The sequence below is a fragment of the Nycticebus coucang genome, chromosome 5 (genome assembly GCF_027406575.1).
Source record: "Nycticebus coucang isolate mNycCou1 chromosome 5, mNycCou1.pri, whole genome shotgun sequence".
Taxonomy (NCBI): Eukaryota; Metazoa; Chordata; class Mammalia; order Primates; family Lorisidae; genus Nycticebus; species Nycticebus coucang.
Genome location: NC_069784.1, coordinates 1,771,339 through 2,001,003, shown reverse-complemented (window position 1 = coordinate 2,001,003; position 229,665 = coordinate 1,771,339). Strand labels below are relative to the sequence as shown.

The 229,665-nt window shown below is 44.5% G+C and overlaps 3 protein-coding genes across 17 annotated transcripts; 1 reads left to right on the top strand and 2 right to left on the bottom strand.

Moving 5' to 3' along the window:
• Positions 1 to 2,276: 2,276 nt before the first annotated feature.
• Positions 2,277 to 3,499, top strand: INSL5 (insulin like 5). The gene is made up of 2 exons (XM_053590479.1): positions 2,277 to 2,451; positions 3,267 to 3,499. Exons 1-2 carry the CDS (start codon positions 2,277 to 2,279, stop codon positions 3,497 to 3,499), a joined length of 408 nt encoding a protein of 135 aa, XP_053446454.1.
• A 7,020-nt stretch (positions 3,500 to 10,519) lies between these two features.
• On the bottom strand, positions 10,520 to 34,030 carry DYNLT5 (dynein light chain Tctex-type family member 5). 2 transcript variants are annotated; one of them, XM_053590476.1, is made up of 6 exons: positions 33,837 to 34,030; positions 31,948 to 32,069; positions 19,481 to 19,572; positions 17,034 to 17,291; positions 13,148 to 13,272; positions 10,520 to 12,336 (listed from the first exon to the last, which is right to left on the bottom strand). In XM_053590476.1, exons 2-6 carry the CDS (start codon positions 32,061 to 32,063, stop codon positions 12,133 to 12,135), a joined length of 795 nt encoding a protein of 264 aa, XP_053446451.1. In that variant the 5' UTR covers positions 32,064 to 32,069; positions 33,837 to 34,030; the 3' UTR covers positions 10,520 to 12,132. The 2 variants fall into 2 exon arrangements, with proteins under 2 accessions (XP_053446451.1, XP_053446453.1); XM_053590478.1 differs by lacking the exon at positions 17,034 to 17,291.
• An 813-nt stretch (positions 34,031 to 34,843) lies between these two features.
• SGIP1 (SH3GL interacting endocytic adaptor 1) lies at positions 34,844 to 228,837 on the bottom strand. Of its 14 annotated transcripts, XM_053590445.1 has the most exons (24): positions 228,753 to 228,837; positions 148,194 to 148,257; positions 142,832 to 142,856; positions 141,783 to 141,866; positions 136,419 to 136,475; positions 132,303 to 132,357; positions 131,367 to 131,542; positions 105,326 to 105,350; positions 104,383 to 104,434; positions 103,101 to 103,186; positions 99,814 to 99,906; positions 97,328 to 97,402; positions 94,654 to 95,154; positions 88,181 to 88,308; positions 87,175 to 87,301; positions 82,864 to 82,929; positions 81,889 to 81,948; positions 60,503 to 60,614; positions 51,113 to 51,268; positions 47,293 to 47,425; positions 45,549 to 45,751; positions 44,365 to 44,429; positions 43,630 to 43,794; positions 34,846 to 42,679 (listed from the first exon to the last, which is right to left on the bottom strand). In XM_053590445.1, exons 1-24 carry the CDS (start codon positions 228,760 to 228,762, stop codon positions 42,657 to 42,659), a joined length of 2,541 nt encoding a protein of 846 aa, XP_053446420.1. In that variant the 5' UTR covers positions 228,763 to 228,837; the 3' UTR covers positions 34,846 to 42,656. The 14 variants fall into 14 exon arrangements, with proteins under 14 accessions (XP_053446426.1, XP_053446427.1, XP_053446428.1 ...); XM_053590451.1 differs by lacking the exon at positions 94,654 to 95,154 and having other exon boundaries at positions 34,844 to 42,679; XM_053590447.1 differs by lacking the exon at positions 81,889 to 81,948.
• Between the last annotated feature and the right edge of the window lie 828 nt (positions 228,838 to 229,665).

Genomic DNA, 229,665 nt, shown 5'->3' with positions numbered 1-229,665 from the left:
GGGAAAGATGTGTCTCCATTTTGATGGTCCTCTCCGGCTGGACCTGAGGTGTGCAGACAGAGTGATGCTTGGGGACCCCTGTCCAGCCGGACCTCGAGGTGTGCAGAGAGAGTGATGCCTGGGGATCCCTCTCTGGCTAGACCTGAGGTGTGCAGAGAGAGTGATGTCTGGGGACCTGGAGCGAGAGCCTTAGTGTCAGCCTGTTTGGAGTGTCTCCTGTAGGAAATGGCACCCCACCTGTGGGGGTAACACAATCAGAAAATTAAAGCAAGACTTAGAATCTCGAGTTAAGTTTTGAAGAATTCTTAAGCCATTGGATCTAACCCTCTCAATTTACAAATGGGGGAAATAAAGCCCCAAATTTGAGCCTCTGCCCCAAGGCTTTCGTGGCTGTCAGCAGTGTTTTCATCCAGGTGAGTGGCAGGGCTGCTGGCTCGCCTCCCTTTGGTTACAGGCTGGGCCCGAGGCTCCCTGGGCTGTGATCTTCATCCCCAGTGAAGCTGAGCTCTGTTGAGGTCCAAGGAACTGACAGACGAGGGGACTGTTCTGAGCCTACAGGGATCAAGTTATGGTGACAGCAGGATTCACACAGGAGTCCATCTGACATCAAGGATAGGATTGTTCCCTGGCTTGTCCCTTGTTCCTCTTGAGTTGTGCAGAAGCCCGGTCCACGGCCACCAACCATAGCTTCTCTGCAGCATTGTGTTAAAACTGTCATTTGTCAAGATAAGCTGTGTGACTGTCCAAAGATGAGAAGTTTGACAATGTGTGGCTGACTATTTGCTGACGCTGTGCTAGGCCTGGTGAAGCAGATGTTCCTCTGGAGGTGACAAAAGGCATGATTTTGACCCATCAAAAGACAGAGTGTTTTTTTCTGGTGACAAAACCATCCCTGCTTCTTTGGTTCCTTTGTCAGCAAATGCCTCCCTTACCTCCTTGTTGTGCAAGCCAGAAATCATGGCACCATTCTCCATGGCTCTCTGTCCGAAGCCTCTGGTACACAGACAGTACCAAACCATCCTGTCTCTCGACTTGCCCTATCCTGTCCAGCATGGGCTAAAGTCTGGGCCACCATCAGGTCTCATCTAAATCACTTTCCCCGTTTCTCCTGCCTCAAATCTTGTCTCCCTTAATTCATTCTTCATCTACAGCCGAAGAGATGGAAAAAACAAGATTCCTTCAACAATTTGTCGCTTTTCAGAGCCAGAGAATATACACATTTTATCTTCCAGCTTCTCTACAAAGGAATGGTCCTTTCACAAGAAGTACGGGTGATATAATCTTTGCCACTGACCATAGTGATTTCTTTTTTCCAACCAGGGATCACAGACAAATTCCAGAGAATCAGCTAAACAATTATTTGTTCAACTTGCTAAAAAGTGAGTCAGCGGTTCCTGATGATCTCAAACGCCCCATTCTCAGTTTAGAAAAGAGCTTTGCAAGAGCTAGTCATTTCAGAGGTTTTATCAAAAGAGAAATTTCACTATTTAATTATTTGGGATCACGGACTCAGCTTCCTAGCATCATAGAAATGTGTGCTGAGAAAGGTAGACCTGAGCTATGGTGAAGGAGGACTCCAGTCAGAGACGGTCTGAACTCTGGGAGAAGTCGAGTCTCCGGTCCACACTTATCGGACAGAGTGGCCACCAGTACTGACTGTTCATCATGTCAGGCTGGACACACATGACCTCACTGGTCCATGACATAGTTAGGATGATCAGCTTGATTCTACAAAGGATGCTTAAATAACTTTCTGAAGATTCCAGATCTGGTACGTGGGAAGCCAGGATTCAAACCCAGGACACAAGGACCTAAATGCACAGGGGTGATTTCTCATTGTTTTGACATAGATGTTGCTTTTAATACTCACAAAACTCTTTTGAGATAGATTTTCCCATTCTAGAGATTTGGTTATTCAGGTTCAAAGAGTTTAAAACTTGCCCCATGTAACTGAGTGGCAAGGCTGAGGTTGAAACTCATACGTGGCTCCTCCCAAAGTTGGTGAGTGTCCCGTGTGCCTTCCCAGACAGCATCTCACAGATGTGCCACGGCTGAGTGACAGCGCTCGGCAGTGACGGAATAACTGGCAATAATCATAAAACCATATTCCAAAACTCTACCACGTGACCTGTGCGCTTAGCAAATACTGTTAACATGAGCTTCTGACCTATAAAATGTCAGGAAAGTTGGTATAAATTGGACAAGAGGGCGAAGCTAACTCTAAAACCTGGTGTGGCGATATTCACACAGCAGACCCTCCTTCAGTCCTCAGCACTATGAGGGGCCCTGTCATCACTCTGTTTCTGTTCTCTGTCCTATTTGCCATCTCAGAAGTGAAGAGCAAGGACTTGGTGAGGCTGTGCGGGCCGGAATACAGAAGGCTGTTCATCTACATCTGTGCCAGCTCCAGGTGGAGAAGGCACGTGGAGGGGAGCCCTCGAGTTCAGCCAGGTAACGCCAACACCTTCATTTCCTTCCACGTGTCTCTCTTATTTTTTTCAACCTGTTTCTCGCAACGATTATTTTAGTAACTTTTTCTTTAAGAGCCATGTCGATTTATGGGGTTAACTAACAAAATATACTGAGGATGGCTTGAAAAGAGATGACCGTACTACCCACCCTCCAGAAATAGGGACCTCTGTCCTGAGTCTCCTGTGGGAAATCTGTGACTGTGAACAGGCCTCCGTGAGCTCAGGCCAGAGCAGGTGCCAAGGGGGACGTATTTCCATGGGCCTGCTGGAGGCTTTCACACACAGATAAGGACGGAGTATGGCAAGGTGGAAAGCAGCCAGCTGTCAGTTCAGAATGAGGGGAAGAGTCTGCCTTTACTGAGCACTTACTAAGTGCCAGATGTGTCCCAGGCCACACTTTGGTCAGCTCTCCGATAAGGCTGCTATCAATGCACACAATTACGCTTCAGGGCTCACACAGGCTGTTTTCCTTTATAGCACATAACTGTTAACTCTGGAGGGTGCTGGCCCTTGGGCATAGGAAGGGACCTCAGGTCCTGACGTGGCTGTCACCGGGCTGGCGGAGCGACACTGGGCTCACTCAGTTTCTGCACCCGTTTCCTCCTGTGCACCATGAGGGGGGTGGAGATAACTGAGTTCTCCCCCAAATGTCTAATTTCCCCAAACCAGACCAACATTAAAGAGAAAACCATGCGCAGATTCCTTTTCATTGCTGAAACTCAGTTCGTCCCCAGGGGAGGACACCACCCTCTCCGCAGGCCTCTCACGGGCTCTGTTCTTTTCTCTCCTGTGCAGCCGAGAGAGGAAACTCCTTCCAGCTCCCAGATACACAGGAGGTTTCCGAGGAGAAAACAGCACGAAACCTTCCAAGGGTGCCTGCCTCAGGGGAGGACCAGCCGCACGGTGGACAAACGGCCATGGCAGGGCTCTGGGAGGCGAGGAAGCGGTCAGCGATGTCCAGGCAGGACCTGCAGGCCCTGTGCTGCACCCGCGGCTGCTCCCTGGCAGAGCTGAGTGCTCTGTGTTAGGTGACAGGCGTCCCTGAGGACCGGGCCTCTGCAGCGCCTTATCCCAGCTCTCCACCAGCCTGACTCTTGACAGTGTGTTATTTGAGTGACGCTTGGGGTGGGTAACCCTTCTTTAGATGGTGTGATGAATGGTTAAAACCTCAGTGAAGTCTGTTTCCTCCCTTTGCCAAAGTGAATGCTCCTGATGTTGTTGTTTTTTCAAATTCTGACTAATGCTTTGAAATTTCAAATGCTGTGCAAAATTATAATAAAAATGCTATAAACCAAGCTCACTGATTTTTTTCCTTTTAAAAAAATTGTAAATAACTTTTAAACAGTAAATAGAAAATGCTCCTGGAGGAAAACCTAAAAAAATACACACAAAAAAGAAAATAAAACTCAGCTGTTATCTCATCATCCAGAAACGACCATTCCTAACTTTTGGAGTTCTATGCATTATTACTAAAAATTTGAACATCACAGTAATGGAAAATCTTCCTCTGAAAAGCAGGAAATTCAGAAACAATTCAAGAGGTTTTCTGTCTGTCCAAAAACATCCTGAATTAAATCGAGACACAAAACACGGGGGAAATATTTTATTTAGATGACAGCTTAAAAAGCTAACGTTGTTAATGTAAAAAGGCTTTGAAAATTGAGAAGAAGACTAAATAAAAACTGTGCAAAGGGTATGGACAGACTAATTAATGGCAAGAGACACACTAGTAAGTAGCCCATAAACATAAAAGCTGATGACTCTGCAGTTGAGCTAATGCAGATAAACCAAGTGACAGTGAATATTTCCCCTGTAAGAATTACAAATTTTTGCAAGAGTAATGACATCATGGACAGCTGAAGATATAGAGAAATAGGGACTACCAGATATGTCTGGTAGGAATCTGAATTAATGCAGCCTTTTAAGATAGAATCTTTTGATATGTATTTAAATTTAAAATACCCAGGCTGGGTGTGGTGACTCATGCTTGCAATCGCAGCACTTTGGGAGGCTAAGGAGGGAGGACATCTGCTTGAGGCCAGGAGTTCAAGACCAGCCTAGGCAACATAATGAGACCTTGTTTCTACCAAAAAAAGGGCCAGGCATGGTGGCTGACATCTGTAGTCCCAGCTACTCAAGAGGCTGAGGAAAGAGGATCACTGGAGCCCAGGAGTTCAAGGTTACAGTGAAGTATGATGGCACCTCTATGCTCCAGCCTGGGCCACAGAGCAAACCTGTCTCGAAAAAAATAAAAAGAAAACTAAGTAAAATACCCATACTAAATGTAACTGGAATATTAAGATGTCTTAAACAAATCACTCAGACTGTATTCGGTATTTGCCATTGTAAACAAAAGTGCAATCAACAACCTTCTTCATATATCTTTAAGGACTGGCATTTTACTTGTATGGGATAACTTACCAAGTTGCTGAGGGAACGCGCATATGCATTTTTTCAGTATTTTTATATTTTATAAGAGATGGGGCCTCAGTCACCCATACTAGAGTGTAATGGCATGGTCATCGCTCAGTGACCACAGCCTTGACCTCTGGGCTCAAGTGATTTTTCCACTTCAGCTTCCAAGTAGCTGGTACTACAGGTGCACACCACTACGCCCACCCAATTTTAAAAATTTTTATATTTTTCAGGAGAGACTGGGTCATGCTGTATTTCCCAGGCTAGTCTCAAACTTCTGGGATCCAGTGATGGGATCCCAGGTGTAAGCCACCATGCCTAGCAGATATTTATTAGTTATTATAAATGTATTATAACATTTATAATATAATTATATATAATTATAATTATAATTATATATAATTATAATTATAATTATAAATGTATAATTGTAAATTATATGATGTAAGGACATAGAAAAAAGAAGAAAAGTGGGGCTTAATCTCTTTATTTAAATAAATCCTGCAGCTCTGTTGTTGGAGAAAAAGCAGATGATTTGTATATGAGGTTAAGAAATGCAAACAGCCCATAGAAGTGTATTATTTTCAATGGAACTATATATCAATTAACAAAATGAACTAAAAATTCAGACGCTGTTCTGAACTTAGGAAATTGAGTTCTCATTTATTTAAGCTTTTTATTTAAATATGATGTAATAACATAACCTTTATTAGGAGTTTCTTATAATTTCTGCCTGAAATAAAAATCATGTTTATACTGAATTTATGTAGTCTAGCTCAAACAGCTAAATTAGCCATCTATCTATCGTATCTGTGCATTATCTAGCTCTCAATAGCACTGACTTTTAACTGTCCACTAAAACCTCTTTTCCTCCTCTTGGGCACATGGCTAAGCTACACATCTCAGCCTCCTCTAAGTTCAGGGCAGGGTTTTGAGACTGGTCCATCAGTCTGCCACCCTGCCCTGAACTTAGCTAGCATCACTTTGAGTTGTTATATGTTTGAGTCTATTTTTAAAGCAGTTGACTTGCTGAATATTTCCTATTTTACACAAAAAGAGATTATATATTACGAGATTAGAGAAAATGCAGATAACAAAGTACCTAATGTTAAAGGGTAACTAACTGCAGACACATGGCAACTTAACAAAAGATATAATGAATAATTACATGGCAATAAACGCTAAGGTTTTACTGTTGACTATATTAGGCGGTGGCCCTGGAGAGACCCTGAATTCTAGGCCTACTCCTGTCTGTCCCCACTGTGTGTGAGCACCCTTATTTACCTCCCAAAGTACTGGGATTATAGGTTAGTACATGATTTTTAAGCGAATTTTTACTTATTTGTACACAGATGAATTGCTGGAATATTCCCAGTTATTAATAATGTACTCTCTTTTTTTATATATCACTGTGCTTTATTTGCTAGCATTTTTGCACAAAATTTTCATAAACAACATTTGTCTGTCCTGTCATACGTTTAAGTGATTTTGATATTGAAGTTAAGGTAGCCCCATAAAATGCGTTGGAAAGTGTCCCTTCTTTCCCTAATCTCTGAATGTTTAAGATTGGTATTATTTCTTCTCTAAATGATTATGCCCTTAGGTGGCTTTTACTTGTGCTTGTAAACTGGGATACAAGAAATTTAACTACACGTTAAAAAGAAATTCTTATAGCTATCCTCTCAAATAAGGTTTCTTCCTTAAAGGAAAATATAAAGATATTAATAGCATATTTTTATAATTAATAACATTTATTTTTCTTTAGTTTCAAAATGAATGATTAATCTCTAAGCTTAATATCTCTTACATGAATTTTAAAAAATATTTCTCAGGAACCTCCTAAACAATTCAGGCCAAACATTGCATCTTTTTAGACGGTCCATCTTCTCATAACCCTAACCCTAACATCTTTCCTTTCCAGATCACAAAGGTAAAATGAATCTCCGTGCTTTCCATACTGGTTATACTACCCTGTGCTCCCAAAGATACTACCCTGTTTCCAAAGATGCGCTAGGTTTATATCTGCGCTAGGTCTTATTTTCAGGGGACGTCTTATCTTTCCTGTAAGTAGGTCTTATTTTCGGAGGATGTCTTATTTTCGGGGAAACAGGGTAGTTCCTGGCCTTGTGAGGTAGGGAAATAGCCTGGTGGGCAGCTGGAAACACCACACATTTCAAGTTATATCCTGCATTAAAGTAAAATAAATTGTGTACCCTAGTTGAAGTGTCAAGGAAAGAAATAGAGAGTACCAGAGATTTACATCAGCTACTTCACATACACGCCTCCGTGAGCCCTCTAGCAGTGTGTGCTCGTACACACAAAGGAAAGAGAACGCACGAGTTCTCCTGAGACGGGACAGCAGAAGTGGTAGGGAGCGAAAGCACCGAGAGGGACCCTGAAAGCTCTGCAGAGCCGCCACTCCGGATGGACGAAGCCACTGTAAAAACTGGTCGAGATTAGCAAAAGAGAGGCTCAACTTAGGGATCACTAGGACGGTACGATAAATGTGGACTTGATGAGAAATCATTTGTTATTCACAAATGCAGAAGGAGATGATTAAAGGTTTAAGAACAATCCTGGTAATCTGGGGAAGGACATCATGGCGGTGAGCAGAAACTGCAAAAACATCTGCTCAATTTTTTTAGGATATAAGTTCTGCAGAAAAAATGAGAAGCTGAGAATAAGTATCTACTGTAGGTCAGATATTTCACACACAATTTTCCTTTCTGTCTTCATGATAAGATATGAGTCGTAATCATAACTCTAATCACTTTTACCTTTGGGGAAATTGTGGCTGAAAACGCAGCCACCTTGCCAAGTCTCACGGCTGGTGAAGGTTAGGAGCTAAAGGAGGCGCCTGTGGCTCAAAGGAGTAGGGTGCCGGCCCCATATGCTGGAGGTTGAGGGTTCAAACCCAGCCCTGGCCAAAAACTGCAAGAAAAAAAAAAAAAAAAAAAAAGGAGGCGTTTGTCAAAACTCTGCACAAACAAAGCCCAGCCACCTTTACTGTGTTGTCATTCAAAAGAAATTAGTTTGGAAGAGAGCTGAGGTGGAACACAGCTGGAGAAAGAAATGTTGAGCAGCTCTGGCCTGGGGAACCAACCACTTTTGCTGTTTTTAAAGTGACACATAGGTGGGGATGAGAACCAGATTGCAGCGGTGAAAGCAGAACACGGGAGTAGCAGAGAGAGTCAGAGATGCAGGCTGTGGACCACAGCCGTAGGAGAATTTGAGAAGCAAAAAGCCATATTTAATGTTGAGTTTTCTTAATGCATTTTTGGGTGGTATCTCAAAACACAGGTCAAATGAAGGACCCAGCAAAAAAAGTGCTCGTTATCTAACAAGGCTAGGCATAAAAACTCTAATTTCTCAGGTGGTGCCTGTAGCTCAAAGGGGTAGAGCCCCAGCCCCATATGCCGGAGTGATGGGTTCAAACCCAGCCCCGGTCAAAAACTGCAAAAAATAAATAAATAAGTAAATAAACTCTAATTTCTCAATTGTCATTTTTTAAACCACTCCCATATACTGGATAATTCCCAAGAGTTTTAAAAAGTAAAGGGGCTTTTTTCCCCAGCATACAGTGTGTTGGACTCTGTTGTGAGGACTACTGTTTTGTGTTTTCTGTAAGGTGATTCTGTTAGGAGTGAAGGCAGACTGCAGCTTCAACACCTCCACTCAGGATGCTGATGGAATTTTGAGAGAACCTTTACCTTTCTCAGGATGTCTAACAATAGAAAGTCATAACATAGCATTTGTTTGAAATAAAGAGAATCCAGAAGATGTTGTTTAATTTTGGTTTGGGTAAAAAAAAATTCTCTATTGATTTTTGGAGGCGGGGAGGCTTCTGGCTGATGTTCCCAGAGCTAACAGAATTTTCAGTAGTTTGCTGTTAGCACTGACTCTATTTCCTGAAGAGTCTGCTAATGAATATTTCATAAAGCAGGAGGAAGATGTGAGGTCTCCACCTGGTTGATTGCCACGTCTAAATCTTTCACCTTGATGTCAAAGCTCAGCTGCAGTTCCACTCTCTACTCTGCCCAACGCCATCTCCAGCTCAATGTCATTAACTTAAATTCCAAAGTACGACTCCAACTCAGTACTTTATTCCTCAGACTCTTCCTTTCCACTTCCTTCTTTCTGCTAACAAGACTATTGATCTAGTTACTCAGACTCACATGTCCAACTGCAATCACAAGTGCTACTGTATATTAGGGGCTTCTATCTGGGATTCACTGACCACTGTCAAAATCCTATGGCATCATTATTACTTCACAACGGGAAAGCTTAGCAAGACTACCCTGTTTCCCCGAAAATAAGACAGTGTCTTATTTTAAGGTGTGCTCCCAAAGATGCGCTAGGTCTTATTTTCAGGGGACGTCTTCTCGTTCCTGTAAGTAGGTCTTATTTTCGGAGGATGTTTTATTTTCGGGGAAGCAGGGTAGTGACAGGACTCAGACCTCGGTGGTGACTGTGTCCCACAAGTGTCCTCTCCTTTCCATTTTCACGTCATTTCTTAGCTCGGCCTCTGTTGCCTCTAACATATTTTGGGAAGTCACTTCACGTACAGTATCGGCCTAATGAAGATCTTTCCTTGACTACCAATTGTCTGATTTCCTTACAGCCGTCACGTGCCCTTCCAGTCTTACATCTAACCACTCGTCTTCGTGAACACTGTGTTTATCCAGGCTGGACTTCATCGTGAACACTGTGTTTATCCAGGCTGGACTTCATCCTCTGGCCCTTGGCTGAAATTCTACTCTTCTCCTTCACAGTCTAAATGACACTGTTGCTTCCCTTCACGAAGCCCTCCGTGATTCCCTTAATGAGATATAGATACTCGGGGCTTTTCTCCTGATAACACACCCTGTCCTGCGGTTCCCGGCGTCCTCTACCACGCCTGCATGACCCTGGCTCCTGGGGGTGAACTGAGTGTGGCTGTTATCTGAGGACCCAGGAGTTATGCAGCCCAGCGCAAGGCACATGAGACTTGCTTAAAAAGTAAACTGGAATTAAACGTTTTGGTTAGGTGCTGTCCATGTATTCAGTGTTTTCCATCTAGTAAGAAAAATAAAACAAATATCAAAAACGAGCTAGAGAACAATCAGGAGCTCTGCTATGAGAGTGATCAGAGAAGAGAGAGCAGGCAGGAAGCACCAGGGCTGGGAAGCGAAGACGGAGCCGGAATGAAGGGGCTGCTCTGGGGAGAACGGGGACGGCGCTGAGCTAGGCTCCGGCACTGCCAGCCTGGGAAGAAGCACAGCACCCTAGGGACACCCAGGAGAGGGAAAACCCCAGGGAAGTGCAGGGTGAAAGAACCCTGCAGATGTAGCGTCCCTTCTTTACAAATGTCCCATGGCAGGCTCTGTGTGATGACCACCGTTCTTCCAAGTGAGTTGCGATTAGGGAGACTCACTGGGTGTTCCTACACTGCTGGATAATTGCCAGAATTCATCACTATCTGAATTACAGTACATGGCAAGATGCTGGCAAGAGCTTTCTTTCTTTATTTTAATTGCCATCATATTTTAAAGTTTTGATTCCCAATACAGCCTAGGGAAGATGGTAAGAAATTATCTCATAAATTAGAACTCTAAAAAAAGCCATTTTTTCAAATAGACTTTAAATAATAAAGAAGTTTCTTTATTCTGACTTATTCATGCAAAATTGTTACATAACTGCCTCTGCTATTATTCCAAGAAGGGAAATGTTCACAAAAATGTATAAAGAAAATGCCCATTTATTTACTACACTCATAATTTGATCCCCTTTATTTACTACACTCATAATTTGATCCAGACTCAAAACCGGCTGGTGGAGATGGGACAATATTGGTTGTGATAAATTATGACACAGAAATATTCCCACTAAAGCACTAACAGGAAAAAAAAAAATGAAAATTGACATATTCATTTTGAAAAGCCACTTTAAAAGCCAGAAGAAGCAGAAAGAGATTTTTAAAAGTATCCATTTTTTTACAACACGTCATTTTAGGGGAAAGACGGCACAACATTTTAAAATTATAAAGCATTGATGGGATTTCCATGTGTTAAACTCTTTCTGATATGAATCACACGTTATTTTTTTCTTTCAGACTAAAGCATGGTTAATTTTCTCCATATGTGTACAATTTGTCTTTGACCTTTAACAAATGTCCTCCGGGTAGTCCACTTACATCCAAGAACAAGGCCTCAGCGTCATTTTACACACACACAAAGGCCTGAAAGCTCCATAAAAGCAAATGATCCATTACAAGATATATTAACCAGTGGAGTAATAAGCTATTTCAGTCCTGTAAATTTTAGTGCCCATCTATCCAAAGCCTCCCTGGGTCACTAGTATTAAATTCATAGGAACAAAATGGTAAATACGCATCTTTTATCTGTGACGCTCCTAGCTATATATTTTGTGTAAATCTTCGTTAGCTGAGGAAACCCCCTTCCAAGGCGTAGCAGGCAGTATGTATTTAAAGGCAGTGTCTCTTTCTAATACGTGATTTTATGTGTTACAGATACATTTACTATTAAGCATCATGTATATTTAATGTCACAACGTCGACTTCAGGGCCCTAAAAAGCCTTGCCTGCTTTATAGTTTCCATTATTGGAGAGCCACATCCAGGCCTCTCACAGTTGTGCGAAGTGCAGGCAACCCACGAGGGCTTCCAGTTTTAGCCTGGGCCCGCGGGACCATGGTAATTGTTATGAAGCCATTAATTCCACCTCAGCAGTTTCAACTGTCAGGTACATGTAACAATAATTGCACTTAATGACGCTGCCCAGTTTATTAAGTGCAAAGTGAGAACCAATATCCTTCACATGCAGCCGTGAGGTGCATTATTTATCATTTGTGTATTGAGTCTGCCGTGCTGAATGCTCTACTATCATTGATCGGTCAGGTCAAAATATTGACAGCCACGTCTTTTAAAAACTTCTCTTCATTAAAAAATAATGCAGGGAATTCTAACTCTCTAATTAAAGGGTAATTAAAATAATTAGTATGCAAAGCAATATGTAATAGGAATCGACATCTATGCAAACCCAAGACTGAATCCTCAAAACAAGATTCTTTTCTCGTGCCCTCCTTTCCTCCCCCCAATTCTTACAAGAGTACGAGAAAAATCCAAAAGCCCCAGGGTGTGTGAAATACAAGTGTTACTTCCTGCTCAAAGTTTTTGGCAGTGAATCTTTTGTGTACAAGGATACAGTTTGTTTCATGATATTAAAAAGAACTGGATTTCTTATTTTCAGTCACTCAAGGTAAACGCCATAGACATTTGCAAGAGCAAAGAGAGAAGAATTTCTGAAAACATAAGATGAAAAGATGTCACTTTTAGGGTCCCAGAGACATCGACTTCCAATGAGGATGCTCTGACCATCCAGCTGCCCAATGTGAACAACCACAATCAGCTTATACCGTGGGGCCATCGTGTCCTTGACCCGGGCTTTGATAACCTAGATATTTAAAGAAAAAGAAGGGGACGCAGTTAGTCCAGTTGAAGCTACAGACGTCCTAAGCTTTGTTATAAATACAAGGGTTTGGATGTAAGACACGATGCTCTGTCCGTGCTGTCAGCGACTGCTGGGGAGCGGGGCTGTCATTTTCCTCGAGCACGGACTTTATTCAGGACATTCAGAGACACGCGATTTCACCAGCAACAAGTCTAAAGCACGGGGAAAAATCAGAATCCAGAGCACAAAATTTAATGAATCATTACATTCTATGGATATCTGTGCTAAGACGGCTGCCTTTCAAAGAACGTTGGCCTTGGAGTTAGATGGTCCTGTTTATGTCTAATTAAGGGGCCAAATCCCTGGACTCTTCTGTACTATGACTAATCAAAGCTTATTAAAGAGTTTATTATAAAAAGGTAAGAGGAAACCTGGATGAAGGGTCAGCACACTGGTTGATAAAAATAGAAATATACTTAAAGACCACGGTGTCTGTATTTGACGGCACTCCCAGAAGCTGCCTTGGTGAGAAGAGAAGATTATTAAAATACTGTGTCTTTCACAATATTTTTATAAATAGGGAATTTTTCTATAAAATACATGGAAATGATGCACGTGGTTGTTCTAGAGAAAGGCTTCTGTGTACACACACATATACACTTGGAATATTTACTTTGAGCTAGTACATATTTTCATAGAATAAAGACACGTTTCAGCTGTTACTTCACATTAATTCCCTCCATTAAAAAGAACGTTTGTGTTCTCAGCTAACATTCTGGCCATCATTAGCCCTTCTTGCAAGCCACATGCATACCTCGGAAATTGTTTTAGCCATCTGTCTGCAGAGCTCTGGCTCATATTCTTCTTCTTGTAGATAGTTAGTTAACACATCTTTCAAAATATGATCAACAGTGACCACGGGAAAATGTTTGGGAGGACCTGAAAATACACACAAAATTTCTTTCTAAAAAGCTATTTCAAGTCATATCCCTGAACCCTTAGCTTGATCAAAAGAGCACTGAGCACGGAGAGACATTTGATCCCAGGCACTCTCCATGTAAGGAGACAAGTGGTCCTGACCGGCCCTGCTGTCCAGTTCTGGGGAGTGGACAGGGGACAGCAGACTCAGGCATTTCTTGGATGACGTTGGGGTTTGACCTTGAAAATCTCTCCTTTTGGTTCTGCTGGTGCAGCTTTCTATTTGGCTCCTCACCTCTTATTCCTCCCCCTCCAATCCACCTGCCACACTCTAGGTGACATTCCCTTTCAAGACTCAACCCAGGGCCTCTCCTGCCACAATGCTGTCCACATACAGCCTCGCAGGCTTCACCTGCCCCTAAGGGCACTGGAGTGTCTGCGCACTGCTCTTTTTCTCAAATGGACACCTTTTCCCATAGTGTTCATGGAAGAAATGGCCACTCATGATTCAAGTCCAGCTCAGATATCTTGGCCAGGTAGTCATCCTTCTCCCCCAGGTAAAAGCCATCCCCCTGTCTCCCCACCCCTCATGCTGTCCTGGCTCCTGGTCCACTCTGTCACACTGAGGCACACCGGCATTTCTCTAATACAGTGCTAAAGGCATAAGAAACGTGAAGTGTATGATTTCTGAATGTTAATAGAATTAAAAATTTATGGATAATAGTCACTATACAAATAATGGTTACTATGTTTTTTTGTTTTTTTGAGACAGAGTCCCACTCTATGTCCTGGGTAGAGTGCAGTGGCATCATCATAGCTCATAGCAACATCAAACTCCTAGGTGAAGTAGCTGGGACTACAGGCACCTGCCACAACTCCTAGCTAGGGTTTCTATTTTTAGTAGAGACAGGTCTTGCTCTTGCTCAAGCTGGTCTTGAACACCTGAGCTCAAGGGATCCTCCTGCCTTGGCCTCCCAGAGTGCTGGGATCCCAGGGGTGAGCCCCCATGGCCGGCCATGGCTCCTTTCTATTGGGCATTTTCCATGGCAGCACTGTGATAAACACTTCATATTTATCAACTTCTAGACCTCCCAACAAACCTTTGAGGTACATCTCACTGTTTCCTCCATTTTGCAGGTGAGGACACAGAGGCTTAAATACCTTGAGTGGCCTACCCAGCATCACACGGTGCAGCGCTGGGACGCATACCCAGGCTTATGTGACACTGGCGCCTACATTCACAGCCACATCTCATCCGTGTTCAGAGAGGAAGCTTCAGAGGCACCTTCTCCACCTGTACCAGGTCACACGCTCAGGTCACTGCTCAACCAGCATGTGCCCAGGGCTGGCACAGAGTGGCTTGCTTGTTGTTTGTTGAATTGATAAAGATCATGAATTATATCCAATTCTCCGTCAACAGTCATCGGTGTCTGTGCCTCAGTGGTAACCTGTAATGACTGTGCAGTTAGGGTCAAAGGAGACCAGGCACGCTGAACCCAGGACCATTCCAGGAGGATGTGACAAAGGGCCCTGCGGTGGGTCCAGGAGGGTGCAGGGCTGATGAGGGACTGTGCGGCAGCCCCAGCTGGCAGGGTGACTCCTCCCCATCCCAGGATCCAGGAGCTTAGTGGGGGAGCTCTGGGTCCCAGAAGAGGTGTACAGAGAGGGCTCCCCAAGAGCAGCTTCTGTCCTTTGCTGAGGGCTGTGACCAGTGGGAGATAAGGGCAGGTGGGGCCGGGGAAGCCAACACCGGCCTCACACCTGCTGCCCCGCCTCCTGCTGGGGTTTGCCATTGGCTGAACTGACCCAGAAGGTGCAGAAGGGACCCTAGTGCAGTTAGGCCAGCCTCCTGAGGTTCCGTAAATAGAATTTTTATTTTAATGAAATATAAGGATTGTTTAAGTCAGAGTGGGGATAGAATCTGGACGTGCCAAGCAGAGACGTTGGACATGAGGACTCTAACACTTAACCACAGCGTTCATTCAGCAGTCTCTGTTCTGGGGTCAGAGAAACCCACTTATAAGCTGTGAACGCCTGTGCGGTCAGCTCCTGCTCCTGGGGTCAGAGTTAAGGCACCAGACACAAGTGTCTTGGAAGCCAGTGCCCGGGTGCTCAGAGGCCTGCGTGCCACTTGCATGCTGTGGTGAAGTGAGGCTGGATTTGGGGGCGATTTCACCTTTTCTGTTCAAGAAATTTAGGAGTGATATCATCAGCCTGGGCTAAATTAAAGAGATCATTTCCTCCTCTTTTACTTCCTTCTACGGGCTGTGCACCTGCCACGTCCTGCCCTCCCAGGTGGCACCTGGTTCTGCACTGTGCCTGCTCACAAGCATGGCCCACTCGGCAGAGCACCCTCAGAGCAGGCGCTGTCTCTCTCCCTTTCATTCAGGCCCAGCACCTTCCTTTCCAGGAACTGGCCCTTTTCCTAATCTCACCACTTGGTATTTTAAGGTCTCCTGTTAAATCCTGTGAGCCCCAGTCCGGGCCTGGCTGACTCCCCCAGGGTTGACACGCCCCAGGCTGACAGCCCCAGGGTTGACACGACCCAGGCCAGGCCACTCAGTCCTTTCTTGGAATTTTATTTTAAACTGGAACTAGGAAAAATGACTCAGCCTCTCTCTGGTGGCAAAAGTTACAACATGTGGTTCTCAGGAACTGCTGGAGCCTGTGTTTTTCACAGTGGGATGGAGGCCAGGCCCAAGTGAGGGAAGGACATTTACGTGGTCAGTGAGCGCTGGAGAGAGAGAATCTCAGTGGCCGCAGTGAGGGAAGGACGTCCACACGGTCAGTGAGTGCTGGAGAGAGAGGATTTGGTGGCCAGGCCGCAGTGAGGGAAGGACGTCCACACGGTCAGTGAGTGCTGGAGAGAGAGGATTTGGTGGCCAGGCCGCAGTGAGGGAAGGACGTCCACACGGTCAGTGAGTGCTGGAGAGAGAGGATTTGGTGGCCAGGCCGCAGTGAGGGAAGGACGTCCACACGGTCAGTGAGTGCTGGAGAGAGAATCTCGGTGATACTGAGTCTGTTTCCTGTAGTTGCCATCGTCCAGCTGCTCCAACGTCCTTTCCATATGTTGCTCAGTTAAAAAAAAAAAAACTCATTCACCAGATTCTATCTTGAAAATATTTTGAAATACAGTAATGAAACGTTTGTGTGACTTTCTTCTCATATCCAGAATCATCCATCACCGTGCTCAGATTGGGAGGCAGGGAAGGGGGGAGAGAGAGAGGGGCAACGTCCAGCTCCGACTCCTAAAATGAGCTCTTAGGGGGACGTGCGTCAACTAATGTGAGTGCAAACCTTTTCTTCTTGTCCATTTTGAGTTAGGAGGAAAAAATATTTTAGAAATCAAAAGACAAAGACCTGGGGTGGCACCTGTGGGTCAAAGGAGTAGGGCGCCGGCCCCATATGCCGGAGGTGGCGGGTTCAAACCCAGCCCCAGCCAAAAACCACAAAAAAAAAAAAGACAAAGACCCGAAAGGGTCAGGACCAAAAAAATACCAAAATTAAAAAAAAAATAGATAAAAAATAAACATGTGGTTACTTAACATGTGTGTCTCAACTCCTCCAAAATAAGGCAATAAGACTTACTACATATATGTAGTAAGTCTTATTGCCTTATTTTATATTTATATTTGGTTAGGATTAAATGAGAAAACATTTAAAATGTTTAGAATAGTGCCTACTACATAATACTAATAAAACACTCATTAGATACTTTTCCTTTTTAGAGTTATCATCATTGTTATCATCACTGTATTCTCAGGGAAGGGAAGGGGATTCACCTTGCTGAGAAGGTGCAAGTTGGGAGAGATGTGAGGCCCCTGGGGTTGCAGAAGTTGGTGCCCAGGGACTGACAGGTTCTGTCCAAGAGCACCTGACACTAGAGGCGGGCTGGAGAATCAGGAAAGCTGAGCTCAGTTGACCTCTGTGTGTCTCTTTCAGTACCGAGGATCTGTTAACACTTCCCACACGCTGGCGTCCTCCCCAGACGGGCCGTCCTGATGTGGCTGCAGGGTGGACCCCAGCAGCTGCAGTCTGACCTGGGGGTCACAGGCAGTGTCTTTAGAGAATTAGCAACACTATAATGACAGCCCAGAGAAATTCCTGTGGAAAACTTGTTCCATCATTAATAGAAAGTTGCACTGTAGACCAGGGGGCCTACAGGGAGGTCGCCTCACTGGATCCTCAGAGCACCCTTGATGCACTATCCCTGTTTACAGACGAAGGGACCGAGGGGGAAGACTGTGAACACCTGGCCCAAATATCCTTTACCTGTGAATTAGCAGAACTACATTCAAATTCAGATCCCACTGATTCCGCAGCTTGCCCTCCTCCTGTACGCTTGTTTCGGTGATGAATTAATGAGAAAACGTAAGGATGCTTTATTATAAGAAACACAATTTCCTTCCTTTTCTTCCTCTCAGGAATTATTCTCAGCTTTCATCTCCCTGGTGGCAGCTGTAATAACTTAGGTGAATTCTATTGTTGAAGATGTATTTAGGTGAACAAAAACATGATTGAATAGAATGAGAAATTAATTAAACACAACAGTGCTGCCGTTTGGCGTTTCCTTGCACTCTGCTGGCCAGGATTACATTGTGCACATGTGAAAAACCTTTACCTTTCACATGCAAAATAAATAAGCAAGTAGAAGTGAAAATACAGTTTTGAGCAAACGTCAATAAAACGGTGAGCTGGACACTTACAAAAGTGCACTGTCAGCACAAAACACTTTAGTCACAAATTTCACACTCTTTTCTAAGAAAATACATAAATAGTTTATCTAGGCCAAGATATTTTAAAAGTCACTTTTCTAACAGTTCAATACACAGTAGTTCTAACACTGATAAGATGAATTTGTTTATTCAAGGAAATAAGTTGTGAAAATACCATATAACTTTATGAACAAAACAAAATCTCAAAGATGCACTCCAACTGCTTCATCTTGTAGGAATTCGATTCTAATCCCCCCCCCAACCCCCAGCATGTTCAGCTGGAAGTCACAGGCACCCAAGGGCTGAGAACTTCAGTTACAAGTCGGGGAAAACCTGACCAACTTAGCTAACTGAGGGGACCCAACTGCATGGACAGCTGAGAAGACGACCCCAGGATTTAGTTGTTTTCTCTGTTTCAGGCTCAGGTTGGGGCAAGAAGACGGGAGCTGCCACAAGCTGCAGGGGCGGGATTCCGGGCCTCACAGGCTGACCCGCATTTCTCTAATTTAGCCTCAGAGGCTTTGATTGGATTGACCAGGATTTTCACTCTGCCCCAGAATCGTCAGTGCTCCACAATGAAGCCAGTGTCAACCGTGGCAGAGTGTTAGTTTAGGGACCGAAAGTGGTGATGAGGGTGCTGGTGAGACCTCCCCAAAGGAAACTGAATACAGTCACCAGAAGGAGGGTAGGAGTGTATCGACGGCAGAGGTATTAGCTGTCCACCACAGGCTCCGTGAGGATACCAGTAAACTGAGGATACCGGTAGACGGGGCCCTGTAATTACAAGGTGACAGCCACAGAGATGGGCTGTGGGGCCTGCTGGGATGTGCTGATGGTCTGTAATTTTCTGGGGTTCACTGGCCACAGATGGGATCACTCTGCCCCATAGAGTCTTCCTTTGCCCCTTGGTAAGTCTCTGCAGAATTTCTATATAGTGGTAATTATCTGTGGACCCTGATAATAGTGGGCAGGTATGTGTTTTGAGAAAACAAGCAGGTCTAAGAGGAAATATGAATGGGTATTTGCTGTGGACTCCACCTGGGAGTACAGGGGCAGGTGTGAAGATCTTTGTTTTCAAAGACCTGAAACCCCAGTGGCCATGGATAAACATCTCTGTCAACAGGGGACTACTCTCCTTTGCCTTGAGGTTTTTTCCCTCCACCTATTAACAACATTGACTGGTTTTGTTGAATAAAACATCTAGCATATTTCTTTCATTTAACTCTCTGTCACTCTCTCCACCCAGAGATACCCAATGAACTTTTATAATATGCTACACGCATCAGTGCCACCAGGGAATTGCTTGGTATTTGGGAGACTGTTAGAGAAAACCAACGCTGCTACCACTCTGCAGAGGGAGAAACTAAGGCAGCATCAAATCACTCAAGAAATTAAAGTCCCTTATATTGGGCTGGGATTGAAGATAATTCCAGGTTATCGAATATAATTTTTAAGTAAATACCAGTTATCAAATTAGAAATTTAATATAGGGAGTAAGAGATAAAATAACCCACCCAACTGATAGGTGTGTCCCCTCTGAATGGTAAGGCAAGAGGCATCGTCACGCTGGCTGGGTTCATCCAGGTAGGACACGGTGCTCACTGAGCTAGGGGGAAAACACATTTTAACCATTATTATAACAGTAATAACAAATACGGTATTACTTTAGGCTAAAATGTGACAGAGCTTTAAGTTTTCTCTGGAAAATTTCAAGTAGTTCCATGTAAATATCCTACTGATGTGTTTAAAATCTAAAACATTTTAGGGATGGAAATAATGAGGGAATTTATCTGGAGCAGTCTCACTATGATGGTGGAGCTCAGTGCAGTCACCAGGTCATCTGATTACCCAGAGAGTGTTCCTGGGTTGATGGATGTGTGCGAGGGGCAGTGGCACAGGTTTCATACCACTGCCCCTCAGGTCTCCACCACGGACACAAGGCCCTTCTCAGAGTAGACAGAGCTCATAGGCAGGACTGGGGGACACAGGAGGAAGATTAAAGTGCTGGGAAACAATTGTACATATACAGCGGGTATTACGAGTTCACTACTAGAGGCACCTCACAAAATCCCTTTAGTATGAAAAAGAGAAACGAGAAACTCACCTATGTGGTAAAAGAAACCACAATTCGCCTAAACTTTCCTAAATCAATACGCATCAGTCACCCTTTTCAACATTTAAGAAAGGGTTTAGGCTTGGTTCTCAAGGCAACACGAGCCGTCCAGGTGCTAAGCAGGAGGCCCACGTGGAGGGGCCCAAATGTCCCCCCAGCAGGACTGTAACTAATGACAGTCTCTGAATGCTCAACCCCCAATTTTCCCCACCTGTGAAAATGGGCATTAAGACAGATGTCATTTCAAAGGAGATGATCGTGTATGGGCTCACAGCGACCACTCTATAAAGCAGGCTATGTTTTTGTTTTAATTAAATAATAAGAAGAAATATTCTTCATCTTTTGAGATTTTTTTCATATCTGCAAGGAGTTTAAAAAACTTCTTAGCTGTTTGGAATTAGTGAACTTCTCACAAATTGTTATTTTAAGAAAATCACAACTAATGTATTTTTAAAAATCCTTTAATACAATAATATAATTTACATGATAAATTAAGGTTTTGCCCACCCAGCCCAGAAAAGGGATGTAGAAATTGTGTCTGCTTTTTTATTCATGATGGATTTCTGGATTAGCGATTTGCTCTTCTTTCTTTTAACACCTGCTTGCCTCAATTTCCTGCTGTCCTTTGAAGTAGCAAACAACCGGCTCAGCCCTACTAGTTTGCAGGTGTTGTGGGCAGGGACAAAGGCTTCTGCTCAAACAACCCCAAGGTGCATACACCCCTTGGTTCTAAGATAAGCCAGTCTGCCCTAGTATTATATATACTATTTTTAACTTTGCAAAACATTTTTTATCAATTATCTCATTTTACCTTCATAATATCCTTTAAAGTAAGTAAAAGGGAAGGGACAAAAGGGAAGAATAAGCTAAATATAAAAAACGTGATATTGATTCTTTCCGAAAAAAGAAAAGATAAAATATTAGAATTTTTACAATGAGGGCAAGTAACATTAACCCAGAATATGAGCTTGGTGAATTTTAGGAAATAAAAGAATTCTTGTGTTTTAAGATTGAGGAATTACCCACATCAGTTCAGATACCAGCTGAAAAACATTTGCTCATTTTCTTTATTGGTGAACGGCCTCACTGAAGCTCTTTGACATCTTTAAAGACAAATAAATATGTGAGATGCTCAAAATGTAAATTTTTAATTTTAATATATAGACATGTCATTTTACTATACTTTACCTGGCACAATAAGTCTACAGGAATATGTCAAACATGACAAGTGGACGCGTTTTGTCTGTGACCAGGCTTTTCCCTGGTTTACAACGACCACCCTTCTAGATATGTGATGTCATCACAAAGGGACTACTGAGTTAATTTCATTTTTTAAATGTGAAAGATGTTACTGCTATGTGCTTTATCAGCTGGTTGGCATTTGCAGGAGAAAGAAATTTTAATTAGCAACATGTGTCCAAGAGAGTTGTAAACTTTTAGGAAGGAGGGTCAATTAAAAGTGATATGAACCCTAGATGTCTGGAGTAAACTACTGGTGAAAACACTGAGCAAATTAACTAACATTATTCCAGGGAGAAGAGCAACAATCGAAACCCAGTGAAAAATTCAGTTACTACTTGGAGTCACCCGTGCTGTTGTTGAGGCTGCACTTAGCGCAGAAGTAACTGCACCAAAATAACAAAAGTGAGCCTCCTGTGTCACACTGGCTTATGGCGGGAATGTCCCAGGCTAATCCAATAGACCTATGTTCTGATTATTTTCAGAAAAGACGCAAACAAACAAAAAAAGTAATAGTTTAGAAGTGTTTGGACTGTGTTTATTCTTTTAAGAAATTCAGCTTTCTTAGAAACATCTTACAACTGTGCTTGCTGACCAATGTTGTATTATGTGAAATAAATACAAAGTAAGTCTTCTTGTTCTGACTGCTAGAAATGTAACAATGATTTTTATTATTTCACATCAGCCACAATAGCATCCGCTTATTATTGAGAACTCGTTTCCAGACCTTTACACTGCCACTTCTTTTGAATCTGCAGGAACAGATACTCTTAGATGTACAACTGGCCTTGAGGCCACTGAAGTAGTCGACTAAACATGTCAGAACATCATCTCACCCTTCTGTTTGTAACCACGAGATCCCTGGAACAGCCATATTTCTGCGGGTATCATTTAAATGTACCCTTTTTTATTTTTATTTTTTTCTTGGAAAGCGGTTACCAAGGTCATGTGCTGCCCCCCAATGGAAATATGTCAAACTGCACAGAGAAAAAGAAAACTCTGGAGTAAGTCTGTGCACTTGTTCAATTTTTTTTTGATTCATCCTTTTAACAAATATTTATTGTCCATAATGTGTCAGGCAAGGTGGGAAGTACTGGTAGCACAAATAAAAATTAGAGCCCCTGTGCTCAAAAAACATGCCGTAGAATATTAGATAAAATACACACAGGAATGCCTCACTTAGGAACTTTCCACCTGAGAGCAGCTTGGATATTTGGAAGATATCACGCCTAGGAGAAAAAGTGCACCAACTTTTCCTGCACTTGTACATGCTGTGACTTGTCTGGTAAGGTCATTGGGTATTGTGGCCATTTCATTTTTAGCAATTTTGCTGGATTTTTATGTACAGACATGCCATTTTACTGTGTCACCTGTTAACACTCTGTAGCTATTGTGTTCTTTAAAAATCAAAGGTTTGTGACAATGCCGTGGCAAGTGAGTCTATCAGAGCCATTTCCCCAGCAGCACGTGCTTGCTCTGTGTCCAGGAGCACAGGCTGGAAGGTGAGGACCTGAGGGGTAGTGAGGGGGAGTGTGTGCACACCAGGGAGAGGGCTGGCACATGCCAGGGCTCTGGGGCAGGAGGCTGCCTGCTGTGTCTGCGGGAGAGCATGGACGTCAGAGCAGCTGGAGCAGCTAGAGGAGGATGGAGGACAAGGAAAGAACTTGCAAAGGCGTCACGTGGTCACACCATGCAGGGCTTTGGCTCTCTGGTAACGCAAACCAGTGATTTTTAACTGGTGTCCTGCGACATACCTGGGTGCCTCAATAAACTTTAAAGATCAGTAAATTATTTTCAAAAGAAGTTCACAGCACAGTATTTTTTTTTTTACTCTTTTTTTGATCAGCATAACTTAAGTGTGCCACAGAAGTTTAACTATAGGTTCAAGTGTGTCGTGAGATGAAAAAGGTTGAAAAACATTGTGATGGACACACATGCACCTATATTTTCTAAGTACTGTTTAGTATTTAGATTTCTTCATTGAGGACACGTGTGCTGGACGTGAGCCGGGCTTCAGCCAGAGTTCTGCTCTCATTCAGCTCTGAGAGACTTATCCTGGAAAGAAATCCCGTAACTGTGTGGATTATGGACAAAGCTGCTTTCAGAGTCCCACCCTCCTTCAGCATGGAGGGACCCATTCTGGGGAAAAGCCCTATAAATGGTGAGTGTGGACAGGGGTCTGAGCAGGGCTCCAATCTCATCAGCACCTCACGCTGGAAAAAACCCCGTCAGGGGGATGAGTGTGGCCTGCGTTCCAGCCACAGCTCCCCTTACTCAGCATCAGAGAGCCCACACGGGGGACCCCACCAGTGCAGGAAACGAGAAGGCTGCAGCCCCAGCCCTGGTCTGAGCCAGCACCTGGGGCAGAAATGTCAGGGCAAACCCTCAGCTGCTCTCGGAAAGCCGATGCAGGAAGGAAGTCTGCCTGCCTCTGCTGAGGGGCACTGCTGTAGCCCTCTTTTAGCAAAAGTAGTAAAAAGTAAAAGCGATCTCTTAAAAATGGAGATGCTTTATAGCAGAGCACTTAAACACCGATCCTTTCCCAGCATGGAGATGTGGGAGTTAACGACACTACAGAGCTGAGAGAACCTTCCTGGGTCCAGCTGCCCTCCTTCCCTTCATGTGTGACCTGAGCACAGAGCACTAATAATATGTTTCCTGGGAGCGGGAGATCCTTAACCTCATTTGAAATTGCTCCCTGCATCGTTTTGACAAAAACCATAATGTTGTAACAACACTTTGTGAGAAGGCAGGTGTGCTGATAACCCAGTTTTAGGCTGTTCTGTGGAAAGAATGATTAAATAAAGCGAGAAGAAATCAATTCTGTTAGTTTTGAAGTTACGCAACAGATGAGAGTTTTTGTAAAGTTTCATGGTATATTAACCACTGGCTTATAAGTCTGACTCAAGACGCAACATTTACAATGCATTCAAATTCACCGATTTTTAATTAACAAGACCCCTCGCTCTGTGTTAGCTTTTTTTGTTTCTTCCCTTCTGCTTATGGCCGCTTGGTAACTAAAGGAGTAAGAAGGTTTGTTTTGTTTTTACCAACTTCATAGTAAGAGATACCGCAGACTCCCAAGTGAGCATTGAAGTCGCTCCTGAGCCCCCGAGCGCTGTCTCTGCTGCCTGCCGTGCCTCTGCTGTCCAGGGTGGGCATCCGTCCAGGCCCTGGACCTCTGGGCATTCTCCTGTGCTCTGACACACTGAGCCAGCCTTTTAGAGCCACATGAAAAAAACAAGCTGCATTTTACCAAGAAAAATCTCAGGTTGCTTCTTGCCTGCCTTCAAGACTGTGAGCTTTAGATAACCCTGCTTATCTTAAATGTTTGTCAACAACAAAGTCATTTAATGTAAGTGTCAGAGCATTTTAGCTCCTTTGAAATTGAACTTTTTCTTCATTTCATGAAGTCTAGCAAACACGCTTCTCGGCTTCCACCAGAATGTGCAGGGCATCAGGCATCTGATCAGCCCTCAGCTCCGGTTTCAGTTACTACCAAATGCTCATTGTCTTCTGATTCTTTGTACCCTTTATAATCATACCAGTTTCTGCTGTGTTAATGATGATTATTCACAAAAATAAAAAATGTTTTGCATGCAAAAACGAGAAGTCAGTTTTTTATGTTTTATTCACAGCTTTCCACATCTGGAGTTTCCCTGTGTGAAGGGTAGAAGGTGAGAGACCAGCTTCATTTTTCTCCACACAGGGAGCCAGTTTTCTCCCAACCCAATTCAGAAAGTCCATCATTTCCCCGTTTATAAAAATAAATGGGGATAATAAAAATATCTTCTAACTCCCAGAGTGTTTCTGAGAAGCACATGGGCGTTGCATATGAAATGGCTTAATACCCCGCGAAGCACAGTACAGTATTAGCTGTCATTTAACTTGGGAACTCGGCTATTTCAGCTTCTTTTTGGAGGGGAGCTGTTATCTCAGCCAGGTCTAACAGAGGGGTTTAGTTTGACGTAGACAGTGATACAACTTATCTTTTAGCTCTGACCTGCCAACCTCCAGCCTTCTCCCTCAGGAACAGGCCAGGCAGTGTCATTTCTAAGTGCCCGAGCTGGGGTCACGGCACAAATTCATCACATTTAAAATCACTTCTTCACTGTTTCCCAGCAGACCATAAACTCTGCAAGAGCCCGGCTGGTTTCCAGGCAGTTCACCACCTCACATAGGGCCTGGGATGTGCTGCTTTCTCTTTTTTTTTTTCTTTTTAAAATTTTATTTGTGTTTGGAATTTCATTAAATTATGAACTTTATACAGAAGCAAAGAACTTGAAATTACCAAGGTACACCTTAAGAAAAATAAAGTGATGGGACTTATCCTAAATCTTGCTCCTCTAAATAGCAAGACTTAGTATAAGGCAATGGAAATGAAAACAAGGTAGCTGGGCAGCGCCTGTGGCTCAGTCCGTAAGGCGCCGGCCCCATATACTGAGGGTGGCGGGTTCAAACCCGGCCCCGGCTGAACTGCAACCAAAAAATAGCTGGGCGTTGTGGCGGGCGCCTGTAGTCCCAGCTACTCGGGAGGCTGAGGCAAGAGAATCGCTTAAGCCCAGGAGTTGGAGGTTGCTGTGAGCTGTGTGAGGCCACGGCACTCTACCGAGGGCCATAAAGTGAGACTCTGTCTCTACCAAAAAAAAAAAAAAAAAAGAAAACAAGGTAGCTGCCTGCGTGCGTGCCTGCCTGCCTGGCAGGAGAACCCGGGTTGCTCATTCTTATCCATATGGGGATGCGTGTGTGTGTGTGTTTATGAGGGAAGGAGGGAGGGATGTGTGTCACAGCATCTCCTTCAGTAGTTCATAAGCGTCATGATCGTGTGTTCAAGCACACGTGTGCGATGTGGAAAGAGAGAAAGAAAAAGAAGGGAAAACAGAAGAAAAAAGAAACTCGTAAAGTGGTGCCTTTGGCCACGCAGTCAGAGCAAGTCAACAACCTGCAGAAACAGAGGACGGAAACGCTCCGCAGCCAATCGCAGGCCCACAGGAGGTCAGGTGTGTTGCATGACCGGAGACGCGAACGAACAGCAGCTTTGCCGTGGGTGTAAACTCGCTCCTGTAATTATTTTTTTTTTTTGGCTTGAGGGGTTATTTTTATTAAAATGTTTTTTTTTTATTGTTGGGGATTCATTGAGGGTACAATAAGCCAGTTACACTGATTGCAATTGTTAGGTAAAGTCCCTCTTGCAATCATGTCTTGCCCCCATAAAGTGTGACACACACTAAGGCCCCACCCTCCTCCCTCCATCCCTCTTTCTGCTTCCCCCCCCATAACCTTAATTGTCATTAATTGTCCTCATATCAAGATTGAGTACATAGGATTCATGCTTCTCCATTTTTGTGATGCTTTACTAAGAATAATGTCTTCCACGTCCATCCAGGTTAATACAAAAGATGTAAAGTCTCCAGGAACACAATCCTTCCCACTTTGGTCCTTTGTACCAGAAAGACTTAGCCTATTTTGAAAGAGAAGTTGCCAGGTAGCTCTCAGTTTCCTTGGAAAGCAAACTTCCCTAGGCCAGACCCCTGTTCCCTTTATGTTTCTAACACGTAACGCAGTAACTGGCCATAGTAAATCAGTCTCAGATACGTGAATAATTGAGAGGCACATAGAGTGTGTTAGATGCCATCGGTGGGTTCAAGTGAAGGGTTGTGGGTCACACAGAAAGCTCTGGAAACATGACATCCTGTAGCTTTGGTTGAAGTGAAAGTGAGAATCTCCAGCCCCCAACCTTAGCTCTGACCTACTACCCTGTTTCCCCGAAAATAAGACAGTGTCTTATTTTAAGGTGTGCTCCCAAAGATGCACTAGGTCTTATTTTCAGGGGACATCTTATCTTTCCTATAAGTAGGTCTTATTTTCAGAGGATGTCTTATTTTTGGGGAAACAGGGTAGTTGAGCTGCTGACCTCAGACATAAGTCTCAATATCATGTCACATTATCCTGGGAAAGTAATTTCACCTCCTGGCTCCTGTTTCCACTTAGAGAGCAGGAGAGAAGTGCGCCTGTGCAGAAGCTACTCACTTCTGCCAGACTGGGCTCCCACCAGAGAGATGCCATTGTAAACACCTGCTCCCGCCCAGGGTGGGGGCAGACAGAAGGTTCTGATGAACCAATAATAGTTTCACTAATGCAAATTACACACAGCTGCCAATTTTCAGGGAACGAAACTACTTGACTAATAAAGAAAAGCCCATTAGCGACTTGCTAATTCTGTCTCTTTGGAGTCTCAACCTTTCTAGGCTTCTGTTTCTTCATTGGTAAAACAGAGATGATAATAACATTTACCTTCACAGAGCTGGGGTCGGCAAATACTGTAAAAGGCCAAAGAGCAAATTTTTATATTTTTGGCTTTGCAACCACCATGGTTTCTTTCTTTTTCTTTTTTGAGACAGAGCCTCACTTTGTCTCCTGGGTAGAATGCTGTGGTGTCAGCCTAGCCCACACCAACCTTGAACTCCTGAGCTCAAGTGATCCTCCTGCCTCAGCCTCCCAAATAGCAAGGACTACAGGAGTGCACTACCATGCCTGGATAATTTTTCTAGTTTTAGTGGAGACAGGGTTTCAGTCTTGCTCAGACTGGTCTCAAAACTCCTGACCTCAAGCAGTCCTCCCGCCTCAGCCTCCCAGAGCACAGGGTTTAGAGTGGTGAGCCACCACACCCAGCCCAGCGGCCCTGGTTTCTATTACAATGACTCACTTCTGCCACAGCAGTGTGGAAGCAGCCACAGGAAATACATAAATGAAAAGGCCTGGTTGTGTCCTGATAAACTTTCTTTATAGATATTGAAATATGACTTCCTTATAATCTTTATATGCCACAAAACACTGTTCTCCTTTTAATTCTTTTCTTCGACCGTGTAAAAAAACATACTTAGCTAGAGGACCACATCAAAGCAGGTGGCAGACGGAACTTAGTCCTTGGGCCATAGTTGGCCAGCCCCTGTTGTAGAAATTCTAAGAAGCACTTTGGCATGATCTGTTTTTTTGAACTTACCTTTTATTTCAATTTTATATTATTTTTATTTATAAATATTAGTTGTCTATTTTCGAGACTTTGAAAAAAATAAGAAGTTAACTGATGACTCCATACTGACCCTCAGAGTCAAAGCCTTCTATAGTAGACATACTCTTATTTGACAATGTGAATGTTACTTTTTTTGCATTATTATTATTCTTGCTCAATATTTCGTTGCAGCAATCGTCTGATTTCTTTTCTGAATGTATTTATCTTTGTTCATTCTTTTGTTCCTAGTCCTTATCTTAAACATTGTTATTGTTATTAGATGTTGTCTTTTTAATTTTGTGAAGGCTAAAAGTGGAAATCAAATAAACACATGTACATGTAAAAAAATAAATAATAAAGGCCAAGGACCATAAAAAAATTCTATGAAGCATAAACGAGGTTAATAAGGCCTCAATAAATGTTAACATTTGCCACCCTTATTATTAAAATATTTACACAAAAAGCAAAATTCAAAATTATAGAGAAAGTATGATGGTAACTCTGCAGCGCCGTCTGGAGTCAGCACAGGTCTGAAACGTGTATGCAAACACCTAAAAGACAGCAGCTGCTGTGTCAACAGTCACAATGTCAGGGTAAGATCCAGCCTAAAAATGTTCCCTTTTTTAAAAAACAAAACATAAAAGTTACATTAAATTGAAAGCATAACCTAAAAAAAGAGAAAACACAAAAATTACATTAAATTAAAAACATAACCTAAAAAAAGAAACATAAAAATTACATTACATTGAAAACATAACCTAAAAAAAAAGAGACCCGATCCTGAAAACAACTCACAATAAAGCTATTTAATATAAATTAAATCTTCCTTTCCCAGTTCAGAAGGCCCTCAGGCATTTTTGACATCTGGCGATCCCAGCTAAGTTAGTTACAGCTGAGGATCACTGTAGACAGAGCCCAAGGGGCTGAACCCTCACGCACCCCAAAGGCAGCATTCCCAGCAGGCCCACCTCCGGCTCCTCCCCGCCTTCCCCATTACCAGTATAAGGGCAAAGAAGCACACATTGTTTTGAGGAATACAGACAAGAACACCACCAAATACAGGCCCACAAGGAAGGGGAAATGAGCGGTCAGCTCAGTCTGGAGGTTGAGGTGGTTACAGTTGGGTAATTAGAGAAGTGGTTATAGTTGGGTAGTTAGAGAACAGTCTCCGGAGAATTGGACGTGGGCTAAATTCTGAAGGAGGAGAAGGAGACCCCAGGAGGATGTAAGAAGAACATTCCAGGCCATGAATGGGGGTCCTCATGGGGAAGGAGCAGCATGGGCCCGTGCCTGCAGGCCACACAGAGCCACATAGAGCCCCAGGAGTTACTGAGTGAGGCTGGAGGGCAGGGCAGGAGGAGGGGACGGAGCTGGGGAAGCCGGCAGGGTCTGTGGACACCCTGCTCACAATTAGGGGCTGCGTCCTAGTCATTAAACCAAGTTGCCTGACCTGCAAGCCTGTTATTTCATAATAAAATGATGGAACTAATATCCATCTACTAGGACTCATGCTGGAGAGATCAGGTGAGATAACACACCTTGTCCTCAACATGCTGCAGTATGTGTTTTATGCTATTGAAAGGTATCTTTAAAAAATTGCTTTAAAACAATTTTCAAATGAAAGGTATATGTTTTTCCAAGAAACAGTGCAATTTCAAAAGGATGCCTGTGTTTGATAGCCGCTAAGCTCTCAGAATGTCTCTCCTAGTTGAAGACGCATGCGTGAAGGAGGATCACTCAGACCACCTCTTTCCAGGGGGGAGGGAGACCCTGGAAAGACAGCAAGTCCTACTTCGAGGTGGGAGGCAGGCTCACAAAGCGTCTCTGCCTTGCCAGGGGACTTGGAAGACACTCATTTGCTACTCAAGAAAAAAAATCCAAATAGAAAATCCATCCTGAATGTTTTGTTTGAGAGTACAAAACCAAAATGTAATAGTTATCACTTACACGTAGTTATTAGTGAAAAATTTATACCAATGTGTTACTAAAAATGATTTTTGTGATATTGGTACTTTTAATTTATATTTATACCTCATCAATAATAGGTTTAAAAAGCACAAGCCCAGATTCTTCAGACTTGGCCATGGTTTGATTCTACATGACTCTAATTTAGTTCGAAAGGGGAGAAGTCAAAGAAAATTATGCAAAGAGGGCTGATACTTTAGTCTTTGGATGAGAGTTGTTTTTTAAGACCAGGAAGATACAAATTATGTCAGATTATTATTATTATGGTTTCTTGGAAAACATTAAGTTGAATCCAAGCTAATAATTATTTTAAAATAATTATAAAAAGTATTTTAACACTTAAATATTGGAAATAGCAGACAGCGTGGGTAAGAAGCAAAAATAATAGAGGTTAATCCTTCTCCCATCTTTACTTCTGGCATATGCTGTGACTGGCATTCCTTTACATTGAGTTTGTCTCTGTAAAACAGGGACATTGTGCTTGTAACCTGCAAACTCCCAGGCCTAGAAAGTGGGATTGTAATTAAGTGCATTAATGTGCTCGGAGAACAGAAGGATTTTGGTTTCAGAATTCTGATTATTCCAGTCCTTCTACTCTCTGTCCTGTAAGACACCAGCTTCTGCTTCCCAATACATCCCAACAAACCACAACCTTCAATCCAGGGGGAACTGTTACAAAGGAAAGTTCATTACATCAATTAATTGCTACATCAGATAATTTGTTTTGATTTCTTCCTGACAGCAGTCAAAAAGAAATGCCATGGAAACATCAAAAACTGATACATCTTTTTAGGAGAGCAATTCCGATATGTAGCAAGAGCCAAAAACTGTAATTAAAAAATGTTCAAAACCCTTTGAACCACTAATTATATTTCTGTAAAACAAGTGAGCAATGACATATAGTGAAAAGAAAAAAAAAAAAAGTGGAAACAAACTTAAAATGCCCATAGTTGGAGAGTGGTTAAACAGAATTATAAATTGATAAAATATTATGTAGCTATGAAAGGATATGTACAAAGACTATTATATTACAAAGTTTGTGTAAAATAATTGCATCGTGAATGTGTACATTGACAAAAGTGCACAAGACACGTAGTTATACAATACTGAGGAGAAGAATTCAGGAGTCATGCGCGATTAGCTGTTCTAGGTTGTATGTTGTCTGTAACATTTATTTCCAGTAGAGGATTTTTTTTTTTTTTTGAGACAGAGTCTCACTATGTCGCCTGCGGGGTCACAGCTCACAGCAACCTCCAACTCTGAGGCTCAAGCGATTCTCTTGCCTCAGCCTCCCCAGTAGCTGGGACTACAGGCGCCCACCACAACGCCTGGCTATTTTTCTGTTGCAGTTGCTTAGCTGGCCCGGCCCGGTTGGAACCCACCACCCTCGGTGTATGTGGCTGGCGCCATAACCACTGCACCCAGGCTCCAGTAGAAGATTTTTTTTGCTGTATATTTGAAGTGGCAAAATGTTGCTAGAATCAATATATCACTTTCACTTTCTCTCTTTTTAAAAATATGGCTCCTGAACCTTGTACTTGGCATTTTGTCTCTTTCTGTGCAGCTGAGAGGTTCTTTATCCCTCCTGTTGGACAGCACGACGCTGTATATTTGGTAACGGAACTGGAATGACTGGACGTCAGGGTACTCACTCCTTGGCGCGCCCCTGGACTTCCCTCCTCCGGAGCTCAGGACCGCTTAGCGAGGACAGACTCCGCCTTTTCTTCCACAAACGAGCTGCTCTGTCTTTAGCCATGTCTGACATCATCACAACCTGTAGAAGAAGACTTTTGTGAAATAGCAGAAGAAAGACCTGAAAATATTTTAGTTAGTGTACCAGAGACTCGTTCCAAATAAAGTACGCGGATACTTTTTCTACCATTTTTGGATAGGTTAAGTGGGATTTCCTCAGGAGCAATGTTATGCTGTGTTATTCTGGCCAGCATTACTGGAAATAGGAGAACTCTGAATACTTTTATTCATGCAATAATATACCTACTCACTTAAGCAGAGATTAAGCTACAGCAAAATTGCTTAAGTGATAAAAAGGGAGGTCGCGGAGGGAAGCGTGGTGCTGTTGCACGCTGGAAACTGGTGTTTTTATTGCAATCCCCCATTTAATCTTGATAAAAGTTTGCTAATTAAATATTTATTGGTGTCACTGGCATCTTAAAAATGAAAAGGAATCATCTTCCCCAAAGGGCTCCACCCCCCAAAGTAACAGCTATTTACTTTTTTGAGAACAGCACGGAGGACAGGCTTGTATAAAAGTGATTTACTGCACCCCCACCCCGCACCCCCTTTCTCACAGCCCTGGTTTAGAAGCTGGTGGCACCACTGGGCTTCGCAGAACTGAGACTATCCTGATCTCAGGCCTACCTGCCCAATCAGGTCTTTATTAAAATTATTTCATAACCTGGAAACATGTGCGCCCCTAATAAGTACACGCTCTGCTAAACTAAAACCAACACTGATACAGTTCCTGCCTTGGGGAAGCTGGAAGGTCAGCGGCAGGGAAGGCGAGGACACTGGTGAGGCCGGGTCCCCTGGGTGGGGTCAGGGGGCGAGCGGCCGCGGCCCCGCGTGCGGTGCGCGGGAGTGTGAGCGGCCCAGGGTGCGGTGCGCGGGCGTGTGAGGGGCCTCTGTGCGGTGCGCGGGAGTGTGAGCGGCCCTCTGTGCAGTGCGGGCGTGTGAGCGGCCCAGGGTGCGGTGCGCGGGCGTGTGAGGGGCCTCTGTGCGGTGCGCGGGAGTGTGAGCGGCCCTCTGTGCAGTGCGGGCGTGTGAGCGGCCCAGGGTGCGGTGCGCGGGCGTGTGAGGGGCCTCTGTGCGGTGCGCGGGCGTGCGAGCGGCCCTCTGGGCGGTGCGCGGGCGTGCGAGCGGCCCTCTGGGCGGTGCGCGGGCGTGTGAGCCGCCCAGGGTGCGGTGCGCGGGCGTGTGAGGGGCCTCGGTGCGGTGCGCGGGCGTGCGAGCGGCCCTCTGTGCGGTGCGCGGGCGTGCGAGCGGCCCGGCGTGCGGTGCGCGGAGTGTGAGCGGCCCTGCGTGCGCCCCGGGACCGTGCCCACGTCCGCGCGTGGGGCGAGCAGGTCCGAGCGCGAACAGACTCGCTGAGCCTGATAACTCCGGTTGCTCAGTTCCGCTCCAAAGTCACCCAGACCTGGCTTCAGCTGTTTCCGGAGGTGACCTGCGGGCCGCCTTCCTCCAGAAAAGGTCCGGTTTGGCACCCGGAGGTCCCCAGGGCTGTGGGGACCGGCTCTGCTGTGCCTTCCCAGCCCAGCCACGCATCGGGGCCTAGGCCCAGAGGCCCAGGCCCTTCTGTTCCCAAACTCCCGGTTGCTCGTCTTACTGGTCAGGCGGCGGGGAGACCTGGGCTGGGCAGCGGCTTCCCAGCGCAGGACCGCCCTCCCCGGTCCTCCCCGGCCCTTACCCGCAGGCTAGGGCTGCGGCTCCGCGGGCCTCACGGAGCCTCGGGCTCCTCCTCTGCGGAGGCGCGGCCCAGCCTCCCGGGACCCCTTCCCCGTCTCCAGGGTGACCTCAAACGCACCCTCGGCCCGTCCCGCGACTGGGCCGCCTGTGGTCCCCGCCGCTGCCCCCAGGGCGCAGAACAGCGTCTTCGCGGCCGCCTGAGCCCCGCGGTGTCCCGGGCGGCGGCCAGCTGGCGGGGAGGGGCTTACTCCATAGCCGCGAGGACGCTGGGGACCAACGACGCAGCCCGAGGACCGTCGTCATGTCCCTTTCTTTGCAGATGGGGCAGCAGTGAGCACAGCAGAGGTTTCCCAGGGGCGGAGACCAGAGGCCCGGAGGGAGCAGCGCGCCCTCCCCGGCCCTGCCCCGCCCCGCCCTGCGCGTTCGGGGGGACCGGGTGACCGGAGCCCGCGCTTGCTGCACCCTGGCCAGTGGTTTGAGGTTATTTAGTCGTCCCGACAACTCTGTCAAGAAAGGGAGGAATCGAGATTTTTAGACTCTCCGATGTTATGTGACATGCGCTGGGCCCCGGAGCGCGGGGTCTGAACCCCCAGATGCCGGCTCCTTCCCCTCCGCGCCCCGACTTCCGCCACCCTTGAAGGTGGAGGCAGCTTGGGGTTGAGGACCTGCCGCCGATCTTAGCTAACCGGCCCTTTCTCCTCCCCAGTCCTCACCTCTTCCCCTCGGCCCTCCCCAGGCCAAACGCGCACTGGAGGCCCTTTAGGGCGGTCACCGAGGCGAAGTCCGGCCGCGGCTCTGATACGCGCCGCTGCAGCTGCAGCGCGGGCAGTTAGTGACCCCCAGGGATACAGGAGGGCACAGGTTAGGACAATGTGGGAAGAAGAGCCCTAAATTTCCCCGCCCATCCCAATCCCTGTTCACACAGGAAAGGATTGCTGCTTGAATATCCATGAACCAGGTGGCAACAGCTAGGTGACTCCTAAGCTTTATTTCATCTGTTCAGTGACTATGACAGAGGGGACATTACTCCCTTTTTTCTTTTTTTTTTTTAAGATAGCAAATGGAGAATGACTGAGTGACCCGCTCGTGTCTGTAGTTCAAAGCCAGAGCTGGACTCTAACTCCAAAACCCTCGACCTTTGCCAGATCTTTGGGCCTCCATCCCCACTAAAAAGATTCCATGAAGATTTCTAGAAAATTTTAAGAATCTGACAACAAAAGAGATTCACAGCTCAACTTTTTAAACATATTTTTCATTTATTTTCCAGGAAAAAAAAATCACATTCCAATACCAACTTATATATAGAATTAAACTTTGTTCTGAAATGGGACTCCCCAGATGCAAGGAGATGTCATGGTAAATAATTGCATATTTAGGATTTTGTGAAATGGATGATTGGGAAAATTATAAAGAAAAACATTTATAAAAATCATTATTTACAAACAAGTGATAGCCAGACTTTTTCTAACTCATAAGGCAAGTAAAGTTTGGATGGTCTCGAGATAACCTTTGACAAGTTGGTGCCACACTCCTCAGAGAGCTCTGCGGCAGCTGGTGAAAGGACCAGTCTCTGCTTCTTTGCTGTTTTTTTTCTTGAGCACAGCACAGAAGCAGTAAAGCTTTCCTCACAGACTAAGCAGTAACGGCCATCAGAATAAGTTACTCAGTTGAACTGGAAGTGTAGGAGAAAAGGCCAGGACCAACATTTTGACGGAATTTAAAAAGTATCTTAAGTATTTTGATCCACTATTCCTTTTGTGAGTATTTCACACCAAGGTGTTTTGTGAAATTATATACTCAGATTCTAAAGAAATTTAGTCCACTTTTGCTACACAAATCACAGAGAACTCTAAGCAAAGGCTACCACAAAATCAAATTATACACTGATAGCATTTCCCTTAGTTGATGGAATTTCATTACCTTTGGAAACACAGCCAAATTTCTCTGAAATTCCTTTCCTGTTATTCTTACTGTTAAAGGTACAAGTTTAAAAAATCAACGCCTTATAAGGCTGCTTAGTAGGAATGATAATTAAAATTTAACCATGTCATTGAAACAAATCTTTTACTTACACATGAAAAATAAAAATTATTTTTAATTGAAATACACGTTTCAAACAGCTTCAAAAGCTAGCTCCACAAATTACTGCTTGGCCTGCAGTGAAGTTCTACTCAGATAGGATTAGCATGTCATTATATGCTTAGCTTTTTTGAGAAAAATTATTCAGCAACAATTTCCCAATTCCCCTTGAGAAAGACAGAGAATATCAGACAGGAGCTGATCTCTTTTGTGCATATCCACTTAAGAAAGTGGGAACTAAATACGGCCCTAAAAATTCAACACAGGTATAAGAATTTTCACCCTGGCATCGCTAAAGGAAGAGAAAAAATTAAACCTTGGATCTTGGGATAGTGATCTCCGTGACAGCTATTTGGTGTATTACATAAAATAGTTTAAAGTGATGTAGGAATAACATCAAGCACTTATTTTGCCAGAAAAAAATGTCACCGAAGGAATATAAAAGTGAATGATATGAAATGAACATTTGCACTATATACTCATTCAGTGGAACATTTAAAAATTATAAATGGCTTAGGAGCTATCAGTCTGATTCATAAACTCTGAACTAATTTAAAATTAAAGTTAGAAAAATGTAAAGTAATTCAGCTTTATTCTTTTCTGATAACTAAAAATTTACCCATGAAGTTTTTAAAGGACCATTGCTGATTTGTTGATTTTGTATAAAAACAATTGATGTGTAAAATAAAGCCAAGCCAAAACAAAAAAACAAAAACAAACAAAAAAACCCCAAAACCCAACTGTGAAAGGCTCATTAGAAACATGTAGAATCTTGCAAAATCTATGCTAAACTGTGCCTTGTTCTTAGCTTTAACTAAAATGTATTTCATAATCTCTAACAAGCATATGTAGAAAATACTGTCAACCTTGACCTACCATGATTCAGTTTCCTAAAGCTGTTTAATAAAATGTTAGAAAAGATTGTTCATTCACGTTGATTCTCCACTGCAAACACTTTGGAATGTCCTGAACAGATAGGGGCCTGAGGTGCTGGTCTTCAGTACCAGTCTTAAAAATAAAACTTATAACATTAAAATCATCTCATTGCCTTGAATATTTTAGATGACAAAGTTAAATTCACTAAGAGACACAGGCAACATCTAAAATAAACAACAGATCATTTGAAATGAGAGGAATTTCCTCAAAGTTAAAACACACACTCAGGAGCATCTTTTCAAAGCGTTCCTGGTTGTGTAATTTACAGTCACTGAAAGACGTATTAACTAGTGTTAAGAGAAAACTTTTCCAAAGGTTTTTCAAAGTGTGCTTAGGGAAAAGTCTTCTCCTGATCCAAAGACTTCATTAAGCATCACTAAAACACTAACATTTGTGATTCATGTTCCTGGAGGGAGGGTTACCGTACTGGACCACTGTTTTCACACCACAGTGAACATTGGAAAAATACTGGAATATGGATGACTATAGTCCAAATATATTTTACTTCTTTTCTTTAAAATAGTAAGAGCCATTTAAAAATATATTTGCTGTTTCTTGAAATACCATCCTCTCTCCCCACCCCCCAAAGGTAAAGATGTACTTAGGACAGGCAATGTACTATTCTAGGGACAGAAGGAAACAATCAGAAATACTACAAATAAAAGGAAAAATAACTTTAAAAGGTAAGCGTAGAGGACAGATTATCACACCCATGCGAATGTCTATGAACAGATGCCTGTTTTCTCTTAGGCATACCTGTTCCTAAGAGATAGAAGTCAGATTTTAAACATGAAGACCAACCAAGAGGGCTCGCCACGCTCAACTCCATAGAATTTAAATTGGCCTTCAAGAGAGAGATTTATATTTTAATTATTAGAAATACAACTGTAGCTTGCAGAAGATGATAGAACATTGAAGCACTGGCACAAGAGAAAGGCAAGTGTTTTTTTTGTTTGTTTATAACGTTTAGAGACTTAAGCAACGGACTTCTACCTCGTTTTCCTTCCATACATTCCATGGACAAGAGTAATAGAGTAGCAGTCGTAATTAATTCATGAGGAGAGAATTGCATTTAGAGGCTGGTTGCCCAATTAAAAAAAAACCAATTGAGTAAGAAAAATCAATAAAGCCTCGAGAGCAAGTGCATACACTGAAGGGTGGCGGTGGGGTCGTCAGGGTGGCCTCTTTAATCAACAGAACTTGGGTTGATTTGTTCATTCAGAGCAACAATTTAATTTCACTTATTGCACAAAAAGATCATATTTACTTATTAGAGCTCGCCTTCATTTTGGTATTATTCAAAATGATGCTTCCATTTAAAAAAATTTGTTGATCACAAAGAATTGGCAAAGTGAGTTCATTCAGAGGGATCGGGATTTAGCTCAACTGTGTGCTCTTTCGGGGTAGACGAGCTTCGACGCAGACACACACGCATACTCATCTCTTGGGTAGGTATCCGTGTATTTTACTGTATTGCTCAACTTTTAATTGACAGCCTGTGATTATTTTGAAAAAATGCCCAAATTAAAAGTGATCAGTGCAATTCTTTTAGAATGAGGCTGATCTATGACTGTAAAAATCAAAAGTCTACCAGATAAATAGGGTCATAAGTTAGAGGCTTGAGTGTCCTTGCAAAGGAGACATTATTAAGATTTTGTGTTTGGAACAAGCGATAGCTTGCAACTGCCCTAATACTTCACGTCTTTTAAGACACTGAAGAAAAGGACAGAAGTAGGAAAATCAGAGGTGGCCTTTCAGGCTCCTTAGAAACTGAGTTAGCCTTCACAGAAGAACTCCAAGGAGAAGGTAAAGAAGTCCCTAGAAAAACGCCCAATTTTTTTAAGATTGGAGGAAGTAAAACTGAATGAAAAAATAAACTCACTAGGAAAATGATTGTCAACTTAAAATTTAATGCTTAAAATCTGGTATAATGTCAGCACTAGGAAGATGCTTGGAGAGACACTAGCCAGTGATGCTCAGATGCGGGTGCTTATCAAAATACATGTTCCCGAGTCTCATCCCTAGAAATTTGTTGATTTAATGCAATGCAAATTTATCAGTGCTTACCCCTTTCCAGGCTCTAAGGATGTAGTAGTAACGTAGCCAAAATCATTGCCCTTGTTTAAGGGGTGGTACAATGGCCCCCAGGCCATACCTGGACAAACATGGATTCTTTTCCCTTGATTTTGTCATTGGAATTATTCTTATTTTGATATTAGTTTTCATAGCAACTATTACCTTGGCATTCAAATGGAATGTGTACAATAGAATAAAACAGATTTTTTTTTTTTTTCCCCAGAATGGACAAAGCAAGACAGATGAAACTTCCTTTTGCAGTCGAGGTAACTAGGTCATGTCCAACTGCAGGGTCACTTCTGGAAAATTAATTTATCTGCCTAAGCCTCAATGTAAATCATTTGTCAATCATTTTACAAATGTCAATCATTTGTAAAAAGAGTACCTGCCATTTCTGAATTGGTGTAAGGACTAAGTCCCTTTTATCACTGTAGTGACTGGTACATGGTAAGCAGTCTATATATCAACTAAATATAACAATTGTTAGTGCACATCAGTCAATTACTCTGATTATGTAAGTTTCTTTATAAAATCTCAAAAAGTGGTTTAGCTACTGAAGTAGAACCATGGAGCTTCAGAGAGCTGGAAGCCACTTTCTAGGTCATTGTTGTGTTGCTATGGTTTATACCCTGGGGGCTTAGATTCAAACTGCTGGAGAAACTCCTTCATTGCTTTGAGCGGTTTTGCCTAACAAGATTCTCCACACAATTTTATTAAAAAAAAAAAAAAAAGAAAGATAAAAGGCCTATTGTTAATAAAAGCTTGAAAACCACTGGCACTGGCAGCCCCCACCCCGAAGATGAGAAGTTGAAGAAAGTGGGGGCTTGTCCAGTGTCCACATAGCAGGAGTGTGGAAGGGCTAGTGCAGTTATCTGTCTCCTTGAAAAGATTTAGAAATGGAAATCAGTACAATTATGGCTCCAACACTTTGCAGATGGAGATTGAATACAAACAAAACAAAGAATGCTGTTGGAGGGTCCTGTCAATTCACTGACAACCACCTGGGTTGTGGACACTCTTTACAGGTGAAACTTCGTGCCACGGGGAATTTCATTTTGGCTGTAAGTGTAGAGAAGAGCAGAGATTTAAAAATGATTAAAAATGTAATTTTTAGTAAGCCTAAATTCCAATTATGATAAAATTCAGACTAATTCTTAACAAGGATTTATTTTTAAAAATTTCATGAAAATAGGGTATTTATTTGAAAAGAAAAACTTTCCATGTTGCCAAAATAAAGCAGCATCATTTGTGGTTTCTGTCTTGATAAAGCAAACCCATTTTAATCATAATGTTCTGCTTAACTAGAACTCTTCCTTTGTATTTCAACCCCTGGCACTGGAAATTGTCTGACCCTGTGTGAGTCCATCTTGTTCTGAACCAGGAACTGATGGTACCTGGCTGAATATGGCCTTGGTAACTAAGACTCTTCCATGGTCCAGGACCATTTTTCAGAACTTGAATTCTTATTCTACAGTATTATGGATACAGATGGAGCAGGAATTTATAACCTATAAGATTAAAAAAAACAAAGTAAAACACCAAAATCTAAATCCCTGATTCACACTTAGATGTTATTCTTCGATCTCTTTTCTGAAAGGTGAAGGGATACCTTCCTTACTGAGGTTCGGATTATTCAAAGTTTAATAATTTTGAAACCACTGCCATCCATTCTGTTTCATAAAGCCCGATTAAGGGATAGTAGGATTTCTTCATAGTTTCAAATTTAGTTCCTGGAAACATCTGGAAAATGTTAGAGATTACTGTAATCTATCTTCTTAATTACACTTGTATGGTACCAAAAAAACCATTCTTTGGGGAAATAAACCTTGTGTTTAATGATTCATTTTAGATCTATATAAAATAAAATTGAATAAAGTATAAAGAGAAAGACATGAGAACCAGTTACAGTTACACATTTTTTTAATATGCTTTGAGTTAATTCAATATGTCTTTTCATGAACTGATGACTTTAAAACACATTTTTATATTCCTATGCTGGGTAATTTTCTTCTGCTTATTCCCCATTGATTTTAGTGTCTAAATTTCCCCACGTTTCACAGAATCTTAAATCTTGCACTTTCTATTTTTGCTTCAAAATCAAACTGAATATCTTTACATAAAATGAATTTATTAATTTGTTTGTTCAAACAAACTTCAACACTAGACTGCTTTGGAGAGCCAACTGAGAGCTCGTTTGAATGATTAAAAATTCTTCCAAGGTAAAACAGATCATTTTAAACATTCTTTTGTTAGCAAGAACTGATTGAGGAGTACAAATATTAATTTAAAAAGTTCCACTATAAACAATTACCAGTCACAATCTCATTTTGAAAGTAAGACTTAAAAAATTTAAGTTGATTCTAAAATTTAAAGGGGCTAAAGATTCTTTGTCAACGTTGAGTGTATATAAAATGAAATTTTAGCCACTAATGATAAACATAACAACTCAATAATTATAATTATTTAATGGTATAACCTATAATAGGAATTGGTTTATGTTTAAAGTAAGTTCTGTGACTTAAAGGAAAACTACTGTTTCCAGATCTTAAAGGTTTTACCATTGGGACTCCTGAAGAAGTTCTCTCTGAATTGTTCACATTGTGGAATCAGACTGATTGTAGTTTTTATTATATTTTGAAAATGAAACGACATAAATTTTTGATGACTCTCCTCTTGATTCTCCAAGAAAGGCAAAGATTTATAATTTTATACCATTAATCTTAATCATCCAGAGGAAAATTTATTACACAACAATGTGAATAGAATTTCATTTATAAAGCTTATTTCTTCTTTTCCAAATGATATAAATGATGATTAAAATTCTTCTGGTTCTAAACAGGGTACTAACTTCTTTTTTCTAATATTCTTAGTGTTTTGATTCCCGTGAGTGAATCCCCACACAAGGTGAGCGAATCCTGTGCGCAGAACAATTGTGCAAAAATTGTCAACCAGTTCAATTACGGATAGTCTCGTGATCTCAGAATTGCAGTTTGGGTTTTAGTCTGACTATTCAGCAATCTCTACATCTGCTGAGCTGAGGAGAGAGGGGAAGTAGTGAAGACTGCAATATCTTTTTTATTCTTGATTATAATTTAATATACTTAAACTTTAAATATGAATTGCTTTTCCTTTTTACACAAGTTATAAAAATAAGAGGCCCTGTTTACACATTTTGCATTTTTATGAAATTTGCGGTTTGAAAAAAAAGCTTTTTTAAAAAGTGGTAGTTAATGCTTTTCTTTGAATATACTGTAACCTTAGAATTTTTTCTGAAATATTTCTGAATTTAATCCACTAAACATTTGAAGATAGAATTTTTATTTAGAACTAGAGTAAAACATACTAAAGACTAAAGAAAAGTAGTTTGCTTCTTTTTTTTTTTTCTGGTTCCACTTAAGTTTCTTTGTATGTGGCACCCCTTTGTGACAGCTATCAATATTATATTTAAATTTTATATACTGACAGAATGCAGTCTACCTCCGTAAGCGTTGTGCTGTTCCACAGTACTACTAGTAAATTTACATACCACAGTTTAAATTACATCCATTTCAGGAATGGCAAAATGCTAAAACTCAAGTGTCTAACTGCCTTACTGGAATGAGAGTACAATTTACAAATACAATAATTACATTTTAAAACCATTAACAATATTACACTAGAAGTAAATACTGTGGGACTGTCAGCGTGGTTTTGTGTGAGGGAGACCCTGGCTGAAGTCACTGACTTTCCAGCCGATACATCCCAAGGGCAGACACTGGTTTGCTGTCATCAAACCAAAATTAAAACCTGTTTCTCATACAACAGTTCTCCAATTTATGAATTCTCCAAATCCTTGCATGACATTGTATCAGTTATCTGCCAAGTATTTTCCTGCAAAATAAAACAATGTATTACCAGGTTGCCCACTAGTTCAGTAATGTGATCACTATTATTATGTAAGGGTAACATTTCTATTCCTCCCGCCCATCTCCTGGGAGCCAGGAACTGCTGCTTCAGAGCACTTTACTAACATAAAACACGTGAAGTCGTTTAAGTTTTCAGTTTTCAGATCGGCTAGTTGTCTCTTCACACTTTCATGGATCAACAATTTACCGAGGTTCGGGTTTTGTCCAGAGTAGGTTGGGAGAATTGTTCCTGATGACAATCCAACTTGTTTTAGGAAGGGTCCTAATATCATTTATTTTCCAACTTGAGTCATTTCTGAGAGTGAGTGAGGTACTGTTCAGCAGCACAAGAGGCATAACATCCAGGATTTGTCCCAGAAGATAAGTGACAACTATAATTTCTCAAGAATCAGAGAATTTCCTTCCCAATAAAAAACAAAATCTTGTTATTATTTGTGTCAAATGAAACCTATCTCGTAGGCACATTTGGCTCACGGGCGGCCAGTTTCCATCTGTGGCCTAGATTCTGTGAGGTTGTCACTGAAGTGACATCTCCCAGGTTTCAGCTAAGCCTGACACATCTACAATCTGGGGGGTCCTGTTGCAGAACAAGATGCTTTCAGGTAGGGGATAAATTCAAAAGCATGCAGCCTTGTCTGTCAATATAACAGAAGTGGGATTTACTTCAACCTCGGTATACTCATCTACAGAATGGGAACAGCTGGTCACCCCTCCCAAGAAATAGAGCCAGGGTAAGTAGACAGAGCATTTTCTAGTTCATTCTCCTATTTTTTCCCGTCATTCAACAGCTGGTTTCCTTTCTAATTAGGATGCAGGTTGGGAGTGGGGAGAGGAGAAGGGAAAGGGTGAGACAATCACACCCTATCCCTTCTTAAGGAAGAGTAGCTAAGGCAACTTATTTTGGTACCCGCATACCTGCAGCAAACCTTTTCTTGATGAGTGAAAATCGATACCCTGCTCCAACAAGTTCAATGTCACAGCCTGACAGGGTGCTTCCTTCACTGGTGAACTGCACGACCAGTGGGGACGGCTTGCTCGGGCCTTCGGATAACTGAAATCTTGCCAACAAAGACCCCACTCCTGCGGGGAAGATGGTTTTACAGTGAGCTCAACATGCTGGGTGTAATTTTGGAAAATGTATTAAAAAGCTAGCATACAAAATCACCCGTGCTAGAAAATAGTATGTGCTTCGGTGACAAAATGGTGATGAATAAAGTTTATCTTTGAATATTATGATCAATTCTATTTGTGCATTGGTAATAAAAATGTAGTTTAGCAAAATGGTTCTTCAGAATTCCAGGCATGCCACTTGGAAGGCTGTGTGTTTCCAGCCTGTGGTTAGTATCGGAAAACAGTGAGTAACACCACGTCTCTCAGGGAGTGTGGATTTGACTCAGGATGGAAACCCCTTTCCTAAGAGCTTGCCTGTCTCAAGGATGGTCTGTTTGGTGTGGGGTCTTGGCACAAAAGGGGGAGAGGAGGATTTCTTGAAGGATTATTTGCTTTTACTGATTGAAATAAGTAAATGCCAAATGCTGTGGAATGTTTTGCTTATTTTTTGTGCCACATATATTTGGGCAATAGTTGTTTAATACCTAGATGTTATTTCAGCTTTACAGATTAAGTAAAATAAGCCAAGGGTTACATTACCTCCATTTTCTGACTTCTGGGAAATCTCAGGAATCTTCCACAATATTCTTTGTTGTTCAGCATTCCTAAAAATAAAATAGGTAAAAGGCTTTTGCATAGATATGGGCATTTGTTTAATGGACACCATTTTTTCCCAGCTAATATTAATTTTTAAAAATAGATCTTGAAAAGTTTAGCTACAATTTAAAAATTCCCTCTCTCTCCTCTCTCTTTTCCTGGGCACACATAAACTCTCTCTCTCCCTTCTCCTCGTTGTAACCAGATCCAATGCTGTGAGGCGAACACTTCAGCAAGACTAGTTAAAGCAACATACCCTCTGGGTTAAGGATAATTCAGAGTTAAATAGATTTTTTTGGGAACACATCTGCTAAAAAAAAAAATGGATGGGAAATGTTAGGTAATAGATCAATTAGTTTAGGGAATTGAACTTGGTACTGTCATCTGCTTGACATCATTTTTTAAAACATTTTCTACTTTTTGTTTCTGACAGTCAGATGGAAAAACTGGGTCATTCTTTCCAGGGCAAGTCCTGGGTAACAGATGCCCCTGGTACTGAGCATCGATTTCACCCCGCGTTTCTGGGCCCATTCTTCTCTAGTGTTCTGGAAAATGAAATGCTGCCTTTCCCAGGCTACCCCCCCCCCCCACCCGCAGGGATGGTCTCAGATGCCAGCCAGGTCCCCCCACTCCACCAAGGCTTGAGATTTGGGAACCAGGAGGCTGAGACCCTTCTGCTGTCCTGGGGTTTTCCTCTGACCAGCAACCTCCCTCAGATGGGGGGTCTTCTAACAACTAGGGTGCAGTCTATCCTCTGGCTTGTGGGTTCTAAGAAGCTGTTGAGGAGGTGAAAGCAGGAGGGGTCAGTCGCAGCTGGGGTTCTGGAATTCAGGGCTGCCCCGGCAGCCCCCTCACTGCCCCCCCTTCACCCTGGGTTGTAGCCGGCTGGCTCTGCAGAGTTCTGGAAAACATCCTTGGAGAACCAGCCTAAAGTCTCTGTCCAGCATGTCCACCTTTGTGTGGGCATTGAAATCTCTGCTACATTATTTTTGCTAAAAATAGCTACAGGCGTTCCTGTTTCCCACCCTGAACCCCGACAGGCCGGCCTGCTGTGGCCTCCTGTAGGAGGCCACAAATGCTGAGGTGTCTGCCGCCCCTGGAAGAGGCAGGTGGGGGTGGCTCCTTACCAGACTGCAGGTGGGAGCACGGCCTGGAGCTTGGTGACCCCGCCGTCGATGGGCACCAGGAACTGCACGTTGTTGAGGGCCGCGGCTGTGGCCATGGCGTCCACGTTGTACTTGTAGTCCACGCGCAGGTCGGTGCTCCCCGGCTCGCACCGCCAGCTCACGGCCAGGTTCAACGGGGTGGCCTGAATGCCCAGGGCAGACACCTGCCCAGACGGGAAAGGGGGCGTTTAGGTCTGGGGGGAAGTTCAAGCAAAACCAGAAGCTGCCCCCAACCCCCCACCCCCACTTGCTCTGGGGGATCCTGTGCCCGACCCGGTTCCGCTCCCCGGAGAGATTCAGGGACCAGCCCCGCCAGGGCGCCCCGGGAGAGGGCCCGGAGCTGGGGGCGAGCGTGGGGGCGCAAAGCGCAAAGTCAACCCCCACAGTCTCTCCGGCCCTTTGGAGTTTACAACGCTTAGGGGCGAGACGGCACATGGTGGGGTGGGGGGTCCAGCCAGGGCCAGACAGCCCTGGGTGTGAACCCCGAGTCTGCTACTTAACGAACTGAAGCATTTTAAACACATCACTAAACCTCTCTGCACCTTTGTTATTTCCTCATCTGCCAGCTGAAAATGGTAACAGTAACATTTGCCCCTATGTTTGTCAGGAAGATTATAAGAGATTTTTAAAAAATTTTTCAGATTAATATGAGGGTACAAACCATCAGGTTACCATGTGTACCCTTGTCAGGGAAGGTCCCTGATGTAGGGGCCACCATGGGTGACCTGATCAAAGGATTCAACTCTAAGTCAGATAGGGGAGCAAGTTCAAGGGCTCTGTTGTGCAACATGATGACTGTAGTTAATAACAACGTATTCTGGAAAAATGCTAAGAAAGTGGATGTCAAGTATTCTCATCACAAAATGGTAACTTTGTGAATTAATGCATGTGTTAATTAGTTAAATTTAGTCATTCCACAATGTATACATACTTCAAAATATCATGTTGCACATGATAAATACATATACTTTTATTCATCAATTAAAAAAATCAAGGACATCAATGCTGAGAATCATTGGGAGACTCAGGCTTGGTGGAGTTCTGACTTGAACAGCCTCTTTTTCTAGTTCACCAATAGTCTGGGGTAGGGGCAATCCAGACACACACAAAACAGACTCACCCTCTGTATTAAACTACGTTGTATCAGATATTCTCTTACTATGGAGTTATTTGTTAATGTTTTATTAGAACTACTTCATAGGAAGATTTCTTATATTTAATCCTTTAAAATAAGAGTTTTTAAACAATAATGCTCATAAAATTATAGTCATCTAGTTTATCAATATTTATAATTTTAATTGATATACTGTTCAGCAACTTCATTTTTATGGAGTATTTCTATAATTTTTATGTATTTATTTATTTTTATTTTTATTTTTTTGCAGTTTTGGCTGGGGCCGGGTTTGAACCCACCACCTCTGGTAAATGGGGCTGGCGTCCTACTCCTTTGAACCACAGCTTCCTCCCATGTTTCTTTAATTTTTAAAATAATATTTTCCTTATAAGTTTAAATTAATAAGTATGCGTATGCATATTCTTGTCACAGGTACCCAAGTAGTCATTTAAAGTTTCTATTTTCTTATAAAGTATGCCTTTTAAACAGTATTAAAAGAAATGTTATTTTATTTACTTTTATTTAATATAGGTACTTTAGAATATAAATCTGTAATGTGAAAGAGACCTCTGAGCACACGCACAGGCTTACCTGGTATTTGAGCATGTCCACATTGTAATATGTAGCCTGGGGTTTTTGTTCAGACACTTTCTTTAGGTGAGTCATCAAATTTGGCATGTTTACCCAAAATTCCTTGGTATTGGCATCATTTTGTGTATTGTCACTATTCAGTTGGGAAGAAAAAATGATTAAGTAGCATTTTATAACAAATACTAACCACAGAAGATGTATTTTAGCAGGCTGGTTTCTGATTCCTACGTCTGCCTTTGGCAGTTGGTGGAGGTCATAAGGACTATTAGGAGCAGTGCAGTCTCAGCACACACATCGCTCTGAACGGTAAGAAGTTAATAAGTTAAAACCCACGGGGGGAGCTATAAATTGCTCTAAATCTCAGGAGTACCTAGTCAGGATGGTTAATTGGCTGCTTTAAAGAATGAATTATTTATTAACTCAAACTAAATAGTCCTTTCTACATCACCCCACTTTTCATCTAAACTAGTCAGTTAGTGCAGTCACGGAGCTGAAGGCATCAATTTTCTTTTGAATTGACTTGACCAGTAGTTTCTCAGAAATTATCCAATTAAATATTTAGCCAGATGTACACTAAGGAGAAAAGAGTGGTAGTAAACGTTCCTTTCAGCGTTCACAATATCTCATCCCAGAGCATCTAAGTCATAGGAAATGTCATTTTGCTTATAAGACAGTGCTTGCGTTTAAACTACACTAATCACGGTAGTTACAATAGAGAAGAAGGCACCATCTTGACACAGCTAGAGTTTTTTTCCCAACAAGAGTCATTAGCTTTGCTCAGAAGCTTGTCCACAGTGCATCTGCCTAGCCTAGCTTGCAAATGCTTATCTCAATAATGCAAAAAAAAAAAAAAAATCAGACAAGAGTAGACAGATCCTTCTGCCTCACACTTGAGTGGATGATTGTCTTTGAATAGTTTTTACAAGCAAACCCCATTCGTAAGGGGAAAGTGGATACGTGAACTCTCACGCAGCCTGGGGATTACAAAGTGAGCGTGTATGGAGCCTCCTGTTAACTGAATAATGTCCCCAGTGAGCTTGGAGCAGAGCTGGGCTGAGAGTTAGAGCGTGAGATTCTACAACAGTCAGAAGGAACGCTCCATCTTGCCTGGGCAGCGGCGCCCTTGAAAACCAGAGCCCATGGGGGTGCAGTGGCCCCGCTCAGGAGTTCCAGAAGGGCCGCATAATGACCACGGGGTCGCCCATCACAGCCCATCACAGTTACCAAGTAACGAGAGTTAATAAGACCCACATACTTGAGAAACACGTTGTCTTTTTTTAAACCAATAAAAGTTTAAGAATTTATATAATTTTTTGGTAAGCAGAATCATTTTGAGTAATATTTATTGAAACTTCAGTTCATAAGACCTGATATGTTGATGCACATACACAACTTTTACACATTTTCCTAAGAACTTGGTGCTGTAACTGCCTAAAAATGCAACAACAGCTGTAACTGTCACATCAGCCATATTTACAAACTAACTAGTGAGGCACTCCTCCTTTCAGAAGGAGGAACCTGGAAAAATAAAGCTAATGGACTCAGTGTGCAAATGGGAAGTGCGAAGTGGCTGCCGTCGGGGTTCAGTCACTCCGTGCTGCTCTTTATCTTCACAGGGGTCGTTTTCTCTCATGCTTTTAAACCTGGAGTCGAGTCTGCCAGTGGGTGAAGCCACGACCAGGACCAGGAGGAGGCCACACCTCTGGTGAGCCCCGGAGGACCAGTGACTGACCAGGACCAGGAGGAGGCCACACCTCTGGTGAGCCCCGGAGGACCAGGGACTGACCAGGACCAGGAGGAGGCCACACCTCTGGTGAGCCCCGGAGGACCAGGGACTGACCAGGACCAGGAGGAGGCCACACCTCAGGTGAGCCCCGGAGGACCAGTGACTGACCAGGACCAGGAGGAGGCCACACCTCTGGTGAGCCCCGGAGGACCAGGGACTGACCAGGACCAGGAGGAGGCCACACCTCTGGTGAGCCCCGGAGGACCAGGGACTGACCAGGACCAGGAGGAGGCCACACCTCTGGTGAGCCCCGGAGGACCAGGGACTATTTCTCCAACACTGTGACTAAGCCATCAGGAGAATAAGTGGCTATATTGGGACTCCAATTCTAAATACCAATAAGTTTTAGTTATTTCCGCGTAAACATCCAGCTTGACTAAATTAATTACATTACAATTGAGTTGTTCATTCATGAGACAAATATTATGCAAGTACTATCAGACGTTCTTGTCAGGCTCTGGGCCTACGGTGCGGTGGCAGACTGGGGCCTTCCATTCCCAGTCTGTGCTGTCTTGTGGGGGAAACGGATGAGCACAGAAACACACAGAGGTTTGTAAACACAGATTGTAGTAAGGGCTACAAAGGAAAAGAGCAGGGCCCTTGGAGCGAGAATAACAAGGAACACAATTTAGTTGGGCGCTGGTGGGAGGGTGGGGAGGAGAGTGGGATAGTCAGGGAGGCACAGGGGAGCTGAGCCTGGCGGGGAGGGTGAGTGGGAGGCAGGTGAAGAGCCCTGCAGGGGGAAGGGACTCGGCCTGTTTCTGAGAATGGCGGTCAGGCTGGAGATAGGGATTCTGAGGCAGGCAAGGGTGGGCAACTGCGGGCCCGAACGGCGGTGGTGACGAGGTTAGATTCCCGGGGCAGGTGGGTCCCGAGTTACGATGACCCGGTTTATCTCATAAAAAGGCATTTGGCTATAAGAACGTATTCCAGAAGGGTGAGATTGGATTCAGGGAGGGAAGGAGGGAAACCACTGCCTGGTCCAGGGCCATGACTACGAGCACCGGGAGAAGTGAGACTGCAGGGAAGGGAAAGATGGCCACTGCTGGACAGTGGGGAGCAGCAGTGAGCAGTGACTCCCGCCTCATTCTTTGCAAATAATTAACTAGATATAATCACTCATTTTAAGTACATGCACACACGCACGCACGTATGTGTGTGTGCCTGTGCTGTGTTTGTGCACGATAAGGATATCATGTTCAGTGTAATAGTCGAAGATGGGAAAAGGATATTTATGTAAATAAATCTGCATGGGTTTCTTTGATATCATACATGTAAAGTTTCATCGGAAAAGTTACCATTACAATGAAATTATGTGCGCCACAAAAAACATTTCCAAGCTCACATGAAGAGTAGCTCATGGTTCAAATAGCATTTGATTTGAACAGAAGCTAATAAAAAAAAAGGACTCTATTTCTTTCTTGGGCTCATTCCCCACCACTCCTTTCCATTCTGTACAGATAATGAAGTAAAACATGATTAATAATTTACCACTAATGCAGATTTTATTACTCTAAATGCCTCTTTAGCCGCTCGAGATACTTGACAGTTAAAATACATATATGCATTTGCAGTTACACATATTTACACAATCACCCACAAGAAACTTTGACAGCTGGCAAGATTTCTGTGTCTGTATCTCCAAGCATTTCTGAGTGGTAGGAATTTCACTGCAGAGCTACTCTCTTGCTAAGGTATCCAGCTCATCTAAGTTTAAAATGCTAAGCTATGTACATCTCAAAAAAATTTATGCAAAATCTAGGGCAGGGCCTGTGGCTCAGTGAGTAGGGTGCCGGCCCCATATACCGAGGGTGGTGGGTTCAAACCCGGCCCCGGCCAAACTGCAACAAAAAATAGCCAGGCGTTGTGGTGGGCGCCTGTAGTCCCAGCTACTCGGGAGGCTGAGGCAGGAGAATCGCCTAAGCCTAAGAGCTGGAGGTTGCTGTGAGCTGTGATGCTACGGCACTCTACTGAGGGCAACAAAGTGAGACTGTGTCTCTTAAAAAGAAAAAAATTATACAAAATCATACTTACCAGCAGAGAAGTTGAGGGTTTGGCAGGACATGTTCTAACCTGCTGAAATTTATCACCCGGAAGGTCAGAGCAGCTGGGGCTGGGTTATTGGCAAAGTGTCTGGTGATCCCGGCAGGAAAAGACAACACCATTTCTCCAGTAATCTTGACAATGCACCTGGTGTATCAAACGCAGAGAGGAAAGAGAGAGGAAGCCCAGGTCAATATAGTCTGAATTCAAACAGGCAGTTGTGAAAAAAAAATCTACAACAATGTTGGACAGCAGAAGGGATGAAGGGCAGGTCTCACAATCCCACTGGCAGCGGCTTGAATCATTTCCAGTTTATACGAGAACTTAACGTTTAACATGTCAAAACCATGGCTGTTTTGTTAAATGTGTTTTGAACTGAAATAAAACATTACAGCTTTTGTCTTTCTATAGAAAGGTCTGTGGGCTCCCTTTATGAACAGAATCATCTGCTCTGGTGTTTCTTCTCACTTTGATTTCTGGATTTTTGGCAGCACATTTGGACACATTAAATTGCACGATGTTATACTGGGTACAGGGACTTATGTCACAGTGACATGAGTGACGCCGGGAGCATGTTCTTTTATTTACTCATGAGGTGAAGTGCTTGCTTCCCACTTAACAAGCTCTTCATTCCACTACTTTATCTATTTGGTCGAAATTATAACATCAGTCATGTAAGTCAACACGAGGGAATGATAGCTTGAAAGGAGGAATTCTTTTTTCTTAAAAAAGGGTACTATGAAGATATAAATGACATATAATAAAATGCACGTATTTATAATGGAAAATTCCATGAGATTCTATGATGCCAAACCACCATACCAGCAAAATAATAAGCATTTCCATTATCCCTGAACGTTTTCTCATGCCTTTTTCTAACGCCTCTCATGCCCATCCATTCCCCCTCCCCCAGGCAATAGCTAATAAGCTTCTGTCACTCTATGTTAGCTTGCAATTTCTGGAATTTTATACAACAGAACCATGACATAAGTGGTGTGTGTGTCAAGCTTATATCACTTAGCATAAATATTTGGAGATTCCTCCATAATAGCCACACGCACCAACACTTCACTCCTGCCGTTGTTGTGTAACAGATGAATATGCCACCAGTTCTCTTTCTAGCCCTGAACCTACTGAAGAGCACTTGGGTTTTTTCCAGTTTTTTTGCCCATTACAGTTAGAGCTTGGGTGAATACATGGGTACGGGTCTGGTATGGACAGAGGCTCCCACTTTCCTTGGTAAGTAGAGGGGGTGGCATCACTGGGTCACACGGTTGGCCTGCACACCTTTACCTTTTAAAGAAACTGCCCACCTGTTTTCTGCAGGGGAAATACAGCCTTTGCATGAGAGAATTTCAATTCTTCCACAATCTCACCAACACTTGGTAGAGTATATTTTAAAAATTTTAGCTGTTCTAGTAGGTGACATTGGGCAGTCTTATTGTTTTGATTGCATTTCCATTATGGAGAGTGACTCTATGCATCTGTTCATGTGCTTGTTTGTCATTAGTTAACATTGACAAAGGGTTCAAATTCTCTGTGAAGTCTTTAAATAGAGTTTTGTCCTCTTACTGAACTTTGAATTTTTCATACATTCAGGATCAAAATTTATCAGATGTGTGATTTGCATCGCAGTCTGCGGCTTACTTTTCTCTCTCTCTTATGAGCACCGTGAAAAGATGTCTTTTAGTTCATCAGTTTATTCTTTTCTAGTTTTTGGTGACTAATAATTTAATAAATTCTCTTTGTGTCCTAGGAAATCTTTGCTAAACCCAAGGTCACAAAAGTTTCACCTATGTTTTCTTCTAGAGGTTTATTTTTTTTGAATTTTACATTTAGCTTTATCACCAACTTTTAGTTAGTTTTTGGATTCAGCATAAAGGGTAGATCTCAGGTTAGTGTGTGTGTGTGGAGGGGAGGGTAACCAATCGCTTTGGCACCATTTGTTCAGAAAAGGCTGTTTTTTTCTCCACTGAATTACTTGGGTAATTTTGTTGAAATTGTGTCTCCGTAAATATGGATTCACTCTTCTTTTCCATGATCTATTTTACCTGTCTTTAAATCCAAACCAAACTATTGACTACTATAGCTTTATAGTAGCTCTGAAAGCAAATGATGTGAGTCCTCTGCCTCTAAGAACTTTTTTCCTTTCCAAAGGTCTTTTGGCTCTGGTAGGTCCTTGGCATTTTCGTATAAAACTCAGAATCGCTGTGTCGATGTCTACATTAAATCACTTTGTTGCCTCTTAGTTGTAGTCCAACCTTCACTCCCTGCTCTGAGAAAGTCAACAGGCCCTTTACACATGTTTTTTGCGCACAGGCACCACATTTATTCTGTCAGCAGAGGATGCTGAAGAGAGTGCGGGAGGAAAGGGTTGCCTTCCCCGGGGCAGCCTGTTTGCGATGCGAGCTCCTGCAAGGCCCCTGCCTACTTAGTGCCAGGCTTCTGCAGTGCGGGAGGCTTGCATGTGAGTCCCCATGCATGTGGGTCCTGAGAGGGAGGGTTCTGCCACTGACGTGGCTTTGTGAGCCTCTGATAGCAACAGGCAGCCTATCTGTCCTTGCCCTTAGACTGATGACACACTCCTGGTCCAGGGAGGTGGCCCCTGCACACCTCAGATGCCTCATATGAGGAGCCCCTTGTAGGTAAAAGGCTGGGTCTGAGCAGAGGTGGGGGCAGGTGAGTTTCTTAATGTTGCCACATGTCCCTCTTTTATTCAGATGTTAAACTGACAGCTTTGCACTGCTCTAAGAATTTTGTTTCCTAGAAGTTTGCAGCTCCATGTCTCCTAAAGAATATTGCCGGCCTCCTAGTCGGGAGGTGCACTGGCCTCCCAGTCGGGGTGCACCAGCCTCCCAGGCGGGGTGCGCACTGCTACCTTCCTCCTCTGCCTGTTAGATTCATTAGCCGTGTTTGTTTACTGGGGCCGGATCAGCTCTGAGCCCGGACTTCTCCTTGCGCGGGCCGACTCTGGACGTTTGGTGATATATGTCCCGCTGTGTGCCCTGGAAGACGGCAAGCAGAGTGTGCTGACAGGACGACAGCACCTCACTTCACACGTGGCTGTTAGCCAGGGCGGCTCCAGTGTTTTCTATCTGGAGGGGATCTTCTCTGCTTCCTTTCTAGTTTGCTCAAAATGGCATCTCTGTGGTGCTTCGGTAGGAAACAAAATTCCTTTTTTTGGAAAGTGAGTCAGAGAGGGGAGCAGGTGACGTTTATTAAGTCAACAAACATTTACTCACCCTAACTATGCAAGATTTTTATTTTTTGAGCAGAGAGTCACTTTAAAAATGAGCAGAACAGACCCTGCCTCCAAAGGGCTCACCATGCTGGCTGCAGACGAGAGAGGTGGCCGGACCGGCCAATGTGCACAGAACTGAGGCTTCACAATCACACCTCAGTCTGCTCTCAGCTCTCGGGGTCCGACTTCTGCTGATTTATTAATCATCCAGTGTCTAAGCTGACCTGAAATTTTCAATACAAAAATTTAATATTGTCTACACTCACCAAAGGGAAATCTTTTTTGTCTTAATGTTCGTTCCTATCAATATGCAAGGTGGCTGTATTTTCTATGAGTTTGAATTAAGAAAAGTAAAAATAATAAAAAAAGAAAGAAAAGTAAAAATAATATGAGGTATGAATAAATGCTTACTTTATGAACAAAATTTGAAATCCTGTGAATCCCCACAAAGGAAATATCTGTTAAGAACAGCAAAATTTCACAGGTGGCCAAGTGACTCATAAACTGGGTTCTCCCTGTTGCCACAGGCAGCACCTGTTATGTGGTCTGCAGAAGCCCTGGCCAACTTTGGTCAGGGGACGTGCGATGTGAGTTATGTGAGATCATCAGAAATGCATCCCTCCCGTAAAAGGCGACATCGATGTGCTGCTTTGAAAACTATGCCCACAGCCTCCTTTGTGGGCATAACCTCTGTGTACACACACAGCTTCTCTTGTTTATCATCCTCTTTCATTGGCTAATGTACAAGATGAAATCCTTTTCCTATCATAAGACAGTTCAAAGGAAAGCCTTTCTGAAGCTTCCCCAGGGCCCTCTCCATCCAGCCCTCCTAAGTGTTTCCTCTCTCTGCGTTCCCAGAAAATCGTTCCGGGTCTGGTGCAGGCAGGTACCGTGCCTTAGGTTCTGGGAAAGCAAGGTGCAGAAGACAGAACTCAGAACAGAGTAGGAACTCCGTAAAGTGTTTAAAATAAATCCACACATTTAACAATTATATGTGGGTCAATATGAAAGTTTTGAGACAGACTGTGCCATGGTCTATTATTTACTCCAGGCAGCACAGCCGACAGCATCCTTTCTGAGTCCCCGTGCGGTTTCCACTCACTCAGCTTGAGGTTCGTTTGTTTCTGTCTGCACAGATTTTACTTTTCTCGACTTTTCTTTATCTCAACACCTTTGTAATGACCCACATATGTAGGATGCCTCACGTCAGACACTACTTATGTGCTAACACGGGCTGTGAGAAACGGGACCGATGTGGTCCTTGTGCATATTTCTGTTTAAACAGGGAGACAGATAGTGAATACGTGCTTAAAATAATTAATGTATGAGGAGAAGAGAAGGAAACTTTCGTGTTTCTAGAGGATTAGAGAACTTATCCCTGACCTTTAGTTTTTTGCACCAAGGTTGTTTAAAAACAAAACAAAACAAAACAAAACTACTAACAGATGTGTTTCCCCAGCCAGCAGCAAAGGTCAAAGAATTCTCTACCTGTGAGCTATAGAGAATGACCCAGATCTCAGATTACCTGTTGCAGGTGGTCCGAACACCCAGAGGAAGAGTGTAACTAGATTTGAATGGGTTTTATATCTCAGTGCGGACTGACTAAGGTCTCAGGTTGCTGCCGCCAACGTAGGCTCTAAAAACAAATGGCTGGATGCAGGCGGGGGCCGGGGCGGGGGGGGGGGGCGCAGGCCAGGGCGGCCAGAGGCTTTCCCTGTATCATCTCTCTTTCCCGTGCTGGGGTTGATTTATTTCCACCCAGTGACAGAAACTGTTTCCTTGACATTGAATAACAAAGGAAGAGCAATGAAATCAGTACACTATCTGGAGATGAAATTAAATCCAGAAGAGTGTCACTTCACAGTCTCTTCAGAAAGTTCAGATTTCAACATTTCAATGAAATATATCTACTCTCCCAGCTACCAGCTTACAGGATGTGCTAAAGCTAGTTATGGAAATATACTTGAAAACAGACTCCAAGCTGGGTGTGGTGGCTCACATCTATAATCCCAGTACTTTAGGAGGCTGAGGTGGGAGGACCGCTTGAGGCCAGGAATTCAAAACCAGACAGGGCAACATAGGAGATCCCATATCTAAAAAAAAAAAAATAAATAAACAAATAAAAAAATTGGGTGGTGCCTGTGGCTCAAAGGAGTAGGGCATCAGCCCCATATGCTGGAGGTGGCGGGTTCAAACCCAGCCCTGGCCAAAAACTGCAAAAATAAATAAATAAATAAAAATAAAGTAAAATTTGAAAAATTTAGTTGGACACATTGTGAGTGCCTGGAATTCCAGCTGCTTGGGAAGCTGAGGTGGGAGGATCACTTCAGCTCAAGAGTTTGAGGTTGCTGTCAGCTGTGATTGCACCTTTACTGAGCTCCAGCCTGGGTGATGGAACAAAGCTCTGTCAAAGGAGGGGATGGGAGGGGAGGAGAGGGGAGCAGAGGAAAGGTATTCTACATATATCCACAAGTCAAAGGCTCCGTTAACTCAGCGGGGTATAGGGAACATATTAATATTATCATAAATTTGGCCTAAGTGCCACACCACTGGAACTCCATGATCACGACAGGCCCTAGAGGGACGGAAAGGCTGCTGTCTCAGCACCACCATGTCTCCCGTCTAGCCCTACAGCAGGCACACACCAGCCATTCTGTAAATGCTACGTGAGTCATTCTCTCAGTAGATACTCGGTAAATACACCTTGAAGACTCCACGCCAGGCCCTGTATCAGGCTCTGAGGATCCAGCCCTCCCAAGGGAAGAGAGAGATCATGGGCAACAGAACAAAACACGTTTGGTGTTAGGCAGAGGGAGACAGAGAACGGAAGTGAGTAAAGGAGGAGGGAAATGTTGAGGGGTGGGGAGCAGTGCTGCTGTTGCACATGGGAGCCAGGGCCGGTCTCTGATAAATTTGCTGAAGGATCATGAGATGAGGGAGGACAAGTTACTCAGGTCTGGGAGCAGGTGTCCCTAAGGCTGACAGGGCAGGGAGTGGACGCCCCAGGGTGGGGGTCAGGAGCCATGGAGGGAAACAGCCTCGAGGCCAGTGTGGCCAGCTTGGAGTGGCAGATCTGGGAGAGGGAGGCAGTGATGGGGGTGGCGGGGGTGGCCTCTGGGGTGGCAGGGCAGCTGGAAGGGGCGACCACTGTAGAGCACTTAGTTTTTGCAAAACAAAATAGGAGGATTTCGAACAGAGGAGTGACGTGATACCTTGAGAACAGGCTGGGAGGGGGCAATATAGGAAGCAGAAAGACCAGTTAGGTCCCTCTGAATAAATGAGTGAAAAGGACCCGTCCTGTGTGACTCCCAGTGGCCTCTCAGGTTTACACACTCTCTCCACTCCTCCTGGTGACTCTGTTTTTGAAAAGTGTGTTTCTCCTGCTTTTCTCAGTTCAAGTTAGTTTGAATTTGCTAAGGTATCAGTTGGTCAGCAGCAAGCAGTTCCTAGAACAGGAATGACAGCAGTTATGCAGATTTGTTGTCCCAAGAAGGTTCTACAGAACAGACATGCACTTTGCGCAGCTGAGGGTGTGGGCCTGCCTGCCGTGTAGGATAATATTTAGAAATAAACATACCCTACATTAAGCACACAAAGTGAACTCAGTGTGAGTTTAAAATGACTTCCTTTTCTTCCAGAGGCTTAAGGGACCTGGGCCCCCCTGGGATACACGCAGAGTTGGCTTCCCTGGAGTTATAAATTCCATAAGCCATTTCTCTGAAGCTGTGCACCCCGTGAAGCCTGAGATCCGAGGGCATGCCGCCCTTCCTCAGAGATACAGGTCAGAGGGTTGACATATGTTAACAACATATTGTCAGAGGTCTATAGGTGCTCTGCCCTGAAGGAAAGACACAGTCATTACTTCATACTGAGTAAACTGAGTAAATGCTTGAAGATATTCTTCCATTAACTCTGTTTCCCTGTGACTACTTTCTTCTTTATGATTTTGTTTACACACCTGCCCAGAGATTAGTCAGTGTCTAGGAGAAGATGTTTACTACGAAAGTGATTGTGTTGATGTGGTAACAGGATATTTCCTTTTTAGTTGATTTCAGATAAGTAAATTGAGGTAATGGTGAAACTAATAGATAATAGATTAAGTGTGTACGTGACTAGAAAGGTATACAATCAAACCCCTAAATAAAGATCTTTGCTACACGCCATCTCATCTCGTGTAGTCTGTTGCTTGACTTAATAATTACAGGAGCTAGTTTACACCCACGGCAAAGCTGCAGTTTGTTCGTGTCTCCCGTCACGCAACATGCCGCGCAGACCAGGTGCCTGCTTGGTGAGTCACCTGTCAGCCCCACGGACATGTGGAGGTGGCAAAGGGGCTTCGTGCTTTGAAGGTGAAAGATAAGGGACACAAGAGGAATCAGAGCCCTGGTGTTTGTTTCTTCACAATATTCTGGGCCCAGAATAAAACTTAGATATTGTGGCTTAAACAGACCCCAGGTTGACAGATCCCGGTGGCTGGGCAGGACACTTAAAGATGGAGTTTCTAATTCTGTTGGTTTACCTCTATATTATTGTTACATTTAGACTTAAAAAATGAGTATTTCTGACGTGTAAAAAGGATTCATGATTAGTCATACAAACTCCCCCTTAAAATATATGTGGAGATCTAAGCTGTAATTATACTTAATTATCATTGTTTCTAAAAAAACTTTATAGGCCATTCATGGTGGTTTATGCCTATAATCCTAGCCCTCTGGGAGGCTGAGATGGGAGAATTGATTGAGCTCAAACGTTCACGACCAACCTGGCTATATAAAAAATAGAGAAATTAGCTGGGTGTGGTGGTGGACACCTGTAGTCCCAGCTAGTTAGGAGGTTGAGGCAGGAGGATCGCTTGAGTGCAGGAATTTAAAGTTGCTGTGAGCTATGATGATGCCACTGCATTCTACCCAGGGCCATCAAGTAAGACTCTGTCTCAAAAACATTTTTTTTTATAATAAAATCCAGTATTTTATGGGCACATTAAATATTTCTCTCTCTCTTTCTTTTTTATTGAGACAGAGTCTCATTTGGTCACCCTCGGTAGAGTACCGTGGTGTAACAGCTCACAGCAACCCCAAACTCTTGAGCTTAAGTGATTCTCTTGCCTCAGCCTCCCAAGCAGCTGGGATTACAGGCACCTGCCACAATGCCTGGCTATTTTTTTGTTATTGTTGTTTATTGTGGTAGGCACTAAGGTTTTCCAAGTCCTAGTCTTATAAGTAAAAAAATTAAGAGAAATTCTTTTCTCAACTAAGATTCCCCTTATTTTTCAATCAAATTCAGACTGGGAATTATATTAACAACACATATGAAAACCAGTTTGGCTTAGGTGTTTAGCTTTCAGTGTAGACCACTAATCACTCTTAATCTTTTTGGATTATGAATCCCTTTGTTAAAGAGAATGCTATAGTCCCTCTCTCTGGAAAAAAAAAGCACAAATGTATATACACATAAGATATAAAATATAGTTTCATGGAATTCACAGACTTCCTGGAATCCCTTATCAAAAGGTAGAATAGTTAGTTATATCACATATGCATTTAGATAAAGTCCATTGTCAGTCTGTACTGATACAAGTGAGGTCAGGCTCTTGCAAATAGAGGGTGATGAATTGTCACTGCTTTTTTTTTTACTTCGCTGTGATTATAATTCATTTCCTCCCTGCCTTCTTCTTTCCCGTCTGTTAGTTTTTCCTTACTTAGTAAGGGTAACATATAACTTGTTCCCTTGCTTCTTTGGGTATTTTGGGAAGGTTCTTTTTCTTCCATGTTTTCTTCTGAGGCATCCTTATTTCAATTTATATGTGGGTTATTTCTATCTAAGAAAGACTAGAACAGTAACAGACGTGACTAGATACTTACTTTTGGAAGCAAATACATTTTCTCATTGTTGACAGTGTTAGCTTAGGGTTTTCTGGTATTTGCAACTACAACTGATTCAACAATTTCTGGATAGTAAGAGTTTTGATTTTTTCTTAAGGCAATGAATTAATATTCCTAATTTTAATTTCTCTTCTATTCTCAGTGTGCCATCTACTATTGTTAACTGGAATTTTTTGGTTTTGTTTTAGGGTAAGTTATATTCAGGACATCCCCCATGAGACAGGACGGAGCTGGAACGGCGGCTCAGTGTGGGCTTACTTGCTGGGATCTGCTCCTTTGAAGTAGGCGCTGACAGTTTCCGTGAAAGCTGCTGCAACAGGGAGGGTGTCCTGGGCGCCCATGGTTAGGGGGCTGGGCCCCCTGGAAGAACCTGCATCAAATGAAAAGCTGTCATTTATCACAGACACAAGAGACATCTTAGCACATGTGAAACTAACAGGCCACTAAAAGATTAAGGGATAAGAATCTGTCCCTTGATAATATAGAAAAAATGTGCTACGAATTATAAGTTTGTATATTCAACATAGAGCTCAAGTATTTAGAAGGAAATATTTGGCTTTACAGACAAACACACTTGAAATTACTCAGTTATGTTCTACACTACAGAAAAGGAAATCCAAGCAGGAGGACAGAGGCACAGGGGCTTTCTGATGTTCTGCACGAAGCACGAGGCAGTGTTTGCATGACAGTTTGTACAGCAGGTCGTTGGCCACGAAAATTACTAGTCTCCTATTGGAGAGTTCGACCTGACCGACTGCCCATTCTTTTTCATTTTTATTTAGAACTTTTTTTCATTTCTTCACTTTGAAGTGACAAATAGCCACGTGGTATCACATTACATATTGTTCTTTTCTGGATTATTTCCTTTTCAAAAACCCCAATTACTCTCAGGTCAAGTAGCCTCACGTTTCCATGTCCCAAAACATACGCCACCAAAATGTGCATGACTGAGCATGGACCCACGGGTGTGTAATTCACACCTGAGAAATAGCAGTGGCTCTGGAGCTCACGGCACGCCTGTCACACACCAGATGGCAGTGGGGGCATCCACTCAGGGGCCACATCAGCCCCGAGGGACAGGTGTGGATAGTCCCATTTTATAGAAGAGAAGACAGATACTCCAGGAGGCCAGTGACTTGCCCAAGATAATATCGTTGGTTAAGTGGCAAAACAAAAATTCAAACCAAGATTTGTCCTCCCAGAGAGATCATGCTTTTTTTCTCACTAAACCACACACTTTGGCTCCGGGTCCATAACAGTGGTTATGGCGCCAGCCACATACACCGAGGTGACGGGTTCAAACCCAGCCCAGGGCAGCTAAGCAACAATGGCAACAGCAACCAAAAATAGTTGGGCGTTGTGGCAGGTGCCTGTAGTCCCAGCTACTTGGGAGGCTGAGGCAAGAGAATCACTTAAGCCCAACGGTTTGAGGTTGCTGTGAGTTGTGACACCATGACACTCTACCCAGGGCAACATAGTGAGACTGTCTCAAAACAAAAACGAAACCCCACATACTTTACCTAAAGGAAACATTTTCCTGCATTGTTTTGCTATAATTTTTAGCTTCCAAAAGGCCCACAGTTTAGGATTATTATCTTTGTTACTGATTTCTAGACATGGTGCTGAGCAGTAGAGCTTTAGTAATTAATAAAGACAGTATTTAATTATGTCACATACTCACCGCTTTTCTTTCCTACCAAACAAAACACGTTTACTTCTTCCTGGCCGTGGCACATACCACACTCCTGAGTGTCACGCTCACTTTCTGCCCACCCGTGGCACATGCTGCATCCTGAGTGTCACGCTCACTTTCTGCCCACTCCTGAGTGTCACGCTCACTTTCTTGCCTCTGGTAGTAGCTTCTGTTCTCTTCTCTAGCTGGGAAAAAGTCTTCCATTTTTATTTTTCCTCCTTAGTAAGGCTGTTCTCAATCATTCTAGTCATGGCAGTCACTGTTTTACGTTCCCATGGCTTCCAATATCTCAGACTTGGTCATTCATTTAAGGAGCAATTATTTAGTATCTACTTTGTATCAGGCACTATGGCAGGGGCCGGGGACTCAGAAATGAATTAAACATGGTGCTTGTCCCCAGTGACTTACAGTTCAATGTGCTAACGTCATCATCACCATTGTCGTCCTTCACTGCCAGTGTCACCTGTGTCACGCTGTCTGTGGCACACTCACTGTTTTTGCTGCTTGTATAAACATATGAAGTGGGCATGACCCTTCACCCTGCAGGCGATGGAACCCAGTCTCAAAGACCTTACCCTATGCGCTCGGTCCTGCCCAGCTGCGACGCACAAAATTTAAGATTGGCACTTGGGTATGTACACGTTCAGAGTTTAGGCTCTGAGGACTGAACCGTTTTGCCTCCTTCCAGGCAATTACAGTCACATTTGAGGACAAGCAGACCAGGAGAGTATCACTGGTGGGTCTGAAGTTGAAGCAATCTAAGACTTTGCTGCCTACAGGACTCCAAACATTTAAAAGGAAGAAACTGTGGCATGAAATTCTTTTATAGGACTCCACAGACCCTAAAACAGAGCCAGGGTTCTATAGACCCTTCACTAAATATACACTGAATCATCCAGAAAGGCAAAGTTCACGTACATTTATGAATAACGAATGCGCAGTAAACAGAGGTTGTTACTTCCTAATAGTGTCGCTCAGTTTATCTGCTCGCTCATTTGTTCCAATATTCATGGAATGATTGCTAGATTCTGGAGGGGAACAGCTCTCTTCACTGCTTGTGAACCCTGGGCTGGAGTGGGCAGAGGGCTGGACGGCTGCTATCACTGTATCAGGACCACAGCCTCCCTGAGATGGCGCTGAGTTGGTGGGGGTGGGGATGAGGACTAAATAAATCTACATGGGGTTAATTAAAGTCACCTGATAAATGCTTCAGAATCATGGGGTGAGCAAAGCTCTGCGAACACACTCAGTATTGCTTGGCTAGGTCGGGAGAGGTTTGATTCAGACGACACTGGATCTGAGGTTTGAGGATGAACTGGACGTCAGATGGGGAGGAGAAGTAAGGCCCAGAATTGCATGTGGAGCTGAGCAGACAGACGGTCTGAGAAGGGTGGCGCTGTTCATGTGTGTATGGGATACGGTGGGAACTGGAGGGAAAGAATGGAAGCGGGTGGGGGCGAGGGCTTGGAAATTAGATCATGAAGAGTTTTCTATAAACATTTAGGAAAACGTGTCTTTATAAATTAGTTACAGGTGTTACAACCATAGTCCTCTTCTAGATAATCTCATACAACTATATGAATATTTTTCAGAGCAAAGTTCATGTATAAGTAACATTTATGTAATCTGAAGTAAAATTACAAATTTGTTAAAGTCCTTGTGGGTCCTGGAACTGAGGTTGGGACACTTTCTATCGAAGACAGAGACCTCAGATATATTTGAGACAGGAGCGGCTCACAGCAGGCTTGCGTTAAGATCTGTCCAGTAATGGTGAGGTGGACAGTGTAGTGAGGAATGCAATGAAGTCGGTGAAGAGAATTTTTAGGAAAAAAGATAAAGTTGAGGAAAAGGGCAGATGTTAGCATGTAAAGGAAATTTCCCCACGGGCAGAGTATTTTTGCCACTCTGCAAGGCATTGAAGAGCCTTCTATGATATTCCTGTGAATAAAATAGTGAAGAGCTGGGTGTATCATGTAAACTGACAGTCAGATGACAAATCACAGTATCCAGTGAGTGTGAATCAAGGGTTCTATGTCCACTGGGAAGGACCTTCCTGGAGGATTATCTCAGAGGCAGAGAGCTGGCCTTAGTTTTAAGGTGCCTTGGGTGAAATGAGAAAAAAATGCTCAGAATTGGCACATTGTGGTGTGTCAGCGTGTGACAATTCAGGGTGGATTTCTGTCTAAGCAGTGTCTTCTTGGGAGTATTTGTGGCATATGTCGCTAAACTATCAGTATGTGGCCGTGCAGGTGTACTCGGCGCCCAGACCCTGCGGTGCTCCCGTGTTAGGCATCTCCCACTGCACACCCCACTGCACCGAGGGGTGCTGTTTGCAACGTCTCTCGCTCGCAGAGGAGGAAGTGAAAGAGCATTGAAGCAACCAGTTCAAATTCAGAGAGCGAGGGACGCACAGGGCAGCGCCTGGACCTGGGGCAGACCCAGGGCTTCCGTCCTGGCGTCCTGATGGCCCTGGGTCATCAGTACTTGGCCCGGGTAGGTCTGAGAGTCTAGCCACACCCTCGTTAAATTAGAAAACAACGTCAGAGCTCTCAACTTTGACCAAGTGCAGGAAGGGTCGGCCCTGCTGATGCCAAGTGTCAGGAGAGCTGGAAATGTCACCTTCTGTTCATCTCAGGTCAGAAAAAGTCACCCCAAGAACACAGTTTGTGCCCTGCACATGCTTTGTGAGATGAGATTTTGTGAAAAGACTCACTGGCTCTGCCTTCATGTAGCAGGTGGGGGCAGGTGCTAGTATGTTAATCTGGGAAAAGGGATATTTGAATGGGGAATGCTGTGGGGAGTAAGTCCTTCGTGTCACCAGTGGTCTTTGTTTGCCTCCAGCAACTGCAAGGTTACCAACATTCTTAAACACTTGAGTGGGGAGTTTCAATAGAATATGTAGATTGCAGTGCTCAAGACAGAGCAAATACTCCCTAACGTGGCAGCTGTTATCACAGCAGAGAAGGAGAATTCCCCTGACCATGGGGACAGGTCACTTCCAGACTCCCCTCAACAGCACATGCATTTAGTGTCCGAGCCAGGAGAGAGCAAGCTGGAAGTTATTCCCAGCTCAATGGAAAGAATTACATCATGAAAGCTCAGCTTGAAAAGGTGAGTGTGCTCCTGTGACCCTGTGATTCTTAGCTGAAGTGCTAAGAAACTTTTTTATCATAGCAGTTTTGTTTTCAAAAATTTTAGTATAGGTTTGGGAGGAAAGAAGTCATAAGAAAGTTGTTACATTCGAGTTCTATTTCCTCCTTTTTCTCTGCACATCTTGGAATATTATGATTGCGGCTGGCTCAGATTATCTACAATTATCTCATATGAATGTATGTGCATGGTCTGGGGATGTGCCACACGTAACCGTCTCACAGGCGGTGCCACATGTAACCGTCACACAGGCCGTGCCACACGTAACCGTCTCACAGGCGGTGCCACACGTAACCGTCTCACAGGCGGTGCCACACGTGACCATCACACAGGCGGTGCCACACGTGACCGTCTCACAGGCGGTGCCACACGTAACCGTCACACAGGCCGTGCCACACGTAACCGTCTCACAGGCGGTGCCACACGTAACCGTCTCACAGGCGGTGCCACACGTGACCATCTACACAGGCGGTGCCACATGTAACCGTCACACAGGCCGTGCCACACGTAACCGTCTCACAGGCGGTGCCACACGTAACCATCACACAGGCGGTGCCACACGTGACCATCACACAGGTGGTGCCACACGTGACCGTCTACACAGGCGGTGCCACACGTGACCGTCTACACAGGCGGTGCCACACGTAACCGTCTCACAGGCGGTGCCACATGACCGTCTACACAGGTGGTGCCACACGTGACCGTCACACAGGTGGTGCCACACGTGACCATCACACAGGTGGTGCCACACGTGACCGTCTACACAGGCGGTGCCACACGTGACCGTCTACACAGGTGGTGCCACATGACCGTCTACACAGGTGGTGCCACACGTGACCGTCACACAGGTGGTGCCACACGTGACCGTCTACACAGGTGGTGCCACACGTGACCGTCACACAGGTGGTGCCACACGTGACCGTCTACACAGGTGGAGCCACACATGACCGTCACACAGGTGGTGCCACACGTAACCGTCTACACAGGTGGTGCCACACGTAACCGTCTACACAGGTGGTGCCACACGTAACCGTCTCACAGGCGGTGCCACACATGACCATCACACAGGCGGTACCACACGTGACCGTCTACACAGGCGGTGCCACACGTGACCGTCTACACAGGCGGTGCCACACGTGACCGTCTACACAGGCGGTGCCACACGTGACCGTCTACACAGGTGGAGCCACACGTGACCGTCACACAGGTGGTGCCACATGTGACCGTCTACACAGGTGGAGCCACACGTGACCGTCACACAGGTGGTGCCACACGTGACCGTCTACACAGGTGGTACTTTCTTGGAGTTTGACCCAGTTAGATGCCATCATCTGATCTAATGAATAATGAGGCAGTGATGAGAGCGAAGCTGAGTGTGTATTTTGTGAACTCTGGGGCCTGTGCTGACCTGTGCACACGCATTAGCTTACAGCTTTAAGAAAAACATATTAGTATCCCCATTTTGCTGCTGACAAAATTGTAGCTTTATAATCTCAGTTAGCCTCCGTAGGCTGCTATGGCTTCTCACGTCTGAGGAAGAAGCATCATTTGACCTGTGGAGTAAAGGGGGAAAGCAACCCTGGGAAGAGGAAGGGTCTGCTGAGCACCTGCTGGAGCCAGGTCCTGCCTCAGCGACTGGGGTTCAAACCCAGGTCCACGTCTCCGTGTGAGCGCCCCACCAGCCCTGACCTGCCCCACAGCAGTGCTGAGTTGTCGCTGCTACACACTCTTCAGGTCACTGCCATATTCCTCCATGAAAACGAGGGACGTGGGCCCCAGAGGACACTGGCCAGAGTGGAATTAAGGAGACTGAATCTTTTTAGCATGTAAATAGGATTGGAGTTATTTCCAGTGTTCCTCTATGTCCTGCCCACATGCCCTGGTTCTATATTTGATGCTCATATATTTTTGCTTTTTCAAATAATTATTTAAAAAGAATTCTTCTTCAAACTGGATCTTTGCTTAGAGTGCCTAAACTGCCTCCCAGATTAATGCTCACTTTAATTAACTTCCTATAATGTTTGACTCAGAAAACAGGAATGTTACACTTTGTGTTCATCATCAAAGTCAGAATGAGCACCCTTGACATGGACTAACTATTGTTAAAAATAACAAGGACTGAGCGGCACCTGTGGCTCAAAGGAGTAGGGCGCTGGCCTCATACGATGGAGGTGGTGGGTTCAAGCCCAGCCCTGGCCAAAAAAAAACTGCAAAAAATAAATAAAATAAATAACAAGGACTGTTGTTAACAAGGGACCTACAGGAGGAGACGGAGCCATGAGAAGAGTGAAAGGAAAGTGTGCAGACCCTCGGCTCAGAGCCCAGCAACCTCTCTTCTAGTATGAGAGCTCCGTGGTGGCAGCTTGAAGAAGTCTCCAAAGCCCAGGCAGCTTCAGCTGCGAAGAATTTGAGCAATGATGTCAGAGCTGATTGTTGGAAATCACTCATCCGGGACGGCCACTGTGCTGAGTACTTCACACATGGCAGTCTTTGAATCTCAGAACACATCTTTGCAGCACATACTAGTAAATTAAAGCCTCACGAAATTGGCTTGCTCAGGGCAACTTGCTCCATGGCAAGCAGGGGAGTAGGGCTGGAAACCAACTCCAACCTCAGTGTGTTCTCTGCCCTCACCCTGTGCTGTGAGCGTGACCCTCACGCGTCAGCAGGGTGTGCTCCGGTGCACCTGCCTCATGGAGGCCACGCAGCCCCACCCCAAAGGGGGTGGAAATTGTTTTGGGGTGAAGGTGAAAGAAGTTATCCTTTTTAAAATGTATAAAGGCACACAGGTATATAGTGCATAACCAGATACATAGTCTGTCTGTAATAATGAAGTTCTACTAGGGGAGCGATTAGGGAAAGATAAAGGTCTCACAAGGCTCCCTGGGGAAGGGAAGCGGGATGGTGGGAGTAAGGTTTGAGAAGCTTTCTTTGGCAGGCTTAAGAGGACCTGGATTGAACGTCCCCACATAACTCCTTAACTCTCTTGGAAAAAAACACAGGGCTTTGGTTTTGCCAAAGCCATTCTTCACACTTAGGCTAAATGGTTAATATGTGGGGCACCACGAAGTTTTGAGAAAGTTATGATCCACTATTTCACTTCCGAGAAGCACGGTGGACAGCGCCCTTTTGGATCCACCAGCGAGCGTGTTGTCAGTGCTGCTGGGACAGCTTCATTTGTTTCTGTCTGCACAGATTTTATGTTCCTCGATGTTTGTGTGTCTCAAAACTTTCATAATGACCCACATACCTGCAATGCCATAATTATCTGGGGTCTAATCAAGATCTTCGGGGAAAAAAATCCAGTAAGGACAATATACATGAACGGAGTACAGGAGGGGAGGCTGCAGGGCCAGTTCTAGGCAGGGGAGGTGTTTTCCCATGAGCAAAGCAGGCAGCCCTGAGCCTCAGCAAGACAGGTGGGAACAGTCAGAGGACACAGAAGTGAGGCCCTAGAGCAGTGGTTCTCAACCTGTAGGTCGTGACCCACGGGAACTGTATTAAAGGCTCGCGGCATTAGGGAGGTTGAGAAGCAGTGCTCTAGAGAGAGCTGAGTCAGACCTTAAACCAGCAGGAGAGGGCTGGTTAGCACCGGGGGAGACAGGCGCAGGAGCTCCCAGGGAAGGAGCGAGGAGCCAGTTAAGGATTGGGGAGAATTCGAGGCACTAGCAAAGATAGTCAACAGCTCTGGGCAGGTGGGGTTTGTTCTGTGGGAAGCCGGGTGTGTGTTTTCAGAGAAGCTGCGGCTATTTGAAGGTATGGCCTCAGTATGGACACACTGGCTCATTTTGGGCGTGTTAGTCTTTCTCACCTAGAAATGGAACGCTCGGAAAGCAAACCAGGAGCGATCTTCAAACACGGTGTAGCAAGGGGGCTACTCGCACGTGTTAAAAAGAAAGGACATATAAACTACGTGCTGCAGAAAAATATAAACCACATACACAAAGTCACATTCACACGAAAAAATCTTAGAGCTGAAGACTTTTAAAAAAGGACAAAAATATTTACGTATAATGAGGCTCAGGGCTGCCTACCTTTATAATTTATTATAGTTTATCATATTATAAATTATAATGAGAAATCACAAATGGCTGAAAAAATATGAAACCATGTTCAGCATCATTAATAATAAAAAATGCAACAGGAAGAAATCATTTTTACCTTTTCAGATTAGAAAAGAGCTAAAAAAATTATACTACATGTTGTGTGAGTATATAATGAAACAGACACTTTCATATAATGTTGGTGGAAGTAAAAACTTGTATACATTTTCTAGAAAGCTATTTGGAAACGTATACTGCTAACCTTTAAAAATTTCATAATTTTTGCCCATAATTCCAATTTTAAGAATCTATTCTAAGAAAATGTCTTACGAACAAAGAATCATATGCAAAGTTGTTCACTGCATACCAGAAAACTTGAAATAAACTGAATGCCTACTAATTGAAGTGTGCAAAAGAAATCACGATTAGCGATAATCATGATTATTATTTTTAATATTACACAGATATTAAAAAGTCTTTAGTAATTTAAAAAATGGAGCTAAAAACAATCATGTTACTTTTCCCTATTAAACTGCAAAAGGTGAAAAGTATTGACATATCTATGTTGGTGAGGACATGAAAAAATTGTTAATTATAATGCTGTTTGTTAATATATATAATTATAATATATAATATATATGATATATATGTATATATAATTGTTAATTATCATGCTGTGATAAACTGTTTGGCAATAGGTAGTGACATTTGAGGATGTGAATGCTTTAACACAGTGATTCTATTATTAGCAGTTTATCCTACAGTAGCGTGCTGGGCAGGTGTATTGCCAGCACAGCCTGGGTGTGCTGTAGGCTGAGCCGCCTAAGTTTGCGTAAGTCACATTAGGATGTCCACATGACAAATGGCCCCACTACACATTTCTCAGAATGTACCCCCATTGTGACACTAGATTGTATTTCCTTAATTATAAAAAAGTACTTTGAAAAAATTTTAACGGCACTGAAATTGAGATGAATCTTTTTTTTTGCAGTTTTTGGCCAGGCCAGGCTTGAACCCACCAACCCTGGCATATGGGGCTGGCGCCCTATTCCTTGAGCCACAGGCGCTGCTTTTGAGATGAATCTTGTCATCAACTTGCTCCGTTTATTGGTATTGCTAGTTTTGTGGAAAAGTAACCACAAATAGGAGTTATCAGCTCATCTCCTGAGTTTCTTGAATTAACAGCCCCTCAGGTAAGTGAATTTTAACTTACATTTGGACCCCTATTTCCTCTTAAAATACTTTTAAAAAAGAGAAAGGAGAAGAGATTTCACTCTGATGTAGTGATAAGTGAAAAGTTATTTGTACACGGAGGTTAACCATCATCTATCGGACTATACAATTGCAGGGAGGAAAAATTGCCACATTTTTGGGAATCTAAAGTACAGAATTTTGAAAGATGGAGCCAGTAGGTTAGGATAAAGAAATACTCAGGTACTAAAATTGTTTGTCAGAAATTTCTAGTTGACTTTCGAGAAAGTTGCTTACTTTATGAAAATTTGTAAATAAATTTGGGAAAGCTAAAGCAAATAAAATTCTGGAATTATTGACACGTTGCAGAATCAGACTATCCATACAAAAGTGAGTAAAGAGGTCAAGATTACAAACGTACGACATAAAAAATAAGTCATTGTGGTATTAACCGCAACTGTTCACAGCCACAAGTGATTCGGACGTATCTGCAGATTCTGAATATAAAGCAGGTTTAGACTCAGTTACTGATGGTTCTACTAGAGACTGTGGGTTGCACTTGGTCAGTTATTGTTGGTTAGAAAAAAATACTTTTCGACACTCAAGGATTATTTTGTGCCCCAAAGCTGTCAAACCAATGGAGCATGTCCCGATGTTTCCTGGGGTCAACATGTGTGCATGCACATGGAGAGGGGTTTCTTCAAGAATTTTCACTGGAACGTTCAAAATGTTGTCTTTACTAATCTCTAAAGAGTGTGAGTTTGGAGTGATATTTACTCTTTTGTTTATATTTTCCAATATTTGAATTTTTTAAAGTAGTATGTTTCATCAATATTGTGATCAGGCTACAGCAAACTCTGAGCTATTTTCAAGTATTTTGTAAAGGCAAGTAAGATATTATCATATATTAAATTAAAAGAATGCACATACACAGTAGGAAAATATGAGCTACGGACAGACACAGTGTCACATTCATGTAAAAAAATCTTAGCACAGGGCAGGTGCGGTGGCTCACACCTGTAATCCCAGCACTGTGGGAGGCCAAGGCTGGAGGATCGCCTGAGGCCAGAGTTCCCGTTTGCAGCCAGCTCATCACATCACCACACTCTAGCCTGGGCCACAGAGTGAGAGCCTCTCTCAAAACACATCCCCCCCCCCCACACACACACCAACCCCCAAATATCTTAGAACTGAAATTCATCAAAATGATAATAGTGGTTATATGTAGTTTTTAGGTTATAGATGATTTCATTTTCTTTATACTTTTCTGTTTTTCCAAGTTTTTATAATATATGTACATTACTTTGATAAGTGGCAAGAGTATTATAAATGGACATTGGGGATTATTTTGGAAATTTAAGTAGCATTGATATTTCTTGTATTGTTCCTTATAGTTGAAAATCAGATGCCAGTAATTTGGAGCCCTGATGGGAAGTCACTTCCCCAGGACGGATGTCTGTGAATGCAGAGGCAGCCTGACCACTTTGTGAGCTGCCCCCTCCACAGAACACCCCCAAACCCCACCTCTAAGGAAAGGAGTGACCAGCATTAACAAGCTTGTTCTTCCTCTTCCTGGACTCACCCTCCACAAGGAGGATCTCGATTCCACAAAACATCTTTGAACCATTAACATCTTCCTCCTCCTTGTGACACAGGCCGTCATTACTTGGAATAAAAGACTATACAATTGCAAGTAGCACTGGAGGCCCAGGGGGTGTGAGCCAGCAGCAGGGCCTGGCCAATGTACTCTTGTCCTGGTGACTCAGCACAGCAGAGGCGGCTGAGAGGGGCAAGGTCATGCAGCTGCCCGTCTGCCAGGACAGTGTCCACACTGCAGCAGGAACGGTTATCACACACACGGTGCAGAGTGGTAGGCGACACAAAATGTCAAAATTTTAAGGGCAGGGATTCATCTTAATGATTCCAAACTGATCCCTAATTTAGTAAATGAAGCAACTCACGTGAAACTCTTAGCACATGCCAGGCACGTGTCAAGTACTCATTAATGTTAATCGGCATTGGAGGGCACGGCTCTGTCTATGAGGGACTCTATTGTCTGCAGACACCTTTCGCAAGTAACTGTCTAAAATCCATCTGGGGCACGTGTGGTGCTGACTAAACACATCCTTTCTGGATACATAACAGGGCTGGGACATGGGAGCTCCCCAGAGCTGTGACATTGTCTCTCAGAGTCACTGGGGCACCTTTGTCCGTCCTCTGCACCGGCCTCCCTGTCCCAGTCGTCAGAAGTTCACTAAGAGCGTTTCTCAGGGGAGGAGGCTGCAGACGTGCAGTTAAAGAGACGTCAGCAACCACTGCACGTGGAAGGCTCAGAACCTGCCTGCGGAGGGACAGTGACCCCACGGGTTCTCAGCTTCTCCATTCTCTTCTCTAAAAGTTTGAAATTACCTGTCAAATCTGCTGAAATGCCATAACTTACAGGTCTTTAATAAAGAGAGGGTAACAGATTTTCTTCCACGTCTCCCCTCAGCAGCACAGAACCCTGAGGAGTGTCCTGCCGGGCAGATCTTCAGCTCCAACACATCAGCTTTAATGCCAGGCTGTGGCGGAGGCAGGGAGTATACAGCAGGGAGGCGGCATTCTGCTTCCAGAACGTTCTCTGGCTCCACAGCAGCAAAGAAAGACAGTTCCTGCTCACGTGGAGGAAGCAACTCACAGCAGAGTCAAGTTATCAGAACTTTGAGTGGGAGAAGACTGGTCTGCCGCAACTCAAACTTCTCCAAAGCCGGCCAAGAAAAAATGGAGCACACCCACGTCGCGGGTGAGGGCTGTGTGAAGTGCTGCAGTGGTGCCTGAGCAACTTGACCACAACCCTGTGAAACAGGTGTCATTATTATTCCAGTTTCCAGAGGAGGAAGCTGAGAGCCGCCTGAGCTGTTGCACCGTGTGCTGCGGCCGTGACTCAGGCAGAAAGCTTATTCCAGGGCCCTCTGCGTGCACACACACCTCACTTCTATCTCTTCCTCAGTGACCCTCTCTCTAAGTATTTGTGATATGAAACATGTACATGATATGGGGCATATTTATCATAGGTTTTCTCTGTGTATGTGTATGCACACGCGTGTGTGTATATACGTACTGAGAGAAAATGTACGTTAATTGAGGGTCCTTTTTATTTCCAATATCTAGGATAGTGACCCACTTGCCTTTTAGTTAACCTTTACACATTACATCAGCTTTTATTAGAGCTATAACATAGCAACAGTCTATACTGCTTCAATGCAGAGTCCACGTGGGTTTAAACGACACGCCCATTTCTTTCACTTCCCCAACTTGCCCGCCAGGTTAGGTCTCCCTGCTGGCTGTCCCCAAAGCACCCTATCTTTTTACTTATAATATTCTTTATACATGTTCGTAACGACTTGTTTAATGCCTGGTTCTTCACCCTGGGAAGGTAGGGACACATCCCTCTTGTTCACTGCTATAATCCCAATAGCTTTCATTGTCCTGTGCATACGCAGACCCTCAGTAAATGCTTGTTGACTAAGTGAACACGGTCATAACAATATCCATCCCAGTAACAATTATCAGGGCCTTATTCTAAAAATCAGTTCATTATTTTTCCTACCAGGTAAGTACCTATGTAGGGTTAGTAAACATGGAAAGGCTCCGTGTTTTGCTGTGCGTCCATTGTGACAGAGTTTGCCCACACGTGAGCACCAGCAAACACAGAACCACAGTCCCAGTTCTTGGGAGAGATTATAAACCTTCTGCGTGTGGTTTATATTCAGCCAGTCAGGCCTGTGTGCACTGAAGCCGCCCTGCCAAGTGTCTTGACACAACCTTCACAACATCATAATGGGACAACTCATTCTTTATTCTGAATAGGACTTACGTGTCTAAGATTACTGAAGGCGTAGGTAGGGAAATTTAAAATTTTCACAAGAGCTCCTACTACGTGGAAAAAGGAAAAAAAATAGAGTGACCTATAAAAATAATTTTCTTTCTATTCACAAGCAAAGCAATACAAAATGTATTTCTTAGTTATTTTGAAAGTTCATTTAAATCTTCTCATTTATATTTGATGTGTAACAAACATCGCAAGTACCTTCAGTCTCATAGTAAATTCAGTTTTGGCTGCTCATGTCTCCAGGTCAGAGAAAGAAAAACAAAAGGGATGAGAGGCTCAGTGCCCACAGCACAGTGGTTGCAGTGCCAGCCACTATACACTGAAGTTGGCAAATTCGAACCCAGCCCAGGCCTGCTAAACAACAATGACAACTGCAACAAAAAATAGCCGGGCGCTATGGCGGGTGCCTGTAGTCCCAGCTACTTAAGAGGCTGAAGCAAGAGAATCACGTAAGCCCAAGAATTTGAGGTTGCTGTGAGCTGTGATGCCACAGCACTCTACTCAGGGCGACAGCTTGAGACCCTGTCTTAAAAAAAAAACAAACCCCAAAACAATAAACCCCCCCAAAACCAAAACAAACGAACAAACAAACAAACAAACAAAAAACCAAAAGGGATGAGAAGGATACACCCAAGAGAATGTGAAGGCCGTGGTGGGCCGGGTCGGAAAGCAGCAGTGTGCTAAGGCAGAGTGACCTCTTGGCAGAGACGCCACCGAGAAGCCGGCAGTTCCCTTCTAGGCAGGACTGGCCTGCCAGGCGTAGTGTCTGCAAGTTTCCTCTCCCGAGCTCAGGTCTGGGACTCGGAGCTGGGGGAGCCAGTAGGCTTCCCTCAGCCCTGAGCAACCAGAGCCAGCCAGGGATCTAGGCCATCAGAACATTCTGAAAAAACAGAACTGCTGAGCATCACACTTTCAAAGGAGCCACTGATCTCTGCGTGGCTGTGTAAAGGGAAACGCCGTGGAGCAAGGTCTGAGCTACAGTCCTGTCTTTCCCAGCATAGCTCCTGATACAGGCACGCTCCAAGATTAAACCCTCATTTCCAGGGACTTAGCCCTTATAGCTAAGTAGGTGCTCCTGAATTTCCAAAGTCACTTTACGCTGAGACTCTCACTCCATGGATGCTGTGCACTGCCCCAAACCCGACAGGTCTCTGATTCAACTCAGTCTTTCTGAACAAATCTGGTGCTTAGGGAGAACTCTTCCTCCTGATTAACAATAGCCCTTTGTTGGCTCGGCACCCATAGCTCAGTGGTTAGGGTGCCTGCCACATACACCGACGTAGGCAGGTTCGAACCCGGTCTGGGCCAGCTAAACAACAATGACAACTGTAACAGCAGCAACAACAACAACAAATAGGTGGGCGTTGTGGCGGGCACCTGTAGTCCCATCTACTCGGGAGGCTGAGGCAAGAGCATCTCTTAAGCCCAAGTGTTTGAGTGAGCTGTAGTGCCGCAGCACTCTACTGAGGGCAACATAGTGAGACTCTCTCTCCAAAACAAAACGAAATAAAACAACAGCCCCTTCTCCCTGGGTCTCAGGATGGAAGCCTTGGAGTCAGTTTTCACTTTTTTCCATATCTTCTTAGATGTCAACTACTTCCACTTCACTGGTGTTCTTCAAATCTCTCCATGGCAGCAGTATTAATCCAGGGCCTTAACACTTCTGAATGACTTTAGTAAATCCTCACATTTCTCCCTGCCTCTAATCCTAAAAATAAAAGATGATCATATCATTTCCTTTCTCAAAAAATTCTCAAAAATCCACCTGGCATAGACATTGCAGCTTGAATTTCTTCCAGGACCACCACCGTACACTGAATGCAAGTGAGACGGAGCGGCTGCCTCAGAGAGCAGGGGTTAAGCAAGCAGAATTTCCGCCTCTTGTTCAGAGGTTTTCAGACCCAGGCCACTGACTAATTTATTATGAAGAGGCACAGTGAAGATGGACATCCTTGTCAGATCTGCCAGGAAAACATTTTGCAGGTTCAGTGTTAAAAAAAAAAACTGAGCTTCAGCTGTTTTAGTAGAAATGGTTTCAGATGAACCATACAGTCTACATATAAAACTCAGAATGGCGAGGGACCATGATGTTAATACAGTTAACGAAGACAGCCTTGTAGAGCTGTCTTTAATGTTTCCACGTTTCCCTGAAACCTGTTTGTACTTGACACTGTGACTCACGTGGAGTGGCCACTCCGTCACTTTACTGCATCACTCAGTAAAGTGAGGCAGGTGGGGCAGGTGCGATTAGCAGACACTTCTCACTTAAAGAATACTGTGAATTCGGCAAGATAGTTGCTTTAGGAAATCAACCACATCTTCCAATTCTCCTTTCTTTAGTAACTCTCAAGTGAATGAATTAGAATTGCTGTGGCCTCCTGTAAAAGGTCTGACCTTGTTCATCTCTCATAGGGTGTGATTTCCATGTTGGGATAAGAGGAGAGTCGAGTGCCCTGGGACTGTAGTTGCGATTTACCCAGTATTGTGTAGGGTATGCAACAACCTGCTTAGGAGGGTCAGACATATAAAATGCTCTGGACTTTATATTTTTTCAGAGACAACATAATTCTGAAGAGAAAAAAATGTAGCTCCTATTGTATAGATGACTATAGGGTCTATCAAAAACACATATTTCTTCTCTGAGGTCTAATCTGGAATAGAACAAAGAGCTTGACTGTCGGCCTGGGTTTGTGGACTAAGTGAGAATGGTAAGGATGCGAGAACAGAGGTCTTGCTGAGTTCAAAGTCTGGTTAACGGACTGAAACCCCAACCAGACAGGGGAAGAAGTTTTAGCAGCTCTATAGCACTGCAGGGTAAATATGGTTAAGAATAATGGATTTTTTTTTTTTTTGAGACAGAGTCTCACTTTGTCACCCTTGGTAGAGTGCCGTATTGTCACAGCTCACAGCAACCTGCAACTCTTGGGCTCAAGTGATTCTCTTGCCTCAGCCTCCCAAGTAGCTGGGACTACAGGCACCCACCACAACGCCTGGCTATTTTGAGAGATGGGGTCTCACTCTGGCTCAAACTGGTCTCAAACCTATGAGCTCAAGGCAATCCACCTGTTTTTGCCTCCCAGAGACTAGGATTACAGGTGTGAGCCACCGCGCCCAGCAAGAATCATGGATTTTATATTTCGAAAAAGCTAGAAGGGAGGATTCCGCATGTTCACGATGCAAAGAAGCGATAAACATCTGAGAAAGAAGCGATAAACATCTGAGGTGATAGGGATGCTAATTCCCTTTGATCATGACACATTGTATACATTTATTGAAATGTCATGCTATGTCCCATATATATGTACAATTACATATTACGTGTCAACTAAAATTAAAAGGGGGGGAATGAGGCATCGTGTCGGGGAAGGGAGGGGTTGCGGCAGGCTGTGCACGCAGTGCAGGCTGTGCAGGGCAGGCTGTGCAGGGCAGGCTGTGCATGCAGGTCTCTGTCACACACAGGGTGACACTGGGAAGCTGCCAGCACCCCGGCCACAGACCAGCAGAGGAGCACTCTGGGTCTCTAGCAGGATCAGCAGGAGAGGGTGGAGTGTCGGGGCTGCTCTTCACCAGCAGGGTGTTTGGGAAGTGGAGGAGGGAACAGGGAGGGTGTAAACTCCGCCTTGCAGTCCCCTGCAGTGTGACTCCCCAGGGAGAGGGCTGGGAAGTGATGAGAGCTGGAAGGGATCTCTGCAGGGAGACTGAAATGCAGAGAGTGGGGTTGCTAGGGCTGTGACGGTCTGCGGTCTGCTGTGATCAGGAGTACAGAGCAATCTGGAGACCGGGCTGTGTGAACCCACGCCAGACAGATGTTCTTCACAAGGCCACTCACCAACTTAGCATAGCAGGGGCTTTGTTTTTTTCAGTACCACATATAGGATGCTGTTGAAGTTAAATAAGAGAACCATGGAAAGGAATAGCATATTTCTAGAACATCTTGATGTTTGGAACTGTCCAAAAATCTAGCAGTCACCTTTGCCCTTCATCTCAAAAGAACTCAGGACAGCTTCAATGGGACATGCTCTTGGGTGGATTTAAAAGGTCATTATCATTTGTAATCTTTACAATTTTTTAAAGCCCAACTTAAGTAGGTTAATATTTCAGTCAAGCTGTTTTTTTTTTTTGCAAAGATTTTCTCCCCATTGGTGGCTTATCTTTTTTTTTTTTTTATTGTTGGGGATTCATTCTCTTGCAATCATGTCTTTTCCCCATAAAGTGTGACACACACCAAGGCCCCACCCCCTAATAAAAGTAAAACGTTCAGAAAAACTTTAGGACTCGTGTGAATTAGAACCAGTCCAATACTTTTCTATCTCCTCTGTTAGATTAACTTAAGCAGCATGAAGCACTTCCTGCGATCTCCAAACAACTCCCAAGCCAATGCTCACTTCCCAGTTGGTGGGTCAGTGGCTCAAATGCGGATGGAGTGACCATGATCTCTAAAGCATGGTGAGAACAAAATGACGAACAAGGCAGGGCAGGGTTTCAAACACACACAGACATGATTTAGAAGTGAATAAATAATGAGAAAACTTTGGAGCAGGTGAATGTTTTGATATGAGAATCTTTCATACTCTCCTACAGTCTCTGAATGAAGAATTGGTGATAGCGTTAATTAATATTTATAACAACAAATGTGGGCAAAACCAGAGAGCCTCAAAAGAATATGTTAGAAGTGTTCTTGGCTGGGCCCCGGGGCTCACACCTGTCATCCTAGAACTCTCACCTGTCATCCTAGAACTCTGGGAGGCTGAGGTGGGTGGATTGCCTGAGCTCAGGAGTTAGAGACTATCCTTGAGCAAGGGTCCTCTTGCTCAAGGATAGTCTTTACTAGAGACCATCCTTGTCTCTACTAAAAATAGGAAAACTAGCTGGGCTTTGTGGTGGGCACCTGTAGTCCAAGCTACGTGGGAGGCTGAGGCAGGATTATGGCTTGAGCCCAAGAGTTTGAGGTTGCTGTGAGCTATAATATAATGATGACAACGTACTCTACCCAGGGTGACAGAGTGAGACTCTGCCTAAAAAAAAAAAAGTGCTTCTCAATAAAACATGTTAAATGAAAGCCTTTTTGGAGTATTGGGAGGGGACACTATTCTCCAGGTAAATTAAAACGTCACATTTCTATGACATAATCACAGCAGTTAATAAAAAATGCAATCCCTCTGGTTTGCACGAGCTGAAAACACTGGAACCTAACGGGCACGACTTCTCCACGCTGACGACACCCTGCCGTGGCGGCGCCACGTCACTTTTACTCTCTCCCAACTCTTCCCTGGAAGTGCATTTTGATGCCCTTTTACCCACAGAAGCGTTTCTTGGTGAGATACACAGGGGCCCATACACGCAGGGTGGGACTGTTCACGTCCCCTCCGAAACCTCATCTGTGCTTCTCAGACTTGAACAAGTCCAAGTGAAGATGACATTGTCTTGGGAGATTCCCACTGACATCTATTAAAACTCTTCCTTGGATGACTTTTCTTTGCCCAGACTGAGATGCTTAAGGAATCTGGATCTTACTAATTACAATGGCAATGTTACAAACTTAGGGTACCCAGAAATCTGCTAACAAGTATTGTATTTTCATAAAACGTGATATATTATTGTGCATATTTATTAAACACTTCTATTTAATTGCTAATATATATCTTTAGATTGGTATCTTCACAAACGTTTCCCTCTCTCTGTGAAAGAGGCCACAGTAAAACCCAAGTAAAGGCGCCCGTACACTGTAGCCAAAACAGCAGCAATGGCAAACCTGTCACCACCGTCTTTCTGGCGCCCCAGACAGTTATTTGAGGGTTTCCATAGTGACTGGCTTAATCTCCTGGTTAAAAGAGAGCCGACTACTGCTTCTGCGGTGGCCAGACTGCAGCAGGCAAAGGTGCTCTAGGTGTACGGGTGTTTGACGCATCCAGATTAGCAGCCTATTTAGCTGTAGCTGCCGCTTCCAAGGTGTGCTGGTTAATATGAAAGGCACCTGGACACTTTTTATTCCATCTGATTCAAAAAGAAAATTTAAGAGGTCACGAGTTTGTGGATTTTGTATCTTTGTTATTTTTTATTTTATTTTATTTTTTGCAGTTTTTGGCCGGGGCTGGGCTTGAACCCACCACCTCTGGCATATGGGGCTGGAGCCCCACTCCTTTGAGCCACAGGCGCCACCCTGTATCTTTGTTATTTTAATGACTCGAGGCAATGAAGACTTTGGCAAATCTACATTCTCTCCTGAGACTGCCTATCTGCCCCAGCCGGGACACGTCGTCAGGGTATTTGGAAGTCTGAAATCAGACCATCCTTCCTGATCTTGCACAAATGACTCTGAGCTAAGAACTTCCGTCTCTAGGACCATCTTGCAGACAAAATTCACTGATGAGAGAAAAAGGCCAGAACTACACAGATCACCGATACTAGCCATTCTGATTTTAAAAATTGCATTTAAACACACACCGAGTTAGGAGAATCCTTTTTGTTGCCATGAAACATAGAGACAAGTTCAATATTCAGGTTAAATTCTAGAGTAGAATATTTTTTTTGCCAACTTTTAACTGCAGGATAAACCTAGCTATTTAAAATCCTAGAAAGGCTTATGTGATAAATCTTCACGGGTCAGATGGCCTATTAATTAAGTTAAGTTACCTAATTTTTCCCCATTGGTAGTTTTTTTTTTTTTTTTTTTTTTTGTAGAGACAGAGTCTCACTTTATGGCCCTCTGTAGAGTGCCATGGCCTCACACAGCTCACAGCAACGTCCAACTCCTGGGCTTAAGCGATTCTCTTGCCTCAGCCTCCTGAGTAGCTGAGACTACAGGCGCCCACCACAACGCCCAGCTATTTTTTGGTTGCAGTTTGGCAGGGGCCGGGTTTGAACCCGCCACCCTCGGTATATGGGGCCGGCGCCTTACCGACTGAGCCACAGGCGCCGCCCCCCATTGGTAGTTTAAATAGGCCATTTTATCAAATGCTTGGCCTGTCAAGATGATTTAGAATTTAAATATAAAACAGAACAATGCTAATCCTTAATGGAGAAGATAGCAAATCATCAGATGTTGAGGTTAGATGTGTGACATTATATTTACGTGTATCTTCTTGATCCTCTGAAATGGCAAGACTCGCGATAGCTGCCCAGTGTACGGCGGTCAGTCATGGCCAGTGCAGGCTCAGGCGACGCAGATCAGACTTACTAAAATGCTCACTTCTCTTTTCCCCACTTTTCTGGGCCCCCATATGGCATTCTTTGGCACAAGAATATATATACATATTTACCTTTTACAGTAATAGATGGGTATCTGAAATATCAATTCTCCAGAACAAAGTTAAATGCCAATACCAACCAAAAATGTCCTTACATTTGATGCATTACATTTGCAAAAGACTTAGGAAGGAGCCCTGGTTGACAGAGTTAAGTTCCTTGGTTAACAAAGGTGTGTTTTGTTTTTATTTCAATTGACCACAGTTAATTATGTAACCAATATTAACTGCAAGTTAGCTTTCATTTTTTAAGATGAAAAATTAAAGATCACATATGAACCAAATTCATGGAATATTTTCTTTAGTCTTTAATATTTTTCTAAGTAGCCATAGCATTTTCATATAGAAAGGGAGAGCAGAACTTTTGAAGAGAATTGGGATTTGGAAATGTAGGCAGGAAATAAGGATGGTGGGAGCATAAATTAGAATCTGGTATGCTATGTACTACTTACCTTCAAAAGTCAAATAAAACTTTCCTCTGTCAAACCAAACGAGGGAAGGCTGCTCGTTCTCTGTATGGCCAGGAGTTGAAGCGGGGCGGGGAGGGTTGAGGAGAGGGAGAGAGAAGGAACAAAGTGAGTGACAGGGCAGGAGTTACTCTGACTGAGGGGAGGGTAGAGGCACTGCATGCCATCAGCGTGCGGGAGAAAGGGAAGGCTGGCAATCTATGCTTTATTTTATTTTTAGTTAAGGAAACAAAAAAGCAAAAGCAAAGCTATGGCGGCCTAAAGGAATGGGTGCATGTTGCTGGCGGCTTGACACTTGGTGTGCATGGAGCGGAAGTCTTCCTGGCCATGCAGGGGCGTCAGCGTGTTTTAAAACTGCACTAATTTGGGCCAACTGTCATTCAGCAATTGCTGTATCCATTTCATCTTCAATGTCATCCCCTTCTATGTTTCCAAAAAGATCAACTCAAAGTTACAGTTGTACAAAACACTAGCTCAGGTTTTAAATGACAACAGCATTGCATATCAATTTAAAGGTCATGGAAGATGGTCTAGATCTTCTGTCCCCTTCCCTGGAATCACCTTGGGCATCCAGACACAAAACACCCTTTACCTATGTACCAAAGAGAAAACGGGATTACTAATGGTACTCCATTATTTTTAAATTAAAAAGCAGTGACCACACATGTCATTTTGAGCTGTCGAATACTATTTCTCCTTTGTGAATTTGCAGAGCAATAGCATCTGATCTTTTTGAAACTTTTCACTGAGAAACTGTCATGCAACCTGCTGCTTTTTAAACAATTCACTTAAACAGTTTCAGGGGCATGAGTTCTTCGATGACAGTAAACACACAGGGTATGTCTGAGAGGCACTGGACACCATGGGCAGAGGAGCATGTCCATGGCGGTGGCATTCGGATGGGCAATGGCTTGGATTTCTGAAGTCTGGGCATCTAGAGAGCGCTCATGAGTGTCATACCTGCAGGCGTTTCACAGCGCCTTTCAAACGAGGGCAGTTTGTCATAAAAAACATCATCTTCTGACACTACGAACCAAAGAAACATAAACAAATGGAAAACAAAAACACAAATACAAATCCCAAACGCAACTGAGCAGCAGCACACTTCACTGACACACAGAAACGGCCAGGATGGGAAAGGAGACCAAGCTCAAGACACCGGAGCTGTGCGGGACCTGAGAGAGTGATGTGCTTGTGTAATGATGGTTCAATGAGAAGAAATTAAGATTTAAGAAAATGCCAGGTTTGGGGCGGTACCTGTGGCTCAGTGAGTGGGGCGCCTACCCCACATACCGAGGTTGGTGGGTTCAAACCCGGCCCCAGCCAAACTGCAACAAAAAATAGCCGGGCGTTGTGGTAGGCACCTGTGTTCCCAGCTACTTGGGAGGCTGAGGCAAGAGAATCGCCTAAGCCCAGGAGCTGGAGGTTGCTGTGAGCTGTGATGGCACAGCACTCTACCAAGGGCAATAAAATACAAAAAAAAAAAAAAAAAAGGAAAGAAAATACCAGGTTTGGGGCATCTGAATTTGGCTGAAGCCAGTTCCAGGGAAGTATTCACGCCCCACCTTCTCAGGGAGCTGTCAGCGGCACCATCACTGCCATGTGCCCCTGGCAGTGAAAACATGGCAGTCTGTTTCACTGCCACACAGTTCCCAAGTGGCCAGACATGTGTCCACCAGCAAGAGCTCCTGACTGGGCCCTGGGATTCAACAGGATCAGCCAGCAGGCCCCTTCCACCGGGGGTAAAGATGGTGCTCTTAACATGACTGTAAAAAGAAAGGAGTATAAATCCAAGATCCCAGCTTGAACTTTGCCATTTTAGCCTCCTTGATATCCAAATTCAATTTGCCTTGCACCTGCCTTTGATAGGTATGGATTGCTAATTTTGAAAAGAATCACTGATCTCATCTTTGTCTATGGTGTTCAGCTGTGGCTGAATGCCTTTGTAAATTGGTCGGAGCATTGTGGCTTGGTACTCTGGACTTCTGCTATTTCAGCGCTTTATAAGGTCTCTCTTCTCACCAACTAAAAAAGGCAGGGAAATGAGTTTTTGTTTTGAATAGGGGTCAATTCTTAAGGCTCTAGGATAAGAGCCGTTAATCACAGTTTTTATTATACATTGATCTTTTTTTTTGGTGCCTGGAAAAAGTTAATGCAACTTCTATACTACCCATGGGGTCCTGGAGACAGGCCTTTTCAAAAAAACAGTGTCAGGGAAAAAAGAGACTAAAGTCAAAGGTGGAATTTTTTTCCTGAGCACGCTGTGTCCACTGCCGAAGTGCAGCATAATTAGCACTAATGCAAACATGTCTTCGGAAGTGCATATATTTTAGGGTTGTCACCCAGCTGGAGAGAGAAGGCTTATCTTATGTCCTAGATGCTACTGCTGCTATGCTGGGTAAAAATCACCTTTATTCAGAACTTTGGACCAGAAGAAGCACAGCACCAAGGCCTGTCTGATGTGCCCCTTGAATTCCTCGAAGACCCCTAGGATGCGAAAAATGTAACGTAAAATGCCTAATTAGCAGGGAAGGAATAAAAGTAACAGGGTAGAAAAACTGGTAGTCTTTTTGCAGTGGGTCCTAAGGAAGGTCTTACAAACATTTAGAAAAGACTACTATCCCCCATAGAAATAAAAAACAAGTAATACATTTCTTGTTTCTTATAATATTTAGAAACAAATGTAAACATTTTCTCTATTCTTTTAATATTAATAGGATTTTCTCCCAAATTACACCCTACAGGTCTTGTGGGACTCTCCTAGTTCAAAAGAGTTAATTGTATTTCACTGGTTCTAGAACATGTGATTTTCCACATTCTGACCTGTCTGAAATTGGGATATGCCTTATAATTAATGTGATAAGAAAGTGCTTCATTTTATTTGAACGGGAAGCCCTTTCCCCCTTTCTTAGTCACGTGTAAAATATGGTGCATTTTTAAGTCAAGGATATCTGAAATTCAACGCGATGCAGGTGTGTGAGCTCCTCCTTATCTGAGCGTGAGAGAAAGTGCTGCAGTCTGCCACGGTATCAGATTTACTACTTTATAATCACAGCTCTTGTGAAAGATTTCACACCAGAGTTGTCAGGGGCATTTTCTTATATGAATTGCGGATGTGGAAAGTTTAGACTTGCTCTTAAAAATTTGGTTCATGAATTGCTTTAAATGTGGCTCATCAGTTCCCACTCTACATGCCCCAATTTTGACTCAAGTGCCATAGGAAATGTCACACAAGCATTGTGGCAGTAAGAGGGAAATGCTGAGCCATCAACTTGGAGGAGTTCGCAGCTGGAGTTTTCCGCATCCCCCAAGCCACTCGAGCACACAGCTGGACACTCCCTGGTGGTCCTGTCCAGGCTCCTGAACAGCCAAAAGCACGTTCTCTCCTAAAGGATAGGAACGGCAATGCGCAAGAAGATGCTGGTGGCTCAGTCACCTGGTAGTGTATTCACTCCATAGAGAAGTGGCTGCCTGGCGACTGCAGCAGCAGGAAATATAGAACGGCAGCGTGAGGAACTCAGCCGAGGATGGAAGCCACAAGAAAACAGCAGAATCAGGCAGGTTAGAGCAAGGTGCTCCTCAGCCACCAAGCCACATGACCACTCTCTTATGCAGCAATTTTTTTAATGTCCCTGTGATTCTTCTTGAAGGGACACCTGCTAGATGTGTTAACAATCCTGGGTGCTGGCAGGATTTGCTACCTCTGCAGCAGGGGGCACAGAAACTCTCTGTCCAAGATACAGCACGGTTCACATTCTCTGTGTGGGCACAATTGTCTTTGTGTGTCACAGTGAGTTGGAGCCCATGTCAGATGGTTCATCTGAGGTCACTTGGGGTCTGGGTTTTGAGTGACAACTCAAAGTTTCAGTTCCTCTCTGATCAACAAGGGGAAGCCACGTGGGGTGGTGAAACCATCTCCGAAAAGCAAAACAAAACAACATGAACTGGGACTGGGGGGCGGCTGTGGCAATCAGGGAATGTTACAAGATGGAGTTGAAAAATGGATGTTACAGAAAAAGAAAAAAACAAGCAAAAAAAAATTAAAAAAAAACACCCAGAGAGAAATGAGCTTCCAGACAGTGGGAGAGAGAGGAATCCTCAGATTGCCTCAGCTGATGTAACTACACGCATATAAACACTGTTACCTGTGTCTGCTAATAAGACCCGTGAAACTGGGTAACTGGCTGTATTTTCACCACATTTAAAGGGTTCTTATTGGGATGGTCTGATTAAAAATATAGAGCATGTGATATAGTTCAAATTCCTTTCGGGGGCCTTTTAAGAGGCATGATCTCTGGGAAATTAGACAATTTTTTTCCCCCAAAAGAGCGTATGGCTTTGATGGAGCTGCTTCTCACACGGGCAACTCCCCAGTCTGCTTTTCTGTAAGGAGCAGCCAGATGTATTTAGCTGTGGCCTGTGATTCTCCCACACAATGTGGGATGGGTCAGCTGGTCCATAATACAGAGGAAGTGGTGGGGAGTTCAGACAAAGGAAGACGGTGGGAAGTGGAGGTCTTGGGGGCCCCTCAGGAAAGCCTGCATCAGAGACAGAGCGTCAGAGTGAGCGGCAGCAGGAGCCTGCGGGAGGTGGGGAAAGGGCGAGACCTGCCTCCGGAAGAGGGAAGCTGCTCCAGCTAAAGCATCCGGCTGAGCAGCCCTTCTCAACTCCTCACTTTCATCACAGCCCACGGAAAGAGGCACAAAGGCGTTTACTGAAAAGGCAACGACTCATTCTCTGGAAAACTGACCACGTATCACTGAAAAGCACTAGGAAAAAATGTTAAAAAGTTTGCTCAGGTCCCATAATGCCAATGTGTGTAACTTTGTCAACATAAGGACAACAAAAACGATGAAGAAATGAAAGCTGCAAGAAAATAAAAGTTCTAAACTTTGTGATTTCTGATGTGGCACGCAGCTGGAATTTAAATAGACATTTTTTCTCAAAGGAGACTGCTTTTATTATAAGAAATAAGATCTAAAGGACAAGACCTTCCTTGGCAATTTCCTCTCCCCATTTTTGAATAGCTCTACACGGAACGGCAGAAGAAAATGCCCGCAAAGCTCAGGTGTCAGAGCGTCTGTCTCTGTGCTGCCGCGGGACCCTGGGCCTCCTTTGCTGAGAAGGTGGTTTTAAAAGAAGAGTTGGGTGACAGCAGCAAAACACACAGCAAAACAATTCCAACCAGAAACACAGGCCCTGGGACTTCAGATCATGAAAAACAGCCAGTCAAAACTACAAGTGGATTAAAAGAGAGGAGTGGACGTTTACCAACTGTGGGCGTGGTGGCTGCACTCAGGGAGTTGGTGGACGAGATTGAAGACGTGCTCTCCGCCCTGGCTAACGGCGCTATCGGAGGAGGGCTGGAAGAATGAATGGGAGGGCTAAAAGGTCTGGACTGCAGGGAGAAGAAAAGAGATGACAAGTTAGATCAACAGGTTTTTGTTCCATATTTTCAATGTCTCCCAGCCCAGATATGACACTGATGACACCATTTTTACTCCCATGTTCACTGTATCTCCAGGACTGTGGAATAGAGCTAGAGGGGCTGTAAATACCACACTAAACTCACAAGGTGCATGAGGCTTTGAAAAGCCAGATGGATTTGAGGCACGACCAGTGTGTCCATTTCAGGACTGTGAACTCACATGCCCCCAGGAATTGAGCGGGTAACACCTTGTGTCCATCTAAAGACACTGAACTACAAAATACTGCCCTGTGCTAGTCAAGCCAAATACTGGGAACAGCATTGGTTTGTGATTCCTGTGTGCAGATGTCAAAGAAATTCACCACCACCTGGGTCCCTTAACCGTTCACACAGGTTTCCCACCTCTCAGTGCCAAAGCACATCAGTCACTTCTGCAACAAACCATCACTTTGTAGCCTGCCCACCGAGGATAACTTGTCTGTGTTCTGGGGACGGGAGCCAGGACTTGCCCTCCCTGGGAGTCTTCTGAAGTCAGATAATTACTGTTACACAGTCTTTCTAAAGGATTTAGAACAATTCACTGGCATCCAACCTTCTGTGGCAGAGCTGAGGGCCCAACTGGCCAATTGCTATCATTTTAGACCTGGGCTTGCATGACAGTGGAGATGTGAGGAGGAAGGAACTGTCCTGCAGTGACCGTCTTTCAGATGCCACCCGAAAAGGTGGCTTGTATGAGTGCTCTAGATGCTGAGACCTGGACTTGAGATGTCGTATGTTAAGGCATTTTGGGTGTCTAGGAATCATTCTCACCCTGGGTCTCTGGGCAGGACAGGGCAGAAAGGGACATACCACGTCTCCGACTCCAGGCTTCCCGGGAGGTAGCTTTGGCCGAGACGGAGGCCGCGGGGGAGGCGGAGGTGGGGTGCTGCTGCTGCAGGGAGCCAGTGGGGTGGCCGGTCGGGCTGGGGACGAGGAACCTGGAAAACAAGGAGGCATCAACCATCGGTGCCAGAGCTCCGTCAGCAGGGGCAGCACCAGCCCAGACCTTTTGTTTTTCACCTGGGCTGTTACTGCATTAAACACTGAAGCGTATGTTTTTTTTTTTTCATTCCATTCAAGTATGCTTGGTGGCGGAAGCTGAAGCCTTGGCCTTCTCTTGTCATGTGACACCAGCGAAAGGTAAATCCTTTACTCCCCTTGACAGAAGGCACATCCTAAGGCTCTTCACTGGGTGGTTGGTACTTCCCATTTCAATTGTATATGTAATCAATTTATGGTAATTCTCTTGCTTTTTTCATGTATTTAGAATTTGTTTATGTCCAAGGAGAAAACAGGAGCTTTACCAGTGTGCCCACACAGCCGGTGTTAAGCAAAGAATAAAATATAAGAAAGTAAGTTGGATGTTGCCTGAGGACTTCATATTTAAAATCTTTGTTCATTGCCCTTTTTCAACAGGGATGCTCTTTTGTTACACTTAAAACCGTAACAGAAACACACTGCGCTTAGAGGATTTTATTTCGTGAAGGAGGGTGTGTAGGAGACAGTCAACCTAGAATTTGGCCACGATGATTTTTGTGATGATTTTTGAAATGGCCTCTTGGATTTACTTTTCCGGCTGTCAATGACAAGCGTAGGGGACGCAGAGGACACACAGAGGCCGCCATGCACCCTGGTTACACACGGGGAGGGGGGCCCAGACTCAGGGTCTGCCCACCTCAGTCACATGTCTGGACTATGGCGAGGCGCTACACACCTGGCCCAGCACCTCACGGAAGGCAAGGCAGTGTTCAAACAGTTCACATTTGGAAATGTTCCAGCTCCTCCTCCTGTCCCTTTGGGTAGAGGTCCAGGTATCAACTCAGTGCCCCCCAAGTTCTAAGAAATCCTGCCCCAGGAAAGACCTGTTCTAGCTCCACACTTCCTAACCCTTTGCCACCTGCACCCCCCACCTTAACTGTGATCTCTGGAGAGTTCTAGACCAGCATCTCTAGATTTTCAGATTCTTAAAGAGCTTTGAAGCTGAGCAGAAAAACTACAACATCAGAAAACTGCTCTGTTTTATGAGAGTCCCCGGGGGCGGGGGGTACAACTGGATCCTCTTGTTTAAGCAGCCTGGAGGCACCCCCAGGGCCAGGCTCTGAAATGTGGTCTCACTGTAGACTGACATGGTGCAGAGCTCCACGTTTTGCAGAAAGTCTGTGCTTACCCACACGTGGCTGGCTTATACATGTCTCTCTCAACATAAATGTTATTAAGATTTTGGCTAATTGTGTCTTCAAAAAAATAAATAAATAATGGGGCCCCAACACAAATTTTTCTTTTGAATATTATGGTAGATTTGCACCCAGGATATTTTCAGAAGATAGAAGTAACAGCATAGAGATGGAAAATAAACCTTTGAACAGCAAAGTCTTACCACATTTCATGAGGCTTCTTTTGGTGGGGCTGGGGGTGTTTACTATGCCCCAGGAAAGGGCTGAATTGTCTATACCAGGCAATTTTTAAGAAATAGGCTTCTGAATCAATCTCGGGAAAAGGTCAGCTTTTATCATTTCCTACATGTTCCAGAAAGATAATCTTAGCAACTCCTTTCACTAATGCCTGGGAAAGCACTTCAGGGTTGTTCTCGAGGTGCTGTGTGGATACTGAAAGGCCTGGAGACGCTGGCTGGAGAGGCAGAGGGTCTGAGCTCCAGCCTCCTTGACTCCCACCCACTATGAGAGCTCAACCTCTTTCCCAGCCTAGATTTCCTTGTTTGAAAACACAAGATGTTGCTAATACCTTATCAAGGCAGCTGTAACAATCAAAACACAAAAGGCTTGAAGGTACACGATGTGACGGTGTTCGGGCCCCAGGTGAAGGGCTCAACTACAACTTGAACTTAACCTCAGAAACAAAAACAATGTAACCTAAACATTTGTGCACTCATATCAATCTGAAATTTTAAAAAAATGAAAATGCTTATGAAGGTGTCTGTATGTGAAATACTACACAAGTAGGAGGCAGTTGATGTTGCTCTTGATGGTAAAGACTGTATTTTGGTACAAATACAACTAAAAAGTAAAGAAAAAATGTTAATCATTAATGGAAAGGTTGTTTTCCATTTCCTCTATGGACACCAGTTTAAACAAATGCTTCTTTACTAAATTGATGTAATTGATTTGTTGTGCAGTGAGAAACTAAGAGAGTGTAAAAAGCCCCGGGTGCTTCACTTAAAACCCTGCTGGAGAGAACCGGGAGCTCAGGGGAGGGCGCTGGGGCCAGAGGGCCACCTCCCAACGGAGCTCAGCCTCACAGGCTTCCGTGAGGTGACTCTGTTGTTCTGGTTTTAAGAGTGTAGATGGTTATGATTTGTGTGCCTTTATCCTCACTCTTTGATTTTCAACGATGCTTTCCTTCCCCCTCAAGAGTGTTTATTTGGAAAAGCAGTGCCAGAACATAAATTGGATAATATCACCATTTAAGGTTTAACTTAAAAAACAAAAAAACAAAAAAACACATGTTTATGTTAGGTTTTGTGAGTTTAAGCCGGTTGGCAGCTGGGGATACACTTTCCATCCATTTGCTGTTCTCAGCCTGCAGCCGGGTCCCAGCTTCCTGGGTAACTCCTGACCCCTACGGCCCTGACGTGCACCTGTGCTTCACATTGTCCTGGCGGTGAGGGCTGGGGGACAGGGAAGGCGGCTGGGGATGTTTGGCCAAGTACAGGCTCAGAACCCAGCAGACCTGGGGCCAGCCCCTGGCTCTGGTACTTACACCGGTTACTATGAAAGTTTTGAGACTGTGTTCCGGGTCATTATTTCCCTTCTAAGACGCACAATCACCAGCGTCCTTCCTGGTTCACTGTGTAAGTTTCAACTTGCTTGGCTTATCAGTGCTGCTGGGAGGGCTTTATTTGCTTCCATCCATTTGGATTTGCTATTTCTTGGTTTGGGGGTATCTCAAAACTTTCATGATGACTCACGTGGATTAGTTTTGTGACCATGGCAAGTTATCCATTTTGAGCTTCTGTTTTCTTGTTTACAATGTGACTGATAACACCATGGTGCTGCTAGGGGAATCAAGCAGATTAAAATATCTGCACCTGGAGACGTGGAGTACTAAACAGACTTTTTCAAATTGTGTTTCTTAGACACAATTATACCGTTTCTTTCAAAATATGTACATAATGGTTATATATTATGTTTTTTTAATGACCAACAACACTAAAGCCTTAAAACAGTCCTGTCCAATAGAACTTTCCACAATGATGACAGTGCTCTAGAACAGCATTGTCTAGCGAGACAGTCTCTAGCCACATGTTGCTGGCGGCACTTGAATTATGGCTGTTGTATCTAAGGAACTGATTTTTACATAAATTCCAAGTTATTAAAATAACCACATGCAGCCAGTGACTCCAGAGAGGACACTGCTATTCTGAAAGACTTGTGCTTGGTTACTACAACCTCGGGTCTGTCAGACCCACTTGTTTATGGACGCGTGTGTATTGGGTGTAACACCTTTTGTATTTCGTTAGTTTTCTAAGTTGAAGAGTGTACTGAACGTCCTCTCTTCACTCACTCCCCCCCTCCTTATGTACTGGTCGTCCTCCCTTCACTCACTCCCCTCCTTCTCTCCTCCAAACTCACCGGAGGCCAACAAAACTCCCTTTTCCTTCTGTGCCTGGCACAGAATCCTGGCACATGATCCATGTGCGAGAAGAAATAGCCTTTGCTGACAATCAGTGTGTCAACAAAGCACCGTTCTGGCCAAATGGGGGTATTTATAACTTTTTGCCATAAGGAAATTAAAATTCTTGGAGAGAATTTTTAACTTCTGTTTTTCAACAGCAGGTAACTCTTTTGATTCACAAGGCTAGAGGTGCTGTCTGCACTCGGCCAGGGACAGTTACGTTGCTGTGAATGAAATTTTAAAAGCAAGCATATGGAATTTAATTAAACAGGAGAAGCTGGTTCCATGGGGCTGAGTGTTCCATGGGGCAGACACTGAGCACAGTTTCTAATCTTTAAAGCACGAGGCAATATCCTAAACTTTCAGTATAAAATCTACATTTCTGACAGTTTTGTTATATTCTGTCAATAAAAGAGGGAACAGCAGATGAATGTGGACTTAATTGAAGAGATGACAGTATAAAGCTTTATTCATTCCTGGGGTCCAGGGGCCCAGTTCAATCTTCACTTAGAAATCCAATCAAGCGCAGTTATGAAGACTCGGTAATCTTCACTGATAACATTTTAAAGTTATTTTGAATAAGGGCACAGAAGCTAAACCTTTAAATAATGACAAGACTCTCAAAAGATTCTAGATTTTAAAAAAAGCTCCTTTCTTCCTCATTAGATCAGTGGTCAATTCAATTAAACACGCATCTCTCAGCGCCTTACGACAGGTGACGGATGGAGCAGAGATGAGCACCAAAGCCCCTTTCTGCCCCACCCTGACTACAGTGCCCCCTTTGAGCAGTGCATCCTGGACCCCCCCAGAAGGGGTGGATATTCCTTGAATGTCCCTTCAAAAGACAGAGAGCCTGGCCCCAGAGGGAGAACCTTGCAGAAAGCGGCAGAGGTGCACCCGTCTTCTACAAAGGATGGTAGCGTTCCTGGTTTTGCCGTCTGAAGGCTTTACACAGGCTGAGGCTCTTAGTTAGTTATCTTTACAGGTATGAAGGGAGCTTTGCATCCTCAAAAGGACCCCCAAGGCACTAGGGGTTGAAATGTCTGGTCTCCCTAGCATTAGAGAGGGGAGTGCAGAGGGGTACGTTCTGGGGAGACTTTGTGATCTTATTGAGGACACTGCTTCATAGGTGGGTGCCAGTGGTGAAATAAGTTTGTGATATTTTATAAACAAACCTTACAAAAGTGCCTGGCGAGCACAGTGGGTAGCGTCTGACAGATCTGAGTACAATTCCCAAATCTATTACTTCTAGTTTGTAAACTTGGGCAGGTCTTTCCATCTGTAAAATGGAGAAGACAGCAGTGTCTACCACACAGGATGGCTGTGAGGCTGAGCCAGCGTTGATAATGCACGTTGCAAGGTGCTGACAGAAAGTATAGTTGTTATTACTGGCAAAATAAAGACTCCCGAAGGGCCTACGGTAAAGACACCTGCTGATTTGGTTTAATGCAACATTCCCTAAACTTACTTGAGTATGAGACAGTTTTTCTTTTCTGGGAGAAGAGGCCTGGGTGGGGGGCACCTAACGTATGAAGCATCAGTATGAAGCATCACTGAAGTGGGCAGTCAGGTGAATTCCCAGGCCTGTCCTTGATCACCATGGATGCTCTCAGCAAAAGCACAGGGGCCTTTGCAAATACTGACCACACTCTGCTCAAAGGGACATGGGAATTTCCGTCTCGGTAGATCTAAGTGCTTTACGCCTGCTGTCTCTTCCCAAGTAAACAGAAATCCAGTGGGGCTCCTGGAAGGCACCTAAACTGAGTCCCCTGCATGGGAGGGAAGGTTGAGTTTGAGCAGCAAAGGGATAAATGATATGGAAGAAGACCCTTGTGGAAAATCTTGATGTTTCTTTAGTATGTATGGCAACCGTTCTACCTTTCATAACTAGAAAACACAAAATGAAGCTTTGAAGAAAGGCAACAAAACAAAAAACAAATTCTGTATCAGAATTGGCATAGAGAATCCTGAGTGTTACGTTTCTGGTAGATTTTCCCATCACCTGTCACCCCACTCAGAGCTGACCTCGGAGCCTGATGAGTGTGTCAGGGGTGAGATCAGAACGTGGGCGTCGTCAGGGGCAACGTGATCAGACGGGGGATGACATGTCAAGGGTCCTGTTGGGTATTTTTGCTGTTTTTTCGCAAAGACTCCTTTATGTGGCAAAGAAATTAGAGGGATTAACACAATTCTACCCAAACAATGAGAACAACAACAACAACAAAAAAGGAAAATGAAAAAGAAAAGGAAAAAATAGAAAACAAGGAACCCCTTCCCCACCATTGCCTATAAAGTCCAGGGTCCTCATGGAAGCATCTGAAAGGGAAATCAGACATTTTGCATAAAACTCACTCTTTGTAAACTCTGTCTCTCTGGAACTTTCCTGAATTCCAAACAATGACATCATAAGTTTGTTATGGGAAAGGCGGCTCTCGTAAGGGCTGGGAGGGCAAGGCAGGACACATCCACAGACGCAGACCATGACTGCAAGCACTGGATGAACAGGGACAAGACAAGGCCCATGGGACGCTGGGACCCAGGAGGACGGTGGAAGCTCTAGAGCCAAGTGCCAGGCAGGAGGCAGGTGTTGTCACACGGCAGCAGCACGCCATGCCCCACCACACGAAGCACAACCAAACAGTAAGACGTACCACTGGTGGTCCCCGCACCACTGCCTGAGCCAGGTCCGGGGGACGAGACCACCGTCCTGTAGGTGGGTGGTGGTGGGGGAGGTGGGGTTGCTCTCTGTCCCAGCCCAGAGTCTTTAGGAGATGAGATTGTTTCTAAGTAATCATCTTTAACGAAGGTCTGCTCCACGCCTTTCTTCTGGATTTCTTCTAAATTTAGTGGTGAAGGTACATTTCGAGGAGGCCCAGGGGGCCCTGGGGGGGCCGGGGGTGCTGGGGAGCTGGGAGGGCCTGGTGCTGGGGAACCAGCCGGGTTGTCTGGTGCAGCCGGCGGGGACACAGCCTGTTCCCTTGGAGTCAACTCCGGAGCAACATGTTCCGGGGACGTATCAGAGAAATGGACCCACTTTTCTTCAGCATTAACCGCAACAGACTTGGGGGACAATACTGGGCCAAAAATGCTGTCCAAATCATTGATGGATGGTAGCTTTTCAATTTTGACCTCTGCAGCTGACTGGTCATTTCCTGTGGTTAGAGTAGTTGATTTTAAATTTTGACTTTTAAAATACTATTCGTATGGGGAGGTAGGAAGGGTGAAGCAAAGCTTGGCAGATATACAGCCTGGTGAGAGGGCATTTTTCAGCTGTAAATATATCTTTTTTATGCTATCGTTTACTGTTACCAGCTGCCCACACTTAGCTACTTTCCCTGTCATTTAAAGCACTGATAGTGGTGCTGCCGGCAAAGTCCACTCACAGGTGCAGAGTGTGGCCACAGAAATGGGCTCCGGAACTGCAAATTCCAAAGGGAAGTTGCTTCTGAAAATTTGGCCTACTAAAATACACATAATATAAAAAGAGCTGACAACTGAAAATCATCCTCATATTTCATGAAGATTGTCTACCTTGGCACATTAAATGAAAAGGTTAAAGCTAATTATACATAGTACTATCTGTTAGTGTAAAAAAGTGGTCACATCATTTCTCAGCCTTTTGGCTGAGATCACGTGTAGTAAAAACGTGGTTGTGTTACATTTAGCTAATATCCTCTACCTTAAATACAGCAGGAATACAGCACAGAGATTATATAAAGAGCTAACCCCATACAGATAGTTACAGACACAGACACGTAACCCCACGTTCAACACACATATAGGTTATTGAGGAAGTTTTTAAAACTGGACATATATACCTGCTTAATATGGAATAAAACTATTAAAAAACTTTATAATAATTTCTTTTCTCATCAAGTCTAAAATGTTACCATAATAACTATGATATAGATTTCTCTGAAGTCACAATACAGAAAAGTCTCTCTTTTTTCTTGCAGCTTTTGGCTGGGGCCAGGTTTGAACCCGCCACGTTCAGTATATGGGGCTGGTCCCCTACTCCTTTGAGCCACAGGCACCTCCCCAAAGGTCTCTTTTTCTTATGTATTATCATCAGCTATTCTTTTTAATTATATCAATAATTAAAATTTTGATTTAATCAGAGAAAAATGTGAAAACTATCTTCTAAAATTTATACCTGATAACTCAGTGGTTCTCAACCTTCCTAAGGCCGTGGCCCTTTGATATAGTTTCTGTGGGTTGCAACCCACAGGGTGAGAACCGCTTTGATAACTACTGGGGTATGAGGAACTACACTTTTTTAAGCTGAGGTTATCTACATTATAAATTGTTGCTGAAGAACTGGAAGGCATCAGCAGAAGACACGTGACCTTTAAATGACCCTTAGGCTGTAAGAACCAGTGTGGCATTTTCATATTTCCAGTTTGAAAGGAATTAACTTTCAAGGTTCCAATGGTACAGATAGATGGGGTAACACTTTGCGGAGCTCCCAATATTTATACTTGGGTCACTGATACATCTATTTACATGTAACATAATTTGTGGAAATACAAGGAACCAAAACCTTTCCCTACATAAGTGTGAATGGCTCTCGACTGGGTTTGAGTGGATATAAATTTCATAAATGACTATGTCTTCATTCACGTTTGCTGATGAATTCCCTGCACTGTGGCCGTCAAACTCAGCGTGCTGCACAGACAGCAGAAGACAAAGGCCACAGCTGAAGGGCCGGGACACAGAAAGTAACTGTTACCACAGCTGGTTTGCTAGTCCCAGAAGGCTGGGCAGGTTATAAACTGCACAGATATGCAGTATTGATTTCAATAGAAAGTAGAGATGTGCCTTAGAAATTATCTGTCCAAAGGCACACGGCCTCTCTTGGCCATGGGCTAATACATACTCCATGACCACTGGAAAAAATATCCCCCCCACCAGGATGCTGCACATTTGGGGAACCACTGATGCCTTTGTAGATTAGACAGCTTTAGTGTTAGCAAAAGTTTGATTGGCTCTTGAGACTATTAATCTATAAATCATTATAGTGAGATGCAATGAAAAGTGTGGTTAATTCAACATGACTTTTCATACTGAGCTCTTTCTCCTTTCATTTTACAAGTAAATGTGGCCCATATTTAACAAAATTCCACCAAGGAAAAACTCACTGAGAATTGTTTGTTTTTCTGTGAAACCTGGGAGTGGTGCTTTAAAAATGAACCTGCATGATAAATTGGAAAGGAAGTGAGACAGACACCAGCACCATCGCGTCTCGGGGGCTCCAGTCCCCACCCGCAGGTGCACACGGGGAGTCCCTGCACCTCCTCAGCCCAGGCACAGCAAACTGAAGCTTACCCAGTCCCACGGTTAAGGGGGATCCTGTTCGGGGCGGGGTTGCTGGTATGTTTTTCGGAGGCAGTGGAGGAGGTGCTGCAAAGAGATGAGAAGTGGGTTACTGACTGTGCCTGAGTCCCTCCGGGCACAGGCCCGGGTGTGTGTGTGGGGCTCCGTCACTCGTATCCTGCTGTGCGAAACAGAATCGCTATCAATGGCCCACGTTTTTTTCAAGTTAAAAGTTACAGGCCTGAAGTTGGATCCATTTGGTGCTTCCATTTCATGAGAATAAGAGTTTGCCAAAAGAATGCAAGGCAATAATAATAATCACCATTTTACTCATTTAAGTATTATTCAGCAAACTCAGATGACAAGTAAGTCCTGCCTCCTGTGCCAGCCCCCCAGACGCAGGAGTGAGCACAACTTTAGGATCCTCGTGTTGACAGTTACAGGGCAGGGAGTGAGAGCGGAAATGGTGGCAGGTGGGGTGGGGTATGCAGGGGGGGCGTCAGGTGAGGGGCGTTTAGTCTAGTTAGGATGTGATTTTCTGGATTGCGTCTAGAAAGATTTCTCAAAGTTGTATTTCTTAAAGTTTGATAAATTTTTGAAAGTTGGAAGCACAGTGACCTGGGTCAAAGAAGAGCAAACAGATTATTTTGGTCAAAACTACAGCCAGACAACCCCTCAGGTAAAGCATAGTGTTATGGTCTCTACCAAGAGACAAGGTATCACCCTTCTGAACCGGACTTGTTGCTTAGCCGGCTAAGTTTGGAATCATTGTGTCAACAGGTTCACTATTTCCTCTTCTTCTTCCTCCTCTTTTTCCTTCTCCTTCCTCCTCCTCTTCCTTCCTCCTCCTACATACACGGGGGTTTGAACCTGGCCCAGGCCTGCTAAACAACAATGACAACAATAACAAAAAAAAATAGCTGGGTGTTGTGGTGGGCGCCTGTAGTCCCAGCTACTTGGGAGGCTGTGACAAGAGAATCGCTTAAGCCCAAGAGTCTGAGGTTGCTATGAGCTGTGACGCCACAGTAGCACCCTACCATGGGTGACATAGTGAGACTCTGTCTCAAAAAAAAAAAAAAAAAGTCAACCAGGGGCCCTGCGTCTGATTAAGGGTCTCTGAAAAAAAATTAATCAAGGCCATATCAACAGAATATCATAAAACAAATAAGATAATATAAAATCCTAAAAAAAAGAAAAAAAATAATATAAAATCCTAATAATCAAAAAATAGTAAAAGTTATGCTGTAACCACAAAATGAGCAGAATTACACAATGCACATCAATTAAACAGCAGTCTCCACTGAGCTGAGTGTAACCACAGCACGTAGAACCAGCCATTCTGTGATGCCAATAGTTGGACTCAAAACCAACAGTCACCTACAAAAACATTGTATTTGTTTACTTCATTGACATTTAAGAAGGGTTTTCTAGGAGAAATTTGGATAGCTCAGGTCTGTAAAGAAAGCTTTTCAAGGAAGTTAGAGCTTCTCCGCTGTTTTTGTTTTCCAGCAGCAGGGAGAAAATGCCGTGTGGTTTAAATCCCTCCAAAACACATCTTGGAGGTTCAGAAGTTTAAAAAAAAAGTCATTGATAATGCTGGCTTTCCTATCCTTTTTAATAAGGGAAATATTCTTGGAAAGGCTGGATCAGACAGATATATAGCAATAATTTTCTCAACGAATAACCTCTTAGCCTTTGACTCTGAATCCTCTTGGTTAATTCTTAATGATCTGCACCCCAAAACAGAACCCTGGGGACGCTGAGCTGCAAAAAGGATTGGTTGGTCTGTATGTGAACTCTCAAAATACCTGAATGCCCCCTTTTCACTCAAACCCACCTTTGTCTGAATCCAATCTCCCCTGAGCATTTTAAAGAGGATTTTCCACATGTGTGCTTGTCAGGAGCAGTCTACTTCAAGGGGAATTCAGCAGTGTCATAGGAAAGGCAGCTTGGCCAAATGAGCAATCCATTCAGCCCAAAAAGTCCAACCACCACGGGGGGAGGGCTGCATCGATCTTCAGGATCTCTCTCCCCAGACACCTGTAGTGGGGGTCGGGTGCTGGAATAGCGGGGCTGATGGTTGCTTTGAGTGAATTTGCCCTGACCACCTGTACCAGCTGTCTCTACCACACAGCCCCGTTCCTCCTGTTCTCTAACTGTTACTCCTTCCTCTCAGTGAATCCTTGCTGTCTCATGCAGCCTCCAGCTCTGTGGGACCAGCAGAGCCCTTTCTGACTTGCTTACCTGTCTGCTTTTCACCGTATGTACACACAGAGAATGAATGAGTGAAAGGGCACAGGATGCCAGCAGAGGCCATGATTCGAGGTTAATCATTTCATTTTATTGTTTTCTTCTTGCTTGGACCCTTTAAAATATCTCTTCTTGGAACCTCAGAGTTCCAGTCTGCTTCTGTAGCTAAATGCTGCCTAACCCAGTGATGCTGACAGACAGTAACCAGAGTCACTTATTTTTCCAGACAGTGCAGACACACAACTTACTTCCGGTGGGAAAAGGCCTGGTTAACTTTGGCGACTCTGTGCTTGGGTTAACTGCTTGGCCTGGGCCCCATATTTCAGGCTGATCTAAAAGAACTGGAAACATAAAAAATTTTCCAGGTCAGTTAAAACAACAACAACAACAATAACAACAACAAAGCAAAGCCAACAACAATCTACCCATCCTCTGGATTTTAGAACTTAGTGTCAATTTAAAGTTGAGCTTTGAGAGATTCTTCCCCTCTTGCCTTCGGACTGAAAAGCGAATCTGAGCATGTGCTTCCCCCCACGCAGAGGATGGAATCAGACACCTGGGCAGGGTGGGCGGGGCCTGCCTGGACACAAGGGGCAGGGTGGGCGGGGCCTGTCTGTGCCTACAGTACAGACCCAGGGGTGGGGTGGGGGAGGCCTGCCTGGACACAAGGGGCAGGGTGGGCGGGGCCTTTTGTGTGCACGCTGCACAAAAGCTTTAGAGCGAACCTGAACTTCCTTCCCAATGGGTCGCCTAAGAACACTCTAAGCCTCAGTACATGAATAGGCTCCACGTCTGCTGCGCTTAAAAATCTAGGCATTAATCCCACGACGTTTGTTTTGCTGTGAATTGATTTATTTAAAGTCTGCCTCGAATATGCTTCAAAACTGAAAATGCCTTGGCTCTGTTCAGTGGTTTCTACCTCTGAAGGGTCCAATGGGGTCTTTAAATAAAGGTTTTGCAGCCTCATAAAGAGAAATTAGAACCATGAAAGCAGGCAGGCACAGCCGTCTGAAGTAATCAATACATTTAGGTTTGGAGGCTTAATGTTTCTTTCCTTTCTTTTCTTATTCTGATTTTTAAAAGTTGTTTTTCTTATTCTGATTTTTAAAAATCTCTAGCTCTTCTCAGCACAGGGCGGGGACCATGCAAGGACTGCCATATTCACGAGGTCTGAGCCCAGGCTGGGGATTGGAATCCAGCTCTGCGCTGCCTGTAGGTCTGGGGCATGTCACTTCATCTCTCTGAGCTCCTCCCTCAGCACACAGTGGGGGGATAACAGCAACCTTCAAGAGTTACAAAGAGGATTAAGGGAGATGATGTGATATGGTGTGTGCAAAATGTAATACAACACTTATCACAAAGCCAGGAGCTGCTACATGTTGACGTGGTTGACACGTGGGTCCCACGGGAGAGGAAACCCAGGGTCTGGAGTGGTTACGAAAGAACTGGAAACAAAAAATGTCTCAGGTCAGTTAAAAACAAACAAATGCATCTGTGGTGAGAGCAGAGGAGGTGGGGTCTCACTCAGAAATATCTGGCTCCAAAATACATATTTTTCTCCCTGGCCTTTTCAACTGGTGATAGAAAAAGCCGCCTAAAGAAGTAAGGTGAGCTGGGCAGTGCCTGTGGCTCAATGAGTAGGGTGCTTGCCCCATATACTGAGGGTGGCGGTTTCGAACCTGGCCCAGACCAAACTGCAACAACAAAAATAGCTGGGTGTTGTGGCAGTCACCTGCAGTCCCAGCTACTCGGGAGGCTGCGGCAAGAGAATCGCCTAAGCCCGAGAGCTGGAGGTTGCTGTGAGCTGTGACGCTATGGCCCTCTACCAAGGGTGACAGTGAGACTCTGTCTCTAAAGAAAAAAGGAGTAAGGTGAGCAGATAAGAAAGGGAGGTGTGGGCATTGGAAGGGCGAGCCCGGTGCATGCCAAGCACTGGACACTCACAGGACTTTAGGGCCTGAAACCACTCGGAGAATAGTGAAGCCAGGTCACGGGCAAGGGCAGGTGCACCTCCCCATCACACGTGGTCTTACTTAAAATGAAGACAAACATGCTCTGAACATATAAAGCAGCTCCCCGCCCCCCGAAGATTTAGTGTGGGACACTGCCTTGATGTTGAAGAATGGTTTCTGTTTTTATATAAAGTCTCCAAATAATTATGAAATTCTTTAAACAGATGGGTTCATGTCCAAATCTCACCTCCAGTCACCATACGGTTACATCAATTAAAAGGGAGACTGATCATGGACAGGTTCACAAGACAACTGACAGCCTTGCAGCAAGGCGACCTGTGCATGGGGTTCTCACTGAAGGAGTATTTAGGAATGTTCTTGGTACATTGTTCTAATGAAGTCATTGAAAGCCTCGGGTGTGGCTGGCAGCTGGCTATCTCACAGAATACACTATTTCTTCCATGACAATACACTTTCAGCTGGCCACCTGCACCCTTCTCCCCAGGGGGCTTTGGTAGGAAGTGCTCTGAGTCTCTTCCAGAGTTTGCTCTTACAACAATTGGCAGTGAGTTCTACCTGCCTTCTCTCCACCCCACTTCATCTGATGGGGAGGTGAGCAGCCCCTTTGGACCCTGAGAGAAGGGTCGCATGGTGGACATGGCAGATCTGTGTGCCCACCAGTCCATACTGTTTACTTCTGGACTGTTAACAAGAAACAGAAATAACTTCTAAGTTGTTTCACTCAATGTATTTTGGAGTCTTCTTGTTAGTGTGGCTTCGCCTACTCATTATGCTTCCAAGTCTTACTGTCCTTAACACTAAGACACTTCTTCATCAATATGTCCCGGGGAAACATTGTATTAAACACATGCCATGGTTCTCTTCAGTGAAAGGAAACATTCCACATAGCGACTGGAAATTAGACAAACACATTTCTGCAACAGATTAGATTCTCTTTATGGAGAGTTTATTTTACAAATGATTAACAGCCATACCCCCATAACCTGGTTAATTAAAAAAAAAAAGTTAGCTATTTAACTCTAGGAATCCTGTGTGATAGGCAAGCTCAACGATAATGTCAGAAATGAAAAGTAGCGTTTTATTTCAAAGTTGCTGAATGATTCAAGATTTTTCCTGGGTCTTGAGCCAGCAAAAAATGACTATTGTCACACCTCTGATGTGACACATCTCTGATGAGATGGCAGAGAGTGACCATGGCCCAAGAGGCAGGTCCCTGGGAGGTGCCCAGGCCCGTGTGAGCACCCTGGCTCCCGCGCTCCTGCTGGCACATCAAGTGTGGCATTTACTCCCCATGGTTCATGTGGTTTTAACTGACTAATTTTGAGGGTTAAAATGTTTTTAGTTATTAGGTATTTCTGGAAGTAAAGTTTCAAATTCTAAAATAATAGAGGTTTGCCAACTAGACTCCCGTTTTTGACAGCACACCTAGATCAGAAGTTTTCTCTCCCAGGAGGAGTTCACAATATATTGAAAACATGCCTCAAAATAGATATTTTATTCTAGAAAGATTGTGTTTTAATAAAAACCAATATAAGCCCAGAGATAACAGGGTGTTTCCCTACCTTCTGTCTTCTGCTCATCGAAAGCTGATTCTAGTGGTGGGCCAAAGAGGGGCGCTAGGGCCACAGTGTCATCGGGAGGCTTCTTGCTAAATCACACACATTAAGGTAAAAGACAGAGAAAGGGCTCAAAAAGATACACAAGTTTCCAAATATTTTTCTTAACAAAACAAGCGTGTGTGCGAATGTGTGTGCAGGTGTGAATATGTGCACACACGCGCGTGTGTGCAAAGTCTGGTAGAGCTGTATCACGTAAGGATGTCAAATGCGTGTGGGACAAGAAAATCGGTAGCAGAAGAGATCCCCGGTTCTCAGTGGAGGACCAAGGTGCTGCTCCAGCAAAGTAAGGTGGAGAGAAACTCTCAAAGCATAGTGATTGTCTCTACCTTCAAGAGATAATACTTGATATAACAGTTTACAAGGCACCTTTCTCCCCTAAGATCTCAATACCCATTTATATTTATCTACCCCACATCTCTGTGCTTAGTTAATGTGATTGGTTAAAGTCCCACATTGGATTTTAAATGACAAGCCACCCAGGAAGGTTTTCATCCTTCTTCCCACTCAACCGACTGGTCACAACATCCTCAGAGCTCAGAAGGAGCAAGAGGTCAGGGAAGCAGGAAATGAAACTCCCATTCCGTCTCCTGATTATTCTTTGGAGGAAAGGCTTCGCGACCATCACCACTTCCTCCCCCAAACCTGATTCCCCTTGTTGTTCCTAGTGCGTCCTGTGTGAGGGGTCAGGGGTGAAGCTGGGGGCGGGGAGAGGTGGGAGCAGGAGGATCCGGCCTTGCAATGGAAATAGCAGCCTTTTTAGGAAATAATACTTGTTTGTATTAACACTTGCTTGACCCAAAGAAGTCACTATAAAATATGATACTTTGCCAAAACCAGAAACTAAACTAGAATAATCTTCTGGTGGGTGGCAGGTGCATCATGAAACTGTGTCCAATCAGACAGGGTTCCCTTCTCAGGGCAATATGATTAGGGTTCAGGTCAGTGTTCCAGACCCCAAAGGCTGCTTTATAGAGACTGCAGCCTTCCTGGAGCTGAGTGGCCTGCGTGTCCCAGCAGGCAGTTAAGTGCCAAGCTTTTCCTAGTGGTCTCAGGCTGCACTCAGGAATGATAACACATTTGGACCATGCTATGAACAGGTGGCGTTACACAGATAGGTAGGCCTTTTGTTACCAAGAGCCAAGAATTTAGCCCAAATGAGATTTGCTTAATTCTTTAAAAGTTCGAGATGCCTTGCACAAAACACAACTAATATCTTCACACTCACCTTATAAGCTCCGGAGTTGGTGTGGAACGCCTGGGTCGGGCCACTTCTTCACCTGATGCACAGGACAGAGGAACGTTTAGGTCATGTTTTTACCCTTCCCTTCCAATATGTCTTAGTAATTATGTTTGGAAACACTTTGAGATTTAAGTCCTTTCCATAAGTAGTTCAGTTTGAAAGCTTCACAAAACAAGCCCGCTCCTCTGGCAGAGCAAAGCCACATGCTAGGCATATGTAGTAGCATTTTCTCTGGCATTTGTAAAACCTCCTTAGCCAAGGAACTGCTGTGGTAAACCATCAAACAGAAGCTTTGCACACTGCAGGGCTTAGCAGGGCGGCAGGCCGTTCTGGGAATGTCTGCTGCCGTGACTGGCTCTTCTTCCCGATTACCATAAAAGAACACCGAGCCAGGCCGTATGTGCAGCTTGTGGATCCGGCATTCTCTGCCTGTTCATTTCTTGATATGCCAAGAAAATGTTATATCTTTATGTATCATGAATTTAGAATTCCCTAGAATGTGTTGTGTGCAGCAGAGGAAAATTGTGCCCTAAGGATACTACAACCTTTATCATATCACTTTGGGTAAACTTCATCTACTTCAGTCCTTTCTTCCTGCCTCCTCTTCCCACCCTCCCATCGACAGATGCACATTTGATTAAATTCATTTCTAAAAGTTAAATACAGCAAGAGTTAACAAACATGGGAATAAAATAGCAATGTTTTTCCAAAAGCATATTCATTTTTGGAATTTGAACATTAGTCATTCAGAACCCACAGGGATTCATGATAAGAATTCCTTTCTGTAAAAGTAAAAAAAAAAAAAAATTGTAAGCTTTGAAAATCAAGCCTGAGAGTGTACAATTCAAATGTATATATGCTCCAAGGCCCAAGGAACTATGCCTTCTTTTAAATTGTGCTCTATTTCTGTTAGCTAAGATATACTTACTGGATAAGTTCCTTTTAATTGCACCCTAGAATTAGAAATAGACACTATAAGGTTTAAGACCACATATATGTTATGTACAATATGTATTATTTCTGTCATTGCAATTAAACCGAATTCAAAGAAATCCAGATGTGGAAAATGAACTTTTTCTCATAACCACATTCAGGTTGGAAATTGCAGATACATACACATAAATCAGGTTTTCATTTTCCTCAAAGATTAGAGAGAGAAAGGGAGGGCAAATCATGAGGCTTCTGAGCAAGGACAACCCCTTACCTGGGTGGGTATGATGAACGACCGACAAATAGTGAATAGTGTATTTAAAAAAGACTCTTGAACTCTAGCAGGTAAGAACATAAATCTAAGTTTAAAATTTGTTTGGGGTGGCACCTGTGGCTCAAGGAGTAAGGGTACCCGTCCCATATACCAGAGGTGGGAGGTTCAAACCTGCCCCAGCCAAAAACTGCAAAAGAAAAAAAAATTTGTTTGATGTTTGAAAATTATAGAATCTGTTCAGGAGAACGGTATGTCCCTGGTCAGGTGGGGTCCTCAAGGAGCTGGTACAATCACAGTTTACAAATGTGATTTCAGAAGATGTAAGTGGCAAGTGTTCAAGGCCGTGGGAGTTTGGAGGCACCTGCTACTGCTTGGGCAGCTGTGTTCAGGGAGCAGGGATTCCACCTGCCCACCCCAGTTCCTCCCACCAGCACTGCCAACCCACAAGCGGGAGGGTTTTTTTTTGTTTGTTTTGTTGTTTTTGTTTTAGGTCAAGGCTATTGTGATGCTATTGGAATAAAATAGCGCTGGCAGGAATAATCTGAGCAGGACGTCTCTCCCTTTTATGCATACACTTATTTAGATAGTAAAAGGATGGATCAGATTAAAAGTTTTGATTAAAAAGCAGAAGCTGTAAAGAGTTCCTACATGGGATCCTACCAGGAAAGGGGCTCACCGGGAGGGCTGCCCCCTGGGACAGGACAGGGAAAGTGGAAGTGAAATATGAGAAAATAGTCCAAGGGCTGACACCAGGAGGGAATTTGTGGAGAGGCCGCCGAACGCATTTTTCCTACTTCCTAACTATTGTAAAGGCTCAACCCGGTAGTCACAGGTACGTTTTCTTCTCTCAAATTATACAATTTGATGGATTAGAACAAGATTTAGCAGCTCCGTAATAGCTCTCTCAGAAGGTTCCTTCCCTCTTTTCTGAGGATATACAGGATTTCCCCCCATATTGAACTCATTTACAATAGAAGAGAGTTTCGATGTGAGCAAGAGCCCATCCATTGTTTCTGCATCTCTCAAGCTGTATTTTCTGGCTTCTTTTGCTAATGTGGTCTGTTTTCCTTAATTTGTGTATCATAGTGAGTATTATTATATTATCATGAAAAAAATTTCAAATAAGTATGGTCACTTATATTTGCTGTAGTCATTATGTGAGTTTGGGTACAGGTTTGCTTTTGGAAAAATAAGGCTCTGAAGATAGAAATAATTAAGGCAAAAAATTGCTTAAATAGAGTTAAAATGTTTTTCTGGGTTGTGGACTTTCAGATAATAATAATTTCTTTTATAAGGTCTGAAGAAAGAGATACAGAGGCTTTAGTTCCAAGTGGTCAATCACAAGATTAAGAAGCTACACTGAAGGACCAGAGCTCACCCAGGGTGTGAGACCTGAAGTCCAGGAGCTGGGGGATCCCAGGAGCCGCCCTGAGGACCGTTTGGTCTCTCTGTCCCATTCTTTTTTTAAAAATGCAGTAGAACCTCCACAGCTGACCACCTCCTTACATTGACCACTTCAAGTTGACCTGATTTTCACAGACTGGACATGAAGCATATGTGCCTATCAGCACGGTAGGCCCCATGGTGACCACCTCTGCATGTTGGCCAGTTTGCTACCATCCCTCAGGCACTCAACTCACAGAGGTCCAACTGCACAGGACCCACAAAACCAAGAAAGACATGAGCTGTCACACTAGGTGTGACAATTAACTCTGTTGAAAGGCACTAAATTCCCTCTAACATTCTCACTAAATACTTCCTCACGGATCATTGGTCACAAGTTACATGCAAGTTAAGACTTGGCAGAAATGTGATCGAAAACTCTGTTGTTTAGAAATTGGGAAGAATAAAACTGGTATCAGTTTAGAAAGGCACAAGTATCTGAAGGGCCAGCATGGAATCAGCAGCAACGGAAGACAAGGCCCCGTTACCTGTGGCCAGCCGCCTTACTGCAGCAGGGCCAACAAAGGCCAGGCGGGGTCACGGCAGCCCCAAGAACCACACTCAGGAAAGAGCCCACTCAGTTCAAAAACATTCTCCTTCTCATCAAGTGATCATATTTTTCCTTTCAATGATTGTTGTTTTTCACTCTTCTTCATTTACAAGAAGAGTAACTTGTCCTAATCTGTGATGTCACTTAGCAGCTGGGTTGGAATCACCCCACCCAAAAAGCAGTCCCTGCAGATGCCACCTTTGAACCTCAGTTCACGCAGGTTACGTGGAGAGCCACCGAGATGCCACCTGCTGGAGGCATTTGCCTCATAACACTTGGCTGTCAGGTCCACATAGGCCTGTGATCACTTCACAGGGCATTGTTGTTCCCCGTTCCCCCTTAGGGACTGACCAGGCAGATGGGGGTCATTTCAAACATATCAAAGACCTTTTCTTTTTATGCTTTAAACTCATCATGCTCTTGACCCTGAGGACAATGGGTGAGAATCCACTTTGAGTCATGTGAACTGATACTTATCTGACCTTCTGAAGTTTTTCTTCAGTGATGGAATCTATTCAGGATTTCACGACAGCCTGGGACTATTGACTGGGCAGTGCCCTCTCTCCAGTGGAAACTCTAATTATGGAGTTTCCAGTGGAAACTCTAATTATGAATCAGCACTGCCTGGCTCCAGAGATATAGTTTGAATTAAAGCTTAGAAACATTGTGGCTTAAAATTGTTTCCTTATCATATTTATTTGTTATCAACCATCATTTTGCTATCAACTGCCATAGCACTTTGGTCAGTCTCCTGACCACACACACACACACATTTTCAAATTCAGCACTCGGAGTTGAGATTCCAGTGTTAACTTAGCTTTTATGGAAAAGTGCTCTGACAATTCTAAAACATATCCCTGACATTTAGAGGGCCAGAGGCTTCCAACCAGTCACCAACCCTTATTAATCTGCTTCACTCACACTGGCTCATCGTGAACTTGATGGGAACTGACCTGGCCATCTTGCCGTGGCCATAATTTTCTCTATACATGTTTAAGGTAAAAATGTTGAGAGTTCTTACCGGGCTGCGCCTCTGTGATCAGCAAAAAGGAAAAGAGAACAGATATCTAATCAGAGAACCATGGATCCTGGGTGACAGCAGATTCCACAAACAATGACCTGAACACACACAACAGTCACAGGTGTGGGTGACAGCAGATTCCACAAACAGTGACCTGAACTCACAGGCGTGGGTGACAGCAGATTCCACAGTGACCTGAACACACACTAATTCTTCAGGCCCAGGGAAGACAGCACTCGCTGTCGTCAGGGCTTATTTAAACCAGGGGAGCCCTTGAAGGACCGTCTAGAAAGATCATCCGTTGTGTAACGCATTTGCTAATGTGGGTGTACGAATGTTAGTAGTGTGTGCACAGGAGCCAGTCAGAACGTGCACGTCAATGTGACAGACAGTGTTAACGTCTTCTCCAGATTATCTGGGGAGGGGAAACTTAGAGAATAAATAGCAATAGCTCCCTTATACCGCGGGGTATTAGCAAACGTCACAGACACAGAGTATTTCAGACAGAGCTGGGGTCTAACGGCCTGGGAAGCAGCAGAGGCTGTACGTAAAGAGCAGGCTCCTACCCGTGGCCTCTCTCGAGTGTTCCACGGAACATGAACTGTGGGCACTTTGGGGGTAAGTGCATGTTCTTGGCCAGGTGACGTGGCAGCATCTACCAGTGGGTAAGAATGTGATGGGGAAGATGAGGAGCCCCTGACAAGTGCAGGGAGAAGACCGTCCCACACAGTGGATGGAGGTGGCCTGGAAAACAGCCCATGGACACACCTCTCCCTTTCCCTCCTCAAGCCTCAACTGAGGCTGCTGTCAGTTTACCCCAACTATCCCTGATGGTCCCTCCGCAGGGCTCACTGCTGTGACAGGAGTGTCAGGACGTGGGTGGAGTGGGGACGTTGCTCAGGACCTCACTTTCAGGTGTGGGCTAATCTAGGGGTGCCCCGAGGCTGCCTCCCCACACCCAGGGCCAGGAGCACAGACACAAAGGTAGGCAGGACTCTGCTCAGGTGGCCAGGAGGGTCTGCTCTCCAGAGCACAGACTGCAGACAAAGACCTGTGGCCTCTCGTACCCGGGAGACCTCATGGATGTTCGGTTACTGGCCTTGATGGCAGAGAGGGGAAAATGAGGCCCGAAGACGCACATCTACTGAATGGGGAGGACCAGAGGCAGAGTCCCATCCTCTCTGTGAGACCAAGGCAACACTGTTGAGGACTCTACAGCAGGGAGCTGTCCTGGCTACACCGGGGAGTGGTTATTTCTCAGACCAGTTGTGTCAGTTGCTAGGACCTTAGACATATTTACTCCAGTCAAGTTCACTTATAATGTTTTAGACATTATTTTTGCGTTATTTTCCAGGTATGGCTCCATACTGATCCCGCATCTCTTGGAAACCTATCTGCATGCATGGATGCAATTTAAATCAAAGTAGGGATAAAAGGACACTTATGGATATATATTTTGGCGCTTAAGTTCTCTTATTGACTAATTCATATTATATTTTCAGAAAAATCCAAACACTCCTTTATATGAAGATTTAGACTTTTTTCTTCTTCAGTGACCAAGCTAGTGTTCTTTTCTAAAGAAGGAAATGTGGGAATTTTATGACAAAAGATTCACTTCTAAAATAAAGCAAATAGGGGAACAAAAGTGACACAACTTTGTCCAAGGTGAAATTATATGAGAGAATGCAAAATAAAATGTAACCACACAGAGGCAGAGCCTCAATATAAGACAATTTATATTACTTTAAGATTATACAGAACCCTTTTCATTACAGAACCCTTAATTTTTAACCTGTTAAAAACCTGCATTTGTAATCAATAGTTTAAGGTTGTATTCTTTCTAGTAAAAGATAATCTTACAGTGTTTTGGGACTCCATTTGCAAACTGCCATCGTCCAGGAATAGCTGTTCAAACTCACGCAGCCACAGGCTGATTAACCAGAACCCAAAAGACACAGCAAGAAGTTGTGGGAAGAGCAGGCCCAGAGGGCTTCGAGAGCTATAATTAAAAGCCATCTGAGGCCTTCAAAAAGATAAGAGTTCCAGAAGTTAAATGGAAGGGCTTTATATACAATAATTATCACCATTAAAGAGAATAACACAATTTAGTCTCTGCCAGACAAGGACAGCAAAATTATTATCAGCCGGGAAGGAATTGTCTTTGCCTGTTCAAAATATTATTTTACCCTTCCCCCTGTCAGTTTCCGAGAATGTCAAAGACTTTAGCATTCTATTTTTGTTTTATGGTATATGGAATTTTCTGCAAAGGTAGAAGAAAACTAATTCAATATCTGGTCTTGATGTATTTGGTCAGTGAAGAGAGATCTATGTCCAGAGGCGCCAACTCAAACGCTCCTGGCGGTGGGGACCAGGGGTGGATGCTGGACTCAGGGTCAGATGTGTCATGAATCCTGTGAGCTGGCGCCTACCTGGGGCTTCCTGTGTCCGCCACACGAGGAAGGGCTCTTAGTGCTGCTGGATCTCCAGAAAGGAGATGAGAAGATTTTTTAAAATTTTGAAATGTTATGGTTTTTAAATGCTAGCTAAAATTGTTTTTAACTGTATAGCCAAACAAAACACCTACTCAACCCCTACTCAGTCGCTCAGACCCTGCAGGTGGTCGGAGCACCTCTGATTGCAGGCATTGGTGTCACACCCACGAGGCTCTCAGTGCATTCCAGCTGCTGTTTCCATCACTCATTACAACATCTGATCACTCAGGTTTTGCAAGTGGTCTACGTATTTTCCGAACAAATTACCTACATTCCTAACTAAATGGTAATCGTTCAGTTCCTAGATTTTTCTTGGTCCTAATGTATCTGGAGAAGAATTTGGAACATTTCATTTTCCATCCTAGTTTTCATTTTGGTGTTCAACTTAGAGATAATTCTTACTTTGTATTTTAAGGCTATTTTTAAAGTGGATAAAAAAATTAAGAACAATTTTTTTTTTTTTTGAGACAGAGTCTTACTTTGTCGACTTGTCACACTTGGTAGAGTGCTGTGGCATCACAGCTCACTGCAACCTCAAACTCTTGGCCTTAAGTGATCCTCTTGCTTCAGCCTCCTGAGTAGCTGGGACTACAGGCGACCCACCACAATGCCTGGCTATTTTTAGAGATGGGGTCTCACTCTAGCTCAGATCTTTGATTAGAATATGTTCTATTTCTAAAATGTATACAATTTTCAATATGAATGTGTCTCCCAGGAGAAAATGAGGCAGCCAGTGCCCTCGTAACCTCTGCAGGGTCCTCACACCACACTGAAGTTACGTTGCATGATTTTTTTTGCATAAAAGGATTAATTTAAGTTCAGTTAACAGAACACCTTAATCTTAGTCAGTGTGGGTAAGGTGTTTTAAAATATTTATTGTTTCTAAACAACAAAACATAATCTGCCTTATTTGCCAAATTCACTAAATAATCAGTCTCAGATTTTGAAGTTTTATAAATTTGATGAATTCAGAGCTATAGGGAAACAAAGAGGAAAATGGATGTGGAACTACAAAGCACCAGATACATATTACTTTTACATCACTGAGTCAGTAAATCCAGGATTCATGTCAGAGAATTTTGTAGGCGAGAATAAGAATACACAATTACTGTGCTTGTTATTACGATCCCAGCCGACGCTCCTGTTTGTTTTAAAATGCTTCAGGGGAAAGGCGATCTATCTGGCAAGCACCTGTTTGCCTCACTCTTGTAGGTGTTTGTCTGTATTGAAACTTATTTCTCTGTGTATCACATGTCAGTTTACAGAGAATATTTATTATATTTGATGGGAGATGTTTGAGACCATCTTCTGAAACTCCATTTGGGAAGAGAAACAAAGAGCCTAATAGAGGCCCTGGAGACGGCCAGGCTGAGGGCCTGACAGGTGGACACTTCTCGAAAAGAGACAGGAGTGGGGGGCGTCCTTGGAGATGTCCTTGTAAGGAAGAGGCCAACTTGCAGCTGAACTGTGGAAGGACAGCGGAGGGACCACTGAGGGACAGAGAAATTTGAAAGTACCATAGGCAGACTTCAGGCCAAACAGTATTTGAAGTGGCTAAGTTCAGTGATTTCAGAGAGAGATTCAGGGGAATAATGAAATTGGCCAAGTGTAAGGAAAGGCTGTTAAAGGGCACAGCAATATTGGGCTGGCACACAGCAGGTGACACACAGTTGATGCTCAATTACTCAGAAGTGGGCCACTGGCTTAGTAATAATCATGATCACCTTCATAATCACAATCAAAGGGGCTTATTTTATTCTTGGACACAAGAAGATATGGTCCGCATTTAGATCAGTGCTAATTTATGACCCACTTTGCGCTCTGCCTGTGCATCCATCCATCCTGTCCCCATCATGTGGGCTTTCTGCGGTGGCACTACACACACTGCAAGGCCTGCCAGCATCGGGCAGGGGCCCGGGAGGAGGTGGCGGCGCGTCTGCTGAGGCAGGTCACATGGACCAGACCAACTGCTTCTGTTGTTAACATGGAAATACAGTATTCTCGTATTTTCCAGCAAAGAGGTCACCTCTGTCAGCCATACGTTGGCGTCCAGGGAACATGTTCCCAACAAAACAGAGAGACAAGAAGAGAACATAAACTTTTTTTTTTTTTTTTAAATCTGTTCCATGTTGCTCTAAAATAAAAAAATGTAAGTACATCATATTAGATTTATGCTGCCATTAAAAATCACCCCCGGTACTAAAAGGTAACACTCAGAAGGTGATTCACATTTTACAAAGATCCTCTATTCTAGTTTCTGACCATTCTGGGAGGGAGTATTTGGATTTACTAAACAAACAAACAAATGAACAAACAAACAAAGAAACCAAACCAGACCCAAAGACCCACTACAGCTCCCAATTCCAAGGCCAGTTTTATAAGCATATGGGATGCTACTGTGTGATACATTAAACAAAAAAATTAACTTAAAAATTGTTTGCCTAACTCAGAGCATGAGTGTGTAGCTTGAATAATTCAAGTGGAAGCTGCAATAAATGCAAGTTGGTACCTGAAATATTTGACCGTATGTGTGTGATTGAGACGCAAAACTTCACATTACCCTTGGCCCTTACTAAACAGGGCTGTAAAACCACCAGCACCCAACTTCCTCTCTTCCCCAAGTGGCATAATTAGACCTCATCCTGCTTCATAAAGGTTTGTTTTTAAAATCCAAAACCTCATTTCGGTGATAAGCACAGTGGGCCATAGATATACAGATGATGAAAATAAACAGAATAAATAATATTTGGCCAAAGCGTGGAAAGAACTTGTAATTTCTTACCGGACTTTTCCTCTAAAAGCGTAGGCATGGGGAGAGAAAATAAAGAGAAATGAGAGAGGTGAAATGCACTTTCTGGAAGATACAGCTCGGGGCTGAGAATGATCTGCTTTGAAACCAGCTTTCCAAGGGCTTGTCAAGCTACGGCCATTCCCAGGTGGCCACATTTAGTTTGGTTTAACTGGGGGGAGGGGGGCGGCTGCCACATGAGATCACCCTGGCCTTCTTTCTGAATGGATTGCTTTTATCAAATAGAATTGTGCCTTGAAAACAGAAAATTATGCTTGGAATAGTGAAAAGCGTTGGAGAATGGTCGGTGACGAGACTAAAACACGACATTTTCCAGAAACTCCATCCTGACGGAGAACCCAGTGTGTATGTCATTTTCTCCCAAGTCACCCTGGGCAGAGCCATCAGTTCTTTGATTCCATCTTCCATTTTCCCTCATTCTCCATTGGCATTTACGTCTTACCATTTGCATTATGTTTACAAATCCCCCGCCCTCGGGATGGCTCTTACTTCCTCACTCTCTCCTGGATGCTCACCTGCTTCCTGCCGCTGACCCTATTCCCAGGTTCTCTGCCTTATCTATCCTTCACACTAAATTATTTTTCAAAAATAATGAACAGAATCTATTAGTCCTCCCTTCCCAAATCTCCCTGCTACCTAGAAAATACAACTTAAACTCCGTCCTGCGGCTGCCGTGTGGTGCTCCGTCCAGCTCACCTTCCACCCTCACTCTCTTTCTGGGAAGCATGAACTTGGCTGCAGACTCCTTGTACCCCTTGGACAGGCCACACACGCACACGCACACACACACACGCACACGCACACACACTTCTTCACTCTTCAGTGGTTCCTCCCTCTCCCCCATCAAAATCTCCCTGGTCCCTCTAGGGCAGTGACGTTCTCGCGGGACTCCTCTCCCAGTGTCCCTGTCAGGATTGATGGCTCCTTCTCTCATTTGATTATAGCCTCCTTTTGTTCAGAACATCAGATAAACATCGAAGGCCTTTCTATTTACCTGACGTTTGCTGGCCGTGGGGAAACTGAGGCACATGCAGCTGTGCATTTCTGCAGTTCTTACTTTGCTCTGTGTCACTGAGATGTCTCTGCTGCACACTGGCTCACGTGATGGTTACCAATGGCCTCTCTCGAGCCCCACACATAGCGTGAGGCTCTTAGTAGGCACCCAGAGCGTGTTTAGGAATTCTCTTTGGGGACTATTATAACATTGTACAAATATTTGAAGTACATGTGTCTTTTGAAATAGGGAACAGGGAGCTGTTCTGGTGTAGGGCTGGACTGTGCCCGGCCCAGCCCGGTGCCCCGTAGACACACTTCACTCAGCTCCCACTCAGCTATCAGCTCTTCAGCCATCAGCACCCTTGGGTGCTAACACGTTTCAGAGGCTCCCAGGATCTAAAAATAATGGAGCTGTCCTTATGATAAAGGGTAGACGTGTAGTAATGGGATTGTAGAATCAATGGGGTCGATTTTGAGCACTGTGAGGATTCTCCACACTTCTTTCCATGGAATACTATTCAGCCATAAAAAGATGGAGACTTTACATCTTTTGTATTAACCTGGATGGAGCTGAAACACATTCTTCTTAGTAAAGTATCATGAGAATGGAAAAGCAAGTGTCCAGTATACTTAATACTAATATAAAGTCAGCAGACAATTTAATACACGCCCACACCAGAGAAAAACTCACATCAATTCAAGGTGGGGGAGGGAGAGGGATTGGTGAGCACCCGCCTCATGGGCACAATGTAAGGGTACATGGCACCTGGGTGCCGGACACAGCTACAACAGGGACTCTTTCTAACAAATACAAATGTTGTAACTTAATTGTTTGTATCCTCACATTAATCTGAAGTTTAAAAAAAAGCAAGAAATAAAAATAAAAAATAAATGAAGCTAAATGCTTACAGATTTAGCTGGAAAATTTTGCTGGAAGATTTAGCTAGCACAGACCCAGCCTGGAAAATTTTGGATCTTTCTAATGGAAAGAATAGGTCATGCTTATCTGCATAACAGGTCTCAAAGAATGAGCTTTTCAGAGAATGAGCTATATTTCTAGGTGTGATGTCAGTCCTTGGGATTAAACCCTGATTGTCAGGCAAATTTCTTGGCCTTTTCTAGTGTTAGAAGCATTTTGTGTAGTTATAATCAGAGGAATAAACGGGAACACACAGTGGTGAGGGCCGCCCCCCCCGGGCCGCCCCCCCCGCCCCCCCACCGCCTGCCTGCACTTCCCACCCGAGCTGCATAACCATCAAACCACCTTTCAACATCTGGGTCTGCTTTCTCAGCAGTTACCAACACCCAGATGGTGGCCTCTTAGCTTGAAGTTTTCTTCAGAATGTTAAAAAAATGAAAACAAACGCAAAATGCAACAATTCTCTTGAGGGGCAAACGAAGATATTTTTCCATTTAAAATAAGCAAACAGCATGAGACTCGAATTTTAATTATGGAAAAGATAAATATGAGAGCTGGAAAGAGATATATACCCAACAGAGATGGAGTGAGTGAGTTTCTGGGCTAGACAAAATCGTTCACCTAAAATACAACCAGTGAATGGTGGAGCCGTGTAGAAATTTTCCCATCCCATGGCCTGAGGGCCCAGGACTGGTGACTTGTAAGCCTTGCGAGGACCAGGTCCCTCTTACGACACAGCTCCCCACTTGCTGAGGACCAGCTCCCCCTAAGATGCAGCTCCCCACAGAACACAGAGACCCCTACCCTCTGCAGAGGCAGAATCTCTCTGACTTGGTGACTCAAGTCTTCACCCGAGTTAGGTTTGGTTGAAGCCTACATCTTTGCAGGAAGGGCCAGAAATCAACCCTTAAAACTGGATTCTGCTTAATTCTTCATCAGAGGCACTAGAGGCAAGTGGAGGAGACGCGCGCCACCTGTCCGTGGGGCTGTGTTCTCAGTTTGCCATGCCAGCCTCACAGCGCAACAAGGAGCAGAGCTGCCGGGGGACGGGGCACTCAGCACCGCAGAATGGATGCAAGACATAAAAAGTTAGGTCTAACCTGCAAACCTTTTTAGAGCCTGTGATCACTCAACCTCAAAAACATTAAGCTCATTGCAAATCCTTACTTTTTAACTCACGGGATTCTATTACAATATAACCAGTTACTTAGGACTGGTCAGGTACTCACGGGGAGTGAAAGGATTATTTATTAAGCCACTGGCCGATATTTATTAGGCACCGATTCCAGGCACACAAGTGAACCACAGAAACAGCAGGAAATGTCCACTGAGCTGCTTTGGGGAGCAGAGAGGACACACGCCTTGAACAACAGAGACAGTGACATTAGCCACCCACCCACACACGGCGGTCTGGTGAGATGGCTGTGATGGAGCTGAATGTTCTATCGTAGCACTGGGCATTCCTGGCGTGTTTGTGGAGGGGACAGTGTGAACACACCCATGACACTGCCAGCCACATAAAAGGCTGGCCCATACAGTCATGTGTTACCTTAGACTTGGCAGTGATGGTAAATGACTAAGCTACTGGTCTGTGTGTTCACCACGCTGTACTTTTTACTATTATTTTATTGTTATTTTCCTTCTATTTATTAAAAAAAAAAAAAAAAACTTCAGGCAGGTCCCTGGGAGGTATTCTAGATGAAGGCCTTGTCGTTACCGAGGATGGAGCTCCCTGCAGGTTGCTGCCCCTGAGGCCTTCCAGTGGGACTAGCTATGGAGGTGGCAGGTGGTGATGCTGATGGTGCGGGCCCTGTGGAGGCCTAGGCTGATGACTGTGTTTATAATGCAGTCTTTAACTAAAAAGTAAAAAATAAAAAAAAATTAAAAATGGGGAAAAAACTTAGGGAATAAAAGTATAGGGAAAGAAAATATTTCTGCACAGCTGTACAACGTATTTGTGTTTTAAGCTGTGTGTTATCGCAAGAGTCAAAAAGTTAAAAAATCAAGAAGTTAATAAAGTAAAACAAGTTACAGTAAGCTAATGATAATTTATTTACTAAACGAGCTCTCTCCATCCTCCATGTAGCATGTTAAGAAAAATAAAGTAAAATAAAGCTGAGCTTCATGTAGCTTAGACAGTGGGAAGGAGTCTCAACTGGGCAAACAGGCCGAGGTCAGTCCAGTTGCCTTCGCCTCCATGTCCACAGCAGGACAGGCCACCCTGGCTGGTGCACCTGGTCCTGCACCCATGGTGCTCATGGCTGACGCAAACCATAGCCCTGTGGTCCACGGCTGGCTAGAGGCTGTCCTTCTGTCACAGGAGATAGAAAGAAATGCTGCCTTCTTAGAAATTTTCCCATCCCCGAGGCAACATTTTTTGACATAATTAATGTGGGTGATTCACGTGCTAAGATCTTTTGTTCCTAAAATAATTAAAAGTTACATTTATTGCTATAAATGTCTGGCACTAAAAAAAGCTCTTTCAGAAGGCAAGGGGGCACGTACGTTTTCCTTATACTGTTGTACTTATTTTTATACTATTGTTCGTACATTTATAGAAACTCTTTAGTATGAAAATAAGTATAATGGTGTAAGAAAGTAAATTATAGATACTTAACCCTCAGGGTTGAGGGTCACTAAGTGACTGAAAATCTGAGGTTTTAGATGAGAAAGCAGACTTCTCACGGGGATGCGCAGGATTGGGGAAGGAGGATAATGACAAAAGCCAGGACCCACAGGAAAGATTACATTAATAAACTTGGAACCTACAAATCATGGAAGAAACAGGAAATTATTTCTCATATTGTTTATCCAGTAATAGAGAAAAAACTTGATTAAGTAGAAGGGGAAAAGATCAAAGAAATTGAGAATCATAAATTTGCTCTGTTTTAAAATGAGGTGAGGAATACAGGTTGCATTATATCACATAAATGTCACAGCTAGACACTAGTTCTGTTTAATTTTCCATGGTGGAGAGCAACCATTCACCCCAACAACCAACAAGTATTTTCTAAGTACCTACTGTATGTCGTCCAACCCTGGAGGCCCTGGAGATTGAAATGCCCACTACAGAAGAAATTGAAAGGAACCAACAATCTCTGGGTGCAGAATTCATTGTTAGAAACCTAACACTCAGTAAATTGCTCCCAAATTATACTTTGGGAACAATTTAATAATTTACTTTTCAATTTATTGCTTGTTTATGGAGCCCATTCTATCCTGATCATGGCAATTAGCTAATAAAAATACTTTAAAACCTATATAAAGAGCAAACACATATTAGATACAAAACAAATTCTTCAGCAAACATCATTTCTGAATACTGTAAAATACTCTGTGTACAAAAACTGGAAACTGTTGAGGAAATGGACAAATTCTTGGAAACAGAAACTTCCTAGGCTCAAACAGGATGCAAAAGAACTTGTAAACAGATCAATATCAAGTGACAAAATTGACGCAGCATTAAAAAACCTTCCAACAAAAAAAATTCCTAGACGAGAGGGCCATATTCTGCCATATCTACAAATTTTGCACCTATAATGCAAAATTATCTCATAACATAAAGAAGGAAGGAATCTTCCTCAACTTGTTTCACAAAGGCAATCACGGAAACAACAAAAATTAACAAATGGGACTTGATTAAATTACAGAGCTTCTGCACAGCCAAGGATGCAATCAATAGAGTGAACAGACCACCTGCAGAATGGGAGAAAATATTTGCAGGTAGTACATCCAATAAAGGGTTGATAACCAGAATGTATAAAGAACTCAAGCAAATCAGCAAGAAAAAAAATCAAACAACCCCATAAAAGAGTGGGCAAGTGACATGAACAGAAGCTTTTCAAAAGAAGATGGAATAATGGCCAATAAACGTGAAACAATGCTCAACCTCTCTAATCACCAGAGAAATGCAACTCAAAACCACAGTAAGATATCACTTAAATCCAGGGAGAATGGCTTTTATTAAAAAAACTCCAAACATTAGATGCTAGTGTGGATGTGGAAAGGAACTCGTACACACTGTTGGTGGGATGGCAAACTAGTACAACCTCCGTGGGAAGTTGTATGCATCAAAGAACTAAAAATTGACCTAAAGTTTGATCCAGAAATTCCACTATTAGATATTTACCCAAAGGAAAAAAGTCACTTTATTGAAAGGACACCTGCACACCAATGTTTATTGCAGCATCATCCACAATTGCAAAGATGTGGAACCCGTCCAAGTGCCCACTGATACGTGAACAGATTAATGGAATGTAGTATATGTGTATCATAAAAACATCATGCTGGATTTATACCTTTTTTTTTTGCAGTTTTTGGCTGGGGCTGGGTTTGAACCCTCCACCTCCGGCTATGGGGCCAGTGCCCTACTCCTTTGAGTCATAGGCACCACCCTGGATTTATACCTTTTGTAACAACCTGGATGGAACTGAAGACCATTGTCCTAAGTGAAGTATCACAAGAATAGAAAAACAAACACTGCGTGTACTCAGTATTAAATTGAAAATAATCAATCAGGTGCACATTTGGTACTAAAACTCAAAGGCAAGCAAATAGGAGGTGGGAGAGGGCAGGAGGGGAGGGAAAATTCACACCTCATGGGTACAATGTACTCTCTCTGGCTGACAGGAACACTTACAACTTTGACTCAAACTGTACCAAAGCAATTCATGCAACCAAAACATTTGAAAACCTGTAATATTCTGAAGAAAAAAGACATTTCATAGTCAATTAAAATGTAGGGAAGAGAAAAACACATTTTTAAAAAAGAAAGTTCTCACATCTATTCTTCCCTATAAAACCTGAAGAAAAAGTTTCATCTTGTGCTAACTTTTGGTGAGGTTGCCTGCAGCTCTGTCAAGAGGGGGTATCTCAGAGCAGATTACATCTGGGTCCAGTGGCACGGTCTGCTGAGGGTTTGGGGTGGAGAGCGGAGGCTTCTACACTCCCTCCTGACTTGGTAACCCCAGTCTAGATCAACCCGGATCATGCTTGCCTGTGAAGCTCTACCACCCCCTGCGTGTGAGTCTGGCCTGTGAAACTCTCTCAGCCCCTGTGTGCGAGTCCAGCCTGTGAGGCTCTCCCACCCCCTGCGTGTGAGTCTGGCCTGTGAAACTCTCTCAGCCCCTGTGTGCGAGTCCGGCCTGTGAGGCTCTCCCAGCCCCTGCGTGTGAGTCTGGCCTGTGAAGCTCTCCCAGCCCGTGTGCGAGTCTGGTTGAGTGCTCAGCTCTGAAGCACCTCCCGTCTTTGGCTTCCCCTTGCACTGAGCAGTGTTCCCACCAGGAGAGGCTGCTGGGTGGGCGGGCTGGAGATGGAGCTCTGCTCCCCCACTCCCACTGATGACTCTCTGTTTTCACTGAACTCAACAGGGTGCTGAACCTTCTGCAGAAGTGAGGACAGGAAAGGGGGTGGTGTTACCAAGAGATGGCACATCCTCGGAGTCTGTTCTCTGGCAGGCTGAGCTGGGGTGGGAAGGTGGGCGGGCCACCTGGACCAGGCAGACACCAGACCATCCCCAGTTCCAAGCTATGCCTGTCTGCCCCTCCTCATATTTTTTGGTTAAACAAAGTATGTTTTGCAAATCTCAAGATTAAACTTATTGCTCCTTCACAAGTCAATGCTGAATTCTCTGATTCCTCTCACGTGTGGATTCTACAGGGGCCAGGGAGGGACCAGCCTGCATGCCAGGACAGGCCACCTCCCTCTCCACATGTCACTGCTGTCAGCCTTCTTCTCCGCGGCTTTGCTCAAGGCCTCCCTTGCTATTTTTATTTTCCTTCTGTCTCCCACAAGTCTCTGGACTTAGAGGAAAGGAAAGTAAAGCTGGAGAGGGACCTGAAATTTAATGGAGCCTCTTTTGGGTGACTGGTACCAAGCTGGGGACCTCACATCATCTCATGTCTTTCTGTCACCAACCCCAGCAGGTAGGGACTACTTTCCATTTCCATTTTACAGACATAAGGCCTGAGGCTCAGGGTGAAGGAACTTGCTCCTGGGTATACAGTTGGGTTGTGGGCCCTTTGTACATCCTGCAAAGGGTTTGTGAGTGATCAGAAGTTGAATGAAAAATACTTTGAAGGAGCTAATGCATTTGTTTTCCTACAAAGATAGCCAGTAGCTTTCATCTGTCAAAAGCAGCAAAATATACATTGGTTGAGAGTTCTGCATTAGAGACTGGGCTTTCTGGGTTTAAATCCAGCAGTGTCACTCCCTGGCTGTGACTCCTCAGATGACTTGTTTAATCTCTTGGAGCTTCAGTTTGCTTATCTGTAAAGTGGGGCCAATAATCATTCTTTTTTTTTTGTAGAGATAGAGTCTCACTTTATGGCCCTCGGTAGAGTGCCGTGGCCTCACACAGCTCACAGCAACCTCCAACTCCTGGGCTTAAGCGATTCTCTTGCCTCAGCCTCCAATAATCATTCTTATCTCACAGGGCTTTTAGGAGGACAAGTGAGTTAACGTAGACAAAGCATCTGACACAGAGTTTGCACCTGCCACCACTAATACTATCGCCATGCCAAGTAAGACTGTCTGGTACCTTAAGGGTTGACTAGTTATCATTTGCTAAACACCTGCCTGGGACCTTAGATAAATTTACTAACAAACTACTCAGCTCCTCCCATTCTTTACTCCCTTAGATCTTAGAAGGATTCTGTGAGGTGGGTGGAGTTGACCTCATTTTCCCTCTGAGTAAGACTTGACGGAGGCATGAAGAGCCAGGGACCTGCTCAGGGTCACGTGGGCAGCAAGTGTGATGCCTGAGTGAGGCTCAGCTCTGACCTTCTCCAGGGCACAATTTTGTTACCAGTGTGGACCTAAAAGTTCGTTGTTAAAAAGGGAACTGCTCAAGGTAAGCCAGAGGGGATTTCTGACTCTCGGGAGAACAAGAATAAAGGCTCAGTGGCAGCACATGGACAGGGCAGCATGAGAATTAAAGTACAGTGTGAGTCCTCTGCCTCACAGGAGAGTTGCCAGAATCCCTATCTCAGAGTGCCCAGTGGAGCAGCTCATGGCTACAGACGTGTAGAGACAGATGGGATAGAGACAGCCACATCGGAGTGTGTGGGAGGGCGAGCTGCCTGGGAGACCCTGGAGTGGAGGCCAGAGGGTATTGGAGTGTCTGGGAGGGCCAGCTGGCTGGGAGACCCTGGAGTGGAGGCCAGCAGGGAAGGAGACGGAGAAGCCACATTTTCTCCCAGGAAGCTGAAGAGGAGGCAGGCTAGGGTTGGGCCACAGGGGCGTGTCAGCGTCTGTGGCTACTGGACAGTGTCCTCTGGTAGTCTGTGGTCAGAGTGCTAGTGAGAAGATGGAGCAGGCTATCTGATCAATAATCCTGATGTCAGCTCTCAGTGCCTGCTCAGTGGAGGACGCTCAATGGGCAAAATGATTGGAAGGGGTGCCCAGCCAGCGTGTACAGTGAGTGCAGCCTTCAACGCAGTACCCCCAAGAAGACCCAGCTCACTCAGGGGGTGTCGTGTTACTCTAAACAACCTAGAGGTATTTCTGGAATTACTTTGAAAACCTTTCACGGACACATTTTCCCAGGCTGATGCTTACTATAGTTAATTGTTTCGGCTCCAAATGGCTGTAGGCTAGATAAGTTATCTCATCTGTCTCTATTACATGATGTTCTGCTGTAGACTCTGCAGACACTTCTGACAACACTGGGACAATCTTTGAATGCCCCATCTATTCTGAGCACTCTCTGCGTATCAACTCACTCAGCCATCAGAACAGCACTATGAACCATTTCCCCACCTGCAGCTGAGGAAACCAAGGCTCAGGTTTCACGATGTTGCCCAGATCACCAGTGGAGAGGTGGTGCCCGCCTACTAAGGCAATTGTGACATCTCAGAGCAAGTGTCTACTTCCATTCCCTTCACATTGCCTTGACGGAAATTGGGTTAAATTTAATCGATTGTTGATGAATTCCTGTATTTTTCTAAAGGCGTGCTTCCTTACAGTTCAATCTTGCATCTTTTATTTTCTTTAGCTCTCTTCAGAAAATAATTTCACTCTTTCAAAACAAAGCCATTTCTTGGAGCACGTAATGGTGTTTGCTTCCCCCCGCATGCAGGGTGTGTTGGAAAGATAGAAAATAATAGAGCTGCTCCCCTCAGATCTTCCTCCTCCTTTAGGGGAGTGGGCTTCACACTGAGCTAGCAGGAAGACACAGACATCCCAACCACCACCCTATAAAGGGGAAATTGGTCATCCCCTCTTTGGACATAAAGAAACCAAGACACAGTGGCTGGGCTCCAGCCTGCCCTTCCCCACTGTACCTCAGTTCTTTCATGGCTAAGTACAGGTGTCTAGTTGTGTTTGAAGAAAAATCAATCACAAACGTCCAGTATGGAGAAAACTGACTTAAAATAGTTCCTCTAGAGCAGTGGTTCTCAACCTTCCTCCTGCCTCAACCCTTTAATAAGTTCCTCATGTTGTAGTGACCCCCAACCATAAAATTATTTTCGCTACTTCATAACTGTAATTTTGCTACTGTTGTGAATCATAATGTAAATATCTGATATGCAGGATGTATTTTCATTGACCCACAGGTTGAGAACCGCTGCTTTAGAGGCTCAAAGGATGGGATGATGGGAATCAGAAGTCTGGGAAAACAGGCAACCAGGTGGAGATGCCGGTGATGGGCAGGTGCAGATGCTGGTGATGGGAGCAGTGGGCGGCAGCTGCTCCCCATTAGGGAAGCACCACGTTTGGCTGCCCCATGATGGTGCCCACAGGGAGACCTGCTTCTTGCTGTCCGCACTTAGCTATGCTGCACAGTGTCCTGTGGTCACCCAGGAGCTTCTTTAATTCTCTCCAGTAGGAACCTGAATGATGATCGACCCTCCTTTGGAGCAGAAGGCACTCAGCAAGCAAACCCTACACTAAAGTTACTCAGACCTACCTGCAGTGAATTGAGGCAGCTGCTGCCCTCCTCTGCCTGGGGGTCGCCCCTAGGAGCAGGCATAAGTCCAGTCCTATGAGAGATGCCTCCGAGCACTTTGAGGCAAGCACTGCCCTGCCCCTTCTCCCACAGGGAAGGAAGGGAAGACTGACCGTGGGGAATATGTTACCGGGAGAAAGGCCTGAAAAAATGGCAGAGTATTGTCTGTCTCCCCAACTTGTGGTGAACTGACACCTGCACCCTGGACTCAGGCAAGTGGTCGGGAGGGGCAGGGGTGTCTCTTGTCCTTTGTGCCATAAGAGACAGCTCAAGGGAACTGTCTGGATGGAGGTCAGGAGATTGTCTTGGCCCAGGAGCTTCTTTAGATGGAATTAAGAGATCAGAACCTTTAAAATCTCTGCTTTTCTGCTAAGAAGGAATTTGGATTTTGCTGCCATTTTCCAGCAAAGCAATACATTTCTCTTTCTCCTCAAAATAAATAAATAAATAAGTTCCTCTAAAAGGTGGATCAGATTTGCTTCAGAATTAAAGTCCAAGGCAAAAAAAACCCCAAACCCCTTTAACTGAATTCAAATCTTAGATGCAGATCCATTAAAATCTAGGACCCAAAGACATAATGGGGTCTCAGGGCAGAGCTGGAAATGGGGAATCAGAGCGCGACTCTCCCAGAAGGAGGAACAGCAGATGACAAGCGCGGCTACACCGATGAAGAGACGGCGGGTGCCGCGCACTGATCTACACCGGTGAGGCGACGGCGGGTGCCGCGCACTGATCTACACCGGTGAGGAGACCGCGGGTGCAGCGCTCTGATCTACACCGGTGAGGCGACGGCGGGTGCCGCGCACTGATCTACACCGGTGATGAGACGGCGGGTGCCGCGCACTGATCTACACCGGTGAGGAGACCGCGGGTGCAGCGCTCTGATCTACACCGGTGAGGCGACGGCGGGTGCCGCGCACTGATCTACACCGGTGATGAGACGGCGGGTGCCGCGCACTGATCTACACCGGTGAGGAGACCGCGGGTGCAGCGCTCTGATCTACACCGGTGAGGAGACGGCGGGTGCAGCGCACTGATCTACACCGGTGAGGCGACGGCGGGTGCCGCGCACTGATCTACACCGGTGAGGCGACGGCGGGTGCAGCGCACTGATCTACACCGGTGAGGAGACGGCGGGTGCAGCGCACTGATCTACACCGGTGAGGCGACGGCGGGTGCCGCGCACTGATCTACACCGGTGAGGCGACGGCGGGTGCAGCACACTGATCTACAACGGTGTGGAGACGGCGGGTGCCGCGCTCTGATCTACACCGGTGAGGAGACGGCGGGTGCCGCGCACTGATCTACACCGGTGAGGCGACGGCGGGTGCAGCACACTGATCTACAACGGTGTGGAGACGGCGGGTGCCGCGCACTGATCTACACCGGTGAGGCGACGGCGGGTGCAGCGCACTGATCTACACCGGTGAGGAGACGGCGGGTGCCGCGCACAGATCTACACCGGTGAGGCGACGGCGGGTGGCCGTGCACCCATCTTGTGTTAGGCACGGCTGCTTGGATACTCTGCACAGAAATTTTGTAAGAACGATTATTATTCTTACTTTACAGACGAGGAAACAGAGGCCCAGAACAGTGATGGGGTTCGGTTACACAGGTAGACAGTGGGGCGGGCGCTGAGGGGATTCCTCTCACTACATAGCTTCCTCCTGTTAACACCAATGTCTAGGGCAGAATATTAAACGGATGGCCAGAAAGCACTTGGAACAGCAGGTGGTAAGCCTGGGTGCCCACCGGCCCTACCCCCGACACCCCCTCACCGGGCAGAGCCGGCTCTCAGACTCAGCCTTGCACTCAATAGTTCCCCTCACTGCTCTGAACAAAGTGAAAACATGTGTCTCAGATGAGGGCACAGTTAGGCGGGTCACTGTGCGGTGGGCCAGGGAGGCTGCATTGTGTTATCGCATATGGCTACCGGGGGGTGGCGGGCCCCAGTGCCCTGTCTTGGTTGAATCACTCACTGCCTTCATTGAGAAGCAGGGACATGGACAGTCCATGTCAGCAATGAGGGTTTGCGGACACTGCAATGTGCCAGGCAGTCTCCCCGCAGAAGGATCGCCAGCTTCTGGGAGCTCTAATGGCAGCAGCCTTCAGCAATCAGCCCGCTCTGTGTCAGCCACCTCCCCAGGTCACACCCCTTCCTAGCAGGGCCCGTGTTGAGGTGAGGCAGTCACCAGGGTCACTGACCTCAGCCCAACTCACACTCACTCTGAAGGCACAGACCAGATGCAGAGCCCCTCGGATCAGCTGAGGCTGGTGCTGGACATGCGGGGCTCAGCTGTCCCTCTGCCCACCACTCTACTCATGGATGTCCAGCCCGTGGTCCCTCCTCAGAGGGTCTCACACACTAAACTTGGAGCTGGAGTCAGTCTGCTGCTGGAACGCCCACTGGCACAAGGAGCCTTGTCCTTTGTCCATTCTCTGAAGAGCACAACTACAACCAAAAACCAAACTCACATATTTGGCTTAATAAAAAGAAGACTTCATACAAACAGACTGCACCAAAAAGCTGAAAATTCTGGGAGACGGAGGCAGCATTGTTGTGTGTGGGGTGTGTGCCAACTGAACAAGCCATGGTTAACCAAAACTTGTTTCTGTTCATCCTGCTGTCAGACGGCACACAGCATAATCCATCAGTATTTACAAATTAGCATTTGTACATTTTTAAAAGGAACTCCCTGGATTCAGCAGGTTCTGGAAATAATTTTTAAGACAAATGGGGGGAAAATCCAATTTTCTAATGAACTCTGATCTGAAATTATTTAAAACATCGTGGCAGAAACTATCAATATTCACTGGTAGTCATGGTTTCCTTTGTCTTTTGGTAACAGAACCCTGGATTTCAGCTGGCTACCAGCAAAAGACTACATTTCCAGAGTCCCTTGCAGCTACTGTTCCCAAGTGACAGTGATGGCCAGTGAGATCTGAGTGGTAGTGACGTGTGCAACTTCTGGGTTGAACTCTAGAACTGAACCAGTTGCTTTTCATATTCTCCTCCCTTTATTTCAAGGCTGCCACATGAAGTGCTTGCAAGTGTTAAGGCAACAGCTCACCCTCAGGAAAGGTGGAGCAACAATGTGGAAAATTCCTGGGCTTTTGAGTGACCCATGGAGTAGGGCTCCATTGCCTTTGGACTGTCAGCTTTGACTTTTATATGGGAGAAAAATAAACTATTTTGTTGAAGTCATTAATATTGTGGTCTCTGTTAAAAGAGCTCAGCCAACATCCTAAGTTCTGTATATGCCACATCAAGAGCTCACATTTGGGCACTGTAAGGGAGGTGCCTTGTCAGGAGACTACAACACAGCAAGAGCAAGCACCAGCATCTTTGACCTGTGAGGTAGCCCCTGCATTATCCCTTTTTCTTTCCCGTGCTCTGCCTTGCCTTGGCCTACATTATGTTTTATTTCTATACAAAAGGAAAGATCTGGATGGAAATTAGTTTGTCTAACTATACAGTGTTTTTTTTTTTTAACCAGCAATTACAGCCACAGTTTCCATGTTGCTGAAGTGTTGTTTTGTGGAGTAATTTTCAGATAGATTTATATTGAATATACACACAGATATGTGACTTGTTCATTCCATTTCATTTTGTTCATTTATAATTTTGGCCACCTAATATATACAGGGAAGGTACTCAAGCAAAATAAAGCCCATTCATGACAAAAGAGATAAAATTAGTTATTCATGGATACATATTCACAGATGGGGAAAAAAGTAAATGAAAGACAAGTTTATCTTCAAAACGCCAGAAAAAATAGAAACAAAAGAAATCGGAAGTTCAATGTAAGCCATTGTTACGGCTAGCTGGTCACTCAAAATATCCTCTATTTGTGTTAACATCATGATGGATGCATTTGCAGCATAAGAACCACAGCCTAAATGAAATATTCTGATATAGAATTAACTGGTGTGGGCTCTATTTCTTTTTTAGTACCTGCAGAAAGTATAGATGTATAAATGTCTGCTCGTTGGCTGAAATATCTATAGTTGTTCAGAACATTGCCATTTTTATCATGGAACTCACTGGGTTTTTGCAGGTTATTTTTACTTACCTAGTTCTGGAGATAAAATACTGCATCACGAGTTTTCCATTACAAACGTCCCTTTATACTTATGAACACCCACACTCATAACACACCTTTCCCTAAACACACTCACCTTTCCCTAAAGTATAAATAATGGCCTCCTCTCTCACATGTATGCTAAATACCCAACATCACATGTATTTGAGAATCATAGTAATGAAAGAGCCAGGTTCTCCCAATACAGAATAAACTGGGGGTGAGATGCAGAGCAGGTGTCCCTTGGCATGTGGCTCTGTGTAGAAACAGCAGAATGTCCCCGAATGACATTCTCTGGATGTCTTCATCTAATTTTCATTCTGCTCCACTAAGATTTTTTGATCAGTCTTAGTCACATCAAGACAACATGTTACCTTAAAAACAGATGTTGAGAAGTGCTCACAGTAAACAACCACTTTTCCTGCTGCAACCTGAGTAAAAGTATCTGGTTGGAGAAATATCTACCAGATGAATTAGGCACACATGTTTTCCTTCTGATAGAGGGGATATCTCCTTTCCTGGATTCAGCTTGCTTCCAGCAAGTTTCTGCTATGTTTCTGGGTCTGCGTTCACATAAGTGTGTTCATTTAATCCTCTGAGCTCACCTTCCTTTACTTACCCCAGGTAGCTTCCAAATGTCAGCAAAGTTTATTACGCAGAATAAACTGAGAGAGGTGAATACAATGAACTACACAGAAGTGGCTGTAAACTTCATGCATGTAAATAGAATCTTAGTTTAAAAAGTGATTCAGTAAATGAAAAATGATTTGAAATATGCCAACTGAGAAATAAAGTTACTAGAATTCTTGGGCCAATATCTATGTGCGTGGAAGATCTGTACCTTCCCCTTGTAGCAAGGAAAGGTACTAAACTAATATATTAGTTTTGGAAAGATTAGTTTATTTCATTGCCTTGATAAAACCTGAATTTATCTTACTGTTTTCTGAGAGTGAATATAAAATTTAACACACAAATATATTTCATGACTCCCTTTTCAGGAAGACATCTTAAAGTATCAGGTGAATATGTGATTAAAAGTTACCTGAAATATCACACAGTGTGGTTTCTCTTAGAAATGATTTCAGTTGTCAATGATGGTAATGACAAAGTGTGTTAGAAGCACTGCAGAGGGCGTCACTATGGATTTTATTCATCCTACGAAAGCAAAAGCTTAATCTCAAGGAATGGATAGTTACAATTCCTTTAGAGGGGCTAGTACAGACATTTCTAGAAGCATCTTGAAAGTGATACAGCATTTATTAACTACCCAGTTCAAGGAGAACACAGTAGGGAGATTATGACTCTGTAAGGAAGGTGCCCAGAAGATATTGGCTGCTAGCTGAGGAGCCTTGTCTGCTCTTCACAGCTATTTTTAGAAAATAATAGTGGCATTTATCAAATACCACAGAGAAAACATTGTAAACGTTGGAAGTCAGAATTCAGCAACTAAAGAAACTTAGTAGATGGAACTTGGGGAAAGGAAACCTTGTGGGAAAACCTGTATTTGAATAATAGATGTAGAGGGCCATACCTGTACTTGTGCCTTAAAGATGAGAATATTTAAGACAACTCAGTAATAAAACACAATGATAAATATGAGTTTTATTATCTACTTAGACTGTAATTTTGGTTAAGATTTTGCTTTGGAACATAGCAATGCAAAAGAAAATTAAAGCAATTTCTTGGTTTTCCCTTCATGTATTTTTATGTGACATGTCATAAAAAAGGAAACTAGATGTGTTGTTTTTTTAAAAAAATAACTATTAGTAAATCTGAGAACATCATGTTATTATTAGTCATGGAGATGTAAACTAGTGCAGCCTCTTTGGAAAGCAAACATTTTCCTAAAAAGAGTTACTATGTCACTCTGAAATTTCACCCCTACTAGACACCCAAGATAAATGAAGACATATGTATACCAGTATTTATAGTGGCATTGCTCATAAAATCAAAAGGCTTAGCACCCAAATCCCCAAATGATAAATAGTTAAACCACCTTAGAATAGCCATACTGTAGAGTGTTTTTTGGCAATAAAAAGGAATGAAGTGCTGATACCACTAAATTAAAATTTTATGAAGTACAATTCCAAACAAGTGGACCAATAAACATTTTAATGCATCATTTCCTTAAATTATGGAAAAAACAAAAATTGGATTTTTAGCTCAAAGTTATAATAATACTGGCTATTACCATAATAATTGTTTCTTTGTAGAATTACTAAGCCTGTTTCAAAAGTATGCCTGGATCCTGTTTTTATTTACTACTTTGTTTTTTTAAATGCTCATGGGAAAATAAATCAAAAGAAATGGGGTTCTGTGCATTTGTGCCATTTAGAAAAGCACGGGGCTGCAGTGTGAAGTAAGTCAAACTTTCTCGAATGAGAATGAGCTTCTCAGGGTTTACGGAGTTCATAGGAGGTGGCCACATGCATCCTTCAATTCAAGGCATTTCTGACGGACTAAACGCACACAGGCAGAATGCAGCTCTTAGTGAAAAGCCACTCACCACTGGGGATGGGGACAGTGCGATGTTGCCCACTGACGCCTTCAGCTCATCCACAGTCGCAGCGTTCTTAAGAATGTCTTTCGATTGCAATGGTTTAATCTTGATGTTGAATTTCTTGTGGGATTCTTCTTCTTCTTCTGATTCACTTGAAGAATAAAAGTGCTTTCCTTTGGTAGGTAAAACACAGTTAAAGATACGTAACTTGTTCTCCTACCAGGAGACAGTGATAAGCAGGAGACAGAAGTGCCTCTCACGGAGACCCCAGGAGTACCCCTAGATGGCAGGAAATCCAAGCAAAATAAGCAAAAATGAAGAAGGAAAGGGTTAGGGGCCATTTACCTTTCCTCAGAACTAGTCAAAGATGGTGAATTTTAAGGAACGGTCGTGATAATGTCCTGCTTGTTTGCCTCAGTTGGCCTTTGTTGTATCTTACTCCGCGCGCGTGCACACACACACACGCGCACACACGCGCACGCACGCACACACACACACACGCACACACACACACATACACTCATCTGCAGAAAGAAGGCTGCTTTATGGACAATCCATGATGAGTTTTACATACTTCAGAGCATGACATGCTTTGCCCAAAGATGAAATGTAGGGAGAGGACAGTAAAAGCTATTTTCCAGTCACTATACATGATAAATCCACATCAGCTTTTAGCAGACAACCTAATATCCACAATTTGCACAACTGTTTTTCAGCACATTTTCCTCTTTCTCCTCTCTCTTTTCTATGAATAGATTAGGGCAAGATGCCTGCTTGTTAGGGATCAGGCTGTTCTCTACACTGTTTATTCCTCTCTAATATTAGGAATATGGGACTTGGAAGCATTAGTTTATTTCATTACGTTTGTAAAACCTGAATTTATCTTCCTGTTTTCCAAGAGTAAATATAAAAATTAAAATACAAAAAATAAAGAAAGGATATAGCCGGGTTCCTCGGGTCTGATGCTGTAGCCTTCTTCATCCAGCTCAGGGGAATTCTATAAAATACAAGTGCACATTCAGTATTTACAATGCTCACAATGATTAAAAAATATTCATTTTCCTTTTGGAGTCTTCTGTTTAAGGATATAGTACAAGACTCTTAGGAGACTAAGATTTTAATTTTTGGAAGTGAACATTGAGCAATCTGTTTAGATATTTATTTGAGGATACTCAGAAAGTCTTCCAACTGGGAAAATAAATAAGAAATTAACTGCCTATGAAAGAAAACATTCAAAGAGAATATGACATGCATTTTCTGTAAGCCAAGGACTATACTAAGCAAGGTGGGGGATGCACAATGCAAATTATCTGTCCTCAGGGAAACTGAAATGTAGGTAGCCAAAATTTTAAAAAGTACAAAACAGTATTGTTAAATAGTTCAAAGAAAAGGAAATTGGTGTGGTTTAAAAGAGTCAGGAAGGCCTGCATGTTTAGTTCAGACAGGAGAAGGCAGAGTGGGAGTCCCTTGTAGGTTGCAGGGAGGAGCCTACACTGAGACACTAAGGCAGAAATGGACTTGTTTCAGAAGGGGAAAGGAAGGGGCACCAATAAAGATAATAGACTGGAGGGAAGCTGCACAGTGGGAGATGGGGAAACAGGACCATGGCTGGTGAACAGGCTAGGAGAAAAATTTGGGCTTGATATAGCTGCTGCAGCTTCTAACAGGGTGGGACATACTGAAAGTAGTACCTTGTGGTATTCTGGAGGTATGTTCTGGGATTGTCTTGGGCAGAGGAAACTGGAGAAAGAAAATCTAACTCAGAGCAGGTTATCCATTCAGGCAGGGTGAGCTAAGAATGTGGATCAAGTTATCGGTGGTGGGTGGAATGAATTGAGGACATCTGAAAAGATTGCTTGTTGGGCCTTGGTATTAGATACAGTCACAGGAGAAAAAGGAGAAGGACAATTCAGGAAGATACAGAAGTTTCTGTCCTCCCTCAAATACTGGGAGAGTGCTGAGACTTTAAGCTGAACTAATCATAACTGCAGAAAACTAATTTTTTTTTTTTTTTTTGAAAACGTAAGAAAAGGTAAAAAGCAGCTTGTCTTGCTGGGATTAGTATGATCATATTTGAGTTTCTATGATGTGTTAAGTGCTGTGAGCCACACTTTATCTTACTGAACCACATAACACCATATATGCAAAGACTTATCCCGTTTACCAAGGAGAAGACTAGGAGAAATCAGATGCCATTTCACAAGGAAACTCACCCAGCTAGTGCCAGATGCAGGCCTGAGCCCAGGCATTTGAGACTGTGTGTTACACCCTACAGAGTGGGAGGATAAAAGCTCAGTGGTGGCCCTGCTGCAGGCCAGGTTCTAGGCCTGGAAGTGGGAGAGGACAGAGTTGGACAGAGTTTTGGGAGTCACTGAAGCAATAAATCAGTGAATTTATTCTTTTTTTTTTTTTTTTAGAGACCGAGTCTCACTTTATCAACCTTGGTAGAGTGCCGTGGTGTCACAGCTCACAGCAACCTCCAGCTCTTGGGCTTAGGCGATTCTCTTGCCTCAGCCTCCTGAGTTGCTGGGACTACAGGCACCTGCCACAATGCCTGGCTATTAGTGAATTTATTCTTGATAAATAATAAATTATTATTATTTCTCTCTGGGAAAAAACACCAGTTTTAAAAATTTGTTTATTAATTGTATATATTTAATGTAGCTGCAGCTGAGGAGTGGAGCTCTCCCCACATTGCCCTGAGGTTAGACTCCTGAGTTCACAGCCAGTGTGGACTCCGTATATTCAAGTCACTTGCTTGGCTCAAAAGGCACCTGAGGTTTGTGTCAGAGTCAAATGCTTCTGAGGGAGAATTCAAGATGGTCAAATAAGAGGAATGAAATGAAAAGAAATGGTTAAGTCAATGGACATTTTCAAGGATCTGTCAGTGTCTGTGGGCAGTTACCTCCCCTGGACAGGACCATTTAAACATGGTGTTTGATCTACACCCACAGAGAGAGATGGCTACTAGGGTGGAGCTTACTATCGATTACTACAGTGTTACACTTCTATCACTTCCTATAGCTTCACCCTGGAGCGTGAGTGTGCACGCACAGGTGGTAACAGCACTAAAATCCACTCCCTTGTTATGTTTTCACCATATGGTGCTGCCCACATGCTCACGTCAGAACCTGAGAGTCCTTATTCCCCTCACAGGGAATCTGCACCCTTTGACCCACTTCTCCCATTCCTCTCCTCCCCTCCTCCCTCCCACCCTGCCATCATCCTTCTTCTACCTATTTTGTCTTTATTGTACTTTTATATATTTGTTTTCAGATTCTGCATGTCAGCAAGCTCCTGCAGTATTCTCCTTTGTGAAAGCCACACGGTCTTTGAGCATTCATTGTAGTCTTCCTCTTGCCCTGTGGTGTTCAGAGTTATTTTTTTTAATGCAAGTGTATTGAGGTCTCTTCCCTGCTATAAATCTGCCCCTGGCTTCTGGCTGCAGTCGGCATGAGAGCCAAGTGCCTCTGTGCCAGCAGGAAGGCCTCCAAGTCTGGCTCCCTCCTGGCTTGAGCCTCACGTCTGCATTCTCATCCCTTGACCCCAACTGCACCCGCCCCTTCCCTCAGTCACCTGTTCTGACCTGAGTGCTACATGCGCTGTCTCATTTCGGGCTCCTCGGCCTGCATCTCACTCCCCCAAGGCTCAGGCAGTCAGACTTACACTTCGGGCCTTTGCTTATAGGTCCTGCCCTCCCCGAGGCCCTCCCTGCCAGTCCAGTGGACACAGTGCACCAAGAATGGAACCCTTCTTATTACTCAGGGAAAGTGGGTCTAATGCACAGTGACCATCGTGGTTCCTGTGTGATTACTAATTAGTTGTTAGGGTTAAATACACGTCTAGGAAGTTGGCCAGGCACAGTGCTAGAGCACAGAGTCTGTGTCTAGACAAGGGGCAGAGTATGAAGTTTGAGGAGTCATTTGGTATTTTAATTAGCATCTTTACTATTTGTTGGAAATAGCCAATTCTCATATATTATAAAATCTTACAAAATAGAATAAAATTTTTCTAGGTAAAAAAAATAATTTGGGGGAGGCTGAGGTGGGTGGATTACCTGGAGTTCAAGACCAGCCTGAGCTAAAGCGAGACCCTATCTCTAAAAATAGTCAGTGTTGTGGCAGGCACCTGTAGTCCCAGCTACTCTGGAGGCCGAGGCAGGAGGACTGCTTGAGCCCAAGAGTTTGAGTTTGCTGTGAGCTATCATGCCATGGCACTCTACCGAGGGCAACAAGACTCTGTCTCAAGAAAAAAAAAAAAAGAATTAATTTTGGGAAAAGAAACTACCTTTTAAAATGTTTAATATCTTCCCTTATAACATTATTTGTGAATAATTTAGATGTAAGGTAAAGAAAGGCTGTCATTTGTATAAGCTTTGGAATTGAACTGCTAAAAAATCAAAAGATCTCAATCCTGGGAAATACAAGATGTGAGAGAGAATAGAAAGTATGTTATATTCACGTGTAAGGGGAGGTAGGAAAGGACAGGGCCATAAGTTGGCAGCGTGACATGTTGGGGTGGGAATTCTGAAGAACTTAGCCTTTCTAAGACACAGTTTTCTATAAAATGCAGACAATGTATTATTTACCTTTTAGGGTGGTTAAGAATTTAATAACATTTAATACTATTTGATGAATGACAAATACAGTATTCAATAAATGGTGGTATCATTTATTATAACAATTCTTATTATAATATTAGCAAATATACAAAAGCTTTATCATCAAACTTAACTTTTATGAAAGGGTGGGTAGGGCCAGGACAGTCACCTCATGGTAAGGGTGTTCTGTGGGGATCACGAATTTGGGCATTTGCTGTGCAACAGAAGTGACCTCCGATGTGAGCTGCTCCACGTGTTCTGTGTGGCTGGAGACCAGCAGCAACCTGGGTCTCACAGATCCCACGGCTCTTCGTCTCTATACCATCTTAATGTGCCCCGTATCTCCTAATCAGATGGGGTGTTTCACTGATTTCTGTATCTTGTTATTATAAGAATGTTTCAACTCATTTCTAAGTTGTGAAATACTTAATAGAGAAAAACAATCTTCTGATACTCACATATCTTTCCCAGTCGATTTCTGCATAAAATCCATTTGGTGCCCCATTGCTTTTCTTCTGTAACAAATTTGAAAATAAATTTAGAAGAGATGCATTTGAATGGAAAAATAAAGGAACAAAAAACACTTAAGTGTTGTGTGCGTTTAGCAAGAGCTATCAAAATCCAGCCTTGGAAAGACACATTAGCTCAGCCCCATTGCGAGCCGGAATGCGGTACGTTCAGCTGCCGGGACGCAGCACCAAAGGGCCGACATACTCACTTCACAAAGACTGTGGGATTCTGAGACAGGGGACGTAACAACTGGCTGTTCACAGTTTATTCAATTCCTGAGGAACTAGCAGCACCTACATTATAATTTAATCATCTGGATCTCTAGGGGCTATGGCCGTGCACATATACGTGTTACACGGAAACATTCTGACTTCCGTGCTGTTCTTACATACAGTCAGTTCTGACATAGCCAAAGAGTACTCATGCAAGCTATGAACTCATCTTTTAGCATTTCTAACATTAAGTTAATTTTTTTCTAATCACCTCCTCAATAAAAAATAAAGGAAGTCAGCTTTAAAGTAGTTAATTCAGCTCCTAGTCATTAAAAATAATGTTGATTTTTTTCATAGGGTTTTTCTTATGAAATTATTAAAATAGAATTTGAGAATTAACAGTGGGTTTCTGTCATTTGCATGATCTATGACTTTACGAGCACACGTCCTAGCAACTGAGTGGATGTCACTGATACTGTCTCTGGACTATTTTAAAGTTTTTGCCTAGCACAACCATGATGTAGCCACTGAGCGAGGAAGCAGCATCCTCTAATAGAAACTGCTAAGATTCTGTATGTTTGGGAGCAAAGGACAAAAACACAAATCAGGTTGGTGGTGACACTCTCGTAGTCAGCACACTGAGCAGTGGGGCGCTACTGAGTGACAGCAGGTCTCAGAACAGCACACCAGAGAGTGATGTCGTGAGCAGCTAACACCCAACTTGGCAGATGGGGAGAAGTCAGTTTTTCACGTGTGTGTGGAGGGTCAGGGAGCATGAGCTGCTCAGGGATGTCTGTCATCATGGGGTGCTGTGTGTTGACAGGGTGTCCTAATAACTAGCGGTAGATCAGCAAGGCCAAGTAGCACACAGCAGTAGTTAATGTTCCTGCCTCTCCCTTCCTACCCGCTACCATTGTCTCAGAATGTTCAAACTTGAGGACTCTGCCCGCCTCCACTGACCAGTACCTGAAACGTAAGGCCTGTGCCCACACCCAGCTTTACCCTGCTCCTGACAACAGTCACTCGTGCTCAGACCACATCATTTTAGTCTTTCATAGAATTGCTTTCATTGAATTAGCACTTCAGGAATCCTCTTTCTACTTTGGAAAAGGTTTTTTTTAAAAAATCCAACATCTTAACTCTACACATGTCCACTTCATAAGTTGCTATTGAGAACATGGCCCATCAAATAATGCATCACTTAATAGAAATTCTCCTCTCCCCTACGAATGGGCATGATTCTTATTTTCTTTTTATCATAATTATCTTTGTCTTTTAATTCCTACTTTACCAGTCTGTTTGTATGTGATTTCTTTGCAAAATGCTCCCACTTCTTCTTAGGAAGCAGATATAATAAACAACTTCAGTATAGAAATCTAATTTATAATAGGAAATCAGGCAGACTAAGTTGATTCTAGAGAAGTAAACTTATGATAATAGGAAATCAGACAAAGTTGATTCTAGAGAAGTTGTGACCTAGGATGCTTATCTAAAAGCCAGAGATTAGATAAATTACATGATAATCTCATCTCTATAACTAATGCCCTTCAAAACCAAGATAGTTTTTACATTCAGCTGGAACAAATTATATATGTGTGTGTACATTTTGTCCTTGTTTACAACATATACTTAACCCTGTAGATACAAAAGTTTCTGAATTTTGAGATCTGGGCTGAATGAAAATTTCCCAGTATCGCATTGAGATAAGGGGAAAGCAAAATATATAACAAATTTTTTTCTCTTGAAATAGGAACATTTTAAAAACAAACACTAGAAACAAACAACAAGTTATAACAACACATTCTTTCTGGCAGATACTCCACGCACAGACACAAACACTTGGCCTTCTTAGAGGAATTTGGATTCATTCATAACAGTGAATGAAACAGTGAAATTATTCTTACAAATAATATCTTTGGTTTCACAAGTGAATTATTAAGTTCTGGCCAAATCCCAAGAACAAAAGCAGTTCTCATGGTTTAACCACTGAGCAAGGTTCAGCCCACCGTAGTGTGACAGTGAAGACGATGAGTCTGGGGTTTTCAAATGGAAAACTTTGAGCAAGCCGCAAGGAAGGAGGTAAAACACTAGTTAAAAAGTAGTCTTCACATGAAAGCACTCGAAGTTATGCACCAACACATAAACAGTGATTTTTTTTCTTTTGGAATTTCTTTTTCTTCTTTTTTTGTATTTTTAAAATTCTACACGTAAGTAACTTTTATAAATTGATTGTTATTTAAAGATAACTGAGTCTCCCAGAGATGTTAATCTTATCTTACTAGGTGAGGCTCATCTGTGCTCAGATGACGTGATGGGCTAAATAAATAACAATTGTACAATGGTAACAATTATGTTCAATTATAAATTCATCAAAATCCTCGATTTCCACAGTGACTGCTTGCGCAGCTCATAGCCGCGTGGTGACCCTTGGGTGAGAAGTGTTGAAGGTACGGTACGTGATGCACTGTCTAAGTACTTTATCTCCACTGAGGAAGGCACAACTCATTTAGAAAAATTCCTGGAGAGGAGTGGTATCGTTCAGTGGAAGTGTCCAAGGTGGCAAAGTGCTGTCCAAGTGCTGCCCAGTGTGGCAGACTGGAAATGTGGCGAGAGTGACTGAGTATGGCATTTCAGTTACCAGCCCTGGTGACTGTCACGCTGTACGGTATAGCTGTGGGGATTGCATAGTCTGAACGAGGACCAGTGTCCCAACTTGACATCCTTTGGTCAAGTACACCGATTCCCACAGACCAAGTTTCTGCCAAATTCTTAGAGTTTTTAAGACAGTGTTTCCCCTAACAAATAACTATGCAATTTGCTTGGTGGTGTTTATATTTATATTATGTGAGACCCTTCTTTACAGATAGCAGATTCTTATAAAAATCTGAATCCTTGACTTTAGTCTCAGACAAGGACACAGCCATCGTTTACGCCCGGTCACTCTTTAAAAGCATGTTTGGACGTCAACACATGAAATCTATATGGTTGATCTAAAAATTGGTCCCAGGTATCTAAGAAGTAATTTGGAAATAGAGCGAATAAAAGGAACTGTGTTTTCCAGATTTTAAATTGGGATTTTACTCACTGTTTCTATCCCCCTGGGAAATTTCAGACTAAGATCTGTTTCCTTACCGAGACTTTTCTCTCCTTCATACTCACACTCTGCTTTGCTATTGGAGGGGGCTCATGTGGGCTGGGCTGCTGGAATTGATTATTTTCACATAAAAAAAAGTTGTTAAATGATCTGGTTGTTCGTCAAGACACATACAAAGAATCACATGGAGTCAGCAAACACACCACTGAAGAAATCATTTCTAGGCCAAATCATGCAGCCTACCGACCACGGCAGGGCTCCCTCAGCAAGCGGACTCTGGGCCCATAACGAGGCTCTATTCAGCAGGCCAGCCGGGCTGGGCCAGGACAAAGGGAGAAGGAGGTGGCTGCACCCTGGGCGTGGGGACCGCGGAGCCCTGCCCCTCATGCAGTCAGCACTTGGCTCACATTGAAAACAGATGGGAGGACACACAGACGACGTCCCACAGAACGCTTGTTTCAAGTCTGAGTAGGGGTCTAGCTCCAGCCTGCCTTCCCTTGCATCGGTCTTTCTGAGCGTCACTAATGCACATAGCACACACCTCAGACAGCTCCACATCTGTCCCCCTCCCTGTGCACCTGCTCGGGTTAAGCAGGAATGATCTTCTCACAGCAAGGGCTGTGCCCCTGTTGCCCTGTCAATGTGTGCAGGGAAATTGGGACCACTTAGAACAGGGGTCCTCAAACTGGGCCCTTGGGCTACATGAAGCGGTGTGAATTGTATTTGTTCCCGTTTTGTTTTTTACTTCAAAATAAGATACATGCAGTGTGCATAGGAATTTGTTCATAGTTTGTTTTTTTTTTAAACTATAGTCCGGCCTTCCAACGGTCTGAGGGACAGTGAATTGGCCCCGTTTAAAAAGTTTGAGGACGTCTGACTTAGAAGTTAGTGTACCCTGCAGGAGTCAGAGCTATGTCTGCACTGGACGCAGCTGAACCACTTAGAAGTTAGTGTACCCGGCATGAGTTAGAGCTGCGTCTGCACTGGATGCACTGTCACACAGCTGAACCACTTAGAATAGTGGCTCTCAACCTTCCTCATGCCTCAGCCCTTTAATACAGTTGAGAACCGCTGACTTAGAAGTTAGTGTACCCTGCACGAGTTAGAGCTGTGTCTGCGCTGGACGCACTGTCACACAGCTGCTGGAGGCTCAGACACCACACAAAAGGCTCTGCCAGCTTTGGGCACATGCACCCAGCAGGCAGCCAGGAGAGCAGGGCTTCTCAGCTCAGCCCTGCCATGCAGCCTCACGAGCAGTGCCACCAGAGGGCTTCACTGGGTTTGGACAAATCGCAATTAAAGCTTTTGTGCAGCCACGAGCTTAAAGTGTAGTTCAGAAGTGTTAGTAGCGCACAGCACGTGTGGTGTGTGGAACCAGTTAACAAAACCATGAATTGCAACTAGCAGCTGGCTGATAATTTTTCCATTATATGAAGCTGTCCACCTTGTCTCTGAGAAAACACATTTATTTTGAATGTAACCTTTTCTGGAACGGGTCTGTGTTATTTCCTGAGAAATTGCAATCAAATAATTCCTCTTCCCTAAAAATCATCACCAGTGGCATTTATGGCATTTTAAATTAACTGCTAATAAATAGCCTTCTGTGACTTGGAAAGTGGGAGGTAAAATCAGACTTGGGGAACTCAGGCGTGAAGCCTGACCTGGGGTGGGTGAGTCCCCAGAGGGTCCGCTGGGCTCCTAACGCAGCACAGCCATCCGCTGTGTGCCAGCTGGGCGCCTGGATGCAGGTCCTACCAAAGACTTCATCGGTGCTGCCCAGAGGGCCGAGGACAGTGAGGAGGCAGCACTGGACCTCAGAGGGCCCTCAGAGGTGATGAGCATGGTGGGAGGAATTAAAAAAGGCGAGAGGACTGGGGGACGGAGGGAGAAGCCGGGAGCAGCAGGCCAGCCTGGAACAGCGAGGACGCAGCACAGCGGCCAACAGAGCCTGGTGGAGTCAGACTGGAGGGGCCGGAGCCAGAAGCCGAGACATGGAAGCGGGGTACCTGAGACAGCACTAACGAGAGGGCTCTGAGCCAGAAGCAAGAGGTGAGGAGAAGCCGAGTCTTCTGGGTCTTTTTTTTCCCCTGCTGAATAGAGCCTTGATTACAGTGCTACCCAAGGTCTGATCAATTTCACTCTATTTTCTTAACATTTCGCGGTGAGAACCACATGAACGCAAAAAGCACCCAAAGCTAAAATCCTTGAGTCTGCGTGGGAGAACAACTCCTGCTAGAGCAGCAATTAACACCCCCAGTTAGGCACAATGTTGTAAAGGGTGATTTAAAAAATGTATTTTTAACTGCCAGGTTTATTTCAGTTCCCACTCTAGCCCAGGAGTCTAATGGGAGTCCATTTTTTCCCTAGTAACAGCTGTTCTTTTGAACCTCCTGAATAGGAGGAATCTGATTTGGATTTGAAGGAAGTCATCTTAGAAGCTGGTGCAGACTCCGTCCACGCAGCTCGGATGCGCTCATCCCGAGGGCCACAGTCTCCGCACACCGCGAGGACTCCAGTGGCCAGCGAGTGAAGAGTCATACTTAGACTAACCCAGGAGACACATTTTCCTCCTCCAGACTGTAAATTCAGGCATAAGTGGCTTTAAGACCATTTCCTATTTTTGAATTTAATAAAGAAAATTCATCTATCTTGCAGTACAACTACTATAGGGGGAAACTTTATTTCAATTTTATGGGATCTCAGCTGCATTATGACTTTGTGGCCTCTGCTGGCGACAAATAATCCCACCTAATGAGTTTTTACATCATTAGATTGGAAATGAAGTCACAGCTGATGATGGCAGCTGTGCACACCTGTCTGGCCTCTGAGCCGCACTGCGGACAACCGCTGTGCTCCCCTGCTCTGCGGCACCATCTGAGGGCAATGAACAAACAAGGCCAACTTAACCAAGTCTGCGTTTACGTCCCTGCAATTACTGCAGAAAATTACAGCAGTGAGAGGTCTGGAAAAACTCATTCAAGCTATTTGTTCCCTATAGGGGAAGAAATAAAAACAAAAAATAGGGCTGTCGGAAACTGGTTATTTAAATACTTACAATTCCATCTCTATCTGGTGAACCTCTGTAACAAAAAGAAATTGATAGCTATTACGAAAACGAAGTCACTCTGCTATACAGACTAAAGTACAAAGAGAATAATTCACCACCACCACCCGCACCTCCCGCGCGCTCCCACCCCGGAAACCCGGCTAACAGAAACTGAATCAAAACACATTTCTCCAGTGATATTTTAGTGTGGAGTGTGTGCCTATGTATAGGAGAAGGATATTCTCATTAAAGGCTAAAGTCCAAAAGGCCCAGGTTGGTGGCTGGGGGCCACCTTGGTAGGAGCAGAGTTCACCAGGAGTCTGTCCTAGTCTGTCCGGCTGCTTTCACAACCACCACAACCCATGTAAATCAAATTGCTCTCTCTTACCTTTCTTTCCTTAAATTATTATCATGTTTTAAGGGTGACAAGGTCTCCACGTATTGCCCAGGCTAGAGTGCAGTGGGTGTTTCAGACACAGCATTGAACACTGTAGCCTTCAACTTGTGGCCTCGCTGTGATCCTCCTGCCTCAGCCTCCCGAGTGGCTGGAACTACAGGTGCTCACTGTAGTGCCTGTTCCCCTTTCGTCTCCCCTCTGAATGGTTCTGAATTGTGTCCTATAAAACGAGACTTTTGCAGTATTTTTCAACTTTATTTTTACAATCTAGATTTCTCTCCACATTTCTACATTTACCTCTCCTTCTGTTACAGGAGAGCAGGAAATTGAGAGCCATGTTTTGCTACATTTGTCCGTTGGTACTTGATTCTCTCTGTAAAGAGCTAAAAAATGTTCTATTGCCTAGGGGACTAAAATTATGCTTGGAAAAAGACCTGCCAGTTTGAAGAGAACCTTAATACGCTTGAGGGGTACTGTGATGTCTGGAGGAGTTTGGGGGGGCTGGAACTGTTCTCCAGGAGGTGGGACCAGGTAAGGAAATGCTTTATTGCTTCATGGGGTGGGGCTGATGCGAGGGACAAAGAGGGGTAGGGAAGAGAGAAATGCAGAGAGTTGGTGGGAGGCCATCAGGATTCTGAGTGTGACTCCCCTTCTCATCAGCGTCCCTCCGAAAGTATCAGACTATTCTGCTTGGATGACAACACACTTGAGAGACTCATCATTTTTCATAACTAGTGAGTTCTGTGTCCACAGAGGTGACGTGGGGAGAGGACCCATGGGGTTGCCAGAAATCTTGGGACCTTTGGACATTCTCTGGACATAGGAATTAACTGGTTCAGGGAAATTTCATTTAAAAAAGAAAGATAGGAAGAATCTCAGACAACAAAAGTTATAATTCATTGAACAAATATTGAGTGCTAAAATGAGCTAGGTACTTGGCTATGACCAGAGGATAAATAGGACAGAGAAGATGTGCTCATCACGGAGAGAATGAGGCAGGTGAGTGCATCCCGGGGTCACCCCGGTCACACTGAGCACCGCCCAGGAGGAGAGCAGAGGCCAGGAACCGGCCCAAGCTCCTCGAAGCCATCTTTCCTTTTTGCATCTGTCTTCTGTACAACACAAGCATTTCTGACCAGGATTTCAGAGAGAGGTGACTGTATCAACTTTTTGGTAGGATATATTCAGAGACAAGAAAGAAATAGACGTGGAGAAGGGAAGGCTCTGGGACTGGCCTGGCTGCGGCATTGCGCACTTTTGTTCCAGGCACAAGGGCACATCAGTGCAGACCTTAGATGGGCAGTTGCTGGGCCTCAGGCCCCTTGTAGCTATTGGGACGGTATTTTTTTTCTGCAGTTTTTGGCCAGGGCTTGGTTTGAACCCGCCATTTCCGGCATATAGGGCTGGTGCCCTACTCCTTTGATTCACAGGTGCCACTGGTATTTTAAAATTAATCAGAAAAACTGTGCCTGCACACAGCAGTGAGGGAGTCTTGCCTGACCCTTGGTCTTATTTGTTGATGGGAAGTGGGTGGGCACTTCCCCGCTTGGGGGCTGCAGACATGGCGGGCAGAGCACAGGCTCCGTGGCAAACCGCAGGGGCCGCAGCACAGGTCTCCCCACCGTGCAGGCCTGGCCAAGTCACGTCACCCCTTCGTGTCTGTTTCCTCATCTGGAAAAGAGCCATGAAAACTCCGAGGCTCCATAGGGATAGCAGAGGATTCAGGGCTAACATAAGTGAGGGGCCTGAGGCAGGGTCGAGAGTATAGTGAACACTCGTCCCAGCTCACCTAGAATGGTAATCATTACATACTCTGACCTAGGAGAGGGAGGGCAGAGATGCCGGCAGCCTCAGACATGAATTTCCTCCCTCTTCCACTGAAGTCCGTATTTTATTTTAAAATGATTTTTTCTTTTTAACGGCAGACCTATTATATGTTCTGACTTCTATTTTAAAACTAATCATCTACCATGGACCCTTGGCCTCTATTTCAAAAAGTTTCAGTATTTGCCTTTTGCAAATACTGCCTTTTGTGTTTTACCCTCTTATTTGGATTATAATTCTGCCCTTCGATGTTTTTTTTTTCTTCTAGGTGCTGAAAGCACAGGACTGGATTCCAGAGTAGCACACTGGCTCCAAGTCTTATTTTCTGAGTAGCATTCAGCAAGTTTCTTAACCCATCTGGGCACTGATGTCTCATCTCTAAAATTGAGGTATTACTGCAAACCTTATTGCATTACTGGAAGGGCTAAAAAGGATCTCAGTGCAACAAAATCCCCTGCACAGACAGGGCTGCCACTTAGCACAGACTCTGACCCTTCCCTTCGGTCAGCCTCTGCAGCGTTGATCAAATCAGGAAGCTCTCGTCCTCACCCCACTCTGTCTGGGGATGTGCAATTAGCTGAAGTTGGTGAGGAGGGCTCCTGGAGCAGGTTGCTTAGCAACCCCAAGTGAGTTTCAGCAGCCCTGATACCAGTCTGCGTCCACAAGGTTCAACGGAGTCTGACACAGCCTGAGCTGACGGAGCTGATGGCACAACACAGTGCCAGAGCATTTCCCAATTCTTTTGAGTTTGTGATTCCTTTCCCAAGAATGATACGTGATCCTATAGAGAGTGGGGGCTGTGAAAGCAAAGGCTTGTACTACAGATACCGAGCACCGTGTCCTCAGACCACAAGGGATGATAGAAACTGCTCTCTGCTAATCTGGCACCACCTGAGTAACCGGGGGCGCTCCAAGGACACAAAGTTAAGGAAGGTGCTTGGGATTCTGCAAACAAACGTCCCCTTAGAGAAGCTCAGGAGAGACTGAGCGTCTGCCAGAGGCCGTGCAGACCCTCGCCTGCTCTCACAACTTTAGAAACAGTGATGGCAAACAGCGCTTTGGTCATAGGCAGAGGAGCCCACCTGCCCTGGGGAGGTTGTTTGTCTTTTCTCTTTTCAATAGATTTTTTTTCTCTTTCAAACTTTCTTTACACACTAGAAATCTTGCTGCAGACACATACTGTCCTTACGGAAAAATGGATTTGGACTCTGCTGATGATCTTTCCTGAGCACCTGGGTGTGTCCTGCACAGTACATGGAGGGTGTGCACTGCTGGCCAGCTGCCCGGCACAGCGTCTGGCTCTTCAAGGAGCTCGGACCCCATCCTCTGTGCCCAACCAGGGAAGTGTGGCTCCCAAAGCCCAGGGACTTTCCCAGTGCTGAGTCTAGAGCCCAGATCTATAACCCCAGAGAAGGGGCTATCACCTATTTTGGGTGGTTAATGTTCATAAGATGGAAAATTTCTTAAGAAACAATGTAAATTATATAATCCTTAGAGAAATATTCTTTACTTAATCATTTATAAAAATTCACAAGACTGTAGTAAATGTAATTTCCATGAAATAAATATTTACCAAAAGAAAAAGCACAAAGAAAATGGAAGAACAGGAGACTTCCCATTTGGTATCCAGATAAAAAATAACTTTTGTTCCTTCAATCCTTTACACTGTTTGGTTGAAGATTTCCTGTGTGGCGCTGGTCTCCGCCCTGGCCTGGCCTCCCTTTATCACTGTGACCTGCACCCCAGGTGGACCCCGGCCCCAGGGGTCTTGTCAGTATCTGCCGACTGCAGGCTTCCACCTGTACTTCTGTTGGTGGTGTTCCCTTTGCATGAAATACACGTCCTCATCTTCCTGAAGGCCAGACTCCAGGCTCCTCTCTCCCTGAAGCATCACTGACTTGGCAGTCCAAGTATGAGCCTCATATTCCTAAGAAATTCCACTTTAAGGGCTCATCAGGAACCACCACGTACTAATTTTGTGTCAGTGATAAGAGTAGCAGCTGGTGCCATTTCCTGAGGATTTGCTAAGTGCCTGGTACCACAGCAGGCCTTTCAAATACGCTGCCTCATCTAGCTGTAAAAGTATTTTAATTTGTGTAATAGATATTTTACCCCATGAATTACAAATTCTTGAAGGATAAGGACATAGAGAATGCATAGCATGAAAAAAAGTATAGAATGAATGCTGAAGGTGAGAATAATTGAGGCTTTCTTCCTTTTTACCTGTGTCCAATTATTGACTTTCCCATTTTCAGGCTTTTTTTTTTTTTTTTTTTTTTCCAGAGATTCTAGCCAAATGAGAGGTAGAATGGCTCAATTCTGATACAAGCAGACCACCCAGGTCTGCCTTTGCACTTGGGTGCAGGAGCTACCCTAAGGAGCTGAGCTCTCCTTGCACTGACCTGGAGCTGGAGTCCCAAGTTCAGGGCCAGTGTGGACTCCAAGTATTCAGGTTACCTGTGTGGCTCAAAAAGGCACCTGAGGTGTGTGTCAGAGTCAGTACTTCTGAGGGAGAATTCTAGATGGTCAAATAAGAGGAATGAAGTGAAAAGAAACTGTTATGCCCCTGAACATTTTCAAGGGTCTATCAGTGTCTGTGGGCAGTTAACTCCCCTGGGCAGGACCATTTAAACATGTAAAAGCAACTTTCTGCTCTTGGTTTCTCATTCACAGCCAAATATACTATTACTCCTGCAAATTCTGTTGGTTGATTTACAGTTCTGCTTGGACAATATCTTGGCATCTCAAGGAAGGGCTTCTGGATGGTATCCAGGCTGCACTTCTGTTTCTGGCTACGTCTAATCTACCCAAACAGGTGTTTCTTCTGTGGCTTAGTTCAGATAGTAGGGGTAATCCTGGGTATGAAAATGAAGCCATTTAGTCCTCCTCAAAAATAAGTCTTGCTTTCTGCCTCGGTGTTATCAGGTCATTAAATAGAAAACCAAAACCCTGAGTGCACCATGAAAAATCTTCACCTTTTTAGCATAAATCTCAGAACTGTTTATACTGAACATCTACAATTTATCCTGAAATGGGGAGAGTGACAGAACAGTGCATGACGTTCAAAAAAACTGTGGCAAAGTTAAGGTTAACAGTGACAGCAGCATCTGGTAGGCTGTTAAGAGGGAGGCAAAGTCTTAAAGTACGTACGTAGAATCAGTGTCCTTTTCTTTCTTCCGTATTCCAAATGCCTTCCTTGTGCGTTTTTTCAGTCCTGTGGAGGAGAGCAAAGGGTCAGGAAATCCATCAACAACATTCAAGTGAACGTATGTTGAAACTTGCAACACTCCTGTTAAGCCAGAGCGTCTGCAAGGGGATGGGAGTTTCTTCCACTGCACGCACGTGTATGTGTTAGGTGTGCCTAGGATTGAATCTTCAATCGATATTTATCAAGGAGTTGGCACTGTAAGTTTGACCAACACAAAGATGAATGGGTCCAGAAGAGATCTCAAGCTTTTCTTAGACTCCTGTTATTCATCATTCAAGGCACCACGTCACAGATTTAGAAGAATAGCCATTTCCAGGTTAGATGTACTCTGGAGATGGGGGTAATGCCAAGACCCAGAGCAGGGAAGCACCCCAAGAGAGCCACACACCCCACACCTCGCTGTGCCCTGTATCCCCAGCCCATCTTTCCCACTTCCTCCAATCTGTGGCTGGCCTGGTTTATCAAACCATTCTCAGACTGAATTTCAACACTTGTACTCCAGTCTCTCTCTCTGGCTTGTGTGGTCCTCACCTCTGGTTGGAATACCTTCCCGACTTTCTTGACTTTTACCATTTCCGTGTATCCTGTATGGCCCAGGCCAACAGTCACCTCCTCTGTGAAGGCCTCTCAATCCTAGTTGTGTAAGACGTTGACTATTCTGTGTCCTCAAATGTTGCTTTTACACCCATTATTGCCGCACCCCCGGCATCAAGCCGTGGCGGGATGGCTCTGTCCGCGTTGTAAAAACTGCGGTAAGGCGGTGGGTGCTTCTCGGAGCGTTGCCCCCAGTCCCCCTGGTTTGCGACAGCAGCGCATAAGTTGCCTAGCATGCCTTTTAGTGAACGTAAGAATTCATGAGGTGCGGCATAAAGGCCTGAATAACCTTTACCCTGAAACCTGTTTAAAACTTGTTTGTTGAGTTGAATGATTAAATGTTGCCTGAATGCCTATAGAAACTAAGAATGAACATAATGATTTACTAATCCATGACTTCATCTACTCTAAGAGACTGAATGTCTCCAAGGGAACATGTTCCCACCATAAAAGTCAGTTAATTGAAACAATGCATCAAGAGAATGCAGAAACGGTGAGTTAAGATGTTCCTACCAGATACCCACTCCCTCCAGCTTCTTATCTCGTTCTTTGAAACTACATTCCTTAGTAAAGTCTTTCTCTGAAATCTATTTTTTCACTATAATTGTTTTCCACACAATTTTACTCATTACTCTTTAAAACTTAAATCTAACACCTAAATCATACACACATAACTCAAATTACATATAAAATCATAATTAAATGTAATGAAAGAAAAATATAAAATGTGAACAAAGCAGTCCCACAAAAAAGGAAGGTTTAAACATAGATTAAAGAGAAGTAAAAAAGTAACTGCTGATAAGCAGCAGTCCTTGTTCCCCCTTGCGGGCAAAAGCATTGTGTAAAAAAGACGGTTGACTACTCACATCTACAAAACTCGATAAGAACTTTGTAAGCTTCAGCAAGTCATAAAAATATCTTTTGTAGTCTGTAACACATTGTCAAAAATGTATAAATACCATGCCTAAAAATCAGTAAAACACAACTGCTTTCTTCATCATCTTTGGTGTGTGGCAGTTTGTCACTTTCCTGCGTCGCCCTTTCAATCAACCTGAGCCGTTCTCGCCCTGAAAGCCCTCAGACTGAGACTCATTCGACTGGCGGTCCGCGGCAGCTGGCGCTTCGAACAGGGACCTGAAGGACAGGTGATCTTTCTTTTTCTTTCTTTCCTCTCTTTTTCAGATTGAAGGCGACTCTCACCAGGGAGCTGCAGTCCCGCCGGTAAAGGCTGACCGGTTAAGTGTGAGTAATCCGCAGGGCAACATGGGGCATACATTGGGTAAGGAAGAACACATGCTCAGTGTCATGATACAGCGTTTATTAGAAAAAAATGGTTTTCATGTGTCTCTCAAACGGTTAGAGGAGCTTATGCATTTCATAAAGTTGGTAAGTCCTTGGTTTCTGGAGGAAGGTTCTCTCTCTCTCTCCGATTGGAAGAGAGTGGGACGCGAAATGCGGAAATATATGCAAGAACATGGGGAGAAGGTCTTGCCCCCTCAGGCTTTTCCTTTATGGTTACAAGTTAGAGAACTTTTGGCTGACAATACCTTTTTAGAAGCATTTATAAGAGAAACTGACTCGGAGGCTGGTGATCATGAAACTAAGGTGGCACCTATTTGTGATGAGGTTCCCCCCGAGGTTCTTAAAGATCCTGAACCGGTACCAAACACTGAGAGCGTTGTCCCTTCGGCTCCAACGCTCAAAGACATTTTACCGCCACTCCCACCGGTTGATAATTCCTCAGACAGTGATGAGTGGGATGTGATCGATGAACTTACTAAATCAGATGAGAGGGACGGAATGAATGATTCTATTCACCCCCGCCGAGCTTATCCGGCAGTTCGCGTCCCAAAGGTCGCATCTAAGACATCCTCACGAGCCCCACTTCCCCGTGTGCCTCCTTGTCTCCCTCCACCGCCCGCGGGCTTTCAAGCGGCGGTGCGAGAAGCCCGTCAGCAGGGAGATTTTACATTTGCTTTCCCGGTGCGCTTTCCCACTGAGGAAAGGGCACCACCCACCTGGGAACCTCTGTCGTTAAAGACGCTTAAAGAACTGCAACAGGCTGTCCGTACATCGGGAGCTTCTGCCCCTTATACTTTACAAATTGTGGAATCAATTAGCAGTCAATGGCTTACCCCGTATGATTGGCAGCAAACGGCCAAAGCCACGCTTTCCCCAGGTGATTATATTTTATGGAGAACAGAATATGAAGATAGATCTAGAGAAAGTATTAATCAGCATGTGGGAAGAAAAGCACAGCCCACACTATCCATGCTTCTAGGAACAGAAGAATTTGCCTCTTTTGAAAATCAAATTAAACTACCCCGACAAATTTTGGAAATAGTCAGCCATAACGCAGTCTCCGCTTGGCGAAAAATACCTCCTCCGGGAACCAAGGGCACGACTTTAGCGGGCATAAAACAGGATATGGAAGAGTCCTATCCTGCCTTTATTTCTCGCCTGGAAGAAGCTATTAATAGAATGCTTCCACCATCAGAGGGAACAGAATTATTACTCAAGCAATTGGCTTGGGAAAATGCAAATACGCTGTGTCAGGACTTAATACGTCCACTCAGGAAAACAGGGACTTTACAAGATTATATTAAAGCATGCATGGATGCCTCACCAGCAATTGTCCAGGGAATGGCGTTTGCTGCAGCTATGCGGGGTCAGAAATTTAGTTCATATGTCAAAGGTGCTTTTGATAGAGACCCCAGTAATACATGTTTTGGGTGTAATCCCCCACATGACTTACCCACTTGTTATAACTGTGGGAAGCCAGGTCATATACAGAAGGATTGTAAGAAATCCACCGGTGCTAATAATAATAATAATAAGTCCCGTGGAATACCCCCGGGACCATGCCCACGTTGTAAGAAGGGCAGGCACTGGAGAAATGAATGTAAATCTAAATTTCATAAAGATGGAACCCCCTTGTCAGACAAGGGTGCTAACTTTATTGATACCAATCAGACAAAAAACTAGATAAGGGGCGTTCTCCTAGCCCCGACTCCAAGGGAGAGTCTCCTGCTTCTACCGCAGTACGACCTAAGTTAGAGCCCACATCTACTATTAATTGTATACCACCTGAATGGACAATTCATGATCTCCCACGTGGGACTCCTGGCAGTGCAGGTTTAGACCTTGCCAGTTCTAAAGATGTTATCATATCCAAACATGATGGTGTTGTGTTAGTTCCCACAGGAATAAAAGGAAAGTTATTACCAGGTACTGTTGGTGTTATATTGGGACGTAGTTCCAATTACACTAAACATTTTGAAGTTGTTCCAGGAGTAATTGATTCTGACACTGAAAATACAATTAAAGTCATGGTAAAGTCTTTAGTAGAAACTACACAAATTCATAAGGGACAAAGAATTGCTCAGTTATTGTTATTGCCATATATACCACTCCCCACCTGGCATTTACATGATGCCAGGGGAGAGGGTCAATTTGGATTTACTGATCAGGATTGTGTGGCTCTTATACATGATCTATATGATAGACCAATGTTAAAAATGAAAATAGAAGGCAGGCCCATTAAGGGCCTGATGGACACAGGCGCTGATGTAACCTGCATTGCTGCCTCCGACTGGCCGAGATCCTGGCCGGTTCATCGAACTGGGTCTTCTTTAGTTGGTCTCGGTTCTGTTTCTGGTGTCATGCGTAGTACATCTCATTTGTTATGTGAATATAAGGACAAGAAAATTTACTTTCAACCTTATGTGTTACCCTCTCTACCCTATACTTTATGGGGACGAGATCTTTTACATGTCCTAGACATGAAACTAGTCACAGGGGACCAACTGAACGATCAGTGTTTTTCATAGGGGCCACTGCAGAAAACTATGCCTGTAAGATAAAATGGTTAACAGATGTTCCTGTGTGGGTTAGTCAGTGGCCCCTAACAACAGAAAAGTTACAGGCATTACAAATTTTAGTACAAGAACAATTAGATAAAGGTCATTTAGAGGAATCCACTAGTCCATGGAACACTCCTGTGTTTGTCATTAAGAAAAAATCTGGCAAATGGAGACTTTTACAAGATTTAAGAGCAGTAAATGCCATTATGGAAGACATGGGCTCCCTTCAACCTGGGCTTCCGTCTCCTGTAGCAGTACCAGAACAATGGTCACTTATAATTATAGATCTGCAAGACTGCTTTTTTACTATTAATTTACATCCTGAGGATTGTCCTCGTTTTGCTTTCAGTGTTCCTTCTCTAAACTTACAGGAACCGTTTAAAAGATATCAGTGGAAAACTTTACCACAGGGCATGAAAAACAGCCCTACTTTATGTCAAAAATTTGTAGCGGCTGCGTTAGCAGCACTCAGAAAACAATTTCCTAGTGCTTACATAATTCATTATATGGATGATATCTTGCTAGCTCATCCTGAGCTGCCAAAAGTACAGCTAATGCTAGAAAAGGCTATAGAACAATTAACTAAATTTGGCTTAGTCATTGCCCCAGAGAAAATTCAGAGAGATAAACCATTAAGTTATCTGGGACAATGGATTCACTCTGATTATATCACACCTCAAAAGGTTCAAATACGAAGAGATAAATTACAAACTCTTAATGATTATCAAAAATTACTGGGGGAAATAAATTGGATTCGACCTTTTCTAAAAATTACTACAGGAACTCTTAGTCCTTTGTTTGCTATCTTACAGGGGAACTCCAATCCCCGTTCCCCTAGACAATTAACTCCAGAAGCCTTGCAGGCTTTAGAAGTTGTTGAACAAACTTTAACCCAGGCCAGGGTTAAACAACTTAATTATCAAAACCCATGGTCTTTACTCATTTTTTCTACTGAGTATACTCCTACAGCTTGCCTATGGCAGGAAGGTATTTTAGAATGGCTTCATTTACCACATGTTCAGACAAAGATTGTTGCTGACTATCCTTACCTAGTATCTTTATTAATTGATAAAGGAAGAAACAGATCACGGGAATTATTTGGTAAAGATCCTCATGTAATTGTAACTGCTTATAATAAAACTCAAGTAGAACAATTATTTCAAAATAATGATGATTGGGTATTGGCCTTACAAGGCTATGCAGGTCAAATTTTATACCATTATCCTAAACATCCTTTAATTGAATTTACAAAAACAATTTCTCTTATATTTCCTCTTATGTGTTCCAAACAGCCTCTATCTAACGCAATAACCTTATTCACAGATGGTTCCTCCACAGGACGGGCTGTAGTTTTCAGTCCAGGCCTGTCTCCTATTATTAAGGAGGTTACACAAGCCTCTGCCCAACAAACAGAGTTATGGGCTCTAATCTCAGCTTTTAATAACTTCGAACAAAAATTTAACTTGTATACAGACTCAAAGTATATTGCTTCTCTTTTTCCGGCTCTTGAAACTGCTCTTTTAACAGGAACCTCAACTATTTTACCTTTATTAAAGAAACTACAAACTTTAATTCAACAAAGAAATAATCAATTTTATATTGGTCACATAAGAGGACATACTAATTTACCTGGCCCTTTGGCCCAAGGAAATGCCACTGCAGATTTGTTGACACGTACTATGGTAGCATCAGTGGCTGAAGCTGAAGAAAGCCACGCCTTACATCACCAAAATGCTAACGCATTAAGAAAAATGTTTCAAATTACTAGAGAACAGGCAAGACAAATAGTCTTAAAGTGTAAATCCTGTCCTATTACTCATCATCCTTTAAAATTCGGTGTCAATCCTCGTGGTTTACGCCCCAATGTATTATGGCAAATGGATGTAACACATGTCTCTAGTTTTGGAAAATTACAATATGTACATGTTACTGTTGATACTTTTTCTCATTTTATCTGTGCCTCTGCAAGACCTGGCGAGGCCTATAAAGATGTTGTACAACACCTATTTTACTGCTTTCAGCAGCTAGGTGTTCCTCATCAATTAAAAACGGACAATGCTCCAGCTTATACCTCTCGAGCATTTGAACAATTTTGTATACAGTGGAAAATTTCTCATTCTACGGGGATCCCGTATAATCCTCAGGGTCAAGCGATTGTTGAAAGAACTAATCAAATATTAAAATTACAAATTGAACGCCTACAAAAAGCTCATAAATATTTCTCTCCTCATCATATTTTAACCCATGCTTTATTCGTCCTAAATCACCTTAATGTAAACTCCAACAATTTAACCCCTGCTCTCTCCCATTGGCAGCCACAATCGGCTGCCACCCTTCCTAAAGTTCTTTGGAAAGATTTATTATCGGGCCAATGGAAAGGCCCTGATGTGTTGTTAACCTCCGGACGAGGCTATGCTTGCATATTTCCACAGGATGCCGACTCTCCCATCTGGATTCCAGACCGGCTCATCAAACCGGCTCCTCCGGAGACCCCGGCGCAGAAGACAACGCCTGCGGCGGATGAAGATCCTATCTGCACAGATGAAGACGACTGTGACAGTTTCACCGAGACCCTCCAAGATCACGTGGACACAGATCCGCACCCTGGTGAAACAAGCTAAACAACTTCTCATATCTCAGACCAGCCCTCTAACTCCAACAATGTACTTTGTTGCCTTTTTATCATTAATTTCTACTCCTACGGTAGAAACTGCAGCTTATTGGTCTTATGTTCCTAACCCTCCATTATTACATCCTGTAGGCTGGCTAGATACAGACCCCATAAAAATTCTTTCTAATGATTCAATCCGCTTAGGAGGTTTAACTGACTCAGAATCCAGACATCATGCTGCGGCTTTGATTAATTTCACTGGCAAAGCCGACTCCTTGCCTATTTGCTTTACTTTAAAAGGCAAAACGCCTCCCTTTTGTTTACCCACAAGTTACAGAGTCTTTTTATCTGATGCTCCTGATCCTCATGATGTCAATAGACGTTATATGTGGGAATATGAAATACAAACTATTGGAAGTCCTGATTATAATGAAACTTGTTTATCTGTAAACCACTTACCTCTCCCTAATTGTAAAGAAAAATATAGAGATAAAAATCATTTCTGGGAATCCTCTTTAACAAAAACCCCTACTTGGCTTTCTTGCGGATTCCCAGACGCTGCTAACAAACATTCTCCCATTAATTCTAATACAATTATCTGGGATTATTCTCCTACTTCCTGCTATGATCATAACCAATATTTATCGAATCAATTAGATAAATTTCATAAATATCAATGGTTTGGTAGCCCTCAACCAGTACGAAGGTGGTTCACACCTGGTTTAGTTGAGCCCATATGGGTGGCTCAAAACAATAATAACACTCAAATACATTATGACTTGTTTAGACTTATTGCTGCTTCTAACTTAATCTTAGAAAAGAAACCTAATATGCCTAAACCTAATCCAATTTCTATAAGAACTTGTGTTGGATATCCATATGCTCTACTTTTAGCTCCAAATAAGTATCTAACTATCACTCAATCTAAAAATTCTTACCATATTTCTTGTACCGCTTGTAAAGTTACAAATTGTCTTACTTCTACTGACTTGTTTAATGAACGTTTATTTAATTCTGTTTTAATTGTTAAAAGACCCTCTTATGTATTACTGCCTGTTGATTTACAAGATGATCCTTGGTATGATAATTCTGCTTTACAAGTTCTACATACTGTTAATCAGTTACTCCGCCCTAAGAGGTTCGTGGCTGCTTTAATTCTTGGTATTTTAGCTTTAATATCTATAGTTACAACATTTGCTGTAGCCACCACTGCTTTGGTTCAAGAAGTTCACACAGCTCACTTTGTGAATTCTCTCAGCAGCAACATCACTCTAGCTTTAATGACTCAAGCCAGTATTGATAATAAACTTGAAGCAAAACTTAACATCTTGGAAGAAGTAGTTTTAGCCTTAGGACAAGATATCAAGTTTATACAACATAAACTTCAAACCAGATGTCACTCTTCCTTTCCTGCTATTTGCGTCACTCCTTTACCTTATAATATGTCCACTTCCTGGGACAAAACTAGAGCTCATCTACAGGGTGTCTGGAAGGACAATGATATTACACATGATTTACATACTCTCCAAAAAGATATCACTGCCATCAGTGAAGCTCATTTACCTAGCACTTCTCTTGATTCACTGGCTCAATCCCTCTCTGACAATCTTAAATCTTTAAATCCTGTGTCTTGGATTCAGTACATTGTGTTTATTGTCATTATTGGATGCCTGGTATTTTTTGTTGTCTTACTGTTACCATGTCTCCTTCGTTGTGTCTTTTCCTCCTTAAAGGCTGTTCGCCAAGACCTCTTTGAGCTACGTTTCATTAACAAAAAAGGGGGAAATGCCGCACCCCCGGCATCAAGCCGTGGCGGGATGGCTCTGTCCGCGTTGTAAAAACTGCGGTAAGGCGGTGGGTGCTTCTCGGAGCGTTGCCCCCAGTCCCCCTGGTTTGCGACAGCAGCGCATAAGTTGCCTAGCATGCCTTTTAGTGAACGTAAGAATTCATGAGGTGCGGCATAAAGGCCTGAATAACCTTTACCCTGAAACCTGTTTAAAACTTGTTTGTTGAGTTGAATGATTAAATGTTGCCTGAATGCCTATAGAAACTAAGAATGAACATAATGATTTACTAATCCATGACTTCATCTACTCTAAGAGACTGAATGTCTCCAAGGGAACATGTTCCCACCATAAAAGTCAGTTAATTGAAACAATGCATCAAGAGAATGCAGAAACGGTGAGTTAAGATGTTCCTACCAGATACCCACTCCCTCCAGCTTCTTATCTCGTTCTTTGAAACTACATTCCTTAGTAAAGTCTTTCTCTGAAATCTATTTTTTCACTATAATTGTTTTCCACACAATTTTACTCATTACTCTTTAAAACTTAAATCTAACACCTAAATCATACACACATAACTCAAATTACATATAAAATCATAATTAAATGTAATGAAAGAAAAATATAAAATGTGAACAAAGCAGTCCCACAAAAAAGGAAGGTTTAAACATAGATTAAAGAGAAGTAAAAAAGTAACTGCTGATAAGCAGCAGTCCTTGTTCCCCCTTGCGGGCAAAAGCATTGTGTAAAAAAGACGGTTGACTACTCACATCTACAAAACTCGATAAGAACTTTGTAAGCTTCAGCAAGTCATAAAAATATCTTTTGTAGTCTGTAACACATTGTCAAAAATGTATAAATACCATGCCTAAAAATCAGTAAAACACAACTGCTTTCTTCATCATCTTTGGTGTGTGGCAGTTTGTCACTTTCCTGCGTCGCCCTTTCAATCAACCTGAGCCGTTCTCGCCCTGAAAGCCCTCAGACTGAGACTCATTCGACTGGCGGTCCGCGGCACATTATAACATATCAAATGGTATCCATTGCCAGTTCTGGTGCCAGTTTTCCTGATGGGCTCCGAGACTTTCTAAAACAAAGGCCAAGGCCCCCCTCCCTCCCATTTGTAAGCACTTCAGTCTCGAACAGGTGCAAGGTCACATTTGTTGACATAAGACATCTTCCTAGAAATACCATCCCAGCAGCACTGTGGGTAAAAAGCCCATTCCTTCCATCCTGAGAAGCCCAGCCCAGCCTTGGTTCTTCTGTTCCCATCCTGGCAAAGCTCTGTTTGGCCTCCCATTTCTTACATGTCCCACAGGTACAGAACTGGCTTGTGTTTCTTATGTTAATATTCGAATATACTTAATCTCTGTACATTCAAAACCTTACATTTGTTCCTGGTAGCTTGGAAAATCTTCTTGACAAATTGGAACTGGGAAAGTCACTGGTATTTCAGGGTTTGTTTGGCATCAGCAGGTGGAACAAAGGAAAAAACACTAGTGGAACCAGCGAGTTGATGACACGTTCTTCCAAAACATGTGAGTCAGCCCAAACCACTCAGATTCTGAGTCATCATTATCTTACTCCCAGGGTGCTGCTCAAATACAAGTTGTCTCTGTTCAGGCTAATTTTGCATTTTAATAGTCATTCCTTTTAAGCCATTTAGATCTTTAAAATGCTAACGTTTGGAAGTTTTTTTCTTTAATCTCCTCCTACATGAGACTATTCTCCATTGCTCTCACAGGATGGGTTTATAGGAAAACTTATTGACATTTAAAACTACCCACCTACAATATTTAGAAACACTTTCCCCCTTTCATTTTCTTTTCTTTCTTTCTTTTTTTGTTAAAAGCTTTCTTCTTTCTCACTTCTGATTGAATTATTCCCTTATAAGGACAGAAATATCACAGTTATATAATCATAGTTTTCTTCCTATAATTTTTCTTGGGTGTTAAGTCTCCTAATTGGCTTCTCTATGCTTCTAATTTGAGTTCATAATGAATGTCAAGTTCACCAATCACTACTGGTTTCTATCAGACTAATCCTGTGTTTTCAAGTGCTTTATTTCCTGTAACTGGACTTGAGAGAGAAAATAGTATACCCCACCAAAAAAAAAAAATGAGAAAATAAACATAAATTCCAGTACGTCTTGTATTAAACTAGTGATAAAAAAAGGCAATGGTTGTTTTCCACAGACACGGTCCTGCTTTTTTTTTTTTTTTTTTATAGTTTTTGGCCGGGGCTGGGTTTGAACCCACCACTTATGGCATATGGGGCTGGCGCCCTACTCCTTTGAGCCACAGGTGCCACCCCAACACGGTCCTGTTTTTGAGGTTTTTGACCACTGGGTCTGGATACCAGCCGGGATGAACCAGGTCATGAATCCCACCGACTCGTCCATTTTCCAGTCAAAGGGTTCAGGAAACATATGGCCTGTTTCCAGAATCACTTCTCATTGCACAATTTAATACAAGTCATGTTTCTAATAAAATGGGAGCTATTATATTAATTAGTGCCATGGGGTGTGGGGAGTGGCTTGTGCCCGGTCACACAGGCGGTAAGTGGCAGGCCACATTTCAAAGTTCCCTCTGCCTGACTTCAGCGTCCAGGGTCCTCATGACTTTGGAAAACCTTTGTATTAGTCATCACAATTCATTTCACCTTCTTATTAAAACCAAAATGTGTTTTATGTTTTGGCTGCAGAGAGACATCTTTAGGCAAATTAGACTGCACACATCTTAAACACATAACTATGTTTTGCATGCTTACGTCTTTGTATCCCACCCAGTGATAGAAAGAGGCCCAATCCACGTCTGCTAAATAGATTATTTCTGTAATAAAGGAAAGTCTTGAGCTTGGGTCTTCATTAACTCAGAGGGTTACTCAAAGGTGAATGACATGTAATGGGATTACTTATTTTCTGCAGGAACCAGGCCAAATATTCAGTCTCCGTAATAAAAAACAGGCAAACTTAATTGCCCTGGGCACGGGATGCTGTGTACTGACAGCAACTCTAGACCAGCGGTATCTACTCCTTATAACATTCACTGTATTTTGGTCAGAAGAGATTAAGGTGCTTTGTGTATAAGCTTTTCCTCTAGGTTTTAAATATAGGTTTAAATCCAGCTCAGATCCTTTTCATAAGAAGGTCTTACAGCAAGAGGTTGGAGCAGTGAAGATGGAGGCCAGTTCCTCCTGTGGCTTTTTTTTTTTTTTTTTTTTTTGAGACAGAGTTTTACTATGTCGCCCTCCGTAGACACAACCTCAAAGTCTTGGGCTTAAGCGATTCTCTTGCCTCAGCCTCCCAAGTAGTTGGGACGATAGGTGCCTGCCACACACCCGGCTATTTTTTTGTTGTAGTTGTCACTGTTCTTTTTGGCAGGTCCGGGCAGGGTTCGAACCCACCAGCCTTGTTGTATGTGGCCGGTGCTCCTAGCTGCTGAGCTACGGGCACCAAGCCCCTCCGTGATTTTTTGTGAGATGTATGATTGCCCGTGTCTAGACTCTGCTGAGGATGTAGACTGCAAAGGCAATGCCAGCAAACAGGCAAAGCTTGGTGGTTCAGTGCCGGGCACAGCGTAGTCACTCGGCAAATGTCTGTGCTGCCAGCTCTATGCATTTGTAGTTCTATCCAGAACGAATTGTTCAAAGGTGGTGGGCACGTGCAGGTTTGGTCTGAACACTTTACCTTCATTTTTAGGTGGCTCAAAGGAAACACCAGAGATCTCTGCCCCCAGCAAGTACCAGACTCCTTACCAGGTAGGGCCCCGTCACTCCCTTGACATACTCCAGGGACGGCGGATTGCAAACGGGCCTGAGATGGACGGCGCCTGGAAGTGCAGATGCGATAGGTGGAAATTCACACTGGGACATTAAAATGGGGACTTTTAAAAGGCAACTAAGAACTTCAAAGGGCTAAGATTCATGACACCCTTTTATAAGAAAAGAAATTTTTGCCTTTTGATAACACAGGAGAAAATATTAAAGAAGATGGTTGTGAAATAGGTTGGCCACAAAATGCTTGGTGTCTGCTGCCCTGACATGAACATGAGGAGGGGACTGAGTGGGGGAGACAGAACCTGAAGCAGGGAGGCGGCTTCCACTCAGCTGCAGGTACAGCAGGGGATGGGCTTGGAGCTCTGACAGACATGGGCTCAAATCTCATTTCACTGCCTGCTGGGCAGGTTGCTCAACCTCTCGGAATCTCAGCCCTCACAACAGACTTCTGTCAGGCTCACGTGAGGGCCACCACCCTGCACAAACCCTGAAATCATCCTACACCACTTCCCGAGGAGTTCTGTCACTTTTCTTGGAGCCTTGATGGTCATAAACAATTCAAAATCAGCTGTTTTAACTGAGTAGGTAAGAACAACCAAAGCCTGGCCTTTCTCTCCCAGGAGCATCACTGCTCTGTTCGGTTAGAAATAGAAATACATGGGGCGGCACCTGTGGCTCAGTCGGTAGGGCGCCGGCCCCATATACCGAGGGTGGCGGGTTCAAACCTGGCCCCGGCCAAACTGCAACCAAAAAATAGCCGGGCGTTGTGGCGGGCGCCTGTAGTCCCAGCTACTCCGGAGGCTGAGGCAGGAGAATCGCTTAAGCCCAGGAGTTGGAGGTTGCTGTGAGCTGTGTGATGCCGTGGCACTCTACTGAGGGCCATAAAGTGAGACTCTGTCTCTACAAAAAAAAAAAAAAAAGAAAAGAAATAGAAATACAACATCAAAATTTGAAAGTAATAAAATTATTATTAAGCTTTCTTAAAATTATCTTAAGCTTTCTTTGGATGCAACAGTTATAACAGAACAAACTTAGTCTTAAGAAATGTATTTGACTAACAAGTATTATAAAAGATAAGTGGGAATTAAAAGACTGCAAGAAACACATGCAACTTTCTCCTGCCAGCTCAGTGCAGCGTTGACAAAGCCTTTCCTCTGCTCAGGCACAAACGTGGTCGGGGGGTTGGTCTTCCCAGTGTGATCTGAGAGTAGGCCCGAGCCACCTCTCCCTGGGTTAAGGGTACTGTAGGATTCAGAGCTTCTTGCTCCCAACCCAGCCAGGAGACACAGGTTCTGCCTAGAAAATAACACGTCTGGCACTAGCAAAATTACTTTGACTTGTTCCCTTACAACAGCGGTTCTCAACCTGTGGGTTGCAACCCCTTTGGGGGTCAAATGACCCTGTCACAGGGGTCACCTAAATACATCCTGCAAATCATATATTTATGTTACCATTCATAACAGTAGCAAAATTACAGTTATGAGTTAGCAACGAAAAGAATTTTGTGGTTGGAAGTCACCACAACATGAGGAACTATATTAAAGGGTTGCGGCCTTAGGAGGGTTGGGAACCGCTGCCTTAGAACCTTGACCTGTAGCGTCACGTCCCTCTCACTCTGTCCTTTCTCTCCTCACTTCCTCCCCCACGTCTGTGGATTCTCTCCGCCCTCCTCCACCCCCACTCCTTTCCCAGCCTGGCACTGGCACGTGGGAAGCACTGAAGTCAACTGGCGCCGCTCACACAGACTGATTTTCAGCCATAGGCAGAAAAGTTCAATTGAATTATAATTCCCCAAATTTCATTTTCAAAAACTCCATTTTCAATAGGAAAATAAATCCAAAAGAAAGTAAAATGGATAATAACAGAAAGGCTTTTTATATGACCTTTCATTTTTTTTATTTCATCCAGGGAGGAAGGATTAAGTCTTTGGAAAAATCTATAAATTGTCACTCCGTGTGCCATTTAATGCTTTGAGCTAAATTCCTCTAAGTTCAGTTAAAAAAGAACACATTCTCCATCGAATTCCTCTGGCTTCATTCTGTGCTCCTCCATGGAGGCAGAGAGTTAGATGAAGTGGAGGGACATGTACCTGATATTGCCCATTCAATGCTCCACAGGAGAGCAGCCAACCTTACTTAGTAAGGACCCATGAAGTCTGCCTCCGAAAAGAGTGGGAATTGTTAAAAAAGTTAAAAATATATAAAATCAAGTTTTTCTATTAAAAAAATAGCTATCATGTCAACAAACATAAATAAAGGGTTTAAAAGAGAACTACATACACAATTTAGCTCTAAAAGTTCTTTGGAGAGCCCTGAAAGGCCTTCAGGACCACGTGAAGGATGTGTAGTCACAATGACCATCCGTCTATTTATCCATCTGGCCTCCACCCATTTGTCCTCCACCCATTCATCCTTTGGTTAAAATCACAATAGGTAACAAAGTTCACTGTCATGACATTCCTCCTATTGGACTAAATCCATCATGTTACAGTGAAAACCTTCTTTCCTCTTGGTCCGCTGGCTTGAAAAATTAACACTTGGTAGCTCCCTGAAGATTTGGTGAGCTCCCCCTTCAGCGCCTTCTCAGATAAATGGTCAGATCACTATACTCTTTCTTTACTTACTGCTCTTCTATTCCAAACATTTAAATTCTTGTTTGTTGTTCTACTAGTGATTGTCTAATTCTAGGTCCTTGTATTTTCCAGGCTAGCTCGGAATGGTGTTTCCCCATCACTGGTGAGTATTTTCTTTACCAGTCTCCCTGTATTGGGTAGTGGTACAGCTGGAGCATCCCCCACACAGGTGTGTTTCCTACTCCTTGGGGCCACTGTCAAGAGACTCTTCATCTCCTGATTTGTGGTTGGCAGAAAAGGAGCCAGCTGAGCACTGGTCACATGCCAGGGACTTGTACAGGCTGAAGACACAGCACTCAACATTACCCCTGGATCATGTGTGATCAGAGATCAGGAACGAAGATCCTCAACACCCCTTCCGTTAGGCAGCTGTCACCTACTCATCAAAGAGACACACATACATGATTGTGTGGTATCTGAGGTGAAAAGGGATGTGAGGTTGCCAGAAGCCCATCATGCAAGTTTCTGAGAGTCAAGTTCCCACTTCAGATTTTAAGTGGGACCAGCCATCATTGAAAGCACTGATCCAGGAAAGTAGCATCATTAAAATTTTTTTTCCACCAGTAATGTCTATAAACTAGTACCAAAAAAAGCTCCAAGACAATAGTAATTCATTTGTATAATGTTGATAAATTAAGCTATATAAATAGAGTGTTTTCCAGATCACCAAAAGACGAAATTACATTGAGTATTGTTTTAGTGTTAAATGTACTAAGTTGTGTAATTATTGAAAAGTAGTGTTTGAATTATGATCTGTATTTGAGTTATGCAACACAAATTTTTCCTAACTAAAATATTTTATTTACCAGAACAGTGGAATGCCTAAACATTTCTTATCTCTTAAGAATTTTCTGGTTGTGACAATATGTAAACATGACAATTTAGACAATCTTGAGATTCAAACTAATTTAGAATCTTCTGTTTAACCCCCAAACTCCTGAACTCAAACACCTCATAGCTAGTTAGTGATAAAATCAGTACAGGATAAGAACCCGTAATTTTAACGTGGGCCAGAAGATTCTAATGGAGACTTTACCACTAACTAGCTGTGTGACCTTAAAAACAATCAAGAATTCTGTTTCTGTAACTGACACCTTCTTCTATAACACTTTCTTCACATGATTATTGTATTAAACGAAAAAATGGATGTGGAGGTGTGAATACACATAATTATTATTCACTGAGGGTCAAAAAACAGTAAACTGTAAAAGTACATACCATATAAAAGCAAGTATCCAACCCAATTCAAACAATTTGAAAAGAAGAAGAAAATCCATTTCCCCTCAAAAACCATCCAAGATTGAATTTTTCAAGTTTCCTCTGTTGGATAAGATTAACTGTAAGAGTCTATAAAGTCTTGTTCAATTTCCAGAAGACTATCAAAATAACCTCAGTGTTCACATAAGGTTGTGTAACCTAAAGCTAAACTCATCACCTTCCCCTCAACTGAGCTCCTTTGCCAAGCAGGGTTCCCCCCAAGTAAAACGGCGCCATCGCACCCCACGATGCTCCATCTAGAAATATAAGAAGTACCTCTGCCCCCCTCCTTTCCCTTCCCTATCCACAGTTAGACCATCAGGGAGTGCTGTGTCTGTTCAATCTGTCTGGTCAGGCTCCTTCCACATCATGAAGCTGTCACCTTAAAGACCTGGTCTCCAAGACAGCCATGAAAAGGGAAGAGGATGTGATGAGGGACAGAGTTTGTACCCTTGGCCAGAAGGAGATGACTCATATCCCACATGGCTTCACCTGGTTACAAGAGACACTGGAAAACAGTCCCCGGCTATGAAGCCGACCCCCAACAGCTCCACGAAATGAAGGGGTGCATGGCTCTTTGGGGTCAACTAACTTGTCTCTTCCAATCCCTGCATGAATGGACCGCGATTCCCATTAGCACTTCTCTGCAGTCCTGAGCTCTAGTCCCGTGTAATTAACCGGTTCCATCATCTGCTACTCATGTTATTGTTGATAAATTTAGACCTCTCTCAGCCTCAGTATCCATAGCCATAAAACAGATCTCAGGGAAACTAAATAAATCACACGTGGAAGAAGCTTAATAGAATCAATGGTTTACCATAATCAACATTTTCTAGAAATTGAGTCTGAATGTCAAACTGACCCCAGGAAAAATCCTTAAAATTGTTGGAATTAAAAAAAAAACAAATCTCTACTATGGTTTAATGAATTACTTTTTACCTCTAAAGATGACAGTTGAAGAAGACTAGGGAATTTTTTGTTTTCTTCTTTTCCCCCTGAAAATTACAATTTAAGCAAAAACTTATTGTTCTTGGAAGGAGACTTTTCTCCAGCTTCCACTACAGACTAGAAGACACACTGATTGGTGGTTAAAGTTAAAGAAGGTTGAGGCAGAGAGCAATGTCTGGTTTTTAAATAGATGAGTAAACGGTAAGGTCCAGGGGCATGAAAGCCCAGGGCCCACAGCCAGAGACAGGCACGGGGAGCCTGGACTCAGACCTCTGCCCTTTACTGCAGCTCAGTGCACTGCACGTTGCCTCGCTGAACATGAGTTGGCTCTTGTGTGTGTGATAAATAGGTGCACATGATAATATAAAAGTATAAATATAGGGCGGTGCCTGTGGCTCAAGAGTAGGGGTCAGAGGTGGTGGGTTCAAACCCAGCTCCAGCCAAAAACTGCAAAAAAAATTAAAAAAGTATAAATACATCTGTATCGAGAGAGAGAGAGAGAAGAGAGAGGGAGACAGCACACACTACACACTGGTCTTCCTTGGTACCCTGGGGACTGGGTAGTTTCAGGTTCTCTGAGCATGTTTTTTGTTTCCTATGCTAAATATATCAAAGGACCTCATTATTTTCTAAATGTCTACAACTTCTATTCGACTGAATCACATTACCTGACAATGTGAATCACATTTCCAGTTTTCTAATAAATTTTAGCTGAAATTTGGCTTAACGTTTTGATTAATTTTCTGTTATATGCTCTAAATGTCTTTCAGTTTGTGAGACTAACTTCAAAGGCAGAAGGAAAGTAAGAGGCGACTTTAATAATGATGAAAAACAAACAGGAGGGAACATCATCGGACATGGGGCTCTGCAGAATCATCTAAACCCAAGTGCTGCACCTGAACTGGGCATGAGGCAATTTCCACAACTGCACTTTGTTCTTCCTGGCACAGTCCCATTTCCAAGAGTATCTAGACGCTTCATTCATGCATCTGGAGCGTCCTTGCCAGGGTGGCCCAGACATGTCTTCTTTAAATGCGGTTGAAACCCAAGGCCAGCTCCAGCCCCTGCTTTTTCCTCCTTGCTGGCCGCTAAGCACCGGTGTTCTCCTGCTCACCTCTGCCGCTGGGCTTGGTGGGGCCAGCTCGGTGATTTCAGGGCACAATCCCATCTGAGGAACTCTGCTCTGATGTCACCACAGGACAGAGCTCTTCACTGAGTGTGGCACTGGGACCATTTTCTCCAGCTTTATCTGTTACTGTAGCTCTGTAAGCACAGCATTCTGCAACCAAACAAGAATCTCTCTGTCCCCTAAACCAGCTGCACATCTGCGTCTGACATATTTGCTTCTGCATGGATGACACTCTCTTTGGATGACTTTCTCTTTAAACTACAGAGATCTGCTGACCCCCTCCCCAACCCCCCGCTGGCTCAGACAGGCCCTGCCACTTCTGCAGGATGTGGGCCGCAGAGGGGATCCCTGCTCTGTGTTCTTCCAAATTTCATCACAGAATTCAGCCAGCTCTGCCTCAGTTTACATCGCCCTTGTTCTTTTAGATTGTAAGCTGCTTGAAGACACTCACCCTGCCTCAGTCGCCCCGCGCCCACCAGTGAACCTCGTCTGTGTCGTCCATGTCCTGCACGCTGAGGATCTAACATCCGCTAACAGAGAAGAGGATCCCCAGGCAGGCAAAGGCTCACGTGTCAACAGCAACCTCCATCCCTGTGAGGTGGAAGTGGCTGAGCCCGGAGCTTTTAAATCATGACTTCCTCCATTGCTGAGAAGAGAACTCCAGGAAATACTTAAAATCTTCACGTATGAAGAGCCTGGGTCACAAACACAGCCGACACCCTCAGATACAGCACAGGAGGGAAGCGTTAGAAGGGCGGGGGGACCGAGGGTGACAGTCCCCAGTAACACCGGGGCATGTGACAGGGAAGAGACCCTCAGACTCTCACTCAGCGGCCGCTCTCTCTTGTGTAAAGGACAGAGATAATCTCGTTTATCTCCTTTTCCAGACTAGACAGGAAAAAGCCAATTAAAACAGGTCAGAAAGGCAAAGTTAAACACAGGTATAAAGGGCGGCAGCCAGAGAGGAAAGGCCGCCTCACAGCTCAGAAACCAGCAGCTTCATCCCCAGGCTGCCAGCCCAAAGCAGGACAAGTGTCCAAGAGCTCTGTCGAGGGATAGCAGAGGGCACTGATTGACAATGATACATGAAAATATAAAAAACATAAATGGTTTTATTTATAAAATGCAACTTTTTGCCACCAAAAATATGTTAAAGTATGCTTAATGACCTTTGCTTAAGCAATATACAGTTTCGAAACGGTATTATCCAACATGAGGCTCGGTTTCTCAGAAAATTAGATTCTGTGAGCTAATGATAGCTCCTCTGGGGTTTATTAAAAGCTTGCCATACATTCTGCACACGTTATCCGATTAAACCGCACAGCACGCACTGTGAGGTGAGGGTAATCCTCTCAGATAGAAGTTCTGTGATTCTCCCACCTGGCAGGGATGGTCCGTGGTGGGCTGTTGGGACCCCAAGGCCTGTGCCCTCGCCGGCCTGTGTGCAGGTCACCTGACAGCGCCTGGCGCCCCCCGAGCCAACCGTGTGCTTGGGCAGCCCGGCGGCCCACCCACTCCCTGAGGTCCCCTGGTCCTTCCCTGCTCCCCCCTCAGCTTCCTGGGAGTGTCTGCCTGTCTCACGCACTCAGTTCTCTTTCTAGTATTATTATAGAGAAAGACATTTATATCAAGAGGGAAATCAAACAGCAATAGCAAGAATTGTCAGTGACTGACAAGTGGGAACCAAAGATTCCCGGTGCCACCAAGTGCTAACTTTGAAGTCGGCCTCGCTGTGAAGCTGGCCCTGGACAGGTCTAACGGGTGTCCTTGGGCAGGGTGTCCCCTGGTGGTGGTGGTGGGAATGTCCCTTCAACCAAATAATCAGAGGCAAAAGCGTACTCTTTCTATCTCTGAAGTGTCAGTGTTTTCCTTAGTGCTAGAGATCTTGACTTCAGGCTCTTCACTTCAAATACTCTGAGTCATCAAGTTCTAGAAAGACCCACCTGTCACTGTGGTGTAGCCTGAGTCACTCAGCTATGCCCCGTGGTGGCCATGTCTGAAGGAGGCTGCCGTTTCACGTCTGCTCGAGGGCACCCCTGGGTGGTAAGCGAGTCATGACTGCAAGTGAGGGAAAGCAGTGGTACACAAGGGTGCCCGGCCACGTGGACCAAGTCTTGGTCCCTTGTACTCCAGGAACTTGTCACGTGAAATAACTAAACAATTAGTATTTTATTTTTGAATTGTAAGAGTGATAAAAAATGTCATTTTTAAGAAAAGAGTGTTATAAACTCAAGCATGTTTCATCAATGAAGCAGTAACTTGTGGCGTCTATTGGAGTTCTGTTCCTGAGACACCAATGTGTTGAAATTGCGATTATGGCAGAGTACAGTCTGGAGAAACAACGCAAGGCTCCAGTCGTGTTTCCATCAAGATATGTGTTTTGGGATTCCAGAAAAAACATACTTATGAAAGTGGTCTCTCTTGCTTCAACAAAGAAGGTCTTAAACTATGTAGCAGTGGCTTCTTAATCTCGTTTTGGTCACAGACTCCTTCGAGATGCTAATAAAACCTCTAGATCAGTGGTTCTCAACCTCCCTAATGCTGCGGCCCTTTAATATAGTTCCTGTGGGTCTCGACCCACAGGTTGAGAACCGCTACTCTAGATCTTTTCCTTCTAAAATACCGTCATGTACATATATCTCAAAACCTGCGTGTGATATTCGTGGGAGTGTCTAAGCTGCATGAACCCCAAGTCAAGTTCCTTCCTCTGTCAAGAAGTCAGTCTATGTTTCGCATGAATGTGCAACGACCATGCTTAAGGACCAATCTTGGCAGAGACAACCCGGCTGAGCGGAGCTCTGTGACTACTCTCTGTCAGACATTAAGTGAGTTACGTAGCACCTTGGCATGAGTCGGAGCCTGAGTCAGGCTCAGAATACACAGCCTCTGTCCCTGGACTGATGATGGATGCTCTAAGTTGCCGTCAGTCCACGGAGCCCTCGGCCATGTCTCCCTCATTGGGCCTCCCCGTTTTTCCTCTGGCTGTTTCTATTACAAACAGCTATGGTGCTTTGACTGGACCTAAGGCTTTCAAAGTGGAATGCAAGGAGAAAAACCAAACCCCTAAAACCAAACCCCTGTTTCAGAAGCAGAACTAGAAATAAAGAGGCTTGTCATTAGCAATGAGGAGAAAGGAGAAAACAGGCATCGTTCCTCCTACATGCTAATTACAACGTGAAGCTGCTTGCACAGTTGAGCTCACTTAATCCTTAAACCAATCCTGCCAGGTAGGTCCCATCCATCCACTCATTACCTGTGGGTGGCCAGAGGCTGAGCAATTTCCTGACTCAGAGTCAGAGGCGGCTCTAAGATTAGAATGCATTTGTGTTGTCTCCAGCTGTAGTATTTTTTTCCTAGTATATAATATTTTTAAAGTACTTATTAAAACATTCTGAGATTTAACTCAGTGTTTCTTTTTTTTTAAGATTATCTGTGTCTGAGAGTCATCAAACAAACATCTCCAGATGATGAGCTTTGCATAGATCGGAGAGAAAAAGTGACTGACAATTTCTAGAATCTTCATTTCTAGAATGCTCAGGTGAATTCCAACACCGAGATTACACAGTCTGGGCAACTGCCCAAAGGAAAGGAAGCCTTCTTACCAAAGAGATACCTGCAGGTGGGTGTTCCCTGCAGCCCAGCTCACAACTGCAAAGATACAGAATCCACCTGAGTGCCCTTCCATTCATGAGTGGATAAAGAAAATGTGGTGTGTGTACACCAAGTACTACTCAGCCATAGAAGGAATGAAATAATGTCATTTGCAGTAACACAGAGGGAAGAGACCACGAAGAGATCATTATTCTAAGTGAAGTGTCTCAGGAATGGAAAAGCAAATACCACATGCTCTTGTGGGTGCTAACAGGTGCCACACATGGGCACAAAGCTACATAAAGGGTATGCGAAGCCAAGGAGGGGGGACATGTCAGGGTGGTGTGAGATAAAAACGTGCCTATTGGGTACAAGGAAGACTGCTCTGGTGCCAGGCACACCAGGAGCCCCTTAGACCAAACCATTATACACAATATCCATGTAATAAAAACACTTGTACTCCCGTAATTAATATTTTGAAATTAAGAGTAATTAAAGAAAAATTATAAAAAGAAATTTCTGATGAATCAAAGAAGTAATGGGGAGAAAAGAACACAGAAATGTGCTTGTTGCATCGAGACTTAAATAAGCAACACAAAACCTTAAAAAGTTATGATGTTAAGATTCAGATGCTTGAATGAACACAAATGCCAAAGTTCTGCATGACCAAAGAAGGCTTAAGCAAATTTAAAAGACTAATATATGATAAGGAAAATATAATTTCAATATACAGTGTGTCCATAAAGTTCGTGTGAAATTTAAAGTAATTTTACATCGTAAACTGCACACAAACTTTATGGACACCCTGTATGTTTATAAAGACAAAAATAAGTCTCCAAAATCTATAAAGAAATCCTGAATATTTATCAAAAAAACTACAAAGATGGTCAAAGTATATGACTAATTATAATTTGCCAGCAAATATATTAAAAGATATGCCAACTTCACTAGCCATTCTGGGAAATTAAGATGAATTAAAGTAAAAAGACAAAACTTACAAATTCTTATATGTCTCTGGTAAAGTAATTTTTATAAAACGAAACTCTTAGGCATATGGAAAAACTGATATAGTGACTCATTATTGGTTAGGAAACGTATAAATTTATAAAGTGTTTCTGGAAGAAATTCAATAATATTTCTTAAAACGTTTAAATGTGTATTAAATGTGTATTTCCATGGGCAAAAAGAAAAAATCCATTGAAAAGTTTCTTATGATTGGCTCGGTGCCTGTAGCACAGTGATTACAGCACCAGCCACATACACCAAGGTTGGCGGGTTTGAACTCGGCCCGGGCCAGCTAAACAACGACAACTGCAACAAAAAAATAGCTGAGCCTTGTGGCAGGTGCCTGTAGTCCCAGCTACTTGGGAGGGTGAGGCAAGAGAATCGCTTAAGCCAAAGAGTTGAGGTTGCTGTGAGCTGTGACGTCACAGCACTCTACTGTGAGGGCAACATAGTAAAACTCTGTCTCAAAAAAAAAATGTTTCTTATGATTAAAAAAAATATATCCTCTGGCAGGTTTCTTTCTGCCACCCTAGCTGAATCTTTCAGATCTCTTTGGACTCGAGAGAGTCCCTGATCTCAGCTCTGTGACATCCCCTCTGTATGCTCTTGATGTCAGGGGCGCCCTGGTCTGTGCATGAAGGAATTGCAGAGATGCACTTGGGATACTGCAGGAGAAATATGGGGTTTATGGAGAAAGGAATCCAGGCCCTAATTTAGGAACATGCTTCACTAATCTGACTCTTCCTAGGGAAAGCTTTCTCCCTCAGAATGGAAGCTGAACTAAGTCACAGTCTTTTTCAAACTGCAGGAAACTACTCATTAGTTGGTCAGGAAATTAACCTACTAGATCTTGACAAGCATTTTAAAAGTGAAATAGAATGTAGAAAAAATAGAGTTCTTTGGACTTAGGAAGACTAGGCATTTTAACAAAAGGCTTTCCTTTTGACTTTTCCACATAAGTACATCTGTGTGTAAGGATCCAATGTAATGTGCTTTTTTTTTATTGTGGAGGTCAGGTAAAGAGATTTTTGAAAACACTGGATTCGATCATGTAGCTTTCTTCTCATTATAGATTATAGAATTCTATTCTCTCTCTTTCTCACACACACACAAACACATGTGCTCCAAAAAAAAAAAAAAAACTCTCCCCAAAGTCTGACAAAAATAGTGGAAAGAGGAAATCACGTAAGCTTTCTGAAGCCTGTAGGATTTGCTTTTAGCAGAACTGTTTCCTTGCCTTTGAGTGGACCAGCCTTGTGGTTAGAGGGCGATGTACTGCCTCTGAGTCTGGGCTCAGGAGGGATTTTCACTGGTAGGGAAGGTTTGAGCACTGAATCACCACCAATCTTCAGCGGTGAGTCCAAATTAGTAAGGTTTTACCAAGCAAGGGGTGTTCCCTAAACACTATCCCAGGAAAGTCTCCTATTTTTGTTTCTTTAATCCATTCTAAGCTATTCCACACACTAATGGTGCAGTGAGTTTTCAAATTTGCCAGTCTCAGGTCATGCCCTGCCAAAAATTGGTCAGTTCTTTTCCTGGTAAAATTCATATGGTTGCATGGCCTACAACAGTGGTTGCCAACATTTTTGGCACTAGAGACCTGTTTCATGGAAGACGATTTTCCACAGACAGGAGTAGGGTGGGGAGGTGGCTCCGACAGAGGGCGGCTCAGGCAGTGGTGCGAGCCGTGGGGAGTGGCTGTCTGTGCAGACTGCCCACCTTCTGCTGTGCGGCCTGGTTCCTATCAGGCTGGGCACTGTCCACGCCTGGAGTCTGCAGCCTACAGGCCTGACGGCCACTCATCATCACAGCCTGGCCCACTCACTGGGTGTTTCGGCTGCTGTCCCTCTGACGCTCCGCCATCCAGTGATACCCAGCCCCCGGCGTTCTCTCCAGCAGCCACTGTTCCTTTCTTGGCTTCTGAGCCCACTCTTCTTCCTGCTTTGAATTTCCTTTCTCAGCACATCCACCTGGCAAACTCCTGCCTCAGGTTCAGGGTAAAATGTAGTCTCATAACCTCCATCAGTGTCCCCTTGGCAGCATCATCTGGGTGGAACTAGTGACCCGTTTCCCTTGCTGCAGCCATTGGCACTTGCAGATGCCTTCTTCCTGCAGCTGCCTCCTAAGTGCAAATGACTCTGTCCTGGTAGAAGGGACCCTGTGCCTGCTCCCCTCTGAGTCTCCAGCTTCTAACAGAATGATGGTCAAATAACATGCCTGGATACTGGGTAAATATTTCAACAAGTGCCATCTATTCTAATCGAGGAAAGATGTGACTCAGATGGAAGCTTTTGTCTAAATATTAGTCACAATAATATAGCTTTGTAACAAGCCTGTTTGAAAATTACATTTCTATAAGCTTATTGACATGAGCCCACAGGCACAAAGGCTATTTAACATGCTGTTCATAAGGCTGCATGTTAAATGCCACTGAACAAGAGAAAATAAAAAACTCCCTGAGCTGGGGGAAGTGACGTTTTAAAGCATCACAGTAGTGGCTGATGTGTCAAATCTTGTACAGGTTCTAGAGAATCCGCTGGGCCTCGGGTTTTAATATCACCTGCCCCCTTGGTTTAAAAGGACAGTGTCAGAGCTGAAGGGAAAAATCCAGACTCTCTTCAGCATTAAATTGGAGCTCATCAGCTTGGAAATAGACCCCAAGTGTCCAATTCCCTGAAAGGTGGATCAGCCATTTAGCTACAGGAAACCTGAGGAGAGGACGAGCTTCCCCGTAAGACCGGGGAGTCTCCTTGGTTACAGGAGCTGATTTAGTATCATCCTAGCAGTGACTCAGACTGAGCACAAGTCCTCAGGCTATGTCACCTAATACGTTTCCTCACATACTAAGATCAAGAGAGGCAGTGTTTAAATCAGCATAAATATTCCTGCAGTTAATGAGATATATAGAATGGAAGCTCACTTCTTTACTATATTGTAAATTCAAACTGAGAAGGAAGAAGACGAGAAATGATTTGGAAAGAAAGTATAGCTTTGTAAAAGGGGTCCTGGGAGGACCAGCAGGAGCCAGGGTCTTGTCTCAGTTCAGCCTCTCATCTGCGGTGAATGTGTTGGGCTCACCCCTTCGTCACTAGTCACTCACTGCTGGGGTAGGCCTGGGAGAGTCACCACAACTCCGTAAATCCCAGTTTCTTCTAGGGCAAAACGAGCCTGATTATACCGACGTTACAAGATTTCATGAGGAATAAACGAGCTAACAGGGGTGAAATTTGTGCCCCACACCCCAGGGCAGGTGTTCCGAGACTCACTTGGTGGTTAAGTGATATTTTCACAAAATATAGGGGGTGCCAAAAATCTATACATATGTCAAGAAAGGAAAAACACTGTATTAATTTATAATATTCAAGTCATGTTTGACTTCTGCAATTACAAGATATAAAAGATAAAAGATGCATGATAAAAAATGTTATTGGTATATATTGAGTATTACAGTTTTAATATGGTTTTCCTTTTCTTGAAACGTGCATTTATTTTTTGGCACCCTTTGTAGAAATATCTAACAGTTTCATTAGGTGGTCAGGTCCAAATAACTTGATTACATTTATGTACTTAACAACTTAATAGTTGTTTGGGAAAAAAACACACACAAATTGAAAGAAAGATAGCACTTTCTTGTATTTGGAAAGACCCACCACCACTTACTTATGTATGTATGTATGTATGTATTTATTTTTGAGACAGAGTCTCACTTTGTTGCCCCCAGTAGAGTGCTGTGGCGCCACAGCTCACAGCAACCTCAGATTCTTGGGCTCCAGTGATTCTCTTGTCTCAGCCTCTCAAGTAGCTAGGACTACAGACGCCCACCACAACGCCTGGCTATTTTTAGAGATGGGGTCTCTCTCTGGCTCAGGCTGATCTCAAACCTGTGAGCTCAGGCAATTCACCTGCCCGCCCGGGCCTCCCACGTGCTGGGATGACAGGTGTGAGCTACCTCACCCAGCCCCACCACCACTCACTAACGGGAGGAGCGTGCCCACTGGGTCCCGCCCGACACCACCATCTCCATTTCTTGCTCACATGGGTTCCTGTGCTGTGCCTGCTTCATGTGACAGCAACCACTGAAACTAGATTTGTAAAGACATAAAGTCATCCAGGGAATGTGTCACGGTCCGGGGGTGAAAGTGTGCAGGACTTGAAGCCCCTGCAGCCTCTGACAGATAGCACAGCGTCTTCCTAGAAAATGTGAAGTATCCTAAAGTCTGCACAAGGCTCCAACACACAGTCGCTGCCCGGGAGGCATCTGAACCAGATTCAGTAGATTATTCTATGATTTGTTAGTTGTTATTGCTTTTCTGATACTAATCTGGATAACACACAGGTAAAGAAAATCACTTTAAACTCACTCATTTCTCTTTCCTTTGTCACCAAATGAAGTTCACTGGCCCGAGTACCCTCACAGATACTAAAAAACACTGATACTTAAGACCGATCTGTGTTAATTATTGCACAAAGGGACACATGTCTTTAAGAATATACACTTGCCCAGGAGAACTTACTTAAGCAAGTTCTGGCCAGTTGCGCTCCTTTTCTGTTTCAATTAAAAAGTCATGAAACTGTTTGCAATTTACCTGTGGCCTATGGTACTACTTTTTCAAGAATGTTGTATTTAAATATAAAAAAGCTCTTGCCCAATGAGCACTGTGGCACATCCCCTGGGTGACGGGCTCAACTACAACTTGGATTTTTACCTAACAAATGCAAACAATATAACCTAATTGTTTGAACCCGTGTGTTAATCTGAAATTAAAAATAAATAAATAAATATAAAAATACTCAATCTGGGGAATTTTTATTTATGATGGATAAAAGCACATCAGCAAGCATCCTGCTTTGATGAGGTAAAGGGAACAAAATGTTTAGGCATAAAATCCTTTTTATTTGGCAGGGACAGTAATGGGCAATTATTGGCATGGCAGACAATTCTGTACTCTGGGAAGGAGAATTACCCTACAGGTGCTGACTTGGGGGCTCCATCCTGCATCTGTGGCAACTTACTGTTATTGGCCACCTGAAGTGTGGTAAGAAGATTTCAGAGGGAATACCCAGGCCCTTCACAGGATTAAATGCCCTGCTCAGCTAATGATGTCGCCATGGACTTGAGAGTGGGGACTGACTCACAGGACATGCATGTCTGTCATCTCCAGTTGAAGTATCCGGTCCCCAAAACACACCCCTTCCCATTCTTAAGGGGAACGAAAGCTCCAGATCTCATTCTTACACACTGTTTCATAGTAAAAGTAGAAACAAAAACAAATAGCTATAAACCAACACTTTCTCAAGTTTGAGCTGGGGTTCTCAGGCTAACAGAATGTCAGATAAGCAGTTTTCTGTTATAATACAGATGAATCAGGCCAGACGAGGAAGCAGACACGTCTTTGGGAACAGTAGGCAAAGTAGGAATATGACAACATTGTAAGAACACAGCCACTTTAAGTTTGGAAACATTCTCTCCCAGTCTGAAGGAATAATTCCCTTTGATACTTAATTGCTATCAGACGCAATTGCAGTTCTTGAAATGTTTACTGTGAACCTTTCTGAAACCTTTCTGGATAACAGGTTTATGTACACCTGTAAGACGTGCTAGTTCCTATACACCCTTTATCGAGGTTCCCATTCCAATGGCTACATCTTGTATAACTATAATATTAACAATATCACAACCAGAAAATTGATGTTGATACAATTTACTCACCTATTCTGATTTCATCAGTTTTAGATGGAATTGTGTGACCAACACAAGGCTGAGTTATAAAATAGTTTTATAACATACAAGGGTCCCTTGTGCTAGCTTTTTGTAGCTACAGGGACCTTCTTCTTTTCCCTCTTCCTAACTCCTGGGAACACTAATCTCCCTTTCATCCCTATAATTTTGTCATTTCAGGAATATTATATAAATGGAATCAAACAGTAAGTGATCTTTTGAGATTGGCTTTTTCTCACACGTCATTCCTTCAAGATCTATCCAGTTGTTTTCTATATTACTAGTTCATTCTTTTGATCACTGACTCGCATTCCATAATAAGGACTCCATGGAATGGGTAGTTTAACCCATCGTCCTTATCGTAAATCTTATTTAGAGGTTAGGAAATCCAGTAGAGGGAAATACCGAACGTACAAACTCCTTTCCATGCACAAAGCCCAAGAGTGAACTCAGGAGTTCACCTGCATGACTTTGATCTTCAACTTCTGTGAGGACGTCTGTGAGGTTGTGAGAAGTTTGGAAGTTGTCTTAAGGTCCCTTAGCATGGTGAAAACTTGGCTGACAGGAACTCGATTAATAGCAGACTGATGAGAAATAATGTGTTTTAACCTAAAGGCAGGGACTGTTGACTTCACTGAGGTCTATTCCCAGGATCACAAATACATTTTACTTTCAATAAAAATTATGAGCCATTGGTAGTGGCTGCTTAGAAGAATCCAGAGGGTGAGCTCTGCCACCTGGGACCAAATCAGCCTAGGTTACAGCAACCTCAGACTCCCGGACTCAAGTGATCCTCCTGCCTCAGCCTCATGAGTAGCTGGGTCTACAGGCATCTGTCATAATGCTTGGCTAATATTTCTTTTTGTAGAGATGGGGTTTTTTTTGCTTTGCTCAAGCTGGTCCTCTTGCCTTGTCCTCCCAGAGTTCTAGTATTACAGGCAAGAGCCGCTGCGCCCGGCCCCTAGTCTGATTCTTGAGGTCTGCCTAGACACTGGCAGGGATAGGGCCACCCCTGTGCTAGGTGTTTGTCACCAATGGTGGTAACAAAGGTCAGTAAATACCACGTCAACTGAAAGGCCAATGGTGGGATGCTAACTAAACAGTGATCATTTCTGCCATTGGAGTCTCACATATATAACATACCTGGAGCAACCACAGGAAAAGCTGTACACGGGGATTAAATAACATGACCCCTCCATATGCTGTCTCCAAGAAACTTACTTCAAATAGCAACATAGACAAATGTAAAATAAAAGGACAGAAAAAAGATACATCATGCAAACATCAATCAAAGGCAAACAGGAGTGCCTATGTTACCATCAGATAATGTTGGCGTAAGAACAAGAAAAATTACTAGAGCTACAGAGCAGAATTACAATGAGAAAAGGGACAATAGCAATCCTAAAAGTTTGCCCACCATCAACAAAGGAACAAAACCATCTGAAGTAAAAACCATAAAACTGAAAGAAGAATAGACAAGGCCACAGTTGTAGTTAGAGACACTAACTCATCTTTCTCAACAATAAAACAACCAGACATAAAAGCAGCAAGGTTTTTTCTGTTTTTGTTTTGTTTTTTGGTGGAGCCCTTGGAAACATATTACACTTGGAATTTCTCTCATATACACTCTTTGATAGTCATAGAACTTAGTATTTACCAGATACCTACAAGAAACTCCAAGGTTTTTTTTTTGTAGAGACAGAGTCTCACTTTATGGCCCTCGGTAGAGTGCCGTGGCCTCACACAGTTCACAGCAACCTCCAACTCCTGGGCTTAAGTGATTCTCTTATCTCAGTCTCCCAAGTAGCTGGGACCTCCAGCACCCACCACAATGCCTGGCTATTTTTTTTTGTTGTAGTTTGGCCGGGGCCAAGTTTGAACCCACCACCCTCGGTATATGGGGCCAGTGCCCTACCCACTGAGCCATAGGCCCTGCCCCCAAGGTTCTTTTTCATTTTTCTAGAAATAGCATGTCCCCCAGTAGAGAACGTAAGGATTCATTCCTCCCTCCCTCCCTCCCTTTCTTCCTTTCTCTCTCTCTTCCTTCCTTCCCTCCCTCCCTCCCTTCTTTTCTTATTTATTTTTTTCAGAGTCTCACTCTGTCACTCCCAGTAGAGTCCCATGGTATTATAGCTCACAGCAACCTCAAACTCTTGGGCTCAAGAGATCTCTTGCCTCAGTCTCCTGAATAGCTGGGACTACAGCTGCCCGCCACAACACCCAGCTATTTTTAGAGACAGGATCTTGCTCTGGCTCTGGCTGATCTTGAACTTGTGAGCTCAGGTGATCCGCCCACCTCGGTCGCCCAGAGTGCTGGGATTACAGGCATGAACCACTGTGGCCCGGCCTTATTCTGCTTTCTTAAGGACTTTTAAAAATCTGGAGATCCAAGTTAAGATAACCTGATATCCTACACTCACTGTATGCACAGGAAATGTTCTGACATGTCGCATCACAAAAAAAAGCCTCACACCTCATGAGGGGAGCCCAGTGGATACTTCACAGAAGGCAAATATGAATACAGAGGATCAAAGTCTCAGGGTGCAGAGATCAGCTCAAAACGAACATGAGATTACAGTGGACAAGGGCAGCAAAACAGAAGAAAACAAAAACATGGCCGTGAATGTAGGGAGAACAAAGGAAAGGCGGGTGTGAAATAATCGATGAGGAAAAGCCTCCAGGTGGGCTAGACGATCACCCCGCGATCAGCAGTGAAGGCACAGGCACAGAGGGCAAAAAAAACTGAGGACGGCAGAAAACACAGAAAACACGGGTGCAACTGGAACGCAGCTCCGGAAAGGCGCCCAGGTGGAGATGCTGCCTTCACTCACGCACTGCAAGGAAAAGAACAAGCGTTCACAGTGCCTGTCCTTCTGGTTTAGAGTGGAGGTGGCTCACGTGACATCAGTCTATAGCAGTGATTGTCAGCTGATGTGCCATGAAAAATTTTAAAGATCATTAATTATTTGGAAAGAAATTCAAAGCACAGTAAGTATACTCTCCCTTTCATTCTTTTCTTGATCAGCATGATTTAAGTCTGCTTCAGAAGTTTAACGACAGGTTCAAGTGAGCCATCAGATTATTAAAAAAGGTTGACAAACACTGGTCTACAGAGATGTGGAAGATTTAGAAGGCACAGGGGAAGGCAAGCTCAGAGCTCCACAGCACGATGTCAACTGGACATAAAAGACTCCACGTATATTCATCTATCAGATTTGCTGAATAAAACTCGTGAGCACAAACATTTGGCTACAAGGAAGATGGGTTTTGCCCAATTCATATGCCTACCACAATCTTAATACTGTGCCCTGTTAATTAAGTTTATTACTGTAAACTGTTCAACATTGCAATCACATTTCAGATGTTCCCAGGTAAATGTCGATACGGAAATTCTTGAACATGACTGGGAAGGAAACCCATGTAGTGCTGTACTGACTCGAGTGGTTCTGCCTCAAGAAGGAAGGAACGGTGAACATTTAGAGCAGTTTAAACACACTTGCTTCCCTTTGGTGTTACTGAGCTTCCCAGAACTAGAAGAATTTTAACAGAGGCTTGCAAAGGGTTACCTGTACAGTCAGGAGATGGAAAGGGTGACCTCTGAAGTCCCTTCCACCTCCCAGAAGCTCGAGCTTACTCACATCTAGCTTAATTCAAATGTTTTGTTTTTAGCACCTATAGTAGATACCAGGTATTGAAGACAGGGAGATTATTAAAATCTAATTCATAAATTCAAGAAGTTTGGAAGCAGACACCAAACTAAGAATTTCACTCTAATTAGACAATCCTCTGGTACCATTTCAAAGACATATCAAACAACCACAGAGCACCACGGAGATTCTCGTTACTAATTCAACCCAAATGCATCTCTTGGGATTGCTGGTTCCTCTTGGTCCTGGACTCACCTTCATCAAAACATCTCCAGTCTATCCCAGTGAGACCCCACAGCTCACATTAACTATGGTGAACCAGAGCCAAAGCCACGCCACAGACACCTGTCACTGAGCCCCTATGATGAGCTGACAACTGTACAAAGAGATTTGGATAATTAGGACCCCTTGGTGAGTTTCCTAGGCAGACAGGCCCAGCCATGTGAACAGTATCATGAGACTAAGGAATCTACAGGAGAGAGAGACACCACCAGCTGGGGAACAGAGGGGTGTGGATGAGAAGTGGGAAGCCCTAACCTAGGATGAGAAACAGGATGTGGGGGAGACTGTTTGAGGGTTTCCACTACAGTTTGCCTAGTGAAAAGGTATCTGGGCTCAGAAAATTATGCTTTAAGGTATTTAATAATGAACTGAGGAACTTGGATTTTTATTTATAAAAATAAAAACTTAGGATCATCAATATCTCCAAAGGTGAAATCCAGCTTCTAAACGAATAGTTGGTCCTAATGGTTGGTAAACTTCACAAACATAAAAATAAGCTAAGGAGCTGAGTGCAAGACAGTTGGGGGGGCCCATTCCCCAAGATTTAGTAGGATGGGTCAATGTGAATTTACAATAAGCACTTGGAAAGACTCTGGTGCAGGTAGTTTATGGACCACTTGGGGATACTTTGGGGACATCCCAAGGTCCCCATGACCAGACAGGGAGCTGATGGCTCATCTCCTGCGTATTCACCCATCTTCCAGTCTCACCAGAACGCTCAGGCTTCCCCGACGTGCCATGACAGCTGAACGTTTTATCTGAGGAACCACACATTCTGAGGTACTTACGGACATATTTGTCAGAACTTCCTTTTGATAAATAATTTTTAAGTCGTGTCTACAAAGCCCTGTGTAATTCAGATATTTACAAATCAATTGATGTCAAATCACTGGACACTTGATTTATTGAAGAATTTTATGATACGAGTTTGTGTGAAAGGAAATTACTCTCTAATTCTTGCATAGGTTTGAATTTCAGTTGGATTTGCCTTAAAGAACATACACCTGTGGGTTATATTTCTTTTCTCTAGCACAGCGCACCGGCTGCTACTCTGTTAAAGTAAACAAAGATCTGAGGTTTTAAAAATAAGATTTGGGGGCTAATTTATGTCAAGATAATCTTAAATTATTCAATAGGAATCATATTTTTAAGGAACTCTATTTTCAAGATATAAGCACTTCTGTCTTGTACTCCCCTTGATAAATAACTTTTAGATAGGGTTTAAGAAGCCATGTGTAATTCATATTTTTGTGGATTTATTATTTATAATATAATTATACTACTTACCTCATATGCAGATTACTGTAATTCCTTCCTGCATCTCTGACTGGAAATAATTTCTTGCTTTTACACTGACACAAATTGGCAAAGCCCTTTATGAAACAAAAAATCATCTTCAGCCCGGGAAGAGTTTTTTTCCTCTCACTTAATCAAAAACATAGGGCTAAGTGTCTTTCCCCAGCCATACCGCCAACACTGGCTCTCCCCTCATATTTTGAGGCCTGAGCCCTGATCTGTTTTTATAGGCAGTGTCCCTGCTGCGTACTGATGTCCCCCCCACCTTCACTGGTCAATTTGTCATCTGGCCACTTCCCCTGGGAACGCACCTGGGAGCAAAGCCGCTCACTTCCAAAGGCAACATCACATCCGCGTGATGCTCCATGCTGCCCTCCCTGTTGCTATCCCTGTACACTTATTCTCATCTAGAACTTATGAGGGTTTTTAAAACCTTTCCCCAGATTTCCAGATAACCCATAACCTCCCTTGTCAGCCCTGAGCGCACTACGGGATAGAAAGAGCATCGAGCAGATGCTGGAGCCGTGGGCTCTGACCTTGCTACCATCCCCAGCTGGGCAGCCACTTCTCTCCTTTCTGTGAAGGGAGAGATTTAGACTGCCATCTTTCTGTCTGAACTATAGTTCATGTCTCTCCTTTTCTTTTTGTAAAATTTATCTGATGCCAAAGTAGTTTGTTACCTAATCTTTTTCTATTACTTTTTTGTTTTTGTTTTAAATGGTTTTCAACCATTTTCTTTCCTAGCTTTTATTCTTCTTAATAAGACACCTGTTGTGGGCAGGGCAGCAGCCCCGTGAGGCGTGTGTTGCCCACTAGGCCCCACTTCATCCGTCCCAAGTTCCCCACTGGCTTAGCGAGCAGCTCACAAGGACAGACAAACAGCGTGCAGGTGGCTGCTACTTCATGAAGCAAATTCTAATTCATGCCTTTCTTTATTTATTGAAGTAAAATTTGGTAAAAAAATCTCCAGTTTTCTCTTTTAATGGTGAATTGTTAAGCAAATAAGAACCAAACTTACATTTGATGTCCTGTATTACTGAGACATCATTCTTCAATCCTTAGCAGGGAAAGCAAAATAAAACTCCATTACTTTGGAGTTTTCTAATGAAAAGTGTACAACAACTCATCTTGGGCTGAGGTGGGGGTGTGCCGAGCAACATGTTTTAATTTGAGGAGGTATAGACTTCAATATGTGAATTATTTTTAGGGAAATAGATGCTAATCATAATTAGTTTCTATTTTTTTCTTGGAGTCAATACTGTCAGAATCTAGGAGGGAATAACTTGTTGACCATTATTATGTACAATTAAAAGTAATAAAAGCTACATTTGCAATAGTAACAACGGCAATAACTAAGATTTAGCTCCTACTACTTACAAGGCACTGTTCATGTGTTTTATGGACATATGTCACTAAATGCTTTCATTAACACGATGAGACAGGTGTATCATCATCCTTATTTATATAAAAGGAAAATAGAGGTTAAGAACTTACCTAGGTTTATGTAACTGTTCAAGCTGGAATTTCAAAATACACAGTTTGACACTTGAACACTTTGGGCTTTATTAGTTTAAAACAGTGAGGTTTAACCATTTGCTCTCATGTCTCAGAATGTTTATGTGCAGTAAGAAGTTCTTGAGCATTTAAACCATTAATAAAATAAGTAATTTGATAGGAAAAAAGTTATAGAACAAAATTTCTTCAAACTTTTCATATGTTTTCTTAAGCTTTTGGTATATATGATGGCTTTTCTGCAGGTCAGAACTGGCAGGTCCCAACAAAAGAAGAAATAATTATGTTTTGACATAAAACTTTGAGGCTTCTGATTATTAGTTACAATAGCTTATTTTTTTACAGTTGCATGTTTTCTGTTGTGGTTTTATGTTGTATGTATAAAGCTGTATATTCTGCTGGTAAAACCAGCGATTAAGTATTTCAGTATTCATTGGCACTTCATAAAAAGCATTATGCAGTCATCCACCGATTGTTAATATTCATCGAGTACCTACTATGTGCTAGGAACTGAAGATAAAAATGATTAAAAAAGAATTCCTATATCATTGAGAAAAACAAATATATAAAGAAATAACTACAACAGATTGCTACAGTGGGTTTTTTTTCAGTCAGTTAAGGACCTGGTAATGAATGGTGTTCTTGCCGTATATGGAAGGACAGAGTATGAGTAAGTAACACATCTGTGTTGGTGGAGAGAAGCCCCGTGACAGGGAAAGGCAGGTGCAGCAGACGGGAGCGTGAAGGGGGCGGGCTGAGCCCCTGAACCCTTGGGAAAGAGGCACACATAGGGCACCGATGGGAGGGAGGGCCAGGCAGCCACTTCTTTTCTCCTTCTCTTAAATTCAACCACTGCCACCAGCAACCTGGCTAATCCTACCAGTAAACATGCATCTGATTTTAGGGACCCCAAAATAAAGTGAAGACATACTCCCTGGCGTACTCAAAGGGGATGAGAAAGAGGTCCTGCTACTTTCACTAGATTTTCATCGAGGACCTGGAAACACCTGCTACACGTGTGTCTCTGTGTCGTTAGCCACACCTCTGCTGCACACACGCCCCCACCCCAGTCCGCTAGCCTGCTTTCCCAATGTCTGTCTCACCACCCCCATGAGTCCGTCTGAACAGTGAGGGGCACAGGACGCACAGTGCTGGATGCTGGGCTTGATCAGAGCTTCAGGTCTCTGGGTGAGTTGGTTAAGGTCTTTGCCTCGATGCCCATTTAAGAAACCATAGAATTAGAGCAAGTGCTTTATATACTTCCCAGGAGGAAGGGGAGCATGAGATCGCGTCATGGAAGGCTTCACAAATCATAAAGCTTTCTAAACACATAAGGCATTTCCACAGTAGGCCCTCTGTAAGTTGACCACCCAAGGACAATTACCAACTGGTCAACGTACAGAGGAGGTCAACCTAAGGACCTAGGCTGTACTGACTCACACACACGGTGCATGTCCAGACTGTGAGAATTAGGTCAATTTATGAGGTGGTCAGTGCAGGGAGGTGGTCAGCGGGGGGAGGGGTCAGTGAGGGGAGGTGGTCAGTGGGGGGAGGTGGTCAGCAGGGGGAAGTGGTCAGTGGGGGGAAGTGGTCAGTGTGGAGAGGTGGTCAGCATGGTGAAGTGGTCAGTGTGGGGAGGTGATCAGTACGGGGAACTGGTCAGTGCAGGAAGGTGGTCAGCACGGGGAAGTGGTCAGCGGGGGTAGGGGTCAGCGCAGGGAGGTGGTCAGTGAGGGGAGGGGTCAGGACGGGGAGGGGTCAGCGTGGGGAGGTGGTCAGCACGGGCAGGTTGTCAGTGTGGGGAGGTGGTCAGTGGGGGAAGGTGGTCAGCACAGGGAAGTGGTCCGTGTGGGGAGGTGGTCAGAACGGGGAGGGGTCAGAGTGAGGAGGTGGTCAGTGTGGGGATGTGGTCAGCTATGGAGGCTCTACTGTAGACTTAGAGCTTGTGTGTTAGATTTCCTTACGGCTGATCTTCCTGAGCAGATTATGCACTCTGAGGAGGATCTAACCTTTTTACTCACATGGTTCCCACATCAGTTGCTTATTAGCCCCATTTGGGAAATATTTCAAAGATACATGTTCCCAGGGTCTGAGTCATCCCAGATATCCTGACTCAGAATCTCCAAGGAGGGGCTCAGAAAAAAAGGCTGCCTCAGAGGACCAGCCAGACCGGGGAAGTCTGCTCCATGACACTGGGTGCCCTCCACCCTCAGCCAGGCCTGGGACCAGTGAGTAAACAGGAATTTATATCTGATAATGGAGAAAGATCAAAATATAAATGTCTCTGTAAGAGGTTGTCTTGGAAAAGGCACCCTTATTTATAAACAACATGCTATTTGGTTAGAACAGGTTTGACTAGGGGAATGATGCACAGAAATCAACCTTGAAGCTAAAATTGATCAGCTGGTCTTGAATTCTGACTTCATATACGAAGGGTTGGTGCAAAAGAAGAAATGGAAATTTCAGAATGCAACCTGGGATTGAGCCTGCTGCTTGTGTCTTTCCGTTCCTCCTTTTATCTCTGGATACACAATACACAGAAAGAAGGTGTGTGTGAGTGTGAGATACACAATACACAATAGACAGAGAGAAGGTGTGTGTGAGTGCGAGAGAAAGGGGGGGAGGGAGGGAGAGGGAGAGAGCTGTGGGCAGCTCCTGCATGGTCAGAATCAGAAGCCAGGAGGGATGTGATGACTTCGTTAATTTAAGCATCAGGTTAGATCGGATTAAGCTCAAAACCAAGACACCGGAGGCTGAAAGCGGCTGCTCAAGGTCAGTCTGTGGACAATAACTGTTGTTCACAGGGTTCTTCTACATGAAGTGGCCCTGGATCTTCACCAGGGCCGCTTAAGAGACATGAAGACAGGAACCCACTACATTTTGAGGTCCACAAAAATCAAGAAATGTAAAATCCCCACAATGGAAACAAGTAAAATGAAGCCCTCCCAGCAACATGGCGGGCTCAGCGAGTGGACAGCCGCACAGGGGAAACGCAAGGGCACTGTGGACTGTGTGTGGGAAGCAGTCTGTGTCAGAACTTCCCTGGGACTCATGGACGAGCACATGCAATGAACTGAAAGGAGAGGATCAGAGGAGTGGCCGTGCCAGGCCCTCACGGAGGAGCTGGCAGACCTTGGAGAACGGGAAAACATTTTATAAGCAGAGATGGGAGAAGGATGATCTTGATAGCAGCTTGAGCTTTATTTGGGGGAAAATGACCCTGACAGCTTATAATAGGAAGGTAGTTATTCAAGACACCTGATGTGTCCCAATTCACTGGCAGTTGCCCTTCTAAGCAAATACAACAAGCCAGCAGAGACCTGCGGCGTCCACAGCAGCACTCTGTTCTCCACACTGCACATCCCCCGCACCGATGCTTCAGCCACAGCCCCACTCAGGAGCAGGTGGGAGGGGAAGTGAGACACCCTCCTCCCTGTCCGGTTTGTCACTACTGAGGAACAACCCCCAGGTCCCAAACATTGGATGATGCACAGCTAATCTGAAGGGACATTCTTTCAAGAACAGTTTGGAATGGGGCCACTACCCATCTCATCTTCCCTGAGGGAGGGACCAGGAAAAAGAAGAGAGGAAGAGGAAAAAGAATGCAAACGGCTCAAAAAATTTAAACAGATGGAGTTTTGGAGCAAAAGTAAAGACCAAAGAGGTTGATCCAGGACATCTTGGGACATGCACTTACTAATGGTTGATGTGACAGAAAAGTGGCTACCAGCTCCTTGCCGGGGCCCCAGGTTTCATATCTCTGCACATCGTCCTACAATCCTGACCATCATGTCCATTCATAGATGAAAACACTGGAGCTGGCAAAGAAAGGTACCTCAAGCCATTTCAGAAAGTTTTCAATAAAGTATCTGAGCCAGACTTTGAACCCAGGCTGCTAGCCCCAGAAGCCCCAGTTCCTCACCCCACGCTGCACTGGGATTAACAACTTGGCTTCAGCCGCAGGAAGCCACTTGGTTACAATTATTTCAGTTTACCCAACAGAGATAGGCTTTCTCATTCTGCTTCATCTTCGGAGATTTCTTTTCTTTTTTTTTTTTATTAAGTCTTTTGTACATAGATCATAAATATATTAGTATACCCATTAGTATACCCATTTCAGTGTGTTGATTATTTGTACAAATCGGAGTGCTTACATCATACTAATCAGCACAGCTTTCACCTCATTTACCCATGACACTTGCTAACTTAGCACCTCCTTTTCTAGTAGAAAAATGCTAATGCTAACACAGCACCTCCCTCCTTGCTATTGTTAAAGCAGTATTTATCTTTATATTCCGTAAGGACCACCCGGAGTCCTACCTGTATCTTGTTACTGCGAATTCTTATTTTTCTAATCTCTTACTGCAAATAAACATTGGCCTGCTTTGGGCCTCTGCACCTCACTGTCAGCCCCAAGACCCTTGTGCTCCTAGGAAGAAGGTTCTGGAAACTGAGCAAGCCACACCCTGATCCACTGGAGCCTGGGTCTGCTGGCACGTGAGTCGCCAGTAACAAAGGAAAACACGGTCTCCACCTGTCTCTCCAAGACACCCAGTGACAGGTGGTTTCTAGCTAAGCTTTAAACACACACACACACACACACACAAATGCGCGCGCACGCACCACATGTTTTATTTGCCCTGAAGTTTGTCAGATCTTAACCATGGATAGAAAATAAAGCCCCGATATATCAACGCAAGGCACACACGTCAGGCTGATAACCTGGGGCGGACAGTGCTAGAGACGAGTAGACTTCAGGAGACTCTCCTGATGCTGCTGGTGAAACTGAGCCCGGCGGGTCTGGCGCCCACGCCGAGCCACACCCCCTGTGCTGACACACCAGGGCCATACGATTACTAGGTCTAAATGTGTGCTAGAGATTCTTAGCTCCCATTTTGATGGTCTTCACTGTCATTCTTAAATGGCTCGTTTTAAAACAACAGCAAGTAGAGAGGACTTAAGATTCTTATTTAAGATCTGAGTTGGTTCTAAATGCGAGGCCAAGTCAATGTAACAGTGAGACAGTTGGCCACGTGACCCGGGGCTCTGTGACCAATGCTTGCTGCAGACTTCAATTAGGGCTGTGAGCTGTTCTCCTGCCCCTGGCAGTCTCGGGAAGTTCACACGTTACCTAGGATTAGCCCTCCCATCCTTTCTGCACTGCCTCCTAAATTCCCGGAAGACCCTTCACTCTCATCCCTTTGAACCACATACAGACACAGCCTCCTAAGAGGAAGGTGGACATTACCGGCCACATGGTTAGGACCATGGGGTGATGCAATTTCCAGCTCCTCTGTGAGCGGCAACTGTACAAACTCTGCCCAGAAGACACCGTCTTAAAAAGCTTAATGGCTCCCAAGACACATGCCCACACTGTGACAAAGTATAAGGTTAAATCTATTTTGAAATGGAAAGACATTATAAAAATAAAGAGCTAGCACTATGGTTTCATGAAAGAAGATAATATTTTAACACTCCCAAGCCATCAGAAGAACATCATCGTCTCTAAATAAATTCCTTGAGCAAGAGCAGTTGGCAACCTTATATCAATCACTCACAAATACGCAGGCACACACACACGCGCGTGCACACATGCACACATGCATGAATACACACGTGCACACACGAGCACACATGAATACACATGCACACACGCATGAATACACATGCGCACACACGTGTACACGCGCACGCACACATGAATACACATGCACACACGTGCACACACATGCACATAAGTACACACGTACACACGCACACACACGTGTGCACACACACATACACATGCAGACAGCGCTGTCTTAATTTTGATCATTTCACCACCAGCTGAAAGCAGTCTACACACGTGTGAAGATCACAGCTCTCAGCAGCCAGTGAACATACTGAGAAGGGTAAGTAATGAGAATAAATTTGCCTCAGAAAGAAAGACGTGTTTGATGACAAAGGCAGTGAGCTTGGGAAGGGGGGGATCAGCCTGATGACTCCTGCGTGCTACATACAAAGCCACCCTTAAAGGATTAAAAACAATCGCGTTGCTCTAATACATCTACATTCTAAGTGCCCGATCAAAGAGTTAGAATGTGCAGAATACAGAATTACATAGGTGGTGAATAAAACATGGTAAACGATTTGGGGGTAGGCATCGGTACGTTGGGGTGGGGGCTGCTGAGGACCAGGGCACGGTGGGGACCCCACCAGGGCTGGCACTTGCCAAACCACTTTTCTCTTCTTCCTGGATACACAGCTGTCCATTCCCAAGAGTCTATTGAAATTAGTGTGTCATGAAACACAGCGGAACGCGAGTGGACGGGACGCAGGGATGCCCAGGTGGAGAGGGCAGAGAACTGGGTATGCTGCTTCCGTGCCTTCCCCCCCTGCCAGCGAAGGCAGAGGATGCTGAGATCCTGGAGATACGAGATGGAGAGAACCCGGTGTCTGAATGGCTGCCTGGGAGCTCCCTGCTACCCCGACACCTGCACTGACTTTCATGGGAACGAGGAAGCAAATTTGCTAGTGTGCAGCTGCCATAATGCTTGGGTTTATGTTATACCTGCCAGCATTGCCCTCAAGTACTGCATCCAATTCTCATGCCTCAGCTTAAAAATAAACTAGCTTTATGGAGATAAAATTTACATCCCATATGTGTATAATTCAGTGGTATTTAATATATTGACAGAATTGTGTAACCATCACTATTATCTAATTCTGGAACATTTTAATCACTCCACAAAGAAATCAACAGCCTTTGGCAGTTTCTCTCCATCTCCCCCCAAACCTCCCAGCTCTAGGCAACCCCTAATCTACTTTCTGTCTCTATAAATTTGCCTATTGCAGATATTTCCTGCAGGTGGAATAATGCACCCTGTGTGTTCTGGGACAGTTCATTTCACCCTGCACTTTCCAGGTCCCCGTGTTCGCCTGTCGTGGTGTGTGTCAAGGCTTCATTCCTTCAGTCCTTTTCACTGCTGAATAATATTTCATCGTGTGGATAATGCCACATTGTACCTGCCCATTCACTGGGTGATAGCTTATGGCAAGATTTTATTAACTTCGTTGAAAACTCTTTGAGATATCCTGGCTCCATCTAGAACCACCCTGAAAAGGAGGTTCATTTATCTAGAAACGCATATTCAGTCTGGTGGGTACAATTACCAATATTTTATTTAAAAAATGGTTATTTTAACTTAAAACCCTGCATAAAATGCGAAACTACTATAAGATTGATAATATACAAAGTCCAAGAATAATAATAATAAAAAAAGAGAAAAGCACATGGTTTCAAGAATTAAGAAAAAACAAAGCATCACAGCCCAACTTCCTGGCAGCAGCCTGGGTAAGGACCTATTTCAGGGAGGAACCCAGGGAACTAACCCCAGGGTCAGCTTGAGGCAATTAAGTAGCAATTGGGTATTGCTGAGTTAGGAAGAAAAGTTCATTAAAGCAATCAAGTCTCTGTGTTTTTCTAAAGATAAATCCCAGCTACTCTAAAAATCATGAAATCTTAATGACAGAGTCAATTTGAGGGTGGTGTTTACCAATGAAATATTAGCATATTTCTGTGACCTGGGAGTTTAGAACTGTGATTGCCTTCCCATTTTAGAGAAGCTGAATCTCTCAGAAGATTTACAAGATGGAAGAAAAACGCTGCGAAAGAGAAAATGCTGTTTTTGTGATGACCCTTCAGGTCACAAGGAGAATACTCACAAAGGGGTTCACTTGACGATCGCCAAGCCCCCTGTGTGCCAGGCACTACTGGGACCTGGAATTCTGGAGACATGGGCTTGGTGATCACAGCAGAGGACAGCAGGACTGTCAGAAATCATGGAAAAAGAGGAAACTTGGAGAGAATGGCTCCAAGATTCTGCCAGAGCTTCTTATTATCCCAGGGGGAATATTTTGTGCCGAGACTTTAGGGGTGAGCACATTTGCTGTGTCAGGACAGCAGGGAAGTTCTGGACGGTGGGGTTGGAATACACAAAGTCCTGGAATCCTGTCAGGGCCTGGTGGGTCAGGAAAAAAGGCAGGTCACGCGAATGTGGAAGTAGGTGGAACATCAGCTTGGGGTCAGTTTCTAAAGGGCCTTATTTGGCAAATTTATGAGCTTAGGGTTTTCATCTGCAGTCAGCAGGGAATTCGAAGATTTTTTTTTTAAAAAATAGACTAACACAATTGGACATTTGTAAAGTTTTATTCCGAAAACATACATGCATGAAACAGAATAATATGACATTACTGTTCGGGAATTGTCCAGATGAATGATGTTAAAGTAAACCTCTCACCTCATCTCGCCCTATGGCTCAGACCATGGGGATGTTCTTATCTAAGCACAATCCATTTCCTTAGCTAGTTCAATTAAAAATATTTTATCAGCATCATTTAATCAGGTCCACATTGAAATGTATGTTTGCTTAAATGAGGACCCCCCCCCGAAACCAACAGTTACCAAAGCATTGTCCTCAATCGTGAGAAACTCAAAGCATCAGGGCACGGCAAGGCTGCTCTCCCTCCCTGCTCCCTTTCAACAGTGCACTGGAAGTCCTCGTGCAGGAAGGAAGGCAAGAAAAGGAAATAAAACACATACAGATTGGGAATGAAGAAATCAAACTCGAGCTTTCCCACGTGCAGGCTGTAGCCTCAGACTTCACCCTCCCAGGTTTACGTCCCGAGGAGAGCAGGTACGTCATCTCAGGAGCTGCCACACTGCCCCCACGATTCACTCGGTTGACCGACTGGGGTAAGGCCTGCGTTCCTGAGCTGGCTGCTGTTGCCCTTTCATCTTTATAAGCCCTGTCATTTAGTGTTGTACTCATTTGCCACCTGAAGAACAACTCGGACCCCATTTTAGGTATAAATCAGATGGTGATTTATTACACCTGTGCAGGCGGGTCCCTGCCCCAAAGTGCAAATGGCTCCAAAATGAGGAGCAGGCTGATTTTTATACCATTTTTGTGCTGCGTGGCAAGCTGGCAAGCACAGAAGCAGAACGTGGCGGTTCGCTCCGGACGGGGTTACACTCAGGCAGTTGGCTCAGGGGGTAGCTTGGGTTGGGGTTACAGTGAGTTGGCTCAGGGGGTTACATCGTGGCAGTTGGCACTGGGACAACTCTTGGGAGACTTATAGCTTGGGAAACTCTGTTTGAGTAAGTTTCCACTATTGTTCTACCTGCGGCTAGGAACTTCTTGGGAACTCAGGGAATTTCCTTATTCTATGCTGAAACCTGTTCCCGGATTTTGCCAGCGGAGTTTGAGATGTGCGGGCACTCAGGCTGAGATAGTTCGGGCCTTTAGGGGTCTTTTTGCTGAGTTGGTTATTACATTAGTAAGTAGTGTTCTGACTGGCAAGATGGCTGCCATATAGGGAAGCAGCGAGTTCCCAAGAGAAATTTTAGATATTGCCACTGAAAAAGAGTCAATTCCTCCTAGGAAGGCAAAAGCAACGAAACCCTCTGCTTCTCACTCAGCTTTCCTGGTGAGCATGTGGTCACTGTCTTCTGCTCATCACAGACGGGCACATAAACTCACACAGTGCAGGGCAGGGTGACTCTCAGGCCAGCTCACTCTTCAGTGGGGGTTTCCATTGGACTAGAAAGATTGTGCTGTGTACTAGAATAAACACGCACTGCCCCCAAATAGTAGCAAAACTGTTCTGATAAAAAAGAAAAGGTGCATTTTTTTCCTTGATGGATAAAATAAAAGATTTTGGAGGCAAATATATAAAACTTCCCCTTTCCAGCAAATGTCTCTGAAATCTAAATGATGAATGGGGTGAGACTCAGCTCCTAAGAAAGCTGATGGCCCCATGGCATGGCCGTGGCTCAGTATTCACATTGATTTCTAAAAGATCCCAAGATTGAGTAGGAAACTAACTGGCAGAGTGTCCCAGAGACACCACCCATGCCCTTCTAAAAACAAGATTTACAGTTTCTGGTTGTTCTGACATAGTCTAGTTGACTAATTTCTCCTAATAAAAGCAGGAATATGTTGTTCATTCCATGTGGCAACTGGTCTGGGTTGAATACAATTGAAGTTGTAGCATTTAAAATAATTTGAGATAAAATTTGCTTTTAATAAAATGGGATGGCAAGTGGGAGCGGGACACCCACTCCCGGTTTAGACTACTCTGCTCCAGCCCTCCCGGCTCTTCATGTTCTCCTGGAAATACAACATAGCAGATCCAGGTGTTTTCCTTGATAAACTAGACTTTAAATTCTGTAAGGGCAAAGACGATTCCTACTGTACTCAACATCTGGTACCCACAGGGCCTCGCACAGGGGAGGTAACCAGAGTATGTTGACTACCTGAGTAAGCAAAGGCTTTATTTAACTTTCTTAGAGTAGCGAGAGTCTTCCAGTTTGGGGATTTCACTGTGACAAACTTTTTTCTGGAAATCTCTGGCTGAACTTCAGAAAGTCCTTCCCAGTCCAGCCTCCAATTTCAGAACCTTTCCCCTCTTCAGAGCCATATGGGCCTTCTGCCTTCATCGTCATCATGGGCAGACTTATCATCCTCAATTAAACTGTAAGTTTTTATTTTTTATGCCCCCCACCATTTAATCTAGCCCTAAAATTAAGTTTGAGTGTCTAGCTGTTTCTGATAACCTGGATAGTTTTGGGAAAGATATACTTAAGAGTAATATAGTAAGTATAGTAAGTAAACATAAATGAAAACCAGACTACAGAAAATAAGAGCCCTTATAAATGGAAGAAAGGGGACAAATTATTTTAAAGTTAATTAGATCACTATAACTGGGCAAGAAATTTGGTTACACATTTTCTAGCATTAAAACAAGAAGGGAGACATCCAAATTACATGTCGGGTGACAAAGCATTAGCAGAAACATTTCTCCCCCCAAATTAAACTCCAGTAGAAGTTTGTGGGGGTCACTGTAGTCTGTAGCAAACTGGTAGAGAGGCAGTGGGGCTGGTTTTACAGCCTCTGTCCTCTTTCCTGACGGTGGGACTTTCCACAAGGCACTTGAACTCTCCCGACCTTAGGCTCTTCATTTGGAAAATGAGGGCTCAGATGACTGTGAGCCCCACAGGTCACCGCAGGAAGAGCTACCACAATGCTAGTTACCACTCACTGTCTCGCGCTGGGCTGAGGGCTCTGGTGTGACGTCGTGTCTCCCCCTCGCCCCTCTGTGGAGCCTGGACTGAGCCCTGCAGGGTGGAGTGGCAGGCCTGCTTCTCAGCGAGCACCCGGTCAAAGTTAATTACTCCCTCGCCTGCGCAGCCTGGTGACACTATCTTCCCCAGCACGTTTTCACAGAAAGGATCACCAACCGGTGGGGCCTGGTTCCTGTGTGCCTTATCTCCTGAGGACCACAGCACCCTCGGGCTGTGTTGGGACTGGTGAAATGAGGGCACCACAGGTGGCTCAGGCATCTTAAGTTTCTCAAGAGTGACGCTAAGTAAGTTTCAGGGGGTGCCTGCTCTGCTCGTCCCCCTGCATTTGTTGACATCAGTCAAGTCAAACCACAGCTCCTCTGACGCAACCTCATGGAACCGTCACTGTGTCTTGGAGACTGGACACAATTACACGTTGCTTGGAGAACCCATCCCATCCTTCTCTGCTCCAGGTCAATCTCCGTCCAGGGGAGGCGTAGGTCACAAGAGCATTTCATCACTTTAGTGTGAGTCACAGCAGGGCCAGTGGACTTCCCCTGAGGAGACATGGGTTGGAGTCTGGACATGCTGCTCCTGAGCCACAGGACCTTGGGACAGTCGCTCTGAAAAATGACTGTCACAATTAAGGAGCGAATCAGGGGACTACTTCAGTGGTTTTTGAGATTGCTTCTTCAGAGACCAGTCTCAGAGACTGTTACACCAGGGGAAAAGGAGGTTAACATGTTTTCAACCCCTCATTCAACATGAGCAGCTCCAGATCAATGGGGTTTTACTTATGTGTGTATCTGGATGTTGACTTATGTGTGTATCTGGATGTTTGGTTTAAAAAGGAGCTTCTGTCCCACTGAACTAGCTGATTACTAATGGCCCTAGTTTAATCATCTCTGAATGCGCGTCCATTCCTGGCCATGTTGGTTGCCCCAGATGGGACCTCGTGCTATGACCTACTGCCTGAAGAGGAGGTGGCAGCCTCCCAAGAGTCAGAAAGAGACCCTCTTCCTTCTCTTTTACTAGTTACTGCAAAAAAGTTAAGTGTTTCACATGAAAGACATTGGTTAAAAGTGACACCAAATGAACTGGGAAATTATTTATGGCTTCCAGCAAATTAGTTGGGGGGAGGGGCAAGCACTGTAGGGAGGAAGTAAACAAAACATTCCATCTGATGTGATTCAGAATTTCCCAGCTGCTAGCCAATCAAGCCCACTGGGGAGCTCCAGACCATGAATACTTTCCCAGAACATCCTCCAGGCACAGAGCGTCCCTCCCGAGAGGCAGGAACCTGGTGTGGTTTCCCCCTGCCCCAGCTTGCTTGGGACTGGGCAAGTCCCTCTCTTCTCTGGTTGTGGCTACCACATCTGTTAGTTAGAGGAAGGCTCTGGGCTAGATTTGTGCCTTGAAATAAAGTTCCTCCTTGCCACGGCATGCTCGTTTCTCCACATTACCCAGGAGCCAGCCAGGTGGGTGCCCTGACCCAGCTGCATTCCATGACACTTCTCAGTATTAAAGCAGATGTGCCTCAGACCCCAACCCTGCACACCAGGATGCACCCCAACTGCCCTCAGCACCCCAAGGTCTACTGGGTGGGCTGCATTTCCCTCAGACTTGCCTTGCCCAGACTGTCTGTTTATACCACATTTTTGATACTGCATTTTTCGCTGATTCTTTTTCTTTCCACTGCACATTATTTCAAATGTTGGAGGACATTGCCTCCCTGAGCCCCCCTTGGATTTTCCATAAATCCTACATATGAAAGAGTCCTGACTGGTGCACTCTCCCCTAACAGTCACAGCTATAGGGACTAAGCTCTCACCTTGTGGAGAGGCAGGCAATTTAACACTGATTTTTAAACATTTTTAGTCTCAAGAATTGGAAGTTGTTGTTGCCACAGAGAACCTTTCACCTGTCAGACTTCAGCACCTGCAGTCCCACCCTGTGTGGGCCCTTGCTCACTGCCTTCCTTCCCAAGTCTTCTCCCCGGCAATGCCTGGGTCCTTAAGAAGGTCCCAGCTTCAGCTGTAGAATTACTCAGTTCTTTCTTTCCCCTTGATTCTCGTTCGCTGTCCTCTGGGGCTAGTTTTCCACAACTAAAAAGGCCCAGAGTACTTTTGCTTAAAAACAAAAACAAACAACAACAGAACCCAAATAAACAAACTGAGCAAGAAGTCTTAGTCCTAAAATATTCTGCTGGTGGGTAAAACACTCCACGGCTCCTCCTTGGACAGGGACCCACTTGCTCTTCCTCAAGGTCAAGGCATCTCCCCAGCCTCATGCTCCCACTGCAGCAGCTACCCCAGCCTTGTTGCTCACAGGCTCTTTCCCATCCCCAGGACTCCCTTCTCCCATTGTTTAACTCCTTGTCAAATTCCAGCAAATACATAATTTTATCTTCCCTTTAAAGAGAAGAAGCACATCTTCCTGAGATCCTTGTTCAGCAAATGTTCTTCTAAAATTACCTCTAATATCTATTGCACTTGTAAAAATGAAATGAGAAATTAAAACTAGATATAGTGGAGAGTTCAGGTTTGAAGTTGCCACTGTTCAATTCCTGGTGCAGGTGGGACCACGTCGCCCCTCCTGTTTGTTAGAGCTTAGCGCACAGAGGGCGCTTGCTGTCACACGCCAGTGAATGAAAGCCAGAGATGTTCTGTCGGGGAGAAACTCCTGCACCTTCTCAAACTGATAGATGTTCTTCTCCGGAATCCGGAAGTTCAGAGTTGTTACATTTGTAACTACAACTCTATGACTCAGAATTTTATCGGGAATGGGCAGGCAAAATCACCTGGTAGGAACTGGACGTGAAATTTACCCTTTGCGTATTTCCTCTGATCTTGTTTATGAATTTTACTGTAACTTTACTATAGAGCTGAATGTAGAAATGAGGACTAATAATGTATTTGGCTCCCTTGCAAATTTCATTTGAATGAAAAACTCTGCTACATGAAATTATAAGAATGTCAGTGCCAGACTCTGACGTGGTAACACGTGAAGGGCAAGAAAATCCAGCCTGTGGGACTGAGCGAGTCCCGTCACTCACTCTGTGAATGCAGGACCCGCTTTGCAGATGACCAGGGCACTGCTTTCTGGCACGCTTCTGTGAAGCAGGTGCCACACGAGTAATGCCTAGTTTAGTTCAGCTGAGTAGGAAAGTGCCCCATAGCCCCTTATTTCTAGTGACTGGTTACTGGCTATTACTAGTACTATTGAAATTATTTTCTCCAGTTCTGCTGTGTTTCATTGTTCACTTATCCCTGACTTCCCGTATGTTTTTGACATAAAATGGATTTTTAATACCCTGCTTGTTGATCAAATGAGGGAAGGAAACAAGTCACTTAACATCAGAGTCCATGTGTACTGATGTCAGGCAGCGTGAAGTGAGCCCCTCAAGCTGCTACTCAACTGTGTCACTGGGCAAATTCACTCTGTTTCCTTGTCTGTAAAGTGCGAAAATCGTATTTCTATGAGTTATTGTGAGGCTTCAATGAGATTATGCCTATTTGGTAGCCAAAACAGTGTCTGACCCACTGTTCTCTCCACACCCAGCCAGCAACTGCTGCTTTGGGGGCTTGAGATGTGGGCCATCTCACTGGGGCTAGGAGATATTTCAGACACATAACAGGTGCTGAATTAGTATTGGTTATTCCAAACTATTGATATTTGCAATACTACGTGACCTTTCAGGATTACTTTGAGGATTAGAGAAGATGTGTGTGATACAGGCCTGTCTCATGGGGAAGGCTTATAAAGACGTGAACATGTTAATACAGAGGGCTTACTCTGTGTTAAGCACTATTTTCTTAATTTCACAGCCCCCACAAGAGGTAGGAGCAATTCTCATCCGCATGTCACAGGTATGGAAACCAGATCCTAATTGAGCACCTTGCCTGAAGTCACACCCAGTTCGGGGCAGAGCTGAGATGCCGTCCAGGGAGCTGAAACTCAGAGCCTGTGGTTCTTTACCCACTGTGCTGTGTTGATTTTTCTTTTTTTTAAGTAACTTTCCTCCAGTTATGAGGGGAAAGGTTCTATCAATGTGTGTCCTCACTGTAGGAGTTCACACCAAGGATTGAGCTCTCTCAGCAAACTTTTGGAAGCCCCAAAAGTTTGGCAAACTTTTTGGCCATTCATTGTGTCTCCTAGGAATGTTATCAAGAAATCTGGTTGCTTTCTAACTGCTCACCATGGAATATATGTACTTTTAAACAGAGGGAACGTGGGGCACAATGCCTGCCCAAATCGTGAGATTCAAGGATGGCGTCAAGGACAGGGTGGGCCTCAGTGCTCCCTCCATTTGCTCAGTATGAGCTACAAGGCCGGGCCCGGAAACAGACAATGCTTCAGTCATGTGAGGCCAGCAACAGAATCAGCTGGCCTCACACCTGCCACAGTTTGTAAATCCATTTGTGTGTGGAAGGGCACCTGGGTTGTTTCTGCATGTTTGCGATTGTGAATTGAGCTGCTGTAAATATAGAGTGCTGGTGTCTTTATGGTAAACTGTTTTTTATTCTTTTGGTAGATACCTTGACTGCAGGATCAAAGGGAAGGCCTACTTTTAGTACTTTGATGATTCTCTATACTTCTTTCCGTGGAGGCTGGACCAGACTGCAGCCCCACCAGCACTGGGTAAGTGCTCCCTTCTCTCCACACCCAGCCAGCAACTGCTGCTTTGGGGGCTTGAGATGTGGGCCATCTCACTGGGGCTAGGAGATATTTCAGAGTGTACCCTGAAATACTATTCAGTTACAAAAAAACCCCTCAAACTTATGGAGATTGCGTATCTTTTATAACAACCTGGACAGCTTTGGAGAATATTCTGCTAAGCAAAATATCACAAGATTAGAAAAATAAGCATCACATGTGCTCAGTTCCAATTTGAAACTGGAAGATTAACAAATTCATGCTCATTAAATTAAATTCAAGTGGGCTGGAGAGGGGGAGGGGATGGGTAAGTTCCCCCCATGCATACAATGCACGGGTGGGGGGGGAGAGGGGTGTATGGAGCACTTCCTGGGTGAAGGACATGACTACAGCTTGGATTTCAACTTTACAAAAGCTGTTTATGTGACCTAATTGTATGTACCTTCCTATTAACCTGAAAAAAAAAAAAAAACCTCAACTGGCCGGGCGCAGGGGCTCATGCCTGTAATCCCAACACTCTGGGAGGCCGAGGCAGGTGGATTGCCTGAGCTCAGGAGTTCAAGACCAGCCTGAGCAAGTGCGAGACCCAATTTTGAAAAATAGTCAGGCGTTGTGGCGGGCGCCTGTAGTCCCAGTTACTCGGGAGGCTGAGGCAGGAGATTGCTCCAGCCCAAGAGTTTGAGGTTGCTGTTAGCTGTGATGCCACAGCCCTCTACTGAGGGTGACATAGTGAGACTCTGTCTCAAAAACAAACAAACAAATAAACAAAACCCTACTCAACTGAATCCTTATTTTGTGTCATGCCTGTGATGTTTCTGTCCTACACTGTAATTGTCAACAATCAGCTAACCAATAGAAAACTGCAAAAAGGTTCTTTTCCCAAAGTCAACCCAAACATTCCAGAGGTCAGCTTCAGGAAAGGAAAGGCCCAGTGAAGACACAGAGGTCTGGGCCCCAGGCCTTCTGCTGAGGGTCTGTGATGAGATGGTCTGCTGCCCTTCTGGAAATAAATCCTGACCTGGTCAGGTGCCAACCCAGTGCCTCTCCCCCAGTTAGGACACACCTCCTCTTTCCAGCACAGCCTGGACTTTCCCGGGTATCCATTCCTGCACATGCTCTGCCTTTAAAGGGACAGGGGCCCCACCTCCCTGAGCCCAGCATGTGGGCTCTGATTACTGTCATGAAGCTGAGCCCATCACAGCCTCCCACTCCCCTGACTAAACAACAGAATTAGGAACTCTCCAGTGGTCTGAAATTCCAGACGTTTGTTGGGGCTTCTGGGAAATGTGTCTGGGTTCTAAACAGACATGGGAGGCAGCTCCTTTCTGCATGTGAGCACTGTTCCATCTGAAAGCGATGCCCGCCAGAGTCAGCCACGTTGCAGCGCTGAGGACGGCTGAGGGGGAGAAGGCCCAGGTCTTTGACAACACTGCTCCTGAAGCCTGTCTGACCCCTTTGCTCTTGTGGTTGTGTGAAATAATAAATCTCCTCCTTATTTAAGGCAATTTGAATTAGACTTTTCTCTTATGTGAAGGACTAAACCTTCTCAGTCATAGCTTGTACTCATACAGGCATACAGACATGTGTCAGCACATGTATTAGGAAGACAGGCTGAGCTCAACTGCTCTTAGGAAAGAGAGCACCACAAGTCAGGATGGAAAAGAAATTCAGGCTCTGCCCCAACACCTCAAAAATCGCAAACCTGTCGGCTTGCTAGAAGCGTGGAATCAGAAACACCACTGACCCACTGCATGGAAACTTACCTTTATACAAGATTGGTAGGTGTTTTCTGAACACATGGAAGTTGGAGAAGATTTGTCCTAGGACACATGAACCCTGGAAGGGACGAGGGAGAAGGGAGTTGCATATACGGCTCCCTGGGGGACGTCTTGGGAGCTTTCAAGGCTCCTCAGCCTCCTTCTCCTTTGCCCCATCCCCAGCTGGAGGGGAGGGCCAAGACTGTCCTCTGATTCTCTGAGGCCAGATCACATGGTAGCATTCTAGGATTATTGGTCTGGAACCAGAGTGACAAAGGATGTCACCCTCTGCTAGAAGGGACGCCATAGAGAGTTAGAAGGAACCACACACCCACAAACCCACGCCATCATTTGTAGGTTCAACTTAGGACAACAAAAGTCAAACTGGAAGGATGAGTAAACCCACAGCAGTCAGTCCGTCACATGTGGGGCCGTGTCACGTGTGGGACTGTGTCGCATTGGGGCTGTGTCACTTGTGGGACTACATCACATTTGGGGCCATGTCACGTGTGGGACTGTGCCATGTGTGGGACTGTGCCATGTGTGGGACTGTGCCATGTGTGGGGCTGATACAGGACACATGGGGCCCCAGCCAGCTCAATAGAGCTGGGGGGAGGGCAGACCGGCTGCCTCTGCCTTGGTGGTGTTGGTGCGGTGGCAGCAAGCAGCGGAACCAGAGGGCTGGAGGGTAGACGGGGCGGTGGGGGGGTCCCACAGGAGCCTCCAGTAGCCAGAGGGGCCAGACATCTACTGGGGAGACACTATCACCTTAGGTTTTCCTCCCCTTGCACTTAAGGGCTAAACAGGGAACCCCCCATTTCTAGGCCTGGGAATGAAAGTGATTCATTTCTTAGGCCATTCATTTGTGACCCAGACACGCTGTCCCAAATACTTCACAGACATGTCCCAGACATGCTAAATGTCGAGCCCCACTGTATGTAACCACAGAGGGCCCATGTGACTATATATACCCCTAGACAAAGAGCCCGGAGTCAGTGACACAGAGAGAGAGAGAGAGAGAGCGCTTTTCTCTCCCGACTTGGGTTTTCTCTCTCTGCCGGGAGCTTTGGTGTTTTTGTATTTTTTCTGTAAATAAATCCCGTCTTACCACTGATCTGTGGTCCACAGATTCATTCTTCGAATCACCAAGACCAAGAATCTAATGAAGATGAAATTCCGGTATCAGGACCGTGTCACATGTGGGACTGTGCCATGTATGGAGCTGTGTCACGTGTGGGACCGTGTCATGTGTGGGCTATGTTGTATGTGGGGACTGGGGCAAGATGACAATGCAGGACTCCTTGCTCTTACTCTGGGCTCAAAAATTATCACGAATGTTAAGAAGGTGATGCAAAGCTTTAAACCAAGCGTGGGGCTCCTCCACACCCTGGCCTTTCTGAGCAGCTCACAAGCCCATGAAGCCAGTCCACTCTCAGGATGAAATCAGCAAGAGGGAGGTGAGTATTCTTATCTCCAATTTCAGAAAACTTCTTACAGCCAAGGAAAATCGTCACTGGCATAGGTCTACGAATGGTTCATGGTGAAGGATATTCTATAAAACCTTTCATACTAAATATCATAGCATCACTCATGCTGTCAACATAGAAGGCACATTGAGGGTTTCTCAGACGCAAGTCACGGACACACTGTCCTCCAGCCCCATCCTCGTAGAGCTCACTCTCTGGTGGGCAAGCAGTCACGCAAACAGGCTGGCCACATGAGGCATCAGACCACGATGATGGAAAAATCCAGCAAGTATTTGAAACTGAATCACAAATCCACAAAATCTACACATCACCAAATTCCTCTTCTAACAGAAGTTAATTCTGGGTGTGGCAAAGTTCGCAAAACAGGCCAAGAGGCCGGTTTCTCTAATGCCACGAGCTGTTTCTGGTTGGCCCATCACTTTGCCTACGTGGGGGCTTTGTCTAGCGTGTGTCTACCTGTTTCCCCTTCAGAATATCTGACCTCGGCTCTTCCCTTTCTCCTTCCTAAACGACCATCCCGAGCCCACTGCCAGAGGCGGCCAGACCAGACGGAGTGACCCATCCCTCTGGTCTGTCTGGGAACGTTGGTGAGTTCTGAGAGGCCCAAACGTGTAGGAGAGAATGGAGAAATCTGTTTTTAATGTCAGGCTTAAATTAAAAAGAAAAATAAAACGAGGCAGTTTATTATAGACGTCCTTTGGAAGCCGAGAAACAGTGAGAAATTTTCACACTAAAGATGCAGAACCATTAACCTTCGGTGGAAGAGCCGATGGGCTTTGTTTGCTGCTGTTGATTCATTAGCAATGTCTTTGCTGAGTGTGAAATGGGAAAATTCCAAAAGCCTATGTCACAACCACTTATAAAAAGATCTGAAGCTACTTCACCAACTGACATGTGGATGAGAATCCTTAAACTATAGTTACTGCTCCAGAGAATGACACGTGTGCTGAGAGGGAGGTGCTGGACACTTAGCTGGCCGTGACCTCCACCGCAGTCCCCGCACCCCAGGAGTGGGGTTCACGGTCCCATCTTAGGACACCTGCGCATCCCCTTGTCCTGGGCCTCAAGTGCATCGTGTGAACACTGGATACCTGAGTGTTAGACTTGCAAATATGAAGACACTACTGTAATTTGTGTTTGTCAAGCAAGGCCTCGGAAAACAAGATTTACCAGATTGACATTCTCTTAAACAACTGGCATTCATGTGATCAGGAGCGAGCCTTTCTGAAGCGAAAGCTTTTGAGTAGGGCAAAAATATTAAGCTTGACTAACCAACAGGGGACAGTACGAGACCCCTTGTTTTGCGGATCATTTTATCCATGATGGGTGCGCTCACGTTTTAAGGAACACTTTCTGATATGCACACTCATTTGAACAGGGCCAGCTGGCATCAGAAATGGGGCGTTTTGCACAATTCCTGTGGCTTGGAGGTGGGGCAGGGGGGTTCTGAAGGCTTGGTTTTGGAGTGCCAGTGACACATATCAAAGGCCCTGCTCTGCAAGAGAGCCGGCACACGGCCTGCCCTTCCTAACTGCGTTGCAAGCCTTGGGAGCAAGGCTGTGCACGCTTTTGTGGCTCTGAGCCTACCTCAGACCGAGGCAGCTCTGGCAGGGGGACACACAAATGCACACTTCGTTTTCATTCAGCTGACCAGAGGCTTGCAGGGAAGGCTCTCCAGGACAGCCTGCCAGAGAAGCTGCAGGAAATGGGACTTCTTTAAAGAAGTCACATCCTGCCGTCAGCCCCGCGGCAGCTGAAAAGGCCAGAGAATTTCCTTCAGGAGAAAAGAGAGCTCTAGCTAGGGTGAGGTTGTTATCATTAGGGCCAAAACACAAGAGCAGATCTGTTTATAAATAGCCAGGAGGGCGTCTTCCCAGAGATCATGGACAAACCAGACTGAGAGGTGTCCATTCCCAGGGAGATGAGGTGATGTTCCACTGACCACAGAGGTCGACCCAGGAGCTTCTGGGGGTGGGTGCAGGGGCGTTACTCTGGTGAGATGGTCAGCATTTTCCTGCATTTAGCAGCGGTGTGAGAAGCATCATGCTGTAATGCTGATGACTACAAGTGCAGTAGCCAGGCTCCCCAGGTTCAAACCCTCATTTGGTTATGTTCCAGCTTCTGATTTTGAGTAAGTTACTCACATCAGTATGTTGGGAGAGTTCAGCTCCTATGTCATGACGTGGGAAGGGCTTGACACACAAATGATTGATAAGGGGCTCAGTCGGATCTGGGCCTGACACGTGGGGAGAGCTTCTTCCTCCTCCCGACGATATGAGAAATGGCCAGAGCTAAGATCTGCCCGACTCAAAACCTTCTTTTAGTTTTAGTTGGTTTTAGTCTTCCTTAAGAGGATGAGGACAAAGCAACTCCACGACCACAGACTACTGAGCTCCTGGAGAGGCCCTGCTGGGGTCGGTGAATCCTGACGTGGACGCCGGCTTGTGTGGCCAGGAAGCTTTGTGGAAGGGAGGCGTCCATAAATCCAACAAATACGTTCTGAGTGCCCACCGTGGGCTGGCTCTATGCTGGCACGTAGAATGCGTCTGTCTTACAGAACAAGGAGGATGGGGGTCTTTCCAGTATTTGGGGTGGGCCTTGAAGCATTTGGAAGAATTAGATGAAAAAAGGGGCAAAACAACCTTGGCAAAGGATCAAATGTAAGATAACGACAGTGAACGTGGGAGAGCAGAGGTGCATCTGGGTGATTCTGGTTACGGAAGCCTAGAGCAGGAACAACCAAGGTTCAGGTAAGTGAGAAGTGTGCACACATCTGTATGTACGCGTGTGTGTAAAAGGGCTGCACAGAAAGTGTCCAGAATGTAATATAAAAATTGGAGACATACATGGCTGGACACTCTCTGGCCATCTCTTGTGTCTCTGAGCAGGGCACACAAAGGGCTTGAAGAGCAACTGGGGAGCACCTGAGAGGCTGGACAGCCTGGAATCTCTTTCAGGATCCCAAGAGTGGCACAAGGCCCAGATTGACAGTGATGGCAACAGAAACAGGAAAGGAAAATAGAGAGGCATTCTGAGCAGAGGTGACAGCACCTGGTGACAGAGCCCATGTGACAAAGGAACAGAGGAGTAGGGGTGATTCTTTCTCCCTGACCAGTGGGATGCATAGAACATGGACTTGGTTCCAGACACAGAGGTAATCAGGTCCTAGACTCCACAGATGAAGAGTCTTAATCGAAACAAGACGTGAAGAATCAGCAGCAAAGCTGGAGCCGTAGTTTCAGTCTTGTGACTCTTTTTACTACAGGTTGAGTTTCCCTTATTTGAAATACTTGGGGCAGGAAGTGTTTTAGAATCTGGATTTTTTTCAGATTTTGAAATATTTACACATACATAGTGAGATAGCTTGGGGATGGGACCCAAATCTCAACAAGAAATTTATGTATGTTTCATATATACCTTGTACACACACCATGAAGTCCATTTTATTCGATATTTTTCACAATTGTGTGCATGAAACAAAATTTTGACTGCATTTTAACTATGACCCATCGAATGAGGTCAGGTGGGGGAGTTTCTACTTGTGACATCATGTCAGTGCTCAAAAAGTTTTGAATTTTGGAGCATTCTGGATTTTGGATTTGGGGATTAAGGAGGCTCAAATTGTACCACACTGAGGGAAAGGTCATAGTAACAGGGTAAAAGTAGAGGTGGACTCAGGCTGAGTTCTCTGCGTCCCCCACGGGGCCGATTCTGACCACAGAGAAAGCATCTGATCTCACGAGATGGCGAAAAGCAGAGCGGAAGCCACGGACCTCAGTGGGGCCCAACGGCTGCTGGTTCCTTCTCTTGTATAATTGACTTCAACCCCATTTAGACTAGATGGGGCATTTATTCTTTTCCTGAGTTTGTATTAACTTATGAGTCCAGGCAACATACCCAGCGACCACCAGAGGAGAATCCCTGGAATCTATTAAATTCTGCAGAGGATTTGTTCCATGGCAATGGAACAAGGTGTTTTTGGCGGGTCCAGGAGTCGTGATAAAGTGAACTGCAGTGTGACTCAGGGATGAATCCTGGGCGGGTGCTGCATAAACCACGCGGCAAGGAGAAAGTGAGTCCAGTCTCGACGCCTGGGTGGACACGCAGGGAGTGACCTTAGGCAACAGTGCTTCTAAACTCAGGTGCCAGCCCGAGTGACAGAGCATCAGAGCCAGACAGGGACTTCAACATCAGCACGCCAAACTGAGCTGTTTTACAGATGAAGCAACAGAAACCAGGGCAAGCTGATGCAAGAAAAGGGGTGCCAGGCAGAGTGGGGAGCAGAGCTACAGGCGTTGGCATCACTAGATTTCAGTGAGACCACTTCACTTTTCTCAGCTGCGATTTTGATGGCTTCATGAATCCTATGTACTCAATTTTGACATGAGGACAATTAATGACAACTAAGGTTATGGGGACAGGAAGGAAAAGCAGAGAGGGAGGGAGGGTGGGGGGTGGGGCCTTGGTGTGTGTCCCTTCTGGGGGCAAGACATGACTGCGAGAGGGCCTTTACCTAACAAATGCAATCAGTCTAACCTGGCTTATTGTACCCTCAATGAATCCCCAACAATAAAAAAAAAAAAAGCTTCATGAAAAGTCCTGGGTGTGGCTGCTTTGAGTCACTTTGAATTCTTTACTCACCAATTGCACATGAAGTTGTCATCTATCCCCCATGTCGTGGGGTGATGAACACAAAGCCACTGCCCCTGCAGCATTCTGCCTGGCCTCTCAGAGGAAGAGTTTCAGGGCAACCCCATCCCATACACCCAGACGTGAAGCTGTCACATGGCGCCAGGAGCTAGAGAGACAGGAAGTCCAGGGGTTAAGAAAAAACACAACCCAGCTGACGTCCAGGTCTCTGAGGTCCCAGGGGTCTCCTTGGCCAACTCCTTTTGCTGTGGCTGAGGGGAGACTAAAAACGAGGGGCTGGGAAGCACCTTATGGGGGCTTCGGTTTGGTTTTCTTCCTGGGGAAGGGTTTTCCTTGCAGTGGTTGAAGTCAACTTTGTCTCAACCAAATGATGGAATTTCCTGACACAAATTGTCTGTTACAATGCAGATGTAGTTAAAGAAAAAAAAAGGAAAAGAGGGTTGACTAGTTGAGCAGTACCATGAGCACTTCAGACGTGTGGCTTATTTCTGTCTCACGATAACTCTGTGACAAGGTATTGATTTTAAAGCTGAGACGGTGGAGCACAGAGGAGAGAGGAAATTAGCTGAGACAGCGCAGTTAGCAAGCCAGGCAGGGTCAGGTATTAACGCCAAGCGGCCAAGGAAGAGGGGGCATCCACCTGCCATGCTCCACGCTGCCCAGCCTGGGAGGAGGGAAGCAAGAAGGTGGACACTGCGGGACGGGGACACAGGACACAGCAGCTCCAGCAGACCAGGTGAGGGAGCAGGAGGAGGAACAGGGAGAGGAGGGAGGTGGGAGGAGAGAGGGTGCGACTGCAGACTGCAACAGCACCTAGCATGGGAGAGGAGGAACCGGCCACACGGCCCTGGAATTGTGCTGCTAGGTATAAGCACTTGGCCAGCAAGCAGGCAAGTCTCAGAACTTGCAGCTGGTGCCCAGTGCTGATGAGAGGTCCCATGATGTCATCTTTGCTCACGACAGTGATGAGAGGCTCATCAACCCAGTACGCTCGGACCTGCTTTGACAATGGTTGGTGGTGACGAGAGTGGCATACAGACCACGGGAGCTGGGGTGTGGTGGTCCATCCTGTCCCGACACTCCCCAGTTCTACATGTGACCCTGAGCCTCAGTTTTACCATTTTCAAATTGGATTAAGAATAACCCATATATGCTTATGGTGAGAGGTGATCTACCATTTACACGCCCCTCCCTCAGAGCCTAGTACACTGATACCTTGTTCACACTGATTAGTAATGAGCATTATACTGCCAACCTCCAGCAACCATGGCCTACCTTGGTAGGAGTTGATTTTACCTTTGGAGAATCTCGGTGTCTTGGACTTTTTACACTGTGGGAGCGGGTGTCTCGTGTGTGGAGTTCATCTACACCGTGGGAGCGGGTGTCTCGTGTGTGGAGTTCGTCTACACCGTGGGAGCAGGTGTCTCGTGTGTGGAGTTCGTCTACACCGTGGGAGTGGGTGTCTCGTGTGTGGAGTTCGTCTACACTGTGGGAGCGGGTGTCTCATGTGTGGAGTTTGTCTACACTGCTCAAAGGGAGCAGTTGTCATCTACACTGTTGCTGTTTGTGTTTTCCTTTTTGTGATTTATTTGACTCCTCAAGTGCAGTAGTACAGGGGTGGGCGATAAAACGAGTTCCGTCTGTATCTGCCTGTGAACCTCAACTGAGATCACTCTTCTTTTTGAGCCCACATGATTTTTCTGTTTTGACCAAGGAAATTGTGGGGAGAACAGGAAACGTGACCTTCAGGTTGAAGGCAGCACCTCAGTGCTGTGCTGGTATTTACTGCAGGGCCAATAGCTTCGAGCTCTATTTCAGCTCTATAAACAAACTTGGAGAGGTTTTGCACACTTTTGCACATTTCTAAAATGCACATTTTATTACAATTATTGAGAACTGAGCATCTGTTAAGAATATAATAATTAGAGGCAGTGTTGAGCCTTACCTACCAAGAAGCCATTAGTAACAAGGAACTATACTCCTTTCCAGACCTCACAGTCAGAATGATTTTATTCCTTATATTAAATAAAAGTCAAATGTTATACAATAAAAATTCAATTATAACTGAATTAGGAGATGTACCCAGTAGGTGGTTAAGCAAAACAGTCAATTTCCCATTCTAGCAAAGGACAATTATATTACACACTCAAAAGTTTCTCTGAAACACCCAGTGTCATATATGAAAAGTCTGCTTTAACATACAATGTCATGGAAACCTACACTGTAAACCACGAGAAACTGCAAACCAGTCTGATTGAAAACAAGGAGAACTAAGACACCCTCGATGACAGTTTTATTACTCGTGTAGTCACTTGCTCATTTTTTATTAGCTAGCAACTTTTATATGTGGTATTGCAGACACTCATGGTATTCTAAGAACCAGATGTTACTTTTCTCAAATTTACCATTCATATGGGGAGTCATGAGCTCTCTGAGCCCCGTTTTCTCACCTGTGTAACGGGCGTGATAGGGGGACACACCACAGTAATCTTGGCTACTATAACGATGGATTGCTACCGTGCCACCGTTTAGTCTTACATGGGAATACAGCAAATATAACTTCTCAAAGGTAAAATCTGAGAGACAGCATTACTTAGTATCCACAAAGTCAGTCTGGGAATCAAATGGATCAGTGTTCAAGTCCTAGATGTTTTGACACATCATAAACTATCTGAATTTCAGTTTTCTTCTCTACAGAACGGGGTTAATTATTATAGTAACAACCTTGTAGATTTGTTGTGAATATTAAATAAGTTCTCATAGATGTTTTAGAAACTATTTGCACCACATAGCAAGAATGGTGACTATTTTTACATGAATAAATCTGAACACTCCTTGCAACCCCCTCCTCCTGGGGAGGAGCAGGGGTTACAGCTACACCTACTTGGTAAGAGGAGTTATGAAACCTCTAAGGGATAATGTTATTCCCAGTCATTTTTGTTATGCAACCTCCAGAGGTCTAGGGAAGTATCTTTTTTTTGGCCGGGGCTAGGTTTGAACCCGCCACCTCCGGCATATGGGACCGGTGCCCTACTCCTTGAGCCACAGGCGAAGTATCTTTTAGTGAGGTCTGATTAGAAAATGGGAAGAGAACAGGAAGGAAGAGTCAAAGCCAGATACCAGCACTTTCAGTGGAAGAGGCAACTCAGAGGCAGCGGCTGCCAGGAAGCGTTCCCCTCACCCCCAGCAGGGAAATCCCAGGCTCACCATGCAAGAAGCAGGTAACTCACGTGTACTGGCAATATCCAAGCATTTTAAAGAAGCACAGTTTGACAGGTTTGGGTGGGGAGAAATGAAGTCTAAGGATGAGACTTATGGCCTTGGCCCTCAGTCAGTGGAAAGCAAGACTTTCTCAAAAATAGCGAGAAGAAATAAGCTTCAGGCTCAGAACTGAGGCAGAACAGGTGCCTATGATGCAGAGTGACTGTAGTGACTGCTCTCAGAGGGGCTCAGACGGGTGGGCCCCTGCTTCTTTCAGGAACAGCAACACTCGAGTTGTCATGTGGGGTTTGGAGGACGCTTATTAGGAGAGGAGCCATCTCTGAGACCAGGTCAGAAAGTAGGTGAGCCGGCAGGAGCCCGGAAGCACGGATGCAGGGCAGGTCTTGGCAGGTGAAAACATGTTTTGGGAGCACAGTTTTCAAGTCCCAGGAGTGCCAGGAAAACTCACTGAACTAAGGATTTGTACAGGCCTGGGGTGTGGGGGCTATTAACCAAGACAACAGTGGTGAAAATAACAATAACAAGTTAGGATGAACGGAATGTGAAAGTCTCAGGTGACTGGCTCCCACGGGTGGTGTCAGTTGCTGCAAGCATCTGCTGACTCAGCTCCACCCCGGCGGGGTCCTGCCTTCATTAAGCTCCCTGAGAATCCCCCCTGCTTCCTTCACAGCCCTCTGCTCACTCGTGATCCCTCTGTGACCTGTGTGAATTTCCTGTCATCATATGTAACTGCCGCCTCTACAAGGTCTGTTTCTCCATGTTTGCTGAACATACATGTTGTAACTACAGTGTCTGAAACCTCAGTAACTCCGTGCTGATAATCTCGTGACTGTGAGAGATTAAAAGTGAGGAAAGATGGAAAGACAAAGGAAGAGCGAGAAAGAGGAAGAAGGCCGAAGCAAGACAGGGAGAGGACTGGGGCCCAGACTCGCCAGGGAGAGGACTGGGGCCCAGACTCGCCGGAGGCGCACAGCCAGAACTCAGAGCCAGGACGGGAACCCAGGGATGTTTTAGCTCCCAAACGTGTGCACTTAGCTGCCATGTCATACGAGAAGTTAGAAAAGAAAACTAGCGTCCTTAGTATGAAAACGACTGGACCGGGAATAATTCCCACATACAGGAGCCTCGTATACTTTTCTCTACGGTAAAAATGCATTTCAGAGCAGAGGGTCGGTACCCACCAGCTGGAAGAGAGCTGGGTGGCGCTGGAGAGGGGCGCAGGCGGAGCTGGGGAGGGGCACAGGAGGACCTGGGGAGGGCGCAGGCGGAGCTGTGGAGAGGGGCGCAGGAGGAGCTGGAGAGGGGCGCAGGAGGAGCTGGGGAGGAGCTCAGGCGGAGCTGGGGAGGGGCACAGGAGGTGATGGTGAGGGGCGCAGGCGGAGCTGTTGAGAGGGGCGCAGGCGGAGCTGGGGAGGGGCGCAAGCGGAGCTGTGGAGAGGGGCGCAGGAGGAGCTGGGGAGGGGCTCAGGCGGAGCTGGAGAGGGGCGCAGGCGGAGCTGTTGAGAGGGGCGCAGGCGGAGCTGGGGAGGGGCGCAGGTGGAGCTGTGGAGAGGGGCGCAGGAGGAGCTGGGGAGGGGCACAGGAGGTGGTGGTGAGGGCTGCAGGAGGAGCTGGGGATGGGCGCAGAAGGAGCTGGACAGGGGCGCAGGCGGAGTTGAGGAGGGGCGCAGGTGGAGCTGGAGGAGGCACAGGTGGAGCCGGGGAGGGGCACAGGCGGAGCCGGGGAGGGGCGCAGGAGGAGCCAGTGAGGGGCGCAGAGCGGAGCTGGGGAGGGGCGCTGGCGGAGCTGTGGAGAGGAGCGCAGGAGGAGCTGAGGAGGGGCGCAGGAGGAGCTGGGTGGGGCGCAGGCGCAGCTGGGGAGGGGCACAGGAGGAGGTGGTGAGGGCTGCAGGCGGAGCTGGGGAGGGGCGCAGAAGGAGCTGGAGAGGGGCGCAGGCGGAGTTGAGGAGGGGCGCAGGTGGAGCTGGTGGGGGGCGCAGGAGGAGCCGGGGAGGGGCGCAGGCGGAGCTGTGGAGAGGGGCGCTGGCGGAACTGTGGAGAGGGGCGCAGGAGGAGCTGAGAGGGGCTCAGGAGGAGCTGGGAGGGGCGCAGGCGGAGCTGTGGAGAGGGGCGCAGGCGGAGCTGGGGAGGGGCGCAGGAGGAGCTGAGGAGGGGCGCAGGTGGAGCTGGGGAGGGGCACAGGAGGAGGTGGTGAGGGCTGCAGGCGGAGCTGGGGAGGGGCGCAGGTGGAGCTGGGGAGGGGCACAACAAGGGTCTCAGCGGAAATCTGGGGAGGATACAGGTAGTTTATTGGGAACTCTGGGGAGTCAGACCGAACGCAGGGAGGCCAACTCCGAACACAGCAAGATCTCTCAAGTGCTCGATGTTCCTCATCTGGCCTAGAGAGAAAGAGCCTCCTGTGTGATGACAGCCAGCCTAATAGACCAGGTGATTCAGTGTCAAAATGACTATCAAAGACCTGAAGTGCTTCAAAGCTATTAAAAAAACAACAACACGTGACATACTTATACCTCTAACATCTTTGTTTTTTTCACTTATCAACATGCCCAGGGGAAAGCCTAATGACAGAAGCACTTGGGTTAGAAAAAAATTGTATTCAATAGTGGAATCAAACCTTCACTCTGAGCCCCCAGACCTGGGCAGCCGCCATGCTGGTGAGTGCCTGGAGGAGGGGTCCCCAAATCCCTCCCAATCTCCATCAGCTTTCTAGCAAGTAAATATAAATTTAAATAAAATCAGGATATTTATAACTCAAACACAGATACAAGACAATTCTGCCTTCTTAAAAAAAAAAAAAAAGCCAGAAAGCTACTGACGTCCATCAGATTCTGATGGGACTGTTCACAGATGTAAACCAGAGCCTGACCAGATCCTTAACCCCTCCCGTAGCTTTCCATTGCCTCAGAATAAGTTCCAGATCCATCTCATGGTCATAAAACCCTGTCTGACCTGAACCTCTGTCCTTCCCACCCGTCCGGGCTCCGGCCTTCTGTTCCATGAGCTTCCCCAACTCCTCCCATGCTGTTTCTGCTCCTGCAATGTGCTGTGCCCAGATCTCTGTGTGTTGCCACAAGCAGAAGTCTAGGCTCGATGTCCCTTCTCATCAAGACCATTCCAGGTCACCTACAGGAGCATTCACCCAGTCGCTGTCACATGATTCTTCCTTTTTCCCATTGATTTTACCACTGTCTGAAGTTACCTTATTTATTCATTTGGTTTGTTTGTCTTGTCCGACTGCGAGTTTCACGAGAGCAAAGCCTGTGTGTGTGTCCAGCAGTGCCCACAGCTCGACCTGCGGCCAGCTCGGTATCCCAGTGTCCCCACAATACTTCATCTGGGTCTGAGTCTAAGTTGGATCAAGAGTATGACCAGCTCGGCTTCTCAACCTGCCGCCTGAGTCAAGTTGACCTGAAGAGAGATGGCAGCTAACTGAAGGGAAGGAGGCCAGAATTCGTCATTTGATCTGCCAATTTAGATGGAGAGGATTAGACGTTGCTAAAATTGTACACAGAACTATATTTGGTTTTCCGACTAGCCCAAGATAGATTTCAGTTGAACACCCTTTAAACTGTATTTTAAGTTATTCCACTATATATCTGTTATTAGCAACATTATTTTTACTCAGTTTAACAAAGTTACATACAGCCTTCCCAAGTCAAATAAAGAATTTGTAAATCAGGAAAGTCACTCTTCTGGTATCTGAAAATGAAGAAATCATTTGTAGGCACGAAAGGTGGAGGACGTGGGGAAAGGGTTTGCCTGTAACAGAAATTCATCATAAACCCTTCAAATCAGCATCTTCAAGATCCTCCAACCCAACTCCCAACCCTTCAATTGAAACAGGAGTTTCTAAGATACTAAAGATAATAATAACCTTAATATTACATTTTATTTATCTAAAAAATTTATAGTTTTCAAAATACTTTCATATTTGATGCTTTGATATTTACAACCCAGTGAGAAAGTCTGGAACATTCATGTCATTTATAATTTCTACAGATGGGAAAATAAAGAAGTGGTGACTTTCCCAAGAGACACATCCAGAATTGCAGAGAGGACATCAAAAATAGATTTCTATCCATCTCGTACGTTCTTGGCCTCCTCTGCAGAACTAATAAAGAACGGTGCCAAGACACGTTAGAAGTTTGTGAATTAAAATCAATTTCCTTCAACTACCTTCCTTTTCTCCCCAATGTTAAATGACGCATCTAAAGGCACACCTGGCTGGGGCAGAGGCAGGACTAGAAGCTGAGACAGAACTCTCTCCATCTGACCGAGGTCGCTTATTCAATAAGAGCCATGAATTCATGCCACACCATGTGATTCACTAATCTGAGAAATTCTAGCTCAATATACAAATCGAGTTCCAGCTAACGGCGTAAATGTCTAACAACAGGGGAACAGTAAAACATGGTGTGATGGAGTACCGTGCAGCCAGTAAAAACAGTGCTTACAGAGACTGTCCCGTGATGATGACAGCTGGCACTAACTCTGCCCCCAGTACTGATTTACATACATATTATGGGACAGATAGTTTATGTCATAATTAAATAACTGCGTCATAAAACTAACAGCTTCATCACAACCTTTTCAGAAAGCGAGGCACAGAGGCATTAAATGACGTGAATAAGCTTATCAGTTGGCAAGGACAGCAGGGCCAGGGTTTGGATTATTTAACTCTGCTGGGAAGTTTGTCTCAAAGCCTGTGTTCTTCACAAATACAGACACAGCCTGAGACAGTAGCGACAGTCTAGAGTGAAAAAGCCCGGTGTGTGCATGTGTGTACGTAAGCACACATGCATTTACGTATGTGTAGGTACTGATAACGTTTTTGATGTAAGTATGTATTTTGATCATGTGAATTTTGATAGTTATTAGGAGCTATCATTTACTAAGTCCCTATTTAATATGCTATGTACCAAGGTAAGTGAAGAGTATACATTCTCTCATTTAATTTCCCCAGCAACCTCAGGTGGTGGTATTTCACCCACTGTACTGATGGCATCACCGAGGACTAGGGAACTTCAGATTGTTTATCTCCACAGCCCACGTTATACACTAAACAAATTATAACAGTGGTTGGTTCTTTTATAACTGTAGACCTCCACACCCCCACCCCATACTCACACAGAGCACACCCTGGGAGCACATCCTGGGAGTACACACTGGGGGCACACGCACACTGGGAGCACACACTGGGGGCACACGCACACTGGGAGCACACACTGGGAGCACTCACATCCTGGGAGCACACACTGGGGGCACACGCACACTGGGAGCACACACTAGGAGCACTCACATCCTGGGAGCACACACTGGGGGCACATATTGAGAATACACAAATGAGTATACACAATACACAATATGCCATGACAGAGCCCTTGATTTGGGGGCAAGGAACAAACAAACAGAAAATAGCAATTTAGATTTATTGCGAGATTAACACTTTGTCTCAAGACCGCAGCATCAACTCCTGCCTAGTAGCCAGGCTGCTAACCTGCTGTACAAATTTGGGACTTACCATGCCAGTCTCCTCAATCAGATGAGCCAATTCCTTAAAAATAAATCTCTGTCTCCCTCACCACCTCTCTCTCCCATCTTTCTTTCTCTGCCCCTCTCTCCCTCTCCTCTGGCCCTGCTCTCTGTGTATGAGAGACTGTTACCACCAAGTCTGTTTTCTGTTGAGGAAATGGGCTCACCAGCTGCCCAAGGTCACACACATGAGGTTGAGCCCAGGTCACTCTGAGCTCTCAGTCTCTTTGATCTCTGCTATGTGGCTTACAGGTGGAGTGCTGATGGCCACGTGAGCACAGGGCAGGGTGCGCCTCACCCCACCTGATGGACATGGGGGCTCGATTGAAGGGACAACCTTGCTTGACCTTGACTGGCAGGACAGACTGTTGCCCTCTGGAGAAGGGAAGGAACAGTGCCTGGCAGGGAAAGAGCACGGCAAGGACTGGCTGGCAGGTTGGCGGGAAACAAGGGTGGAAGGCAGTGCAGCGCGTGTGGGCAGGTGGAGGTATCTGAGAAGCCTGGAGAACAGCTGAAGGCAAGTGAGGAAACTGATCTTTTTGATGGCCATGAGGAAGATGTATAGGAAGGTGGAAGCAGCAAGGTCTGATCAGATGCGTTATCAGCGGGAAAAAGGGGAGAAAAAAGACCCAAGGATGATTTAAGAAGAATAATCTACAGCTCTGGGGAACTACTACGTGGGACAGGAAGGGGGAGGAATCAGAAATGAATCCAAACACCAACTCCAGCTTGGCCTCTTGGTAGACACAGTTCTGTGAATTAGGGACACAGGGGGCTGAGAAGCCTGGTGGGTAAAGTCCACAGCACAGAGGCAGGGTCCTACCTGCTTCAGAGTTTAAAGACCACTTCCCACCATGACTACAGGGGCTAGTGCTGCAAGCTTCTCACGTGTCCCTTCCAGTCTTCGACTAGAGCATTTGTAAAGGCAGGCGTGCAGGTAAACCACCTGTGTTCCAGCTTCAGTCACTGCATTTCGACTTTGGGAAATGGCCATGGCTGGGAGTGTACAGTAACGTATCACCCATGCCAACCCTGTCCATCCACAGGAGCAGCCTGGAGAGAAAGACAGCTGTCGTCGATCGGTAGCACCATACAGGGTCAAAACAGGGCACTGAGAATGAAGGACAACAGAATATAGTGGTGAATTCACAGAAGGGTGAAGAAAGAGAGATCTGCCAGCCCTGTCTGCAGAAGAGATGCAGCCATCTGCACGGGAAGCCACACAGGGAGGGTGGTGTCTGCGCTGAAGGCTGAGAAAGCTGCAAGTGACCAGCAAATGGAGAGAATGGTCTGAGCAGAAAAGACCTGCCATGGGCACCTCACTCTTTCAGGCGGTTCCGTATCCATGATGTCATGGGATCTTCAGATGACCGCATGAGGTAAGGAGCCAGCATTATTCCCACCTTCCAATAGGGCAGCTGGAGCCACCCGTTCAGAGCTCACTCAAGGTCGCATGGCTGGGGGGGAGGCACAGGTGGTCTCCAGGACAGAGTCCTTCCCACCACCCTGTGCTCACTCAGCAAGAGCGAACTCAGGAGCTGCGGAATCAGAGGCGAGAGCTATAAACGGCCACACTGTGTGTGTGCTCAGTAGAACAACGACCCCGGGGACACATCCATTGCTGACTTTTGGCAGTCACCCAAGCAACCTCAGCACCTTTGAACATGAAAGACACTGTGGGTTCCAAGTCTTTGTCTATTCACATTTTTGGAATCATTACTAAAATAAACTTGACTTATACTCTTAAAGGAGAATAAAAGTCCTTAGTTAAGTTGTTGCATTTGGCCTTGCTTTCCTCAAGTATAAAATACAGTTGGACCTGTTTGGTTGATGTTCAGATGATGGCCACACGATCACGTTTTCATGATACGGGCCAAGGCTTTCACAGAATGCCACTGAACACCAAGCCATCCTTCTCGGGAGGAAAAAGGGGCTTTTGTTCATGGTGGGAGCCAGGCTTTTTGATAAAATGTTTTGTAGAATATAGGCTGTGAAAGTTTAGAGGCCGCTGGACTAGTGACATCACATCATGACCCTTTTCCTCATAAAATTCCAGGAAAACAATAAATGCCCTAAAAGGAGCCACAGGATGAAACATTGTGTGAGGCAGCCTTCTTAGGCTGACGGGATCTGAAGGATGTGACCTGGTAATAAAATTAACTGGCTTCGTTCTGAAGACTGCTTTGAAACCCTTTCAAATTTAGATGATCTGCTGTTTGCTGGTCAGCCAGAGAGCCAGGCCAAATGATTTTAGATCCCAGTAGTACTTTGCATTTTAAAAAGAGCGAGCACTTGACTGGAGACACGTCTGGCTGATAAACGCTGGTTCTGCTACCTTTAGGACGTAGGAAGGGGTCACCTTGAGCAGGTGACTTAACCTCCTGGGCCTTCCTTTCCTTCTGTTTAACTTAAGAACAGGAGCACAGTAGTTTCCCCTGTCCTCGGTTTTACCTTCTGTGGTTTTAGCTACTGGAGGTCAACTGTGGTCTGAAAATATTAAATGGAAAATCCCAGAAACAAACTATTTGTAAGTTTTAAATTGTATGCCATTTGAGCAGCATGATGACATCTCACTGTGGCTCCTGTCCAGTCCTGGGGCACTCTCGCTGGACATGCCCCTTCCTGGGGGCACTCAGTGGTCCTCGTGGCCTCCAGCCCAACTGCTGCTATGGCAATGTTTGTGTTCAAGGTCAGTGACAGCCCCGCCCTACACAGGACGCAGTCAGCACTCACGTCTCCTCATTTTATCAACTTGCTTGTTGTACCCGTAAACAAGGTATTTTGAGATGCACAGAGAGATACATTCTCTCCACATTCCCATACGACACAACTTTTATTATAGTGTACTGAGTATATTGTTTATATTAGGGTAGGATATAGTAATTGTTATTGTATATTGTATTATTGTTCTGTTTTATTATTAACTGTTGTTGTTAATCTCTTACTGCGCCTTATTTATGAATCAAACTTTACCATAAGCGTGTACATACACACATCTATGGACAAAAGCACACTGCACATGGTTCAGCACTGTCCCTGGGTTTCAGACATCCCCTGGGATCTTGGAGGTCCCCCTGTGATAGGGAAGGACAGCTGTGCTCATCTCTCCACCACAGAGACCTTGTCAGAGTGGAATACACACATGAGTGTGGCACCAGGTGCTGGCCACTGCGCTTCTGAGAATGGCGTCTGAAAGCCCTTGGTCCTCACTTTCACAGTGAATAAGACTCCCTGAGACTGAGTGGGGAAACCCCAGAGGCACCTGCTGGGTGAATAAAGCGTTTTCTAAACTTTTGTGTGTGCAAATGTCATAAGATCTTATCACGATGTCCTAAGTGGCCCTAACATTTCCCTGCTTATACTTTTATTAGAGAGGTATAACACTGGTAACTCTGAATGGCCTTTTAAAAATTCCTAAGATACTAGTCCTGATACATGAGTGGACCTGAACAAAATTAAAACGAAAAATGAAAGTTTCTGATATATGTCAAAAACATTGTGGGTGGTTGTGTAATTCTGATCTCGAAGTGCCACTCATCACGGGGTTCACGTCACTCCGTGGAAATGTGCAGGCCCAGAATGGTCAGTGAGCTCTCAGCTCTGTCTTGGGTCGGGCCCTGCTGGCTGTACCTAGAGGTAAAGGAATCCAGGTACCAAAGATAGATCTGCACTTGGACGCCTACTGGAACCCTGTTCACCCAGCAAAGATGTGAATCAACCGGAGTGCCCGTCAACAGAGGGTTGGATAAGAAAAGGTGGGGTGCGTATACACACACATCACACAGACACAGACACAGATGAACACTACTCAGCTGTAAAAAAGAAGGAGACTGTATCTTGTGCACCAACATGGGTGGAACTTGAGGCCATTATCTTAAGTGAAGCAACTCACTCATGGAAAGGCAAATCCTGCACGTTGTCATGCTAAGTGGACGCTAAATACAGTGCACACAGGGAATCAGAGCGCAGGACGTGGGCAGCAGGACTCGTGGGGTGGGGAGAGGAGCTGCTGGGTAGGCATGGCGTGCATTGCCTCAGCGATGGCTGTGCTGAGGGCCCGACTTCAGAACACAATTTATACATACAAATAAATACCTACGTACAAATAAAAGGAAATGGAGAAAAGCCATCGGGGCTTGGGGCCATGAGCTAAAGCAAGGACATGACACTCATCCATTTACTTAAATATGCCGTAAGAAGAAATCCAAGAGATGCCATCATAAGACACTCATGGAACCAAATCAGAGCCCAGGGTTCCGAAAGCCCACCTGTCATGTGATACGGGGCTCACACAGGCTCAAGCTGACTGACTTCTGCAGAAGGAAGCAAACCTTCCGAGCCCTGGAAGGAACTCATCAGCGCCTACCTGGATGTTGCCTCTCCTGATCCTCTTTGTAGTTCCCTGCCCTATTTCCCAATCCAGACACAGTGGCCCCCGTACCTGCACGCCAAGCCCCTTTCTGAGCCTGTGCACCTGCTGTTTGCCCTGCCTCCTGGACTCCTCCTCCAGGTGACTATGCAGCTGCCCACTCCCTCCCTCCCTGTGCTCAGTGTTTCTCGTTGAGGCTTCTGTCTCTGCTTACACCTGCAACCCCATCCGCCCCACTGCAGTCTTCTCCCAAGTACGTACCCCCATCTAATACACTCTGTATTTTATTTTTGTCGTCATCTCTCTCTTGCCCCAGACATGAAGTTCTACGTAGGCAGAAATGTTTATGGGCTTTGTTCATTACTGAACTTACAGCACAGAGAACAGTGCCTGACTCCTGGCACACATTTAAGACACACGTACAACTGTTGAGGAATAAATAAGAAGTCCTGGACTAGGAGCTACAGAGGAGGGGTGCACACATGCATTTTTGCTCTTCTAGTACAACAGAGATACAACACTAACTTCTGGCATAATGCAAAATAGCAACAGAAGAAAGAGCAATAAAAGGCAGATAGTTATGCATTTAAGTCATCCGTGTGTTAGGGAAAAGTATATTTTGAGGCAGAAGGAAAAGGGGGCAATCATTAGAATTCAGACTGTAGAGGGAGTTGATGTGGGGCTCCCAATCATTCTGTGAGTGCTAGAGACTGGGAGCTGGAAGGCCCAGAGGTCACAGCTCAGCCCTCTCACTCTGCACACAAGAAAACAGCTCAGATGTGACTCCTCAAGGCACACGGCCCAGCAGCACAACACTGACACTGCTGGGCTCATGTTCTTTATACCAAAGAGACTCGAACAGAAACTTCCCCGAAGAAGGCAGGCGCATGGTCTACAAACACATGAAAAAATGACCATCATCTTTAATCATCAGAGAAATGCAAATCAAAACTACTTTCACATATCATCTAACTCCAGTGAGATTAGCCCACATCGCAAAATCCCAAAACTACAGATGTTGGCGTGGATGCGGAGAGAACGGAACACTTCTACACTGCTGGGGGAATGCAAGCTAGTATGACCTTTTTAGAAAGAAGTTTGGAGAACACTCAAGGAACTAAAAGTATACCTACCATTCGATCCTGCAATTCCTCTACTAGGTATATACCCAGCTGATCAAAAATCAATTTACAACAAAGACATTTGCACCAGAATGTATACTGTAGCCCAATTCATAATTGCCAAGTCATGGAAACAGCCCAAGTGCCCATAAACCCTGAATGAATTAACAAATTGTCATATATGTACACCATGGAATACTATGCAGCCATAAAAATAGATGGAGACATCACATCTTTTGTGTTTACCTGAATGGAGCTGGAATATATTCTTCTTAGTAAAGTATCTCAAGAATGGAAAAAAAAGCATCCAATGTGCTCAACACTACTATGAAGTCAATATATAATCACCCACACATTCATATGAATAGTAAAACATAACTATAGTCCAGAAAGTAGAAGGGAAGAGGAGAGAGAGGGGAGGGGAGGGGGTGAGGGGATATGGGAGGAGGGAGGGTATATGGGGGGACCTCACCTAACATGCATGATGCATGGCACATTTCAAAACTATTAAGGAAAGAGTATAATTGTCTTACCACAACTAATAGGTAAGTGAGGTGATGGATGTGTTAATTAGTTTTAATGTAAGCATTTCACATCGTTTATTGAATCAATACACTGAACCCCATAAATACATCAATGTACTCAGTTATGATTTAATAAAGAAAAATAAATAATTAAATTAAAAACAACAACAACAACAAAAACCCAACTGCACATAATGAATGAACACATTGCACTCTACGAGGAACAAGGCCTCTAGTCAGGAACAATTTAACATCTAGAAAACCTTGCCTCCCCTGTCCTTACCACGGAACACACAAACACATCACGCCACATTACACCCATCTACATCCATGCATCTATCTAAAAGCTCTTTCCCAGATTCTAAGCCCACTCTCTGGCTCCAGAGCTATACTGTTTTCACACTGGGTCATAAACCAAAAAAAAGGTAAGAGGACCTGTAAGAGAGACGTGGGCCAGGAGACCGGGGCAGAGGGGAACGGGGGGCAGGAGTGCAGGGAACGGGGGGTGCGGGGTCACGTACAGGATGTCGGCAAAGCCGGCTCTGGAAATTTCATTGAACAGCTTTGCTATATAATGTGCCTCTTTCCATTATGAAATCATTTCCTTGGAGCTAATCACCCAGGTAATACAAGCTCGGGTACATCCTTTCAAAGGAACTCGTCTTTTGTTTCTCAGAATACGTTATCTCTATCCCACAATTCAGCCCATCACAATATATTCTCTTATTTTCTAATTGCTTCGTGTGTATAGGTATTTTTCTCCTGCAGCAATATATATTTGAGCATTTATTTTTATTATATCCACCATAATACCCCAAATGATGCTGAATAATGCCCAGCATGCAGTCATCCGGGTCATTCCTATCTGGTTTTGTCCACTTAGTCGGTAAATAAATGTGTTAGGCATTTGCTAGGTGCCCAGAGCTAAGGAGAGAGTGGGGACTTGGTGCAAGATCCCCGCCCTCCTGGGCTTACCCTGAAGGGAGATATTCAGCCCAGGCCCCAAGCCATACACACAGCGCTGAGGAGCGAGAGGGGCCCAAGAGGAATGCAGAAGCCCATGAGTGTGTTTGGGAGCCTGGGGTGACAGGACGGCTCCTGAGGAGGTGACAGTTTTTCTTGGACCACAAGAGAATGGGGACTCCACGAGCTGGGGAAAGAGTGCTCTAGGAAAAGCAACGGCCGGGAGGTGGGAAGTGCTCGTCCCAGTCCCAGCACTATGGGCACGCAGGTGGCTTCAGTGTGTGGGAGACTTTGACAGGTTGAAGGAGCAGCTGGCTCTTGTAGGTCATGGATTTGAAGAGAAATGGGAAGACATGGACGCTTTTAAACAAAGAAGTCACATGAAGTAAAGTGTTTAATTCTAGAAGTTGAGCATCTTTCTGACATCCTACTGACCAGGCCTCCTCAGGTCTGAAGGTTGTCCCCACATCTCTCCCACAGTACGCTGCCCACAGATTGGTTTGGTAGACAGCACAAGACATCTGCCTCACACCCTGCTCTCCCCCAGGACCCTGCTCCTATCGCGCCCCCCCCTTCTCTCTACGACCTCTTTCTTGTTCAGCTACTTTCTCCTCTGGGACTTTTCCAGGCACCTGAGCCCAGACCCACTATAATCCCTATCCGTTCTGTCCTCTCAGGGAATGCTCTCTCTCTCTCCCCCTCTCCTAATTCCATTTATGAGCTCCTGTAACAACCTCACCCACAACAGAAGTTCATACGCTTACACTGAATCCAGACAAGGCAAACCGCACATCTGGAAGTAAACTCAATCATAATTGCTCTATCTTTCCTAAGAAAGTGTGAGTAAATATAAGTAGGTTTCATAGAAGTACTGAGCACATTGGATACTTTTTCCTCCAAAAAAAAAAAAAATTTGAAAAATCCAAGGTTATGAGTCTCTAAAACTTCTGAAATATTTACAAATTTTCTGGAAATATTTACAAATTTTCTCTCCAACTCCTCATTGTCTTCTAATTAAAACTTCTTCCTCTCGATTAGCAACATTCAAAATTAAAAACATATGTAATGCCGTCATTCTCTTCTGGCTGATTGCTATGGTAACTATACTATTATTTATTTGTTTGTAATTAGAATCTTAACTAGATATTGGGGTAGTAGACTTTGGTGGACTAGTGTGAGACTCTCACCACCGTCATTAACATCATTACTCCTATGGGAAAACCTGCTCTCACAAGATTTCAGGAACATAAAAATTGGGAGTTGGTGACTTCCTGCAACATGTTTATTTGAAACATGAATAGCATATGTGAAAAATCTAGATGAAGGAATTACCCAGAGGCTTCCAGCCTGGTTTATCTAAGTTAATTTTTTAAAACTCCATACTCCTATTAGAGAGTTAAAGTTGACTCCTGGAATTTGGATGGGACAGAGACATCCAAAGAGATTCTTTCTGAAACAAAGCACTGGGGAAGGAGAAAAATTACATGAGTGATAGAACATATATTAGAATCTCATATGCATGCTGAGGTCTTCGGAAGTGATTTTACCATACAAGGAAAGGAAATCAGTAGGAGAGTTAGAAACGTTCCCTTTAAAACTTCTTGGCTAACTAATAAATAAGCAGCTCCTGCTTCAAAATGCTTTATTTCTTTTTGATTATATCAAAGAATTTACCAAATATTATAAGATTCCCTTTATAGATGAGAAAAAATATTTTACTGTTTATAAGGTTTATTGCAACAACAGAAACTTGTAATCTTGAATTATGCAAAATTTTCTAAATTATAATTTTGGACATAAAATGCATTAACAAGGAATTATAGGGTGTGGTCCTGTGAGTACTGATATTTAAGACAGAGAGAGAGAGAGAATGTGCAGTCACAGAAACTAGGGCCAAATTTTTAATTAGGCTAACATGCCCACCTTGATACAAAGCAAAAAGGAAAGGTTCCTAGAAGGTAAAAAATGTGCACTTTGTTGTGAAAGGGACTTGGGTTCAAATTCCATTCTGCCATTTTTTTTTTTTTTTTTTGCCTCAGTGTACTATTCTTTATTTTTGAAATTTAGAAAAAGTTCTGCAAAAGCATTGTATACATACCAATTAATTGCAGGTTATTATAAGTAGCAAATCAATAAAACTTATTAAATAAACCTGAACATTGCAGTTAAACCCCCTGACCACTTAAAAATAGGCTCGTTAATTTTTAAAATTGCTGTATGGAATGAAATCATTGGCACTCAGGAACTGATCTTTCTAAATAGCTCCTAAGATCCTAAATATGGAACCAAAAACACAAAACACCTCCAGTCAGCTCTGCATAGACAAGAAAAGTACTTTCCAGACAGTCTCACAAATAAACAGATAGCCTAGGAAACCCTGACCTAGTTCCACTTATTTTAGGAAGGGTGGCTGAAAGATGCCATCTTCAAATTATAATAATGACTTGTAAATAAAACCTTCCTCAAATCGTTGCCCAAACACACAGACCACATTGTAAGCTTGGCCAATGCATATATTCCTTAGCAAATGATCCCCTTTGCTCACCCTCTCTGGAGTCCCATTCACCCTCATAAGGCGGCACATCACGTGGCTTTCTCTAGGTAAGAAACAACTCCTTGCCAACCATTGCAAGAAAGTCCAGTCCACAGGAAGCAACAAATCAAGGCCCATAAATATATATGTACATATATATTTTTAAATAAAAAATGCGTGACATGAAGCCTAGTGCCACAAACACCTGATAAGCTGCTTGAGGTCCCTCAGACTGCTCTTGCAGCTTCCCACAACATTGAGACCAGTGGGGAGGTGGAACATTCCTCATCTGTGACCAGGATTTCCAACAGACATTTCAATGAATGGCGCCTATATCCGGTTCCACACAAACAAAACACAGTTTCCTAAGAGCTGTTCTGCTGAATATTTGTTTACTCTTGCTTTACACAAAGTAGACAAGTGGCTTTGAAAAGTGGCTGTGGCCATGCTTTTTCTGAGGAGCACGCTAAAACACTTCAGTGACACAGTAGTGCACACACACCAGGGAAAATGTACATTCTCTCCCTCTCCAGAATACGTTTGAGTGGGTGGCTGTGTATGTGTGCGCGAGACAAACCTAGTTGAGAAGAAACATCATTTTAACCACCTAGATGTTCAGTGGCACATTCTCAGAGTTCACAATGTTTCAGTCAAGAGCTGCTGTGACAGGGTTTTAGGGTGCCTTTTAGGGGGTTCCTCACCTTTCCAAGGTGATTGCAATAGATGTAACAGCCTGGCTTCTCTAGGGATGAGTGAAGTGGAAATAATAATGATACACACACCTTCAGGGTAAGAGCATTTCAGAAGTGAAATACTGGAAAGCGGTATCAGAAGCTTGAACATACATCGCCCAAAAGACTGGCAAAGAAGTGGGAAGATATATAATGGGCAAACTTATTTTTGGTTTAGGTTCCTACCTGCCTTTCTAAGGTCATAGAACTATTAAGCTAATAGGGCTAAAAAAGCATTTAAATAGGAACCATGGGTGGGAAAAAATAGTTTCATCTAAATTGTGAAGCCAGTGGGAACACGTGCTCAATTTCTCTTGCAAGGATGTGCTGGAAGGCAACCGTACCCAGGGTGTCACCTCTAGCTCACACCAGCACTAAGATAACATCCTTCATTAGGTAACTCTGCAAACCCACAGCAGTAGTGCTAATTCAGCCGCAGCACGAGTCTTTGTTACAGCTCTCATTTCATTTTAGGCAGCTCAGATAAGCTCATCACAGGGCTCTGAACTGACATTCTAAGATGGCACAATAGACCCTATTACCAGGAGAATTATTAATGAGCATCAAAGACTGTTACTACCTTCAAAGAAGACACTTTAGTTCCTTAGTTTGCAAGACAAGAAGTAAAATGGAAGATTTCCCAATTCCCTATGTAAGATCAAATCAGGATGTGTGCAGGTGCATTTTTTTAAGTGCTATATTTATCTGGAGAAATATAGCACTTCTGTGCACAAGATTTTTTTCTGAACAGAATAACCCACATGAGCTTTTAATTGAAAAGCACATAAGTAATACTCTTTCTGTTTGCCTTGTCTTATTATTCAAAGATTAAGTCTATTTTGAATTGACAAAAATGATTGAATCTAAGAGCCGTAGCAATCTCAATTCATTTAGGCCTGTATTTAAAGAACTAGCTTGAGAGCCCTTTGCAAACAAGACCCGGCTCCATAACAAAATGATACCCAATCTCTCATTTAAGGCTATTTTCTAAAATCCGTAGGTTTTGTTTCTAGAATTCTTCACTCCCTCAAATCACATTAACAACGTTTGACAGGATGACAGAGAAAGCAAACGGAATTAATTTCTGCCACTAAGTAGGGGCCGCAGTGTTGTTTTGGTGAAACCATCGTCTTCTTATTCCATTTTGGTAAATTTCTAAAGAACGGTTCAAGTCCATAGGACAGACCTTGGCTTAAGAGGTGGCCTCTCTGCCGTTTTCATGGCTGATTTGTGACCCATTATGCACTCAGTTCTGCATTGTGAAATCCATGCTGGGGACAAATTTCTGCCTGTCATCTTAGGAAAGGCCAGGAGTTTTACACCATCCTTAGTGTGAAAACAGAAAATCAAAGCCAGCATAGAGCTGCTTGCTTCTTTCTTGATCAGCTTACTGCTTTTTTGAGGCAATTCTCACTGTCACTATTTCAGGCCGGCAAGGTAATTTAGTGGAATAAAATACAGTTTAAACAGCACTGGGCAGGAAAAGTTCCTCCTTATACTTAATATTAATTGTAAAATGATAACCAGTAAGTAATCATTTGATGTTTGGCTGAAAACCATTGCACAGTGAAAGCGTTTGGGAAGCACAATCTTCTTTTAACCTGATAAGACCCTGAATCAGGGCCCAAGAGGCCTGGATGTTTTTCATATGGTCCTCATTCTGTGACGGTGACATCCCCAGAAAACTACAGTTTATGGACCAAATTTGCTGCACCCCTCATCCAAGCAATAGAATGTTAATTGCAGAGATAAAAATGTCTCAGGATAATAAAAAAAAAATTTAAACAGTTTACTGAAAATGACAGTATGGATAACTCTGCCAATGACCTCTCCTGTCTAATGTCAATTTCAGAAACCAAGTTTCCATTGTAAATGTTTAATCAGTGCAGTCCCAGGAATCCAGAACAGAAAACCTTATTTTTTCACCCAACTTATTCGCTCCGCAAGCTCTTTCCCAGCTGTCTCAGCTCTCTGCAAATGCTTCAGGCTGTGAGAGCAAAGCCGGGAGCTCTGTAGGTTCAGAGTCAGGCAGAAGCCCTGCGGTTTGAGTCCCCTCCTCCGAGCCCAGGTCGGCAGCAAACCAACCGCAGCATTCCGGCTCGCAAAGCCCTGGCCGGTTTCTAGGACCGCCACAGACACCGCTGCCGCGTTCTTTAATGCTGCAAACCCTGCAGAGCCAGAAAACCCCAGCGGAAAGCATCCTACCTTCCATCATGGTGGCAGAATTGCATTCCTCAATCTCCAAGGAGTCTGCAGAGACGCGGCAGGATGGGACTCCAGGTCCAGCGAGGTCCGCCCCGCGCCGCCGCGGAGGTCCGCTCTGTCCGCCGCCGAGGTCGGGGGAGCCGCGCGTCCGCCCGCGGGCCAGGCCAGGCCGGGGATGCTGCGGCCGCTTCACCTGCAGGCCGGGAAGATGCGGCGGGGGGGCGCGCGCCGGCCAATCCCGCAGCCCGGGCCCGCGTCACATGGCGGCCGCGCGCACCTCCCGGCACCAGACCCAGCGCGCAGGACTGCTCGCGTCCCCGGTCCCCGCCTGTCACCCAAGACGCGGCCCCTTCCCCACCGTGACGCGCTCGCCCCGCCCTCCGCGTCGTCGGCTGAAGCCGGAGCCGCGGCCCGCGCTCGGGAGTGACCGGCAGGCGCGGCCACCCGGCCCGGGGCTCGGGCGTGACCGGGGCACCTGAGCAGCTCGCGCGAGGCTTTCTGTATTTTTTTAGAAAAATTTCTTAATAATCCTGCTCAGACTGAAACCTAAGCAGCATCCCGGTAGCTCCCATCACCTCCTGCCCTGAAGGCCGCCCGGTGGCCTCGGCGCCCATCTGCGCGCCCTCTCCCCCTCTCCCTCCTTCCCTCCTTCCCTCTCTCTCCCCCTTTCTCCCTCCTTCCCTCCCTCTCTCTTTCCTCTCTCTCCTCCTCCTCCTCCTTCTCTCTCTCTCTCTCTCTCCTCTGCCCCATTCAAGTCAGAAAAATAATCAATCTAGCTGACGTCACATCCCAAACAATTATCCTCGAAAGGGTGATGCAGGAGAAATTTCGTCCCAGCTGCCTCCGCCAGCGCCAGGGAATTAATTGAGCATGACAATCCGAAGAGCTGGGGACTGTCCCTGAGACAAAGAAA

Coding starts and splice junctions, on each gene's coding strand:
- SGIP1 (XM_053590445.1), bottom strand. Junction 132,358..136,418: donor AAATCGACTGGGAAAGATAT/GTGAGTATCAGA, acceptor TGTATTTTATAG/AATTCCCCTGAGCTGGATGA. Junction 82,930..87,174: donor AGCCACCACGCCCACAGTTG/GTAAACGTCCAC, acceptor TTTGGTTCGTAG/TGTCAGAAGATGATGTTTTT.
- INSL5 (XM_053590479.1), top strand. CDS start 2,277: ATGAGGGGCCCTGTCATCACTCTGTTTCTGTTCTCTGTCCTATTTGCC. Junction 2,452..3,266: donor GAGCCCTCGAGTTCAGCCAG/GTAACGCCAACA, acceptor TCTCCTGTGCAG/CCGAGAGAGGAAACTCCTTC.
- DYNLT5 (XM_053590476.1), bottom strand. CDS start 32,063: ATGATGTCAGACATGGCTAAAGACAGAGCAGCTCGTTTGTGGAAGAAA. Junction 19,573..31,947: donor GTCCAGGGGCGCGCCAAGGA/GTGAGTACCCTG, acceptor TTTTCCCCCTAG/CTCAGTGAGCACCGTGTCCT. Junction 17,292..19,480: donor GGGACACACCTATCAGTTGG/GTGGGTTATTTT, acceptor TGTGACCCCCAG/GTCAGACTGCAGCTGCTGGG.